General features: G+C 39.0%; 5 protein-coding genes and 1 long non-coding RNA gene across 18 annotated transcripts in view; 2 read left to right on the top strand and 4 right to left on the bottom strand.

Annotated features, from left to right (window-relative positions):
• The window catches only part of MECOM (MDS1 and EVI1 complex locus), a 532,746-nt gene extending 446,213 nt beyond the window's left edge, over positions 1 to 86,533 (bottom strand). For 4 of the 10 annotated variants that reach the window (XM_079155757.1, XM_079155766.1, XM_079155761.1 and 1 more), the window contains exon 1: positions 86,101 to 86,532. In XM_079155757.1, the coding sequence (XP_079011883.1) occupies positions 86,101 to 86,137 (37 nt within the window). In that variant the 5' untranslated portion in view covers positions 86,138 to 86,532. Of the gene's footprint in view, positions 1 to 86,100 lie in introns of all 10 variants that reach the window. The other 6 variants (XM_079155764.1, XM_079155767.1, XM_079155765.1 and 3 more) reach the window with 3 other exon arrangements.
• On the bottom strand, positions 37,613 to 77,739 carry LOC306637592. The gene is made up of 4 exons (XR_013757221.1): positions 62,511 to 77,739; positions 59,016 to 60,354; positions 39,674 to 58,888; positions 37,613 to 39,643 (listed from the first exon to the last, which is right to left on the bottom strand). It is a non-coding gene; the product is annotated as an uncharacterized lncRNA (long non-coding RNA).
• Positions 86,534 to 174,172: 87,639 nt separating the features above from the next.
• ACTRT3 (actin related protein T3) lies at positions 174,173 to 178,997 on the bottom strand. Its single transcript, XM_079155054.1, has 2 exons — positions 177,846 to 178,997; positions 174,173 to 177,374 (listed from the first exon to the last, which is right to left on the bottom strand). The coding sequence occupies exons 1-2, from the start codon at positions 178,043 to 178,045 to the stop codon at positions 176,456 to 176,458; spliced, it is 1,119 nt and encodes a 372-aa protein (XP_079011180.1). The 5' UTR covers positions 178,046 to 178,997; the 3' UTR covers positions 174,173 to 176,455.
• Positions 178,998 to 180,561: 1,564 nt separating this feature from the next.
• MYNN (myoneurin) lies at positions 180,562 to 196,600 on the top strand. 3 transcript variants are annotated; one of them, XM_079155780.1, is made up of 8 exons: positions 180,562 to 181,420; positions 182,400 to 182,696; positions 187,608 to 188,398; positions 189,510 to 189,669; positions 191,309 to 191,487; positions 192,340 to 192,423; positions 193,544 to 193,630; positions 194,907 to 196,600. In XM_079155780.1, the coding sequence occupies exons 2-8, from the start codon at positions 182,431 to 182,433 to the stop codon at positions 195,167 to 195,169; spliced, it is 1,830 nt and encodes a 609-aa protein (XP_079011906.1). In that variant the 5' UTR covers positions 180,562 to 181,420; positions 182,400 to 182,430; the 3' UTR covers positions 195,170 to 196,600. The 3 variants fall into 3 exon arrangements, with proteins under 3 accessions (XP_079011906.1, XP_079011907.1, XP_079011908.1); XM_079155782.1 differs by having other exon boundaries at positions 180,564 to 181,420; positions 182,626 to 182,696; XM_079155781.1 differs by lacking the exon at positions 192,340 to 192,423.
• Positions 196,601 to 201,822: 5,222 nt separating this feature from the next.
• On the bottom strand, positions 201,823 to 282,438 carry LRRC31 (leucine rich repeat containing 31). Of its 2 annotated transcripts, XM_079155778.1 has the most exons (18): positions 282,348 to 282,438; positions 273,820 to 273,963; positions 270,685 to 270,852; positions 268,155 to 268,322; positions 267,756 to 267,923; positions 266,609 to 266,776; positions 263,627 to 263,794; positions 260,204 to 260,371; positions 227,416 to 227,530; positions 226,781 to 226,905; positions 226,636 to 226,700; positions 226,083 to 226,166; positions 222,571 to 222,699; positions 219,322 to 219,417; positions 211,800 to 211,954; positions 211,278 to 211,433; positions 210,626 to 210,752; positions 201,823 to 202,068 (listed from the first exon to the last, which is right to left on the bottom strand). In XM_079155778.1, exons 1-18 carry the CDS (start codon positions 282,388 to 282,390, stop codon positions 201,865 to 201,867), a joined length of 2,451 nt encoding a protein of 816 aa, XP_079011904.1. In that variant the 5' UTR covers positions 282,391 to 282,438; the 3' UTR covers positions 201,823 to 201,864. The 2 variants fall into 2 exon arrangements, with proteins under 2 accessions (XP_079011904.1, XP_079011905.1); XM_079155779.1 differs by lacking the exons at positions 201,823 to 202,068; positions 210,626 to 210,752; positions 211,278 to 211,433; ... (5 more) ...; positions 226,781 to 226,905; positions 227,416 to 227,530 and adding an exon at positions 253,156 to 253,503.
• LRRIQ4 (leucine rich repeats and IQ motif containing 4) lies at positions 235,936 to 251,108 on the top strand. Its single transcript, XM_079155793.1, has 5 exons — positions 235,936 to 236,971; positions 241,538 to 241,711; positions 243,205 to 243,343; positions 245,958 to 246,154; positions 250,937 to 251,108. The coding sequence occupies exons 1-5, from the start codon at positions 235,949 to 235,951 to the stop codon at positions 251,087 to 251,089; spliced, it is 1,686 nt and encodes a 561-aa protein (XP_079011919.1). The 5' UTR covers positions 235,936 to 235,948; the 3' UTR covers positions 251,090 to 251,108.
• Positions 282,439 to 288,358: the final 5,920 nt, after the last annotated feature.

Here is a 288,358-nt window from a genome sequence, read left to right as displayed (position 1 = left end):
GGAAGGAAAGCAATGAAGCTCGACTGGTGGAACTGTGCAGAGGCAGGTGTCTGACAGGGACATCAGTGAAGGGGAAACAGTCCCTGAAAAGACAATCCCAGGAATGAAGCAGAGAACACCCACAAAAGCTCCTTAGATATGTTCCTTTCAGAGTTAAAAAGAAACAAGCCAAAGCTTACCCTAACATTTCCCTCTCAACTGTACACATTTACTGATATGCAAGAAAGACAGCATCATTTGTAAGTTTGCAAAATTCTAAGGTGTCCACATACCCATTTCTATCATTCCAGGATTTCAACTTTCCACATCAGAGTTTCACAGTGATGTAAGGTAGGAGATGGAGTTCATGATTTGTGCTGACAGAGCCACATCATATTTTAAGGAGATGACATTGCTATTGATGGCTTCTTCTAATCTATTTCCCGTAATATGCTCATCTGTATGTTTTCCCCGGGCACCAGAAGAACAATCTCAGATACCTAAAACACTATGTCATTTCTTTCCACAAATCTCATATGCACATATATTATTATTATTTAACGTTTATTAAGTACCAACAGTATGCTAGGCACCATAGACATAGGGGCCATAAAAACATATTTAACGCATCAAAAACCACAATAAGAGGATGCTGTGTTTGTGACAGAAGACAATAAAAATCTTTACAATTCATAGTTCAAGATGAAATGCACCCCGGGTCCCAGAGAAGCCTTGGTACAGCTGGCATATCAAAAAAGGTATTATAATTTTTACTCAGCCAGAGTAAGGGAGGTTATGCATAGCTTCTGTTAAGCATGATCTTCCTCAACCTCCTCAACATTCTGCAATAAACAATGAGTTCTCTGATGCAAGCCATTAATTACTTATCTGATTGAACCTCAGCATTCTACATCATCCCCCACCATAAGATAGGTTATAGTAAGCCCTGGGTAGGCCTTGAAAGTACATTTTTCTGCATAACAGTATAGAGTTATTCCACTGAAACTTGGAAAGGTTAAGTGACTCATCCAAGATCAATGTTCAGGATTCTATTCTCTGTATTTCTAAAGTTGTATTTAATACACACACACACACACACAGAGGGAGAGAGAGAACACAACACACACAGCTGAAGAGTGATGTATTTCATCCACAAGTTTGGAGATACGGAGATGATATAATATCAAATGGCCAATTTGGACACTGGATAGACACATCATTATCCTGGCCAAGACAGAATGTATACCATAAGGGTCTCAACCTCCTCACTTCCTCTTTGGCATGGTTTATTGTGGGGTTAAGAGCGTGAACTCTGGAGCCAGACTTTCTGGGCCTGGATTCTGATTCTGCCACTTTTAAGCTATGTGACTCTAAGCAAGTTAATTAACATTTCTGTGCCTTGTCTCTCTTCTCATCGGTTAGCAAGACATAAAGAAAATAATAGTAACTTATTTTAGAGTTATTGTGAGGAAGAAATGAGCTAATTAATGCACCAAAAACATCTTGTACATGGCCTGGCACACAGTAAATGCTAAAAAGGTTATTATTTTATTGGAGTCCTAGCACTTGGCTGGGGAGACAGCTCAGTTGGTAGAGTGCTTGCCTTGCAAACACAAGACCCTGGGTTCAATCCCCAGTACCAAAAAAATAAAAGGAAAAAAAAAAAAAAACAGTCTTAGCACTGAGAAGCATACAGTATATAAGAAGGCAATGCTACTAAGGCTTCATCAGTAAACCATGTGCTTCAAGTTGCTTTTCCAATTAGTAAAAATAGGTCTACACTAGCCATCCAACTCTCTTCTCTTCAACCCTTCATGAACCAAAGTGAATCTACAAGACAGCCAGCTAAAACCCCCAAAGTCGTCTTCCCTGTGGGTCACTGTCAATGAACACCAGACTGATTCCCTGAGGGTTAACAAAAGGCCTCGGTGCTTTTGGAAGATAGAATGAATGAGTGAGTAAATGAATGAATGAATGATCAGACAATGCTTAGAAGCTCAAAGAATCCAGTGAAGGGTTCAATTATGTATTCTAGATCTTCTTTGAACGTGTGCAGCTCTCAACAAAATGTAGTGGAATTTGCATATTTCCAATATACTTTCTACTCCCTCCCGGAGCCAGTCTACACCTTCTGGATATTTACCAAGTGTTACTATTTCAACAGAGGACCTAGAGGAGATTGGGGAAGTAAACTTCAGAGAAGTTAATGAGGCTTATTCTTCACTGACTAAATGATTTAGTTTTAGTTGATGAAAAAGTCAAAGCTAATGGTTAAATTAAGACTTTTGGATTATTAGTCAATAGCACCTGGCTGGGCATTCCTTAGCCACCTAAGGATGATTAAACTTTGATTAAAGTTGCAATATGTAGAAAAACAATCAGAATTGATACTTGGTACAATGAAAAGAAAATGTTGTTTTCTAATATATTTTTTATTGTCATAAATATTAAGGGATTAAATAATCAACTGCTATGAGTTAATGGCAGCCTAAGACGCACACCGTCTTATCCATAGACAAATTTAAAATATTGGCTTTAGACAGCTTTAAAGTATGTGATACAGACTCAATATCACAAAATACAAGCTTTCAAAATTATTTTACTGTCCATATTTCCTTCAAGCTCAGTTGTCCAATAGGAATTTAAAACCCATTAGGACTCCCTCGGTGATAGAATTCATGATACTTTTCTTAAGGAAATTACTATGGAGCAAAGAATTCTTGGTAGGTTTTAACACCTTTCTAAACCACCTTTTTTCCTGAGGGATATGGCCCACTTTCCGCAGCTCTAAGCTTAAATGTGGTGCCATTTAATTACACACACACTAATAAAGCAAGACATATTTAAAAGTAATTTTGTAACCTGTACATACAAACTCAAGCCTGTGGATGATGAAATGTTGCTAAAATTATCCTTATCCAGTAAAATTTATTGCAGTGATGAAAATCTTGACATCTATTCCAAAGTTCAAATTAAACTCCAGAGTAATACAGTAGCCTGAGTTAGACCAAAGTAAATAAGCAATTATTTATAGTAATTCTATGTGTATGTGTTGCACGTATTTAACTTCTCAGAAGAAGTCAGTGAGCCCACATTGTGGGGAGCACTGAATTAATTACAAGCACAACAAAAGGGTGTACTCTACAATGATCTCAGCATGTCACTTTGAATTTATCCATCTGCCTAATACCCACCTGTCTACTTGCACTTTCATTTAACCACATATTATGGCATCAATATTAACTTTCGGATTTGGGCAAAACCATTGCCATTTCCCAAGCTCTTTGCCTCCTAATAAACACAGACTGAAGGGGAAGTGCTGAAAGCTGCAGCAATATTTTTCCCGATACGAATCCCAGCTGCACAACATTGTATGTTAATAACCATTATTTAATTAACAGATGAAGAAGCCCTTTTGAGTTGCTCTGGCAGATTTTGAACTTGATCTTCTATCATTTGATGTCATGCAAGACTAGATAAATGACAAGTCTTTCGAGAGTCTGCAGAGCCCCTTCAGAACAGCTGCACGGTCTTCCCCCCTTCTATGCAGCAGGTTTCTCACTTAAGAAAAAAACACGCTTCATTACATCGCCTCTTACTTGAGCTGCAAGGGTCTATTCAAGGAAGATAAGCCTCTTAGAAATGAAGTAGCGTTGAATTTAGGTTTTGAGTGACAGCAGGAAGATTTATCCATTCAACAGACAATACCGCTTTCTCTGCATTAATCTAGGAGGCGGACAATGATCTGTTTTTTAGGCCTCATCTCATCTCTTTCCCACAGCAGAAGGTGATTAGAGTTAGGAAACGGGGACTGTGAAAGAAAACTTGAGCGCTATCTCTCCAGCCCTCCTGTTTCCTGAAGGGGTAAGAGGGAGCCCCTAGGCCAAGAGCGTCAATCACAGATTCACAACAAGGATAGGATGCTTCACCACTGGGAAACAACTGAGAGGCCACAGGTAAAGGGGTGAGCCCGGGAGCCCAAAGAGTAAACCATTATTGTTAACTGTCCAAAGAGAGAAGAAAAGTACAAACTAGTCCTTTGTGAGTGAAAGTCCCTGAATTCCTCCTGGCCCGGCCCAGATAAAACTCTGGCATCTCTTGACTCAATGCCATATCCTACAACCTATCCACAGGTTGAGGTTCAGGGAAGCCACAGGTTGAGGTTCAGGGAAGCCACAGGTTAGCTGATCCGCAGACAGCAGCCCAGAGAGAAGTGGAGGCAAAGATTCTGCTCAACCCACAAAACAGTGCCATGCCATATGTGAACACGTGTTCACACAACGGTTTCATCTCACCTCTTAAGCCATCTCCCTCAACTCAAGAGATGACTTTTTAAAAAGTTGTACATGGACACAATACTTTTATTTTATTTATTTACTTATTTACTTTTAATGAGGTGCTGAGGATCAAACCTGGTGGGCAAGTACTCTACCACCAAGCTACATCTCCAGTCCAAGACAAGCTTTTTATAGAAGCCTAATTATTAATTTGCAGCATCCCTCTCAGGCAAGCACTGAGCACAGAGCACAGGGTGAATAACTCACAGACTGCTAGTAACCCACAAGGATAATTAGCTGGAGATCCAGCATCAGATTACCATTTTATGGTACTATCCTTAGCATGGAAGGCTTGCCATTTTATTAGTAGAATATTTTGCTCATACTTTGTAGTGCATAGCTTGATTAATGAGCCTTAGAGTAAATGTGGAAGCTTAAAACAATGTGTCTGCTTTGGGACATGTATATTTTTATTTGAAGTGCAAACACAACACTGCTGTTGTCACATCACAATGTCCAGGGATGCCTTTTGTAGGCCACTCACAATCTTGCTCCTTTTTCCCTTACCACACCATGAAGGTGATATCAAATATCTAAAAGTAAACATAGAAAATAAAATTTCCTCTCCCATTACTCTCAAAGCACCCCTGCATAAAAAAATAATTGAAGGTGAACCCAAGAAGATGTAGAACGAAGATTTTTGGAAAACAAGTATGAGGCAATACGCTTTTGCATGATACCTTTTTTCCTGAAAAGGCAGTTCATGGAGGCCAGTAGAAACTCTCAAGTATGAGTAATTAATTTAGTGAGTAAGTAAGCAGAGAAAAAGTCACAGACATTACCACAGAATTAAATCAAATCGCCCCTAATGACTCCTGCAGAGGAGAGGAGAGTGTGTGTTCTCCAGAAATCAATGTGGAGTCATCTCATTCTGGCATTTCCAATTGCTAAATTATGTTTTGTTTTGTTTTTGCAAAATGTCATATCGACAACAAAAGATTCCTTGACATTCACCTCACGTGGTGCTGGAAATATCTGTTCGTCCATCTTTAAAACTACTGTGGAGGTGACAGGATGTAATTCAAGTTCCAAGAACCCAGACCCAACACCAACAGGGCCAGAAGAAGATTCTGGAGGGAAAAGCCCACCACCCAACCCTTTTGGAAATCCCACATAGCACAGAGGCTCTGCTCACTGGGTGGACAGTCCTTGCGGCTCCAAACAAGAGGAAGAAGGGCACCAAAGCTCTGTGACTCTCATTGTCCACTTAGCTTCAGGGAAGGTGGCTTCATTCTTTTTTTTTTTTTTTTTTTTTTTTAGTTGTCAATGGACCTTTATTTTAGCCACAACCCCAGCCCCCGCTTCGTTCTTATTAACTCTGGGCCTCAGACTCCTTCAAACCCATCATTACAGCACCGTTATAGACACCTTCTTCACCTACTGTCTCCACAGTCAAAAGATGACCTTTTGAGGGCCAAAAAAAAAAAAAAAAAGGAGACTCCACCATCAAACCCTGCATGACGGGCCTAGTCAGTACCTACCATGATAGTCTTTATTTTCTTTTCTCTCTCTCTTTCTTTCTTTCTGCCTTTTTTCCCCCCATTTTAATTACTGAAGACTCCTGTTTTAGAGAAACCCCTAATTGCTTCATTTTGAGATGTTATGTTTAACCTCAGGAAATGGTGTTATAAGACCTGGCAAACAGCTTTCTGGTTGTTTCAATCAGTACCAGATTATGAGGTCCAGCCGGGTAAGAAACCTATTCATTTTCTTGCCCTGTCATCTTGATCTTATTTGAATGTCTGGGGAGCTGGAGGTGCTTAGCAGGCCCTGGGTTTCAGGAGTGGGGGTGGGAGGGCTAGGGAGAGCTGTGCGATGTGTTAGAGACACTGAAAGTTTTCATTTTGACCCCTTAATGAGAGCGACCTTTGACACAGGCTGATGAGTTCCATGCCTGTCCTGGTGTGCTTTTTGAAAACATTTGACACTGGTCACAGGTCTGACAGGGATATGACTAATGAAGTCGTGGTATAAAAATAATGGGCTGCAATTGCAAGTCATTTGCATGAAACCAAACTCCTTAAAAACTTGTCTCTGTTCACTTTCTGTTTTCTAAATGAGTCAATAATATGAATCAGATGGCTTGAAGGGAATAGACTCCCAAATATTCCTTCTATAAGTTTGGTAAATTAGTTGGCATTTGGTGCAATTTTTGTTGCCTTGAGGCCTGGTTTAAATTGGACCATAGTTACTAAATTGCTAGGGCGATTGCAGAATGTGTAGGATAATACATAATACCTTGTTTTTCTTAAGCGTTTCGTCAGAGAGCTTCTTGTGAGGTCAAGGCACCCAGACAGCTCTTTGCAAAGAATATCAATTGAGAGTAAACCAAGAAGAAAGGGGAGGAAGAACTTGAGGAGAAAGGAACAGGGAGTTGCAGGATAAAAGAAGGAAAAAGAGTAAAAGTAGAAACAAGAAACAAAATACATCAAAAAGAAGAAGGTAGCATGAGTTGGGGGCCAAGAACAGGAAAGGAGAGAATGAGTAGAAAAAAGTAGGAAAGGAGGAAAATAGAAAAATGAATGCAGAGGAGTGAAAAAATTGAAAACAGAAGAAAACATTTAAAGAGAGAGACCAGAAGAAAAACTACCATTTCTCTATTAGCTTATCCTACAAAGCTGTCTACTACTTAGCCTCATGTACGGATAAGCATGCACTAAACAAACCCCTGGGCTCACAGGAGCCCACGTGCCCAGGATTCATTCTTCCTTTCCTTTGACTGCACAAACCAGCCAACTTCCCAATATTTCAGCTTTTTTCCTCAAAACACCTCCATTGTGGAGAAGTATTCAGCCAAACCCTTCTTGCTTTGACCATCAGTATCTGGAAGCAGTATCCAGGAGGAGAGCAACTACACAGACCCCTTTCTAGAACCTTCCTCCTATGTGGCTTATCACTGATGACTTCAACACATTGGACTTCCCTTGTGATTTGTCCATTTCACCACATCTATTTAGGATTTCATTCTGCTCATCTGGTATATATGACAAAATTAAGTACCATTCATCCCTAAATTCAAATAAAGAGAAACACAAATGATTGAAAGACAGACACAAATGCAAAGAGCAAATGGATAAAAAAACAGGTTGCTAGGCACCAAGGGAAGTATACACACAAGCTTGAAAATGAAGGGGCTCTGGCTGCTCTGTGACCTTGGGAAACTTTCCTGATCTCACTTCGTCTCAGTTCCTTCAATCGTAAAGTAAACAATTAAAAGATTGTTTTATAAAATCCCAGTAAAGTATCTGGCTCACCATGAGTAGCTACAACAAGGAAGGAAGGAAGGAAGGAAGGAGAGAAGGAGGGAGGGAAAGGGGGAAATACTCCCTTTAAGAAAGAATTTTTCACCTTCCATTTCTACATAAACAAATCAACAACTCACTAATATCCTTCAATAACATAGAAGATGTGGGATAGAACATACACATATTCCATAAACTAACCACAGTACAGGCCTATACATTCTACCTCCACAAACCTGAACTCCCAACAAGTGTCTCCCTTCTCCCCCACTCCTTTTTTCTCCCCCTCTGCCCATCATATTTCAAACCCCACTCACATCCTTGAATCAGTACACACCACCCTACCTCCCATATTTACTCCTAAAGATGCAAAAAGTAAGGATTAACTAAAGATATTTATCATTTGATCATAGATCAACATTAGTAAATACTTTAAAATAAATTTTTAACAAATGTTCTATTATGGCCTAATTCTTATAAATTATGATCAGTCATAGTTATTTTCAGCTCATTAGAATTAGTCAGGTCACCCCAAACCCCAGTGACACACAAGCATTTACTCTGTGAGTTCCTGCTTACAAAATATAATTTATTTATCTCAAAAAGGCTTCTGAGTTCAGAAGCAAATTTTGTTATTTGTTTCTGAAATAAAGACATAGAAGACAGTCTCGTTCTTCAAAGACAATGTTAACATTAAAGGACAACGATAGATTTTAGGATAAATCTCAAAATAGCAAAGAGTTTGTTCTTTAAGAGACAAAATTAAGTTTAATAAAGGCAAAAGAAAAGGTTAGGGAAAGCCTGAGAAGGCTCAAGAGGAAGAGGATTGTAATATGTTTCAAATTGAATTTGAGCATAGTACTGGCGAACTACTGGTCATCTCTAAGAAAGTGGGATTTAACAACACGGAGCACCACATTCAGCAACTGAGAGAGCCAGTAATGCTCCGTCAGGACCATATAAAGTTATTCAGACCAGCATTACATTCACATCTTAAAGGATGAAAATGAACAGCACCAAAAAACACTAAGAGAATGAAAAACAGATCCTAAGAGAAGAAGACCAAAGAAATTCTGGCTGTTTCACCCAAAACACTGAAGTATGAAAGGTTTCATGAGAGTGATGCTCACTGGTTGTCCTCTGTTTCCACAAATTAGCAAATAAGATGAAACAGGGAAAATGGACAGAACATAAAATACACCTTCTTGACAGTAATAAATACAAGAATGTTATTGAATTTTGGAAGAGATGACCAATAGAGGTTATGGATTAGAGGTCTTAGAAATCTTTTAAAAATAGGAGCAATGACCATCTGTCTTAGATGGTTTGTGTCTTTACCTGCCTGGAGGCCAAACACTGAATCATTACCAAATGTATGGTTCTATTATCCCAGAGATTGATGTCATTACCCCTGACGTTTAATGCATGGGAATGGGGCAGGTGATTGAATTGTGCTGAATTGAAGATAAGGATTGAAGGGGATGATGAGTGAATATAAGTCTAGCATCTAATTTCTTTAATATGCCACAGAAAATAATTCCCTAAGAATAAAAGTTTGTCGAAGGGCTATTTTGTATTTTACTTATGTGTCTATTCGGTTTATTTCCTCTATTAAACCATAAGCCTCTTGAGGGCAAGAGACATATATACTCATCTTGGTTTCTTCCCTACCTCTCCAAGGGCACTAACTAACACCAGGGATGACTAGGTATTATTGTCAGTCCTGTAGGCACCTGTGAAGTCAGACTGTAGTGCCATGTCAGACAGGCTTGGTTAACTATTTTGAATATCATTCATTCCAACCCTAAAGAGTCTATTCCCTAAACTGATAGTACTTTCTGGTGCATGGTCAACACTTAATAAATACTGGTTGAATGAATAAATAAATGATTCATATGCAGAACATTAACCAGGTGCTACTTAAGAATATTTTTTAAATCTCTCAAGAAGAAAAATAAATGTTAAGAACTTTCTCAGGTGGCTCTGTATACCTGGATTCAAATTCATATGGGTTCTAATTTTTTGTCCTCCTTCTCCCTGTCATGTTTCTATACAACACTTGTTGTGTACACAACAACCAGCAAGTTACACCATCACGTTCCAAAAGAGGTAAAATGTTTAGGATCCATAGATCCATGCAGAATAATTAACTCGATTCCTAGTTTTTCTTATCTTCATTTAAAAAACCTCTAAACACCTAATCAGTAAATGATCTTAAATCTACATTGTTCAATCCATTTCTCTGCAAGCAAAAAGGATGAAGAATACTTTGTCCCCCAAGGGGAAGGCATCATAAAAACCACAGAATTTTATGAATCTACTATTTAATTTAAAACTTTTTGACATTATATACTACCCTCTGCATTTGAATTTCCCCTTTTGTTTTTCCCATACCTTTATATTTTAAGCATCTATCTAAAGCCAAAAACTAGTTTTCCATCTACTTAGCATAATTTATTTATTGCCCTGGGCAACAGATTTGCAATGTAATGTAAATAACAATACTATTTTGCATGGCTATTGTACCTCTGGAAACTCTTTACCAACATTAATTTTCACCGTCATCCTTAAGGAATAGGTGAACACTGATATTATTAAGGATCAGACTAATGAAATCCAGCTTAAAGAAGAACATATTTGCAAGAAAGTTTTAATTTACCATTTGTCAGTTCAGTGTTATATCGGCATCAGTTTATGCTCCACGAGATTCCCCCCGCCAAATAAAAGCATTTGCCTTTGTAATATTCCCGAGGACCATAAATTTCAATTTAGATTCTTCTCTTACCCAGAAAGCAGACTGAATTGTTTGTTTATTTGTTTGTAAATATATTCATTTGTTTTAGTGGATCTCTATGTCTATATGACACCAAAGCTCATTCGGATCAGATACACAAATGAAATTCCTCCATCCGATCAGCTCTTGCAGCAGGGCTGTCTGGAAATGCTCTCTGTGCACTGACTTTTAGAAACAGCTTCCCACTGACTAGGTACCAGTGAGTGGTGGCATTGCTGGAGTATCAGCAGAAGACATGGTCATATTCATTGTAATAATAAGTAACATTTATTTAGGATTATGTGCCCATCCCTGTTCGAAGCACATTATACACTTAACCTCCCTTTCTTTCACAATAACCTTCTTAGTGCAATTATTACCCCCTACTTTACAGACACAGGAACATGGGTAAAAAGAGGTAAAATATTGCCCAGACTAGTCACTAATAAAGGTAGGACTGGCATTCCAACCCAGTCTGGTTCCAAAGCCAGAGATCATTATTTATTGAGCATGAGCATCTTTTTTTTTTTTTTTTTTTTTTTTTTGCAGGCATTTCATAATGCTTTGTCCAATATTCCCTACAATAAAGTAATGATTTTTGATTCAGCAATGGTTACCCCAAAGCATGGAATTGCCAAATCTTTCTGATAATCATTTCTCTTTCTTTTGTTTGGCATTTCCGCAATCCAACAGTGCTGGGGACTCGAACCTGGATATTAAGCTCGAGAGGCAAGCACCCTACGTGACGGGCTATATTGCCAGCACCATTTCTCTTTCTTAAAATAGTAAGTACTGAGAAAAAGGTCATACAGATTTGTTGCCATTGTTACATACACCGTTTCTATCAAAGGGATTGTGGCGCTTCATCACATGTAAATACACACACTTAAATTAACTGTTGAATAGGCTGTTAAACGTGGCCAATGAGGTTGGGGAATCGGTCCAACCAGTTATTTGATACTGTTGAATAAGAGGAAGAGAGGATGCAAATTTTGTTGTCACTGATTTTTTACTTTTTAATATCTTGGACTGGGATCACAAAAATTAACTCCAGAACTTATGAACTTTTTAGACAGAGGCGGTAAGGGTCACAGACACAGCTTCGAATGTCATTCTAAGACTGCTGGTCTAGTTGCAGCTTCATACTGCCTACTGCCAAAGGCCAATACTTTATGGAACAAAGGATTTTCAGTTTCATCTCCACCTCCTTTACGCTTAAAAATTGACATTTCGCATTTGTTTAAAAAGTTCTACAATTCACTTACCAGGAAAAAAAAAAAAATAAGGCATTTAAATTAATTCCTTTTTCCAAAAGTAAATGCTGACCTTAGGTTCAGAGCCAGAAGCAGCCAGGGATAAGCATAAACTCCACGTGGTTCCAAATTAATTGGTTGATTTAATTATCATAAAAATCCATATTTATGTTCTTTCAACCACATTGCCATTGCAGAAACAGGAAAAATATATATACATATTAAGAATCATTATTATTTTTATTAAGCAAAACAAAGTTTCACAAAGTCATCTGGACACTGAGCATATCTTCCACCTTTGAAGTGTTGCTATATCTTCTAATATTGCAATTTTCAACCCAAGCACTTGTTTTATCAAACAGCAGAGTAAATAACAACATAAAAACATAGAGTGACTTGCCAGCTCATAGCTGATGACTTCCCCAAGGCTGAAGTGAATTATATACCTTCCTTTAGCAACTCCTTTTGGATTTTTTTTTTTTTCATTTTCCCATAGAGATTCTGTGGGTGATTTTTATTTTGTTTTGCTTTGTTTTGATTCTTTCATGGGCTACGAAATTATGTGGCTTTCCCCTTCCACGATTCCTCCCATTAAAAGTTCTGCCATCCTGTTAGGCACATAAGTGACATGTTCACCCGGGTTCAAGGGTGAAGAGAACTGAATTTCGAAGCCACACAATTTATGTGGAAATGAAGTACATTCCTCGCCTGTTTCCATGTCAGGAATATGGCAAGACCGTGTGTATAATAGGCTGTTTGATTTGTGTGATGGAGAGATTTTTTTAAGCCCTCTGAAGGAAAAAAAAAAAAAGTCATACTGATTTCTAGGCTCATCTATACTTCTTTTCCTGTATTTTATGTGGAAACATTTCAGAACTCACACTTTCCATCCAAGGTACGTTTTCCACAGTTAATTAATCCGGCTTTCCCACATGACAAATAGCCCTATCTCATAAAAGGGCACATTGGCCGGTAAGGATGGAGTCAAAGAAGGTATTATTTGATATTTATATATAAATAGCTTGTTTTTTAATTTAAAAATATTGGACTCTCTGAGTATGAAAATGTAGTACATCTATAGGAAGGTAAATTTGGTGATTTTAGGTAAATTTAAAATGTTTTTTTCCCCTCATCTTCATGAAACACAATGCCCAATTAGAGAGGGAAAAAAGTATGAGTACTTCATACTTGTGATTTGAGGTTTACTATCTTTTGTGATCTCAACTAAGAAAATTCAGAAAATAAACTATTCAGTTATATGGTAGTTACTGAAAACCACCAATGCAAATGCCAATGCAAACGCCAATGCAAACCCTTTTTTCCCCTCCCAAGTCTCCAAGTTCTGGAAAACAAACTCCAAATTATTAACTTGCTTCTTCTCCCTTTTATTCAGTATTAGATTAACATGGAGAAAGGAATCCACATTATTAGCCTGGTCTCTCAACTTCCCACACAAGCACAGGACTTTGCTGCACAAGAGTGAGAAGAATGAACCACACCACCCTTCTCACCAAGGCACTACAGAAAACCTCACGGGTGGACAACAGCCCGCCCACCTCCCTACACGTCTCTAGGACAAGGGTGACATGCTGGACTGGATTCCACTCTTAGCTTATCAGTGACTGCTGGTCATAGGGTCCCTGTTTCGTCATTCATAAAATGATGTAGATGAGAAAAAAAACACTCTAACAGCTCCTCAGCTCTGGCATTTTATGATTCTACCTTATGCCATGTAATATGGAATTATTCCCCACTCCCCGCTCCCCACCCCACACTGATTTGCTGCTGAATAACCATTCTCTATAGGTAGCTCTGGACTTGACCTGGTCTCTCTTGTATTAGTGAAACCAAGTTATTTCTCTCTTCATCACCACACCACAATTCTGATTTAAAAAAAAAAAAAAAAAAACTATCTGCCCACAAGTCTATCCATCCGTCTATCTACCTTTAACATACCTGTGTGCAAATAACATAATTCTTCTAGAAAAAGGAATGCTTCTAAGGCTGCTTCCCATGACTGCCCTTGCAATCACTGCAACTGTTTTGTCACCAAGTCAGCCATGTTGCAAGCTGATTTAAAACAGGGCATTTCCTCTTTGCCTTGTCTTTTATCCCAAATGGTTCCTTCTGAACATCTCATTTGGACTCAGTGTTAATCCCCACATGCCTACCATTTTGTTTGACACCTGGACCAGAGTCAGATAAACAACAGATTATCAAAAAATTCAGAGTTTGTTTGGGGCTTGGATTTCTATAAACGGGGACAGAAAGCAAACTCTAAGCATCGGTTTTCACTGATTTATTTTCAAATGCGCTAAATTTCTGGGAGAAAATCTACTGGTGATGAATAAGAATGAAAGTTGGGAAACCTGTTGTGGTAAGCAGAGAAGTAAACATGAAGATGAATAAGATGAATAAGGAAACTAAAATAGGCTTAATAACAGCAATAGGTACCTTGGGTTATTTGCTCCCCATTGGAGAGAGTTGCCCAGTACCATGATGGTGGAGTACCTGGAAAACTCACTCCCACAGAGCAGACCTAGGGCCAGTGTTCTTACCCGAGTGCTTTTCAAAGATCAGTTTATTTAAAAGACCAGAAATGGAGTTCAGAGCAAGTGAGAGTAACATCCTTTTCTCTAAGATTTGGGTCCATTGAGTAGGTAGAAGGAAAAGACTCTTTATTAAATCTCTCCTGTAGGTCAGATACAGTGCGAGGTGCTTCAACATGCATATTTCATTTAATCTTCTCAACAAATCAACAGTGTGGCTCTTATTATTCCCCTGGTATAAAAGGTAAAAACTGACGTTTTGAAAGGTCACAGCACTTGATTGCAAATAAAAATAACCATACATTAAAATTATTAAGCTCATACAGCTAGAAAGAATATTTAACACTAAAAATCACAAGACACTAGTGTCTACTACTAGTGTCACATGTGTCTGCCCAACATGGAATCAGTTTGTAGCTAAGATACCAATCTAGAAGCTACTATTTCTATTAAAGATGAAAAAACAGAAAGCATCCCTGCTGTCTCTGCAGAATTCAGGCAAGGACAATAGTGAATAGGAGCAAGGCTTCTGCAGACCCTGTTAGAGAAAACAGTCTGCTTTAGAGTTAATGAAGATTCCCTAACCAAAGTGAAATTGAGGAAATATCAAGCACAGCTGGGGAGTTTTTGGCTAACAAGGGATCTGATACAAGGATACCAACCTCCTCATAAGAAATGACCTAACACAAGGCTACGTGGAATATACTTCCTTAAGAATCAGAAAACTCCAGACCCCACCAGGACTGTGACAATTTCTCAGACTTCTCACTTTTTTAGTGGAGAAGAGCTGGAAAACAACCATAGAATCATCTTGTCCAACATTTATTACTTTGTATGTGTACATATACTTAAATTAATCGTGTAGTAAACTTTGTTTTGCTCTCAAATTATAATGTGGATTTACTTATTCCTTTGATTTAGGGAAGTATTGGTTGGGTAAAGCCAAAAGTCTCTCCTCCTGTAGGTATTCTGTGGACTACAGACCGAGAAATCCCAAAAATAACTTCAGTCAAGGATCTGGGGAGGGGCTGGGACTATAGCTCAGTTGGCAGAGTGCTTGTCTTTCAAGCACAAAGCCCTGGGTTCAATCCCCAGCTCTGCGGGGGTGGGGGGGAAGAAATGAACCTGAAGAACCAATTCATATAGAAAGTCAAGAGCGCTGCCCAGCAAAGGCCGCTTATGGCTCACTTTTCCCTGGGTTTTTTGCTGCATGTTACACACCCATATTTGCAAGAAGGAGTCGCCAATGGCCATGTTTGGCTGAGTCCAAAGCCCACACACTTTCTGCTACATCATACTATTATGGAACATAGTCACTAACCTGTGCAAATCACCTGTTTCACTTGAATGAACAGTACGATGTGTGAACTTGAGAAGATGATCTCATACTAAAACCAAAATTTTCAAATAACCTTTTACGATATACAAGGCTCCTTATTACAAAGATTCATAACAACGGGTTAAATAGCATGCTGTCCAGTAACAATATGATAAAATTCTTTCCTAAAAGGAAAATTCCATTAAAAACAATCACTTTCTATATCCTAAGAGACAACCCATAACAACTGTATAGAGAATAATTTTCCATAACAAATACCCTTGAAAAGCCAATGCTGTTGTTTCCTGGTCCCTGCCCCATTTCATCTTCATTTCCTGGAAACCAAGCAACTGAAGCCATGTGTCTGCATTTCCAGAAGGAGAACAGAAAACTGAGTGGCTGCTGTGGGACCTTTTGTCCTACTATCCCTGGCATTACCCCTCAACCATTCTCACTTCACACTCAGCATGCACACTGCAGTCACCCTGCCAGAAACAAACCCAAATAACTCCCAGACACCACTAGAAACCCAAACAAAGCACTAGATAAAAAAATCCCCGGTGTCTGCTGCTCACAGAACTTGTAGGCTCATCGGCACCTCTGGGCAGGAGCCCTGTGCTACCCACCACTCCTCAGGACAATGTGGGTGATTCAGTTCAGATGGCCTCTTTCTTATTGGCTTTTACATTACCCAGCAGCCAGCTGCAGTCTTCCTTACCCTTCTACATGAAGCCTCTAACTTCCTCCCAAAAGTCCTCTCCTACCGCCCCCACCCCCACCCCCACCCCCTCTGGACTCTATTGTCTTCATTGTCCCTCCCCACCCTCTCCTCTCCCTTTTGGGGTGCCCATCACCCATCTCTTCTAGTTCCCCTAAAAGCCTCCTCAGTGCTCCGTTTAGAGAGAGTCTTTACCAGGTAATTTTATCTAAGTGCACCAGCTTCTCTCTGCCCTGAAATTCCTACCATTTAGTTCATAAAACTACAAAGTTCAAATCCTGCAGTTGCTTCATACATGATAGTCTTTTCACCTGGATTAAAAGTTCATGTCCTAGAATTTTCCGGCCTGCCCTCCACCTCAACCAGAGAACTTAAAACCAAACAGTTACCAACATTCTCCTCAATTATGTATGAACTAATTCTAGAAATCTACTGTTTGGAAATTCCACTATAATTTTAAAATTCAAGTATCCCATAATATTCCTAAACATGGAATCTGTTGAGCCTGTTGATGAGCACTACTATGTAGGTCCTTTCCTTGCACCTCCACATTACTTCCCCCACTTAATTCCTTCCCTCTTTGCCCAGACATCTTTCTGTGCTAACTCCACCAAAGCACCCACCACACTTCATTATGCCAGAATAAGAATAACATAGGGGCAAAAATTCAGGTTCATATCTGGAGGGCAGGAATGAAATAGTATTCATCTTTGTACCCAGCCTCTCATTCTCTCTATATTATACATGCGTATTTATAAACATATACACCCATGTACACACATATACACATATGCACAGCTCATTATACATAGGATATATAAGCATGATATATATTTATACATATTTACATCTTGGGTTATATCCATATGTGTAAAGAATGGCATATGTGTATATATCTAAAACATAACATACATGTAATGTATAAAACATGGGATGTACTTGTATTCATTTACTTATTTGTTTATTGATAAATGTTTGTCAAATGACTAGCACAGGGAAAAGAAAACTCACGAGTATCCTAACCTTACCCTGCCTGCACTCTATAGTTGGGGAAAATCAGACTTAGAGAAATTAATTTTTTCAAGACTATACTTGGTAGAAATAGGATATACAGTTTGGGAAGCAGCTATCAAATTTTATTATAAATTCCACAGGAAAACAGCATAAAGATTTCCACTGGGACAGAAAGAGATTGCAGCTGGAAGAACACTGAAGGAGAAATTTCCCCATAGAGCAACCACACGGGGTTCTAGAGGCAAATATAACCTACACAATGTGGATTGTCTACAGGTCAATATAGTTCTGTGGCCCAGGAACTATCACCAGGCAAATCTCCTTAGTGTTAATGCTACAAATTCAGATTCCTCAGTGCCATCTCAGAGCTACCTAATCTGAATCCCTGACCTGGGCCCAGGGATCTGCATCTCCCCCAGGGTCCCAAAATGATTCTCTACACACCACAGTTTGAAAACCACTGCCCATATCCTAGACCTAGCTGACAGTGGGACAGATGTAACAGACCAGGGCAGTGCTTCTGGACTTCAGCTCTTCATCCTCAAGGGGACAATAAGAGAGGAAAACCAACAAGGGTCATTGGTCAGCAGATTTAACCAAGCAATCCAATTTTCTTTATCTGTTCTATCTTGCATTGTTTTGTTTTGTTTTTTTTCTCGGTGCTGGAGATCAAATCCAGGGGTCTTGCACTTGCTAGGCAAGCACTCTACCCTTACTTCTATTCTGTATTTTATTTTATTTTATTTATTTACTTATTTGGTTTCATGGATGGACCCCTGAGGTGCTTAACACTGAGTCACATCCCCAACACTTTTTACTTTTTTGAGACAGGGTGTCACTAAGTTGCATTAGGGCCTTGCTAAGTTGCTGAGGCTGGCTTTGAACTTGGGATCCTCCTGCCTCAGCCTCCTGAGCCACTGGGATTACAGACATGCACCACCATGCCTGGACCTACTTTATATTTTAAAAAAGCACTTCCACCAAATAAACATTGCTGTCTGCAAAATCGCTGACCTTCTACTCAAAGGGTAAAGGGGAAAAAAGCAGCACTTGTGATTTTCTGGAAATGGCCAATTTCCTATGTCTACCTAGAGCTGCGGCCTCCTCTGGACACCTCTCCTTTCCCTTCCTCTTCCTCTTTCTCCTCCTACTCCTCTTTGACCTCCCGCCTCTTTCTCCTTTTAACTTCCATTTCTCTCCCACAAGGCAGCAGCCTGCAAAATAAAGTCCCTGGACCAGCAGAATCAGCATCACTTGCTGGGAACTCAGATCCTTAGGTCCCACCCAAGACGTGCAGAATTACAAACTGCAGGGGTGGACCCAGCACTCTGTGGCCTATGATTCTCTCCAGGTGATTCTGATGCCGACTAAAATTTGACAACTGCTGCCCTAAAGGACACTGGCAGAAAAGAAACTTCCTCGGCTCATCTCAAGCCCGAGCTGCCTCTGCCTGGGGAAATAGGATGGGGTAAGTGGCACTGCTCCCATGGGTCCATCTGCAAGCACTTCACACAGTCAACGTTCCTGACAAAGCTTATCCTGCAAATCAAAGTTGATACTCTCACAACCCTACCACCATGTTGAAGAACCAGGCAGCACAGCAGGCCTGGTGGGCACACAAATAAACCTAACACAGCCTGGCCTTAAAAGCTGGACCTAACTTTTACAAAAAAGTAGAAAAAAAAAATCTGGATCTATATTCCAAAGTTAATGGGGAAGAGGGATGGCTGGGGAGGCCAGAATAGTTTGATTTAGCCAAAACTGTTTATTTTACATGAATCAAGTGATTTAAGTACAACCACCAGTTTCCAAGCAAATTCCTTCAAATTAGCCAGTTATTTGGATGAAATGGTAGATTTCCACTATTTTACACAAGACAGACTCACATCACTACCACCTGAAATCAGTGGTAAAGAAATGTTTAGAAGAATATGCTCATCATTAAATTATTGCTATTAATGCAAAGTTCAAAAAAGAAAATAAAGCTTAGTTTTATCTTCTATTGGATATAGGGATTCTGACATTACAAATTACAATTCTAAACCAAACCTACTCAAGGAAGTGAAGTATATGTAGAAAATTCATCTCTAACAGCATACTACCCACCAACAGCTACCTAATTTAGCAGAATATATTACCTCTATGCTTCATAAATCTTAATTAAAGCCGTTAGTTTTCCTATTATGTGATCGAGAAATGCCCCATTAAAGTTAAACAGTTTCTACAAGTAATTATACACATATACACTTTAAAATTGCTTCACATATACTGGAAATGTTGTCTACTAAATCAAAAACTTGCAAAATTTCATTAATGCAAGATTTTTTTTATCTCCCAAAAGTCAAATGTTTCCCAGAGGAACCCGTATACTCAACGTTGGCTTCTTATAATACAATTTAATGCTCACAAACACAACTAAAGTATTTAAACATTTACAGGGGTTGTCATAAATGCTTTTCTTATTTTTGATCAAATTCAACCTTACATTTAATATGGTTAACTGTAGTTATTTAATTTAAAAACTTGAGATTCCAACCTCAAAAATTTATAACAATATAAATGCAGTTACTTGGCTTTAGGATACGTATACTATGGGGACTCCATTCTTCAATCTGAAACACAAATGCCAAAACCAGAGAGGGGATATTTTTAAAAGTAGACATTATTTTAAATAACTTTTGGCACATTGAAGAGAAAACACTGCAAATCAAAATACAAAAATAGAACTCTTTTATTCGTATAGTCATTTTGATCAGACAAGAGCACACTAATAATAAGAATAATAGTAATGTTTTCCTTCTATACTATTTGTTTTGAAAAGTAATGAATGATAAGTAGTTCAAATGAAAATATAGTGTCATTTGGGATATTGTGGATATGCTGATATAGTAATTGGATGGAAAACGTTGATAATCCTTCCATTTCTCAAAAGGCATAGAAATTTAATTTAATTCATTGACATGTTACAGGTAACTCTGTGATGTTATGCTTCTGAAAGATGAGCAAATTTGGCCTTCAAAAATGGTGCCACTGCCTTAGAAGAAAACACCACAATGCAAACCTTTAAGCCAGGCGCTTCCTCTCCTAGGGCACACTGATGAGCACATTCACAAAACACGACCGGAGGACAGGGGAGACAGCTGCAGCCTGCAGTGATGGATAACCCGTGATCCAGATGCATGTAATATCTCTCAGGACTGAGAGTGCATTATTAATTGAAATTCTGGTTTAGTTCCTCCATGAAGACCACTATATAATTGCATCTCTACCTGGAAAACTATTTTCAGCAGAATTCATAATGGGTAAAGTGTCCTCAAAATGTGTAGGAAGGAAATCTGTTCTTACCAGTGATTATAACAGAATGTACACTTACAGATCTTTATTCCAAGGATTATGCATAGACCACAAAATAGATGCCAGTAGCCAACCATTCACTATATAGCACACAGACAATTAAAAGGCCATTTGACAAAAAATTAAACCTAAAAAAATCAGAACAGAAAAAAAGAATGTTAAATAGAATTAATGTTTCCACTTAGCAACAAATGTAAATTTGTGCATTCTAAAATTAAATATAAAGCTTTGCAATATAAATTTCCTATGGTTACAAATACCTTAGTTTAGTGAAATGCCTCCAGCTTTGTGACTGTATTTTATGAATATAAATTGAACTAGTCATACACATTTGCATTTTTTCTTATTAATTAGCCCATATCAAATCACACTGGTTTAAAAAGAAAAAGTTTCAGGAAAATGAAAGTTTTGTGGAGGATTGGTTTCAGGGGCAGGTAGAAGGTAGTTTCAAACCAGGGTAGAAGAAATATTAAATATCTCACTACACTTTAGCCTGACATGGAAAAGTAACATCCTCTAAAATCTCAATCTCATCAAAATATAAGGTTAATAGAAGACAGGGACACTTAAGAGATGTTTAATATACGCTTAAAAATAGGCACAGAAATAATGTAGTCCACTAATAAACTGGGTAAGGAATAGGGCAGGGAATTTAACCACCATTTATACTAAATGACAGGGCAGAGGGCAAAGAGGTGAGGAAATTGAGAAGACAGACTCCAAGTCTTTGTTCTGACGGTGCCTAGATTTTGAAGAGAATCCAGTGTTGTCCGACAGAAGCATCTTTGTGCAGCAACACCAGGGATGTAAAGGAGAGCTGCTCAGGAAAAACAATGAAGACTGTCTTGTCTTGGACTCAGAACCGTGAAGAACTTAGACTATGGAGGTCTGCAGAAAGGAATGCTTGTACTGCTAAGTAAAAAACCACCACACTCAACCACTATCGTAGTGGGTACACACTGATGTCTTTAAAGAATCATGTTGGGTTTTTCTTTCAAAAAATGTATAGACAGGCTATGATTTCAAATTTCAGAAAGTAATCTTAGATGAGGTTCTCTGACACTGGACCATCCCAAATGACTTCACTTGCACCAAAAACCTCAATCCCTGTGGTTGGCAGCTTCTCTCAGAGTTCCTGGTGAAGCTGGCAAAACAGCCAGGAGGCTATGTCCACCCACGCAGCCTAACCTCCTGCAGCTCCAATCCCAGGCTGATGAAACTGGAGACTTGTCACCATTAAAGGAAGCCTGGAGTCACATGGAGAGAAGAAATGCACACTGGACATGAACGGGGGTCCACCACTCACCCAAATCCAGAATAGCTACAAAAACTTGTGCTGAAAAGCAGCAAACTTACCAGATAATTGGCATTTCCAGTTTTAGGGAGAGTTGCCCAAGCTCTTGCCTCTACTGGAAACCAAAATTAAGAGAAAAACATCCAGTATGAACCTTTCTGTATCTTTAAAATACAGTTTCCCTTATCAGCCTCACTAGTATAAACACATTCAAAGGTTCCTACTAAGGAAACAACTTATTTTTCTCCTTCACCAGTTCCAATTGCCTTGCTACACATCTGAAGAGAATTTAAGTGGTTTAAAAGTATCTCCCAAATAATCAACACCCTTGAATAAATTTTAAAAATAGATGCTAATTTTGAATTAACTTTAGATGCAATTTTGTCTGAAATGACATCTTATCAGCTATCACTTGCCATATAAAATAAGTGGCAAGTGTACTTGCCATATAAAATAAATGGCAAGTGACAATACTGAATGAAATTTTCTCAGAAATATATAGCTGCCAATAAAACATATGAAAAAGATTCAATCTCATACACGAACCAAAAGTTGGGAAGCAGATAAGGATGGGATAGGAAAATACCAGAGTGTAGCCCTTCCACAACCACTTTTTGTAATGTTAAATTCTGTGGTATAATGAAAAGAGCATGATGTTAGAGACAGAAGCACATTTCTGTTTTCCATTTCCACCTTGAACTAGCCATGGGATTGTGAGTTGTAGATTCTCTATCCATAAAAAAGGGGTAATGACAAGCTTCATCACAGGATAGAAAGCAATCTGCACAGTGGCTACTGAGTGACAAATTCTTAACAAGTATTACCTATTGATGTTATTATAATCATGTGTTAATAGGTCTGATTAACTAGTAAAAAGAAGGAATGTAAGAAAATAAAGAGACAAAAATGGATCCAAAGGAGGTCAGAGTGGTGGAGGAAGTATAGATGTAGGCATTAAAATCATGAAGGCAAAAGGAAAGAGAAGTGAGGAACATGAGAAAGATGGCACTCCAGCCCGTGACCCTGTGAATACTCTGATTGCCTACTGTATGTAGCTTTAGAAACAAGCTGTGTCAAATTCTTGCACTTGGCCTGTCCCTGATGGACACAGACATGGTCCTTCCTACTCTACTTCCATTATTCAGGGTATTGATAAAACTGCTAAATCAGGCCCCCACACCATAAATGTAATTTTACTAAACTGAAACAAAATGGACAGTGGAGATCTCTGTACACATCCAGGAAAGCCTCAACTAAATGCTTCCCCTTTAACCCAGAGTTAAAGTGTAAACCTACTTAGGAAAAAATACATGATGAAAGCAGCTGTTACATGTTGAACGCTTAAACAGGAGTAGGCTGGCTCCCATTGCAGGCTTCATGAAGACCTCCATTATGAAAACAATCCATTCCTTTTGGGGAATGGTTGAGAAATGGGCTTAGTTGACCAGATGCTATATTACACATAAATTAATGATTTACAAAAAGAAAAGAAAAAATGCATCAGATACACTCAACATCGCAACATGATAAATATGTTGATTAATGCCTTGATCACTCAGATAGAAATTCAGGAGTTTCCAAGCCTCTACATCATTATGATTTTCTTTGTCTTTTAGATATAGGAACTTGCCAATTAAAAGGAAGTCATTTTTAAAGTATGTCAGTTCAGAAGTTATTTTATGGGTATAAAATATAACTGCCTTTTGACTTAAAATTTTTTTGTTGAGGTTTAACACATAATCATAATAAGTTATAAGCACTACTCAAAGGATTAAACACTAAGAAAAACAGCAAAGAAAATCAATTAGTCAACTATAATTTTCTAATGAAAAAAAGAGAATTTAAATACATAACAGAAAAGCTGACACACAGGCATACTATCCACAAATGATTCATGTGAACACATATCCCTAAAATGTACTACATATCATTTAGATGTACAAAAACAAGAAACACCAGTTACCCAGAGGCCTTGATTAATTTTCTCCCTTCAAGAGAAACCAGGTCTGTAAAAGGCTTAGAAGTTGGTAGACTCAGACCCACTCCAGGAAACTCTGCTGGTGTTTCCATTATAAACCGCATTTCAGGAGTTTACAAGTTGAATGTTTTTAAAATATATTGGGTTCATAATGAGCTCACACATTCTTAAAATGTTCCTTTTTGCTCTCCTTTAAAAAGTATGGCTACTTTTGTGAACAAATCATAAACAAAATTTCAGGTGATTATTTTTGGCTGAGCTCCAAGACACAATGGCTAAATGTTTAAATAGGGCAAAAGGACTAATTATTTTCTTCATTTGGAAGGTAGAGTAGAAAGGCCAGCCCTAGAAATGCTCCACAGTGCTTCCGTTTTAAAGCATTCTTCTGCAATATTTTCATTCAGCGGTTCAAGATCCTAGGACTGTAGCTAGGAATATACAATCAAACTTCAAAAACTCCATTTCTACATCTGGAGATTTATGCAATAATCGCTCCAGCATTAGACTTCCCTAAAGTTATTAGTGGTCAAAATTACATGTACCATGAAAGCCAGGAAGACTCTCAGAATGGCGCTAAAAGCCAGGTGGCAGGACACCTACACTTAGGTGCCACCACAAACCCCAAATTCAAACCAACCTCTGAGTTTTACAAGCCCTTTCCCTGTGCCAACCCCCAGCTTAAAATAGTGCAGGGCAAAGCTCTGCAGGGAACTGAGTTGATGAGTAGGTTAGGGCTTAAAACCATTTCTTTCAAAGTCTAAAAAAAAAGAATCTGGTGGTTCTGCCAAATATAAAAACTACTCTCCGCAGCAGTCCCTAACACCTTTCAGGGTTTATAAAAGGAGAAGGCAGTGGAGATGCCAAAGCCAGGGATGCCTCATTCCCACAAGGAATGGAATTGTTGGGTGTGATTCACCAGGCCTCCTTCACAGTCCTGTTGGATGGTAAGGCGCCATCAAGCTCCAGAAAGATGGTGCTGCCCCAGACTAGGAAAAACACCTTGATACCAGGCGGCTTCGCTGCTAAACCCTCTCACCACATCTGGACAGCATCCACCATCTGAGGAAAAGATGTTCTCACTGAGCCTGTGAATTGACAAAATTTCCCCTATTCACAGAATAACATTTCATATGCAGCCTCCATCAGAACCAGAAGCCTTGAGAAGGAATCACACCCCAAAAGGAAAAGACAGGACCTGCTCGCATATTTGGCCATATGAAATTTCTAAATTGCAAATATGCAGAAGACATAAGTAATGCTGATTAAAACCACACGAATCCCAACATTTCACTGATAATATTCCACATGTAGGTGACAGGTCAAAAATACCCTGCGACACAGTTGTGTTATTGACAAAGGCAAACTTTTCCATCTGTTTCTAATTTTATCCATGATTGAACATTGTCCTCAAAAGAAGAATCCACTGCTGGTAACGAATAAAACGTAATATTCACTTTCCTAAAAAATATAATTGGAAGAAGTAGAACCTATTCATTATTACTAGTCAGTTATCAAGGAAGAATAATTGGTATATTAATACATTCTAATATCCTAAATATTGGTCTTGATCAGTAAACACACAGCTTCAAACTCAGAAAATTACAAATAGAAATGTATTCTGATTCAAATGGTAGTTTGAGCTAAATTTTATGTATCCAATATTTGGTAGATGGATATGATAACGAAGCAATGAGTAGCCACCAGTCAACTTTCCAAAGGTTAATAATTTACAGAGATCATTTTACCCATTGGCTAGCAAATGACTAAGAATTCCAGATGGCCTTAACTACCTAGATTCAAATTATGGGACTGATACAAGAAGGTAGGCTGGAGTGGGGTAAAGAAGAGCTTTTTTGCTAAGAGTATTTTTATATCCCTTCTCACCAGCCATATAGTTATCTGACTCTTCATCCACCTGTACCAGATTTCTCAACCTCAGCACTATTGACACTTTGGCCCAGATGACTCTCTGTTGTAGAACGCCTAACAGATATGCCTTAACCGGTGGCTTTACCCACTGGATGTCAATAGCACTTTCTCCCCCAACAATAACCCAAAATATCTTCAAACATTGTCAAACACACCTGGGGAGCAAAACTCCCTAGATGAGGACTTCCAACCTGTATCAAAAGAAGAAGGAATATCTAATAATACATAATAAATAAATAAGCAAGCAAGCAAGCAAACAGATACATTAAATCTAAAGATGTGGTGTTTCCAGAACCTTCAGAGTCCTCCCTCCCCTGAGCACCCATGAGTTGTAGAGCCATCAACATAAATCATGGAACTCCATCTTACAAAAGAGCTGTGTTCTGTAAGTTTTGAAACCATCATTTGAAACTCATTAATTTTCCCACAGAAATGTCTACTATGTGTGATGAGTAGGTACATAGTCCACCAAAACACATATTCACACATATATGGACACAGACACATACCACCAACACCCATATTTAACTTACAATATAACTCACAGTGTAAGGGCATATACCATTGCAATATCAATAATTAAATACCATGAAAAATGAACTTGAATAACAAAGTATATGTTCACTTAATACTTAAGGAAATGTCATTTTTATTAGATATGTCAGATGGAGACCCTGTAGAGATTCTAAAGGGGAATTTTAGACATTTTAAGATCTTTATTTTTCTTTTTGGATCTTGTGTTTATGTTTTTTGTTTGTTCTAATTAGTTATACATGACAGCAGAGTGCATTTCAACTCACTGTACACAAATGGAGCACAACTATTCATTTCTCTGATTGTACATGCTGTAGAGTCAGTTCTACCTTTGACAGTTAGGAGTCCTGAATTCCTTAGGGACAATTTTTAAAGTTTCTAAGGAAGTTTGTATAGTCGCTTCCTTCTCCAGGCAAGTTTCCTTTAGAGAAATGATAAGGGGGATGAGAGGCAGCTAGAAGGAGGAGAACAATATTAATGAGGATTCAGGTGTAGGCATGAGAAGTGTTGCCTGCAACTCACTCGAAATTAACTCAGCTTTGAGTGATTTAAATATAGGGAGATTCTCTCTCTCTCTCTCTCTCTCTCTCTCTCTCTCTCTCTCTCTCTCTCTCTCTCTCTCTCTCTCTCTCTCTCTCTCTCTCTCTCTCTCTCTCTCTCTCTCTCTCTCTCTCTCTCTCTCTCTCGATATCCCTCTCTCTTTCTCTCCCCCACCTCCCCAGCTGCCCTAAGGGGATGCTAAAGAATACAGTGTGAAAACCACCAGTTCACCAGTTTAATTCCTGCCTCTCGTTTCCCAGATGAAAAACCTAGGGCATATGTAAAGGTTAAGGGATTGGCCCAAGGTCACACCTTGTGCATGTTGCGCTAGAAGAAAAACTCTGCCTGAGACTGAGCATTTGCACCCCTGGGCCCTGAAGAGGCAGCCAGGCAGAAGGCAGGAATAGACTTCTGCAGGGAAGAGCAGTGAGGTTATGTAGGGAGATACTTCTGTAGGGAAGGCAGTGTAGGGAGAGACAACTGAAAACTCAGGAGCCAAGGCGATGTCAGGACCTAGGCTGGCCTCTGCAACCCCAGGGAGGGGCTAAGGATTTGCTTCCCCCTTGGTAACAGAGGCAAGTTCCTGGACAGAGCTGCCCCCTGGAAAGGACCTACATCTTAGGAGATTCAGGAAGAACTCAGAAGGAGATGCTTCCATGAGCTGCCCTCTAGAGGAAGCTGAAATAGTAACAGAGAAACCTCTCAGCCCCCAGAAATGGGCACATCATACGAGAAAAAAAATGGAAAAAAATGAAGCTGCTGGACACCAAGACTGGAGACACAGTAGTCTTCAGGGATCTCTTTTCTCCCTTTTCCTCATACATACCCACACCCATTCCAACACAAGTCATCTTTAAAACAGAATGAGGTTAATCTCTCTTCCTGCTTGATATTATCTTGAAAGACAAGAGTGGTGATGTTGGTCTTCGGTTGTAGTTACCATGAAAGAGCACATATAAAGTCCCAGAGGCAACATTATAAAGATGGAAAATCAGAAAACTCTGATGGAAGCAATTGCAGAAATGCCTAGAAGATAATGTGGCTCTCAGATTCCCAGCACAAAGGAACCATTCAAGGAAAGAGGATGACATAGAATACCTCCCACATAACTTCCAGTAAGTCTAGACCCACCTCTAAAAACCAAACCCTTTCAGCTATGTTATGCAGCTATCATGTCCCTTAAGCTCTATATGAATTAAAAGGAAAAAAGGAAAAAAAACAGCATTATGTATTTTTTAACTTAGACACAGCCCAGCTTATAAGCTGGCCTTTCTTCTGCAGACATAGGGGTCCTAGACAGTAATTCTAGGAAAAAAAGAGATGAAATAATAACAAAAGTTTCTCGGTACCACAGAAATGGGAGGAAATAAACCTGACAGCCCTGAGTACTACAACTTAAACTCTGCAATGCTAGAGGGTTCCAGTTGGTACTAGATAATACAAGTAAGGAGGAGGTGATGAGGGAAGAAGAGCAGCTGAAGAGGGACAAGAGTGCTGTTTGATCAGGTGAGGATCCAGCACCATTAAAATTGATCCAGGTTGCCTTGAGTCACCAAAAGACTCTAAATTACCCATGTATTGATTGGTGTTCTGGAACTCCATGTCTCTTTCCCTACAAATTATCATTTGCATTCCATTGGACAGAATCTTAATGGTATTTTTTAAAGCGGAAGTTGTGTATATCATTTGGTAAGTAACTATGGTAAATCCGTTTTTATACATGACATAATGCATTTGATACTGCAGGGGAAAGTAGAGTTCACTTATTTTTCTGAATCTTGAGTGAAATATCACAGGGGAGGAGAGATGATTCTACAAACCAGAAGAACCTGAAATCGTGAACATTCTCCAAGCAGGTGACAGTTGACTGGGAGGACCAGTTTAGAGGGGAAAGAATGATTATTTAATCCAGTCACTAAGCAGATACCTTTTGGTTAATATTTAACATATTCTGAATGGTATTCATTATTTTGATTAGAAATTAGACAATACACATTGTTTTAAACAATAAGCCCATTGATATGGTGCTATAGGCCTGCCTATGTTTGGTGCTCTCCATATACTAAAGGTATAAGTTAGTGTATGAGCTAAGGTGCTATAACAAAGAAACCCCAAAATACAGTGACTTAAACAAGAGCGAAGTGTGCTTCTTTCTTGTGTAGCAGTCTAGAATTGAACAGACAATCCCAGACAGGTAGGACACTATGTTTGGTCATTCAGGGTTCTGGATTGCCTCAAGTTTATTGCTGTACCATTTCCTAGAGTGTAGTATATGGTCAGAGAAGACTCTCTACCAACAATTTTTCACACTCATAGACGAAGGAAAAGGTGAACAGGCAGATTTCTGCTATGGATTGCAGATAATTTAAACGTAATTCTATTTGCATTCCACTGGACAGATTCCTAATGGCATGGTTATATCTAACTTCAAGGGAGACTGGAAATGTACCCTATAACTAAATGGTCATATGCTTAGCCAAAGCTCAAGTTGTAGTATTATAAAAGGAGAGAAAAGGGAAATAATTTAAAATTGCTTCCATTTTATCTCATTAAACCCTTTCGAGGAGCCTTTATAATAATACTGTTTTTTATGAACAATGCATTTGAAGTTGTCAATAATTTTTCTAAGCACCACAGCAGGAAGTGGCAGAGATGGAATTCAACCCAGGTCCTTCTGCGAGCCTCGAAACCCATCTTCATTGTGTTCCTCTAGGTAGCGTGCCTAATAAATCCTAACTCCAGTAGATGATGCATGTAATAAGAAATCAAATTCATGCCACATGGACGTTTTCATAAAGTTGATGTCTTTTAAGAAATTAACAAGATGAACAGAAAGATTTTTATAAGGCAAACTTATAAAAATCCTTTTTAGGAAAAAAAATTTGAGGAGAGAAGGAAATTGCAAGGAATTTATGAAAATAACACTATAAAAGAAACAAGAAATTTTGATTTTTTGATCACCACTATAATCTATTGGGTGGTGTTGACCACAAATTGCATTGATAAAAATAAAGGGATTTGCCAGTCATGGTAACTCATGCCTGAAATCCCAGGTACTCAGGAGGCTGAAGCAGGAAGATCACAAGTTCGAGGCTAGCCTGGGCAACTTAGGAAAACTTTATCTCAAAATAAAAAATGTAAAGAAGAGCTAGGGATGTAGCTCAGTTCTCAACTAGCATGCATGAGGCCCTGAGTTTAATCCCCAGTGTCACAAAAAAAAAAAAAAGAAGACAGGCCTTATATGGACTGACTTTCTTATTGAATATCCACCATAACCTGTCATCGAACAATCTAAAACAGTCATGGGTCTGGTTTGGTGGAGTTGGTTTGATAAATGAGCACACACACAAACATATACCTTTATAAAATACCATCAGTGCCTCCTGCTAATCCTAAATCCCTACACACCTGAATGCATGTATGCCATGAGATAAATGCTGCTAGAATAAAAATTTACAGCTCCACACATTCACTAAATTTGCGTAAGCACTTTCAAGAATGGAAGTCTCCGCTTGGGGCGGGGTATTTTTTCCCCTTCCTTTCCCTCAAATCAAGAGATATATTTTATAATCTACAGCTAGCTCACTGGCAAATCTCCATTCTTTTCAACCTGACAGACTGTTTGTCAGTTAAACTCCCCTTGTCATGTATCCCTACCACTGCCAACTCATGCACGGAGACCTTCACTTTTACTGCTACCACTTGCACCCTATGCAACCTTTGTCATTGATCACTGATCCGATCCAGTGCCCACATGTTCTTCAAGTGCCTACACAAGTAATGAGGTACTTGTGGTGTAAAATTAAACTGTCAACTGTCAGCGATTGATAACCACAGTGAGAGCTGACCTAGAACACCTGCACCAGTGGCCAAGACAGGTGTGACATGTTTGATCGCTGAGGCCTGCTAGTCAGTGTGACCCAGTGCTGTCCCTCCATGGACTTTGCTTGCATTTCAGCCTCCCAGCTTTCCTGCATCCCTCAATGAGCATCCCCAGGTCACAGAAACCACTCTCACAGCCAATTTGGGCAGCTGGTTCGAGTGGTTGTGAAAGCAGATCTCAAGTCAGCAGATTGGTTTGAAAGTAATATGGCCTAGAGATTTTCAAAGGTGGCATCTGGCTTCAGCCTGGTGGTTTTTCTCCCACATTCCTCCAGGTGCCCTTTTAAAGCAGATCTTGGTCCAGGCTTCGCATGCACCAACCTCCCTCTGTTGGTGTTTGCAGGCATGTGCCAGTGTGCCTGGCAGACGGGCCTTCCCTTCAGGGCAGGCACACAGCAATCATAGAATCTGGTGGAAGAATGAAGCAGTCCTAATGGAGCTGCCTTATGGCTCTGAGCATTTGCTTGAAGGCATTTAAGTTGAACTAGCTCACATTCTGTTAAAGCGCCATAAATGCAAGCTTTTCCTACTCAGATGTAATTGAATAACCAGCACAAAGGAAAGAAAACATGTTCTGCTCTGACTACAACAGTTGTTAGCCAGCACTATTGCACAGCATTTACTGTTTTTATTCAAGAGTTTTATTATTTAAACAAGTGATGAACTTTTCTTTTAACCTTAAGCAAAAATGCACTTAAAGACCTAAAACCTCCTTTGTGAAAAATCTGAGAAGCATGATGGGATTCTCATCCCATTTCGCCATCCCACCCCCACCAAACAGTTGCACTATATTAAGTTCATGTGATGAGAAGATAAAAATCTATTAACTTTCTGCTGACCTTATCGACACAGGAATCTCTGCAGACATTACAAAAGCCATATCTCTTCTGACTTTTACATCCAGAACCTCATGCTCCAAGGTCCCAAACCAAATGTAAAATCTTCATGATGAGTGAGACCCTGACACCAATTCAGATTCCAGGCTAGCTGGCTTGCAGTCGATGGAAGCTCCTCTGGGGCACAGAGGCTGGCCTTTACTTTGCATTTGACTTGAGGGGCTTTTTTTTTTTTTTTCTGTCTTTCTTTTTTTTTTTTCTTTTTTCTTTATCCTTTTTTTTTAGCCATATGCTACTGGGGACTCTGAATCAAAACTATTTCACGCGGACCATATGTTATGAGAAACGCATGATGGAAAGTGAACGGCTAGAAGTTGCCCCATATCACTGGGTGATGTATTACAAACATAATTAAATCTGAGTAATGTGCAGTGTTATTTCAGTTAATCATTTCTTTTTTCAATTTAAGCAAGGAAAACATAGCCCAATTTCCAAATTACATACCAAAGTCCAGATAAGCTAAAAGCAAATTAGTCGGAGAGGAATGAAACAAGAACTGTACAACATTGTTTAAGCTCCCGTAAAAGGTTTTGGTATATTTGAAATATGTTGGCAAGAAGGTGACAAATGATAGTCTTTGTAAATAAGAGGTTTAAAACACTACTCATTTCCTTTTGAACTAACAATGAATTCAAGCCAGCCCAACTTATAAACAAGATGCAAGTAAAAAAAAAAAAAAAAAAAAAAAAAAAAAACACACTTGTGTGTTGATCATTTGGGACTCAGCATGCATTGCCATAGAGATTTCATTATCAATAGCTGTTAGGTTTCCAGGCTAGCCCACAAAGTCCAGTTGTTCCTGAAATTTGGTATTTCTTCTGTGCCTTTACAGAATTAGTTGGAGGGAGAACTGACAATGTATTCCAAATTCAACTCAATTCAGTAATCAGTTCAAATCAATTCAATTTATTCAGTCTCTGCTGTTTTCCCAGGATATACAGATTACTATGCTTCCCCAGAGGAGGCAACTTCTCTGATCCCAAATGCCCTCCAACTAAAGGAAATCATTCTCTGTTCTATGCCCTCAGAACATTTGTCTCTACTTTCTCATCACTTTCTACCTAAACTACAGCTATTTGTGAACTGAGCTACTTCACTGGTAAATTTTTTCCACATCCTACTTCCAAGGCTTGAATTTGGCAGATTCTAAGTATATGTGAATCAATGCTTGAGTAAATGAAGAAATACAGTCTACTAAGACGGTCAAACATTTTTTTTTTTTTTTCCCCTCAGTGGCACTGGGAATCATGGTAGTTGGCTGAGGTGGAGAAGGGGAAGAATATGATGATGATGATGATGAAAAAGATGAAGATAATAATGGCAAAAAATATTTATTGTGCTTTTACCTTATGACATGCATTAGTTTTAGCACTTTATAAGTACTGACCAATTCAATTCATGACAATTCTGTGGTAGATTTTATATTATCTTATATACTATATAATTTATATAAGATATATTTTATGCAATATATGTGTGTATTTTATATATATATACACACAAATATTCATAAAATATATAATATATATTATGGGTGTGGGGGGGGTATTGCCCATATAGTCCATGTTGGCTTTCCATCATTTATTCATTCATCAGATACTCATACACCCACAGACCCACAGAAAGGGCAGAAGTGTAGTAAGAAATGTGTGATGGGAGTACACACACACACACACACACACACACACACACGCATACACACATATGTATGTATACATGTAGGTAGGTAGGTAAGTAGATAGATAAATAGAATCAGCCTTTAAAGATAGGAATACTGAGCACAGAGACATTAAACAATTTTTTCAAGCTCACACAAAGAATAATAGATATTTCTGGATGCCAGAAACATATTTGCTATGTATATGTGCACAAGAGGGAATACATTTCTTCATACAAATCTTCTTTTATTTATTAGTGCCTTTTAGTTATACATAATATATATAATATATAAGCATGGAAAATAATTTGCTCTTATTCAGTCCCCACTACTTCCCCTTTTCCTCCTCATTCTTCCTCCCACTGTTCTCTTTTCTCTACTCTATTGATCTTTCTCACAAAGCTTCTTTTTGCCTCTCTGATCTGCAAAAGAGATGGACCTTCTCAGGCAGAGGACTCCCCCGTTATTTCACTTCTCACTGGTGAACCCGAACATAAGCTGGAAGGGCAGGAACCTTACCAGTCTTATCCACAATCTCCCCAGTCTCTGGAACTGGTGCATGGAAGATATACAAGAGATTTTGGCTTAAACCACTAATCTAGAGTGGGTTTTGTTTGTTGAATGAATAACAGTCTGTTTGGGATAATTGTAGTGCTAAGGATGGGACTATGGTCTCCTCTGTGCGTTTTGGAGTTTGGCAGGGAGAGTAAGGCAGGGAGAGGGCCTTCCCAAACTTGCCTTATAATAAGAATCACCCACAGGATCTGTTAGAAATCCCTACCCCTAAAGATTTTGAGCCAGTGACCTGAAGTGGAGCCCAGGAATCTGTTTCTATTGATACAACTGCTGCTCTGGTTTTGGACAGATGCTTCAGGTGGCTTTGAGCCTGGGAAACCCTGACCAAAGGATGCCATTTTGCTTCTTCAGATGCCACCTCTGTGGCAGTTGTAGACATGTGCAAATTCCCTAAGAGATGGGCAGTCTCTGGCCACAGCCACCATCTCTTCCCAGAAAAAAAACCTGTGCATTGTGCTGAATTGCAACATGGAAGGGACTTTGCACTTCAGAATCCTGCAGATCTCAACCAGGCTAAATAAAGCTTCCAGGGACACATTTCCAACCCCTCTCCTACTCTTTCTGTGAGTACATCAATGTCTACTGAATGAATCAGCACTGGAACACCAACATGGGCAAAACAAGCCAGGCAGTTGTGAAGAGCAGAAGAGTTTTGTGAGTCTCAGTTTGGTGTTGCACATGGTAGCACACAACAACAAACACAAACGATTAATATACCCTGTCCATTGCTTTCCTTCTGACTTGAAGAGCATTCTTACAACAGCTAATAATCTCTGAGCCTTGAGTCCATTATTTGTCTTTTCTAAAGTACTTGATTTCCTTCATTATAATAAGACAAGTATGGTGACCTAGGGATCTGTAGGATCCTATTAGCCCTGCAGATATCTCTCCCTTTCTTTTTCTCATTCTTGGTCTCCCCTTTTCCTTAAGTGTGATTTTTTTTTTCTTGGTACTAGGGATTGAATCCAGGGGCACATTACCACAAATCTACATCCCCATTCTTAATTTTCAGTTTGAGGCAGGGTCTTGCTAAATTGCTCAGGGTGGTCTTGAACTAGCAATCCCCCTGCCTCAACCTCCCAAATTGCTGGGATTTTAGGTGTGTGTGTCACCATCCAGTCCAATCTGATAACTTATACCCAGAAATCAGTAAATAACATCAATCTTGGTTACGATAAATGTAATAGCTGAAAATAATAAAGTCTGCAATTCTTCTAAAGTCTAAATCAGGCTTTCCAAACCATGACACTTTTGACATTTTGAGTCAGATAATTCTTTGTTGTCTTGGGTATTGTAAAACATTGAGCAGCATCCCTGGTCTCTACCCACTAGATGCCAGTAGCAAACCTCCCACACAGCCCACTATGAGTTATGACAAACAAAAATGCCTCCAGATATTGTCAAATGTCCCCTGAGCATCAAAACCCCTTCAGTTGAGAATCATTAATCTGGAATAATTTGTTTAACAATATATTATTTAATAGTTAGGTTGGTCAGTATTTGGTACTTATGTGCAAGATGTATTAATCCATAAAGTCACTTGGATATGAAGTAAAATTGTGAATATAAGTTTCAAAGAGACTATTGATTCAAAAAGATCCTGACTACCCTTTCAGGTGTAGAGTCTGGTGTACACCAGGCAGATGCTGGAATGGAATTTAACACAACAGAGATTTTTACAAAAAAAAAAAAGAAAGAAAGAAAGAAAAAAAAATCAGTTTGGGGAGCACAAAAATTCATCGAATATCTTACTTTTGGCAAAAACATTCAAAGGTAGTACACTCTGCCAACATCTTTGCCCTTGGTTGTTTCATTGTCTTTTTTTTTTTTTTTTTTTTTTAACTTAAGGGTAGTTTTAATCTGTAAGTTCCTGGTTCCTATAATCTACAAATCATCAAAATGCTGTTTTATAAGGGTATCTCATAAGCTTTGATGTCCAAGAAGCCTGGGGGCCCTTTTTTATGTGCTTATTTTCTTTTGAACCAGGAAATCATGTTTTGCCAAAAGCAAATGGAACTTGAGCCTCAAAAGATTTGAGTTCCGTTTGAAACACAGAACCTACAAATTCTCTAAGTTCTCAATTTGACAAAATACATGCTCTCGCCTTCCCTCAGACCAAATCCCTCTAGGTTCTATTTTGAATCACAGTTAGCAAACTTCTACATGCCTCAGGATATCCAGGAGAAAAAGAGGTGGACCACAGGCTGAAATTCTGGTACCACCCTGTTTTGAGCTGGACTCATCATCAAAATGCTGTACAAGGTAAGAGAAGTTAAACGGAAGAGCAGAGAGAAATCAACTAAGCAACGTGTTCTTTGACTTTCTCCAGGTCCAAATCTAGCAAACAAGATATTACATCAAAGTTAAATTGTTTACATATTAGAAGACCTGTCCATTTTTTTCCTTACCATTGATTTCCACAGTACAAAAATATTATTCCAGTGGCAAGGATGTAAACCTTATTCATAACAGGATTTCAACCACATCCTGAGAACGAAGCATCTCCTTAGATAGTGTGCCCTCATTTATATCGAAGGCATGCTGGTTTTATTTGTCAGTGTTTGTTGAGGGGTCACAATATCAGGAAGCAGGAGATGGCTCATCAAAGCGTCTCTGCAAGTCCCCACTACTCATCAGTTAGACAGTACCTTGTTTTTAACATCAGGACGGAAATGCATCTCCCCTGACCCATTGTTAGAAGCTTCCTTCTGTCTTTAAGTTTTTTGGAAAGAGTACTCAGGACTCGACTCCTTTTTTCCAATAGGTAATTGTCACTAATTAATGCTCCTGCTGCATACAAGAATGTGGACCTGTGACCCCGAGTAATCTGGGCCTGTATCTCTGGCCTTGGAGCAAGGACACTCTAATCTCCTGACGCTACCCATGGGGGCCCAGGTCACAGCCGCAAGGCTTCCCGCTGGGTTCCTGAGCAGGCCTCTCTCCTCTTCAAAGCCAAGGAGTTCAGTGGGGCAGCCTGACTGCAAGGAGAAGATGGCATCTGGCCAATGGATGCCTTCAGAGGCAAGGAGGGCCTTTCTCTGAAGGTCTGGAGACCTTTCTGCAGAAGCCAGGGCCTCCGAATTTATTCAGCCCACCTCCATTTACTGGGTACATACCTGTTTTGTGCCAGGTTGTCTTCTAGACACTGAGAATAAAATGAATAAAACAGAGTTCCAGCTGGCAAGGAACCAAAACCAGGCCCAAGCCCACTCCCTTGTTAAAATATCCTTTTACATATAACTAGACAGAGTGGTCTTATCTTCCTTTTTATTTTTTTAGATTTAATATGATAAAAACAACAATGTTTGTTAAAATCAAGGCTAAGGACTACCTTGTGCAAAAACACCACTGGATTAATCCCAACTCAATAAAAATGACATAAACAAATGCCCAACTTTTTAAAAAATAAGGAAATGCTTCTAAACTTAAAATAGATAAAACAAAAGGTGTGGTGCTCATTTGTGAAGCAGTGTTCACATTAACAATGTTAGGTTTCCTTGAAGAACTCTTACCCATGTGCTTCTCAAATGTCAACAGTCATTTGCTTTTCACCATTTAAGAAGAGAGCCCTGTTTGAGAAACATGGTATAAGCGAGCATTCTGTAATCAAGCAGGTTACATGATGGACTCAAATCTTCCAGATAATAAGCAGTAAGCTTTGCACATTTCTTTTTGTCTTATACTGCAGCATGCGCCCACTTTGGAGAGAGAGCATAGCACAGGGCATAGGAAGACTAGAACCAGGCTTCTAAGTTCAAGTTCTTCTCCACCAAACTGGGCAAATCATTTGTCTTATCTATAGAGAGGGGATTAATAACCATTGATTAGAGAAGCTTACATCTCTAAAGCTATTCTGAAGTTTCTGGCCCACAGTAAGCACAACACAAGCACAAAGCATTATTTATATATTTATAAAACACATAGGGCTCAAACAAATAGATGATCCTATACTTAATAGAAAAACAGACCTGAGATATGTTGGGAATGGTTGAAGATTGGCTCACCTTTCTCAATACGCCTTGTACCCAGCACATTCATGTCTCCCCCAGCTGACTATAAGGTTGTTAACTCAAGAACCCTGTCTTATCCTTCCCAGTATTTCCCACAGGGCCTAGTACAGTGCCTTATGGATAGAGGGCCCTTGATGAATATGAGCTGTATGAATAAACACTAGTGGATTCTTTAGAGAACTGAATTAAAAGGCATTTCTACTAGCATCTTTACCACAAATACTATTGAGCTTACCTATATTTTAGTGATAAAATGTCTGCTTTATTAACATGGGAAATTTATAATGAACTTGGTAAGCCTTGCTCAGTTCTTTCTAAATGTTAAAAATCAGAAAATATCCTTTAAATCACCCATACACATACCTGCCAAATATCCATAGAGATGAACTACTTCATACCTTTATATGCATAATCCAGTTGTTTCTGGAAATCCCACTGATTCCAGGGAACTTAATTTGGGGCCAGGAGGCATTCCACTGGCACCTTAAAGGGTGTTGCTGGTCTTTTGTTTTGTTTTGTTTTCCAATTGCAACTCAAACAATCTTCAGTAGCTGGTTTCACTCACTCTACAAAAGTGCTGAGTTAATATTTGTTCTTCAAAATAAATACCAGTATTTCTTGGACTAGATACCATCAACTTTAATTTTATTTTTCTCACATAAATGTTAATCAAGAACTAAACAGATAATTTCCTTCTGTCACACAGCAATTTCACTGTGGTGGAACAAAGTGTTATCTTAAGTTTCACAGAGCAATTGTTCAATAATTCCTGTTAGTGGCTCCTTTCCAAATCTTTGAGAATGGTGCAGTCTGCCAGCCCTTGAAGCTGGGAGGGAGAAGCCAAGGGGAGGGTCTCTCTGTCAGTCAAGAGCTCAGCTCCATGGCACACTGGCCATCCTCCCCAGGACCAGCTCCTGCTCATGAGGACAATACCCAAGGCAAGCTGTCTGTTTGAGGACATTGGGTAGGAAACCTCTCAATGCTGAAAGTGAGCAAAGGGGACTTGAAGGCATCCAGGACAGTTTCAAGTCATCCTAGTTAAGTGAACTGAATTTATTAGAAAGTTTGGAGAAGAAGAGATAGGAACTGAGAGAAAGAAATTAATTCCCTGTAATTGAAAAGCAGCACTAAAGATTTCTGCTTCAACAAAAAAATAAAAATAAAAATAGAGAGGTGTGTATGTTTGTGTGTGTGTGTGTGTGTATGTGTGTAAAATATATTTCCACTTACACTACCTACTTCCTGCTAGAAAACCATCTACAAAACCATTCTTTAGAGTTGAACCAACTAATCTTTTCAGATAGACAGCCCAAGGAAACTCTAATAAGAGTTTGATACCAACATCCTCAAACAAATGAAATAGGTTTGCTGGACCTCAAATACACAGAACCCTGTGCCCATTTATTTTTTTTTTTAATGTCTATTTAGATAATTAACCCACTTTTAATTTTCTTTAGCTGTTGATGGGCTTTTATTTTATTCATTTATTTATATGTGGTGCTGAGAATCGAATCTAGTGCTCTACCACTCAGCCACAACCCCAACCCCCTGTATCCATTTAGGATATCAAAATTGACTGTGACACAAATTATCCAAATTTAATAGTTTAAATTAGTGTATAATAGCTTGAAGTTAATAGTCAATTCTACTCTCCAATTTCTTATGAAATTTGGAGGTCTATGACAAGAGAATATAAGGTTATGCCTCTATTTTCATTTGATTTTCTTTCCAGTTCCTCAACACTAACAACAATCAGGCAAACTCAATATATTTTTTGAAGTTATGGGAGAGGCTTAGTAGAGGAATAGGTCTCCCCGCTCACACACACACACACACACACACACACACACACACACACACAAAATTCTAGACTTTTTAAATTGAAAGACAAAAGTAGGGACTGGGGTATAGCTCAGTGATGGAGTAATGGCTTAGTGTACGTAGTGCTCACTGGATTAAGAGCCACCCCAGGTGTTTCACTCTCCTGCCATGCCAAATGAAGTAAAGAAACTTGAACCCAACACTATAGAGACAACAACCAAAGAAAATCTGAAATCATTTGTAAAACCTGGTCTGTGATCACATTGGTTTTTCTCTTCTGGATAACTTTGGTCTGTAAAGACAAGGTTTGTTCCCCACCTCATATTGGCCAGAATCTAGAGGCTTATGGGGAAAGCCAGATAATGAAGGAAGCAAATTTCATACTTATAATGGTTCTATGCTAAGAATGGACAGCTCACCTGATACCAGTCTAAGCTGACCATGGTACTTTCAGACCATGTACTGGGGAGCCTTGACTGGCTTGGCTACTTCTTGGAACAAACAAGGCAAATAGATTTCTATTCTTCATAGACTTTTTCCTTGACCCTCAGCTCCACTGCAATGAGCCCTTTCCAACCTCTGATCTCTTTTGTGGCTCCAAGGCAGACTGGGGCTTTTCTTCCACGTGTCCTAAAGCTCCCTTTATCTTCCTGTTCAGTGCCATCAAAACAAAAACATGACTTCCTTTCTATCATCTCATTTAGTCCTATCATGAGACCTATGGCATGTTTGGAAATGAAGAAATGGCAACATAGAAACAAGTGTCTTGCCTAAGAAAGTCCAACAAATAGATGACAAGGTTCACCTGAACCACACAACGCACGAAATTCCTTTTGTTTACTGCCACTAGTCCTTGGCCAGCACACCCATTCTTAGGTGTGACACTGCGGACAATGTTAGTGAACTTGGCAACACCAGGTGAGAACGTAGGGCCTGAACAGAGACCTCGAGGAAGAGAGACAAGAAAGGAGCTGAAGCAGAAAGGGGGAGGAAGGCTTAACACCATACTGCCATGGATGTTCACCATCCTCTCACGGGAAGAGGCAGCCATTGAGGACTTTCAGGCATCAGCCTGGACAGAGGCGACGGTGGAGCTGGTGCGGGAATGAAGGATGTAGAAGACTGGATTCTATTTCATGACCACCCCATTAGCTTTCTATATACCTTTTCAACCTTAACCAGTCAACTACTTTAGTTCACTTTTTAAAAAATAAGATAAAATACAGCCAATAGCACAGAGTTGTTAACCAATAAATACACTTCAACATTGCTTCTTCTCACTGAAATACAATTGACCTAAAAACACCAGAATAATTCTGGTGTAGTCCTAGTAATTTGCATTTTGCTTCCCCACTGCATGGGAGGCATCTGGCATCAATCGATTAAATGTTTGCTCCGTGGATATTAGTAATGAAAAATAAATGGGCATTTCTCGCAGAAGACAAGGAGACCTAACAGAAAGCATAGAGTGGGCTCAAGGATCACACCAAAAAGCCACTGTCCCCTCAGACCAAAGAGGGTTGTTTCTTCCACTTAGCAGCAGCATTCTGTTAAAGCTGGTAAACCCTCACCTAAACCTTACAAACTGAGGAGGGGAAAAACATGAGGTCCACTCTTCCTCTCCTTGAGAGAATCAGGTATAAAAGCTAAACCAGACCCCAGCCAACAAGAGCCACTCGCCTGCAAGCGACGGTGGCACTCTCACAGTTAATTTTGCTGCCATTTGTGCCTGGATTTATCGTGGTTTGGAAAAAGTAAATTGAGAGGCTAACACAGCCCTCACTCTGGAGTCCACCAGCAGCAGCGCATCCCCAGTCGGACTGGATATTTAGTGCCAGCTGTGCTGAGAAGGCCAACAGAGAGCCAGGGGAGGGATTACTGCTGGATGCTGCCCATAAATCATGCACAGCTCCACACAGCTTCACATCTCACAAATAAGACTGGGCTTATGTGAGGTGTCACCCACACAAAAGGAAGGAGCGCCCTGGATGCCTGTGGCCGGTCTCGTCCTTCCCACCCTGCCACTCATAAAGCATGGAAGGGCCTCAAGGTTTTGCACTCACTCTTCTTCTCACGTCACCTGAGAGAAGATTGGGCCCCAGGCCCTAGTGATTCTAGCAAAAGCTGGAATCCTTAATTCTAAACTCACTTCTTACTTGTTAATTACCCAGCACAGCCCTGACCCTTGCTGATTGGCCTTTCCCTGAACCAAAAGGACAGTAAATCAAGGGTGTCCTCCAAACAAATATCTGGACAGCCCTATGCCCCCACGTCTGCCAAAGAATTTTCCTGCAAATGTGAAAATCAGGGTTTTTAAAAATTACTAAAAAACAAAACAAAATTTAAAAAAAAAAAAAAACTTGTTTTTCTTTCTAAAGCTCATGTGAACCTGTAGGGGGCGCTAGTCAGAAAGGTTCAGAGGACCCAAAAGCAGAAGTGAAAAACAGGGCCCTGGTGTCCCCCTGCCCAACCAGCCCTTCATGTTCTAAGACACTCATCGCCACGATTCCTGAAAACAATAGCAGCTTCTTGTTTAAAATGGAACTGCACCTGCTCGAATACGTGTCAACAAACAATTGCTTTGTTTTTCATATTAGCCATCCAAGCTGAAGCAATGGGACTTCCTGGAGTGAATACTGGAAGGCTTATTCTTAGAAGGGGACAGAATTCTCATTTTAACACAAGGCTCAGAGGGCCCCAGTGATGGTCATCTTCCTTCCTGCTTTTGTACTCCCTGGTGTTCATCTTATTTGGTTTTCAACAGGTTTATTTCCATTGCAACTCTCTGGCTTCCAACGCCCATAACACCCTATTAGGCAACCACCTTCATTTCTGCTTCCTATCCCAGAATGACGAAGGCCTTTAATTGCTGTTCCACCATTTCAAACAGTTCTCAGAAGATTCTTTCCTCCTCTGTTGAAAGAGTTGGGATAAAGCCTGATGACAAATTCTTTGCCAAATGTTCGCTCATTGCTAAATCATTCTGTTCTTTTATTTTAGTCATCTGATTATGATGTCCGCTTCCAGCTTTTCTGTCACTGTTTGATGCTTGTCTGTTGAACAAATTGGGACACTTTTAAAAGGAGTTATTTTGGTAGAATAAGGTGCTTGGTTGTGATTAAAAAGTGTTTTAAGTGATTCAGCCAAGGTCGTCTCCACAGACTCCGGAAGAAACCACGGCCAAAATACCCTAGTGAGGGCAGGATATGAGAAACAGATAACACCTATTATTACCTTTATCAAGGTGCAGCCAGGCACCAGGCTCAGGGGAACAAGCAAAGGTCCAGGCCTCCGACACCACAGATTCTAATGCAGCCAGTACTGGCGATAAGCACTCAAAGAACTGAGATCTAATTATTTTTTTCAAAGTGTCTTTGTTTTCTCTCCTGTAAAACAGAAGGGGATTGAAGGCTAAACACTATGATTTTATGCCATTTTAAAAATGAAACAGTCACATGAAAAATGCAGACATAGGAGAAAGGGTACAGGGCTTGAAGTCTGCATTCAAAGAGCTGTGTGATCTTAGGAAAGTCACTTCACCTCTCTGAGCCTCAAATTCCTAATCAGCAAACTCATGATGCAAACCAGCTGCTCTCTAAATTCCTTTTCAGCTTTGAAAGCCTAGGATAACTATTCTGGCTAAAGACCCAATCTTGTAAAAGAATTAAAACAGATGAAGTAGTCTAGTATGTCAGATAGTATTGAGGAATTTTCCATTTATTTGAAACTTTGGGCCATTTGACACTTCTTCATCACTTAATTGAGAATTTACTTAACTTCTCAGTACCTCGGTATTCTGGTGTGTAGAGTGGGCATGTTAGTAGCACTCACTTTGTTGAGTTGTTGTAAGGATTAAATGCATTCATGTATGCCAATCTTTAAAACAATGCTTGTCATGGAGAAAGTACTGGACAGATTAAAGCAACAAGTGATTATAGTGGTAAAACTTGTAGAATATCTGTTTGGTTTGTTTAATTTCTTATAAATGTTTCTGCAAATAAACAAGCTCACACAGGAGATGTTCACTGTGATCTCCTCAAATTGCTCATCAGTAGGTGCCCAGGACATCTGCAGAGCTAGCTCCATGCTGTCATTGTCAGTTTTAACCACCATTTGCTGTCACTGACATAAAGAGGCAATGCAAATCCAATAACAAAAGATGAGGCCTGAGGGGATGGAACACTGGCCATCGGGTTTAAAAGATGATAATTTGTGTTTCAAGCACTCCAAACTCTCTTTCTCCATGCTAAATATTTTGAACTGTCACACAGATGCTAAGAGAAGTCAGTTCATTCTTAAAAGGGGTTGAACTAACATCCCTTCCAGCCTAAGACTCTGTGTCTCTAACAGGCCACTTACTCAGGGTCACAGGCTGTCAAGAGACTGTTTTCTGACTGAGCAAGAATACATGTCCCTGTGCCTGGTACTATTTGTGGTGGGCTTCACAAGACTTCTCACAAAACATATCAACTGCTTCCTATCTGCAAAGATTCTATCATTTATTATTGAGACATTTTTGTCAGAATAAAAATGTGAGCTGATGTCAGTAGGAATTAGTTTGTCTGATCAAATCACTATCGGCTCTCTTTAATGGAGCTCCTATTGTGTTCCTGGCACTGCACTGGCACCAGAGTTTCAAAGATAAGATCAAGTGCTCATAAAATCAAACCCTGTTCTCCAGGACTCCCAGACAGTATTGCACAGTGCTTAAGAGCATAGACTCTGGGCTCAGACCGCCCTGGAAGACCCAGGTCACTAGAAGGAAGAACATCAGGTTATTCATTTAAAAAAAAAATCCTTTTTCCACTTCACAATCTTTCCCAATGCAGCTCTGCTTCAAGATAGAGATTATTTACTGAGCCAAAGATGAGATGAAAAGAATAAGTGAGGGAGCTGCAGGTGTGGCTCAGTGATAGAGCACTCGCCAGCATAGAGAAGGCCCGGGTTGCATCCCCACCACTGAGAAAGAGACAGAGACAGAGAGGAGGGGAGGGAAGTTTGGAAGAGAAGGGAAACTCCTGAAACGTCTTCCACATATATTTGTGACATAGAACTAGGAAGCACAGAACACTGAGATTCATCAAGTCACAATGCAGACGGCAGCCATGAGGCCCCTTACCTGGCTTCTTCCTTATTACTAAGTGGTGAAGTGACAGGCCTCCTGACTAACTCTGCATGCTCAACACCTGCTCATTCCAGACTGAACCTAGACAATCCTGTAAATCCCATGGTTTGTGCAAAATGACAAAAATAATATTGAAAGTGTGTGATAGCGGCAACACTCAAACCCACCCTTTTTCATACATTCTAGTTCATTGTGTTCTCTTACTAAGTGATAATGCATTGTAATAATATGCTCAAGTATTACTGAAGAACAACTTTCTAAAACTGCAAATTTTTCATTGAACAAGCAATTAATTCTAGGAGTTTGATGATTTACATAAAAATCATATACCAATAACAATCTAGATTCTCATCCTGTAAAAAATATAGGTTAATGTTGAAAATATTTGTTGAACTGGGGTTTTTTTTTTTTAAGAGTTTGTGGTTTACATTTTCTAGATGCACATGCTAAGTTAGGATGATTTGAGGCCATTAATTATCCTCTACCTACCCTCTTATCCCTTAAAAATATTGTCTAGAAATAACAACAAAAAAGTGTTTGTAGATAGAGCTAGGTTTCCTAAAACACAAGTGTACAAGCAAGCGTACACACACACACACACACACACAACTTCCTTTAGTCTTTCCTCTAGTGTAATAAAAAAAATTATTCCCAAAGATATTTCCCACCTCCTTTCTTCCTGCTTTCTCGTTCCTTTCCCAAGCTGCTCATTCCAACAGTGCCTTTAACTCTGATGACTCTTATTAAACACGACTGCTTAATTACCATCAATCTATTATGCTGTGTACTTCACCCTCCACTGACACATCTGATCCCATTATGTGCCTGACCTTTAACGGTCATCAAATCAAAGTCATTCTGGTCAGTTCAGCTTGGGCCTGACACATGCCCAGGTCACAGAGATGAAGGCACGGGGGCCTCACATACCACGTTACCCTGCCCTTCATTTAACACCTTTGTCAATAGAATTTCACAACTGGGAAACAGTCAGATTTCTGCCTGGTTTGAATAAAATGCCTCTCCTTTTACAGAAAGCTGAAATAAATAATTACCCACATGCTGACCAGCACTGGTTTTTCTATAATTGGTGCTTCTCCACCAGCATGATACACTTCCCTCTTGGATGTTTCTGTCAAAAAAATCTTCAGTTGGAAAGTGAGAACATATCAGGCAGCCCTTGGGAATGTGCTAAGGATCCCCATAGTGGCAGAAGGCCCCTAAAGATACCCCGACGAAGGAAACTGAAGGACACACTGACAATGACCATGGCACCACCAAGTGGGTGGCCACCTTCCGCTGAGTGGCAAATCCACAGAAGGGCTCTGGGTTCACAGACTTATGTGCCACCCTCTGACAGAAACAGCTGTTTGGGCTGCTCTATCTCAGGGTCACATGCTGAAAAAAACGCTCCCACTCAACTTAATGAGACAGTCATTTAGAAAGGAGGCTCTTCCTGGCAGTGGGGGCCTGGTCATTGTCACTCACCCACGGGCCTCCCCTGGTGGTAAACATGGAACTGTTTTCCCAGACCAAACACGGACCCTCCCTCGAGGTAGCCAGACGCGGTGTCTGGCGTGCACAAACATTTCGACTTCTGACTGGATGGCCCGACCTGGCAGTGTCTTCCCCTGGCTTTACTTTACTAATGTGTGTGTATTTTTACCAGCCCCTCTGGGAAAACGGCCCTGCTTTATGGCAAGTTGTCGCTGACAAGGAATTTCTCATCAAGATTGAGATCTCTGACCATCCCGAAGCCCCCAGCCCTCCTGAGTTTCAGAGCTCAGTGATGAGGAGGCTTGTCCTTGAAAAGAACGGTGACTTCAGGAAGCAGTATTGGGGTTCCTTCATGACTGTCATGAATGAAAGCCACCCGGAGTTGCCAAAAGGCAGTTACAAATATTTGGCAGGTGACAAAATAATGAGAATTGTTTATTAGAAAAACAATATTTTTGCTTAGATTTGTTTTTTGTTTGTTTTAATTTCTGGATTCTCAGCTGAGTGCTCAGTACCTTATTCTTTTTCTCAGACTTCCTCCAAAATATACCAACCTGGGATGAAGAAATCAATCTCCCTTCTGTGTAGCTCTCTCCTCTCACTCTCACTCTTTGAAGGTTCCAGCTATTTTCACAATACATTTTCTTATTTTTATCTTTTTCTTTTTTTAAACCAGGCTCTTAAGCCTTGCCCACTCTATATTAAATGTACTTAACAGTCTCAACCCAATCTTCTAATAACTGTATCAGCTATTGGTTGAAACAAGCTCAGTTGTGTGAAAAATACGAAGTTTCACTGTTCAAGAAACAGGAACACAAATAATAAATCAGAAAGAAAGACTTCAATCCCATTATCATCTTTCATCTGAGAGACTGAAATTCACAGTCTTTCCACAAATCACTCCCCTTGCTACTAAATGTCTTCCAAAAGACTCAAAATGTCTTCTAAATTGAAGTTAATTGTTAAAGAAGGATACGCTCAGGTGATCTGTCACTAGGCCCAGTAAAAATATTTGGCAATGTGAGCTTCGTTTTCATCTGAGAATCTAAAGCAATTGACCAGCCACCAGACATTCTTCCCATATAGGGAGGGGTAATCGGAAGTACAGATCCTAAGATAACTACAAACCTCCCAAGTCAGATAAGTCATATCCACTAGCAAAGAGTTCACCCATCCATAAAATAGCATGGGGAGGGGAAAAAAAATCACATAAAATATTATTTGATAGGCAATTTTTCTGCAACAACTATTTATCAATTCTCTTTCAAAACATCATTTTATTCACATTTACATATGAAAACAATGGTTGTGAATGGGCAAAAATAGTTCCAACATTTCCCTGAGACTTTTTTCCCTTGGTTTAAAAGTAGAATATAGTACCAGAAAGAATGTCAGATGAATATTACATAGGACCACAGATGTGTTTAGAACATCAGCTGTATCTTCTAGTATTTATAGTTTATTACCACCCTCCTACAACTGAAGACCAAGATTTATTTTCATTGATGATCATATATTAGAAAGTTTTCCATGGTACTGTGTATATACTATGTAAATTGCTCTATGGCTATACATAGAAAGTTAGTAATAACTAGAGGTGGGAGTAGTACCCTGTTATTTTAACATACATTTGCCCTCCAAGTAGCTAATGGAGAGTCCGGTGAGAAACAAAATGTTAAAAAATGTCACATCTATAACTATTCCTCTCCCTCTTCCTCCACAAAAGGGCCTCCACTGATCTCATTAGATCACGGAGGAACGGCTCTGCAGACAGCAGGTCTGAGGTTTGCTGTGTGCCCGCCCCCACAGCAGCATTTCTCTCCCTCCTAATAACCCATTTCAAGTTCTAAATGGTTAAGCAATCTTCCTTTTCCCCTTATACCTAAAACACACTAGGTTTCTAGTTAAAGACTTGAGGGTTTCATCTTTTGCATGATTATCTCAGAAATGTTGAGTCCTGGAAGATTCTGTAAGTCTGCTCCTTAATAATGCTGAGGGTTTCTTTTCTCCTTTTTTCTCTTCCATCTTATCCCTGCTTCTCTTCTTCTTCCCCTTCTCTCCAATAGGTTGAGTTTTCTCCTTTCTCTGTGCTTTTACCTCATGAGCGTGCCCATCACAATGCTGTGTAAGGATTACGTACGTGTTCAATGTGTCACTAAAATTGCTGGTGTCGATCTGTATTAGTATCCCCTTAAAGGAGGGCCAATCAATTAACCCTTTTAAGTTCTGCTTAAAACGACTTACAGCAGTCAAAAAAAGTGATGCACAACCCTTTAAGCAATGCTAATGTATTCTGGTGAAAGTGTCCATTGACAGTTTTATGAGACTGGAGCCTAGTGAAAGCAGGTGTACAAGGCCCAACAAAAATGACACTACGTCGGGAGGTTTGAAGGGAGACGCAAAAGTCATTTTATGTGGTTGGCCTTTGCAGAGCCTTAGAGAAATGAGGCAGGAGTGAAAAGCCATCTGCTGCCAAGATATAAGCACAGCTATTATACTTCTCACTATTCACACGATCATACCTGAAACTGATACGGAGCGACATTACCTAACGGCTTAATACTGCTTTTCCACGCTGTGTTAAACACACACTGGCATGAGCCAACCACAGGAAAAGTACCTAGTGGATTCTTATGTTGAACTACATATAAGCTAGTTTAATAAAAAATGCACATATAAAATTTTTCCTCCTCACAAAAAAAAGCATTGCAATCAAATCTAAGGTGGAATATAATGTTGAAACCTTAATAGTAATCGACTCTAAATGGCAGCATTTGAAGTTAAACTCTCAGAAGCAGATGAAATAATTAGTACTTCTTTTTGTTTCCTGCTCTATTTAAGACCAGCCTTTGTCCTTCTCAACATTAACTTGTGAGATAAACTAAGGCTTTCTCAAACACACTTTACCATAAAGCACTTATAAACAAGGGTCATTAGAAAATCAGAATCAAGAGGTTCTAGAAGGGAGTAGAGAAAGCTGTGATTTAGCTACATACTTGAGCAGTGCTGTGGTCAAGGTACAGATGAAACAGAGGCCTCAAGGGCACCTGCTCAGACATAAAGTCGAGTCTGGAGAGAACTGGAGATATTATTCTGCAAGAGCTCACGAAGCAGCTCTCTATACCTAAGAGCACACCCAGAAAGAACATCAACCCTTTACTCTGGGTCTCCACCAAGAACTGTGTCACCTGTCACCTCTGGAACTTCCATACAGGTACCTCTCCATCTCTGGGCCAGAATTCCCAGCTTCCTGGTATTTTGCTCCACCTGCTGCAGGAAAAGCCTCAAACATCTTAGCCACATTTGGAAGTAGTTCATTAAAAAGGTTCTAAATGCCTATTTTTTTAAAATATTTTTAGAACACTCAAGAGTTTTATAGCACAGGAGAGGCCTATAAAAATAAAGTACTTTGCTAACAGTATATGGAAGGAAATTTTTCAAATTAATTTTTAGTGCACATTGTTGCTTCTGAGGGTTTTTGTTTAATTTTTATAGTGTTAGAGGTTACACTCATCATTTTATTAAAAGATTCAGTTAGGTTTAATACTTTTGGAGCACCTTTCCTTTGCAAGCTACTTGGCTAAGAATTCAAGGATGAATAAGACATGGCCCTACACAGGAAGTTCATAGCATGGTGAGACCACAAACAGCTATTTGTACGTGTTGTCAAGCTACAAGGCACCAAGGCACCTCAAGGAGGGAACAATTTATTCCATGGGGAAGAGGGAGTGCAGGAGTTTTGCTGAAAAGGTGGGCCAGCATGGGCCTCCAAGAAGAGGCAGTGAATACTCTTAGCCTTAAAGGCCCATTCAGAGTTCTCCACAAGGGGTTCAGTGGAGGGAGCATTCCTGGTTCACTGCTCAAAGGCCTGGAAAGCAGGAAGCACAGGTGCTACTGCAAACCAGGAAGTCCTCCTGCCTGAGAAGCAGAATGCGGAGTAGGGAAATGTGTGGCATTTTTTGTTGGCCATTTTGTTTTAACAACCATCCTACACTGGGCAAAGTTTTGCTTACCTGTACATCCAGCTACATGCAGAAGCAGAGTGGGTTTCTGTGGTGTTTCACATCACAAAGAACTCAAAGCACTTAAAGAATATGCCACCCCTTCTTGTTCCTATTATCTTGCTCCTTCTTGGAACTTACTTGCTTTTTTTTTTTTTTTTTTGGTCATTGGAATAAGAAGGAAATGACATAAAAATTGTGGTATATTTGCAATATTTACAAATAATAAAAAGTAGATGCTTTTTGCATTTCAAAAATGTCTATGAATACAACATTCATGTGTTTGCTAAAATCATACTACTATGCAGACAAGTATGGTTTTTGTAATGGAACACAAGTTTAAAGTTTTATGACTGGCTTTGTTCAAAGCACGGTATAGCTCTGTTACAGTATATGTCCTCTTGTCTGGAAAAAATCTCATGAGATTAAATTTGAGGCCCTTTATGAATGGAAAGCCAGAGCAAATGGACCCCAGCCCATGTGACTATACCCCACACAATGCTTTCTAAATGTTTACTCAATTAATACTAAATAGTGAACTAACAAATAACAGCATCACTTCCCCACTGAGCGCTGCTACTGTTCAAACAGGCATATTTTAGTTGAATAAGCATTTCTTTTTAATCTACACTCCCATGTTTATTTTTATGGTTTTTTTTAGTGCATTATTAATTATACAGAATAGTGGGTTTCATTGTGGTATATTCATTCATGTATGCATATAACATAATTTGATCAGTTTCACTCCCCAGTAGTGTCCTTAAGGATGCAATTAGAAGGGAATGTGTATACAAGAACATGTTTAGAGGTAACACCTTTGTGGAAAACCCATCGCCCTCCCAGGTCTCTCTTTTGCTAAGATTGCAAGTACATTGCCTCTGGAGTTACTGAATGGTTGAAGACAAGCAGTGAGCTTCGCTGCCAATCACTACACCTCCACTACTGCCACAAAGGTCCATTTCCTGGGCTTTGCTACCTCTTCAGTTCACTACCCATAGTGGAGTTAACAGGGACACACTTCACCAGTTTCAGCCACCACTGGTGGCCTGGGCAGCACAGGCTGCCCAGCCATCCATCAAAGCAAGGCCTCCTGAGAGGAGCAGAATGCTGGATTCCACTGCCAGCCACCTCTACTGGCCCTTCCTCAGAGCCCTGCTAAGGGAGAGGTCCCTGCCCGCCCTCCATTGGCCACCTAAACAAGTCCCAGCAGGACCGGCAGATGGAGGGAGGATAGCTTATGACACTGACCACACAATGCAGAAAGACACCAGCCTTCCTTCACAGGAAGGGAAACACACAGCAGCTTTTGTCATGACCCCTGTGCCATCTCAATGTCACCAACATCTACTGTGACCCTGGAGGTGAGGGAAGTCCAAACCCTGGAACAACATGATCTCCACAAAACACACAAAATTCTTCACATATGCACAGGTACAAAGGATTCTGAATAAACAAGCTCAGGGGTTTTACTGGGACCCAGTGCCTAGTTATATCAGGGACCTGGGTTTGTCAGATGCACCATGGAAGAGATGCAGTTTGGGGTATTTTTCTTTAAATCATCATGAGTTATGGGAAGAGAAATCTATTATTCTACAAATCCTGCCCCAAATTCATCCTCATGAAACTTTGCTCAGCAAAAGAAGGAATTCTTCAAACTCATGTGGAGACAGATCCTGATATCCATACCCTGGGAAGCACATTGAGGTCCTCCATCTGCAACCCATATCCTGCTGTGCGTAGCTCTGCAGTAGTGGAGCACAGGGACCCCACAGAGAGACTCCCAGGCTTCAATCAGTGCCCTTGTCCACATCTCAGCCTTGCCTCTTGAAGACTTGGAAGCGTTGTCACATATGCAGCCAGTGTTTCCCAAACTTCACTCACCCCTGCACCTCCTTCACAGGCACCTGAGGGTCACCTGGACTACAGCCACTTTATGACCATCTTCACACTCATTCATGTCCCTCAAATCTATTTTAAAAGAACAATTTCAAATAGAAAACCAGTATAATTTGCTATAAAACCGGGAATAGCAAAAACAGTGAAAACAAACAAATGTTGTTAAACAAGGGCACTGAACTCCCTTACCCAACTAAACTTCCCTCTTTTGGTTGAAGAGAAATTAGCACATATTAAACTACATGTATTCCTTCAGCTATTGCAAAGACTAGAAGAGACCTTAAAAGGAAATGATTCTCACTAACGATTCTTCAGTGATTTTAGAACACTAAAATCACTCTGTTCTCCATTCTAGTCTACACCCCACACTTTAGGAAGCCCCATGCTAATTACATGGAAAGAGGAGGCCAATTTTGTCTTTGTCACTGTTGTTTTTCTTTTATTTTTTCCTATCTCAGGAAAAACAACAGCATTTTGACTCTGTCTCTATCACATACTTAGTGCCACATGTCACTGAGTTTAGGAACCTTGTCTACACCAGCACTAGGCTTATATGAAGGGGATTATAGAAACCTGTTTGAATTGAGAGAAAGCAAATGCCACTGGCTGTCATCTTTTCTCACTTCTTTCTTCCATTTCATTTCCCTAGAAGCAGTCTGCCGAGAATTTACGTGTGTTTATGTAAATTCAAATATATTCAAAATAAAGCAACATAAAAGTCGTTTAACAACCCATCACGTGAGACTCATTCAAATATGGGCTAAGAAATTCAAGGACACTGTCTTTTATGCAAAAGATTCCATTCCCTCACCAACATCCACCAATCAGATGATCCTTCTGAGAACAAATTATATTTATAATTCCATTTTACAGATGGGATGACTCAAACTCCAAAGAGGTAAAGGTCGCCTCCCAATCACAGAGCACCATCTTCGGATTAAAAAGGGAAAAAAAAATCTTAACTTGCCACTCTGTTTTAAAGATGAGCTAACTCAAAGTCCAAAGAAGTGAAAACAATTGACCAAGACTACATACAAGGGGTGACAAACTTAAAATTCCAGACTCTCAAAGCTTATGCTTATGAGTCAAAGAGGAAGTTGGCCAGAGTCATAGTACTCATATGCAAACAACAGAAATGCTGTTCTATCTGCCAATATCACCATTAAATATTATGTCCCTCAAATTCTATATGAAATTCATGGCAACCCATTCCCATGTAGCTCATCCCAAAGCCTTTTACTTGTGTTTTGTTTGATTTCCTGAAGCCCTATCTGAACAGAGGTTGTAAATCAAAAGGAAAATGCTTGGATGAACTTTCTGAACATTTACTAGGACACTTGTTCTGTATTTCTCGACCGGAGAGTTTCCAACACTAGGTTCATTGTGTTACATAAGAGTGTCAACAGACGAGATACACTGAAGGAGAAAAGCAATGGACCTATGGCCTGCTCTCTATCCCATGCAGCTTCCCAATCAATCTTTCCCTGGAATAACCTGGGGACTGAGAATACATTTAAAGCAACACAAAATTCTGTGAACATTTGCCCATTCTCCAAAGGCATTTCATTTTTTTAAATCACAAAACAGGAAGTTCCAAGCCATTGAAACTCACCAGTATATTTGCTTGAAATTCTTCTGGAACAACAAAACGGTACATGCCTATCCAGGCAAGCAGACTATTATAAAAGCAGATGTTTTGCTCACTTCCACCTCAGAGAAACACATTGTCAATTTAGTTAACATCCTCTGGTCGTTTGAACAGGCTTCTCAGGAAGTCAGCAATGATATAACTCAAGTACAATATGATCCTCATGCTCCCATTTATCTCATACTTGTACATCTTAGCAGAAGATAGATGTGTGTGTGTTAAATGAATCAGAAGAAGAAACATGCTGATAGTTGAGCTACTCACTCCTCGCACTAAAATATCAATCCACAAAGTGGGATTTGAGGAACAAAAGGTGCTTAGAGGGTGGGGACTTCATTAGGCACGGATTATATTCCTGCTGAGGGTCTGGCCCTGCCTGGTCCCCACAGCAAGCGCATAATTCACCCACGCACTCAGCCAGGGTGGATCAACCACTGGGAAGGTAGTCCCCAAAGCATCCCAACATCCGACACTGAGAGCCTTCCTCTGCCCTTTCCAGTGACGTGGCCTCGGTGATTGTTTCAGGCCAGACAACTTGAGGAGAGAGGCTGATGGTGTAGAGAGGAAGGGGACAAAGGGACAATAAAGAATCACATGGAGACTAGGGAAAAGGGAACCGTCGGAAAGGAAACAAAGATAGACAGAAAAAGGAAAAGGAAAGAGGGAGATAAACAGTTGTGACTCTGAGTGAAAAGGGGTGGCTGGTGCCCACCCCACAGGCCTGCTGTTAAAAAATCCATCCCACAGAATGGGGCCATTTAGCCTGCCTGAACAGGACCCTCAGCCACAAGTACAGGATTGGCAGGGATAAGAACACCAAGATGCTTAGTAAGCATTACTGTAGAAGAAGAAAATAGCATTACTGACCTGACTAACCTTAGGTCCTCCCAAAACAAATAGGCCTTAGTCATTAAGCTAAATATTCCCAAGGCTCCAGAATACACAAATGTGTATGTGCATGTACACACACACACACACACACACACACACACACACACACACACCATGCCTTTGCTGGCAATAGGATAATCAAGTTTATTAGCCAGCATTAATGGAATAGGATAGGATTGGCTTTATCCTTTATTTACAGAGTTTCTGAGGTCATGCTCAGTAGGATTTTTTTAAGCTAACGTGGTCATACAAGGGCATCACAAGTAAGTTTATCAAAGTCACTATTAACCCACACCCCCTGACCTACTAATTCAGGCCTTTCGTTTAAGTAGCTGATCTCTCTCCCTGATGATAACCAAGCCTTGCTGGTAAGAGTAATGGGGCAAACAGTGGAGGACAGGAGAGCCCCTGCTCCGGTCAACATTTTTCTCTCTTTCAGACATAAGTGCCACCCAAGTAGAATCAGAACTGCAAGGCAGTCAGACATCAGTGGGATTTGAACAAAGGGCCAAAGGGTCTCTTTTTTAAATGTCTGCTTGGGGCCTTGCAAACCCAGAATTTAACCTTATGCTACTGGGGTAATGTTCATTTGGGAGTACTTAAACTTAAATTACTTTTAAATCACTCCTCTGTGCTGGACACACCCAACTCTTGGCAGTGACCCAAACAGTCGGGATACACCGCCCAAGACCCACTGTTCAAACCTGAAACTTGAAAGGCTTCAAAATCCAAAAAGTAAACACAGCTTCTTAATCACTTTTTTAAATCATCTGCTTCCTCTATCTCTTGTTTTTCTGTAGGATAGTTCCAAGTAGGAGTAAGGAGTAAATGCTGGTCCAGGATGGGGAGGGGGGATACACAGAGCTCTCAGGGCTGCCACAGGCACTAAGGAGGGCACAGACAAGCTGGAGCAGGCAGTACCCCCCAAGTCCATCTCAGGGCATTGGCCAGCACAGTGTCAGGGCCAGGCTGCTGCTCTACATCTACAGATGGTGTGACTTTGGGGAAGTCCCTGGACCTCCATGCCACTGCTTTCTCATCTATAAAATGAGGACTCAACTCACAGGGCTTTTGTGGAATTAAATAAGTATATGTGTATATATGCTTGAAAAAGTTCCTATTAGCTTTATTATTACCATCATTATCATTATCCTTAGTTTATATACCACGGATTACTTCCCGTTGTATACTAAGATAAACTGGCATACCCTGGTATCACATTCAAGGTCGGAACCAGCTGCCCAACCTACTTTTTCAGGATTATCTCCCACTACTACCTGCCACGCACCATATACTTAAAACAAAGGAAAGGATTCATAATTCCTCATAATTCTCCAACTCAGTTTTCTCTGCATTCTCTCCACCTTCCACATTTCATCAAAAGTGGATCCATCATTCAACAACATACCCAAATGCTGCACATTCTATTAGCTTGAATTTCCAAATATTAATTGAATGTGCAAAATTCAATATCCCCAGTTTATACACAATGAAACAATGTCTATAGTTTCTCATATGACACAGCTCCAGATACTTTATAATCTACTTTGCCCTCTTCTTCACATACTCTGGTTATCTGTGTCCTTTGAAAGTACCAACTAGTTGGGTATGGTGGTGCACACCTGTGAACCAGGCTACTCCAGAGGCTGAGCCAGGAGGATCACAAGTTTGAGTTCAGCCTGGGAAACTTAGGGAGAACTGTCTTGAAATTAAAAAAATAAAAAGGGCTGTACCAGTGCTCCTTGGTTCAATCCCCAGTACAAGAAAGAAAAATTATGTGAAATACTCTTAATTATGCCCTGACTAATCAAGAGTATAAAAGGGTGGATTATTTTCATAATTAATTTTCATAATTAATTTCTTTATTGCACCCTAATATAATGCCAGTTCCTCAAGAAGCTGCATGATATCTCTTATTCATACATAGCTTCTGTTCAATTAATTACTCTTCACTTATGGGAGGCTGTCAAGCCATCCCATAATTATGCAATTAATTCTTTAAACCTGAAGCAACAGTTTTACATTTGTGTCTACTGAGTGGCGACTTGCAGGTCACAGGGCAGAGTTCCAACTTCATAAAATAAGTTGTAACATACTTTGTTATCTCCTATACTGGCTATATCTCCCAGTGAAGTCATCAGAAAACACTGAAAAGCATTCTATCTGCGTCATGGATACCAATGTGAAATAATATAGGACAAGAGCAGATGAATGCAGCCATCTACCCAGGAGCCTCCCCAGCTTGACAGATCCACAGACCTTTAGATATGGTTATTTCATCAGCTGTCTAACTCACTCAGTCCACTTTGATGACCTTATCCACAAAGACAGAATGAAACTTCATAAAATGCTTCCTGAAACTGAGATTTTCAATGTTCACACCATTCTCCTAATAAGGAATCTTTCTTTTCAAGACTAGGGCTTATTTTGTCATGACAAACATGTTTGTTTCCTAACAATTACCACTCTTTTCTAATGTTCCAAAACAATGCCTGGATGTTTTTTTCATGAAACAGAAGAAATAGAAGACTGATTGAGAAGTTATAGAAAGAAGCCCAGAAATCCCAACCAGTGCAGAGTGTTTGTTCTACTGAATCTAAGGCTTAGATGAACTTCTGAATACAATTCTGCCACTCCTTAGAAATTTATAATAGCTGACAAGGAAGATACACCTCCTGGAAACTTTACACTTTTAAAGATTCTTAATTCTATCCCCAATTGGCCTTCTAGATTTTATCTGTCAAGTCATACAACAGACTTGCAAGAGCTAAGATCTTTAGGACTCAGTTTCCTGAAACTTTTTAAAAATTTCAGTCATACTAATTCTACATTCCTTACTTGAAACTTCCATCTATTGAGAAAGGCATTTCACTTCCCTATTTCCATCATGATCCAGAGAATAGGTTCTGAATAGAGAAAATGATCTGTGTGTGTCAGAGCTGGCCTAACATTCTAGACTGCACTGTTTCTAAATAAGCTCCAGTAACTCATCTCCATAAATGTTCCACCATGCCCATGAACCCCGAGTCCCATATTCATGTCCCTATGTAGTCCCTTTTCCTTGATTCTGGGTTGGCCCTGTTATGTGGGATTGACCAATAAGATACAGAGGAAGTGACAGCACAACTTCAAGTCTAGTGACATGACCCTCCACCCCCCACCGAGCCCCACAGCCAGCCTACTGGCCCCTGCTGAGAAGCAGCAACCCGAGTGGATTGGAGCACCCAGCTGAATGGAACCCACACACAGGCATGGTGAACCTGAAGTACAAGTCAGCACCCAGGAGAGCCAAGGTGTGCTGATCTGTCACCCCACTATAGCACAGCCTGCCACAGTGGGGATGCCCGCTGCAGAAGGGCACTCTGCAGCCCCATCCACCCACCTCAACTTCCCAATTCCAACCTGCCATGACAAAATGGAAGTGGGGCAGATTTGAAAGTTGGGACTCAAGAATTGGCCAATAGTATACATTTTCAAGCCTTAATTAGCAAGGATTCTGTTCCTGTTCTTCAATAAATCCTACCAATACACTCACTCATCCTAGTCTATGAATTTCATTTCTCAAATTCACCAGACAAGAACCCAGAAAGAAGAAGAAACTTAAGATGAGCTGTTGGGTTCTGCTGCAACACAGGAGGACATGGCCGGCCATTGACAGCTGCAACACATCACAGCTGCAGAGGTCTGCAGCTTGTGCCAACCCCACTTGCCAGCAGAAGCAGAGAATCGAGTAAAAAACTCCAGTTTCACTAGGCCATAAAAAGTATTGCAGCTTGAGATGCTCCCACCAGCAATCCAACTGGCATCTTATGAGAAGCACAAACCATATGGAGAAGCCATATGCAAACACTTTGGTCATGGAGAGCCACAGGTGGGCTCTAATAGCCAGTAGCAGCAGTCATAGCATCTTGAATGTCCAGCTCAGTAGTTTTCTAATGACTGCAGCCCCAGCCAAAATCTGACTACATTTACATGAAATCCCAAGTGATAACCACCCATTTTAATTCAATCAACACCCATAACTATAAGAAATAATAATGAATTGTTAAATCACTAAGTTTTAGGTTCATATTTACCCCAAAATAAAGAACTGGAATTAGACTCAAGTAGGAGACTATGAATATCAGAATCTCTTCTATTCTGACTCTACTAAAGATGACTTTGGAGTTCAATGACTCCCTATTTCCATCATGATCCAGAGAATAGGTTCTGAATAGAGAAAATGATCTGTGTGTGTCAGAGCTGGCTTCCCTGGGTCCAATCCCCTGTACAAAAGAAAAAGGAAAAATTCATACAAATTTCACACACATTCAAGTTGTCCTGGGCATCAGACATTGGAGACCTATAGATGACTCCAAACTCTGAAGTAAATATCAACCAGAAGATTTGAACCTTCTGGCAATATTTCCTATCTCAGACTGTTGGAGAATGTTACACAATAGTAACTTCAAATCCATTCAACCAGAATGTTCAATAAATCACAAATTCGTTATTTGTGATCTTTAATTTTTTTTAATTTTTTTATTTGTTCTAATCAGTTATACCTGACAGTAGAATGCATTTATGCATTTTGATAAATCATACATAAATGGAGTATGAGAAATTATACTCCATTTTTCTAATTATATATACTGTAGAATCACATCAGTCATGCAGTCATATATGTATATGAAAGAATAATGTCTGTTGTACTCTACTATCCTTCCACCCGCATACCCCTTCCCCTCTCTTCACTCCCCTCTACCTAAAGTAACTCTTCTTCCCTAGTGGCCCTCCACCCTTAATGTGAATTAGCACCAACATATCAGAGAAAACATTTGGTCTTGGTTTTTTTTTTAAAGTTTGAAATAATTTCTTGAACTTTTAAAGTCTTAATAAGATTGGAGGAGCCACTCTTCAAATTAAAAAAAAAATCAATAAATGTTTACAACCATGGACTCATAAAATATTATTCCATGCCCATTGCAAGGTAATGGGTATGCAATTGGGGTCAAAGTAGAAATGGCCTCTGTTCCTGTCTAGAATGCAATCCAGAATGAGAGATAGACTACAAATTAGACAAACAAATGATTATGACTTTGACATGAAGTACATACAGTAATAAAGAAGTAATGGAGTGGGATGCAATGGCACATTCCTTTAATCCCAGGGGCTGGGGAGGCTGAAGCAGGAGGATCACCAGTTTAAAGTCAGCCTCAGAAAAAGCAAGGCACTAAGCAACTCAGTGAGACCCTGTCTCTAAATAAAGAACAAAATTGGCCTGGGGATGCGGTTCAGTGGTTGAGTGCTCCTGAGTTCAATCCCTGATACAAAAAAGAAGGAGGAGGAGGAGGAGGAGGAGGAGAAGGAGAAGGACAACAACAACAACAACTAATAGAAGGTAGAGGAAATTCTGATTGAAGGAGTCGCTCTGGAGAAGAAATGTTTAATATGACAATTGAAGGATAAAAAAAAATTCATACAAAGCCGGGCATGGTGGTACATACCTATAACCCCAGCAGCTCAAAAGGCTGTCAGGAGGGTTGCAAGTTCAAAGTCTGCCTTAGCAACTTAGAGTGGCCCTAAGCAACTAGAATTGCTCAAAATAAAAAATAAAAAGGGCTGGGTATGTGGCTTAGTGGTTAAGCTTCCCTGGGTCCAATCCCCTGTACAAAAAAAAAAGGGAAAATTCATACAAATTTCACATACATTTAAGAACTTGGTAATGAAAACTTTGGCATCATAGATAATTGCATTGAATTCTGTTTTTCTTTCATTGGTCTGCCCATGGATTCAGAGCACTTACAAGTGTTTTTACACTGTTTCTGAAATGTCTGGAAGCTTCCTCCCTCCTAATTATTCACCTTCTCGCTATTCTGTCTTATTCCTCTAGACTCCCTCAATGTGAATTTCATAGTTTAGTTCTACTTCCACACAGCCCTGTTGTGTGAGTCTCGTAAACATGATCTGCTAAATTCATTCCCAGCAGTTCTCCTGCACATAACTGATGTGTCTGCCCCCTGCTACCATGCACAGCACCCTAAGAAGGAGTACCTCCCTCCTACCACACCTGAGCCTTGGCCCTCAATTGCTTCTCCAGAGAGAGCACCTTGGCATCTTTCAAGTAATCGTGTACTTACTAGTTTGGAGTTTTCCGAAATGATTTTCAAGTAACACATGGACTTTGAATCACATAGGTCAGTCTAATAGGCAATGTAGGGTTTGCACATCTGCTTCAGCACAAATCAATGCCTGTCTGACCTCAAGACCAGGTTTCCTGGTGTGGTTGACATGGTTAGTTGCCTTCCCAATATTCACTCCATTCCTCTCCCTTTGTGCTATGTGGGTGGAATTAACATCTGTGGCAGAGTAGGCTGGCTGACCCCAAAGATCCATGCTCCCTCCAGGGTGTGGAGTGCACGCTGGGAAGAAGCCCAGCTAAGGATCACCTCACACTTCACACTTCTCTTGACCTAAAAGGAGTCACATGACTATTGGAATGTGACCAACAATGATGTGTGTCATTTCCAAGCTAAAGTAGTTAAGAAGTAGATGGTCTTCCTCAAGATCTTCTCATTTTTCAATAACTTTTGGAACCCTGTGTTGAAGACAAAGGAACTCTAAGATATAATAATTCAGGGCCTCTAAAAAACCTCCTGGAAGTAAACTAATCATTAAGATTAACAACACCAATATTAGTCCCTGAAATGACTAAGAAATAAATGTTTATTAGGTTAAGCCAGAGAGTATGTTGGATTTATCTGTTATAGGATTATTATGGTTTGGATATGAGGTGTCCACCAAAAGCTCCTGAATTAAAAAAGGAATGTTTGGAGGTGAAATGATTGAATTATGATAGCTGCAACCAATCAGTCCATCCTAGTTTGAATGGACTGGGTGGTCACTATAGGCAAGTAGTATATGCCTAGAGGGTCATGGGGAGGTGTGCCCTACAAGGGTTCATCTTCCCTATGACTCTTTTCTCCATTCCCCTCTCTCTGCTTCCTGACCTATCACAAGATGAGAAGCTTTCCTCAGATAGGCCCTTTCACCATGATGCTGTCTCCTCTTGGGTCCAAAGCAATGGAGTCAGTCATCCATAAACTGAGACCTCTGAAACCATGAGCTCAAAATACACCTTTCCTCCTCTAAGTTGTTCTTGCCAGGTATTTTGGTTACAGCAACACAAAAGCTGACTAAAACAATCATCTAGCTGTCTCATAATAATACAACATCCTTCCAAGATCCAGGGATGGGCTCTGGTTTATTTTCAGGGGTGGGCACATATCCCATGTCAAAGCTAATCAGTTCATAGTATTCTTCTAGCCACAAGAGTGTCTTCAGAAACTGACATATTGATTAAGTCAGTCCACTTGAAGAAAAGATTGTTATTTTTTCAAAGCTTTAGAGAAAAGAAGCCGCCTCTCTCCAACTGAATATGAGTAAGACTGCACGTAGTAAAGCATTTTGCAACAGTCTAAAAGGGAAGCCAAAACACAGAGCAAAGAAGTGCCAAGAGTAACAATGAAGAAATGGTACTAGAGTGCTGATCAAACCATGCCTGAAGTGATCTACATTTAAATTTTCAGTTTCATAGCTAATAAATTCCCTTTATTTTACACCAGTTTAAACTTATTTCTATTAACAATTCATATCTTCTAGGTATACTTCATTGTACATGAAACTCCTATCATTTACATAGGGAAAAATGAATAAATTAAACCAATTACCGTATTTCGGAGTTTATTAAACCCCACATATTGAGGTAGGATAAGTAACTGGCACATCAATAAAATGTCAGTCGACATTTACAAATACTTACACCTGTAACAGTCAGAGTAAACTAGGTTATGTTGCAGTAACAGGTAAGCCCCAAAATTTCAGTGCTCATAACAAAAATTTCTTTCTTGCTGATGCTCTGCTATGTGTCCATTCTAGGTCAATGATGTCTCATCTTCATCTCCCCTCAGCCTTAGGCTGCTTATCCTCTATCTGGAACCTCTTGCCATTGTGACAACAGGGAGAAGATAAGACATGATAAGCACAAGATGAATCTTGAAAACTTCTTTCACATGTATTGGTCAGAGCAAACTTGGAGTCACAGGACTGGGAAATATAACTCTCTCCCAGGAAAGGCAATGAATATTTAATATAAACAATATTCAAATATTTTATTCAAATTTTTAATTTAAAAAAGTATTCAAATATTTTATTTGAACAATAAAAGTCTGCCACCATATCTAAAATTGAAAAACCCTAAATTATCTATTAAAGGTCCTAAAGAATAATCAGACTCAACTTTTTATAGACACACAGAGCAGAATCTGAAAGTAAGTTCATCCAAGATTGAAAGTAATCAAACTGTCAATAATAATTATTGAAAAGACTTCTCCAAAATATTGTCTTTTACTATTCCAAAATTTTGAAAATTACTTCCAAGGGGCTGACAGAGTAGGACCAGGAGGGGAAATACTGATGCTTTAATGGAATTTAAAGCAAAACCTGCCTATAGGACTATGTCAATCTATCTGCATTATTCTAATATTTGACTGAGGCCTTCAATCTATAAGGGTCATGTTAGCAGCTTTACAGAGGACACAGGACTGAAGAGGAAAATTATATCAAAGATTTCAAAATGCTAAGCATCCATAGCACAAATATGATCTCATGGAGGCATTACAGCACCACTATAAAGTAAGTGGTCTCATATTTTACAGAAGCAAAGTTGACGTCCAAGGCCACATAGCTACTAAGTAACAGACACAGTTTAAACATGTGTTCTGCCCCCAAAAGTTGTACTTCCCATAAGTCTAGACCTGACGTCACTAAAATTAGGAGGTGATCCCAATCTTTGTCTTTTATTGTTTTTAGATGTTGGTAGACCTTTATTTTATTCATATATTTATATGTAGTGCTAAGAATTGAACCCAGTGCCTCACACATGCTAGGCAAGCGCTCTACCACTGAGCCACAGCCCCAACCCCAATCTTATACCACTTTCCTTTCCCCTAATCAATGCATGCCACTCTCTGGAGCAGAGTAGATACTCTGGGGAATAACAGAAGACTTAAAGACTTTGACCAACTGCCTGAAGTTATAGCAGTGACATTCCAGGCCTCCCTGGGCAGGAAGAGATAGCACTGAAGGAGTTCAAGTCTTTTTACATAGGATCTTTATGGCTACCCTAAGATTGAAGTGAAAGAAAATAGGATGGTGGCAGGAAATGTAAAGAAATCTGTACAGCGATCAAGAAAGCCTCATTTGCTGAACAATTCAGACCAGAGCATGATTAAGGAGTCAGGAGACCAGGTTCTAAGGTCTAGAGAAATAAGTTGAAGTCATAGCAGTGAACAGAAGTAGGAGAGCACTCAAAGTTATCTCAGGTCTGGGTCGACTGAAAGAAAATTAATCCACATACCTATTGCTCTCTATTTGCACAGGACACATGTCTGGGTGAATCAGCACTTCTGTGTGACTTTAACCCCACTGAGCCAACTCCTTACTGATAAGGTTGCACCTTCCCATGGCTCTGGCTCCTGTGCAGAGGAGAGACTTGGCACTGTTCACCAAAGGTTTCCTCACATGCCTTTTGCCAGGTTTGCATTTTCCCTGCAAGTTATTCCTGCAAGTATGGGGCCTTATCACAAGCATTTTATTCAAAGGAGCTATAGGACCATGTTGGCTAATTCAACATCAATGTAGATGCCATTTTTCAGCCAACAAAGCATTCTCCAATGCATTATGTCATTTGAATCTCATGCCAATTCTGCAAAATAAGTACTCTCACTGCCACTTTATAGATGAGAAAACCAAAGTTGGGAGCTATTAACTATTTGTGCAACATTTCACAGCCCATTGGTAAAGGCAGAATTTGAACGTGGGTTCTTCTGACAAGATGACATTGCCCTAAGGGAAGAAATTCATAAATAAAAGAACAATTGTGGGCATTGGCAAAGAGGAACACATTGGAATGGAGAAGGTCCATCTGACAGCTGTAAAATTATTTCAAGGAGAAATGAAGACAAATTGGAATTAAGCTCTCTTTTAATTATACATTTACCAGTGATCTGTCATTGAGAAAGAACTAATACATTAGAGTATCAATTTTCAGTAAATATAAATGGCAAATAAGGCATTTAATGAATTGCAAATGACAGTATTTCTAAGAGTAGTTATCAATCACCAGTAAGGGCCTTCCCATTTATTAATCATATATTTCATTTCAGCAAAGAATCTAATGGAATGGCTTACAGAGAATACAAGGATGCTACAGGCAGTGACTGGGGAAAGGAAGGATGAAAAATAAAACTTCTGCTTTACCCATTTCAAACATGAAGGGAAGACAAGGGAGAAGAAAATACTTGCAAATGGGATTTTTAAATGGTCAAATAACTGAGGGAACATTAAGAAAACTGCAAATTCATCAACTGTGGAGTAAGTTCTTGAGCCAACTAATAATTAAAAAAAAAAAAAAGTGAAAAGGAAAGAATCTTGGCCAGATATGAAGACAAAGCCAAAAGAAGACAAAAGAGAAAAAAGCCAACTGCTGGACCAGAGCCACTATGGTTATGGAGAGGGCTCCAATATGCTGCCCAAGGCCAAATCATCCTCGAGAGAAGCCTACCCATTCACAAGCTTCAGGTATTTTCCCTGGCCTGAGTTTAATAACAGATTAAAAAAAGAAAAGAAAAAGTGCTCTCATACTCCCTTCCCCTACCTCATCCTGCCAACTTATCCTAAAAAAAAAAAAAGAAAAAGAAAGAAAGAAAGAAAAAAGAAAAAAAAGTAAGTTCCTTTAGTCAACTACAATGTTAATACCATAAAGTCTTAATACTTTGCTCTGGGTATGCTAGTAAAGACCCTGTGTGCCATGCAATGAATTCAGGGCAGCATGAAATTATTGGGGTGAGGGGTGCGCTGAACATCTAATAGCATCTCTCAAAGCCATGACAGAAAGCGTGATTCAATAAAGAAATACCTGCCATTGCAAAACTAGAGGAGAGTTGCATAGGAGGGCCAGAAACATCTACAAACGGGTTCTGTAACTGGTCAATAGAATTTAGCCTTTCTTCTACTTCTTAAATTACCAAATTATTTTACCCACTTATACCACAGTAGAAATGTCTGCCACCAACTCTGAAGCAAACCAAATTGCCATTTTTCTCAGGGAGCCTAATGATTCAACTTCTCATTCAAAAAACATTGCATATTTATGAAGCTGGAGTCTAATTAAATTACATCAGTCATCAATCTGACTTTGCTAAACTTCCTTTCCACAGAACTACTAATGGAAATATGTGAATCCCTAAATATGAATGTTGAAATACTAAATTATTAGTGCTGTGCTTTCTACCCAAACCCTCTCGTGAGACACCATACGGCCCCACTTTGACATCCGCTCTCTGCTACACACCTACGTTCTTCTTCCACATCTCACTTTGCCAAGGCCTCCCACCTCATTCCCATAATCCAAAGGGCAGAAAAGTGTGAATTAGCAAAAACCAATCTTGTTACTACTACCATTTCCTTCTGCTTACTCTCAAAACAGAGGCTCCATAACAGAGAAATAGGTCACTTATAAAATTATTAAAAGAATCCTTCATCCAAAATCATTCACCAAGTCGAAGCTTTGAAAACATCAGCTGAGGCACCATGACAACTCCAGGCTGGCCTTGGGCCTTCATCTCCAGTGGATTCAGAATATGCAGACCACCTTTTAAAACACAACTTCCTGTTTAATCTTAATGGTATTTAAAGAGTTCTGTAACAGACACAATACTTACAGAAAATGAAACGAATAGTTATACCATAGTGAAGAAGATGACCCTCAACTAGACATACTCAACTTCCATAAAATAAATAACAAAACTTTCTCTGACCACAGTGGACATATGTTGTCCAGCAACTAAAACATAAGTAAGCCAGGGAGTTTCACTTCCCAGTTCCACCCCTCTGATAGATGGCCTGGAAAAAGTTACCCTCATCATTCTTATTTCAAGCCCCAAGTGCAGAATAAAATCATTCTATTTTTTCTAGCTCACCATATAGCACACTATAAAACTTCTTTTGCACTGTATCTTATAATACTCTTTAAAAACACAAGTTTTTGCAAATAACTATAATTCTGAAGCCCTGATCCTGAAACTAGAAAGTTAAACTCTTGATTCCTTTCTTTTTAGACTTTTTATTCATCTTATACTGGCATTATAATATAAAATAATCATTCAGAACTCTTATAAAGACATGGCTTTAATCTCTCTTTAAGAACATGAACTTCCTTATCCCTTCACATCTGGTTCAAAGAATATTCTAAAAGTTATAAAGTGCAAGTGATCAATTTGAGTGGGGTGGGGGGAATCACAAAGGGGTGATTAGATTAAACATCTCTGAACTAAGCTGTAGAATTCAAATGAAATTCCTCAGAGGATTTGTGCAATAGAGTTAATAATTTTGAAACTTACAGCTAAAATTAAAACTGAAAGAGAGGCCCTCAAGTATCCAAAGATACACACTAGCACACATTCTATAAACACACATGCACACCCTTTTCCTGGCTTAGTGCTCTCTTTCAGCAAAATCATTCAACTTCACCACACGTGCGAACAAATGTCTAAGTTCCTTAACACAGGCTGTTTTGGTGTCCACCCCACTGAGATTAAACAAACCTCCAGAAGCAGTGGGCACACTGACCAAATGTACACTCAGGTGCAACTGCACATACTTGGACTGTCCAACAACAACGAAAGCGTTTATTTAATGAATTTTCATGTATATGGAAGTGAGTAACTGAGAGCATTTATTAAAACCAACCAGGCATAAGGGCCACTGGCATTCCATGTCCAAACTTCCTAATATATATCACAGTCCCAGCCCAAAAACCTACTCTTCTGTTTTATATATTTCTAGGTAGACACCTCCATTTTTGTTGCTGTTTGTTTATTTTTTTAACATTTCATTTTCTGGTTTCCTATATATCTTAAGAATCCCAGCACCAGATTTGTATCAGAAGATTGGCAGAAACATTCATGTCTGGGATTCTAGAAAACCAAAAGACAAAAGCAGCTACCAATATTGAAGTGCTGGCTCACAAAGCAGCTGTAGATTCTGTCGTTGGGGTTGTGTTGTTGTTGTTGATGATGATGTTTAACCTAAAAACATTGTTGTCTCATTAGATATGGCCACCAAATCAAAATGGTCAAAAGTATGTCAGACTCCTGGATTCTTCAAAGATCACCCTGCCTTGGGAATGAAGTCTCCCCACCAATGGCCTGGAAATTTTTTCCCTTATTGCCACTATGAAGGTAGAAAATCACAGGCAGAAAGAGAGTTTATGGAGCTAGATGTGAAGACATTCCCCTATCTGTGAAAACTAAAAGGAAGCCATGCTTTAAAACATATATAACCATCAAAGAATTCCCCCAATGATGGCATTTGGAGGCACTCCTCCATCTCACTATACTTTGAAATGACTTCCTTCTCCTCTGGAGCAGTTGGGTAGCGTTGTAATCCCAGCTACCACAAGGGCTGAGGCAAGAGAATCACAAATTCAAGGCCAACCTTGGAAATTCAGTGAGAGCCCATCTCAAAATAAAAAATAAAAAAAGCTGGGAATACAGGTCAGTGGTAAAGCACCCTTAGGTTCAATCCCGAGTACCAAAAGAAAAAGAAGAACAATGACCTCTTTACAGTTTCACATGCCCAGACTACATTGCTTCCTATTGCCTAGCTCCACCTTCACAGATTCTGATTTTATTGGTTTGGAGGTAGAGAGTGTGCTTCAAGTGATTCTGTGCAGCCACATTTGAAAGTTATGGTTATCTTCTAACTTGCCCACTCCTCTCCCCAAAATAATTTTAAAAGGTGGGGGAAATCGGCTCTGAGAAATAGTTGGTGCCCTATTATTTAAATCCCACAGATTAGTCAACTATGCAACCAGTCAAACACTGTTGCAAGGCCCAAATTATTTGGATACTAAAACTAAGGAGAGGATGAGTGAATGGGACTTGGTTTCAGATGCTGCACAAAAAGGAAAGATTCAGAAATCTGTGGCTTGCTTTTCTTGCCTTAAAAATACGCTGGTAAGCTTGGGCAAATTTATAGTCCCAGTGCCTTGTTTAGAGAATGGAAATCCGAATCCAGTACCATCCACTGGTAAGTCATAAGGTATAATTAGCTGGTGATTTCAGACAATGAAGTAATGAAGTCATTCATTCAACAAAGATTTGTAGAGTTCCCTGAATAAAACAAAAATCATAATATGATGGAAAACCACACTGCAGATAACTCTAGGAAGAAAATGAAAGACAAAGACATGGCTAGTCCCTGTCATAAAAAGAAGATTACTCATATAAATTGCAGCAAAATTCCTCTTTACTAAGGGTGGTATGAAATCATTTTTTAAGGTATCTTCAATCCAAAATCTAATTACCTTTTATGAGTTCTAGAATGCCCAGGAAATTTGATGTTCCACTTTTATTTCTGGTTAGAAAAAGAAAAAAGCAAGGCAATAGAATGTTCAGATTGAGTTTAGGGGCAGATCAAAGCCTGGATCCTGGCTTGGCACTTAAAGTTGAGAGGCCTTGGGCAAATAACTGACATGTCTTCAGAGCCTTCATCTTTAAACCAAGACAACAATATCCCTACCTCGGGTGGGTGTGAGGATTAACTGCAATAACACATGAAAACTCAATAACATTTACTGGTATCATTACTTATTGTTGCTGTTATAAATGCTCTCCATTGTACAGATGAAGAAACTAAGGCACAGAGAGATTGAATGACTTGTCCACAGTCACACAGCTAGGTAGGAGTAGAACCAAGACTTCAACCTAAATAATGTAGCTTCAGAATCTATACACTTACCCTTAGCATTAGCATTTTCAATACTCTATAGTTTCCAGAATTTAGGACATTAAATTTGCATAACACTCTCTCTCTCTCTCTCTCTCTCTCTCTCTCTCTCTCTCTTCTTGCAGCTTATAAGAGTTTACACATATGTCACCTTAGTTTAACATTACTAGTCTGAAGGAAGCCAAAGCAGAGGTAGTCATTGTCCTATCTTATACTTGAAGACACTGAAGCTTCAGAAGGTTAGTACCACATCAATGAGTAGCAAAGTTAGGAGTCAGATCACTATGTCCTGACTCCCCGGATGCTATCATCCACCAGAAAACATGCCCATGGCACCCAAAATATACTTTGGAGATGATCACACCTGTCTTCAAGGTGGATGGGGCTTAAGACACCACAGATGACATTTTCCTCTTAGGAAAGTCATTAGTGATGGTCCAGTCTGCATAATGAGATACAGTGGTGTGGTCAGGCAAATTCTAAAAGTGGTAGAAGGATACAAATGGTTGCATTCCACACACCTCAGAAACAGTCTACAAGTCCTGGCTAACATCAGGGATTCACTGGAAGGTGAATCCCTTAGGTGTGTCCCTAAGACACAACTTGTATTAGATGTCAGAGTATTTTCTTTTCTTGAAGGTAAAACCTTGGTAACTGAGATTACCATCATTCAAGGGCAGGAAGAGAGATCTGATACAGATTGTGAGCCTCTTTGAAACTTCTAAACACTTAATACTTTTTACCTTGACATTTCTCATCCTCTTTAGCTCCATCTCCACATTATTTTTAAGACAAATAAACAAAGATGCAATGCCACTTCCTGAGTCAAACATCTATACTCCTGTTAATATTGCAACACTGTCAACAGGATGCTTAAATCACTAGCATCTTATGCATTTAGGCAAATAGGGAGTTTTACTCAGGATTTCAAACTGTGCCCAGTGGTAAAGATGTTGGATACACTGATTTCTGTGCCAACGCTAGTGGCTGGAACATTGGCTTAGACACATACACCCAGCTCAGCAAGATGGCTGGCAAAGAGAAGGCAGTGTTTTTTATTCTTATTTGTGTTTTTTATAAACAACAAAATCACATGCCAGCCTGAGAGACAAGCCACTTCTCTAAGATCATGTCACTTTTGGGGTCCCACTACCTTTCACTAGATAAAAATTAAAACTGGAAGCAGCACATACCTTTTGAATCCACGGAAACTTCAGTTTGGGCATTTTAATCAGATCTTTTGCTCTCAGACAGAGCTACAAGTGGCAAAGAGATAGGGAAAATTCTTTGAGATTCTCCAAAAAGAACTTGTGATGAGGAAAGATTACTAAAAAAAAAAAAAAAAAAAAAAAAAAAAAAAAAAACCCTGCATGAAAAATACATTGATACTGGTGAGCATGGGAAGAGAAATTTGCCTATCCACAGACATCCTGCAACTTACTCATTACAATCAGCATGTCCCCAACAGGTACTGATGGATGGACCTTGTGGGGAACACTTTATTAAAGCCAGGCATGGTGGTGCATTCCTATAATCCCAGCATCTTGGGAGGCTGAGGCAGGAGGATCCCAGGTTGGAAGCCAGCCTCAGCAACTTAGTGAGGCTGTAAGCAACCTAGTGAGACCCTGTCTCAAAATGAAATTAAGAAAGTTCTGGTGATGTGGCCTAATAGTTGAGTGCCCTTGGGTCCAATCCCTGATAACCAAAAGAAAAAAGGAAACCCTTAATTGGCCATCTAATATCAGTCATTTGAAGGCTCAGAAGATAGCTTTAGAAATTTCTCTTAAAATACATTAAATTTTTAATCCTCAAATTTGAAACATACATTCTTTTCTGACTATGTGGGATATAGTTTAAAATTTTTTGCAAGAATAAATGTGAAGGGTTGGGGATATTGCTCAGAGATAGAACTCTTTTTGATCCCCCAATACTGCAAAAATAGGAGGAGGAGAGAAAAAAGCATATGCCACTTGTCACATACCACTCTTCAGACCATTATGGTTCAATGGGAATTGATCTGTTACCCCTGTTCTTGCACATACCCCACTGTATTAAAATTGTCTGTCTGTCTGCCTCTTCCAACAGACTCTAAGTTACTCAAGGGCAGAAAATATATTTTATTTTATTTTATTTCTCTTTGATCGCTCAAGGTCCAACATAATGCTCACCTTGAGCTTCTTAATGTATGTTCAATAAATATTTGTTTAACTGTACAGAATTATGGGTGCAAAAATCTCATATGCTTTCTGATGCTGCCTCTTGCCCAATGTTTGCAGATCAAACACCAAAGTCTCATTCACTCCATTTATAAAGGAAGATAAACAAACATCTTTGTCCTGGCTCCTTGGCTATGAAATCAACTAAATGTATACATGGTGTCTATAAATGCACTTGACAAAACTAAAACAAATCTTATGTGTGGCTTTTATCCATTGTCTGCTTCTGCCCTAGGATGGAGAAAGAATGACCCAAGAGAATATGTCTGCCCTTCTCCAAGTGTCAATAAGCCAAATGTCAAATGCTTAATAAACATCCTCCTCTGCTCAAGTGTCACTCCCTAAGAGGTCTTACCAATCATCTTTCTGAAATAAGGTCCCGGGTACTCTTTAACAAGTCATCCTGATTTACTTTCTTCGTAACACGAGTCCATGTCTGGAACTATATGACACTCCACATTTATCATGTCCAGAATGTAAGCTTCATGTGGACAGGGGCCTTGTCAGGTGGTTAACTGCTGCCTTCCCTTCACCACAAATGAATGGATGATTGTCACCAGCAGCAAGTACTTATAAAGCGCCTGGCTTTTTTTCCCCCCAGTATCTTGAACAAAAACATCCGTATTACCATACAAGTAATTTAGTGAGGCAGGCAAAAAACCTCCACATCTGACAGGTATTAAGAGAAATGAAGTGTGGTATTATTTTCAGATGGAAGGCCCCAAACATGTGAAATGGCACTGAAGCTTGGCAGGCATGTGCCTTTACAATATTAACAAAAATATTTGGAGAATAAAATGGAGGAAAGATAGGCATACGACCCAATTAACCAAGCTGATGAAACCACTTTGTAGTCACTGATAACCAGCAACATGGTCACCTTTGTGTCTATTAATAAAAACCATTGAAGAGGCATATGTATGTCTGTCAAATGTTGGTTTTCAACATTTTCAGAAAACTGAGAGTTTCTAGAATTTTGTTCATCATGCTTTATATACACCAGACACTCAATAACTATTTATCAACTCAATTAGATTGATCTAATTTAAAGTATACTTTGAAAATGTTAGAGTAAAGCCCCCATGGAATAACCTTTCTGTATCCACAAAACATATATATATATATTTATTTATATGTGTATGAATATATGTATACATATATATGTATGAATTTGGAACAAATACTGTACTCTAAGGAATCAAATTTGCAAAGTAAATTAATTCCAAAAAAGATTTATATCACTAAATTGTAATTCTTCAGTACCTTTTCAAGTCCAATCTAATATTTTTAATCTAATATACTCCAATAAACTTTAATAAGCAAAATAGTTCCCAGTAGAACCAAAACCCAGTTATTTTTTTGTAACCCTCTGTGTAAAGGCATGGGCTGAACTAATTTTTGTGAATTTTTTATATTTAATCAACAACATCATTGCCAAAGGAAACCACTTTTCAGAAGTTTCTCTATCCTGGTTTATAACTTATAATCAAAAACTGGAATGTTGCATCTGATGGGCTTTAGTGTGTAACATTATCCCATCATATTTTTTATGCTATAGTTAAAAGCAAGAGATAGTTTCCATTATAAAAATTTTCCCATAGTCTGGTTACCCAGAGAAAAATATTTTTCTATAAAAATGGTCTTTCCAATTCATAGGCTAGACATTACTGTGGGTAATTTTTTAAAAGAATATCAAAAAGGGTCTTGATTGACTTCAGATAACCTTCTGCATTCATTTAGTTGCATAATTTGGCTTAAGGAATATATACAGAATAAGGCATTATGATCATAACATTCCACACAAACAAGTAAATCACAGAAAAAAATACTAAAAATTTGAAACCCCAACAACTTGCTTATCCAGTTGGGGCTATATGTGTTTATTTCAGCTACAGCCTGCTATAAGCAACAGAGAAAATAAAGATGAGATCCAGAACAATCCAGTGAGCCTGAATATCACAGATATATATCAGTGGATCTTACAAAGATATACCTTAGCTCTGGACTTAGACCCCCTGATCCTCCAGGGGGTGAAGATGCTTGGAAATCTGATCTGTCCTGACAGGGTGAGTCAACCCTCTGTGACCTCCCCAAACCCCCACTGTGCTCCTGTGGCAGAGGCCAGCACACTTCACCCTGAACTGTGAGCTTCCTTTAATTGTAGTCTTCACTTTCATTTTCCCTAGAGTCCTCGTTTGGGGAACTTCTCTGTCTGTAAACTGAAAACTACACATATGTCACCAGAAGAAGGCTAGTTCAATAAAACAAGTTACGTCCAAACAATGAAAGATCTGCTGCCTTTAGAAAGAATGTGTTTGATCAGCACGTACTGACAAGGTAAAAGTTCTGAGTTCTACATTAAGTTTTAAAAAGAAAAGGCAAGTTGCTAGAAAAAGAAATAAATCTATATCTAGGTATTTGCTCATATTTGCATAAGGAAAATATCTGCAGAATTTTGCATTAAAAGATTAACAGTGGTCATCTGCAGGCACTGTATGACAAAAGGAAAGATGAAAAGAACTTTAGTTTTCTATATGACACATTTTTATATAGTTTTTAAGTTATATAATATGTGTAAATTTTGTACTCAGAAAAACTAACATTCCTAAGATAATGGAAAAAGATTGAAAAGGACTTTGAGATGTTGTATAACAAACACAGTAGAATGAATCAAGTCTGCACACAGAGGTAAACTCCCTCCTATCTATGACTAGAATTTACAAATCCACGAACTGCTGAATTGTATAAAAATCTTTGGGTGTACAGGAACTTTCTGGAAAGAGCTCCCATCTCTTTCATCAGATTCTCACAGGGGTGTGGGACCCAAAAGAAGTTCAAAAATCATGACCCATCAGAAAACAAGATGGCCCTTACATCCCTCCATTCATTTCAGTTATAATTTTACACTGAAACCTATTATTACTACTTAATTTCACAGCTTCCACAAAAGCTGAAGTCTATAATCAGCACCAAAGTATAAAACCTGTGACTTTCAGTCTCTACCCCCATTTAAAGAAGCCCCCTTGACTAAAGAGCAATCCTAATAACAGAACAAGAAATCACATCTAGCTGGTATTGGTAAAAAAAAAAAACTCGAAACAGGCACCGAAACCCTGTAACTGTTCAGGACTTGAGGACAGTTTTCCAGGCAAAAACAGTTCTGTTTTCTCCAGGGAAATGAGAGATTTGTGAAACAGGGAGTGCAGGTGGAACAATGGGGAGAGGGAGCGAAGTCATGTTTGCACCTCCTTAAGGGGACAGAGTTGGGCAAGTAGAGTTACATAAGAGTGGATACAACATCATCTGTCAGCCTTAAATTGTCTAAAAGAATCTTTAATCATAAATGTTCATTAAAATATACAGCAAAATTCTTAGGGTTATGTTCTACATTAAAACTGCCCAAACTGGGGTAAGGATTTAGGAAAAACTTAGCTACTGGTGGTTTTTGTAAGATGAATAGCCCCAAATTCCTAGGAATTATGTGAGTCCACAAACGTTTTCACCATCTCCCCTTGACTCCACTGACATTCTCCAGAATCAGGTCCAGTGAAGAGTTTAAGATCAAATGTAGATCAATAACAATTTGTGATTTAAGTGTGGAGCCAGGGGTTATACCTGCACTGGCAAAATGAGAAACATTATTGGTGAAAATTAGGAATAATACTCTACTTTCCAAATGTGCTTTCCAGGTGGTTTATCACTGTCAAAACTGGCCAATTGTGGATTTAGTATGCAATTAAAGTGTCAGATATCCCAGAGTTCTAGTGCTGACATTACCTAACTGTGCAGGTTTTGCAGGCAAAAAAGTTGAAGGGATTCACGTAATCCACCAAAGCCTATCGCTAACCACTGTCACCTAATTGTATTGCTAACTGCCATATGCAAAGCATTGTACTAGGCCCAAAACAGAAACAGGCTCTGCAAGGGTTTAGCCAGAAAAATAAGAAGGATCCCATGAAGACGAGGAATATATCGTAAAATGCCAAAATGATGGTAGGTAAAGATAAATTCCATTCTATTGGAATGAAATGACATATAGAAATTATGACTGGGTGTGGTGGTGCACACCCGCAATCCCAGCAACTAAGGAGGCTGAGGCAGGAGGATCGCATGTTCAAAGCCAGCTTCAGCAACTTAGCAAGGTGTTAAGCAACTTAGTAAGATCTTGTCTCAAAATAAATATATATATATATAAAGGGCTGGTGATGTGGCTCGGTGATTAAGCACCCCTGGGTTCAATCCCAGGTAACAAAAAGAGGAAATGTAGTTGTGGGCAAGTGGAGGGGTAGGGGAGGATCCCATGAAAATCAAAGGGAGATCAGGGGGGATAGAAGGAGGAAGGGAGAGAGGAAGTGCTAGGGAGTGATATTGGCCAAATTATATTGTTATATTGTGTGTATGTACAAACATGTAACAAAAAATCCCATCATTACATACAACTATAATGCACCAATAAAAAATGTGGAAAGAGAATTTTTTAAAAAGAAAGGGTTTAAATGAAATCTTAAAGAAGAGGTCAGATTTTGATGGTCAAAGCACAATATGGATAGATTTACAGACTATGACATCACAGTCAAAGTTGTGAGAAAGTGAGAAGAGCAGAATGGGAAACTTAAGCTGAATGCACCTGTCTTAGGTGGAGAGACAAAGAAGCCTAAAAAGTTAATAAAACAATAATAAACATACATTGAAGTCTTACTCTGCTTAAAGTATTCTAAATGCATTGGTTGATCAAATGCTCACATGAAGTAAGTATCCCTAGTCCATAAGAAAGGAACTGGGGCACAGAAAGTTTAGGTGGCTTGTCTTTACTTCAGTTGGAGGAGCCAGGATTCAAACATAGGCAAATCTAACTCAGAACCTGGGCTCAGAGTCCTCACACTCTTGTAATTCAAGAGTAAGAGACCCTCCACAGGCAGACTAAAGTATTTAGTCCTCAGCATCAGATTAAAAATTGGGAGCTAGGTATCTGATAACCATCGGTAATGCCTATGACCATGGTTCCTCACTACCCAAAATCACCCTCTGCAGCACTGCATTATCTAACAATTTTCCCAACAATTTTAGCTGATGGTGACAAGTGTTCCACAACTCCCTTGAATATAGCACTGGTTTAGATAAGTTGCTTAGTCTAACCTTTATTGAGAGACTCCATTATATTGTTATTCCTTCGCCATTTATTGCCCTTTTAATCCTCAGGACTGAATTTCACCTGTATTCACCTACTACCTCTACTAGAAATACAGCTCATGATAAGAAGCAGAGTGCAATGTATTTATTTGCAAATATTCCCTGAACATATATAAGCCTTTCTATAAGGAGAGCCACTCTTGTCAAGTAACACAGTCATCCCTTAAAAGCTAATTTCTCCATCTCAGGTTCAGGTCTTTCAAAATCGGTGAGGCTCTTTGGTTAGAGATGTACAGGACATGACATCTGGAAGTCAGGGGAAAAGTCTTCCTTTGAATACCCACAGTAGCCAAAAGACTTCTTCTCCACTGTAGAAAACCATAGATGACTGTCTCTTAATGATTTACTACTGCTCATTCCCCAACCCACAAATCAAATAATTGGGTTGAGTGAGAAATAAGAAAGAACAGTGGCCAGTGGCTACAAGAGGAGGAGGGGATGCTTAAGTTTATTTTTTTAAGTCAATTAATGATGAGCGGCATGGAAGGAAAGAAAGACACAACATGGCTGTGGAAGACTATTTTTCCAGATAAATGGCCAGATATCAGATACTGTAATAAGTACTTCCACCTATCAAAACACACACACACACACACACACACACACACACACACACACACACATTAAGTTTGGGATAGGGAGGAAGATATAGATCTTAAAAACACAAGGTAGTATTCAGGAACCCTTATAGATATTGTAAAATGTTGGAATTTTGAAGGACCCTTAGAAAACAACGAATCCAGACACTGTAAGACCAGGGTCCATGAACTATATATTGCAGTGAGAGGTGTTTGTTTGGGCTTTTTTTTTTTTTAGATTGACGTGGCATTTTAAAGAAAAAAGAGCCGCATAAAAATACAGATTTTAGAAACTAGAAGACCTGGCATCACGGAGCCCCCTTGTCCAGATGGCAGTAGTGAATTAGCACTCAGTAGTAGCTGCTCCTTTAGAGAAGGTTCGACCTGCCAGCTTGCCACAGCCTCCACCACCCTCTTGTTCCAGAATACAAAGACTGAGTATCAAAAAATAAAATAAAAACAGTGGAGAACGTGGGCCTTATACCTACCTTGCTTTACCCATTGTAGCTGTAAACTCATCCCTGCAGGTCTTTGCATTTATAAGTTATGCTCTAGTCCAACCCCATCATTTAGAGAAAAGCAACTCAGCTAGGAGAGTAAAGTGACATACAAACTTCTTCCATTAAAAGTTAAATTTCATTCTAGTCTAATGACAACTGAAGAGTACACACAACTAAATTTAAGCTGTGTAGCTATGCAATGACAAAATCTGTGGAGAAAAATTGAAATCTCAATCACCTGACATTGTTTCTCATCCAAAATAAATAAATAAATAAATAAGAAGAAAAGAATGAGCAAAATTATTCTCAAGTTTTGCAAATAAATTTACCACCAAGTTCAGTGTGGTATGGGCAGTTTAAATGTATCCAAATTCTAGATGTGACTTACATTTATCTGGAGGGCATAATTTATTGAGAAGTCATATAAAATGTTTACCATGGATATACAAATATTTCTAAAAATAAGGCTGGATAAAAACACAAAACAGGAGCAAGTCAAAAGGTATTTTCTCTTCTGAAAATTTAACTTTAAATGAGAAGGGAAGTGATTAAGATTTATTGAAAGATTGCATGTGACTTGGGTACTTGGAAAACATTATCCTGATTAACCCTCACAGCAAGCCCAAGAAGGGTGGTATTATTACTCCTACATCACAAGTGAAGAAACCCAAGGAGGGCAGTGTTATTATTCCTGCATCACAAATAATGATACCCAAGAAGGGTAGTATTATTACTCCCGTTTCATAAGTAAAGATACCAAGAAGGGCAGCATTATTACTATTATTATTATTGTTATTCTCACTTCATAAGAAGTATTCACTAGCTTGAAGTTGACCTGATTATTTAGTCAGGGATCACATCAGATCCAAATACAGATATGCACATTTGAAATGTTCATGAGAGCTGGAAACATTGCTTGCCATGCTCAGAGTCTAGCACACAGGAAGACTTCATTATTATTTGTTGTGTAAAACTGCCCATCACCAAAACCTTCCAACTGCTACCTGCAAGGACTTTCATAAACGTCATCATTTGAACAATCCTAACTTGCAAGATTAATTACTCCTTAGGCAGGTTCTTAAACATGGTTAAGGAAGTTTTAGTCCTTCCTGTTATATACTTCTAGACTCCTAGGCTAGTGTTGACTAAAAAAATTAATGAAATCTCTTTTCTAAACAAATTTCTCCTTGAAAATTGTCATGAAAATTAGTATTCAAGGATTTATCTAAATATACAAGCCAAAAGCATGTTTGCTATTGAATAAGAATAATAACTAAAATAAAAATAAAAAGTAATCCAAGAATGAGTACTTCTGAAGAGTCAGGAATTTGATTAAAAATTCACTTGCTTTCTTTTTCTGTAATGAAACAGTTCTTTAACCACAAAACAGCTTTTATAATAATGCAGAAGAGCATGGTTCCAAGTAAAACACTCCCTGTTTTAATCATGACTATTATTTTTGAAAATGAAAATGGCTGAGGTCATTGTAATCTATTTCAGGGTTTGCATGGGTTGGTGGTATTTTTTTCTTGGCTTTGAGCTCTCCACGTTACCAGCTAAATGTTATGGATTTTACTATGTGCCCTTTCAAATCCCATTCTTTTTAATAATGTACTTTACACACATAAATTAGAGTAAATTCCACTTTCTTTCCTAACAACTCCAGATGGAGTCCTCACTTGCAAGAGGATTAGAACTTGCCTTTTTTAAAAAATTAAGTTTGTGCTTAGAACAACTATGTTCCCATCTGCATAAAAACACTGTATGGAGGTTCAAATGTTGAGAAATTAGTAAAATGGGAGAATTCATGTGGTTCTTTTCACCAAACTGAAATATGAGAAAAGTATCTGAGTATCTACTCATTCCAACTTATAGAGACAGAAGGAAACAAATGCCCAGAAACAAAATCTCATCTGAGAAGAGTTCTAGACTTGCCTTCAGAAGCTATAAGTGATAGAGTTCTATATACATATATTCATTTAAGACACATCGGTGAAGTCTCCTGAAGGACAAATTATCAAATATTTAAAGGCACTAAAGTTACATAGTCAAGCCCCCCTTTTGATGAGATTAATATTTCACTGACTTTCTGAACATAGCTTTTTGGTTTTTTTTTTTTTTTTTTAATTCACTATCAGGTCACACAGAATAGCTTAAGATCTCTCTAAATAGCTCCTACACACCTCCAAGTGAGAAAATGGCTTCATAAAACATACATATTATGGAGACCTGGCTATTAAAATGCCTTAAGATCTGTTTGTTTGTTTATTTTTTTTTTCAAAAAAAATCAACTTGAAAGACCAATGTAATAAGCTTTTATGAAAGAGGTAAAATAATTTTAAACACAGACACACAATGAGTTTATTTATTTAGAAACTTGTTAAATAGAGTCTGGGAATTCAAATATTCAATGTTGACATTGTACAGAACTGGCCAGAAGCCAGAACCCAGTCTCCAGAGGGACCCACTGGACAAGGAATTCAGGCCTTTCTCTCCTCCCACTTGAGCTAAATAGGTAGAAGCCATTAGTTATACCCACAGCAATATCTGAACTGCACTCAAATAAGCTGCCCCAGCCCCAGTACTTCAAAGGAGCGTAAGTGTGTTTAGCTTTTTAGTGCTGAACTAGAGCAATATGTCACACTTTTGAAAGCATTTTGTAAACAGTTTCTTCCCTGTGTAGAAACATCTCTGAAGTTTCTTGTACGGCATGTAGAAAAGGTAATTAACAAGAATTTTTTTTTTTTTTTTTCATTTACTGGAGGGAGAGAGGAAAATACCACTCTTGTGCAAAATAGAATGTGGAAGGAGAAGGGCTCTGTTTCTCTCTTCTGGGCCCCCTTTTTTGTTTTCTGTTAAATTTGTTTGTATCCTTTTACTCCTCTTCCTCACACTTGCTCTCAATACACAGCCAATTTCCTTGAGCATTCCTTAGTAAACTCAGAAGGCCAGAAGAGTGGAAAGGGGAAAATCTAATTTTAGAAGGAGGATCGTGGCTAATAGAGTGGGGAAGTAGGGAGGGAACTAATGATTCATACCGGGCCGCCCAGGAGAAAAGGAAAGCAGAAAGCAGACCCCACAGACTATTTTAGAAAATGCCTAGACAGCAGCTTCCAGCGGAGGAAGGGTTAACCACACCACTCCAAGAAAATGTGCTTGGCATCCTTAGAGTATGGCTGTCAGATCCTGCCCCATCTCCTCCCCCACAGTCCCTGTCTCCCAGGCCCTGTGAGGCTGGGAAGAGGCTCACCCTGCCAGTGGTAGTGAATGCATACCCTCTACACAAGACATGTGAGTGTGTGCTTGTGATGGTGTGCGTGTTTTATATTGTCGATGTACCGCTGGGAAGCAGTTCCAAGCACACAACACCCATGAGGTTGGAAGTGGGAAGAAGAGGGCTGGCCAAAGCTCTAAGTCAAAACTAAGGAGCCTGAGGAACCAGATTGGGGGAGAGGGGATGAGTGTATCACTGGGAGCACCCCAGCCCCATCACATGCCCCACTGAGGGTCACTTTCTCAGCACCAGAAGTGTCCGAGATGAGGTGGGAGGGGTAGACAGCTCTAGGGAAGTGGGCTTTTGCCAAGTACTTGGTACCTTGGTAAGAGGGGAAGACCCGGTGGTCAGGAACACAAGTGTGGAAGTAACCTCCTGGCCAGCTTCCAGTGGAGACAAAGTGGAGAGAGATGCCAGAAGAGAGGGGCTGAGGTAGGCAACCAGTCTGCCCTCTTCCCCTCCTTGCCTGCCCCGGGGGAGGACAAAGCTAGGCATCCCCAACTATGGCCTTCCTGCTCCAGGTCACAACTGCAGGCTCTGATAACCTGGACCCAACTTCCAAAACTAAAATAAACTCCCAAACACTCCGATGTTTAAAGCAGTTTCTCTTTAATGAGAAACTCATTACCTTCAACTGGAATGAAAGAAAGAAAGACTAAAATTTTCACAGAATGCTGTGTTAATTTCTATTCAGTAATCCTCTACAAGTCGAATGTCTGTCCACAGGAAGACCCAGCCCTGGGGTGCAGGGAGAGGCTTCTACGGAGAAAACCTGAGAACTGAGAATGGGGCTACCAGGCAAATAAAAAAGAAAGAAAGAAAGCTCACAAGCACACCGTCGCTGCCAAGACCTGAAACTCCTCAGCTCCTACGAATAAAAACCTGGGGAAAGAAGCCTTGCTTCCCAGCCTTACTGGCTCTGCAGCTAATGAACCGTCCCCTCCCACAGTGTTGGGGATGTGGGGAGAATGAAAAGCATAATTAACCTTCCCTTAAACACAGATTTGGGGGTAAGGAGTGGGGGTGCGAAACACATCTAAATGCTCTAGGAAGACGGAGCTCAAAGTGCCAAATGCAGTAAAGAAGCCCTAAGCCCGGGTAATGATCAAGTAATGGCAAATAAACCGCCTTCCTAGGAGGGGCCTCAGCTCCATCCGGAGAACATTTCTCCTCAAAAGCAGTCTGAAATAAACAAATAAACGTATATTTTATAACAAAGCTCTGTTTTGATGTGGGTTTCTTAAGGATGAAGGAAAGTCCGAGTAAGGTGTACATGCAGAGACTGAGTACCTCAACGTGGGCACTCGTTTCCATTTTATCTTAGGTCCTGGGCTGCTAAGGTGAGGAGTTTAAGGACAGGAGGGAGAGTCAGCATCTACCTTTCCTACTTCAGAGCCTGCTTTTAAACAGAGATCAGTGTGGAAGTAACAAGTGCCCTCCCCGCCACGGTCCTGCTAATCGCATCGCTGCCTTCTGCGTCTTTACGAGACTTCTGGGGGGCTGGTAGCTAAGGGGGTTACTCGATGCAGCTCCGTTCATTGCTGTGATTGAAATCCTGCCGGCTGTCACTTTGGGGAAGTGGGGTAGGGGTTCTTTCGTGTTTCAGACTCTAGATATGCTGGTAGACCCAAATTCACTTCCTTCCCATTCATCAGAAGAGTTGCAACTGGCATTTCTGGCATGGCCCAGGTGCAATGCTAGCTGCCCACGAAAACGGCTGGGAAGTCTCCCAGGACTGCCAGGCTTGACTTGGCTTTTAGTTTTCTTTTCTTAAAGATGGAAATATAAGTCAGGCGCTTTAGACAGTACATATGTCAATCTTTTGCTTTTTCCTTCTTTATTTTTTAATTAAAATTTAAATTCTCTCATGATTTATAACGAATTTGTCAGTTTCAACTATTGTGTAAAAAATAAGAGATAGGAATTGCAAACTGGGTTCTGTATTCAATCTTGGTGTAGCTTTAGGGGCTATTTTCAGGGCATGTGGTCTCTGGTCAACCTCCATAGTCTTCTCCAAGATCAAGCAAGAAGTTATGACCATCAAAGAAATTTACAAAAGACAAAAAGAATAGCAAGCAATCGAGAGAAGAACTATTTCTATGTAATTTGTTTTCATTGAAATGTTTACTTTTGCCACGATAAAGGTAGTTTTTTTGTTTGTTTGTTTGTTTTTTTATACGCTGGTCACACTGCCTCTTCCTAACCCAAGAAGAAATCAGTAGAGTCAGAGCAGCTAAATTTTCGTTGTATGATTGCACCGCAGGGGTCACCAACTATCTCTGCCTCGCGTTACTCGTCAAAAGGAAATAGTGCTTTAAAGTACAAAAATCCGTAGTTTAAATGTGATTTCCTTTATTACTCCGATTGTAACTGAAATTTTGCATAAAGCAGCACTTCTAAAGAAGGCAGCTGTGGCAGCAACAGCTGGAGCCCTACAAGTGGGAACCTGAGGCTCAGCAGGAAAAGTTTGTAAGAGTTCGGTTCTAGTTATCTGAAAACTGCAAGGGCATCATTACCGACACTGGAGACAAAATGAATGTGTCTCCCACGGGTTGAATGACAAGTATCAGATCAGAAACGAAGCTCGGATTCTGGGTGTTGAGTGGACTGTGCATGCGGGAATATTTTAAAACAGCAGTGTACAGCTTTCTTGGCAACTAAAATAGTTGAAAGGGTTGTTCAAGAAAATCCGAAGGGTTTTGTGTTCTGCTTTCACTTCGGCGGATGCCTGGCAATGAGGCGCGGCGCGAAGCCTTAGGCTTTCCTTTCACAACTTAGGCATGGTTGAAGCAGGCTCCCCGCCCCCTCCCGACAACAACAACCACACACACGCGCGCGCGCGCGAGTACACACACACACACACACACTCCTAACCTTTAGTCACAATTGAAGCCTTCAAGCCTCCAACCATAGGTACATTTATTCCCCCTCAGATGAGAATAAAGACATCAGACTTGGTTAAAAGCAAACAAGAAAAACAGTTCTATTGGCACGCCTTGACACTACCGAAGCGAAATGAAATGAACAATATTCAAAGAAGACACAGATGGACTGGTGACCCAATGAGCCCTACATTTAGGTAGATCCCTGAGACCAAAGCGAGGGGGGAAAAATGCATTAGGAAGTGTGTGAGTGCTTGGGTGAGGACTGGACGAAGCACTGGGAAAGCGTCTAGGATGACAGCATCTGGCCGGGCTAGACCGCGTACTCCCACCGCCAGTTAAACTGAGCGCCTAGGTGTCACTGCCTTCCGGCAATGCTGCAGGGACGCAGCAGGCTGCTAGGCGTGGAATACCTACCGTACTTGGTTTTAATGTGAATGGACCAGAGCGGGAGAGTGGGGACTTCACTGAAGAAAAACATTCCACCCATCCCCGTGTCTCATTTCTCTGGCCTACAAGCAAAATAATTAGAGTTCTGTTTTCAGCAAGTGCCAAATGCCAGTGAACCAAGGGCGGCCTGTGCTCTCCCGAGGCAGCTCGAGCCCCGCGTGCCGACACTGCGGAGAAACGCTCGCGGCTGCTCCTGGACTCGGCGCCGCCGAGTCCCCTTAGACTCGGGGTAGAGGCGTTTGAACAACACAGCCCAGTCGCATACTCCGGCTGAGGATCGGTCTTGTCCGACAGTGTACGTTCGGCCCGCAATGCCGGGCGAGTCACCCAACAGCTTGGCTGAAAGAGAGGGGGATGCGGGTCTCGCCGCCCCCGCCCCAAACCCAATCGCCCTGGTCCCGCGTGACCAGGGTTGCTCCACGCCGGGCAGGCAGGGGGCGCCGGGGAGGATTACTGACCCGGGACCCGGGCTGCTCCCAGAAAGAGAGCGGGAGGATCAGCCGCGCCCTCTCCGCGGCCCAACGTTCAGGCAGCCCGCCCCCTGGGGGTCACTCGGCGCCCTGCCAGCCCGGGGTTGGCGGGTCGGAGCGCGCCCTCTCGGCCTCCTTATCCTCCGCGACTCCTGCCGCTGGCTGCGCGCCCTCCATTCACAGCTCTGCACGCGTACACGGGGCTTCTTCTCTCCCCACCTGTCTGCGGCTGAGAGCCGATAGCTTTGCTCTGCCAGTGCCCCCCACCCGGCGACTACAGCCCCCCTTTGTCTCCCCCATTCCCCTCCCAGGTCCTCCCGCCGCGCCGCACACGCCGGAGACCATGACCAAGCGCACAGCGCCCACTACCGCAGCCGCGGCTCGGCGCAGCCCGCCTGCCCGCGCAACTTCGGCGGCCGTCTCGCAACTTTTCCCAACTCCACCACTGCCGCCCGCCGCTGCCGCCACTGTGGTTCCCTCCGAGCCTGCCACCCATTCCAAACCCCAGAAACAAACCGAGGCTCGAAATACTCCCTTCCCTTGCCCGCTTCCCCCATCCCCCGCTCCCCCCTCCTCCCACACCCGGGACTAGCTGGTTGGCCAGAGGCGACTCTCCCCCGCCTGGGGGGAAGGGGAGGGGAGGGGGAGACTCTCTTCACTCCTCTCCTCCCCCCCCCCTTCGCGCTCACTCTCGCGCTCTCTCCTCCCTCCTACCCCCGTTTTTGCTGCCCCCACCCCACCCCCACCCCGGGGTTGCCACAGCTAGTCGGTGTGCAGTGCTGAGGGCTGCCCGGGCTTCTCTGGGGCCCAAACCAGGAGTGAGAGCGGGCGACTGGGCGCGGAGACTGGAACCGGCAGGTTGCTGGGGCTGCGTTGCGCCTGCCCTCCACCCGGGGCCCGGGCGCAAGAGGCAGCTCGCGCTCCCTCCCGGAGTGCTGGAGACAGATATGCAAGATGGCAGAGGAGGGGGGAAAGCCAATAGAAAAGGGATATTGCACCTACTTGTGGCCAGTTTCCTTGCCCTGCCTTTGGATCTCATGCTGTGCCCAGTCCTGCAGCCGCTGGTGTGTGGTTGGGTTTTTTTTTTCTTGGATCTTTTCCTTCTTTTGCTCTCCCTCTCCCTCCCTCCCTCTCTCTCTCTCTCTCTCTCTCTCTCTCTCTCTCTCTCTCTCTCTCTCTCTCTCTCTCTCTCTCTTCTCTTCTCTTCTCTCTCTCTCTCTCTCTCTCTCACACACACACACACATACTCTCGCTCACACACACACACACACTTACTTCCACACACTCACTCTGTCTTTCCCTCTTTCCCTCTCTCTCCCTCCCTCTCTCCCTTTCTCTCAATCCACACTCGCTATCTCTCTAGCATTGTCAGTTTGGGCACCTTCGCACATGCGCGCTAGACGCCCCTCCAACATCTCAGCGCCGCCAAAAAAAGTTTGGAGCGATTTATCACTTTGATTTGGAGATCTTGTCAGATGGCAATCGCTGAGGAGGCGGAGAAAGGAGCCACGGGGAGGGCGGCTGGGGGCGGGGAGCGAGCGCGGGGAGCTAGAGGGGAGCAGACACCTCGCCCAAAAAAAAAAAAAAAAAAAAAAAAAAAAAAGAATGAAAAGGTTTGAAAGGCTTGGACCGAGCATTGATTCCATGGGGGCAGGGGATTGATTCTGCGTTGGAGTCACCAAAAAAGCCTGTATTAACTATTACTACTGTTTTTCCCATAATAAGTTGAAGAAATTTTTGAATACCGTCCATGGAGAAAGTAAGCAGTAGAGGAGGGGGGAAACTTCTAAATAAATCTTTCCCTCTACTAAAGAATTATAAGGGCTGGACCATCGGCGAATGATCAAGGAGGAAGTGAGAATCATCCTGAACTTGAGAAATCCGCTGCGGCTGCTACTGCTACCGAAGCTATTGCGGCTTCCGCTTTTAGAGTTGGAAACAGAATAAATTGTTTCTTTTTTAGTTTTAGATGTAATGCTAATGCTTGCTGCTATCCTTCGAAGATTTCAGTAGTCTGTTACCATCAAGTAATAATGATCAACCTCGATTCCCAGGTCCAGGCCGGCGCGGGCATTTGACATCCAAGACCTCCTGCCTTTCCTAAGGTCGGCTGTCACCTTCCGACCTCCCCTCCGCTGCCCGGGTCGCCTCCCGCTGCAGCTCAGCCTGCCTGCCATTTTCACTCACTCACTTAAACCTACAACCTCTGGGGTTACAAAAAGGAGGAAAAGGAGGGAAATTCCATACACCTCTTTAAAAACTACATTGTCGAAATTCGCATTAATTATAGGATTTACCACTGAAGTGGGCATATACAAATGGAGAACTCCTAAGGGGCCAGGTGTGCTCAAGGTATGAATTAATCCCAACTTCATATAGATTTTTCTCTTGGTACATCCTCCTTGCATTAAACAATTTTGTTCAATACCTTCCATGTGCTATTTATGTCCCCATTAATATCTGTTGCAAATCCTGCCAGACACCATAAAAGAAAATTACAATCTTTTCAGTCTCTGTGCTGTAAATACATCCTTGATGCTCAAGTTAAAGGAGAGGGAAAAGAAAAGCAGGTCCTAAGGCAAGAGTTTGGCTAAGATGGGGGAAGAAAAGTGAGATGATTGAGAATGCTCAGTTGCACCTGTTGGTATTTATTGTCAAAACTGGGACTGGGGGTGTGAGAGACAAATAGCAAGTTCAACTCCAAAGGGATTCAATGGCCAAAAAGAAAGTTGAAAGGACTCACCCTGACTAACGATGCCCACCATTTTTCTTTCTCCAGAGCTGTGTAATTCAGGAGGCATTTGGCAATAAGATACAAGTCCCTGTAGAAACAAACTACAGGTCCCAAGAGAGACACAGATGTGTAACCTTGAAATGTGAGGAAGGGAAGCGGGTGGTAAAGGAGGGAATTACAGAGCATAAGTGGAACAACTTCCAAAAGAGAAGGCTCTGGTGCCCACACACATGGGTACCAGGAAACTCTGTCATCCCCACAGAAGAGGCACCTGGGTGGTTTTTTGTTTGTTTTTGTTTTTTCCACATTGCTTTTCACTTACAGGTGAGTGTGCTTACATATTTGGTGTGCGCAAAAGCACCAGCCACTCCAACATTCTCTGAGTGTGGGTGTCCCCATCCCACAGGTCTACAATTCTCACTGCCCACCCCCGAGATGTGAATCTGCCATTTCCTCCCAGTTTCCATGGAAGAGTGTCTTCCTTCAGATGAGTACATGTCCTCAAAAGAAAAAAAGAGAAAGTAAGCTTGAAATCCTGAAAAGGAGAAAAATCTCTAGAGAAACATTAGGCTAGCAGGTGAGAAGTTCTGACAGTTGCTTCTGGTCATTTGTGAGGGAGCATTGCCTAGGCCAGAGAGGAGCACAGGAAGATCTCAACTATCAGAACCTAGAGGATCTTGGCCTCACCCAGAGACCAAGATGGCTTTGACACCCAGGAAGTGCAGAGTGCTCTGTCAGGAGAAAGTTCTGCCTGGGACTGTCATCTCACCTAATCACCCTACAGTTTTTGACAAAGGAGTTCACCTTCCCTTCATTTCTCCGTTAATTCCATCCACCTCATCCCCAGGGGGTCAATCTATATCTGGGTTCTCTTAGAGATGGGAGGTAAAGAGGAGACCTCTTGAAATTTTCTAGGAAAGGAAGGGATCATTGTTACCAAACCCTGCGATTAAATACAAGACCCACAAGTGAAGCTGGACTTGCTTCTGCTGAGAAATTAGAAACCACGTGGCGGGCTAAGGGGTGGGGTGGTTTCTGTGAAGGAAACTGGATGGGAGGTGGGAAACAAAGCAAATCAGTTTCGGAACCCCCAAATGCAAGGGTCCCTGTCTTTTAAACCTTTCTAGAAGAGCGTGGGGGCGGGACAGAGAGACGCGGCTGGAGCACCCTCCCTTCTGGATTTTAAAGACCCTGGGATGCAATTCAGTGCAGGAGCCTTTCTCCCTAATGTTTCCAAGAGTTTCGGAACGCAAGAGTCTCCGACTTCATTTAACTGAAATAATAAACACAAAGTCTTATGCTTCCCCAGGCCAAGGCGTTGTGAAAAGACAAGTCATTATTCTTTTTTTAAAAAAAAATAATAAAAATATTCTCCATGCCATCGCTTCTTTTTATTTTCGAACCTGAAAGCCGAATTTCTTGTCCTCCCTCTATTCTCTTTCTTTTTCTTTCTTTCTCGATCACTTGTTTTCTACCCTAAATGTGCGCTAATAAAAGAGCTAAGTTGCTAGTTCAAGTGGGTTTAACCTGGTGAAGCAAACGCCCAGCAGCAGCCGGCAGCGCACACTGCCTACTGCGCCGCGGCCCCGGCGCGCCTGTCCCAGCGGGTTCCCATTCCCAAGTGCCTGGACCCCGTCAGTTCCACCTGTCCCAAGTCCCAACCGTGAGACCAGAGCAGGTGACTTTCTGTTGGGCCCCTGGAATTCCCGACACCCTGTGACGGGATGTCTAAGCTGTCCCTGGCCCAACAGGAAAAAAAAAAGGCCTCCAACAAGTTGGCCAAGCTGCCTTCGCTGCCCACTCCCCACCTCCCGCCTTTCCTTCTCCTGAAATTCGTTTCACTGGGAGGCAGTAGCTTGGGTCCTAACATTTTTTTGCGTTTCTTCCCACGGAAGCGGACATCCTGGAAGCAGTGCCTCGTTGGAAAGTTGATGAGTTTATGTCTGAATGGGTTTGCTTGTTTTTGTTTTTTTAAGCAGAGGCAGGGAAAGCGAGGAGTTGGGATTGAAGATGGGGGTTATCGAAGAGGAAGACTCAGAGGACTATACCCCTCTCCTACTGTTTAACTAATGCTAAAAATGGCAAAAAACGGATTTTTCAACATATTACACGCAATGAGAAATTTTCCTTTCCTCGCATTATAATTGAGCCAGCCTCATAGTATCTTTGGAAGAAAGTTTGAATTCTTTATGGAGGTATTTCTTGGCCTATTGTCTTTGTGCAGTGAACTTTACATTGTGCTATTGAATCGCAACCTATATTCTTCTAGCTACCAGCAAGATTAATTTAATCATTGTAATGCAATTATTAATACTGTTTACCCAACGCTGGGTTTCAGGTTGGCTGTTAAGAAATTAAACTCTCGCTGGGTGACCAGAGCTAGGCAGGGGTTTCTTCATGTTGAAATGAAACAGTCCTCTTTATTTAGTCTCAGAGCTCCAGCTTTCGGCCACGGGCTCAATTAGCCAAAATGGAAACAATTTTCATTCATTGCAATAACTCACTGTTCTGGAGATCGCTTTCAAAATATACACTTTATTATTATACGCTGACCTTGGTGGCGTGGAGTGGCAATAAAAGAAAGAGGCAGGGAGATCTATCTAGCCCCCTTGGGCTATAATTATTAGAAATTAATTGGGTTCAGGACCCTGGGTAGCCTAGCTAAATTAATAGCTTGTCTAGTGGTTTAAATCCGAATTTTCAGTCCACAGGAGAGAAAGGGAGAGAGTCACAGACATGAAATGCAGACCCAAGGGACGCCTGAGTTTACTTGCAAGACACTCATCTATTAAATAGTGTCCAGAATACATTTGAGTTGAGGAGAGGGGGCCACAGTGGGAGGGAGCGGGGGCGACAAGAAAGAAAAAAGCAAGATGGGGAGGGAAGCTGCGAGTGAGCGAAAAGGTCTCCAGTTGATTTTATTCGATTTTTCTTGTCTGCATTGTTTTCGGGAGGGGTTGCATTTAGGGGTTAAAATAAAAAATAAAGATCCCGTGTACTCGGAGCTGTCGTGCTGGAGTAAAAGTGAAAAGGGAGCCTTAGGCAAAAGGAAATTACTGCGAGCCCGCGTGACCTTTCAGGGAGGTAATCAATCAAGTGATCAACAGGGATATTTATCATCGCTATATAGGACTACTTCGCCCCGCACGAGCGGGGTGGGGGTGGGGGTGAGGTGGGGGGGAGCAAAAGGAGGGTGGAGACACGCGCACACTCACTCATACACTCACAAAAGTTTGAACAAACCCGATGAGCCTCGAGACAGAACACGAACGGCTTTAACAAATGTTAAGACTATCGGTTTTGTTTGACATCCTTTGGAGAAACACACCCAGACACGTACGAGGGGGCAAAAGCGCACATCCCGGCGTTAGCAGCTGAATGAGGGTGTTAACTTTGAACGGTCCGCCGCTCTGCCTCGAAAGGGAAGCTAGCGGCGAACTAACGCGCTTCAAATGCCTGCGAGGCGAAAGCGCGGGGCTAGCTCGGCTTCCACGCCCAGCTGGAGAAGGGGTGCAGCGGGCACCGGCGGTGGGAGGCGCTCCTCTCTGCAGTGCGCGCGGACCCCTGGGCCCTTTGGTCTCCTCTTCCAGCGAAATCCGCGTGCTGCCCTGGCGGCGCCGTCCGAGCGCGCCTTGCTCCGGGCCAGCCGGTTCCCTGGAGCACATGAAGCGGCGGTTCAGCCGCCGCGCGTTTTCTGCCCAGTTACCTTCTCTACCTTGTAAAACTCGCCGTTTTGTAAATTGCGTTTTCGGTCCCAGGTTTCTCAGCAAATCATTAGGTTTAACAATCCTGTTCCCTCCCCCTAGTCCTTCCACCACCCCCACACACACATCTTCAGAAGAGTAGATAAGGAATGGGGGTGGGAAGTCGGGTTGTTGGTTTTTAACTACAACGATGATGATATTTAATAGTCGATTTATAATCTAAACCCCTGAGGCCCCCGCCCAACTCAGGGATTATAATCAGCAGTTCTTTCAAGAGAAGGTCGGCTGATTACTGGCCCACGAGGCTGGAGAACTATTTCCCAAAGGGTTTATGAAACGTAGATTGGGGTGATGCGAGCCGCCTCCCAGGTAGCGAGCCTCGGCTCCCGCGGTGTGGGAATGTGGGGCCGCGCCAGGGCTGCGCCAAGGCTGCGCCGGTTGGCACCAGATGAGGTGCTCGCTTTACCCCGCCCGCCGCCCTCTCTCGGCTCCACGCAGCCTCCTCCCGCACAGCCTAGTCTGCGGCGCCCCCGCCTGGCTTTCCCGGTTGCCGCAGCTCTGGTGCTCCTGCAGCGTAGGGCTCCAGCTGTGCACAGTAGCTGCCTGGGCGCGGGGGTGGGAAACAGCTGGAGCGCCCCGGGGAAGCGCGGGTTGGGGTGGAAAGAAACCCAGCAAGGAGGATTATGAGGCGAGCAACTCCCGGAGCTGCTACTGGTTTAGGATCAGGAGGAGCAGCTTCACGGGGAACAAATCTCTGCCCTCTGGGAAATAGAGCTCCACGAAGAAATCAGACTGCTGATGTGCGATGGCCGGGGTCCTCTTTGGATCCCCTCCACTGAACAGAGAATCACCTAGAAAAATGTTTCTAAAGTTTAAGGCGCACATGAATTACCTGGGGAGCTTGTTAAAATGCTGGTTCTGATTCTCTAAGTCTGTGGTGAGGCCCAAGTCCTACGCATTTTTTAACAGTCTCCCAGGTTATGCGGAAGCACCTTGACGTGTGGTCCGCAGACTAGGGACATCAAGCATCACCTGGACTTTATTAGAAACTCCAAATCTCAGGCCCCAAGCAGATCTACTAAATCAAAATCCTCTTTTTTTAGCAGGTAATTTGCTTAACAGTAAAGTTTAAGAAGCACTGCTCTAGAATGTGCCTGGCCCGGTTTTCTGTCCTCGTCATAGATCAGGATACCTCCTTTGAAATGAAACATCATTTTAAATTCTGCTTTCTGCCTTGCTCATGGAGAGGGTGGAGTCAATTAATCCATCCATTTAAAAGCTACATCTTCTCTGGCCCATTGTAGAATCTCTCATTCCCCACCCTCATACCCACCCACACCCACACCCACACACATCCGTTGCCAGAAGCCAAAGGCCACTTGGCTTCTTGGATCCTTGTGGGATGACACCCTTCCCCTACTTTACTCTCATTCCCCTGTGTTTTGCTACCAAGTTTATGGAATTTACTTGTCCCTCCTTACATTAAATTAAGGTATATACACATCTTCATTCCCCTCTCGCTGTGGCCATCTTTAAGGAAAACATGCCTTAAATTCTCCACACTGGTTTTTCACCTGCAACTGAGGAACAGTCATTCGTTCCTGTATGGGATTTATAAATTAAAATGCATTGAAAGCCATTGTTGCTGTCCTTAGGAAAAGATGGCAGTATTCAAATTTCAGGACCATTCCACATTAGATAAACTCTGAGTGGATAGACTTGTAAGATAAGAATTGTAAGATACAATTGGAAGATCCTAAGAGTCAAACCATTTAGCCCCGCATTTTGTCGTATGCCTGTAATTCTGGGGACTAGGGAGGCTGAGACAGGAGGATTGCAAATTCGAGGCCAGTCTGGTCAACTTAGCAAGCACTCTGTCTCAAAATAAAATAAAAATGGGCTTGGGATGAAGCTTAGTGGTATAACACTCCCAGAAGGAAAGGGGGGGGGGGGGAAGCAAGCCATTGAAGATTCAAATCCCAATACTACCTATACCAGCTATATAACCTTAGGCAAATTACTGAGCCTTTCTGCCCATATTTCTCCTCTGTATGATGGGAATCATTATGTCTATCTTGCAGGACTATTAATTGTGAGAATTAACAATAATATATACAAAGTGCCTAGGTTAGTGCTTACTATTCAGTAGAAATTTAACAAATAGAACTATTTAGAGCTCCAAACTCTAATATTCTGTAATTTGGCATAATGTAAGTGGAGTGGGGGCCTTGGATACCCTTTTGATCATTCCTATCTGTAATGATGTGTTTTAGTCAGTGAGCTGTCTCCTCAAATAACTGAAGCCTGAGGACTTTGATATACATGAAACTATCTATTGCAACTAGATCATATATATATATATATATATATATATATATATATATATATATATATATATATATATATATCCCCCCCCGCACGGGGGATGGGACCAGGGCCTCACACCTAGGCAAACCACTGAGTCACATCCCTAGTCTCTAGACCTTAAGCTTAGCATTGCAGTTTGAACAGGCACCTGTATGTGTTTGAGTTTTAGCTACACATTTTTAAGGGACTCTTGTACATGTATCTTGACAAATCAGTTCCCCAATACCTAGCAACTCTCAATATGAATCAACACTACTCTCATCTCAGGGTTCTGACCAGGCAACCTAAAGCAATAGAACCTGGACCAATGATGAGGGCCACTAAGACCTGCTGACAGATGTATTGCTCCTCCCCTGACTTAACAATTGCAAGTTTTTCTTCAGGATACATACAAAGTCAGTATTTGAAGATGTCTAATGTTTCCAGGTTACCACATTCTCCCTGTGAAATGAAAGCTACAAAGTAACTCAAAGAGAAATTTATTTTTGCAGGGCAATTTGGTGCACACTTGAATTCCAGCAGCTTGGGAGGCTGAAGCAGGAGGATCACAAGTTCAAAACCAGCCTCAGCAACTAGCAAGGCCCTAAGCAACTTTGTGAGACCCCTGTCTCAAAATAAAAAATAAAAAGGCTGGGGATGTGGCTCAGTGGTTAAGTGCCCCTGGGTTCAATCCTTGGTACAAAGAAAGAAAGAAAGAAAGAAAGAGAGAGAGAGAGAGAGAGAGAGAGAGAGAGAGAAGAAAAGATAGTTATTTTTAATGAAGTATTCTTCCTTTGTTTTTCCTTTTTTTAATGCTTTTACATGCTCTTTTGTTTGATGGGTTTTCTAAATTTTCATTTTCCATGAATCTGCTTGTTGCTCTTACTTTTGATACATGAAACAATTGATTAAGTCTAAATTCCTGCTTGTAAACAAAGATCTATGGAATTTATGCATATAGTACTTTAAAATTCTCTATTCAGACAAGCAAATGATTCTAGTTGCCATGAGAATATCTATACATTATCAAAGCAAATTAATTTGCTTAATGTGTTTTTAAACATAAGTGCAGTAGCTTTTCTACATCTTTTTAGAGTACATACTATAGAATCCATTGCTGAGATGGCTTATATACGAGGCTGCCTTGTAACAAGATCCTCAGTACTCAATAACTTAATTCCCTTGACTTGAGTCCAAGGCAGACCTGGCAACCTTCAAACTCTTGTGTGGAGTGAAGTTCTATAGCCATGACAGAGTGTGACACAGGTGTGCCCTGGTTTATGAAAAGCCACATCACAATGTGATTATTCGCTCCATGCAATTTTATTAAATAATGAGTTCCCCTGGGACATTTAAAATATGATTTGACTTACAAAAATTTGATTTATACTCACTTTTTCCCAGAAACAACTATTGAGGCAACACTCTATTTTTTTAAACGATGATGCATGTCCCATAGCAAATGTTTCATAATCTTTTCAAAGATTAAGACAAGGAACCATATCACAGTTCTAGGAACTGGGAACAAAACAATGTCTATACGGAGAATCAATTGTATACAGAAGAAACTGTAGGAACTGATCTATTGAATTATCTACTTGGAGGGTTCTTGTAGTTGTACTAAGTCTGACATCTAATAGGATTTGGCCCTCAAATGTTACAAAATACAGTGCTCCTGTACCAGGTTTACATAGCAACTTTTCAAATCAACTCTATAAACACTCTTGAAAAAAATATATTTTAACATTGAGGAAGAAAGTTCTGTTGCATAGAGAAACTAAAGTATAATTCTAACATTGATCTAGACTTACACCTATATAGAAGTAATAGCCAGGCATGGTGGCACATGCCTGTAATTCCAGTGACTTGGGAGACTGAGGCAGGAGGATTGCAAGTTCAAAGCCAGCCTCAGCGATTTAATGAGGCCAAAGCAACTTTTCAAGACCCTGTCTCAAAATAACACAAAAAGGACTAGGAATATAGCTCAGTGGTTAAGTGCCCATGGGTTCAATCCTTGGTACCAAAAAAAAAGTAATAGTCAGTGGTCAAAAATATCACCGTCCAGTTTGTATCTAGCTTTTCACTTAGCTGGTTGGCATTGAACTGGGGCTCTTGTAGTAGATGGGTGGCATTCTTAGGGATTAAAGAGATAGTTCACTTCAGTTGCAATAGAAGCACCAATACAGAGAAGCCAAGATAATAGTATCTTAATGGATCTGTTTTTGTTGTGATAATGTTCTGTTGATATTTTCATCATATTTGTGTCCAAACTCTTCATATAATCAGTAATCATGCAAGTTTCTTCATCGAACTAAATGGGTGGTCGGATGCCTCTTGTACCTCCCAAAGCAGCAACATGCAGGCAGGGAGCATGGGCTACTTAGCCTCAGGAACCTCCTTTTCTAATCCTTCTACACAACTCTGCCTATTCAATTTTCCTAAGGCACAGTTCTGATAGTGTTGCTGTCTGATAGTGTTGCTGCCCTACTTAGAATATTCAAGATTCCTCAGTCATTTTCAAGATAAAGCCCCCAATGTTTGCCTTTCATGCAAAGGTATTCTACACAGGAGAAACAGCAAGAGAGGTGGAAAAACATAAAGTGTGCACAAAAAGCATCAAGAATCTTAGTTGGTCTGGGTTACAGGATTGAAGAAGGGACTTCATAGGAAGTAGGTTTGGAAAGATGGGTTGGACACACACCATGAGAGGTTTTGAATGAAAGGCAAAAGTCTAGGACTTTGTCTTGAAGATAACTAAGGAATCTTGAAGGTTCTGAACAGGGAAATGACATTATCAGAACTTTGCCCTAGGAAGATTAAGCAGGCAGTAGTATACAGAGTGAATTACATTTCTCCTTCACATTTTCAGTTGATTCACCTTTTGAAATCCAAATAAGCATCATTTACTCCAGTAAACTGTTGATAGAGTTCTTTCAGCTGGAAGCAATCTCTCCCCCTCACTAATTTCTGCAGCATTTTTGCCTCATGTTGGTTTTATCTGCACCTCTATTATCTTTCTTCATAGACTATAAGTGTCTTGATTTGATATCCAACTCTTCTTGTTCCCCAGTGCTAAAACACATCTTTCTTGAAACCTGTTGTACTTTCTAAATATAGGGTTTTCTGTTTTTAAACAATTTTTAAAAAGCTCACCCATTACTTTTTTTAAAATACTGCCTTTCTTTTAGCCACTCAGATCTTCCTTTCTTGTTCTCTGATTATATATACATTCAATCTTCTTGCTCTGTCTTCTATATTTCTAAGCCTCTCTCATTCTCTTTATTATCTCCTCATGTTTGATTTTGAGTAAGTTCTTCAGATCTAAATTCAAATTCTCCAATTTTCCCTTTAGCTATGTCTAATAAACTGTTTAACCTATCAATCAGATTTTGTAATTTCAATTTGTTTTTAATTATACAAGTTATATTTGGTTCTTTTAACAGATGTTTTTTTCATTTACCTTCTTATTTTTGGTTTTCAGGCTGTTTTTCAATGCTTTGAACATATTTTTTTAATCTGACATATCTATTATCTGAAGTTTCTAGGGATCTATTCCTTCTGTTATTGTATCTACTGACAATTGCTCAAATTCTTTCCCCATATTTTAGCATTTAAAATTTGGGATTCACCTTCAGCAAGTATTTTTCTGTGGAAATTATGTTTAAAATATTTGAAACCATGTCTTTCTAGAGTGGTTTTTATTTCCTTTTGCAGATGTTCCAATGTTGCCATCAATTTCTTTCATTAATATATCAACCTGAGGCTTCCCAAAACATGAAGGAAGTATAATTAGAACCACAGACATAGGTAGTAGTAGTCTGTTTGGAAGAATTATCAGGGGACACTTTTCTTTTTGACCCAGAGTCTAAATGAGACAAAAGGCCCCTTGTTATCTTTTTTTTTTTTTCTGATGATCTGATGATTTTTTAAACCAGTCTTTCATTCATGGGGTAGCTCTTTCAGACCCAGTGTATGTGAGTGCTATCAGTTCATGGTGGGTCAGAGCTCTTTGTCCTGATTCCTGATGGTTTTGAAACTTAAACCCTGAGTTCTCAAGGGTCTTGTCTTCCCTTCCCATAACCACAAGCTGCCAGGATTTTGATACCTTCTTGTGTTTGACCCTAGGAATTTTCCTTACCTTCTTTTAAGAATGTTTATTAGTTATTATGTAAGATGCTTCAGTGATTGATGAAGAGAGGGTCTGCAGATTATTTAGTCCATAAAAATACTGGGAAGTCTAGACTTGAAAATACCTGTGGTGTTTGCTATTAGTAAATTTCAACTTCAATTTTTTTCTTGAATCCCTTTATTTAAAATAAATCTCTAGGTCCCAAAACAAAGGCTGAAACAAATGTCACTTATAAGTAGAATAACAAAAATAGCCTTTTCACATGTTTTTGATCAGCCTAAACTCCCTCTCCCAACCTCCCTTCCTTGGCCATCAAAATCATATTCAGCCTTCAAGTGTCATCTCAGATTTGGCCTTCTCCCTAATGTTTTCCATGATGATAATAATAACTACAAAATAGCAATGTCTATTTCTTACATGACTGCATTTATTACCTTATTTTTCTAAATAATTCCATGATCATTTTTAAGAAATGTGAAGAAATTTCATTTTTAAGTTGATGAAACTGATGCTCATAAAAGATAAGTGACTTTTCAAAGTGACCTAGCTATTGGTAGGTTGAGCCATATGCAATTGCTGGTACTCAGTTGTTTTTTTGTACTTACAACAAAGCAATTTTGCATTGTGAAGGTAACATTCAAATTCAGGTCTGACAAATACCTATCCTCATAAGTTTCCTCTTCAATGTATGCTCCACAGGTTATCATTCCTTCCTCTGGGCTCTTACAGAACTCTTAAGCCATCTCTCCATTCACTTTCCTCACTTGACTTTGAATTATAATAATGCCTGTGCATCTTTCAGTTTTGATGGATTGTAAGCTTCTTGAGGCCTGTACCTTGGCTCTGCATCCCCAGTACTTAGCACAGTACTTGGTACATGACAAGCCTCTGAATTTTTTCTTTTAATAACCTAAACTAGGTTATTCAAGTCTTGGTCAATATGTATGTGCATTTGGTATGATTCTGAGCTTTTCTTTTTTTCTTAGTTTCTCTTACAGCTGGTTTTAAAACATGACCCTCAGTCTTTTTACATTCTTCCCATGAGGTAGAATCTAACTTTCCATGAAGCTAGGTGGACTTGTGACTGCTTCAACCAAAAGAGTGGGACAGAGAGATGTTATGTGATTTCTAAGGCTGACCCATAAACTCTCATACAGCTTCCACCTAGGTTTCTTGGACCTTTTGCCCTTTGAATATAACTTTGGTGCTCTTTCTCAGAACCTAGCATCCATGCTGTGAAGGATTCAAAATGTCTCTATTGGTTCTCCTACAGTTCCTGCTGAACTCAGCCTTTGATCAACCCCAGGACAGTAGCCAGGCAGGTGAGTAAAGACGTTCACAAATGAGTCTAGCCCCGAGTTGTTGGAGTCATCTTCAGGCATTTGAGCTTCCCTGGCCGAGGTCTCAGACATGAAACAGAAACAAGCAACTTAATAAAGCATAATAAAAATGATATTGCTCCATACCACTATGTTGTGGTGGAAAATAACTGGAGTGTTGCTTTCAACTGTCCTGTCTGGTAGGGTTAGGCTGGTAGCATAAGGGAGCTCCTTTCCCCTAGTGATGTGGTCCAGTGGCAGGTGGCTGCTCCCATACTCACAATCAAAAGTATGCAAGTAGATTTCAGTCTCTGCACATGTTTTGAGCATTTGACTTACACCTGTGTTTGAATCTCTTACTGACCTCTGTCCTGGCCCAAGCCTGGTTAGATGAGAACAGTAGCCTCCCAACTCATTATTGCTTCTCCCCTTTCTTGGAGCTGGACCTTGCCTTTTTCATCCCTCATGTTGCCTCTGACATGCTGACCTAACCACAGCGGCCACGCCACTTTCTCACTATGGTCTGCCACTGCCCAGAACCCCTGTAACCATTGTAGCCTCTTGGTCAGGACCACTCACAGATTGATTCCAGTTTAGGATGTCAGCCAAATTTTGGCTTCTTGGACTTGGTGACAGATTCTGGTCTGTTCTTGGTCAGGAACAACTCCCAGCCATTCTACATAGTATGACCCTTCTCCTTATCAAGTGTTGTTAGCAAATGGCATGATTAGAACCACCCTCTTAATTGCAGTTAATCTTGCAATTTCAGATATATGGAGGCAAAAGGAAGAATGTGAGGCAATGGTCACTAGGTACAATTGGATCTGCCTGAAGCTTGGAAACCAAGACATTAGGAGCTCCTGGGGCAGCTATGCTGAAGTTTCTGGTACTTAGTCCCAAGCATCATTTATGTTAAGAAGTAAGCAGGTGAATCAAAATGTAGTCTGTAAAAATAATTTTTTTTTTTAAAAGCAAGCAGGGAGAAGCTAGGTGTGATGGTGCACACCTGTAATCCCAGGTATTTGAGAGGCAAATGCAGGAGGATCGCAAGTTTGAGGTCGGTTTCTGAAACTTAGTAAGACCCTATCTCTAAATAAATAAATAAATAAGGCTGGGGATGTGATTTGGTGGTAGACTCCCTAGGACCAATTCTTATTACCCTAGCCCCACCACCAAAAGCACCTGAGGGCATTCTTCTAGTTGCTATAAAAAGCATTCAAACCCAGTCTGGTCTTCCCAGAGACCTGCACACTGACAAATTGCTTTTAATAAAACTTTTCTGCTGAAAACAGCCAGAACAGATTATTTTGTCTGAAACCAAGATTACGAACTAGAATGGGGATGTCACTTAGTGCAGAGCCCTTGTCTAGCAGGTGTGAGGCCCTGGGTTCAATCCCCAACATGGGAAAAAGCAAATTTAAATTTTTTTTTATTTAGGGAATAAAAAAGGAACACTGAATTACCATCTTCCAATATGTAGTGATTCTATAAATCACTCAGAAATCCTAGAGCTTTAGACTGTTTACTTAATTTTTGTTTGCAGGTCCTGAAGGAAAAAACTATTACTATTGAAAATTTATATGACCCCTACTATAATAGTAAAAAATTAACAAGTACTATATGGTAATGTTTAAAACAATGGCCAACCATTAGATATGATATATTCAAATAGTTTTCCATCCCTAGAAGTTTTAATGTAAATAATGTTAAGTAATAAATATGTAATGAAAAGTTTTAACTCTTAAAAATAAATTTACAATTTACTTTAAAAGTTTTATATTTCTATCCCTTTTGAAGTTTCTATTTTGGGGAAAATGTTTTAAAAGGGATGTGAGATATATATGTATATATATATATGTATATATATATATATCATGTGTGTGTGTGTGTGTGAGAGAGAGATTTATGAATATCTACTTTGGAAATGCAAAAATATTCTTACTGATTAGGATACATAATCAAAAAGTTCAGAAACCACTGCTGGGAATTCAAATCATTCATTCTTAAGTGATTTTCAGAACAAAATGCTTAAAAAGCATTTCTAACCAAATAGTTTGTGAATTTTTTTTTTTTTTTTTTTGATGGCAAATATCTTTCTTCAAAGAAAGTTCCACCACCTTAAACAGACACCCAGCTTCAATAGGGTCTCTCATCTGTTCCCCTTCTGAAGAGTCCTGAAGAGCACTATTTGCAAACCATTGATAGACTAGCCTTCTCTCATTTTACTGATTAGAAGGCCAAGGCTCAGAAAGGAAATAATTTAACAAAGGGTTTATAGAAACTGGGACTCAGTCCACATTTCCCAAATCTCTTTTTGACCGAAAATCTTTCGTTATTTGACATTATTTCATTTAATGCTAGAGTGGAAAGCATTCTGATGATGATTTCTAATTTGTGCTTTCTTTTTGGTTCTGAAATGCTGAGATCTGTTTGGGAATCTGAGACTGGACAGTATTGAGAAGTTAGAGGGAAATGTCAGAGAACCACTACCCACCAACCCTACCCTCAACACTTCCAAGCAAAGCTGTTCCTATAAAAACTTTTAAAAGTGAGTTCACTGTGCATGTTGTTTCTGCTCTCTTGCCTGTTGGATGTAGTCAAAAGAATCTGGACTGGAAGCTCAGCCAAACTCTTTGACTGGATCCAATCACAATCACACTGTCATCTGATGGAATTGCGGCACTGCCCGAACCTCTGGTCTCTTGTTCACACATGTGGACTCTAACCAGCAAAGGAATAAACTGTAGTGACTACAAGCAAATATCTCTGAACTTCCCCAAGATTGATGACAGTGGTAATAAAAATAGTCCTTTCCATGACGAACACTACCAGTAAGTCAACAGTTAAAAGGGGGTAGTTTTAAGAATAACCAATGCATTAGCTCTTGTCAATGAGATTCCTTTTGGCAGTAATATATTCTGGGGATTAAGTTAAACCAAATGTTTGTAACAATAGAAATATACTGGTGTTAACAGTTAGGATTATCGTCCCAGTGAATATTTACTGTAGTTACATTCAAATTTACCCTTTTGGACATTATTTGATCATTTTCACCTCTTTTTGATAAATTCCATTTTAGATTAAAACCGATAGAAAACAATCTTTAGCGTTTTTAAAGTCTTACACCGCACAGTGGTGACAACAAGAAGCAAAAGCCCTACTCCTGGAAGTTCTTTGGCCACATTTGATCTCATTTGGTGCCCGTGGGTTTTAGACCCAGCCATGACTGGACACTACATGGCTGATTTCCTTGTTTACTCTTTGATTTCACACCTGTTTTCTGTCACGTGGTCATGAAGGTAAGTAAGAGGTCCAGTGTTGACTTTATAACCTGGGATCTTATCTCTCTGGGTCCTGCACCTAGAGGAAGCCAGTGTTGAAAGGCCTATCCATACATGACCTCCATGCAATGAACCTTCTGCTAGCTCCTGGGGTTACCCTAACTGGGGCTGGAATGTAGTTCAATGGTAGGGCACTTGCCTAGTACATTCAAAGTCCTAGATTCCACCCCTAGCACCCCTGCCCCAATGCCAAAATCAACAAGACCAGGAACTAGTGTTATGTATCATGAATATGCTTTATTATTTAAAGGATATTGTTCTGTACAATATTTTTGTTGATTAGTATAAAGAAAATTATTTTTTAATCTCACTTAGGCCATAAAAACCTTATCATGGAAAACAAGTGAAAGTGAGTAATAGGGAATTTGCACTTTGGGTTGCTTGGCTCTTGTTTCCTTTTATCACTTTTGGCTATATGCACACAAGGGTGACCTTTATTCCTCCACAGTGAAGAGACAGGGGCTCACAAATGGCTTCAGAGCACCTCTGACCCAGATTTCTTGAGAGGACTTTCACAGAGCCTGGCTATGCTGGTGAAATTAGTCTTCACTCTCCCTGACTACTATACCACAGACAGCTCAGAGAGCCCTGCCCTGGGAGAAATTTTTATAACAATGGAAATGTGTTTGTGTTAACAATTGGGATTTTCATTCCAGATAATATTTATTGTAATTACATTCAAACCTACCCTGGGGACACAGTTTGATCAGTAAAGGAGGAAACTTACTCATGCCCAGATCACTCCTAGGCACCATACAACTCCCAGCAGCAGAAGAGAGGGGTTGCCCAGTATCCCTGCACCTTCCAGCTAGCCACAGGTCCCCAGGTGTGAATTGATCGCACATATTCCTATTATACAGTGGCTCTTAACCAGAGTTGCACATACAATTGCCTATAAAGCTCTTTAAAACACCAGTGTTGAGATTCCAATCCAAACCAACCAAATCAGAGTCTTTGAGGCTGAAGCATAAACATCCCTATGTTTTAGTAGTTCTGCCCCCACTGCCCCACCACCAACCCCAAGATGATTTCTGTTCACTTAGTCAAGTACCCTCTCTGCAATAAGTCTTTGAACTCATAGAGATCTTTGATACATCAGCCCAATTGCTTTTCCAACATTCACCACTCCTTCATGCCCTGGTATTCAGATCCCAGGGTCCCTAGTTTCACTCATGTACAAAAAGTCAATCACTCCCTACTGTGATGCTCCTCTGGTAACGTCCCCTAACATTGTTAAACTCACTGTCACAACCACTCCATGGAGAGACCAGATCTCCTGAACATTCCTAGGGAAAAACACATGATCAACCATATTGATTTTAATTTTAAATGTAAGGCCACAAATCACAGCTGGATTCACAGCACAGTTCAAAAATCCCATTATGTCTTCAGAATTTCCGTCTCCCACATTACACTCTCCATTGTCTCCCTCAAATCTATATTCCCCTACCCTCTTCACCAGGTCATCTTGGCTGATGATCTGGTTTCACCACTCACTGGGAACATACAGACCTCAGAGAGGATTCCTCATCTTCCTACCTCCAAATCTGCAAAACCACCCAAATCTGTATCTACACTTTTTGCCCTCCTTCAACTTGTTCTGGAAAAAGTGTCCCTGCTCCTATCAAAGGCCAACCCTCCACTTTGCTCTGGATCTCTCATTTTTTTAATTTTTTTTTATTTTTTTATTTTTTGGTACTGGAGATTGAACCCAGGGGTCCTTAACCACTGAGCCGCATCCCTAGCCCTTTTAATTTATTTTGAAACAGGGTCTTGGTAGCTTGCTTAGGGCCTTGCTAAGTTGCTGAGGTTGGCCTCAAACTTGTGATCCTCCTGCCTCAGCCTTCGAAGCCACTGGGATTATGAGCGTGTGCCACTACGCCCAGCTCCTCCTACCTTTTGAAGAACTACCCCCACTTCATAGGAATGCTTTGCCAATTTCTTTCCAACAATTTACAAATATACTTCAGCATATTCCATCTTAAAATGGAACAAACCTTACTTAACCCCACATCCATCTCAGCCATCACATCATGTATCTTCTTCTCTTTACATTAAAACTTCTTTAGAAGAGTTGTTCTTGGTCACTCTCTGTACTTCCTCAGTACATCAGTGAAAACACTATTATCTCATCTTCTAAAAATCTTTTCTTTGATATCTAAAAGGGTTCTCATGCTTAACATGCCCATAGTCCCTTGCTTAGTCCCACAAAATAATCTGGTCCTCTTCTAGTCTTCCTATTACACTCAATAGCTGCAGTATCCACTGAGTTCAAGTTTTGATTCTTCTTTTTCTCTAACATCCTATGCATAATACATCAGTATGATTTGCAGTCTGTTCTTCCAAACTATAGCCTGAATCCACTTATTCATGTTTCCTGTCACTCCAATCTCATCACCATCCTTAATCACTTGAACCGTCTCTTCTTTTCCACTCTTGCCTCATGCCATCCAGCAATACAGCAATCTGGGTGGTCTTTTAAAAATACAGATGAGATCAGATCATGTCTGACAGCTTCCCATTACACTTAGAATAAACTCAAACTTTTTTCAGGGCCTGTGTAACCTGGCCCTTGCCTACACCTCAAAAACACTGTCTCAGATAACTCCTCCCATTCACTCCATCCATTGCTCCAGACAAAGGGCATCGGTGTGTTCTGAAAACACTCTGTACTCCAGGAAAACCCCAGAGCCTTTACTTCTGTCTGGTTTTCCTAGCCTTCTTTTGGTCAGTTCCTTCTTACCTCAGCTCTGAAGTCACTTCCTTTCCCTGACCATTTATCCTAAAGTAACCACCATCTAACCCATCTCTTTCTATTCTTCAGGGCACTTGTTCAACAAATGAAGTAACTTTTGTTGGCTTTCCAAGAGCAGGTAAAACTACTTTTAAAGATAACCTCTGGGAAGTGTGTAATAAGGAGCAGCCTTTGGACGAGATGATCTCTAAGAAAGTCCAAACAGATTATCTTATCTTTCAGGGCAGTACCTGGGTTGCACAGGTAGGTACAACTGGCTTTCTCAAATGTTCCCTGGACAGGTTTGAAATTTGGTAAGTATAATCACAATTTCAGTTCTGGTTCTAATTTCCAGGTTTCTTGACTAAGTCCTAAGGACTCAAGAATTTTTGGATAATATTTCCTATGTTCCCCTGTCTCAACAAGAAGCATCAGTTTAGGGGGTCTTTCTTCTTTTTGTGACAGTGTTCAATCTATTGCTATCTAGGCCTTATAAAGACTTTAGCAATGATTTATGATGATCTGTTCCTTCTCAGAGAATAAAAGCTCTCCCTGGTTAATTTAAGAAATGACAGGGTTTTTATTTCACTAATAAAAATTTTAATAAAAATTGTAACTAACTTTGTCTCCTTCTGAAAAAAAAATGGTGTATAACACCACTTTTGTTTTTAACAGCTAACTTTTCGAAAGGCTTTTTGAGTTTTTTGATATCACTGAAGGATGAGAAATGTACACGGGTAATCTTCCTTTACTGTTAATGGGAGTCTAATCGGCGCCCTATGGAATGAAGTTCTCTTCCCTGCTGTAATAATAGCTGTTTTGTTTTGACTTCAGAAATCCTGGAATCAGTGTTCAGCCAACAGTAATTACTGCTCATTATAATAATCATCACCATCAGCCTGATCAGTCCCCTGAGGCACAAGTCAGGGCCTAAGGAAATGCATTTTTATCTAGTATGATGAACAATTTTACCTGAGACCCAGGGAAGCCTCTCTGGCAGCCAAATTTGATGATTGACACTGGCAGCTGTTAATATATTGAATTCCTAAGTCATAATTTTTGTTTTAAGTGTTTTCTGTGTGAAACCATATTCAAAGGAACCTGAAATTTCAATCCCCTATTGAATAGTCTTTACAGGTCCTGTGTAGAAACTAGAAACAAAAGCAATTGTGGCTAAATGGTTGGAAGTTTATCAAGCAAAGAAGGCAACATCAGCAGCAACCCATACTACAGATTCATGGAGACCAACAAATTGATGCTTTCTGGCTAAAAGTGTCCTTGGAAATAACAAGTGCTAGATATGACAATAACTGGGTAGGGACCAGAATGAAAGCATGCACTGGAGGTAGTTCACAGAACAAAATCATCAAATTTCAGGACTGAAATGAATCTGAGGCTTGAATTCCATTTTAAGCATTAGGGTGAACTTTCACTATATGCCAAGCATTAGGTACTTTTGGGATCAGAAGTGCAGTTGTCCCTCAGTATCTGTGGAGGGTTGGCTCCAGGACACCTACCACCCTCCAAAATAGCAAAATCCAAGGAAGCACGAGTCTCTTACGTTAAATGTGGGAGTCTTTGCACATGACATCACATCTTCTGGCATACTTTGAATCATCTCTAGATTATTCATAATACCTAATACAATGCAAATGCTTTGTAAATGATTGTTAGGCACAACTACAATGGCTTAAATAGGTTTATATTCTTCCCAAAAATTAGGTCCAGAGGTGGGCAATTCAGAGCCATCCATTTTCTCACTCCAAATAGCTTTGTATTCAACTGTCATTAATATATGAGTTTCCTTCTTACCAACTGCATCCCTCCTGCCAGGAAAGAGGGAAAAGGAAAAATGAAGAGGACGGAAGGAAAGCTGACTGAATCAAGATAGCAAAATCTTTCACAGAAATCTCCAGCAGGTACTGGTTTGTGTCCCCAGACCAGAATTATGCAGCAAAGCCATTCCATCTGCAAAGGATTTGAGGTAGGCAAGTATTTAAACTGGGCATATTGCCACTCTGGACAATATAGGGACTCTGTCATAGACAAGTAAATGGAGAATGGGGTGTCCAGCAGTGTCATTCCTAAGAAGTACATTGACAGTTATATCATAGTGTTATCTGTACAAACCAAACTTTAGCAGGGAACATCAGACTATCTACATTCTAGCTAGGGGGAGGTGTCTAGGAGCACTCTACTGAGGAAGTAACACTTCAACCGAATTTCAAAGAAAAATGGAATTTTCAGGGCAGAAAAGAGGAATGACTGAGTCAGGAGAAGACTAGAGGGTTAAATGGACCTGGAAAAATTATTGTTTGTCAAAATATTTTCAGCTGCCACTGAAAGAAATACAACTTGAACCAAAAAGTACAGAGGTAAGGTTTTAGGTATGGCTGACTTCACTGACTCCATTGAGGTCACCAAGACTCAGTCTCTCTCTATGGTGGGGAAGGAATACCATGAATTGAATCCAGGGGCACTTTACCACTGAGTCACATCCCTGGTCCTTTTTGCTTTTTTAATTTTGAGATAAGGTCCTACTAAATTGTTGGGGGTCTCCACTAAGTTTCTGAGACTGGCTTCAAACTTGTGATCCTCCTGCCTCAGCCTCTGGTGTCTCTGGGGTTACAGGCAAGTGCCACAATGCTGGGCTCTCTCCATTCTTTGATTCTGCTATGGACAGCAAGCAGCTTCAGGCTTATAGCCCATCAGCAACCCTAGTAGTTCCAATAAAGTTGAGTTTGCATCTCATTGGAATAACTGGGGATGTTTGTCCATCATTGCAACCTGTCAACTTGGACAAGAAAATGGGATATAATATTGGACAAGTCTGAGTCCCACATCCACACCTAGAATACTATCCAATCCCCTTGAATTAAGTGTGGGACTGAAGGCTTTCTAAAGGAAAACTGAGAGTAAATTGAATAGGCAAAAATTGAAAATGTTTCTTATAGAGAACAAATTATTTTAATAATATTTAGAAGGTATAATGTACAAGACACAGGTGAACAATTGGCTAATTTTAGTGGGGGGAGGAGAAGGCTCTGAAATAAGACTGGGATTCAGGTGTGGGTATTTTGGCATGCTATTGGCACTAACCAAGCTTGTGACTATAGCAAGACCAAGAAGAGGATGGGAGGGAGATGCAAGGTAAGAGGAACTAATAATAAGAGTAAGAGTAGTTGTAGCCATATTCCCTGGGAAGTCAAAGAAAAGGAACACCAGAAAGCTGGAAATACAGGTCTAGCACTTAGAACAAACCACTGAACTGGAGATATCACTTCTTTAAATCTTCAGGCCCATCTTTGCTTATGTGAAGATTTAAGAAAGTATTTATTTGAATATGCAAAGCACTCTGATTTTGAAAATTTTCCAAATACATCTTAACCTTAGCTGTCTCTATTACAACTTCCATCCTCCACTATCTCCTTTCCTCATTTCTTCATGAGCCTTTCCTCTTGAAGTAATTAATGACTTCAAAACATCAGAAGGAGGGGTTAAGTTAACTACAGTTTGAGATGAACAGTGATTGGAACCTACAGTCATAATAAAGACTAGCAAGTAAATTTTTGAACCTACATGAAGCCAATAAGCTGTCCCTAAGTCCATTTTAATTAATGTGCAACATTTGTCTACTCCAAAGTGTATGAATAAATCTTCAAAGCAAATTCATATTCTAAAATATGAGTTGGCTAATACACAAACAAGTTAAGACAGTGTTTCCAAATGGATATAGCTGAAGATTTACAAACTTTAAACAAGATTTCTCTTACACAATTTTTTCCCTTCATTTTAGCTGTGACTATTATAACAAAGATTTAGTGAGCTGGTTTCAAAATAAAAAGAATAATTTTTAAAATCCCTTAAATCTTTGAATTGGAGAATGACTAAGTTATTTATAGTAAAACTACTTCCACTATCCCTCAAATGGCCCAAACCTCTGGAGCAAGGATTGCTCTTTAGGCAGTAACCTCCACAAATACCACAATCCTGAGCCAACTCCCGCAGATCACCAGGAAAGCCTGCACCGTTCAAGTTCATTCACACCTGAGAGCAATGCAAACCATGAGGGCAAGGTGGACGAAGCACTGTAAGATTTATTATCTTCACTCACTTACATAAGTCTGCTGTGAAGTGAACTCCCAGTACTCCTAAGGAAATTGCAAACATGCAGCCTCAGATTGCCCTTCACACACACCTCAACTTCTTTCCTGTTTTACCCCATCTTCTGTGTCAGCACTAATGCTTTCCAGACTCCACCCTAAATTTCTAATGTCTGTTTATTTCATTTTTATGTGATTTCCTCATTAGAAAAATATGATAGGGCATCAGTTACCATTATAATCAGGAATGATGCACATATAGTTTGGATTTACCAAAACCTTAACTCATTTTGGTCAAATTTTCACTAAAATATTCTGAAGTTCTCCTCTCCTTGTTTTTCTGTTTTGTTACAGGGTCCTGGTGACTATAACATGCCTTCCTGATTTCACTAACTTCGCACATTATATTTCTTCTAGTATATCAGTGAGGATGGACCTATTGACATGACAAATAGAACAAACTGGCTCAAACTGTAGAATGTTCACTTGTGCTTTTGAAATAGTCCTAGCAGGAAACTTTGACCACTGCATTGCCTTTCCTCCACAAGGTAATTCAGGGACCCAAGCTCCTCCATATTGGAACTCTGTCATTTTGTAGGGCATTTTCTTTATCTTCATTTTGCCTGAGAAAAATAAAAAAGAAAGGAGGATGAGTGGACGGGTCTTATATGCTGTTACGTCCCCAAAACCTCAAGTGTGAGACAATGCAAGAATTTTCAGAGTTGAAATGATTAGACTGTAGAGGTGTGACTTAATCATTGGATTAATTCACTGATATGAATTCTCTGGGTGGTAACTGTAAGCAGGTAAGAGTGTGACTGGAGGAAGTAGTTCAGTGGGGATGTGCCTTTGGGGGTTGATATTTTGTCCCTGGTGAGCGGAAATCTCTGCTTCCTTGCACCATGTTCTGAACTGCTTTCTGCTGCCACGCCTTTCCTGCTATGATACTCTGCCTCGCCTAGGGCCCAGAGCTATGGAGTCCCATGGACCAAACCTCTGAAACTGTGAACTCCCAAATAAACTTTTCCTCCTCTAAATTATTCTTTTCAGATCATTTCATCATAGCAACAAAAAGCTGACTAAAACATATGCTTAATGTTACCTCTTCTAAAAGGTGGCTCATTCCATAAATCAAATTGTAGATCAACTTATTTGATAAACCAAAATACAGACTATCAAATTGGTTGTTGCAAATCAAATGTCTTCATCCATGTGTTTTCTGTCCCACATCTAATTTGAGGGGTGAGGACCTGTCTACAGTAATTTCCTGCACTGTGTTTAGCTGTAGACTTATTTAATCTGTTTAAGAGCACAAAATTTCTCAGGGTAAATATATAGAACTAATAAGTGAGAACTAAAATTAAACTATTAATAGGTGACATTTTATTAGACATTCCTTAACCTGCACAAAATAAGTGAACAGAACTACATATTCTAATTCTCCAGCTAATCTTTTTTTAATTAAAAATAATTTAATTTTTGATATTTATTAGTTAAATATCTCTATGGAACCATTGAAGCATAGGAGGCTAATCTTCCCCACGACGTTCTCTCTTACATGAGTTTTTCCTGGAAAACAAATTAGAATCCTTCTATTCTTGAATCCTTGACCCTAATTTGTTTTCCAGGAGAATCCAGCTGACTTGTTGGATAAGCCCACGGAGCCAGTCTGTATGAATCACCAAGTTTTCATGTTATTCAAAGATGAATTATTTTCAACAGTGCTGCCTGTCTAGTCAGCAGTCCTAAAAATCCAAAAATACGTAGGTCTCAGGGGGAACAAAATGAGAGAATGTTCATGACTTAGTTCCTCATTTATCCTCTCAAAGGAAACTGAGTCACACACCCACTAAAAAATGTGCTCTGACAGTTATTGGCATCATCTTTAAATAGAGAAGACTGTATTTTCAGACTGACTTCAGAAATGAATAAATCAAGAGCAACTAGTTGCACCTGGATCAACGTATCTTAAAATGAAAGACAACGGAGTAGTGCTCCTAGAGGAAGAATCACTGTCAGGTTATCTGACAAGTGGGCATTTCCTAACTGACATCACAAAAACAAAGTCATAGTCCATGGCTTTAGAGATTCAGAAATTTTCCCTCCACAGTGGACAAGAATTACCAGACTCAAGGAGACGTCTTCATGATAACCAAACACACAGGGGACTGATAGGAATCAGAATGCCATCTATTCATTTCAGTAGAAATATGACTGTGTCACTCGAAAGAATGCTTATTTTGGCGTGACTGGTTGTTCTAGTCCATTCCTACTGCTAGAACAAACACCTTAGAGTAACTTGTAAACAACAAGCATGTATTGCTCATAGCTCAGGATGCTGGGAGGTCCAAGATCAAGGCACCAGAAGATTTGGTGCCTGGTGAGAGCAACTCTCTGCTACATAGATGAACCCTTACTGCTACACACACCCTCCCATGCAGGCAGGAGGCAAACAGGCTCCCTCATGCCTTTTTAATTAAGGCACTAATCCCATTCATAATCACCTCCCAAACACCCCACCTCTTATTACTATCACCTTGGATTTAGGTTTCCACATATGAACTTGTCGGGGAACTGAACATGGAAAGCACAGCACCTGTACTTTTTCTGTAAGTAGTTAATATTTAAATCAAATTATAACCAGGAAGTTGCCTGGTAAGCAGTGAGGAATTTGAACTAAGGGAGTTATTTGTTAAGATTCAAAGATTTGATGGCTCTGTATTTCAATCATCTCATTTTGTCATTTTCAAATTCTATTTTGTATTTTATTAGCTGCAGGACAAAGTGTCACAGGGAACACACACAGATAGATACAGATAGGGATATGGATTTGTATCTACCTCTCCTCCCCTCTCCCTCTGCTCCAGTTGAACTGTAGTAGCCCACCCACAGCCCTACATGCTTCAGCAAGCCCCTAAGCTGAAGGGAACCAGAGGACAACCAGGGAGAGGGACACCAGGGATGAGCCAGCCTATGCAGAGAGCATGAAAAATTGCGATACCTTCTCAGAACTACAAGTGGATTGGTAAGAGTGGATTATAGTATTTGTGAGGGGATGGAGAGAAAATGCATTAAGAAAACAAACTTAAGAAGTAAGCAAGAAATAAATGATGAAGGAAAGAGCTTATAAGCATTGCTAAATCTTTTGGATCTTATACAGAAAGCTATGGAAAGTCTTAGAAGGAATTTCAGTGGACCCCTAACATGCTCAGATTTCAATTTTAGAAATATCATTCTGGTTGAAAAATAGAACATGGGGTTATCGGGGAAGGTTCAATATATGTTAGAAAGGTTGTGTTCCATGCACAGAACCCCTCCCCTTATACCTCACCCTGCAACTTTCCTGCCATGCCGCCAGTCCCAGCTGCCAGCTCCTGCCTTCCACCATTCAAGAGCTTTCTCTTGCTGCTGGAGCTCACTTAGTTGCCTGTGGTAGGCTTGAAGTGTTTAAGAAGTAATGTCTCAAAACATTAAAGGGGAAGAGGCTGGTGTATAACCCTGAGGTATCTGTTATGCCTCAATCAGAAGTAAGCTCCAGTTGCCCGGCGGTGTCCAGTTTGATAACAGACCTTTTGGCCACTTTTCCTCTCTGTTTCACTTCTTGTGTTCTTCAGTGAAAAACACGATTCTTGTGTTTTTTGCCTCCCTAATAAATTACTTGCACTCAAATCTTGTTCTCAGAGTCTGCTTTTGGGGAATTCAAAAGATGAGGCCACTATTAGTGAAGGGTGATAAGAATCTAAATTAAACCACGAAGGTAGAGCTGGAGACTAAGAAAATGTTCTGGAGATACATACCTAAGGTGTTAAGACTAAATATGAGATTCCAGGATGGCCAGGATTCCAATCTGGGTGACAGGAGGATAGAAGTGCTATTTGCCTAGTAAAGCAATTCAGGATAAGTAGGATGTGGGGGTATATCATAGATTCAGAGTTGAACATACTTAGTCTGAGACAAGTATGTTTAAAAGTAGGACATTGGACATACCAGCTGGAGCTCAGAAGACTGGTCTGAGCTGGAGATATATACATGGTATAAGGAATTTTTAACATTTTTATGCTGTGCACATAGATAGACTTCATATTTGGGGAAATAAAACATAAACGGAGGCAGAGCCCTTCCTCACTTGAGAGAAATCAACAGGTGAACAGATACCCCTTTCCAGTGCATTAGAGGCCAGGGCATAGTCATGTGACCAATCAGAGCCCTAACAGGATTTTTACCTGGGGGTGGGGGCTGATGCACAGAGGCCAGGGCACTCTGATTTTCCAGAACTGAGAGTCCAGTATTTCTGGGGTGATGGCAGCAGCAATCACGTCGTGTCCTCAACTCTAGTTTCCTACAGAGTTCTTTGAAGGAGGGAGCCAAGTATTCCTGCTAGCTTACCAGCATGGTAGGAACTGCAAGTCCAACTTGAATTTGTTTTTTGCAAAAAGGATCAATGTTCAATTTCTTAACCTGTTAGGTATGCTTAGGAGTGTTTGTTTTAGATCTTGTTTGTTTTGTATTAAGCATACCTATGTATTTTGAGCATTCTTTTGTATGCATATTTCACAAAGTTCTACATCAAAAAGAGAAACATGGTTTTTGGATGAAGATAACGACATGGAAATTATGTTCAAGGGTGAAAAGGATATTGTGTTTGGAACTTGCTTTGAAATAAAGGAGAAAAATGAAGAAGGCTTATAAAATGTTGAGAACTGTTAAAGCTGAGAAACAGATAATTGTAGCCTGTGGGGATATTCTTTCTTTATTATTGTATATGTATTGTTTGAAATTTCCCCTAATTATAAAGTATTTGGGCTAGAACAGGGTGATGGGGTGCAAAGGACAAATTAGAGGAGGGAAAATATTGGAGATAGGGCATCCAGGGCTGCAGGAAGAGGGTCAGTTTTAGGAGTAATTCGAAGAAACCCCATGCCTCAAACCTGAAATGTAACCAATATTTTTTAATTGATCTTAATCTAGAAACCTGGCAACTGACTGGAAATGGACTAAATATTTTTTATCAGAAAATGAATGCTTTGGGAATATCTGAAGACTTGACTCACCAACAGCCCCCGATTGCTGCACTCTGGAATTTCAAACTCCTCAGGACTCAGACTTTCCATTCACCTGTGTGCCACCCAGCTCACATTTTTGTCTGGCAAACTATGGACATTTTCTTCTCCTTGGTAGCTACTCTCACTCTTGAGATTATTCATTTTACTAAAATGAATAAAAACTTTTCCCCCAAAGGAATTTCCAGTCTTGTCACCAATCTTGAACTGTCAGGATTTTGTTTTTTGTACCAGGGGTTGAACTCAGGGGCACTGGACAACTGAGCCACATTCCTAGCCCTCTTCTGTATTTTATTTAGAGACAGGGTTTCACTGAGTTGCTGAACACCTTACTCTTGCTGAGGCTGGCTTTGAACACAGATCCTCCTGCCTCTGGCTCCCGAGCCACTGGATGACAGGTGTGCGCTGCTGACAGTCAGGGTTTTAAGGTGCTACTCCATTGCCTTGTTATTTAAGCTTTAAAGAACCATCTCCACCCCAGTGACCACCATCATCCCTAAGAAGAGGAACTTGGAATAATTTCCCAAGGGCTGTCTGGAGGGTATTTAAGTGACACCAGCCTGGGCCACTAAAAGAAACCAGTTCCCTCAGGTGGAATAAACTCTGCTTTTCCAGGGTTCCCGCTCCTCCTCGTCAGTCTGAAACAGCCAGGACATCCTGCATTATCCAGCTTTATTCACCATTTCTTCCAGCATACTGTAGGGAATTTGATCAAAAGAGAATCCCAGAATATAAACCCGTCACACCTGCAAATTTTATTACAAGTGTGTTGTTTGTTTGTTTGATTCAGATGGGGGAAGAATGGTGGAAAATGAGGAGCTACGGGAAGATTGTCCTCACAGCCCAGCTCCTCTGCTGCTGTGGGCTTCATTCCAGTTGGTGCAACAGGAGATCTGGGGCCTGTGTTTGCTTTTCTTGGCATTCACAGAGGTGGTGTCTGTAGCTGAAGACACTGGGGTTCTTGCCAGAGGCCCTGCTGGAGCTGGGACTGTGTGATTCCAGGTTCCAAGATCTCATCTGCTCGAGGCAATGGGGAACATTTTGGTCTTGGCAGACACTCTCCTGCCGGCACTCCTGTCCACCCTATTCTTCTCCCTACTTCTCTGACCCCAAGCAGAGCAGTGGAGTGACCTCTGGACACACACAGCTGGGCAGTACCACTGTCTCCGGAATTCCCCATATCTCCCTGGGGAACTCGCCACATTGGACACAAACATGATTACAAACTGCTAGTGACCGGGCAGCACAATCACAACAGGCCCCATGAGGGGAAAAGGAGAGCCATTCTTCCTTCCCTGGTAGCTGGTCCCACTGTCCTACCCGCTTCAGGCTCCAGCGTACTAGTAAATGTAATCAGCTCCGGCTGAGCACAGAAAAACAAAATACATTTCCTGTAAGTGGGAGAAGCGGCCCTCTTCTTTAGGCTGTTGCTGGTCCCTGACAGCAGGGTATGTGTTCTCTCACAGTGCCTGAGCCACATCGCTGGGTCATTTTCACCCCTTTAGAAATCTGGATGTGGTCAGTCTATGAAGTCTTCCAAACTCTTGCTCCTCATTTATCCCCTCACCCTTGACCACTCACTTGCATGACCCTCCAGCACTCTCCCTACCACTGTGGCCTTTCCTCCCCCACATCCCAGGAGCCCATCACATATCTTCACACCCAGGCACCTCAGCTCCACTCTCCCCTATATGCAGAGGAAGAACTCACTCCTCCTCCGTCCCCCATCCTCCTCCTCCTCTGAGCTAGAGTTTTCCAACTTTCAGTCCACAGACTGAAGAGACAAAAATCAGACCACCATGATACAGTCATCCTCTTCCCAGCTGCCACCTCTATAGGAACAGCATTTCCAGCTCTTCCTTCCTAATCCTTTAAACTTTTTCCTGGATAAAACTGTTAAGAGTTTAGGTTAACCATATGATTCTAATTGAGAAAGTCTACCTTTATCTGGTAGGTGTATCTTTATATTTATTTATTTATTGGTACTGGAGATTAAATGTAGGGCCTTGCAAATTTGGAGCATGGGCTGTACTACCGAGCCCTGGGCCATATCCCAACCTGATATAATCGTTTACTGGATTGATTATTGAGCTTTAATGTATACTAGGTCCCTGATAGAGTATTAGTCAACTTGATCATTACAACAACCCCTTTACAGATAAAGACATTGTTATCCAGAGAAATTAAGTTACCAAAGGTAATACCATTATTAAGTGGTAGGATGTGAACTTAAGACATCTGGAGTTGGGTGTAACAGCGCACACCAGTAATCCCAGTAACTGGGGAGGCTGAAGCAGGAGGATCACAAGTTCAAGGTCAGACTCAACAATCTAGAGAGGCCCTGAGCAACTTAGTGAAACCCTGTCTCAAAATAAAAAATTGAAAGGGCTAGGGATGTGGCTCAGTGGTAAAGCACCTTTGGGTTCAGTCCCCAGTACTAAAAACAAACAAAAGAACAACCAGAACGCATGTTTTCAATCACACTGTATGTTGTTATACAACCCATAACAAACAAGATGCCCTCCTTTAAAATTTCTTCCTCTCCCCCACCCTAGGTACTGGGAATCTTGCACATGCTAGGCAATGCTCTGCCACTGAGGCACATGCCCAGCCCTCTTCTCTCTCTTTACACTAATCCTTGCCCCACGCACTATTATCCACCAAATTCAAGGAAAGTTGACCACCTTACTCTAGGGTGCTAACCAACACCTCCCTCCACTTTTCCTTTGCTGTCACCCTAGGGATCTTCCCAGGTAATCACTCTGATAACCGCTCTAATATCCTTGTATCCATTAGGATGATTGTAGCTACAAGAATCCAACCTCCTCATGCAGGCTAACATAACTGATGAAAACACTTATTTTACATAGCAGGAATTGATAAGGAATGATCAGAATTGAAGGCTGCATGATAGAGGAGCTCCAAATACCACCATGGATTCAAGGGTCAAGGTTCTTTCTACAACTCCAATCTGTAAATTTAATCTGAAAGCTGGTTCTCCTCAAGAGTTTAGAGTGACTACCAGGAGCAATTTACACCACATTTGTTCTTGCTATTGTCCCAGCGTGTGGGCAATAGGGGGATCTGATAGAGTAATTTGGGTCATATGCTCTGACCTACCAGGAAGAGGGGACTCTGTAGACACCCACTGTGTTAATGATAATTGTTTTTCTCTCTCTTTACTTCCTAAAATGATGAATTTAAACTCAAATTCCTGAGCAATTATCTGACAGTCTCTTGATCTTAGCTCCTGCAAAGTCTGCCTCAGCTTTCAAGGAGAGTTCATGCTCTTTTCAATGGCTAAGCAAGATGGTGGTTCACAGGCATGGCCATTTTCACCCAATGCAGGACACTGCTAACGGGCATTCATTGTCCTGAAGCTCCTGGCAAGAGTTTGTCAGGTCTACACCATGATCTGTTGGTTCCCCCTACTCAGTCCTACCACCTTTCTTTTTCCTTTCACTGATATTATTTCTCATAAGCTTAACCCTAACCCTAACCCTAATCCTAACTCCATCTCAGCCCCTGCTCCCCACAGAACCCAATCTACAGCAGTACCCCGAGAGCTAGCTGTCACTTCATCTTAACCTTCTGTCTCTGTTCCATCCAGATGTCTTATACCTTCTCAAAGATTGTCCTTCACCATCTACTCATCCTGCTAAACACGCTTGTTTGTCTGCTTGAGATCGAATTCTTACTCCATCAGCCACCATCTACTTTCCCCTTGCATCATCTCGGCCCGGACCAAATCTTTGCCACAACTTTGGTATAACCTGATTTCTCCTCACCGTTAAGCCAATCCCCAACCCTGGGATAGCTGCAGCAAAATGTCCTTTCTTCTCTTCTGTTCGGTCTACATAAAACCTGAAAACTGGGTTTAATGGCCTAATGACAAACCCATGCTTTCTGACTCTAACTGGACCCTCGGGGCTGCTCAGTAGTTATTTTACTAACCTCTGTAGACACCAACTGCACTGATGCCAAATGTTTTTCTCTCTCTTTACTTCCCAATGTCCCTTCCTCCTAATTTCTCCTCAAACTCTAAAGAAGATTTGTTAACATCCTTCTTTTTCTGTCCATCAGGTATGTAATCCTTGAATTTCCTCCTAGAGTGGGGGTCCTTCATTCCTTTTTAACCTACTCAGATCTATTACTCCCCAATTTTCCTTGAAGAAACTGCCCCCTCTCTCTTCCTTGGTCTGTGAAACTCCAAACTATTTCAAATTGTGTTATTTGATAAGAACAGACAGTAGACATTTCTGAAGGTATAAGAGCATGACTCTTTGAGAGTGACCTTCCTTTGGGCAAAAGAGGGTCATTCTGGAGGGTAGAAGGAAAAGTTTGACACAATCTCTAGCCTTCCATGTTCTCTGCATGTTCCTCAAAAGAACAGTGGGATCCTACCTCCGCACTCACTCTTCCTATTCTTCTTGAGGAAGTTTCATAGTGTTTGTTTGTTTGCTTCTTTGTTTGTTTGTTTTTGTTTTGGCAGGGGAGGGCACAGAGGTGGGTAGCGTGTGAACTATATCCTCATGTGGAACAGATTCTGCAGAGTTCAGAGGAGTCTCAGAGGGGAAAGCAGACCTGTGCTTACCAACAACCCTTAACTGTGCCCAGGAACTTTTCAATGATCAGTTGAAAGTTTTGGTTTTTGTCATTTTATTTTTTATTTAAATTTATCTTAGATAACATATTTGCATGCTTTAAAATCCAAAACTGTAGCGGGGCGCAGCGGCTCACACCTGTATTCCCAGCAGCTTGGGAGGCTGAGATAGGAGGATCACAGTTCAAAGCCAGTCTCAGCAACAGCAAGGTGCTAAGCAACTCAATGAGACCTGTCTCTAAATAAAATACAAAATAGGGTTGGGGATGTGGCTCAGTGGTCAAGGGCACCTGAGTTCAATCCCTGATATTCCCCCTAAAAAAGATAAAAGAAGAGAAGTTTGCCTATCTACCTAGTTTTCTGAAATTTTTGATTTGTGTCTCTGACTGAATGAAAAATTACCACTAATTTAGTGGCTTAAAATCAAGCATATTTATTACCTCACCATTTCTGTAGGCCAGTAGTCTGAGAAGAGTACACTAGGGTTTTCTAGTCAAGGCCACATAAAGCTGAAATAAAGGGTGTCAACCAGGACAACAGCCTCCCCAGAACTCAGGGACCTCTTCCTAGCTCATTCAGTTCCCAGTGGTTTGTAGGACTGAGGTTCCTGTGTTTTTGCCAGCTATCAGCTTAAAGTCTCTCCTAGTAACTTGAGGACATCCTCCGATCCCAGCCACAAGGCCCCTTCCAAATGCAGTTTGGAGAAAGATGGCTACTTTCTTTCTTCCAGGTCAGCAGGAGAGCATCACATTGACAGATCCCACCCAAGGAGAGGAGGTTCTACAAGGCATATACCTGGGAGGATGGAATTGGGAGCCGCCCCCGAATCTGACTACTAAGCTTCCATTGTTGGGCTCTTTAAAAATATAAGCAAAGCAAGAATATACACACACAACCCTCCTTAACACAAGAGACATACAATATATACTTAATTCCATCTTGTTTTCTGCACTTAGTATATCTGGAGTCCATTTCATTGACAGTGTATATAGTCTTCATTTCTTTTAAAGAAGCTTAATACTTGATTATGTGGAATATGTTATATTTTATTCAACCATTCTCCAGCTGATGGCCATTTGGACTGTTTTCAATATTCCCTTTGCTATTACAAATAGTTCTGCAATGAATAGCTTTGCATGTCTTTTTCTTTTTTCTGGGTCAAAGAAATCTGCTACATATTGCCAAATTCCTTTTTACAGGGATGATACCACTTCTCCCTTTTCTTGGCTTTCTCTCCATTTCTAGAAACTCTTGGGGAGTCTAGACTTTTTTGTGTGATGTAAGTGACAAATATTTTCCCCACTTTGTCCCTTTTTTTTGACTTCTCCTTCTCCGTCTCCTACTTCTTTTCCAGTGCTGAGATTGAACTCAGACCCCCACACATGCTAGGCAAACACTGTGTCACATTCCCCACTTCAGCCCCTTTTTAAAACAATGTCTTTTGAGATAGGATCTTGCTAAATTGCCCAAGTTGGCTTCAAACTTGGGATTATCCTGCCTCAGACTCCCAAGTAGCTGGAATTATGCACCACTATGCACAGCTTCTTTTGATTTCTGATGATACTTTTGTAATGAAGAAATATCTCAAATACATAGTACTTGTCAATCTTTTCTTTCGTGGCTTTTGGATTTTGCATCATAGATAGAAAGGTTTTCCCTACTAGCTATTTATAAAGGAACCACTTTTTTCTTGTATTAGCAAGGTTTAATTTTTCATGTTTAAACCTTTGATACACTTGTACTTTATTCAATTATCTGGCTTAAGGTATTTCTCAAACACCATCTTTTTCAAACGCCTTCCCAATCTGTAATTTTTTTTTTCCAATCTGTAATTTTTCAGTCTTAGGAAAATTGAGGAATAAAAGTCACCAGAGAACAATGTCAAAGAGGAAAAAATAACTATTCTCAGATGTTTATTTACAGATTTCCTCAAAGCTGTGATAAAGTAACTGCTTAATTATCTAACCAGGTATGCAGTGCCAATTGCCAGACACTTATTGAGCTAAACTTAAAGAACACTGAAAACAAGTAAAGTGTATTGAGAATATGAGGGTAAATCATTGATTTCAGAGTAAGAACTGTGTTCTTATGCTTGAGTTGATGAAGTTTCCTCTGGTCAACAAATGTTACAAAACTTCAAAATCTTAATCTTCTCTTATAGTTTTTCTTTTCAAGTCCAGTTCTTCATTAATGTCCTTGAAGAACTTAAGCTTTCAAAAATTTACATACAGTAAAATGCACTCTTTGGTATGCAGTCTATAATGTTTTTGTTTGCTTTTTCATTCGACCTGTGGTGGTATAGATTGAACCCAGGGGTGCTCTCCACTGAGCTGCCACCATCCCTTTCTATTTTGAGACAGGGTCTTGATAAGTTGCCAAGGTTGGTCTCAAACTTGTGATCCTCCTGCCTCAGCCTCCCATGTTGCTGGGATTCCAGGCATGCACCACCATGTCTACTAGTTTTTAAAAATGCACAGAATTGTGTAACTGTGATTGCAATCAAGGTACAGAACAATCTTATTACCTCTAAAAAAAAACCCCTGTTTTTGGCTACCCCTCCCCAAACCAGAACCCCCTGGCAACCAATGTTCTGCTCTTCACTCCTAACTTCTGCCTTTCCAGATTTCATGTCATATAAATGGAATCCTGCTGCTATGGTCTAGAGGTTTGTGTCTTCCCGCTCCCTGCCCAAGTTCCAATGTTGAGACCCAATCCTCCATGTGACCTTATTAATGGGTGAGGCCTTTAGGAGGTGGTGCAGGATAAGTGGAGCCCTTCTGAATGGGATTAATGCCCTCATAAAAGAGGCTTGAGAGAGTTTTGCTCCTTCCACCACGTGAATACACACACAGGGCACCATCTATGAGAAACAGAAACAGGCCTAGGCAGACAATCTGCAGACACCTTGGTCTTGGGCTTCCCAGTCTCCAGCACTATGAGTGACACATTTCTGTTGTTTATGATTACCCAGTTTGAGGTATTGTATGACAGCGACCTGAACCTCCTAAGATTCCTATTTATGTAGCCTTTTTGACTCTGGCTTCTTTGACTCAACATAAAGAGATGCATTCATGTCGTTATGTGTAAAAACTTGTTTTGTTTTCTTAACTGCATTAAGAAATTTCCTTCCATTAGACAGATGTATCAGCCAGGTGCAGTGGCACACACCTAAAATCCCAGCTACTTGGGAGGCTGAAACAGGAGGATCACAGATTTCAGCCAGCCTGGGTTTACTTAGTGAGACCCTGTCTCAAAATAAAATTTTAAAAAGGGTAGAGGATTAGCTCAGTAGTAGAGCACTTGTCTAGCATGCTCAAGGCCCTAGGTTCTATCCTCAGTACAAAACAAAAACAACAAATAAACAAAGGATATACCACAATTTGCACCAGTGAATGTTATTTAGATTATTTTCAGTTTTTAGTGGTCCAGATTTTATGTATACACATCCTGCGTATATTTTGTTAGACATATACCAATACAAAATGCATCTTTCTTTTCTTTATCTTGTGCCATAATAAGTGGTTCTTCCCCCGCTTCGGTTGCTAGCACAGTAAGTATAGTTGATTTTTAAATGTGTTTTTATGGCAGGCATGGTGGCACATGCCTGTAATCCCAATAACTCAGAAGGCTGGGGCAGGAGGAACTCAAGTTTGAGACCAGCCTCAACAACTTATTGAGACACTGTCTCAGAATAAAAAATAAAAAGGACTGGGGAGGTAACCCAGTGGTAAAGTACCCCAGGGTTCAATCCCCAGAATAATAATAATAACAATAATAATAACAATAAAATTTGTTTTTATATGTTGTGAATTTGCTAAACTTATTAGTTCTAGGAGCTTTTGTAGATGCCTTCCAATCTTCTATCTATGTTGACAATCATTTAATAGAGGTAGTTTTATTTCTTGCTTGCCTATCTATATGCCTTTTATATCTTTTTCTTGCCTCGCTGCATTGACTCAGACTTCCAGTATGATGTTGAATAGGATTGAGGCAGTGGATGCCCTTGCCATCATCCTAATCTCAGGAAAATAGTTACCATAAAGTAGGATATTAATGCCAGTTCTTCATAGGTGCTTTTTATAGAGTTAAGGAGTTTCCTCCTCTTCTTTGATTGCTGAGAATTTTCATCATGAAGAGATGTTGAATTATGTCAAATGATTCTTCTTCATGTATTAATTTGATCAAATGATTTTTTATTTTTAAGCTATTTATATGATGAATTCTATTGACTGATCTTTGGATATTGAATTCACCTTGCATCTCTGGGACAAACCCCACCTGGTCATGATACGTTACCCTTTTTATGTGTTACTGGATTAGACATTGCTCACTTATATTTTGTTGAGAATTTCACATGTATATTCATGAAGAATGTAGGTCTATAGATTTCTTTGACTGATTTTGGGATCAGGATAATGTTGGCCTTTTAAAACGCATTGGGAAGAATGTTATGCTCTTGTGTTTTCTATAAGAGATTTTATAAAAGTTGGTATCATTTTTTTCTTTACATGTTTGGTAAAATCTACCAGTGAAACAATCTGGGCATAGAGTTTTTTTCATTAAAATGTTTTAAAAATACAAATGCACTTTATTTAAAAGACATAGGACTCTACTTGTTATCCATTTCTTCTTGGGGGAGCTTTGGTCATTTGTATCTTTCAAGTATAACCACATATATCTGACTTATGTGGTTCAAATTTATAGACTTGGAATTGCTACTAATCTTTTTACCTTCTTTTTCTCCTCCTTCTTCTCCTTCTATTCCTTCCTTCCTTTTTTTTTTTTTTTTTTTTTTTTTTTTTGAGTTATGGATCAAATCCAGCACATGCATGCTAAGCATGAGCTCTACTACTAAGCTATATTCCCAGCCCCCTTTAAAATTCTGTTTTTTGTGTTCTTTTTTGTTTGTTTGAATTGGTACTGGAGATTTAACCCAGAGTCACTCAACCACTGAGCTACATCCCTAGTCCTTTTTATTTTTTATTCTGAGACATTCTAAGACAGGACCTCACTAAATTGCCAAGTCTGGCCTCGAACTCGCAATCCTTCAGCTCAGCCTCCCACATCACTGGTATTACAGATGTGCGCCATCTTAATATTCTTATCTGCCCCCTTAATATTCTTTTAGTGTCAGTAGGAGCTAGAGGTGATATTTCTCTTTCATTTCTGATATTGATAATTTGTGTCTTCTCTCTTGTTTTTCTTGGTCTGTGTCAAGAACTGTGCAGGGTTGGAGATATTACCCTACTTGCAAGCTGGTAAATTAGGCTGCAGCAGCTTGTGGATCCTGGTACAGGATACGTGACTACTAAATTAGAGATAAAAAGTTTAGCTTCTTACTCACAGCAACAGTAGTAACCAAAGTATCAGCACTTTTGTAGCAGTTCCCTGGGCACAAATTCCCACAAAGCAATACAAAGAGAACCAGATAATGACACCTGAAATTGTAATAGATTATAGATTATAGGAGAGAAATATTAAACTTAAGGCACCTGAATTTTTTTTTTTTTTTTTTTGTACTGGGGTTGAACCCTGAGGTGCTTTTAACCACTGAGCCATATCCCCACATCCCCAGTCCTTTTTTTTTTTTTTTTTTTGAGACAGGTTCTGCCTCCTGCCCCAGCCTCCCAAGTCACTGTTACAGGCGTGCACCACTCTTCCCAGCACTCTTCCCAGTTTCTTAAGGTAGAAGCTTAGATTACTGATCTGACACCTTTTTTTTCTTTCCTAATAAAATTATTTAATACTAGAAGTTTCATTCTTAGCACTGTTTTACATGTCAGGTTGGTTGAGGGTGTTGCCCATGTCTTCTACATCCTTGTTCATTTTCTTACTTGTTTTGTCAATTCTGAGAGAAGAATATTGAAGTCTTCAAATGTAATTGTGGCTTTGTTTATTTCCCTTTTCTGATCTATTAACTTCTGATTCATATATATATATATATAACCTATTTTTTAATTGGTGTATTTAAACCAATAACCTGATGTAATTTTATATATATATATATATATATCATATATTTTGACGCTTTGTTGTTAGATCTATACACATTTAGGATTGTTGACTTATTGATCCTTTTATCATTGTGGAAATGTCCTTCTTTTATTGGTGGTAATTTTCCTTGTTCTGAAGTCTATTTTGATATAAATATAGGCTCAGCTGGGGAGTTATTTTGTTTTTGCTTTACTTGCAACACTAGAGATTAAACCCAAAGGCACTACCACTGAGCTACATCCCCACCTGTTTTTATTTTCATTTTGAAACAGGGTCTCACTAAATTGACCAGGCAGGCCTTGAACTTGTGGCCCTCCCACCTCAACCTCCAAAGTAGTTGGGATTACAGGAGTGCACCACTGTGCCCATCTCTACTGGCCATTTTGAATATGGCTCTCATGGTGTATTTTTTTCTAACATAAATGTTACTATATTTTGAATGGATTTCTTGTAGACAGTATAAAGTCTTGTCTGATAATCTTTTTCTTTGTGTGTGTGCCTTTGTGCATGCTAGTCAAGCACTTTACCACTAAGGTCACCCTCAGCCTTTTTACAAATTTTTATTTTGAGACAGATCTTGCCCAGGGTGGCCTCAAACTTGTGATTCTCCTGTCTCAACTTCTCAAGTAGCTGTGATTCCAGATCTGGGCCACTTTCCTGGCTGTTTCTTAGTCAATCAAAAACCTATTTTTTAATTGGTGTATTTAAACCAATAACCTGATGTAATTATCAATATTATTGGATTCGAATCTATCATTTTATTATTTATTTTCTATTTGTCCCTTCTGTTTTATATTAGTCTGTTTTCCTTTTTTGTATTCTCTTGGATATTTCTAGTCTTTCGTTTTAATCTATCTATTAGCATGTTGGCTGTATCTCTTATTATTTTTTGTGGTCATGCTAAGGTAAAATACATACATATCTTTTAGCCATCGGTTTAGTGTTCATACTAACACTTTAAGTAAAATATATTAAACATAAGTAGAAGAGATATAAGTCTCTTGAGCCTTCCCTCCATCTACGTTGTATTTGTCATTTATATTATATGGACCACATTGAACTTCCACCAGCCTTTTGCTTTCAACAGTCACACATATTTTACAGATATTACAAGGAAAAAATATTCCATAACATTTACCTAAACATGTATTTGTTGTCCTTCAACCTTAATGTTCCAGCTTTCCCGCCTACATCCTTTCCCTTCTGCTTGAAGAACTTCTGTAAGCATCTCCTTTTGGACAGGTCTGCTAGGAACGAATTGTCTTAGTTTCTTTTCTCTTATGATATCTTTATTTCCCCACCCTACCCGAGGCTGTTTTCAGTGGCTGTAAAATTCTGGGTCTGTAGTTCTTCTCTTTAAGTCTTTACAGTTCCATTGTCTTCAGGGCTCTGTGAGATTTTTCAATCTCTGTGAGATCTTTCAAGATGTTTTTCTCTAATTTTTTATTTTCTAAAGTTTAATTATCATATGCCCAGTGTGGTTTCCTTTGACTTTATTTTATAATCTTATCTGTTTCAGCAAATTGGAAAATGTTCAGCCATTATTTTTTCAAATAGTTTTTCCACACCAATCTCTTCTCCTTCTGGAATTGAAATGATACAAATTTTGTATTTATTGTCCTATATGTCCCTGTTGATCTGTTTGATTTTTTGAATATTTTTTTCTCTCAGTTCTTTACAGTGAAGGATTTGTATTGACCAATCTTCAAATTTACTGGCTCTTTTCTTCATTATCTTAGTTCTACTATTTTCCCATTTACTGACTTTTTTTAACATCACACCTTGTATTTTTCAGTTTTAAAATTTCCATTTGACTTGTTTGTTTATAATTTCTGTTTCTTTATGGAAAATTTTCATTTTACTTATCTTTCATTTATTTCACTTATACTTCATAAAGGGTGATTTATAGAAGCCAATTTAAAATCTAATATTCCAACCTCTGAGTTTTCTTGGGTTAGGAATTTGGGGATACAGAGAAAGAAAGACATACTAAGCCTCAAAAGAGAAGCACCCATTAACCATTGGAATGAGAGGAAAATACCCAGAAAATATTGGGATGGAAAACAAGCAACTCCTGAGCAACCCAGCCCTGTGTCCTTGTGCCCAAGTCTTGCCCACAGAAAATAGGATAATGCGAGGGCAAGAAAAACTAGGGCAAAACTGTATAAGTTGGCCCTGACTCCACCTCTAGTTCAGCCCCCTGGCTACTGCCCGTCTATAAATATTAGAACCCCAGACCAAGGCAGGATTCTTCACTCTTGAGATGGCTCACACTCTCTCTTTTCCTTCAAGTCTATAATCCTTGCTTTCCTAAATAAATCTCTGCTTGCGCCTCAGTATGTGCATGCCGAAATTCTTTTCCATTACATACATCAAGGACTCTGTCATTCCGAGTTGAGATCCCCCTCTGTGGGATCTCCTCAGAACCTCCTTCAGTAATAATCTTCAGTAAAAAGACGTGGCAACTGTCCATGTCTTTTCACTTATTGTTCATATTTTCTGGTTTCTTTATATAACAAGTAATTTGGGATTTTATCTTGGACATTTTTAATATATATTATAATATAAAACTGGTCTTATTAAAATCCTCTGGAGAATATAGACATTTTTGTTGTTGTAACAAGCAAGCAGCCTGGTTAGGTCCAGACTAAAAATTCTGTTTTTCCTTCTTTGGGTAAATTTTAAAAATTTCACTTATGTGTTTATTTACTTACTTATTGCCCCAAAAAAGCCTACAGATAAAGAGCATTATTCCTCACTTTTGGTTGATTTTAATACAATTTTCTTTGTGTCCAAATGAATCTCTCATTTGTAAAGAGCTCTCTTTTTCCCTCTTTTCTTTTTCTAATATGGGGATTGTTTATTTTATTTTTGCTTTTACATTTTCATAAAGGAGTGTCATCTTGTCTCTTTTTTCATGTGAGAGAAATAGTTCTTTGGTCAGTTAGTTTTAAAGTAAATTTCATTCTGCTTTGGGTCTACATCACACATGTGCCTCTCCGGGGTCAGCTCCAAACTGTGCGTGATTTATGTCACAGATCACTTCTCAATACCTTTGCTATGCAGCTTTGGACCTGTTTCATGCATACATACCTCAAGCTCAAGATATAAGATTCTAATTTGGCACTTTCTTCCACAAAGTTTAAGAATTATAGGGATATTATAATCGTAAGACATTTTTTTCCTTTTACTATTCCTTGTGGCATTGTTTTTACTCCCTTACCATGTCAGCTTAATAGTGATTTATACTTGAGTCACAAATCTACTATGTTAGAGTTTGGGTCTGAAATGTCCTGTAAAGGTTCATGTGTTGAAATCTTGGTCCCCAATGCAGCAATGTTCAGTGGTGGGGCTTTGGGGAAGTGATTGGATCATGAGAGTTCTGACCTGTTAGAGGATTAACAATTGAATGGACTATTGGGAAGTGCTGGAAACAGTAGGATAAAAGGCCTAGCTAAAGGGAAGTGCCTTCAGGGATTATCTTGTCCTAGGCACCTCTCTCTCTCTCTCTCTCTCTCTCTCTCTCTCTTTCCTTCCTGGATGAGATGTTCTGAGCAACTGTCCTTTGCAACAAACTTTTACCATGATGTTCTGCCTCAACTCAGGCCCAGAAAAATAAAGTTGGCTGATTGTGAACTGAAGCCTCTGAAAACATGAGCCAAAATAAATTTTTTCTACTTTAAGTTGTTTCTGTCAGTTATTTTGGTCACAGCAATGAAAAGTCAACTAACATATCCTAACACTGATTTTGTTCTTTCTGTTGTTAAAAAAAAAAATCACATTAAAATTTAATTTATAGATGGGGAAAAAAAAAACTTTCCATCACAAGGATAAACTAAAGGAATATATGATCATCAAATCAGCACAACAAAGAATATTCAAAGATAGACTGCACACAGAACCCAAAAGCAAACCCCAAAGCTCTGAAATAGATTGAGATCATTAGAAGAGCAAGCAACTAAATGAAAGACAGAATTAAATATAGCAAACAAACCAAAATGACAAGAAACTACAAACACATATCCATAATAACACTGAATATAAATGGTCTCAATTCCCCCAATTAAAAGTCATAGATTAGCAGAACTGACCAAAAATCAAGATCCAACTATATGGTGTTTGCAAGAGACTGATCTTATAGACAAAGATGCCCACAGGCTGAAGGTAAAATGCTGAAAAAAAGAAAAAAAAAAAAATGTTCCATGCAAATGAAGTCCAAAAGCAAGCAGGAGTAGCTATTCTGATATCTGAAAAAGCAGTTTTCAAGTCAAAATTAATCTAAAGAGACAAAGAAGGCCACCACATACTTATAAAGGGAACAATCCAACAAGAAGTTATAACAATAGTAAATACATATATCTAAAATGTCAGTGCACCTTTTAATATATATAAAAAAAGTTTCTTGACATTAAATCCCAGATAGACCCCAGTACAATAACAGTAGGTGATTTCAACACAGTCTTATCAGCAATAGACAGGTCATCCAAACATAAAGTCAATAAATATATTTCCAACTTAAACTATAAATCGAATGGATATAACAGACTTCTATAAACTATTTCATAGCCAAACAGCTAAATTTATGTTGTTCCCAGCAGCTTATGGAAACTTTTCTAAAGTAGACCACATTCTAGGTCACAATGTAAGACTTAGCAAATACAAAAAAAGATATAATCCTGTCCATCCTATCAGATCATAATGGAATTAAGTTAGAAATCAAAAGCAAGAAAGATAATAGAAACCACATGATCACATGGAGATTGAAAAATATGAAGAAATGAGAGAAGAAATCAAAAAAGTCTTAGAAACAAATGAGAACAGAGATAAAACATCAAAATCTCTGGGACAATATGAAAGCAGTTCTAAGACAAAAATTTGTAGCATTGAGTGCCTACATGAACAAAATAGCAATTCCAAATAAATAAACTCATACACCTAGAGGCCTTATAATAGGATAAACAAACTAACTCCAAAATTAGTAGAAGACAGGAAATAAGATCAGAGCTGAAATTAATGAAATCGAGGATTAAAAAAAATACACAGGATCAATGCAACAAAGAGTTGGTTCTTCAAAAAGATAAATAGGATTGATAAATTCTTAGCCAAAATAACCAAAAGAAAGAGAGAGAAGACACAAATAAACAAAATTAGAGATAAAAAAAAAAAAAAGGAGATATTACCACAGACAGTGCTGAAATCCAGAGGGTCATTAGAAACTATTCTGAAAATTTTTACTCCAATAAACTAGAAAATCTGGAGGACACTGAAAAATTTCTAGACATATATGACCTGCCCAAATTGTATCAGGAAGATACAGAAAACTTAAACAGACAAATGTCAAGTAATGAAATTGAAACAACAATTAAAAGCCTTCCAACAGACAAAAGCCTGGGACCATATGGATTCTCAACTGAGTTCTACCAGACCTTTAAAGAAGACCTAACACCAGTTTTTCTCAAATTATTCCATGAAATTGAAAGGAAAGAAAATCCCAAATACATTTGACGAAGTCTATATAACCCTGGTACCAAAACCAGACAGACACATTGAGGAAAGAAAACTACAGACCAATATCCCTGATCAATATACATGCAAAAATCATTATTAAAATACTAGCAAGCCACATTCAAAAACACAGCAAGAAGATAATACACATCAAGAAGATAATACACGGGGCTGGGGAGATAGCTCAGTCGGTAGAGTGCTTGCCTTGCAAGCACAAGGCCCTGGGTTCGATCCCCAGCACCCCAAAAAAAAAAAAAAAAAAAAGAAGAAGATAATACACCAAGATCAGGTAGGTTCCATAATAAGGATGCAAGGTTGGTTCAACATAAGCAAATCAATAAGTGTAATTCACTGTGTAATTAGAATTAAAGACAAAAATCATATGATCATCTTCATATATGCAGAAAAAACCTTTGATAAAGTCCAGCACTTGTTCAAGTTAAAAGCACTGGAGAAACTAGGGATAGAAGGAACTTACCACTACATTATAAAGGCTAGTTATGACAAACCCAAAGTCAACATCATACCGAACTGAGAAAAACTAAAAGCATTTCCTTTAAAATCAGGAACAAGACAAGGATGCCCATTATCACCATTATCATTCAATATAGTTCCTGAAACATTTAGCCTCAGCAATCAGGCAAGAAAAGAAAATTAAATGAATATAAATAGAAAAAGACTTTAAATTATCTATTTTCTGATGACAGGAACCTATACCTAGAAGACCCAAAAAACTCCACAAGAAGACTTCTAGAGCTGTTAAATGAGTTCAACAAAGCAGCAAGATACAAGATCAACAACATTCTTAAAATAGCTTCCCTTTATTCCAACAGTGCTACTGCTGAGAAGGAAATCAGAAAAAAACTATTTCATTCACAATATCTTCAAAAATAAAATTTTGGGGAAGTAATCTAACCAAGGAAGTGAAAGATCTATCTCTACAATAAAAATTATAGAATGCTGTGGGCTGGGGTTGTAGCTCAGGGGAAGGGCACTTGCCTAGAATGTGTGACCAACTGGGTTCAATTATCGGCACCACATATAAATAAATAAAACAAAGGTCCATCAACAACTATAAAAATATTTTTTTAAATTATAGAATGTTAACACAAACAATAATAGAAGTTGGATATGGATGTGGGGGGAAAGGCACACTTTTACATTGCTGGTGAGTTGCAAATTGGTGCAACCACTCTGGAAAGCAGTGTGGAGAATCCTCAGAAAACTTGAAATAGATCCACCTTTTGACCCAGTAATCCCACTCCTCAGTTTATACACAAAGGACTTAAAATTAGCATACTACAGTGACACAGTCACATCAATGTTTAGAACAACTCAATTCATAATATCTAGATTGTGGAACCAGCCTAGCTGCCCTTCAACAGATGAATAGATAAAGAAACTGTGGTATATATACACAATGGAATATTATTCAGCCATAAAGAAGAATAATATTATGGCATTTGCAGATAAATGAATGGAATTGTAGAATATCATGCTAAGTGAAATAAGCAAATCCCAAAAAATCAAAGGCAAAATGTTTTCCCTGATAAGTGGAAGATGGTATATAATGGGGGTGGGGGTGGGAGGTGAGAGAAGAATGGAGAACTTTAGATTACATAGAGGAAAATAAGAGGGGGTATGAAAAATGGTGGAATGAGACAGACATCATTACCTTTGTACCTGTATGATTACACAAATGGTATGAATATAAATTGTGCAAAACCATAGAAACAAAATGATGTACCCCATTTGTGTACAATGAATCAAAATGCAGTGTGTAAAAATAAAAAAATTAAAAAACAATAAAAGCAAATATTTATCAAAAAAATTATAGAATGCTGAAGAAAGAAATTGAAGAAAACCTTATATGATGAAAAGACCTCCCATGTTTTGGGATAGGCAGAATTAATACTGTTAAAATGACCAAACTACCGAAAGTGATATACAGATTCAATGCAATCTCCATCAAAATACCAATTACAATCTTCACAGAACTAGACAAAACAGAATTAAAATTCATTTGGAAAAATAAGAGACCCAGAAAAACCAAAGCAATCCTGAGAAAGAAGAGTGATACAGGAGACATCACAATACCTGATCTCAAATTACCCTACAGAGTTAAAGTAGTGAAAACAGCAGTAATGGCATCAAAAAAGACATCAAGATTCATGAAACAGAATAGAAGACAGAGACACACACCCCCATATTTACAGTCATCTGATACTTGACAAAGATGCCAAAAATATATATTGGAGAAAAGATAGTCTTTTTTACAAATGGTGCAGGGAAAACTGAATATCCATATGTAGAAGAATAATGCCTATCCCTCACGCTGCACAGAAGTCAAATCAAAGTGGCTAAAAGATTTAGAAATTAGACCAGAGCTGGGCATGATGGCACATGCCTGTAATCAGAGCAGTCCAGGAGGCTGAGGCAGGAGGAGCCCAAGCTCAAAGCCAGCCTCAGCAACTTAGCAAAGTCCAAAGAAACTTAGTGAGATCCTGTCTCAAAACAAAAAATAAAAAAATTTTAAAAAGGACTAGGGACGTGGCTCAGTTGTTAAGTGTCCCAGGGTTCAATTCCTACCCACTTCTCCACCCCCCAAAAAAATAAAGAAAAAAGAAATTAGACCAGAAACTTTGCTCCTACTGGCAGAAAACATAAGGTCAACACCGTATCACATGGGTGCAGGCACCAACTCCTTAACAAGATCCCCTAACGCTCAAGAAACAAAACCAAGAAACAGGAAGTGGAATGACAAATTTAAAAGCAAAGGAGATGTTAAAGAGTCTGAAGAGAGAGCCTACAGAATGGGAGAAATCTTTGCCAGCTGCTCCCCTGAAGGGGGACTTATATTCAGAATATATGAAGAACTCCAGAAGTTTAACACCAAAAAAACAAACAAATAATAAATGGGCCAAAAAACTAAACAGAAACTTCTCAAAAGAGGAAACACAAATGGTCAGCAAATATATGAAAACATGTTCAATGTCTACTCCAATGTCTTCTACAAATGCAACACTTACCCCTGTAATAAACTCTATTACAATTGTCAGCACAGGGAGAAAGCAATTACCAGGAGAAAAATATGAGAAGACTTCAAGTGGGATGAAACAGGCAAGTATCTACCACAAACTCTTCTGCCTCATTAATTCTCCTAGAGACCCTCAGAAATTAGTATCAACATTCTCATTTTTCTTCCATTGAGAGGGTTGCCCAGAGAAGTGGAGTTTGCCTAAATTTACACTGAGAGTTAAGCAGCAGATCCAGGTCATACAGGAAATCAAAGAGAAAGCATGATGCAATTTTAAAAGTGCTGACTAAGATGTCAGGAAAACTGGCTTTGCTATTCACTAAAGCTGTGTTAAAATTCAGGACATAGCCCGGGGAACTGCAGAAGGATGAAGATCAGGCTATCACAGAGCTGATTCCTCCTATCTAACTCGTGCCTCTTACCTAAACTCTTTCCTTCCCCGTTCCCCTTCCCCTCCTCAGTCTCTAGTAACCACTACTCCACTTTTTCTTCTGAAATCTACTTTTCAGTTTCCACAAATGAGAACATGAGGTATTTGTCTTGCTGTACCCGACAGTTTCATCTATTCTGACACAAATCACAGGCTTTCATTCTTTCAGGGACTGGATAATACTGCATTGTGTATACATGGCACATTTTCTCTCTCTTTTTTTTTTTTTTTTCTTTTTTAAATTTTATTTATTTTTATTTATTTTTTTAATTAGAATTTTTTCATGTAAGCATATAGAGTAATAATGTCTGTCTCATTTTACCATCTTTCCCATCTTTACCACCCAATCTCCCCTCACTCCCCTCTGCATAATCCAGACTTCCTTCATTCTTCCATACCCACCCACCCCCACTATGAATCAGCATCTGCTTATCAGAGAAAACATTCGGCCTTTGTTTTTTTGTGTTTGGCTTATTTTACTCAGCATGATTGTCTCTAGTTCCATCCATTTACCTGCAAATACCATGATTTCATTCTTCTTTATGACTGAGTAATATTCCATTGTGGTATGTACCACATTTTCTTCATCCATTCATCTTTCGAACAGCATCTAGGTTTGCTCATACTTTAGCTATTGCGAATTGAGCTGCTATAAATATTGATGAGGCCATATCACTATAGTATGCTGATTTTAAGTCCTTTGGGTATAAACCGAGGAGTGGGATAGCTGGGTCAAATGATGGTTCCATTCCAAGTTTTCTTAGGAATCTTCACACTGCTTTTCAAAGTGGTTGCACCAATCTGTAGTTCCACCAGCAATGTATGAGTGTACCTTTTTCCCCACATCCTCACCAACACTTAGTTTTGCTTGTATTCTTGATAATTGCCATTCTGACTGGAGTGAGATGAAATCTGAGAGTAGTTTTGATTTGCACTTCTCTAATTGCAAGAGATGATGAACATTTTTTCATATGTTTGTTGATCGATTGTATTTCTTCTGCAAAGTGTCTGTTCAGTTCCTTAGCCCATTTATTGACTGGGTTATTTGGTTTTTTGGTGTTAAGTTTTTTGAGTTCTTTACATATCCTGGAGATTATGCTCTATATGAGATGAGCGTGGTAAAGATTTTTTTTCCTTTCTGTAGGCTCTCTCTTCACGTTTTTGGTTGTTTCCTTTACTGAGAAGAAGCTTTTTAGTTTGAATCTATTCCATTTATTGATTTTAATTTTACTTCTTGCACTTCAGGAGTCTTGTTAAGGAAGTCAGGTCCTAAGCCTACATGATGGGCCTACTTTTTCTTCTGTTAGGTGCAGGGTCTCTGTTCTAGTGCCTAAATCTTTGAACCACTTTGAGTTGGTTTTTGTGCAGGGTGAGAGATAGAGGTTTAATTTCATTTTATTACACATGGATTTCCAGTTTTCCCAGCACCATTTGTTGAATAGGCTATCTTTTCTCCAATGCATATTTTTGGCACCTTTGTCTAGTATGAGATAACCATATTTATGATACCACATTTTCTTTATGCATTCATCCATTGATGGACACCTTGGTTGAGTTCATATCTTGGCTATTGGGAATTGGGCTGCAATCAACAGAGAGCCCAGGTATCTTTTTGATATTATTTCAATTTCTTTGACTATATGCCCAGAAGTGGGATAGCTGGATGGGGTAGTTCTATTTTTCATTTTATTAGGAATAGTGATCTTGTTTTCCATAGTGATTATACTAACTGACATTCCCACCAAGAGTGTTGGAGTGTTCCCCTTTTTTTGTATCCTTTCTGCATTTGTTGTTTTTTGTCTTTTTGATAATAGTCATCTTAATGCATGAGGTGACTTCTCATTGTGGTTCTGATTTTCACTTCCCTGGTGATTAGTGGTATTAAGGATTTTCTCATTTATTCATTGGGCATTTGTCTTCGTTTGAGAACTATCTATTCAGTTAGTTCATCCATTTTTTAATCAGATTATTTTCAGTTGAGTTGACTCTGGATGTAATCCCTTGTCAGATAAATAGTTCATGAGTATTTTCTCCCCTTTTGAAGGTTGTCTCTTCACTCTGTTGTCTCCTTTGCTGTGCAGAAGCTTCTTTGTTTGTTATAATACCACTGTCTATTTTTACTTTTGTTGTCTGTGCTTTTGGGGTCTTATCCAAAAAATCTTTATCTACACCAATATTTTGAAGTCACTCTGCTTTCTTCTAGTAATTTCATAAGCTAGAGGTTTTTGATCCATGGGTTCAGTGACTTCTCAAGAATAAAATAATGTGGCATGGTCATCAAATAAACTCAAAGTATCTCTAAGAGGAACAAAATGGCTTAAAAGCTACTGCTTCTGAAATTGTAGACCTCCAAACTATTGCAATTATACATTTTCCTACTTCTCATTTTTCTCCCCCCACATATTTTAAAGGGAGAATAAAAGTTGATACATGAGAAGTATGGTAAACTAAGTCCAAATATCCAACTTTGCTGTTTGGAGCAAATGATGCTGTTCAAACTGCTCCCATCTTTTCCCACTGGTAAGTCAATGGGAAAAAAATATAGTGAATCCCATCATAATGTACAATTATGATGCACTAATTTTTTTAAATGTGGAAAGAGAAAAAAGATAGAAAAAATTGTAAACCATGTTATAAGCATGTATGAATATGTCACAATGAAGTCCACTATCCTATATAATTAATATCCAGCAGTAAAAAGAATAAACTTCTTTCTTAATATAGCAAGCTAACTGGGATAAAAAATAATAATAATTGCATTGTCCTGTCAACAAACTGCTAAAAACTGTGATTAGCATAAGCATCTTTTCACATCAAATAGAATGAGGCTTCACTAGTAAGAGGAGGGAGAATAATAGTCATCTGATATGATAACTGCTATTAAACATATATAATAAAATATAAGGAAGAAATAGAATTATCTTGCATGATTCAATCTTGGTTTATGCCCACTTGCTGGCTGTGTGATCTTGGATAAAGTATTTAACCTTTCTGAGTCCTCCTTTCCTGAACTATAAAATTAGAATAACAATAGCTATGTCATAATTGGTTAGAATTTGATGTCTATCACTATTAATTAGTGTTAGGTGACTATGAATTCAAAGTCAGTAAAAGAGAGTATGTGCATTGGCAGGGGGCGGGGGTGAGGACTGGGGATAAATTCAGAGGCATTTTACCTCCAAGCTACATCTCCAGCCCTTTTTCTTTCTTTAAATTTTTAAACAGATCTTGCTAAATTGTTCGGGCTGTCCTCACACTTGTGATCCTCCTGCCTCAGCCTCCTAAATCAGAGTGATTACAGGTATGTACTACCACACCCAGCAAGTACATGCAATTGTCTGAAAAGCTTTGGGGAGAAATTATCCTAGCCATTTATTATTTTATAAGTTTAATAAAATGGAAGGATGTCTTAAAATATTATCACCTAAGGCAGAAAAACAAATCTTTTTAATAATGTTTCCCTACTTCAATATCTCATTCAATTAGATTCGGTTAAATGTTTCTGGAAGAACCTGAATATAATAATGCACAAAAATTTGTCTATTGCCGGCCTCAAGCTTTTGCTGACATTTAATGAAATCTGTTTAATTACTCCAGTAGCCCCTGTGTTAGCGGCTGTGCTGGGGTCACTGGAAAACTTGACCCTGTAGTACTTGGGATACAAGAACATCTTCTGCTGATTGAAGGCTGCACCCTGTGGAAATGTTTTAATGTGGTCCTTGAAGCATGTCCTAAGAAATGCTGTCAACACATATTCTTCCTTGTCAGGCCTTTATTTGGTCGGGAATACTCCAGAGTTCGGTCTTTCTGCCTGTGGTTTACCACATTGTCTCCTGTTTGCTTTCACCCTGGGTTTAGCCGTGTGCAGTGAAGCAGAGGTAGCTGAATTAGAGGGACATCATCAGCACTGCCCCCCCCAGCGGAAATTCCCCATCAGATAAATCACTAAACCAGCCACCACATTCTGATCACAGAAGTCATATCCTTGCCACCTGATCAACCACCTGCAGAAAAACACATTCCCCACATGGTGAGCTAAGGGACAATCCCAATGAACCACATGAAAATCTGGAGTTGATCATAAAACCCAGTGTCAAGAATTTCAAAAGCAGAAGGAAAAGGTAACCATGAAAGGAAAGGCCATCTTACTCAGTATTCATACCATTACAGGCAATTTTTCAAAATAACAAATAAAAGATTTTTGACTCTAGTGTTTAACATAAACTAAAATCCACAGTTGAGTACCTATTTAAAAAAACAAATCCAGTTAGGTGTGGTAACATTACCTGTAATCCTAGCTACTTGGGAGGCTGAGGCAGGAAGATCGCAAATTCCAAGGCAGCCTGGGCAACTTAGCAAGAATCTGTTTCAAAGTAGAAAATAAAATTAACTCAGTGGTAGAGTGCTTGCCTGGCATGTGCAAAACTCTGGATTCAATCCCCAGTACTTAAAAAAAAAATCTGTAATTGATAAAACTAAAAGATAACATAGGAAAAAACTAGATGAACTTGAATTTAGCAGTAACATTTTAGATTTGACACCAAAGGCATGATCCATAAAAGAAAGAATTGATAAGCTAGACTTTACTAAAATTTAAACTATCTGGGAGCTAGGCATGTGGCTCAGTGGTAGAGCACTAGCCTAACATGTGTAAGGCCCTGGGTTTGATCCCCAGCACCGGAAGAAGAATAAATAAATAAATAAAAGTCAGCTCACAAAGCCAAAAACAAGACACAGGCTAGGAAAAAAAAATTTACAAAAGATATACCTGATAAAGACTATTACCCACAATATTCAAAGGACTACTTTAAAAAACTCAACAATAGAGCCAGAGAAATAGCTCGATTTGGAGAAGGCTCACCTAGCATGCGCAAGGGCCTTGGTTCAAATCCCCAGCGCCTCAGATGAGGAGAAAAAAAAAAAAGCTCAACAATAAAAAAACCCAAATTAAAAAATGAGCCAAAGGCCTGTATCATTAAAGAAGATATACAGATGACAAATAAGCATATGAAAGATGCCACACATGCCTGGCTTGGTGGTTCACACCTATAATCCCAACAGCTCAGGAGCCTGAGGCAGGAGGATCACAAGTTCAAAGCCAGCCTCAGTAACTTAGCAAGCCCCTAAGCAACTTAAGGAGACCCTATCTCTAAATAAAATATAAACGAGCCTGAGGGTGTGGCTCAATGGTTAAGCAGGCTTCAATCCCCAGTACCAAGAAAGAAAGAAAGAAAGAAAGAAAGAAAGAAAGAAAGAAAGAAAGAAAGAAAGAAAGAAAGAAAGAAAGAAAGAAAGAAAGAAAGATGCCTCACATCATATGTCATCAGAGATATGCAAATGGAAACAAAAATATGACAATACATCTGGCCAAAATCTAGACACTGACAGCAGGACACTGGCCAGGATGTAGAGCAAGAGAAGCTTATTCCTTGTTGGTAGGAATGCAAAATCATGCAGTCACTTGGGAAAACAGTTTGATCATTTCTTATTAGACTGAACTTACTCTTATCATATGATTCAACAATCACATTTCTTCATATTTTCCCAAAGGAAATAAAGCCATGTGACAAGATAAATACTTGCACATGGATGTTTCTGGCAGTTTTATCCATAATTTCCAAAATTTGGAAACAACCAGTGTGTCCTTTAGTAGGCAAGTGGTTAAATAAACTGTAGTGCACCCTGACAATGAATATTATTCAGCACTAGAAACAAGTGCACTATCAAGCCATGAAAAGATGCAGAGGAAAATCAAATGCTTATTAGGAAGTTTATGAACCAGTCTGAAAAGGCAACTACTGTGCAACTCCAACTACATGACATTCTGGAAGTCAAATTCTGAAGACAATGTCAGTGGTTGCCAGGGTCTGGGGCAAGGAGAGATGAATGGACAGAGCACAGGGGATTTTTAGGGAAGTGAAACTACTCTGTATGATACTCAAATGGTATGTACATATCATTACACATTTTTCCAAACCTATAAAATGTGCAAGAGGGAACTCTAACATAAACTATGGTCTTTGGGTGATAATGTGTCATTGTAACTTCATCATTGTAACAAAGGTACCACTCTGGAGAGGGATATTGGGGAGAAGGGAGACATGTATCGGGGCAAGTAGCCTGTGGGAAATCTTTGTACCTTCCTCTCAAGTGTGCAGTGAACATAAAACTGTTTTAAAATTGTTTGCTTAAAAATCCATAAATCCATGTTTTGATTTGATGAATTGGGGTGAGTAGATTTTGACCAAGAAATTGCCATTTGCAAAGGTGTTGAGATGCTTCCCCAGGGGTGTTGTTATTGCTGTTCATTGGGTTTTTTTTTTTTTTTTTTTTTTTTTTAGTTGTACATGGACCTTTATTTCATTTTTGTTTTCTTATGTGTGGTGCTGAGAATGGAACCCAGTGCCTCACACATGCTAGGCAAGTGCTCTGCCACTGAGCCACAACCCCAGCCCTGTCCATTGGTTTTTATTGCATGATAATTCCCAGGGAATAAGAAATCATTTTCATTATAATCATCTGACCAATTACAAATGTCAATACTATGGTTTTTTACTACTTTTAAGAATGGAGAATGTTCCATCGTGCAGAAATAACTTAGTATGTCCATAACAACTAGTTATTTAGAGTAAAAGTGAAGCTCACATGTCTTTGAAAAAGAGACTTTCAGAAATGTGATCATCAGAGGAAATCTCATATTTCATTCAAATAATTCTTTTTATCATTCAGTTTATAGTTCATGAAAATAATAACTTCAAAACCATTCTCTACACTTTAATACATTTGAGGTAAGCTGGAATACCTGTACTGCATTTTTATTTTAGATCCTAATGACTCCTTGCATATTCAGCAATGACACTTACAAAATTGAGTTTGTCCTTCCTAATCCCAGCATGTTATGAGGGAATGAATTTCCTCAACGGTGGTCTCTTTCTCTCTCTCTCTCTCTCATATATATATATATATATATATATATATATATATATATATATATATATATATAATGTGAGTGTGTGTGTGTGTGTGTGTGTGTGTGTGTGTGTGTGTATCTCTAATACTGGGAATTGAACCCAGGAGCACTTTACTACTGAGAAACATCCGTTTTTTTATTTTTTATTTTGAGACAATTTCTCACTAAATTGTAGAGGGCTTCACTAAATTGCGAAGACTGGCCTCAATTTGCAATCCTTCTTTCTCAGCCTTCCAAGTCACTGGGATTACAGGTAACATGTCACAGTTGCCCAGCTGCCCTTTCTCTTTTGCTCTACTTCCCTACCAACCATGAGGAACATAAGGATAGTTTTCTCCCAAAAAAGTTCAGGACACTGATAGACCTACAGACCTAAACGCCAGGACAGTAGGACACTGAACCAGAGAGGTGATAGATTATTTCTGAACCAAAAAGAAAACAGTTGTAGCAAATATCCATAGACTTGAAACAACTATAACAAGAAATTCTCAATACAGATGTAAGCACAACAATTTTTAAAAATTGGGATTTGAAGCCAGGCATGGTGGTACATGCCTATAATCCCAGCAGCTTGGGAGGCTGAGGCAGGATGATCACGAGTTCAAAGCCAGCATCAGCAATTTAGCAAGAGTCTAAGCAACTCTACGAGACCCTGTCTCTAAATAAAAATGCAAAAAAGGGCTGGGGATGTGGCTCAGTGGCTAAGTGCCCCTGGGTTCAATCCCTGGTACCAGAAAAAGTGGGATTTGAAAAAACACGAGACATACTAAGGAGAAAGCAATTCTGTAGCTCTACCACTGAGTTCCAACTCCAGTCTGTTTTTCTTTGCTTTGCTTCAGATGAAATCAAGCTAACCTATAAATTCATTTCAATCTTTGTTAACAGTGGTTACCTTTGAGAGTGGAGTTGGGTGAAACATTTACAATACTTAAGACAGATAAATCTCTCTAGTACCAATTGATAAAATAATAACACAACAGAAAAATATGGACAAATGATATGACCAAACAGGTCACAGAGGAGAAAGTACAAATTGGCCTTAAGTATATGAAAAGAGGCTTAGCCTCATTCATAATAGAAAAATATAAAATAATAGATTTCTAAGATTTTCACATATCAAAAACCAAAGTTTTCTAACACCCTATCAGCAAGGCTGTGGGCAAATAGAAACTCCTGTACATTGATTGCTACTTCCTCTTCCTCCTCCTCCTTCTTCTTCCTATTATTAGTATCATTATTATTTTGTGGTACTAGGACTTGAACCCAGCACCACTCTACAACTGAGCTACGACTCCAGTCTGCTTTCCTTTCCTTTTCTTTCTTTCTTTTTCTTTTATTTCCTTCTCTCTCTCTCTCTCTCTCTCTCTCTCTCTCTCTCTCTCTCTCTCTCTCTCTCTCTCTTTTTCTTTTCTTTCTTTTTTTTTTTTAATTTTAAGACAAGGCCTCACCAAGTTGCCCAGGCTGGCCTCAAACTTTCATTCTGCCTGTCTCAGCCTCCAAAGTCCCTGAGATTAGTTATGCACCATCAACCCCAGCTCTATTTTTTTACATATTAGAAATTAGTAACACTCCCTATGGAGGGGGAAATTTTATAATAACTATCAAAATTACAAATGCGGTCAGGTGAGGTGGCGACTCACATCTGGCATCCCAACAATTCTGGGAGCTAAAATAGAACTGCAAGTCTGAGGCCAGCCTAGGCAAATTATCATAATCCTGTCTCAAAATAAATAAATAAAAAGGGTCTGTTATGTTGCTTGATGATAGAGCACCTGTGGGTTCAATCCCCAGTACCACCACCAAAAAAAAAAAAAAAAAAAGAAAAAAAAATTACAAATGCATATGTTCTTTGATATATCAGTTATATATACTTCCTGCAGATATACTCACCTGTGGATAAAATGACACCAGGTAAGTTGTTTAAACACTGTCTAAAATAGTAAAAGATTCTGAACAAACCTACTGTCTATTAATTGAGTACTAATAAAGTAAGGAACATCATATAACTGAATATTATACAGCTGAAAAGTTTTTAAAAGTTCTTTATATGTTTATATGGGGACAGTTTCATGATATATTGTTCATTTAAGAAAGTCAGATAGAATAAGATATTCTAGCATTTGTATATAATATGGGGAAAAATTTATGTCCATATTATGAGAATATTTATGACAATGATTGCTTAGAAAAAGGAGGCTGAGACAGCAGGAAATACAAGAGAAGACCAGAAGTAGAAAGGAAATTTTCATCATATATCTTTTTAAAACTCTGAATTTTTTAACAAATGTTAATATATTATCTACTGAAAATTTTCCAACAAAATCTTAATTACTCATTTTTTCTAGATAAATTACTTGAAAACAAACCTTTTATATGATGAAATGACTTTGTAAATGTATTTATGACAAGCCCTGTTTTTTAGTAGGATCATGGTAAAAGTCATTATATTTGAATTAGTAATATTGACTGCTCTCTCATATTTTACTTTAACAAAATTTATCACATTATTGTAATTTAACAAATAAAAAATTTCAAATAACTAGAACATACTAATCTCTCTTGACATTAAAGCAGGTTCAGGAAAGTAAAGGGGAAATGGATTTTATATTACATTGCATATGCATACACAATGCATATATAAAAAGGAAATGAGGTTAACCTTTTTTTGAATTGAGGTTAATTTTTAAACAATATTATGCTATCTCAATGCTTTATTGTTGGCTTAAACTTGTCATACAACCAACATATCCCACGACTAATTGATTTTTGTTCACATATAAAGACATGGTGTCTGTTTGAACAATGCTGTATTTACTCACTAGGAAAAAAAAAAAAGCACTGAAATCAATGGACTTCTGCCCTTGAAGAAATGTAATGAACTGCTCTACAGAGAAAAGTTACATGTCGGCTACCACTGTAGCCTAATGGTGAAGGGCACAGGATTTTGGAGTAAGATCCATCTAGATTGAATTCACTGCATCTATGACCTTGAGGGTATTTCTTCATAGGGGACTCTTTCCATCACACCATAGATTCCTCCTAGGATTGTTTAAATAGTGCTTGTAAATGAGTTAGCCAAGAAGACACTACTTATACTCAAGGAAAGAGGACTACTTTCATTTCAAATCCTCTACTTTTCAAAGGTCTCCCTCCACCTTCATATGAATATATATGCTTGAAGAGAAAACAAAAAATGAGAAGAAGGATACAAAATATGTAGAAAAGTAGAGCAATCTGACTTCTAAGAAACAATGAGTAGGAAACGAAAAAGACTCTCCCAGTTAGACACCCCTCACCAAAGGAGACTATGAGTAGTCCTGAAGCTCTGTGGAGGAAGTCAGTGGATTCTTTAGGGTAATCCTCTGAGAACATGGAAATATTTCTAGGAGATTAATCCATTAACGGTTGTCATTTAGCCTAGCACATTAAACAAATATGAGTTAATAGTTAGTGACAGAATTCACCTTAAAGAACAATTTCTGTAGGTGAAGTACAGAATCTTGATGTGCCCTTTCAGATGTGGAAAGTATCTATGAGGCAGAGCTTGAATGAGACAGAAATAAGACAAAGAGAGCAAAACTCTTCTGCACAAGAAAAGAACAAGGAGTTCTGGGGTTTGGGACTAACTGGGAATGAAGAGAGAACTTAGAAGCCAGGAAATAGCAAGATAAGGGGCTCAAGCCAGAGAAGACAGTATCTCCCTGGTGGCAGGAACAGCTAAGAGCTTTGGAGAACAGAAATGTTGAAATTCAATTATAAGTGATTTGTGCAGGTTCATGACTCCAAACCTCACAGAGATTACACACAGAGCCCTGAACTGTCTGGATTTTAGGCACTGAAGGGATTTGGTCAATGTGCAGGAAGAAGACACATGTGGAAGGGCAGAAGATACAGAATAGGATAAAGTACAGTGGAGAAGGAGACTTCCAGAAACAGGTGGAATACAAGAGTCTAAGTCTAGCACACAAGATCCCCCAAAAAGTCTCAGAGAGAGGGGAAGGATGGCAAGGATTGCTCTTTTTCATCCCACATGAGATGAAAGATTGAGTCCTTTTAATTAAATCTCCAAGGGTGGGGTGTACGAGCTGCAGGGTGATTGCACAAGCTCTCCTTCCTCCTAGTTCTATAACATCTGGGAGAAAGCTAAAAGCAGAACTCAAAGGGCCTCACATTGCAGGGAAGACTGGAAAAGGCAACACACAAGTTCTGGAAGTCTCTAGAGGAGAAAACTTGGGAGGGTTAATACATAGAGGCTTCAACTGGTGACTTCTTAACAGGAGATAGTTGTCCTGAATAGAGAAGGGGATCCATGGTTTGAGCAAACCTGCACAGATTACAAATTAGCAGTTTAAATGTTATTCATCTAAATTTAACTTTGTGTATATTATGTGAGTGATCAAAATCAAATTGCCTGTGATACATTACTGAAAGGAAAATATTCAATCTGACATGACAAATACAATTTAAAAAAACCTGGAATTAAAAAAAAAATGAAAATGGTACTATTTCCTCTCAGAAGTCCACTTAAAAGAGTTAAATTAAGAAAGGAAATGATCAAATCAGCCTTAATTCTTCTCAGTTATTAGTTGAACACCTTCTTGGAAACATGCAGATAAAAGTTCCACCTTGGAGAATTTGAGATAAGAGTGAGTGGATGGAAGAGAAATTAGCCAGTTCACATTCCTGACCATCATGCTCTGTTTGTTCAAAGCTTCCTACAGATGCATATTACACTGAACCTTTAATACATTCTGGTGTTGGGAAGCCTACAATCATAAGGCCTGTACTTGAGTCCACACTTATCTTTGTACATAGTCAGGGCCATTATAGGTGAACAGCAAAAGGCTGTTATGAAACAAGATAAATGAGAGTCCCATTATTACAAAGAAATTCAAACTGCTTCCTATGATGAAAAATACATCTATATACATATCCACTGTAGATTTCCTAAGTATAGTAGATCTCATAATGCATTCATTTACAGGCATATTAATGTGATGAAAGAAATGATGAAATTTGGTTCTTTGCCTGAAGAAAGACTTGTTATAAATAGTAAAACTGGCCAGATGTCCAGTGATCCTAAAAATAAGTAAGCTTCCACTGTGAAACCCATCACCTCACAGGAAATAATGAGAGAAACACAACTTCACTCTATGGAAAACGTCCACCAAGAAAACGCCAAAATAATTCCCTTCATTTGACCATTAACCCATCAAAACTTCATGGAATGTGGTTACTGTATTTATACACCACTTATATTCAGTAAATCATACATGCCGTAGCCTTCTTAAACAATGAGAAAGACACAGACCCACAGACTTTCATGGGAGCTGCTCTCTAATAGGAAGTAAAGTATCAATGTAAATCTTCAGACTCCTGAGGAATTTTCTACTAAAATCAACAGCTGCCAACACACACTGACCTTAGAAATAGGTTATATCTTAGTCCCCTTTGACTCCTCAAAACATTTGTTTTTAAAATACAGTGTCTTAAAATGAATCTCTTTGTCCTTTAAAAAATAAATCCAAAGGGACTGTAATCAAATATATTGACTCTGAGAGACTGATTATCATTTAAGTCTTAATTAGCAGAATGTCATGGAAACCACACCTCTCTGATAACACCAGATACGATCCACCTTTTCTTTTTCTGTGTTTTGCATATGGCACCAGGCTTGGTAATGCAGTGCAAATACTTGCCATGCTTCCTAGCAGTTCTGTCTGAAAAGATCTGTCTTTCCAATCACCCCATCTTCCAAAGAGCAAACTGTCAATGGAAAAATATTGAAAAATGGGTGACTTGCTTTAAAACATGAAACTGAAAGTTATAGCCTACAAACAATTCACTTAGTACCAGAGGTTACACATTAATAATAGATGTTAATGAATGCTAATGCTCATTATGGAAATTCCAAAAATAAAAGATACAGAGTTCTGGCACCTTAGCATCCTCTCATCATAGTGTACAATACTACACATTAGAGTTTTCAAAGGCATAGATGATTCTAGATGGTAAGGTGGATAAGACTTATCCCCTTAACAAAAAAAAAAAAAAAAAAAAAAAAAAAAACCAACCAACTTGTTTATTGTTCTATAAAGTAAAACTGTTTAACTAGTAAAGCAGCTACTTTTTTAAAACCACCAGCTGTGATTTTTGAAGTTTTTGAAGTATTACTTCAAACCAGCACTAGAATCCACTTTACAAAGTGTAACTGACCGGGTTGAGGGGATCAAAAGGAGAATCTGATCTAATAGAAACCTTTTAGATTTTAGTCTTGACCCTTTCTTTCCTCACTTCTACTTTGAGAAGGAAAGAGTAGATGCAGCCCTTGGGTACAAAATTGGCATTGTTCTGGTTCTTTATTTTGTATTGTATTTCTCAAAAATAAAAATAAGGAAAAAATAAAATAAGGTAAAAACGTATAAAGTTTTTAAAAGTCTAAGCGAAACCACATTTTGGAATTAAAAAGAAAAAGCAAAAGCAAAAACCCTCTATGGGTATGTAACAAGATCTGAGCATAAATTTTAACAGAACTAACTAAAACTTGTTAGCTTAACCTCTCTTGCTCTTGCCTCAGCCCGTCTACCTCTCTGTTTCCTTTGTTCACCCGCATGGACAGCTTTCTCTGGGGCCGCCTTCCCAGCTACCCTGGAGTGAAAGGACGCATAGTTTTCATGTACTCACATACTTTTGTACCTCTTCAATCAAAATTTTAAAAGTAAGATCGTACTGACATGCAAACTGTTTCTGTCTTCAATTTACAATTTTAAATAGGCTGATTTCCCTCTAGGAAATAGGGTGGAAAGAAAAAAATCCAAGTCTAAGTTACTCATGTGCTTGGAGGTTTTGCTACAGGTGAACAGATATTGCCATCTACTGTTGAGAAAAAATAAAATGGTCAAACCAAAGTTTTCAAACTTGTTGAGGTTTTGAAGGATCGAAAGTTTAAAATGGAAAAAAAAGAAAAAGTGACCTGAAGAAAATAGTCAATTTCTTTTCATTTCTACAGCTATTTAGTATTCATAAAGTAACTGAGAACTAAACAGAAAATAAAATAAAATAAATCAGAAAATACTTCTTCCTGTTGAACATGGTGGCACACACCTATACTCCCAGTGACCTGGGAGGCTGAGGCAGGAGGATCACAAGTTTGAGGCCAGCCTGGACAACTCTGTGAGACCCTGTCTCAAAATTAAAAAAAAAAAAAAAAAAAAAAAAAAAAAACTTTCTTCCCTAAAATCAGAAATATTCCTATGCTATGTATAATTATTCTTACTTTAGATTAAGGCTGGAAACAAATCATGTTTCCTTGGTCTCCATTTGGTTCACCATATCAGCTACTACAATGAAGGAAGAGTAAGTAACATGCCCCTTTTCAAATTGTTTCAACTTCATTTCAAAAGTTAATGACATTGATCAATTTGTTGTTTTCTCATAAAACCACTAGAAGTGCACATGACAAAGTCAGTTTTTAAATTTAGAACTGCTTATGAATACACTTTCTTTACAAAAAATAGGGTAGTTACTACATAGCCTTTGTAAGTCTTTAACACTACATACTTAAATTTAGAGCAAGACATTTTAGGGCAACAAGCTCCCACAGAAGCAATGCATCTGAGTCAGGGAGTCCAGCCACCTTCAGACTCTCCCACTAGTAACAGGAGACAGAGTTCTGAACCTCCAGATCAATCAGTGTGAAGAATGACCTGTCTCTATTCTAGCAGCTGCTGTTGAGCTGGAGGAAATGATTTGGTGGCCAAAATTCAGTTGTTTTTGCACATAAAAAAAAGTATTTTTCCCTTTGAAGAATACTTATTTAATTCTGTCAACAGCCAAGCATTGCACCATGTCCTGTGTCAGCTCTCTCATACTAGAGAAGCGGATGTGATATGTGACATGTGGAGGGTGCAGGACAAGCCCCCAACATGAAGGGAAAAGAGACCTTAATCTTTGCAGTGTTTTAGGTCAAGTATGAAAGCCTATCACACAATCTGCACTCTGTGTGTGTGTGTGTGTGTGTGTGTGTGTGTGTGTGTGTAGGGAAACTGATGTTTTTAAAAATTAGTGTTTTGCTACCAAGTTTTCCTTTATCAATGATTCAGGTTCTAAACGTTGTGACTTATTTGACTGCCTCCACTCCTATTCATTAAGATGTCCATAACAAACACTGGTATAACTTTTATCTGTATGAAAACATCCTTATGCAGGTCACAATGTATTTGTTCATTTAACAAAGGTGTACTCAATGTCATCTATATGCCAGACTCTCACAAGCATCAGAAATACAAAATGAAAAAGGAAACCGTCTGATCTTTCCAGGAACTTCATAGTCTACATGAGGCAAAAGGGAAGCAAACCTCACAGCTGGATTTGAAAAGCAAAATGTTACAAGTTCCTAGGTGAAGGAAGGAAGGGGCATATGTAAAATAAAAGACAGCAAGTCTGCTTGTGCTTGAAGAGGCACAGCAGGGACGTAGGAAGGCAAGAGTGACAGAAAACTGAAGAGTACTGAGCCAGCAGAGAAGGGCCACTTCTTGAGAACCACGGGGTATTGTTGGAAGCCAGCAGGCATCCACAGGTGAGTCTGGTGAGGAAGTGTCATGCAGAGGTGTCCTAGATACAGATGGTTAATGTCACACAGGGAAGACATAAAATAAAGGTAATAGGAGGAAAGCTTACAAGCAGAGAAGTACAGCTCACAATCCCCTGAACTCTCATTATCCCACAGCTTTCCAGTAGAAAGAGGTTCTGCCCCACACTGTTCTACAGGGAACAGGAAACATCTTTGACCCTATGATGTAACAGAGACACTCCTGGTCAGAGAAGTGGACTTGATCAAACTGGAGGGCCTCTGGTATAGGCACAGGGGCTGGCAGAAGCCCACTCTTTTGATGAGCTAACTCTGACCTGCTGAGCCAGCTCTCTACTAATCTACTGAAAATGGGGAGGAGATGAACCTCCAGGATAGTACACCTGGCCTCTCAAGCACATGGGTTTCCAACACAGTACAGATCCTGTGGCCATCTGGAGATATGACTCACTAGCACTGTAAAAGGTAGGTGGGGAGAGGCGGACAGGCAGAGAGCTATTGCAAAAGGTCATATTAGAGAGAATGACCCAGAGCGGAGGCAGGGAGAATGGAGAGGGCCATGAGACAGGAGAGATGCCACACAAAGTGACCTGGATAGGGCTTTGAGTCTGCTCAGATTAGAGAGGAAGAAAAAGAAGGAGTCTAATATTGCCTGGTCTTGATGGAGTAACAAGACAGATTGGGAAAGAGGGAATACAGAGGGAGATAACAAAGCTATTCTTTTAAGTACTAAGAGTAAACTCGGGGATACTCTATCAGTAAGCTATATCCCCAGTTCTTCTAATTTTTTATTTTAAGACAGGGTCTCACTAAGTTGCCCAGGCTAGCCTTAAACTTACAATCCTTGTGCCACAGCCTCCAGAATCACTGGGATTACAGTTATGCACCACCATGCCTGGAAATAAAGCTACTTTTAATTTTGAAGTAAATATGGCTTCACAGGACATTGCAAAGCTAGCATAAAGAGGCACTCTTTTGCCTAATTTCCCCCAATGGGAGCATCCTATATAACTATAGCACAATATCAAAACAAGGAAATTTCACATTGGTACACTGTGTGTGTATAGTTATCTGTCACTTTATCATATGTGTAGATTTGTATAAAGAATAATGCAATCAATCACATCACAAAAATATTTGCCTCTTTATAGTTAAATTCACCTCTCCTTTCCCTCTGCCAACTTTATCCCCCAACAACCACTGATCTGTTCTCCATCTCAAATGATTTTGTCAGTTTAAAGATGTCATGTAAATGGAATCATATAGCACATAAACTTATATGACTAGCTTGTTTTGTATTTAATCACACAGATCATAGAAGCATGATGCCTGAGATGTTCCAAGTTATTTCCTGTCTGTATCAAGGTTGTTTGTTTTTATTCCAAATGATATGTCAAGGCTGGGTATGGCGCAGTTTATTCATCCATTGTTTCCAGTTTTATGCTGGAAATGATTTTTTAAAATGCTGCTATGCACAACCATGTAAAGGTTTTTGTATGAATATAAGTTTTCATTTCTCTAGGATAATGCATAGGAAGTAGGTGCTTGGCCATATGTTTATGTTTCCCAAAAAAATTGAACAAGGTCAATCTTTCAAGTGAAGATAAAAGAAGAAATGTTTGTGCATGGTGGCGCATGCCTGTAATCCCAGCAACTTGGAAGAAAGGTGGGAGGATTACAACTTGGAGGCCAGCCTGGGCAATTTAGCAAGATCCTGTCTCAAAATAAAAAGGACTGAGAATGTAGCTCAGTGGTAGAGCATCCCTGGGTTCAACCCCAGTACCACTGAAAGAATAAAAAAGTAAAAAATGAGAAGGATGGTGATTAGTAGCCAAGTAATGAAGTTGACCCTGTCATTGCCATCATCATCTGTGAGAGTTTAGCAAATTGTTTGACTCACTATAATTCTGTCATTTTAGCTCATGCAGATTCTGTAACCTTTCAAAGTCTTTGGAATAGTACTAGCTTGATAATATCCTACTTTCTTGCACATGGAACCAGTAAAATACCTCGGTTTGAAATGCACAATTATGCCAATTGTGCATTGAGTTAGGAAACAGGATACTGAGATGAATAGAAATAAGAATGCAAGAGAAAATGGGGGCAGTTTATACTTAGGTTAAAGTGGCACACACCTGTAATGCCAGCGACTCAAGAAGCTGAGGCAGAAGGATCACGAGGTCACAGCCAACTTCAGCAACTTAGCAAGGCCCTAAGCAACTTGGTGAGACCCTGTCTCAAAACAAAATATGAAAAAGTCCTGGAGATGTAACTCAGTGGGTAAGCACACCTGGGTTCAATCCCTGGTAACAAAAAAAAAAAAAAAGAGCAGGGAGAGCTGGATGTGGTGGAGCATGTCTGTAGTCCCAGTTGCTTGGGAGGCTGAAGTGGGAGGATCACTTCAGCCCAGGGGTTTGAAACCAGCTACAGCAACATACACAAACCCCATCTCAAAAGGAGAAAGAAATAAGGATAAGCAGCAGGTATACTGGAGACTGAGATGAAAGAAGAGAATGAAGAGTTGACTAGGGTTTATAACTGGGCAACTGAAAGAAGACCTAAAATAAGCCAGTCTTAAATCTCATATAGAGAAAAGGGGCCCAGTGTGGGAGTACACACCTGTACCCCCAGCAACTTGGGAGGCTGAGGCAGGAAGATCACAAGTTAAAGGCCAGCCTCAGCAACTTAGTGAGGCTCTAAGCAACTTAGCAAGACCATCTCAAAATAAAAATTAAAAAGCAGTGGGAATGTAACTCAGTGATAGAGCACTCCTGGGTTCATTTCCCCAGGATCCCCTCCCCAAACAAAGGTGTGAATTGTAATTCGATGACTCTTCCATCCAGCAAGGTTCTACTTGCTTGTGGTTTTCTATCTTATAGGTGTTGTAAGGGATTCAGATGGAATGCAGAGGAAAGGATAAAACATTCATATGTTCAGTTCAGCAATCATTTGGACTCATCCTTTGTATTAGGTTTAGGGCTAAACTTCAAAATAAAAATGTATCTCGTTGGGGTGGGATGGTAATGGGACAAGGTGATTTAGGAGACGGGAGTCTAGACAAGAAGCATCAAATGGAAGAAGAGATTTTGACAATATATGGCCCTGTTCAAGAACACAAACAAAAGAAACAAAGGACAAAACATACCTAAATCCAGGCAAGCACAGTCAGGTACGGAAATGTGAACACGATGACAGAACAATGTTGTGCACTGAAGTTCTTGGGTTTTTGTTGTTGTTGTTTTGGTTTTGGTACTGGGGATTGAGTCCAGGGGTGCTTAACCACTAAACCACATCCTCAGCCCTTTTTATATTTTATTTAGAGACAAGGTCTTCCTAAGTTGCTTAGGGCCTTGCTAAGTTGCCAAAGCTGGCTTTGAACTTGCAGTCTTCCTGCCTCTGCCTCCTGAGTCACTGGGATTACAGGTGTGTGCCACCACACCCAGCTTGTGGATGAATTTTTAAATTCTAGAACAGCTTTCTTTTTTCTTATAATCTATTTCCTTCTACTTGCTGTTTCTGTGAAGCACTGTGCTCTTGAATATCAGTCCTAGCCAGGAAGATATCAAAGATTTGTCACAAAAGCCTATCTGATGAAAATAAAGAATTGAGATTACCTTGTGCAAGATTAATAAAGGCTAATGTATTGGTTAGGATGCTTTGGACTGCAAATAACAACCCCAACTAAAGGGGTCTCATACAACAAAAATATTTATAATGTCACATAATAAAGTCCAGGGACTACCAGAGCAAGTCTAAACCGCAGCACAATAGCTGTGGCAGAGCAAGTCAAGGACAACATACTTTCCATATTTCCCTCTGCCATCTTCACACTAATCCTATATGGCCACAAATGTAGATGGATAAACAATGTATTAGCTCCATGATAATCCAAGGAATTTATTTGGAGAGTGAAATTTTTAAAATTAATTCTGATTAATTGAAGACTTTGATAAGTTGAATTCTGGCTGATTGAAATCCTTCTTCAGATCATTCTTTGTATTTCCTGCTTTACCCAACATCCTAAGATCAGCACAGACCACCTTGATGAGTTAAGATGAACTTACTTTATTCTCATTCTCAGTACATGAAGAGATAACTAAAAATATTTCTTATAAGGAAGTGAGTTGTATAAATCAAACTTGCTTAGCAGTGCACATTCACATGGTTTGCCTAATCCAAGCTTTACAAATCTTTGTGAGTTAGAAAAGGCAGATCTTGGTTGGGCTGGGGAGGTAGCTCAGTTGGTCAACCTGGGGCAGGGGGGAGAAAAGAAAAGGGCTTAATCCCAGCTACTCCAGGGGCTGAGACAGGAGGATCCCTGGAGCTTGGTGGCAGAATTTTCAGTTTCAAAATAAGAAAAAGAAAGAGTGAGAGAAAAACAAAAGGAGGGAAAGGAAAAGTAGATTTTTTTTTTTTCATTTTAAAGCAAGTTTTATTTGGTATACTAAAAAGGAAAAGCAGATCTTAATGACCACTATTTACAAATGTGGGAATAAAAACTCAAGGATAAACGAATTTCCCAAGGCAACTGAGAAACAAAATTGATTAAATTATTTTATGTGCATGTATAAGCATAGAATAATGAATTCCACCATTATGTATAATTATAGTGCACCAAAAAAATTTTTTTTTGGTAAGGGAGATTGAACCAGGTGTGCTTTGTCACTGAGTTACATCCCCAGTCCTTTTTATATTTTTATTTTGAGGCAGGGTCCCGCCAAGTTGCTGAGAGTCTTACTAAATTGCTGAGGCTGGCCTCAAACCTGCAATCCTTCTGCCTTAGCCTCCCAAGTCACTGGAATTACAAGCATGCACCACAGCAATGAGCTAAAAAGAAATTTTAAAAGAATATACAAATACTATCACACCTGTAATCCCAGTGGCTCAGGAGAATGAGGCAAGAGGATTACCAGTTCAATGCCAGCCTCAGCAACTTAGTGAGGCCCTAAGCAACTTGGTAAGACCCTATCTCTAAATAAAATATTAAAAGGGCTAGGAATGTGACTCAGTGGTTAAGCATCCCTGGGTTCAATTCCCGGTACCAAAAGAAAAGAATATATAAGCACTATAATCAAAATGGTGCAAAGACCAGGCATGGCATTACACCTGTAATCCCAGTTAAGAGGGAAGCTGAAGCAGAAGGATCACAGGTTCAAGATTAGCCTTGGCAACTTAGGGAGACCCTGTCTCAAAATAATATAAAAAGGGGCTGGAGATGTAGCTCAAAGACACAGCACTCCTGGATTCAATCCCCAGTACCAAAATAAAACAAAAAAGACTGTGTGAAGGTTTCCAAAGGGGGAAATCAGTTCAGACAATTAAGCTAATATCCTACATTTTAGTACAATGAAAGAATGGCTATCTCCTATTCCCTTTCACCCTAACAAATAAAGAGTGGGAAGGAAAGAGGTTCAGGAAGTAACAGAGGGCCAGGGAGGGACAGAGGTATCGTGGCTTAAGGGAGATCTTGCTCACCCTCAATTTTATCCTACATAAAATTTAGGTAATTGTAGCTGCAATGCATTGTTTTTGTACTAACAGAATTAGTCGCTTTAAAGCACTCAATAGAGAGTCGTTCGAATTATTAGCGAATGAAGGAATTCTTGCACGTGACATGGGCTCTAACTTCACAGAGAAAAAAGAAGACTTAAGTACCAATCCACCTAATTCCCACCATCAAGTTTTCAAACTGATCTGTATCCCTGGGTGTGATCTGTAATCCCAGTCACTAGAGAGTTAGAGGCCAGCCTCAGCAATTTAGTGAACCACTGTCTCAAAATAAAAATGAAAAAGGCCTGGGGGTGTAGCTCAGTGGTAGAGTGCCACTCAGTTAAATCTCCAGCGCCACCAAAAACAAACAAAAAAACCTATATCTCATGGTTCATTTATTTTTCTCTTGCTCTTTTCTTTCCTGAAGCTAATCCCTGTTCTGCTTCTGCCTGCTGCCTTCTGGAGACCACACTCCCTCCAGGTCTATACCCTGTTAGATAATTCTCAAAGTTGTCTCTTCTCCTTCGAAAACCACCTCTACATCAATTCCCACAACTTACTTTTCAGTCTACCGCATGCTGACTTCTTGCGTCCCCAATTCGCCAAAACCATTCTTACCAAACAGGCAAAATGACTATATAAGGCTTTGTTTGTTTGTTTGATTTTTGGCTTTTTGTACTGGGGGTTGAACCCACAGTCTCATGTGTGCTAGGCAAGCACCCATCCACTGAGCTGCACCCCCAGGCCTTTTTTATTTTATTTTGAGAAAAAGTCTCACTATGTTGTCCAGGCTGACCCTGAATTTCCAATCCTCCTGCCTCAGCCTCCTTAACCTCTGGGATTATAGGAGTGCACCGCTGTGCCCAGCATATTTAATTAACTTTTTAAACTCTCTTTAAAAATAATAATAACTTTAAAACAAAAATTATACTAGGGAACATTCTCAAATCAGTTAAAAGATGATTCATATAAATCTCTCTGTGATAAACAACCAAATAAGGTGACAGCTAGCTTGCACCAGCAGAATTTCACCAGCAAAAGCAAAAAGTGAAAGTGAGAGATGGAGAAGGGCAGAACTATGAGTTTTCGTTATCATATTATTAAAAATCTACACACTGATATATATACAAGAAAGAAAAGATCCTTTCATGTTCAAGGACAAACATTCTAAGCATACTCTGGGGTCCCATCTTCCTAGTTTGGGGGCTCACATCCCTCAATAGCATGGGGATGTCAAGATTGGCTTTGCCTCTTGAATTATAGCCCCTGTGCTTCACTATTTGAAATCATAAATAATCACAAACTATATCCACAGTATTTGGTTTTTACAAAGCATCTCAAATAGGAGGAAATTTATATACAAACATAGCATCTGAATGTTCTATGTGCTGTATGCAGAAAGGGCAATGCCTCCTGTCGCTGCATCCAGAAAAGAGAGAACAAAGTGGAAGAGTGTGTCCCAGAGGTCTCTGAGGCAGGCCTCCCATGTTGCAGAGAACATTTTCTTCTAGAAGCCACCCTAACCCCTCTTCTAGGACAGTGCCACAGTACAATTACTTGGTAAGATAGCATATTGCAGTCTTGCCAATCTTCTTACATCAGTTGAAGTGCTTTTGAGTGGAAGTAACAAAAACCCCTACTCCAACAGGCTTAAACAATCAAGGCAATTTCTCAGCTTAAGTATTTCAAAAGTCAAGAGGTGGGGCAAGCTTTTCATGTATAGTCCATTCAGAACCGCATGTCTCTTTCTGTTTCTCTGGGCTCTGCCCATTTTTGCTTAACTCTTTCCTCAAACTGGCTTTCCTCGGGCTCTGGTTGTGGCCCAGTGGTAGAGTTCTTGCCTAAAATAGGTGAGGCACTGGGTTTGATCCTCAGTACCATATTAAATAAATAAATAAAATAAAGATATTGCATCCATTTACAACTTAAAAAAAAAAAAAAAAAAAGTCTTCCCTGTTACTTCCAAGTGGTTAATAGCACCAACTCTGGCTACTTACTCCATTGTTATCTTGGTTAGAGACCCTTACTACACTCAACCATTATACTGAAGTTCAGTGCTTCATACTGATTGTACCATCCCAGAACCCATTACAATGACAAAGGAGAGGGGATTAGAACATCCCTGGATATAGGCAAGGTTCAAACCATCCCATCTACAAAACACGGATGCAATCAAATGCAAGAGAAGAGTGTGATGTAGGAGAAGCATATCCTTATCTAGTTTCACCATTGATATCCTTGACCCCTGACCTCTGACTCCTGTGACTTAGAACCACAAAACCATCTGAGACTCAGTATTTTTAGCCATTCTCCCCACACCCCTCTACTTCCATGTATACCTCCATCAAAACTATTTCGTCTCACTATTTTTTAAATTTGCTCTAATTAGGTTATACAGGACAGTAGAATGCATTTTGACACATTATACACAAATGGAGCATAACTTCTCATTCCTCTGGTTGTACATGGTGCTAAGTTACACTAGTAGTGTAATCATACATGTATATAGGGTAATAATGTCTGTCTTATTCTACTATCCTTCCCATTGCCACCACCCCACCCCTCCCCTCACTCCCCTCTGCATAATCTAAAGTCCCTTTATCCTTCCCTACCCACCTTGCACCCCCATGGATCAGCATCTGCTTATCAGACAAAATATTTGGACTTTGGTTTTTGGAGACTGGCTTATTTCACTTAGCGTGATATTTTCTAGTTCCATCCATTTACCTGAAAATGCTATAATTTCATTCTTCTTTAAGGCTGAGTAATATTCCATTGTGGATATGTACCTCATTTTCTTCAGCCATTCATATGCTGAAGGGCATCAAGGTTGGTTCCATGGTTTAGCTATTATGAATTGAGCTGCTATAAACATTGATGTGGCTGTCACTGTAGTACGCTGATTTTAAGTCCTTTGGTATAAACTGAGGAGTAGGATAGCTGGGTCAAATGGTGGTTCCATTCCAAGTTTTCTGAGGACCTCCATCAAAACTATTGGCAGTGACCAGGTAAGATGTCACACACCTGTAATCCCAGTGACTTGGATGCTGAGACAGGAGGATCACAAGTTCGAGGGTAGCCTCAACAACTTAGCAAGACTCTGTCTCAAACATAAAATGAAAAAAGGGCTGGGGGTGTAGCTCAGTGTTAGAATGCCCCTGGGTAAGGGGGAAAGAAAACCATTGGCAATGAAAGTAAGGAAGGAAAAAAGGATGGGGAAAATAAGACAGGGAAGATAAAATGTGTCCATCATTTTTATCAAAGAAAGACTCTGGGAAATATTGAATTACTCTACCTATATATCTACCCAAGGACTGTTACTGTGGCCAAGTCTAGTACTCTGAACAAGCAAATGTATGTCATAATCAAGAAAAATTCTGCTAGGTGTGGTGGCACATGCCTATAATCCCAGTGACTTGGGAGGCTGAGGCAGGAGGACTGCAAGCTCAAGGCCAGCCTCAGCAATTTAGCAAGACCCTAAGTAACTTAGCAAGACCCTGTCTCAAATATGGAACAATAAAAATGGCTGGGGGTGTGGCTCAGTGGTAAAGCACTCTGGGTTAAATCCCTGGTACCAAAAAGAAAAAAGAAAAATTCAGTTTTGTGAAATTCTAAAAGAAAAAGTAAAGTAGGTAGATTGTCTAGAGGTACTACAAAAGTCTGGACAATGCTTCAAACCAAATATTACCCATTATGTTAGTCTTGAACTCTGAGTAATTAAGTTTTGGTTGTTGGGGGTTTTTTTTGTTGTTGTTGTTATTTGTTTATTTGTTTTGTTTTTGGTTTTGTTGTGTGTGTGTGTATGTGTGTGTTACTGGGGATTGAACTCAGCGGCCCTCTACCACTGAACTACACCCCCAGCATTTTTTTTTTTTTTTTTTTTTTTTTTTTTGAGACTGGGTCTTGCTAAGTTGCTGAAGCTAGGCTTGAACTTGTGATCCTTCTGACTCAGCCTCCCAAGTCACTGGGATTATGAACACATGCCATCACACGCAGTTGGTAATTAAGTTAAGAAGTAATCTAAAAATATGCACAATAGAAAAAAAATTGAAAACCAGTTAAATATCTGTCAGTATGTGAAGTGTTATATAAATTATGGTACATCTATTCAATGAAACATTAGGCCACAATAGTAAATAATGATTCTTAAGGCTCTATAGTAACACATGACTTATTACTCAGCGAAAAAAATAGCAGAATTCAAAATATAATTGTGTGGCTAGGTGTGGTGGTGCATGATAATTCCCAGAAAATGGCTTAGGAAGCTGAGACAAGAGGATCACAAGTTAGAGGCCAGCCTCAGCAACTCAACAAGATTCCATCTCAAAATAAAAGTAAAAAGTGTTGGGGATGTAGCTCAGTGGTAAAGTGTCCCTGGGCCAAAAAAAAAGAAAAAAAGAAAAGAAAAAGAAAAACAATTGTATAAAATGATAAAATGTATATATCAGATATTATTATATAAAATATACATGTAAAAAGAGACTGAAAAGAAATATATTAAATGATAACTTGAGTTTTGCTGAAATTTGATTGTTTTCTACTTCTCACCTTTTTTGTGATACTGTTTATTTTGTAACCAAAAAAAAAGAAAGCATTATTAATTACAGATATGTACGTAACAGTTTGCCTCCGTGCTAATAAAATGGAAGTTACATTTAAGTGGTCTGTTCTCTGCTCCAATAGACCTCATTCATTCATTCAGTGAATTATTATTAAACACTGCTGCAGCATCAGTTTGGAATGTTCCCCAAAAGCTAATGTGTTAAATAGGCTTGGTCTACAACTTGATGCTGTCAGAAAGCGGTAGAAACTTTAAAAGGTTGGGCCTAGCAAGAGGTCTTCAGGTCACTGGGAACATGCCCTTAAAAGGGATGGTAGAACCCTGGCCCCTTCCTTTCTTTTTTGCTTTTTATCTATGAGGTGAGTGTTTTTGTCATGAACTGCCATCATGATATGCTGCCGCACCCCAGGCTCAAAGCAACCAGGCCAACTGATCACGAACTGAAATCTCCAAGACTGAGCCAAAGTAAAACTTTCCTCTTTATTAGTAGATTATCTCAGACTTTTTGTTACAATAACAGAAAGTTGACTAACACAGCACCTATTATGTGCTGGTGTCAGGGATCTATCAATGAACTAGATGACTTGGTCCCTGTTGCTGTGTTTATAGCTCTGTGAAGTACACAGATACTGACCAATTCATTACGAATTAGGAAAACATGCTATGTTAGGCAACCAACAGAATGTCATAAGAGAAGGGGACCTTGCTTAAAAAGAGGGTCAGAGAAGCTTCTAAGTGAGACTTGAGGTTGAAATGGTGCCAGGAACTGTAAGTCCAACTTAGCAGAGAACCTAAAACGAGAAAGAACTGAAAGAAGGAAGTTGGTGTGACTGGAACTCAGTGCAAGATGAGAAGGGGTTAAAGTGAGGTTGGAGAGGTAAGTAAAGACTAGATCATGCAAAACATTGAATAAAATTTTGAATTTTATCCCAAGTGAAATGTGAAAACACCATTGAAGAATTATACAGGTGGGAAACAAGACTCCTCTTGCCTTTCATAAGATCACTCTGGCTATCGTGTGAAGAATGAATTGGTGGTAGACTGGAGACAAGAAGTAGGGAGACGAGTCTTTGCAGAAGGTAGTGAGCTGGATTAGTGTAGTGGCAAAGAAGTTAAATCAGACTAGAACTAGACTTCAGCATCAGTTTTCAAGATAGATCAGAGGATGTGTTGAAGAGAAGGGACAGTAAGACATCAAACATGGTGCTCAGACTGGATGAATGGCAGGGGCGTTTACAGAGATGAGAAAAGGGAGGAAGAAATAGACTTGGGGATTTAAATGAAGAATTTAGGGGCTGGGGAGAAAGCTCAGTTGGTAGAGTGCTTGCCTTGTAAGCACAAGGCCCTGGGTTCGATCCTCAGCATCCAAAAAAAAAAAAAAAAGAGTTTAGTTAAGTTTAAGTAACAAGAAACTGTGCGATATAATCTGTTTATATAATCTTTCTCTCCAAGACAATATTTAAGAATAGGGAACATGGTTTTTACCTTTGAAGTCTCAACACTCTGAACAATACAACATGTTGCAGAGTAGGCATTCGGCATTCAGTAACGTTTATTAAATGAATATCATGGCTTTGCAAACATTTCATTCATCCCGGTGTGCACTAAATTTCTAATTATTAGAGTTCAAGGTGTAACTCAGTGGAAGAGCGTGTATATATGTCTTGCATGTATGAGGCCCTAGGTTTGATGCCCAGCACCCAAAAAAAAAAAAAAAAAAAAAACAGAGAGAGAGATTCTAGTTATTGTAAAAATCCTTTTAAACAGTTTTTCTCATCGAAGCAGACAAGAAAAAAAAATGGTTGACTTAATTATTCTTTAACTTAAAAAGAGAATGAAGAAAGTATTAGATCCTTATTTTTAATTATTTCTTGTTTATTTAGTTTTCTGTAGTCAAACTAAAAGAGGAGTTAAAAGCTCTAATGTGTGTGTTTAAATTCTTGGAACTGATGCTGACCTTCCTCAAGTGATTTTACCTCCCAGTGTTTCAGTTTCTCCATTTGCAAAAGGGAGATAATGGTAGTTGCCTTATCTCAGAAGGATGTCATGAAAATAAGTCAGATAAATTGCTTTGCCCTCCTTGGAGAGGGGCTCTCGAAAGTAAGGATTATTAGATATGATGATGAATACCCACAACATCAAAGATAGTTTTAAATTGCCCCCCCCAAGTCTTTGAATATGTTAAGCCTGTGAATAGCACTGGGTTAGGTGTTTATACTTTCTGGCAAGCTTTCACCTCTTGTTAAAGCAGTAAATGGTCTTTGAACAAATGTATTTCTCATTCTTTGATAACTATGCTTCCTTGTTTGTACACTTGAGAGATGATTATCATCTGGCATATGAGGTCAAGTTGAACTCCTTGGTGCCATTACAGTTCAATTGTAGCTTTAATTGAGTTTTTCTTCCAAGGTTGAAAATAAGTCAGTTGGTTCAGTTTAGCAAGCTACTTGCATTTTTAGAAAAGACTGTTAGGTGAATGCAATTATCTTCTGCAAATGATATATATAAACAGTATTTCTCATTTTAGCTACAACACGCTCATTTAAAAATTGATCATATAAAGAATTCAGTACTTATACTTTTTTATTGCTGCATTTTTTTTCTTATGTCTTCTGTAAATTGTTTTTTGTTTGTTTTTTGAGGCTTTTTGTTTTTTGTTTGTTTGTTTGTTTTGTGGTGCTGGGGATTAAACCCAGAGCCTCATGCATCCTAGGAGGCTCCCTACCACTGAGCCACATCCCTAGTCCATGTAAATTGTTTTAATAATGATAATTTTCCCTTTTAACACTTTAATATAGATAGCAATGGTATACATACAAATATCATGAACGTAATAACCTACAGCCCTCAAGACAAAATTCAGAATGGTCAAACATCATCTAGAGCTACATTCTTATCACAGGTGTGCATCAAGTTCATAATTACTGTTATACAAAAAACTCATTAACCATTATCACTTCCACACTTCTCCACATATCCCTCACCTGTACACAAATAAAAACCACTTCCTGCTGTAGTAGCTACCACACACCCATGAAAAGTGTTATAAAGTTATTACTTGTAAAGAACAAGAATAAGACAGATATCTCCTCTCCTTAATAATGCCAGTTGCCCTTACGTACCTTACTTATGGATCCCCCCAGCTAACCTTCAGGTGTCTTAGCAGATCCATATGACACATGTAGAATCTAAAGTTGGATGACTTATGCTAGATTCCCTTGGCTAAGTTACAACAGGCTGAGAACTAGGCCACAATGAAACTCTTATTCCCAGTTCTTCTGTTTCCTTTTTAATCCCATGGGGAAAAAAAATAAGAATTTGAGGCAACACAAATGAAGATACTATACACTTCCAAACCTTCCTAGGAGAGGTGCTATTAATCAGAGGGAAGGACAGGTATAGGGGAAATGGCCTCATTTCCATCAAATGATGGTGGTAATCTCTTCACAGTCCCAGGAAAATCTGAAGAAATAGACACTGAAGGAGACAGGTCCATCTTCCAGGCAGAGTTCCTGGCATAAATGCCCTGGGCCCTGTGTGGGGAAAGGGAGTAGCAATTTCATATTTAGATTATTAAAGTTTAAATTTGTAACTTCTATCGTTAATGATTTTCCCCAGAGGCCCAAGAAAGATACCAATAACTGGGCGTGGTGATACATACCTGTAATCCCAGCAGCTTGGGAGACTGAGGCAGGAGGATCACAAGTTTAAGACTAGTCTTGGCAACTTAGTAAGACCCTGTCTCAAAATTTTTAAAAAGGGGGCTGGAGATGTACCTCAGTTGTATAGCATCCCTCAGTTTAATTCCCAGTACCAACAACAACAACTATATATATATATAAAACTATATATATTATATATAAATATATATTATATTATACATTATATATAATATATATAAATATATAATATATATAAATATAAATAATATATATGAATATATAGTTACATATATATAAATATATTTATATATATATATATATATTTTTTTTTTTTTTGGATAGACCTTGAACAGACCTTGAACTGGTAGGGTGGTCCAATCCTGCACTTCTAGAAAAAGCATTCCCAACTTCAACTTCTGGCACCACTGACTTGCCAAAACCATAGTCATAAATTAGTAGCCTATAATGGATCAGATTTTATTTCCATGAGTTTTTTGATTGGCCCATTGCAATGACTTTAGATACACAACACTAAGCTAGATGAAGCTTCACGGGTAAGGGTAAAATCTTTCACAAACTGTTTTTACTTTAGACACAACCACAAGTTAGTGGATCCTCAGGTGCCCTCAATTCTGACCAGCTAGCTAAAAATTCAGGAGTTCGCACTAGCCCCCAAAGGTTTAATAATTCACTAGAATGACTTATAGAAAAGTATTATACTTATAATTTTATTATAGCAAAAAGATTCAAACTTGGAACCAGCCAAAGAAAGAGATACATTGGGTGAGGTCTGAGGTCTGGGAAGGTAAAAAAGGCAAGGCTTCTATTGTCCCTCTCCTCATATCCTCCCATCACATCCATACATGGCAAAGCACAGATATTACCCATCAGGCAAGTTCATCCAAGCTTTGGTGCATCTAGAGCTTTTATTGATTCCCTATGGCTATGACTGGTTGAATCATTGGTCATGTGACTTACCCTAAACCTCTCCCCTCCAGGGAGGTTGGACTGATATCAAGGAGCCCAAAGACCCAATCTAATCACCCTCTGACCAGTTCCTGTCTGAGTCGTCTCATTAGCATAAACTATTAGGTACAGTCCAAGGGCCCACTGTGAATAAGAAAGACACCTTTAACACCAGAAACTCCAAGGGTTTAGAGGCTATTTCCAAAAATTAAAGAACAAAGGCCAGCCAAGTTCTTTATTATGCACTTATTCAGTATTTAATTTTTATTTCAAATTAGCTATCAACATGTTTAATTCAGTATTTTAAAATCAATATTTTAAAAATTTTTTTATCTGTTCTTTTTAGTTACATGACAGTAGGATGTATTTTGACTTATCATACATACATGGAATGTAACTTCCCATTCTTGTGGTTGTACATGATGTGGAGTTACACTGGTCATGTATTCATACATGAACATAGGAAAGTTATGTCCAATTCATTCTACTGTCTTTCCCTTTCTCATCCTCCCTCCCTTCCACTAAAATCAACATTTTTAAATCAACGTTTTATAATCATTTCAAAAATCAACAAAAATCTAATGTTGGAGCTGTGCATGTAGCTCAGTGGTAGAGCACTTGCTTGGCTTATGCAAGGACCTAGGTTTGATTCCCCTATCAAAAAATTGAAATTGTGCTCTTCCCTTACAATGTTGTCAATTTTAGGCCTCATGTCCCACAAGGTTGTTGTCCCCTCTAAAAAGTACATTCATTCTCCCCACCATCTCTGTAGGCTCTATTTCCTTGGATGTGATTCACTGCAAGAACTGAAATTTGCAAACATTGGCCTAAATCTTGGGTATTTTTGCTATTTTTTCTTTCATCATACAGTATTACTTTAAAACAATGAACAGGGAAAGAGTGACAATTGCCTTTTGTCATTTCATTCTCATTTGAGTTTAAACTTGTTAGGTAATTAGGCAGCCATGAATGGGTGGGGGAAGGACAATGAAAGGCGGTAATTCACAGGGAGGACATCAGATCTATACATCAAAGAGAGTCCATAGGTCACAGGATTGGGAATCACAGGGAACCTTATCAAAATAGACAAACATCTGGAAAATGGGAATTGGTATGCCAAACCTCCCCAGCCATAGTTAATTATAACCTCTTAAGAGAACTATTGTTCAAGATCATGTCACACCCTCCTCATGTCATCATGACCCTCTCAAAGAATATTTACTGAGGGTTTTTATATAAGGTAGAAATGTAAAACTTGGGCAAGAACAAAAGAACCCCAAATCCTTAAAATTCCCAGATTCTGCAAGAGTCGCCATTCTCTCTGGAGGCAGCCCATGCAGTGCCTATACTGTATACTATCCTCATTTCTCACTCCTCTAAAGAACTCCTGCTTGTTACTCTGTGCAACTAACTTGAAATTCTTCCTGCAGAATTGCAAGACTTGCTGGGTATGGTGGTACAAGCAACTTGGAGGCTGAGGCAGGAGGATAGTGAGTTCAAATCCAGCCTCAGCAACTTAATGAGGCCCTAAGCAATTCAGTGAGACTGGGTCTCAAATCAAATATTAAAAAGGGCTGGGGATGCCACTGGTTGGTTAAGTGCCTCTGGGTTCAATCTCTAGTACCAAAAGGAAAAACAAACAAACAAACAAAAAACAGAAAGAAAAAAGAAAAAGAATTACAAGAATTGATGACTTCAGCTCCATGGGCACATCTCCTCTCCAACAAAATTCACTATTCTTCATTCTGTGTGAATGTGGGTGCAAGTGTACAGACACTTTGGCCTGAGCCAACTATTTGTCTGAAGTCTCAGGTCAGGCTAATATAGAATTTTTTTTATTATAGAATTGGAATAAGATGAATTGAAACTCATTATCATCCTTGGAATCAAAAATCATAGCCAACCCTGAACCTTAGGAAAGAGGCCTCTCATTCTGAGGGAAGAAAAAAAGAAAATCCACAATTCTCAATATTTTTTAAAGCCAAAGCTCCTACATGGGCTACTGTTTTCACTTTTTCCTTTATTATTGGAAATTCAACATGAGTAACTAAAAATAAAGGGGACAAATATTGTAATTGATAACTCATATACCCTTTCTTTCACTATACCTTTGAAAATCACTGTTTGAGGAAAAGTTTATTTGGGGGCTCACAGTTTCAGAGATCTCAGTTCATAGAGTGTCTGCTCCATTGCTCTGGGCCCAAGGTGAAGCACACCATGGCAGCAGAGTGTGGCGGAGGAAAGCAACTCAGGACATAGCACCAGGTAGCAGAGAGAGCGTTCCACTCACCATGGACAAAATATATATCCCAAAGGCTCGCCCCAGTGACCCACCTCCTCCAATCACACCCTATCTGCCTACAGTTACTACGCAGTTATTCCCTATCAGAGGAATAATGTGTCGATTAGGTTAAAGCTCTCAAAACCTGATTAGGTTAAAGCTCTCATAACCCAATCATTTCACCTCTAAACTTTCTTGCATTGTCTCATACATGAGCTTTTGGAGGACACCTCATGTAAACCATAACATTCATGAATATGTACAGAATAGTGAAAATTTTGATTGGTTCAACATACAGGTTCCTGAGCTCAACCATGGCACATTCTACATTTTTATGGTCTATTTAGTGGTATTTTTTTTTTTCACATTTCTGCGTTTTTTTATTGGTGATTTTACTGTTTAAGGTGACTCTCGAAACTTGAGTTTAGCTGGGCACCATGGCATACGCCAGTAATTCAAGCAACTTGGGAGGCTGAGGCAGGAGGATCACAAGTTCAAAGCCAGTCTCAGTAACTTAATGATACCCTGTCTCAAAATAAAAAATAAAAAGGGCTGAGGATATGAGGATATAGCTCAGAGGTTCAGTGCTCTGGTTCAATCTCCAGTACCAAAAAAAAAAAAAAAAAAAAAAAAAAGGTGTTAAAGTGCTGTCTAGTGTTCCCAAGCACAAGAAAGTTGTGATGTGCTTTACAGGGGAAAAAACTGTATTCTTCCAGCTTAAGTTATAGTGTTACTGAACATGCATTCTATGATAGTGAATCAATAAGTGTTTTAAAACAGAAACACCCACTGGGCATAGAAGCACATTCCTATAATCCCAGTAGCTTGGAAGTTCAAAGCCAGCCTCAGCAACTTAGTGAGGCCCTAAGCAACTTAGTAAGACCCTGTCTCTAAATAAAATATAAAAAGGGCTGAGGATGTCCCTCAGTGGTTAAGTGCCCCTGGCTTCAATACTTTGTACTGGGGGTGGGGAATGAGATTATGTATTATCAGTTGACAAAAATGTGACAGAAGCTCCCAAGAACCAAATCCTATATTTCCTCCAGGAGCAAAGGCACATTATTCACCAACTCGGTGTTGATGGAGAACTAAAGCAAAAGCTGAGAATCAACTCTACTTGTAAAACAGTGAAATGCACATCAAACTTCCCAGCACAAAATCACATCAAAGTGTAACAAAGCAAAGGACCACCATGGAGTTAAGGCGGCTGCAGATATCCTCAGTTAACACTTCTAATGATCACACTGCAGAGGTTTCAGACATGTGTCTGAGTAGCAGGCATAGTTTATTAGAAGGGATAGGAAAAGGTAAAAGGGGAAATCTCCCAAGGGAGAGAGTGGTTCCTCTCAGAGAGGAGAGGGACAGCACATCCATCCTTCCCTCCAGTTTTACTGGGGGCCCCAAGGAACTTTTCAGAGTCCCACCTCTTGACTTTTGACTGACAGCAAGATTTCTTCAGACTTCCAAGTCCCCACTGAGCATGGTAAATATACAAGGCAACTCTGCTGGTCACTTTGGCACATGCCGACTAGTTCTAATTATCATATATCCCTGAATTCTGGAATCTAATCTATGTAAAGTTCACAAAGTCCTTCCCTTCAGGCTAACTTGTATAGCCTTTCTTTGGGCCTACATTTTTCATACAGATAACAGATTGCTGCAAACTATAACACATTCTATTGACTTAAGTCAGTAGAACTGGTAAATTGCATTTTTCTTCTTCTTCTTCTTTTTTTTTTTTTGGAACTGGAGATTGAACCTGGGCACTTTATTACTGAGCTATTCCCAGACCCTTTTATGATTTATTTTCAAACAGGATCTTGTTAAGTTTCTTTGGGCCTTGCTAATTGTTGAGGCTGGCCTTGAACTTGCAGTTCTCTTGCCTTGGCTTCCTGAGTTGCCAGGATTACAGGCAAGCACCACCATGCCCAGCATAAATTCCTTTTTAAAAGAAAGCATGCAGGGGTCAGCATAGTAGGCCCAGTTTACGTAAGTATCCCCTCATATTCCACTGCTCACATCTGTCTGTTACCTATCAAAAGCAAGGTGGGGATGAAGGTGGATACAAGGTAGAAACCAAGGACACGGGCATATAACCATGAAGGATGTTATTTTATTTTAAACCAGAAAATGAGCTGAGCAGCTTCAGGAAGCTGAGGCAGGAGAATCACAGGTTCCAAGCCAGCCTCAGCAACTTCGCAAGGCCTTAAGCAACTTAGTGAAACCCTGTCAAAACAAAACAAAAAGGGCTGGCTGGAGATGTGGCTCAGTGATCAAGCACCCCTGGGTTCAAACCCCTGTACCAAGAAAAAAATAAATAAATAAATAAAAATGATGGCAGAGTTAATGCTAGCTATCTTTCCCAGTCTAACCAATACAACCTAGGATGCAACATGATGAAAAGAATACTGATCTGCCAGGAACAACCAACCACTCAGGAGGCTCAGGCAGGAGGATCCCAAATTCAAGATCAGCCTCAGCGACTAATAAGACAAAATAAAAAATAAAAACAGCTGGGGATGTAGCTCAGTGATAAAATGCCCCTGGGTTCAACCCCCAGCCTTCCCCTCCCCACGAATGAATAGAATACTGGTCTGGAACTTGAAAGGCACAGTTGCTGGTTTCAACTTACAAAATAAATTAACTTAGACAAGTCACTTAAACCCCAAAATCTCAGTTTATTCATCGTCTAGAGTTACTTACATTTGCCATAATTATTATTCACAAACGTCTTCAAATAAACTATCTCATTAGATGAACTTAATAGCCATGACCTTATTCCAAAATTGTAGAATACTTTCTCTAAAAAGAAAAAAAAATTATCAAACGTTTGCAATATTATAGAAGAGAATCCTTTTGCTAAAAATACAAAAATTTATCAAATGCTGTAACACAGCAATGTGGGGAGTGTCAACTTCATGTTTTGAGTAGAAACCATGCTGCTGGAGGGGAGGTGGCTTTTTTTTAAAGTGACTTTTTTTTTTTTTTTTTCCTTTTCTTATTCCCTTTACCTCTTCCCTAATAGCAGGGGCAACAGGACCAATCCCTGAAGTGCCCCCAGGCTAAACCAGTGTGTCCTTCGCTGCTGAGAATATCACAGCCCACAAGAATGAACTCCAAACCTGGGATATCTCAAGGATATCTACTGGACACTAAGTAATTATATCTACTGATATATTTAGAATCCATCCTTATATTCCTCTTTTTAAAACCCTGTGTTTCCCCTGGCAGGGAGAATCGCAGCCTCTGGGATAGGAATCCCCCGTATTTCTCCTCTGCTAGCAAATCAATAAAACTTCTTCCTTTTTCTCAAATCCTTGTCCTCACTATTGGATTGGCAAAGGAGACAAGGGCCAAGCTTTCAGTATAAATACGAAGAATTTTCTAATATTAATAAAAGACATTAAACAGAGGGAGAATTTCAACTACAAGAGCTAGACAACAACTACAGATTTATTTCAAAATTAAATTAATTAAATCACTCTTAAAAAATGAGAGAAAAGCATTTCCAGGCTATGGACATTCTTCCCTCAAGGGCTCACTACTACAAAGTTTGAGAATGTGGAGAAGCAAAAGTACCACTAGATGGAGCAGGAACAAAAGGCATATATCGAGTTCAAGGAACTCAAGGTCTTCAAAAGGAGTTTTAAGAGATCACCTTCTGAGAAAAGAGAGGCTTAATAAAGCAGAGTTACTTCCTGAAGTTTCTGTTGCCAAAAGCTTGGTCCTTGTCCCCAGTGTCAATCCAATAACAAGGACATGGTTTTGAGAAAAAGGAAAAAGGTTTATTGCTTTGCTAACAAGGGGAAAACACAGGGACTCCTGTCCCAGAGGCTGTGATTCTGCCCATCAGCAAGAACACCAGGCTTTTAAAGAGGTGCTTCAAAGGCTCTAGTCCACGTGTTCTCTGTTGGGAGTTGTAACTCACTTGTTAATTTGGGTAGTCATTTCTGTGATCTTCTAGTACCATCCCCCAAATGTGGATTATTGGGGAAGAAAGATAATCCTGTTTCCCCTGAGATTAGGGAGGTGTAGAGATTAAGGAGCAGGGAGAGAGGAAGAGAAAGAAAAAGGTCTATTTTAAAAATAAGTTTTAGTGGCATAGCAGCAAGGACTATATTCAAAGAATAAAGTGGACCACTGTTATATTCCAGAAAGATTATTGGCAACACTGGTGCTATAACTTCATTCCTTACTTATTTTGTGTTCTTTTCCACAAAAAACATAAAGATGGGGAAAAATTCCTTTTCCTTTAGAGAACATTACCTACCAAAGCCAGGGCAATAGTGAATACCTAGTCTCAGCAGTTTTGGAGCCTGAGGCAAGGAAAATTACAAGCTCCAGGTCAGCCTCATTGACTTGGGGAGACGCTGTCTCAACATAAATTACAAAGACAGTACTAGCTCAGTGGTAAAGTGCCCCTGGGTTCAATCTCTGGGTACCAGGGCAAAATAAGAAAGAAAAACCCCTGGTACCAGGGGAATAAATGAAGAAAATTACGTACTAGCAACTGTGGATTTCACTTTTTCACATTTCTTAGCAATGGTGATGCTAAGAAATACTTTTGTTAAACAACTCTGAGGGGCCTATTTCAGGTAACAGGCTGAGATGCTGTAGACGTATTTCATAAATTTATCACCCGCCCCCACACTGGGGATTGAACCCACCAGACTTACACTGACCTACACCCCCAGCCCTCTTTAAAATTAAAAAGTTTTGAGACACCATCTCCCTAAATTCTTGCTCAAGCTGGTTTACCTTCATGATGCAGGCCCCTGACTACCTTTCCTGGACAGGGTACCTAGAAAAGTGGTTTAAGGAAGTAAAGGCACTGAATTAGGATGAATCACACATAAACCTGGAGTTACATTTTGCAATGAGTGGACAGAAATAGCCTGTTGTTTCTTTTAACCTACAGGGCTGAGTTCATTTTCTTTCCTTAAAGGAAATCAGACTTTATTATTTGGTAGTATGAATGGGGTAGATTAGAGAAAGGTTATATATTCCTTTGTAATTTTTTTCCTTTCCTCCATTTAATATTTTTGCATCCAAAGGCAGAGTTAAAGATGAAAAGGAAGGACCATTAAGGAACAAGCGTTCCGTTTAGAAAAGTGCCAGAACTTTTAAACTAATGTTCGCGCGCGCGCGCGCACACACACACACACACAGCTCTTCCACGCTTGAAGGGACTCGTCTAAGCCCACCTTGGGAGGGACAAATCCCCAACGCACTTTGCATATCAGGAACTAAATAATAATGCAAGGATAAGGCGAAAAAATGGTGTGGGGGGACAAAGCAAACCTCTAAGCGGTAACGTCTAGTTGGCAACCTCAGCTCAGAGCCCTTTAATTTGGGCCGACTCTGGAGGTCGCTCCGTTTCCTGCCAACTGGCACACACCCTGGCCCAATCTTCTAGGTCCGAGCGTCTCTGCGCCCACCACTGATAGCGAGGGATGATCGCCGGCACAATGGGCGTCCGCCATTCCATAGGGAATGCATGTATGAACTGAGTCCCGGGTCCACTTCCCACAGCTCAAGGAAGCGCACCGCGCGCGGGGACCAGTTCCGTTCCTCTTCCTGCGGCCAGACGGCCTAAGCCTCGCCCTTGGCACCCGAGGCACCCGCGGCTAACAGAGCCGAACTCTTCACGGCGGCAATGGGCGCCTCCGGAGAAGCCCCGGGCCGACCGCGGCCTCTAGGCGGGGCTCGAGGACAGGGCGGGCGAGCCCCCGCAGGTCCCGGGAGGAGCGACGGGTCAGTGGCTGACATTTTTTGTTTGCTCCAGACTAAATGGTGGTCAGCGATAGGCCAAGGCTTTTCCGCCCGCTGAAAGTCAGCCAGAAAAACAGCGTTCGGGGACCAAAAGCACGGCGCCTACGCCATTCACAATTAGGGTTAGAAAAAAGGTGACCGCCACTCCTCCCAGGCCCACCCTCCGCAACCCGCAGCGAAGCGTGCCGCAGCTCCTTATAAAGGAAAGGGACGCCGCCCGCGCCGATTGGCCAAGTATTTGCCACGAATCTCGCGAGAGTTGTCCTCATGGCGAGGGGGGAGTTTGAGATTACATTTCCGGCCACGAGGGCAAGCACCGCCCCTCCCCCTCTGTGGGGTACGTTCTGTCTTTCACTGTATTTTAAAGATGAAACTAATCGTGGTGCTTCAGAGTGCCTTTTTCTTCTTTTAAGTGTCTTTAAGATTCTCCTTGTTACTGTATAGAGAGGGTGTGGGGAGACCAGGACACTGCTCTGGGCTTATCTATTTAACCTATTCACATAGCGTGCCCCACCCCCCAGCTCGAGTCTAGTGTGGGAACCACTGTTAGGGGAAAAGATAATCAGGTCTGTCTTTAGGGCTTGCAGAGTGTCACCAGGAAGAATGGAGCGGGCTTGCTTTCGCTTCTCTAGAACCAGTAGGCAGAGTGCGTTTTTTGGTCCACAAACAGACCAGATGCACTGTTCCTCAGTTACCTTAAGATGGAGTTCACACACTCAAAAAAAAAACAGGGCTGAGAACACAACAGTGATTTCTAGATCCAATTCCCACATTTGTTGGAGATGTCTACAAGAAGAGATTTGCGGGCAGCAACCGAATTCCTGCCCTGCCCACTTCTACCTGGAAGACCCTTTTTAACTTCTTGTGCAGAGGATGGGTTTTATTAAGTGTAACTACATCTGTTTTGTTGTTGGCGGTATTGGGGATGGCATCCAGGGCTTCGTGCATGCTAGGTAAACTACATCCCCAGCCCTTCTTCATACAAGAACCAAGTCTCTGGACTGGGGATCTAGCTCAGTGGTAGAGTGCGTGCATGAGGCCCTGGGTTCCATCCCCAGTACCAGGGGAAAAAAACTTTCAGTCTTTGACAAGGCTTGAAAGTAATGTTGTGCTGTGATAAATAGGATCAGGCTTGAAAGTAATGTGCTGTGATAAAGAGGATCAGTCCGCCATAAACGGTAGCAGTATGATGTACTTTGGTGTATAACTGTGCAGCTGATCTTAAATTTTACTTGTGCTCAGTTGGGGAAACTCAGGGGAGTTAGGGCCTCTAAAAGTGAAATGATAAAGGAGTTTGGTTTATGATGATTGTTAAGGACAGGGAAAATATAACTAAACTGACATTTTTCAGATTTTGTTCCCTTTCCCTAGATTCACCAGAAAAGGAATACCTATGACTCATGGAAGAGGCTGGAGTCTACAGAATATTCCAGGCTGGTTGCTTTTGCTTGGGAGACCAAGATTAAGTATTGTGTGCCTGACTAGCCATGCAAGCTACTTTGGGATCACTTTAAACTGAAATCTCACAACCTCTTTAAATATCAATTTCTTATTTGTAAAATGGAAATAAGACTTATCTGTCTCTCTGGGCTGTTGAAGTTTAAATTAGATAATGTATGGTTAGTCCTATTTCCGTTTTTCAAGTGCTTTACAAATTATGAAATGAGGGGTTGGAATCATTCTTTTTTTAGATAGTCATTTATTTATTAAGGATGTAAGTCCTATATGGTATTTTTTCTTGTTTATTTTGTTTTATGTGGTGCTCAAGGTCGAACCCAGTGCCTTACATGTGCTAGGCAAGCACTCTACCACTGAACCACAACCCCACACAATCCAGGGATCATTCTTTGTCAGTGCTTATGAATCTAGTGAATGTAAGCATCAATTGTTCAAACTGCCCTCAAATAATCATTTTCTACATCTTACCCAATCCAGACAATCAGTAAAATGGAAGACATTTGCCAAGTAATGAAATATACCTCTTCATAAATGTTGACTCAAGCCAAACGGAGTTATTTCCTGCTCTTCGTGGCCATCTTTTTTTATACCTCAAACTTTGCCTTACAGTTCTCTCAGGGAAAGTGCCTATGGTCAGTTTTGTATATCTACATATCTACTGGGAGTGTACCATAGAAGACAACAGAGGAGGGACAGAGATGAAAAGGAAAATCCAAAAGCTTATCTAGTGAAGGAGAGAGGCAAGCAAACCAGAGGTATAACTTTATAAGTGGTCAGCTGAAGTACAAGTAATAGAATGTGCTGGGAAACATGAAGGAATCATTTTGATGCCATGGAGGGAGTAATATCTGAACTGGACCTATAAGTCTCTTAATTTTATAAGAAAAAAAAGTTATGTTTTGAAAATACCTGTAAGTACATTATTTCATTGAACTTCACAATGACTCTGTGAGACAAAATCAGCAACCCCATTTTATGGATGGGGAAATTTATCTTCAAAATGTTTAAACGACTGGCCTCCAGTGTTGCACACTATAATCCCATAAATTTGGGAGGCTGAGGCAGGAAGATTATAAGTTCAAGGCCAGCCAAAGCAACTTAGCGAGACTCTGTCTCAAAAAGGGTGGGGTGCTGAAGATTTACCTCAGTGTTAGAGCCAATACTTAAAAAAAAAAAAAAAAAAAAGTTTTAACAACTTGCTTTAAGTCATGCAGCTGGTAGCTGGCAGTTTGCACCTAAATCCATACATTTTGCCCCTAAATTCAGATGGAAAGGCACTCCATGAGGTATAAATTCTCATTGTCCTTCAAGCCTAGTCCTCAAATCAAGTCTATTGGAAAGTCTTCCATAAGCTCTCAAGTGGTATTGAACCGTTAGAGCATTTTATACTTCTCATGGGACACTAAATCACTTTCTACCAAGTATTGTTATAATTTAGGTATGAATGAATTCTGTCTGTTCTACTAGGTTGCCAGGGTTTGTTGTGGTTGTTTAAGAGATGAGGTCTTACTATGTTGCCCAGGTTGGCCCTGAACTCCTGGCTTCAAGCAATCTTCCTGCCTCAGCTTCCTGAAAATGTAGGTCTATCAGTCCATACCACTGTACCTAGTTTCATCATCTTAAGGACAGAATCTGATTCTTGATTTAGCACTTATTATACTTGGCACAGTACCTTGCATAAATCATATGCTAAATACTTTGAATCATTTGCCAATACTATCACCATTCTCTCAGCTACCCAGATCATCTCGGACCCTTCTTTTCCCCTTCCTATCTATCTAATTAGGTACCTAGTCTTGTCAGTTTTTCATCATTTTTTTCTTTTTAATTCCTATTGCTTATAATCTTGAGTAAAATGATGGCTACTTTATATCTAAACTAACAACTTTCCTGCTGAGATCGCTGAATCTCCAGGGTCTTCCCAGTCCAATTTATTCTCCAAACTACTACCACATTCATTTTTTAAACATAATTCCCTTATGTCTCCTGCTTTTATATCTTTGCCTAAAGGTCATTTAACCCTTAAAACCTTTCAGTCCTTGCCTTAATTTACCTTCCCAGTCATAGCTCTTACTCTGATCCATATGAGCTCTTTCTTCATTTTAATGAAACCAGTCTGTTATACATGTTTTGAATATGCTTTGTTCATATCCAGGATGCTCACATGGATATCTACTCACTCCCCCCCAAACACACCTGTCCTAATACCACCCAATCCATGATGGCATACCTCTGTTATGAAGACTTTCCTCACCAGAGCAAACTTCTTTGCCTAAACTTCAACAAAACTTAAATTTCCTATCTGATACATAGTATGTTGTACCACCTATTGGTCTCTCACTAAGGAAAACATAGGCTCCCCAAGGTCAAGAATAGTGCTTCCTATAGTATTTACCTTGGTTCTACTTAATATCCATTTTCCATCCTTATCACCATTATTATTTCCCCATTATAGAACAGACATGGAATCCCGATAATTGAAATAGTTTGTTCTCCCTGAAACATAGTATCCAAAGTTTTCTGCCACAAATACTCAAAACATTTTCTTCTGATCATTTTATCTGTATTTTAGAAGCATCTTTGGTGTACTATGTTGTGTCCAACTTCTTTAAATTCTGCAGCAGTGATCCACATGTCCCGAAAAGCAGACAGGGATGCAAGAATAGACCCTCCCATCCACACTGATGTTTTCCTTTCTGGGGGAACTGTAACTTGCACTGAGGTGTTGGCAGGTGCCACCTTTGCCATGTCCTTAACTAACCGTTTGTCTAAACCAGGGAAACAGGTCGATCCCCCAGCAAGGATAATATTGGAGAAGAAGGAATTCCTTAGATCCATATCACATTTCATTATACTGCTGAAGCACATCTTGTCAATTCCAGGGGCATCAATGTTCATGAGACTTGGAGAGAAGAGGGCCTCTGGACAACGAAAGAGCTGGTCATGGAGCTTGAGGATTTTCCCATCAGGTAGTTGGTAAACTTTCTCTATACACTCAGGTTTCTTGGCCTTTTCCTCTTCATAGTCCATTGCCACATAACAAGAGGTTTCCTTAATGTTTGCAACAGTCTTTCTGTCTGAAGTACTAAGCAGCATGATGCCATGGTCCTTCAGGAGCATCATGAGGTAGTTGGTGAGGTCAAAGCCTGCCAGATCTAGCTGTTTTACACCATGAGGCAGACAGTAACCCTCAAAGATGGGTACACATTGAGTAACCCCAGCACCTGAATTCAGCACCAAGCCAGTAGTGAAGCCAGCTGCAAAGAGAGCCAGCACCGCCTGGATGGACATGTAGAAGGCAGGAACACCCAGATGCTCAAAAAACACTTCTGTGGTCTTTTGCCTATTGGCCAGTGGATTCAGTGCTGACTCTGTAATCAAGACTGGACCATCAGAGGGCTTTAGTTTCAGGTTAGAGTCATAGATATGCTTCCACATAATCTCCATGTCCCCCCAGGAAGTAATGAGACCACGCTCCACAGGATAGCTGTAGGGAGAGCAATAAGATAAATGGCAGGTTTTAATTTTTCCAGTTTCTATTTTCTTCAAACAGGGACTAGTCAGTATCCCTTTATAGGCAGTAATTGCTATAGCCTCTCAGAGGAGGTAACTATCAGCAGAGGTGGCTGTTGAAGTTACAAGACTCTGATTTTAAAAACCGGAATATTCCCAAATTATAGTATAACTTAATTATCAATTATTTGAAGAGAAAACGCCAAATGACAGCCCCATAAATCATTTAACACCATTAAAGGAACTCGTGTATAATAAGCTATAACTTTATACATTTGAATACCTCCGGGTAGATACAGGGAACAAATAATAGCCATTAGATGTTTGGTACTCTAGGTCGCCGGCTGAGACCGCGACTCTTCACTTCTTTATCCTTTCTCTCACCGTCGCCCGCCCCCTCTCGCTTGGCTCCGGTCCCGCCCGGCTCGCGGGGAGGGGGAAGTACCTGATCGAAAGTGAGTGTCTCCTCTCCTGCGCCTGGTCGCCCAAGCACAGCTCCAGCGCGCCGTCGGCCGCCAAGTTCTGCCCTTTGGCGCGGCCGACAATGTTCGGGTAGACAAAGTCCGGCTCCCGGTTCCCGGCCAGGCCCGCCTTGATCACTCCCGAGCCGTTGTCGATCACCACTGGTACCTGGTAGAAGTTCATGCCGCCGCCGCCGCCGCCTCCAGCTGTCCCGGGCCGCTCCTTCTTCGGGCTGTGCCAGGCCAGCAGCCTGGAACGCCGCGTCACAGAGACCCCGGCACCGCGCAGTCAGTCCGAGCCCCGCCGCTGCGGGCCGCCGGCCGCGGGCGGGGAGCGCGCCGGGCGGGCCGCCGGGTTCCCGCGGCGAGGCCCCGCGGTGCAGCCTGCGCCTGGCACTCCTCGGCCTCCTGGCATCCCGGAACACCAATACCGGAAAAGCCCCAAAGAGAGCAGATCTACCCCTTCACGGGCGCGCTTCTCAGCCCCCTGAAATACCATAAAAACAGTATTTCCCAAAGTCACAGAATTCTAGTTAACACGGGTGCGTTTTAGAGTCCGCGGGAAGCTCTGGAAGACGCCCTTGAAACTGGCAAAAGTGTCGCAGGATGGGAGGCACTGCCCTTGTGTCTGAAGCTCACCTCAAAATGAAAATTGCTAGGAAGTAAACTGAGTTTTAAACTCTATTGTTCAGGGTCTTGACAATGCTTCCTTGTATTTCTTGCCCGGGGTTTCTTAAAATGTACTTAACTCAAACAAATTAGCCAGCTGGTTGCGGCCGAGGTCGCCTGTGGTTCCATTCCGAGCTGAGGGAGGAAGATCGCACAAGTTCGAGGCCAGCCTGGGCAAAGTAGCAAAGCGCTGGCTCTGGCAGAGCCCTGGCTGGGGTGTAGTTCAGTGGTGGAGCGCCCCGGGCTCAGTCTCTAAAGCTCCCGCAGCAGCAGAACAAAACAACAAACACACAACCACCTCCTCCTCTTTTTGACTTGTTTTGTTTAACTAGCAATGTCTTCGCATTTTATCCTTCGGTTTTCGGAAGCTCAGTCTTATTCTTTAGTCTTGATTTTTAGACATAAGGATGTGTCTGCCTCTTCAGGATAAGCGAAGTTCCTTAGGTCATATGCAGGTCATACTGAGAAAAAAGGTATATTGCGTGTTAAAAAGCGTACCTTGGAATCTGGTTTAGCACACCCTTTAGGGAATTTTAAAACAAATACACAAATTGGAACCTCTGGCTGGAACCTCTGTCTTCAGGAGCACTGAGAAGAAACTCAAGTTATTTTCACGCCCTTCCACGAGAGGCTGAAAGGTTTGCCCCGTGGCTGGCTGAGTAAGAGCGGTGGGGCTGGGGGAGCGCCGCGACGCGGGCTCTGGAACTTGGGTGTCCGCGCAGGGCTCACCAGTTCCAGAGAGAGCCCCACGTCGCGCCCCGGATTCTGAGCTGCACGCGGCGCGGGAAGGATGGGTAATTAAACGCTTTCTAGAAGAAAATGTACCCAAAGGGCTGGCAATTAGCGAGTGTCTGGGTTTTACAGCGTTACCTAAGGGAGCTTTGCAAGAAAATGAAGGTTAAGTCGAACTTCTCAAATACTTTCCGTACTGTTCAATTGAACATGAGGTTTTATTTGCTGGGTGATTATTATTATTATATATATATACATACATGTTTTTTTCCATTAAAGATTAAACCGACTTCACTTGGTTCAAATTGCATGTTATCACAATCATATCAGGAGCTTTCAGAAAGGCTCCCAGCACCTGGGTTTCCGTAGTGTAGTGGTTATCACGTTCGCCTAACACGCGAAAGGTCCCCGGTTCGAAACCGGGCGGAAACAGGAGTTTTCCTTTTCCGCTACCAAACCGGTTTTTCTAAGGAATTGATTTTAACAACTCTGTAGAACTTTTGAGAATCTAAACTTTTAGTGTGGATGTTATTTTATTAATTCACCAAATCTTTCAGTTGGAGGTTTGCTACATGGAAGAACTGCCACAAATTTTTAAAAATTGAATTTGAATCGCAAGTTTTCTAATGCTGAAAAAACAATGTTTAGGAGATTAAACAGTATAAAAGTTGTTACCCCTCTCGACTCCTGAGCATTCTTCGTGTTGTCATTTATTTCCCCCCTGGTTTCCCAAAACGCCACGAAACCATGTTTTATTCTTTTTCTATATAGTGTCCTGTTACGTTTGTAAGTATTTCGAAATAAATTATCGAAAAGGGTTCCGACCCCTCCCCAGTGGAATCAGAAAAAAATATACTTAAGAAACAGTCTGATTTTTTCCCCTACAAAACAGCTGTGGTTTTATTCACAAACTTGATTCGCACAAAGAAAAAGATCCATAAGCAAAAACCTAGTAGGGAAAAAAAATCCCACGAATTACCTTTTAAAATAAAGTCATAGGTAAATTCCTTAAAGTTCGTTTTTGCGGGTAGGGGTACTGGTGATTGAATCCAAGGGTACCCCACATTTCTACCCCTTTTTTTTAATATTTAGAGACAGGGTCTGAGTTGTTGAGGGACTCGCTAAGGTACTGAGCCTGGCTTTGACCTCGCGATCCTCCTGCCTCAGCCTCCCACCGCTGTGATTAAAGGCGTGCGTCACCGACCTCGCCTGACACAGAAATTTTAACAAGAAAAAAATTTAAGTTGTAGTTTTGAGATTCATGTTGTCTACAGGCAATAGGAAAGAATCCACACTAACACATCACTAAGACTCATTTTATTGTTTCTGATACTTTTGTATATTGCGGACGTAAGTGATAGCCTTTTCCTTTACTGTATTAAATTAGAATTCGACGTAAATAATTGTATTAAAATTGCTGTGGTCCAGACGCTGGAAAACCTTTTCCGGTGTAAAGCCCACCTTCCTCTGATGTTGCGCATGCCCAGTGTGTCCTACTGCTTTGGTTCGCTTTGGTGCGTATCACACTTCTTTCACCAGGTAAGGGCATCCAGGAAACTAAGCTATAGTTGGCTGGCGCAAACAAAACCCAGGGGGGTCCCAAGAGATTTCGGGTACGTAAAAGGGAAAGGGGTGCTCGCCCTCAGCGTTAACAGCCCCCACGGCCGAGAGCCAGAGTACATAAAGCAGCAGTTTCCACCAGCTGGGCCGAAGGGGAGGATGACGGGAGAGGACAAGCAACTACAAGCCCCAGCATGCAGTGCGCAGCGTGGCCCCTGGAGAGGCCGGCAGTGCGGGCTGCCAGGCCTCGGTCCAGACTCAGTGCCGGCGGATACAGGGTGGCTGTCGGTCAAGCAGAGAGTTCATCATGAGGAGGACGGGCGGGGCGCTGTGCACCAGCCTTTAGGTCTCGCATCCTCAACGCCTGCTGTTTCGGGGACGCCTGGCATGCTGGGGAGTCAGGGGTCTGCGGGCCAGCTTGTCGGCCTCGGACGGCGTCGGACCTCGAAGGCCCTAGAGCCTCTCGAGTTACCACGGGACGACAGAACCGGACGTGACGCCGCCGTAGAGGAAGAAGAGAGGCGGAGCGTGGCGCGGTGACGTCCTCCCAAGATGGCGGAGAGAGAGTGAAGAAACTGTTCCCCCTGGGTGGCGGTCGGTGAGTGCCCACTTCACCCCAGCCCCCCGTCACCGATCTCTCCCGACCCTGGGCGGTGGGAAGTCAGGCTTCTTGGAGTTCGAGCGCTGGTCGGGGCGTAGGTGGAACGCTGTGCGAAGCAGCCCCAGCGGTGGCCTTGGCCACGGTCTCTGCTGTGGGATTTCGTGGGAGTGGGAGCTGGGCGGAGGGCAGGGCAGCAGAGGCCGAGGAGAGACTGCCTTTGGTTGTCACTCTCGCAGGCTGCCGGGCGGGAGGGAGGGGGGGTGTGGCCTCCTCGGGGAGAGTGACAGAACCTTTGACAACCCTTGGCCTGTGCATTCCCCGCCCCTTGGGCACGCGCCTCGAGCTTTGGAGAAACTGCACGGTGCAAGCTAACAGGTTTAGGTGATTTGAGAAGAATCTTTTTCTTTTTAAAGTGTTTTTCTTCCCATCTGTCCCAAGGAGTCCTTTCTTGATAATTTGTTATTTTTTTTTCCGTTAACATACCATTTACTGAGTTTGAATGTTTGAGGGTTCAACTGATGTAAAACCTTGAAATTGTGCGACTTATTTTGCAGTTTGTGCAAGAATTTTCATTAACGGTTATCACATTTATTAGTATGTCCAAAGAATTGTATTAGTGTCCAAGGCAAAACAAAGTCATTTATCCCCCAGCATCATCATCATTATTATTTATTTATTTATTTATTGCCAATGGAATTGAATTCAGGCTCGTTTTATCACTGGCTGACATCCCCAGTCCTTTTTCGTTTTTTAACTTGGGTCTTGCAAAGATGCCCAAAGTGTTCTCTAACTTGTGACCTCCAGCCCCTCAGCATTTTTAACCCGACATGTTTGATAAGGTATTTTCAGAAGGGATAAAGTAAGACCTTTTTTATTTAAATTATGTCCTTTGTCCCTTCTCCCCTCACCAACTGCTTGAGTGAACATTTGATGAAAATTTGTGGTTATTGATTACTTTTTTTTCTTTGTCTTTTAGATCAAGGGTAAAATTCCATTCTGATATCAAAATGCAGTATTCACACCACTGTGAGCACCTTTTAGAGAGACTGAACAAACAACGGGAAGCAGGTTTTCTTTGTGACTGCACCATAGTGATTGGGGAATTCCAGTTTAAAGCCCATAGGAATGTGCTTGCCTCCTTTAGTGAGTATTTTGGTGCAATCTACAGAAGCACTTCTGAAAACAATGTTTTTCTTGATCAGAGTCAGGTGAAGGCTGATGGATTTCAGAAACTGTTGGAGTTTATATACACAGGAACTTTAAATCTTGACAGGTAAAGTACACATTTTATTTTCAGTTATAAAAGCTACTCAATAGTCTTTAGAGCTAAAGTACATTTGTATGTTCTCTACTCATTCTCTTCATTTGTTCTTCAACATTTATGCACACAGTGTTTTTCTTTTTCTTTTGGGGAGGTACCAGGGATTAGACTCAGGGGCACTCGACTCCTGAGCCATATCCCCAGCCCCATTTTGTATTTTATTCAGAGACAGGGTCTCACTGAGTTGCTTAGAGCCTCGGTTTTGCTGAGGCCAGCTTTGAACTTGTGATCCTCCTGCCTCTGCCTCCCAAGCAGCTGGGGATTACAGGCATGGGCAACCTGGCCCACTACATTTTCCTTTTAATAAAGAAGTCAGTATGACCACTTTGGGATTAACAAGTATTTGATAAGCACAAAAAACAGAGTTCTAGCACAACAAAGCCTGTGATTTCAGCTTTGTAAATGTGAAATTTAAGGAGTGAATTTCAGTTCCTCTTTGCTTTTTTTACATATATTTTTTAATTGTAGATCGACACAAAACCCTTATTTTTTTAATGTGGTGCTGAAGATTGAACCCAGTGCCTTACACATGCTAGGCCAAGTGCTCTGCCACTGAGCCACAACCCCAGCCCTTCCCTTTGCTTTTTGATCTTTATATTCCTCTGTTCTTTCTCCTTCCCTCTGTCTCCTACCTCTTTTAAGTGTTTGAAGTATAGCTGGGGAAAGGAAGAACTTCTGACTCATACAGTAGTGTTTCCATTGCCAACCATGAATACATTGTGGAGGATATCTTCCTGATCCTGAATCTGGAAAATTACTTTGCTGGAGCATAGATGGCAATAACTCTTTCTGTTATCTCTTAACGTTAACTCACTGCTTAAATCAGGTTAGAGGTGCTAGAGTGCTTCTCTAAGATGCTTACTGCTGTCACTGCAGTAGATACTGAGGGATCTGATAATAAAGGCACTGTGTGTCTCCTCTACAAATGAATCAGATAGTTAAGATTAATAGCAATACATTTAATAGTTGTAGGAGAAAAGGGGGAGAGGATAAAGCAAAGAGAAACTGATCAAATTTTTCCTGTCTTCTTTCTTCTACCACTTATGAAAGTGTGAATATAAGTAGACTATTCTCAGTGCCCCCCGCCTATAGTGCTGGGGACTGAACCCAGGGCCTAACACATGCTAGGGAAGCACTCTACCACTGAGCCACATCCCCAGGCTTGACTATTCATAATCTTCTGACATAAATTTATGAACTTTGGAATGAGATATTGCCTGCCAATCACTGTCTCCTTGACCAAGAGGTGACCTCCCTGGGCTTCAGTTTCCCCATCCGTAAAAATGAGAAATAGCTACTGTGATTTTGTTGTAAAGATCACATGAAAATTTACTTGAAGCCCCAATAAACATTAGTTTATTCCTTCCAATAACTAATAACATTCATTTTTTTCCTGTGCTCCCCACCCACCTTCTGTTTCCACATTTTTTCAGAGAAAAGTTAGAAGAAAAAAAAAAGGAAACACCTGAAATTCTGCCATCCGATAATAACCACTGTAACATTTATAACATTTTATATATATTCATTTTTTTTCCTGAAGATCTTTATAGATACATGCATGTACATTAAGTAAAATCCTTTCTTTGTATATTGCAGTTTACTGTGGAACTATACTACTTTAAAAAGCTAGAATCCAGGATACTGCTTAACCCTTTTGAAAAGAAAACTTCATGTTCTTTTGGAATTATATTTAAATTTTGGTAAAAATGAAAATTTTAAGTGAATCAGTTCTGTTCACTTGAATAAGGGAACAAAACAATGTCATAGATTAATCTCACATAATAAATTACTTAAATTTGCTAAATAGTTGATTGTGCAGGTGCCTCTAATCTAAGATATTAGAATACTTGATACAAATAACCACATACCAGTGATTTTTGGTTGACCTTTAATTTAATGGTTTCTTTTTCTTGGTTAACTATGCAGGAAAAGATCTTAACTTGATTTGAACTCACTGCAGAGCATCTTTCTTTGTGCCTTCATGCAAAGAAGCAATGTGAAGAAGAGCCAGGTGTTTTGTTCAGTATTTTTCGGTGCATATCTTTCCTGGTGAGCTGGGGAACTAATTGTTTGAGCCCAGCCAGGAGTGTAAGAAAAGATTTATACCAAAATAGAAAGGCTATACAATTTAGTTATTAAGAAAAAAGGCGTGATAGTGCTTGCCTGTGTCCCAGATTCCAAGGGAGATCACAAATTTGAGATTCTGACTAAACAAACAAACAAAGGACTGGGGCATATGGTTTAGTGATAGAGTGCCCCAGGGTTCAATCCCTAGTACCAAAACAAGCAAACAAAACCCAAACAGAGTAATAGAATTTTGTGGGCCCAGGAGCAAATTGCCTTGGTCAAATCTTGGAATCTTGGTTCTGACACTCTGTGATCTTGGACAAGTTACATAATTTTTTAGAACTCTGACGCCCCTCACCACACACACACACACACAATGCTGGGAATTAAACCTAGCGCCTCATGCATTTTACTGTAGTATGCTGATTTTAAGTCCTTTTGGGTATAAGCCGAGGAGTGGGATAGCTGGGTCAGATGGTGGTTCCATTCCAAGCTTTCTGAGGAATCTCCATACTGTTTTCCAAAGTGGCTACACCAATTTGCAACTCCACCAGCAATGTATGACTGTGCCTATTTCCCCCTCATGCATTTTAGACAAGTGCTCTACCACTGACCTATACCCCCAGTCCCTGATTTTTCATTTGTATGTACAATGAGGATTATAAAAGATTTCATAGGCACATTCTGAGGATTAAGCAAACCGATTCTGTAAAGTATTTAGCCATATAACTGGCAATAAGTAATTAAATGACCTTCAATGATTGTCCAAAAGATGATAGAAGTTTAGATGTTGTAACTTAGTGTTTATAAACAAAAGCAAAAGATCAGTTATTGAAATGCCAATTGGCTCTCTTGACTGTCACTGATATTATAGACTATGAAATAGACAAATAGTTGTGTGATTCACTATTTCAGTATTGAACAATTAATGTGTCTTAATGACCGTTTTATTGGCTTTTAAGGCTACCTGACTTGGTTATCTGATGGTTCATTTTATGCAACAATGAGCACAATAATTTGAGACCACAAGGTCTGTTTTAGTTAATAATAAGTAGTATAGTAAATTTGATTTTCATTCTAGTAGTGTCTCTCATTAATTGTACTTTTAGTAACAGATTATAAAGCCAATAAAAATACTGAGAAATGTTTTTAGATAATGAGGATGCTGTACACCCATAAGAAAAAATTTGTATAAAAAGCAAATATAATTATATTTGGGGAATTTCTGCTATACTTTTGCAAGTAGAGAATTAACACAATTGCAAAGATTTACTATATATTTTTAAATTATAGCCAGTGGCCAGTAAGAAAAGAATATCTTAGGTATTATTTTTTTATTTAGGAGAAAGACTCAAACTGTACCCAAAATTTATTTGTAATCTGTTTATGAACTTGGATGGATTTTCCGGGAGAATAAAATACTCTAAGCTGATGGTTAGGTTTACAAATTAGCCTACAATTCTACTTCATGTATAAGGAGCTGCAAAATGATTGTTTGCAATAAAATAAAAAATTTTAAAAGCATTTATAATGCTAGATTGAATTAAGAGGAAACAAGCAATGTAGGTTTAATTGGAAAATGATGAGAACATGAATAGAGTTTTATAGGTACTGTAGGATGCTTGTAGAGATCTTAGAAGTTCATGATACTATTATTTTTAATTAAGATTCAAATTTTAGTCCTAAAAGTAATAATATTACCATCACTATATTAATATTATCAGATATAATTAAAACCCTTTTCTGTTTATAATGAAGAGGGAAAGTAGAAGAGATCATCTTAGAGAACCAAATTATTTGGGGGAGAAATGACAAGGAAGGTTACTTGAGGGTGTGTGTATCCATCCTCATTAAGAAGGGTCATATTTCTAGTAGTGATACCAACCCAACTTTCTTAGTTGTATATCTAAGAAAATAGAAGTTTCTAAAGGTGCAGTCTCACCATAATTAATCTGCTAGTACTGCCAGCCAAATCTAGCGATTTACCAAATAACCTTTCTCTATATTTTAAACTTCTGGTGGGCAGGGACAATTTGATATTTCATAATATCTCTCAACACCACTAATGTTAGATGCTCAGTAAATATTAACTAGGATGCTGAACAGGGGACTTGTCTTTCTGTATAACTCTAACATGACAAACTGTAAAGCCAACTCAGGTTGAGTATCAACAAAAAATGTGGGAAGATTGCTAGAGAGCTTAATGCATTCTAAAACATTATTCCTCTCAGCTGTGATCCATGGACCTGAAACATTGACATCACTAGGGAATATATTAGAAATGTGGAATATTAGGCTCCATAAAGACTTCCTGAATTTGAATCTTTATTTAACACAATTCCTGGGTGATTTACATACATAGTAAAGTTTCAGAGCAGGGCAGAATAGTAGAAGACAAGTTTCATTAGACTCTTCCTGTTGCCAATCCAGAAAAGTTGGTTGCTATTTTAAGAGACCTCAGGGTGAATGGCAGGAAGCAGGGAGTTGCCAACAACTATTTTTGTGTTCCATGGTTTTTTAAAAGCAACCAGATAATTAAACATTTTGTTTTTCTGTAGTGGTCCACCTGCAGCTATAGCCATTATTTTCCATCTTTTCAAATTCTGTAAAATTGAAGATCTTTTCCTAAACATTTATTTTGAATGAATTAAATTCTGTACATTTGTTGTTAAGTTACACCTTTTTCAGCATTGTTATATTTGGTCTTTAAAAGACATTGAAATATATTTGCAGCTTTGTTTCAAAAACAGTTTTTCTTTGATCAGAATATTGTCATTTAGCCTTGTTTCCTTACAGTTGGAATGTTAAAGAAATTCATCAGGCTGCTGACTATCTCAAAGTGGAAGAGGTAGTAACTAAATGTAAAATAAAGATGGAAGATTTTGCTTTTATTGCTAATCCCTCTTCTACGGAGATATCTAGTATTACTGGAAACATTGAATTGAATCAACAGACTTGTCTTCTTACTCTTCGAGATTATAACAATCGGGAAAAATCAGAAGTATCTACAGATTTAGTTCAGGCAAATTCTAAACGAGGAGCTTTAGCAAAGAAATCTTCTCAAACTAAAAAGAAGAAAAAAGCTTTCAACTCCCAGAAAACAGGGCAGAATAAAACAGTGCAATATCCCAGTGACATTTTAGAGAATGCATCTGTTGAATTATTCCTAGATGCAAATAAATTGTCCACACCTGTAGTTGAACAAGTTACACAAAGAGACAATTCAGAACTCGAGTTGACATCGGTTGTGGAGAATACCTTTCCTGCACAAGATATTGTGCAAACTGTTAGAGTGAAACGGAAGCGTGGAAAATCACAGCCAAATTGTGCTCTGAAAGAGCACTCTATGTCTAATATAGCCAGTGTCAAGAGTCCTTATGAGCTGGAGAACTCTGGGGAAGAACTGGATCAGAGGTATTCCAAGGCCAAGCCAACATGTAACACATGTGGGAAAGTGTTTTCTGAAGCCAGCAGCTTGAGAAGACACATGAGAATACATAAAGGAGTGAAACCTTATGTTTGCCACTTGTGTGGAAAAGCATTTACCCAGTGTAATCAACTGAAAACGCACGTAAGAACTCATACAGGTAAGATTAACTGGTTTGTGGGAACTGGTCTTTTTGTTGTTGGGTTGTTTGGGGAAATTTTTTGTTTGTTTGTTTGTTTTGGTACTGGGGATTGAAATCGGAGGTGCTTTACCACTGGGCTACATCCTCAGTCTCTTTTTTCATTTTTTTAAGACAGAGTTTTGCTAAGTTGATGAGATTGGCCTCAAACTAGTGATCCTTCTGCTTCAGCCACCACTTGTCATTGGGATTATAGTGTGTTCCTGCACCTGGCTGATATTTTTTATACTGTAACTAAAATGATTTGGGTGGGGGATACTGGGCATTGAACCCAGAACCTTGAGCATTCTAAGGATACAGCCTACCACAGAGCTATCTATACTCTGACCTAAAATAATATTTTTTATAGGCAACATATAAGCATACAGTATTTTCTACTTATGACCAATTTTTGCCATATTCTTTTGTTCATGAAAGTATTTAGCAATGTTAGACTGCTGGAAATTTATTTGTAATTATAAACAAGTATTTAATGGCTATTTGTTTTATTGTAATCAACATTTTAAATCCTGAGGTGCCAGTTCTTTATCCCATTTTCTCTCAAAATAAGCATAAACTTAGTTCTAGCTTGCTAAGTATTTAACAGAGACAAGATTACAGTTGGTAAGAGAAAATGTAATTATAATTCAAGCCAATTTTCACATTACCAGCTCTTCTCATTATATGCTTCCTAGACTTGGTTGACTTCTGAACATGTTTATTAGAATTATATGTACATTCTTTCCTCAGTTTCTGTATTTATCTTACTTTGCTTGTTCTCTTTCTAGTGGAAAAGTATGAACACCATTGGTACACTTACATTTGTACTTTTTTTAGATAACACTATTTATTTCTCTTATTGATTACCTTTCACTATTATGACTTATAATGAGAAACAGTCATTTCTTTTAGTTCTACCAGTGTTTTCAATAGTCTGGAAAGAGGTCCTATTTACTTTTATTTCCAGCAGTTAACATTTCCTGAATATCAAAACTAGTAATGTTGATGAACACTTTTGAAAACATAAATGACTTCAGCAACTAAAACAGAATTTTTCCTTCTTAACATAAATGTTATTTACTTGTTCCTTTAGGTGAGAGGCCATACAAATGTGAATTATGTGATAAAGGATTTGCTCAGAAATGCCAGCTAGTCTTCCATAGTCGCATGCATCATGGTGAGGAAAAACCCTATAAATGTGATGCATGCAATTTACAATTTGCAACTTCTAGCAATCTCAAGATTCATGCAAGGTAATACAAACAAAAAATGACTTTTTTAACCTTTAAGTTTGTTAATTGCCATAGTCTTATGAATATACTGCTGTACTAGAATTCAGGACAGTATAGCTCTAATTGTGGTTCCACCATTCAGTATTCTTAGCTTGGATGGTGTAGTCTGCAAACCCCCAGACCCCCAGCAGTAAACCATTGAGACTGAGAAACAAGTGATATGACTTGCATAGAGGATTGTTCTGGTTGCTATATTAGGAAAAGACTGTAGGATTGCAAGAATGGAAGCAGGATGACCAGTTAGGAATCTGTATGTAAAATTCAAGTGAAAAGGATGATGACTTAGGGCAGGGTGATAACAGTGAAGGGGATAGATAGCAGTCAGTTTCCAGATACATTTTAGAGGTAGAACTAACAGAATTTGTTGACAGCCTGGATCCAGGATCTGAAAGAAGAGTAGAAGATGATTTCAAGGTTTGGGGCCTAAGAATCTGAAAGGATGGAGTTGACATTAACTGAGATGGAGAAGGTTTATAGAGAGAGCTGTTTAAGGAGTACAAGAATCTAGAATTACAGTCCTTAACATGTTAAGTTTGAAATGACTACTATACATCTGACAAATGTGCCATAGATAATTAGTTATCTAAGTCTGGAGTTTAGGGGGCAAATTTGATAGTCATCAGTCTATGAATAGTACTTAAAACTATAAGACTGAATGAGGTCAATAAGAGTGAATGTGGATAGAAAAAGGATCAGAAGACTGAATCCTAAAGTACTCTAAGGATCTCTTAGATTTGGGATATGTGCAAGACCAGCAGCAGTGACTAGAAAGGAGGAGCCAATATAAGAGGAAAACCAGGAAAGTGGGCTGCCCTGGTATCCAAGTTAAGAAAATTATTCCAGAAGGGCATGATCACCTGCAAAATTCTGATGATAGGTAGATGAAGACTTAAGAATTGACTTGGATTTAGTGAAATGGGAGGTCAGTAACCTTCAAAACAAAAGCCTTGTTAGCAGAGGTTAGTAGAGAAGAGGTAAGTAGAAAAGAAATGGAAATAGAAGTTTTAGAAACTCAGATTTTTGGTAAAAGGGAACAGATAAATGGAGGAATTTGCAGGGTCAGGTTTTTTTTTTTTTTTTAAGATGAAAGACATTGTATGTTGTGATCCACTAGCGGGGGTAGATGATGTAGGATAGGGTAACTTGTAGGAGTGATGTCATTGAGTAGGACCTCAAGTATTGTACAAGTAGAGTCTTTGGATTAAGACGAACTATCATCCTCATGTTTGTTTCCAGTTGGAAAATAAACAATATAGGAGGCAAGATGTCGGCTAGGAGCAAGGACACGTAAGGAGGTTCTGGTGATTTGAGGAAGGAGTTTTGACAAATGAGCAAATGGACTAATAAAAAAATAATTGCAGTATTAGGGACTCTCTGGCACCCATAAAAAGATGAGATCAAAACTTTCTGGATTGATCTCAGAACTAATGTTTTAATAATTAAAACATTATTTTTGGCAGTGCTGTACATTGAAACAACTGTTGATTTTAATTTGAAATAAAATATACATGAAAAATCATTTGCAAAATGATTGCTACATAGTTTCACCTTGAAATTGTTTTATTTAACAGAATACAATTTTATATTTATTTACCAACAGGAAGCACAGTGGAGAGAAGCCATATGTTTGTGATAGATGTGGACAGAGATTTGCCCAGGCCAGCACACTGACCTATCATGTCCGTAGGCATACTGGAGAAAAGCCTTATGTGTGTGACACCTGTGGAAAGGCATTTGCTGTCTCTAGTTCTCTTATCACTCATTCTCGAAAACATACAGGTAAGAGTTTAACACAGATTGCCTAAGATGAGGAAAGTTCTAAATAAAGGAAAAAGGGGAATAGGGCCTTTATAGAAGGAAGATTATAGATTTTATAGTTAGATACCTGTACTTCTTGAAGCCATTTTGATTTTCACATAAATAGCAGATATAAAATCTGATGTTTTCTAGAATAATACAGGTAGATGAAATTTTTTGTTGTGTAACACACATTAAAATCAGTGAAGTAATTTTGATACTATATAAACTTGATTTAAGACATGTTTTATAACTTTAGAAAACATCCTTATCCTCTTGAGAATTTATTTCCTTTGGATAAAATTGCGGAGTGAAGTTAAGAGGTAGAAAAGGGTTTGGGTAGGACAGAATTTAAAACTTCTTAGGACCTTTCCTACATAGACATCTAAGATTTGTCACTTAAACATAATTCAGCAAATTATGCAGTCTTGCAGCAAATTATTGATTTGAGTCTCATTTTTTTGTTAGGGTATGTTTTAAAAGAAAATCTTCCTTAAGTGCTTTATTCTCCTTGAATAATATAATAGCAAAATCCAAAATATAGATTGATGAATTTACATATTCCTAATCACCTAAAAATCTCCTTGCCCAATTCATCTCTACTAGAAGGGATATTTATAGGAATAAAGCTTTAGTATGTGAAAAGTGTCAGGTTATAAGAACAGTATAAAATTCATTAATAATTCTTATAAGTTGGATCACTGAAAATACCTCTAAAATACAACATATGTTTTAATTTAAATATTTTAAAATAGATTACTTTAGATTATTTGTAATTGACAAATATTATGTTGGTATAGTACACCACTTCGCTATCTTTTATTTTCCATCTAGGTGAAAAACCATACATATGTGGTATTTGTGGGAAAAGTTTTATTTCCTCAGGAGAGCTCAACAAACACTTTCGATCCCATACAGGTCTGTGTTTAGGGAGAACGTATTATTTTTTGTTCTCTCTTAATTTCTTTTAATGTAAACCTTGGCTTTCAAACCATTATGAACTTAATATGGTATCTAGTCATAATTTACCTATATATATAACAATATTTTAATGTGTAAATATCAACATTTTAGTTTCCTTTTTTTTTTAGTTTAAAATATGAATTAAATTTGGTCAAGAATTGAGTAGATTTTTCAAGAAATATGCCAGATAATCAATATGACTTGAATTAAATTACACAAATGTACCAAGAAACAAAAAGGAATTGACAATACCAAGAACATATCAGATTATCTTATTAAACAATGTTTCTATATGCAAAATTTAGGAATAAATTTAAATGTTGAAATGTTCATTGTAAAAAGTAGCACAAAGTTGTATAAAGAAAATATTTAAAACAAAGGAAATGCCACTTTTAAAGTATACTTTTCATTTTAAAGAATTTGTCCTCATAATTCCTATGTAGATTAGTGTGAATGTCTAGTAGAGATTTAATAAATTTATTGGCAACTTCTGTATTCTCATGTTTCTTGGTCTATGGTATGAAGCACTGAATAGCTCTTATTTCAAAGGAATTATAGAGCTGGGGATGTGACTCAAGAATAGAGCACTTGCCTAACATGTGCATGGCCCTGGATTCCATCCCTGACACCACCAAAAAAAAAAAGAGAGAGAGAGAGAGAAAGAATTTTAATATTGTACCATATTGTCATTATTTAAGAATTTTTTCTAATTTATAAGGTACCTGAGAGCAGAAACCGTGATTACTTTTTTTTCTCTAGCTCTTTTAGCCAGGGTCTGGCATAAATTGACACTCAAAAAATATCTGAGAAATAAAAGAGTAGGTTACTTTTTGGTTTGCAAACAAATTTCAGATAATGAAAATACTCAAATTTCTCTGAAATAGAAATATACTATGAAGTACAGGAATGCCTATGCGTCTAAACTTTCTTATTTCGCTATATTATAACCAAGTGATTAAAATGGTAGTTTGAAACCCAACTTAAATAGTATAATAATTTTTGCCTTGTATTTATAAACATTGATATTTTTGTCATAATGGCTTTTTAAATATTAAAGTTTTGACTTGCTTTTTAGGAGAAAGACCATTTATCTGTGAATTATGTGGAAATTCTTACACAGATATTAAAAATTTAAAGAAGCACAAAACAAAAGTCCATTCCGGTAAGTGCTTATATATTTAAAAAATTTGTTAGTCTCCTGTTAAAATGTTGAAGTGTACATTTTAATAGCTTAACTTAGTTATCAATTCTTAAAAACTTAGTTATCAATTCTTAAAAACTAAGGACAGAAAACTAAAATAAATGGAAAACATGGACATAACAGACACAAAAGGATATGGTTGGGACTGGGGCTGTGGCTCAGTGGTAGAGCATTTGCCTAGCATGTGTGAGGCTCTGGGTTCGATCCTCAGCACCACATAAAAATAAATAAAGGTTAAAAAAAAAAAGTGATATAGTTTTTCTGAAGTATTTGAAAAGTTCTAATTTTAGGAAACTTGAATGGTAGAGAGAGATTCAAAGAATGGAGATGGGGAAGGGAGGGTTCATTCCAGGCTTTTTGTAATGAGTTCATGAAGTGCTGGACAAGAAAGCACAGGTTGTATTCTTAACTGGTTGAATTGGGAAGAATACAGAAAATTGTTTTATGAAAGCAAATATGCAGACTTTGTCTATTTAATGAGGATAATGAAACAGAAATCATGTCAGAAGTTTACAGGAGCATGTTTAAAGCTGATGGAGCCAGGCCTGGTGGTGCACACTGTAATACCAACAACTCCGGAGACTGAGGCAGGAGAATCATGAGTTCAAGGCCAGCTTCAGCAGCTTAGTGAGACCTGTCTCAAAATAAAAAGGGGTGGGGATGTGACTGGTAGAGCATCCCAAGATTCAAAACCCCAGGACTACTGAAGAAATAACAAAACAAAACAAAAAAAACAGGTAGCAGAAAGTTTCTTCCCTGAGCAGAATTTCTGACCTCTTAATATAAATGAAAGTGCCATCTTCTGAACTTGAGCTCACAGAATAATATGAACTTCTCATTAAAACATTTTTTTTCAGTACCTTCCAAGTACTTAGAATTTACAGTCTAGTGGAAGATTCAAAGCATACCTAGGTAGACTATTATATAGCAATGAGAGAGAGAGAGAGGTGCCACAAGGCAGTATAGGAAACTTGACAAATGTATAAAATTTTTAAAAAGTTCATTCTGATCTAGAATAACTAGTTCCATTTTTATGATGGAGTTGGTGCTTGAACCTAGCCTTGAAACCTAGATGGAGTATGTATAAATGAGGCAGGCATATTAGTAAAAGAGAGAGTGCTTACACAGATGTGTGGAAGTTAAAATGCAATTCTGTGACAAGTAAGTAAATTAGTCTACTTTAGGTATTTTGTTTTGTTTTTAAAGATTGTGTAAATTTTTTTCCCTTCCATTTCAGGTGCAGATAAAACTCTGGATTCCAATGTGGAGGATCATACTTTGAGTGAACAAGATTCCATACAGAAAAGTCCTCTGTCAGAAACTATGGATGTGAAGCCTTCTGATATGACTTTACCATTAACTCTTCCCCTTGGGACTGAGGACCACCACATGCTTCTGCCTGTCACAGATAATCAGTCTCCTACATCAGATACATTGTTGAGGTCAACTGTGAATGGGTATTCAGAACCACAGTTGATTTTTTTACAACAATTATACTGACTTTGTGAGGAATGTGGAATCGCTAAGATGTCTGTGGTAGTAAGCATAAACATCTCTGGTAAGGAGCATATATTCATATTAAATTCTCATTCATTTGAATTGTGACCTTTTTTTTTCATTCACTGAAGTAAAAGCACCTGATGCTGCATCATAACTGCAGTACTTGTTTTGATTTGGGGCTTTTATGTCTAGACTATATACACAGATTTTTAAGGAATGAATTCTATGGTAGCACTATCTTGGGTGGGCGGATTAGTTTTATTCTTTTAAATTAAAGCCTCCTTAATTCCATTTTTATTTTGCATTTTAGAATTGCACTTCATTTATTGCAGTAGAATCTGTCAGTTTGTAGTGCTTCTATTTGGTCTGTGGAATTTTCTAATCTTCCCGTGCCCCATCCTGCTTAAAATTTAAACAAAATCCATGCTAGTATCAGTCCCAAAGTAAGTCCCATAGATCAAACCATAAACTATGGTGGAAAAAATGTTCATATTTCCACCTATGAAAATTTAGTTACTGAATAAGAGCTGTGTTGTTTTTATATTAATATGTTCCATTAGAGGTAACTTCTCTAGTGAAACCAAAAGAACTGTTTGCTCTTAAGATCTAGGAAACTATATATAAACATTTTTGTCATTTAGAACTCAATAATCTGGGTTCTAAACCAGTGGTCAGTTGAGTCAGGTTTTTGATTTATTTGAGACTATATTTTCAAAATGAATTTTAAACATATTTGGTGTTTTTAATCTAGTCAAAAGACAGTTTTGAAATTTGATTCAGTTTATATTTTATTGAGTTTTTGGATTGGAAATGAGGAATATATACTGAGTTTTGAAAATTTTTGATAAGCCTCTCATGCCAATTATATACTTTTTAAAATATATTCTAAAAAGAATTTTCTGGATACAAAGAGTGTAAACTAGAAATCACTTGATTTCTAAATTTGATACATTATATTGCATAAAGATTAAGAAATCTGCATAGCAAACTTGAGGCTGTGGCTGTCCACAGCACCTCATAAAAGAAAAAGAAGTTAAAAAATCAACGTCAGTTAAAGTTAACATTTTGGGCTATCAAAAGGCCAGTTTATCAAACATTTTATATAAGCTTTGTGTTTTTAAATTTTCTAAATTAAACTACAACTTTGGGTTGTTGTCATAGTTTCACAGTGGTCCTTTACCTTCCAAGAGAATATTGAAAAGTCAGTATTTATCCTCATATTTACTACCACTCTTCTCATCTCACTTTTCCTACATATTAATTTCTTTCTCCCTTGATCTTTGGACATTAAATTATCAGTTTCACAAAGTCAGTTCCCATAATGCCAATTGAACAGCATAGTGACATTATTTCCCATTTCTGCCATGCATTAGTTATGGCTTACTTGTTTTCAAGTTTTAAACTACACCTGTAATAAAGTTAATGTGTTTATTGGTCTTGCTTTCTTTAATCATAATTTTTTTTTTTTTTTTTAATTTGGGGTCCAAGTCATAGGAACCAAATGGAGGATGTAATGAAAAAAATAAATTCTTATACACTGGAGAGATCTTCACCATTTCATAGCACATACACACAGTTTATTTTCATGATAAATTGCCACCAGTGGAAATGGCTTAATTAAAGTATGAAATGCCTCTTGTATAATACAAATTCAATGTTTGGCCACTTAGCTAAAAAATCTATGCATCTGTATTAAGTTAACATACTGGGGTTAAATAAAATCTATGAAGCTTAATGTTAAACCAGTCTGTTATGACTTAAATTCAATAGGAAAATGGAATGTGAAGAAATTTTTTTAAAAATTAAAACACTTAGCCTCTTTAAGAAGTATGCAAAAAATGGAAAGATTACATTTAATTTATATCTTTGTTATTCCAAACATCTAATGGATAAAATTTCTTTTTAAAAAATATTGTCATGCCATAATTCTGAGGGCAAGAATTGCCAAATTTCCTCAAATATAATAATTAGCATTTTACCTTTGCATAAAATTAGCCTCCAAATTTACTATTTTTGTACTATTTGGTAGAATTGGAGTGGCCAAGGTTGTGCTTTTTTAAAATCACATTATTTGCTTAGCTAAAATAATTTTACTTTAAATTTACATTGCTTCAGTCATTGTTATCCTCTACTCTTCACGAATTAATTGCCAAGAAAACTTGAATATATATATAATAATTCTCATAATACTATACTACTTATCATAACATGCTTGCATTGTAGTTGTATCTGGTAGTCGTGCTAACACTCAATGAATCATTTTAGTTGTCCTTCTTTACATATATTTACAAATATATTTATATATATTTGTTAAGCAATGCAGGAAAGACTTATTCTTAACTATTCAAGTATTACAGACTTTTTTGAAAGTCTATCTTTACAATACTGAATGTATTACTGAGAAACTATTACTTTCTAAATTAATTTTGTATTAGATTATTCCTACTGTATTGTTAGGTTTTAGACTTTTTAAAAGGAAATTACAGAACATATATAAATAATTTTTTTGCTAATTTTCAATATTTGTTTCATGTTTCATTTCACAGGATAATTTTGATAAAGTTTTAGAAAACATTTTTTTCAAAGTCAAAGGTTCCATCAGTTCCATTGCAGGTATTTTATCATCTTTTCTGTATATTCCATTCCTATGGAGATCGTGCACATAAAAGTGGTTAAAATAGACAATGTACATGTACTAATTTAAAAAAATTCTAGACTAATAGCTCTAACATCTTAATTCATATCAGAAATGAGTTTAAGAAATAGCAATACCCAGGCCCACTTCACCTTCAGACACTAAATCAGACAATCTCCAGGGAATATACATGCTGGAAAAGCCCCACAAGTGATTAACATATACAAACATTAGAAACTGTTATCTTAAACATTTCTTGGTGTTCTACATTTGAGAAGCAATTAAAAAGAAGCTCTTGAATATAATTTTCCATCTTTTAGGAGCCTTCGAGTTGCTACTGCTTATTTAGAAACACCATCAAGTAAAAGGAAGTCCTATTAAAATAAGAAATTTAAATTCTAAATTTTCACTTAGGTTTTGAATAATAATTGAAATTTAGTTATTAGATCAGTAACTTCTTGAGACCATTATATCATCTACTCTTCTGTCCTCTTCAGTCCCTGCCTTGTTTCAATCAAGAAAGGTGTGGTGTATTTAAGAAAGTAGGTAATTACCATATAAACACAGTAACTTTCCAGAACTAGGGTATTTAATTTCTAGAAGAATATAATAAACACTGGAGGTGAACATCCTCTGATTTGGATAAAAATATCTGGCTAGTATTTCAAATGCTGGAACAAATACTGAAATCAATATGTGAAGGTACAAATTAATAAGATAAACTCTGCCCTTAATTATCAATGGAAAAAGCCAGCCTCGATGTAACTAGCAGTAAATAAGCCAGAATGTTGAGTGTTACGGTAGCAGAAGGCAAGAAAGGAAATGCTGAGCAGTCAACAGGAATTGAATAGACAATTTAGAAAGGGCCCCTGCCCACCTGGATAGACAAACCAGGAGATAGCTGACGGGAGGAAGTAGCACACAGCTGATTCAGGAGTGAGCTAGAAAAAATGGAGAAGATATTAAATGCATAGGATACAGGAGTCAGAAATGTCCAGCACTGCATCCGCACCGACTTACCTGAAATAGTGCTCTACCAATGTCTGCTGAAGCACAGGCATAGGTAGCCAGCTTTATTACCCATTATCTTACACACCAACCCCAGTTGACTTCTGGAGAGCAGGGAGCAGACAGCTGGATTTGTAACATAATTAATTCCATACTTGTGACCCCTATTGACAGGACACCACACCAAGAAGTTGTTCCTGGACCAGACAAAGCTGGGCAGACTCTCAAATATTTGAGACATGAAATTCAGACCATCAAATAATGATATGTATGTACATGAAAAGAACTGGCTTCAAAGTCAGTGAAAGTTGAAATTATGAATAAGCAGACAAAGGCAATCTATAAAGGAAGAAATTAAGTTTCTTGGGGAGCCAAGAGACTGCTGTTTTTGACTTTGTAATCCATACCTGAGGGGGCACAACTGTGCTCCATTTCCTCCACTGGATGCCAGTGGTTTTGACAGTTGTGTCCTTGTATTAAATCCTCTTTTTCTTAAATGCGCTTTAAAGTTTCTATTCTTGCAGTCAGACAACCCTGAGTTGGACTCTTGATTTTGTATCCTTGGTGATTGAGAAGATGGTGATACCATCAACTGTGAAAGTAACTGGTAAGGAGCAGGTTTAGAGGAGAGAAGACAATCTGGGATGTGTATTTGACTGGTACTGAGATATACACGTGAAACAGTAGGAAATCAAGCCCAGGACTAGTTAAATCTAAAGATGTAGATGTTGCAGCTCTTTGTATGAAGCCAATAATAATTTATTGAAATGATTAAGGCAGCAGTGGGAGATGGTATGGGGAGAATAAAAACTGAGGACCAAACCTTGGGGGAAATGTATTTAAAGGAAGAGCAAAGACAGAAGAGGAAGTGAAAATAACAGAAAAATAGGAAGATGTTCAGAGTTGTACAAGTTTCTCAAAGAAAAGTGGACTTTATAGTGATCACAAGGTAGGACACAAAGACATCATTGGGTTAGGGAACTGAAAAATGATTATCCTTTGAGAAGGAAGCGGCAGTGTAACTGGGAGCAGGAGTTGTGGATACCATTTGAGAAGTAGACATTAAGAAACAGCGAATGAATAGTACTGTAGAAGTTTGAAAGTGACAACATGTAGGGTAAACAAAATTATTTTATCAGATGCTTAAAAAAAGCATATACTTTATTTCTTCCTTTTTGCTTTCAAGTTTGAAACGATGAATATAATATGATCTGTGACAATGTAATAGGCAATATTTAAGCGGGGTCTTTTTGCAGAAATAGCTACATCCCCAACACTTTTTACATTTATTTTTAATTTTATATTTTTATTTTGAGACAGTCTCTCACTAAGTTGCTGAGTCACTAGGATTACAGGTGTGTACCACTGTGCCTAGCTAAGCTGGGTTTTAAAGGATGACAGCTGCCTAGCTTGGTGGTGCGTGCCTGTAATCCCAGGGATGCTGGAGGCTAAACCAAGAGGATCCCAAGTTCAAGGTAAATCTCAGCAATTTAGTGAGATCTTAAGCAACTTAGCAAGATCCTGTCTCAAAATAAAAAGGACTGGAGATGTAGCTAAGAATCCCCAGTAGCAAACAAACAAACAAAAAAAATTGCTAAGAGGAAAATGGAAGAAAGTTATATAATATGGTTGCAGATTTATTCATTATAATTAAGACGTGCAGAGGAAATGGAGTTTTCTTAGAGAATTTATGTCCTTCTTAAGCCCTACTTATTGGTAAGTTCAGAGAAAATTAAGTTCTAGTCTTAGCCAGTTAAAAATTTACCATACTCTGATATAAAGGAGATATAAAATATAACAACTTAAGGCATCTAAAGTAATCCTTAATGTCTTAGGAAAATGCTGTCTTGTTTCTGCCATTTGTCTCTCAGATGATACCCAGATATATGGAGAGAGCTTACATGACAATGGCATTTGTGTGTGGATCTTTAGTTCTTCCATTCTCTGGGCCTCCTACTGGTCTCTGTTATAGTAAGCCGTGGCTTGTGAAAACATATGATCAGATCTTTCCTAACTTGGTCAGAGCCTGGTGGTTCTTGGCTGAACTGACCTCACCTCAGTTCTCTTGGGTGTGGAGAAATCTCAGAATTGTCACCTGCAATTCTGTCTCAAGCAGTCTAATGTAGGTCATCACACAGCAGACTCAGATTACCCCCCTACCTTGCTTCCCCTTCAGCTATCTTCTGAATCTCTCCTTCCAAGAATATGGGAACTTGTGGGTCCCTTCCATACCATACAGGAATAGACAGTAGCCTGAGAAAGCCAACTGTATTGCTAAGGACTACTTTAACATGGCTGTGTCTTAGCCTGAAAGGCCATATCTTTCCATAAGCCTGTAGACTCCTACTTCCAAGCATCTGGTGGAATACTTCAAAAAAATTTAAAATGGATTACTGCTACATTCAACAACATGAATTGCATATATATATATATATATATATGTAATATATACATAATATTGAACAAAAAGCCAGACGCAAAAAGATTATATTCTGTATGATTCCATTTACATAAAGGTCAAAAATAGGCAGAAAGTCTAGTATTAAAAATAGTATAGCAGTTGTCTATGAGGGGAGCACTGGAGGAACTAGCAGCACTGACTCATCTGGAAAGGGTATATATTTACATTTATTTGCTTCTACTTATGAAATTCTTAGTAACATCTATCTGTACTACCTAAGTAGGATATGTAGAATATTTTTTCAACTTCCAAACTTTGAAACCCCTTGAAATTCACTGGGAATTTGTCACCTGAAACCTTTCTGTCGCTTTGTAAACAACTTTCATTTAAGGTATCAGTGTGACCTTTATCTGTATCCTGTTTCACTACGTGGTTACATTTTCATTATAAAAAGAATTAGTACAGTTCCAATTTATTCAGGATTAAAAATTTTAGTCTTTATATTGTAAATTTTTAAAATTACACTACATAGTTGTTCACAATGACAGCTATACAAAGTTTTACACATTTCATAAAAGTAACATTCTAATTTATGAAATAGGCTATATATCCAATAAAAGTAATTACATGAAACTATTTTAGAGCTTTTTTTCAGAAATATTGACCTACTGAAACAAGAGCAAAACCTGCACTAGATGAAGGACTATTAGCATCTCTATGAGTTGGTGTCCAGTAATAATGCTTCTTAAGGCCATTGGAGACTTCCGCAAGATACACATGTCCATCCACTACATATGGCTCCACATCTGTATTGTCTGGTTTTAGACGGCCCATTTGAATTAAATCTGAATATGCCTAGGATTTTTAGGAAAAACTATCATTAGGAGTATAATATTTTCAATTTAAAATGCTGAAACAAATATAAATATTTGATTTGGCTATGCTGTTTTGTAGTTTTTAAAATTTTTTAAATTTTTTTCATACATTTATATAGAGTAATAATGTTGATCTCATTCTATAGTCCTTCCCATCCCCACCCCACCTCCACGCCCCTCTGCACAATTGAAGTTCTTCCTTCTTCCCTACGCAATCACGACTATGGATCATCATCTGCTTATCAGAGACTTTTGGCCTTTGATTTCTGGGGGACTGGCTTAATTCACTTAGCATGATATTCTCTAGATCCATCCATTTACCTGCAAATGCCATACTTTCATTCTTTAAGGCTAGGTAATATTCCATTATGGATATGTACCATTCATCTGTTGATGGGCATCTAGGTTGGTTCCATACTTTAGCTATTGAGAATTGAGCTGCTTAAAAACATTGATGTGGCTATGTCACTGTAGTATACTGATTTTTAAAACTTTTATTTATTCATTTCCATTAACTTTTTTAAAAAATTTATTTTTATTGTACACAAATGGGATACATATTGTTTCTCTGGTTGTACGTGAAGTACAGGCATACCATTTGTGTAGTCACACATTTACATAGGGTAATAGTATTTGATTCAGTCTGTTATTTTTTCCTTCCTCCTCACCCCTCCCACCCTTCTTTTCCCTCTATAGTCCCTTCCTTCCTCCATTCTTGCCTCCCTCCCACCCCCCACTATGTGTCATCATCCGCTTATCAGTGAGATCATTCTTCCTTTGGTTTTTTGGGATTGGCTTATCTCACTTAGCATGATATTCTCCAGTTTCATCCATTTGCCTGCAAATGCCATATTTTATTCTTTATGGCTGAGTAATATTCCATTGTATATATATATACCACAGTTTCTCTATCCATTCATCAATTGAAGGGCATCTAGGTTGGTTCCACAATCTGGCTATTGTGAATTGAGCAGTTACGAATATTGATGTGGCTGTATCTTTGTAGTATGCTGATTTTAAGTTCTTTGGGTATAGGCCAAGGAGTGGGATAGCTGGGTCAAATGGTGATTCCATTCCAAGTTTTCTAAGGAATCTCCACACTGCTTTCCAGAGTGGCTGCACTAATTTGCAACCCCACCAGCAATGTATGAGTGTACCTTTTTCCCCACATCCTCGCCAACACCTGTTGTTGCTTGTATTCTTGATAATCACCATTCTAATTGGGGTGAGATGGAATCTTAGTGTAGTTTTGATTTGCATTTCTCTTATTACTAGAGGTATTGAACATTTTTTCATATATTTGTTGATTGCTTATAGATCTTCTTCTGTGAAGTGTCCATTTCCTTAGCCCATTTGTTGATTGGATTATTTGTATTCTTGGTGTAGAGTTTTTTGAGTTCTTTATATATTCTGGAAATTAGTGCTCTATGAAGTATGAGTGCTCTGAAGTATGAGTGGCAAAGATTTTCTCCCACTCTGTAGGCTCCCTCTTCACATTACTGATAGTTTCCTTTGCTGAGAGAAAGCTATTTAGTTTGAATCTATCCCAGTTATTGATTCTTGTTTTTATTTCTTATGCTATGGGAGTCCCGTTAAGGAAGTCTGATCTTAAGCCAACAAGTTGAAGATTTGGACCTACTTTTTCTTCTATAAGATCTCTGGTCTCTGGTCTGATTCCAAGGTCCTTGATCCATTTTGAGTTGAGTTTTGTGCAGGGTGGGAGATAAGGGTTTAGTTTCATTCTGCTGCATATGGATTTCCAGTTTTCCCAGCACCATTTGTTGAAGAGGCTATCTTTTCTCCATTGCATATTTTTGGCACCTTTGTATAGAATGAGAAAATTGTATTTATTTGGGTTTGTGTCCATGTTCTCTATTCTGTAACACTGATCTACCTTCTATTTTGATACCAATACCATGCCGTTTTTCTTACTATTGCTTTGTAGTATAGTTGAAGTTCTGGTATTACGATACCCACTGCTTCACTCTTCCTGCTAAGGATTGCTTTAGCTATTCTGGGTTTCTTATTCTTTCAGATGAATTTCATGATTGCTTGCTCTATTTCTATGAGGTACGTCATTGGCATTTTAATTGGAATTGCATTGAATCTGTATAGCACTTTTGGTAGTATGGCCATTTTGACGATATTAATTCTGCCTATCCAAGAACATAGGAGATCTTTCCATTTTCTAAGGTTTTCTTTCATTTCTTTCTTTAGTGTTCTGTAGTTCTCATTGTTGAGGTCTTTCACATCTTTTGTTAGACTGATTCCCAAGTATTTTATTTTTTTTTTGAGGCTATTGTGAATGGGGTAGTTTTCCTAACTTCTCTTTGCAAAGATTCATCACTTATGTATAAAAATGCATTAGATTTATGAGCATTGCTCTTATATCCTGCTACTTTACTGAATTCACTTATGAGTTCTAAAAGTTTTCTGGTGGAATTTCCAGGTTCCTCTAACTATATAATCATGTCATCAGCAAATAGGGATAGTTGAGTTCTTTTCCTATTCGTATCCCTTTAATTTCTTTGGTCTGTCTAATTGCTCTGACTAGAGTTTCAAGGACAATGTTGAATAGAAGTGGTGAAAGGGGGCATCCCTGCCTTGTTCCAGTTTTTAGGGGGAATACTTTCAGTTTTTTACCATTTAGAATGATACTGGCCATGGCTTAGCATAGATGGCCTTTACAATGTTAAGGAATGTTTCCACTATCCCAATTTTTTCTAGTGTTTTGAGCATGAAGGGATGCTGTATTTTATCAAATGCTTTTTCTGCATCTATCAAAATAATCATGTGATTCTTGACTTTAAGTCTGTTGATATGGTGAATTACATTTATTGATTTCTGGATGTTGAACCAACCTTGCATCCCTGGGATAAAACCCACTTGATCATGGTGCACTATCTTTTTAATATGTTTTTGTATGCGATTTGCTGAAATTTTGTTGAGAAATTTTGCATTGATATTCATTAAGGATATTGGTCTGAAATTTTCTTTCCTCGATGTGTCTCTTGTCTGGTTTAGGTATCAGGGTGATACTGGCTTCATAGAATGAGTTTGGGAAGGTTCGCTCCTCTTCTATTTCATGGAATACTTTGAGAAGTATTGGAATGAGCTCTTCTTTAAAGATTTTGTATCCATTAACATTTTTTTGACTGATTTTTTTTTAAAAAATATTTCATACATGTATATAGGGTAATAATGTCTGTTTCACAATCTACCATATTTCACTAATCTGCAGTCCCATCAACAAAGTATGAGTGTAACTTTTTCCCCATATCCTCACTAACACTTATTATTGCTTATATTCTTGATAATTGTCATTCTGACTGGAGTGAGATGAAATCTTAGAGCAGCTTTGGTTTGCATGTCTCCAATTACTAGAGATGTTGAACATTTTTTCATATGTTTGTTGATCGATTATATTTCTTCTATGAAATGTCTATTCAGTTCCTTAGCCCATTTTTTGATTGCTGGGAAATAAGATTGTTTTGGTCTGGACTGTCATACAGAGAGAATGTGTATTTTTGAGAAGAAGCATAGATTGTACTTTTGAAGGTTTTTCTTGTTTTAAACTAACCAAAAATGATATAATCATTACTAAAGAAAAATATCTATAAAAAGGCTGGCAGAAAAAATAAAGACAAATTCAGCCTCAGAACACTTGGTGTCTGTGTGTGCTGTTTCTCCACCGCACCGACACCTTCCATCCACCTAGACCCCCAACCCCTGCTAGGGCTGGACCCTGGCAGTGGAGTTTTGATTTGCATTTCTCTAACTGCTAGAGATTTGAACATTTTTTTCATATATTCATTGATTGATTGTATTTCTTCTGTGAAGTATCTGTTCAGTTCCTTAGCCAATTTATTGATTGCGTTGTTTTTTTGGTGTTAAGTTTTTTTAGTTCTTTATATATCCTGAAGATTAATGCTCTATATGAGGTGCGTGTGGTAAAGATTTTTTCCCATTCTGTAGGCTCTTTTTTCACATTATTGATTGTTTCCTTTGCTGAGAAGAAGCTGTTTAGTTTAATGTCATCCCATTTATTGATTCTTGAGTTTTCTTCTTGTGCTTTAGGAGTCTTGTTAAGGAAGTCAGGTCCTAAGCTGACATGATGAAGATTTGGGCCTTCTTTTTCTTCTATTAGGCATAGGGTCTCTGTTCTAGTGCCTAGGTCTTTGATCCACTTTGAATTGATTTTTGTGCAGGGTGAGAGATAGAGGTTTAATTTCATTCTGCCAGATATGGATTTCCAGTTTTCCCAGCACCATTTATTGAAGAGGCTATCTTTTCTCCAACATTTGTTTTTGGCACCTTTGTCTAGTATGAGATAACTGTATTTATATGGGTTTGTCTCTGTGTCTTCTATTCTGTACCATTGGTCTATGTATGTGTTTTGGAGCCAATACCATGCTGTTTTTGTTACTATTACTTTGTAGTATAATTTAGGGTCTGATATTGTGATGCTTCCTGCTTCATTTTTCTTGCTAAGGACTGCTTTGGCTATTCTGGGTCTCTTACTCTTCCCAGTGAATTTTGTGATTGCTATTTCTAGTTCTAGGAAGAATGTCATTGTGATTTTAATAGAAACTGCATTAAATCCATATAAAGCTTTTGTTAGTGTGGCCATTTTAACAATGTTAATGATTTCTGTCCAAGAACAAGGCAGATTTTTCCATCTTCTAAGGTCTTCTTCAATTTCTTTCTTTAGTTTTCTATAGTTCTCATTGTAGAGGTCTTTAACTTCTTTTTTTAGATTGATACCCACATTTTTTTTTTTTTTGAGACTATTGTGAATGGGGTAGTTTTCCTAATTTCTCTTTCAGTGGATTTGTCACTTACGTATAGAAATGCATTGTATTTATGGATATTGATTTTATATTCTGCTCCTTTGCTGAATTCATCTATTAGTTCTAGAACATTTCTAACATCTCTGGTGGAATTTTTGGATCTTCTAAATACAGAATCATGTCATCAGCAAATAGTGATAGTTTGAGTTCTTCTTTTTCTATTTGTATCCCTTTATTTCTTCTGCCTAATTGCTCTGGCTAAAGTTTCAAGGACGATGTTAAATAAAAGTGGTAAAAGAGGGCATCCCTGTCTTGTTGCAGTTTTTAGAGGGAATGCTTTCAATTTTTCTCCATTTAGAATGGAGAAAATTTAGAATTTAGAATGATGTTGGCTTTGGGCTTAGCATAGATAGCTTTTATATTGTTCAAGTATTTTCCATAGTACTATCCCTAGTTTTTCTAGTGTTTTGAACAAGAAGGGGTGCTGTATTTTGTCAAATGCTTTTTCTGCATCTATTGATATGATTATATGAATCTTGGCTTTAAGTCTACGTTTATTGATTCTGTTTGTTGAATCAACCTTGCATCCCTTGTTTCATAGTTTCAAAAAATATTCTAACATTGTTGAATTTTAATATTTTCCAGGTATTTTTTTATTAATTTAATTACAATGAAATTATAATATTACAAAAATTATTTCTAAGTTTTTAAAGTATTAGGCATGTTTTATCATTTTGTGACTCTTCAATTCCTTATACTAAATGGACCAAAGGTTTCATGGTCAAATTTAAGTCTCACAGTTGTTCTTACAAGGTGATGGTACACTAAATGGAGGGTTGTTTTGGATGCTCTGAAAAATCTGATAATAGCTGAAGACCCATTCCTCTGAAAAAATAATGGAACTCCAGATTTGGACATTCGGTTTTTTGGAGTTCATGAATCCCCTGAAGCTAACACAGATTTAGGATGAGAAAGAATTCCACAGTATTAGATGCTGGCCTATTAATTATTTCTTTATTGTAGAATTTTCTTTGCATATCTTTTGGATCCTTCATTTCTATGTAAGGGTGTCATACAAACATGGTGAATTGGTTTGTCAATAAGGTTGCCATTACAGAAAGAGGCAGAAATTTAGACATGAAGAGATTTAGCTAGGCCAGGCCCAATGGCACACTCCTGTAATACCAGCTATTCAGGAGGCTAAGGCAGGAGGATGGCAAGTTCAAAGCCAGCCTGGGCAACTTAGCAAGACCCTGTCTCAAAACAAAATTTTTGAAAGGAATTTGAATGTGGTGGTGCATACCCGTAATCCCAGCAATGTGGGAGACTGAGGTAGGAGGATCACAAGTTGGAGGCCACTCTTAGCAACTTTGAAACCTTCAGCAATTTTGTGAGGCCCATTCTCAAAATAAAAACAAAAAGGACTGAGATTGTAGTTCAGTGGTAAAATGCCCCTGGGTTCAGTCTCCAGTACCAAAAAGAAAAAAAAAAAAAAGGTGCTGGGGATGTTGTTCAGTTCAGTGGTGGAGTACCTGCCTAGCATGCCGAGGTCCTGTGTTTGATTACCAGCACCATCAAAATTAAGAACAAAGATTTATAGGTTTAGTTTGCTTTCCATATTGAGCTCATCATTATCGGGGGTCCAAAATCAACTTACCTACCTTCTAGTTTATAGAACTACTCAAGGACTTTGATGTTTTTTGAAATTTTTGAGTGTTTTTAGACAGAAATATATATTTTAGTACCCTGTAAATAGCGGAGTTTTGGTTAGTTCTTTTGCAAATTTTGAGAATTTTATCTTCTTTTTCCCCCAGTAACTCCTTATTGTTTATTCTCCTCTTAGAAAGACACTTGGAACAAATAAATATAAAATGGTATATATCATACTTAGCAATAGGCAAATACACATTTTCTTAGTATTCCCCACAGGAGTACCCTAATGAAATTTTCAGCAGCATACTCATCCTACCCGTCCCACCTTGTAAAAAAAAGGTCAATTCTTTTAATTTTCCACATTTTTTTGGCAGGGTGGGGAGGGTTGCCAGGGATTGAACCCAGGGGCACTTAACCACTGAGCCATCCCCAGCCCTTTTTATATTTTATTTTGAGACAGGGTTGCACTAAGTTGCTTGAAGCCTCACTAAGTCGCTGAGGCTGGCTTTGAACTTGCAATCCTCCTGCCTCAGCCTCCTGAGCCACTGGAATTACAGGGTGTGTCATGGCACCTGACTCCAGGATTATTAAAAATGGATTCTCAAATTAAGTAATCTAAGTCTACTAAGGGATCAAAATATCTAAATCAACAAGTTTAACTATATATGCAAGTGGCTGTATACACACAATGTATAACATTATGTTGCCCAGAAACTCCAACTAACAATTATTTTTAATAAGGTTTTCATTTCTTATAATTTGCATAAATAGATTCTGTTCTGTTCAAATCTGCATGGCAAATAAAACAAAGTTGAGTGCAGTGTGTGTGTGTGTGTGTGTGTGTGTGTGTGTGTGTGTGTGGTATATACACTCCTAAGAGAAAACATTAAATACAGATATATTTAGTATACACTGAACAACAAAATTTTGATTTCCCATACTTTGGAGGTAATGCAGAAGGAAGACAAATACCAAAGCTATGTGTGACCAAATTTACCCTGCCTGTTTGGACCACCATAATAGACCAAAGTGTGAGCAATGATTAATATCCAGATGTGTTTTTTCACTAAAATTTATCTTCAGGCTAATACCTGGACAGCTTTGCTAATTCTTTTAATTAGATATTCTTATTTAATGGCTTTTCCATCAGGTGGAAGTATGTACAACAGTTATTTTAAGTTAGAACAAAAGGGGAGATTTCTCCCCACCCTTTAAAAACTTATTTTTAAAAAAATCTGTCTCCAATAGTTCATTCCTTGATGCTTATATAATTTTCTGCTTTATGAAGACAAGCTATAAAGAAAGTAAAATTTTTAAAGGGTCATCATCAAAATAACCAAATAGATTTGAAATTTATCTTTGGAATTTCTGTAATACCTAATCCCATGCTGAAAAGTACCTAAAAATGGAGAAAAGACAGCTGTGACTTCCTAGGTAAACCACATTTATATATTTCTATGTAACTAATAGCTTCAATTCCCCAAAACACTATAGAATTTTTCAGTTCTATATCTAAAACTTGCTTTAAATCTCAAAAGTGATTTAAAATTCAGAGACAATTTTTTAGACAGTAGTATATATTTTAATATCCTGTTAGTGGAGGAATTCTGGTTAATCCTTTTGGAAGTTTTGGGAATTTTAACTAATACTTTTTTCTTCATTCTTTCCAATCCAAAATAAACTATTTGTTACTATACTTTTTGTTTGCTTTAAAAGTACCAGTGCCTCTCAGTATAAATAGGAGCAACATACATTTTGACAGCTTGTCATAATCTCTCCAACTCCTTATCTTGTGATAAATTGTTAATCAGACTGGAAATTTTGCTACATCAAATCAACAACTGTGATTTTTTTTTTAACATGGAGGAACTGGAACTGTGTAACTCAGCAGTATTTAATAGTATATGGTATTTGATATCTTTTGTTATTTCAACCACCAAACTTTTTAGTATCTTACTTTTAGGACTTAATGTTAAAAATCATCAAAATTGTAGTGTCTCATTATACTTTGTAACCATTTCTAAGGCACATGTAAATAATATATGATGTTATAGAGAAGTTCCCGAAAAAGCCTTCATTAAAGAAAAAACTTACCTCACATGTGGCCTCATCAAATTTGTTTCCCCAAATGTAGATATTAGATAATGTGGGATTTGTTTTCATTGACTGAGAAAGTGCCACAAGTCCTTCTCCCTCTATACTGTTGCTGACTACTGACAATCTGTAAACAAAAGGCAGTAATGCTTAGAAACCAGTAGTTCAACAAAGAAAAAATGTGTAAATTAGTAACAGCATTTACTACAGCCATTTCATGTGTAAAACCTCAGGATTACTCTTTAATGTGTTTTAATGAACAAAATATTGACCATATAATTTCTAAAGTTCAAGAAACTTAAATTTTATCATTATATGCTCCATGTAACCCGGAAAGCTGCCTACATTTTAAAAGTAGCCTTTGCTTTATCTTATTCAGTATATGTTTGGGTAGATTACAGATATATATCTGGATCACACTGAATGTTTCTGATTTTTTTAATATAATTCAGGGTACGTAATATAATCAGTAAGAATTCTCTCATTAATTTTAACAAGGCATTACTTTTGAAAATTAGAAATTAAATATTTACTGTAACTTGAGAGATTTAGAAACTGAATCTTCACATTTTATCATAATCTTAAGATTTAAGTAGTTTGAGGTTAGTATTGTAAAAATATTTACTGTGATTAAATATAAAATCATACTAACATTTTAAGACTTCTGTTGTGTGAAGTAAGAGTTTCACTGAGACAGTTTACTCCTGCATTTTCTATTCTGTTAAAAGAAAGATCTAAAACTTCCAGGGTGGTATTGCTTTTCAGTACATCAGCCAAATACTCCATTCCATCACGAGTTATTTTATTGCTGGGAAAGGAAAAATATTTAGTAATATTTGAAAATACAAAGGACTACTTTGTTATTTATAGTAGTAAGATGCTTGAAAACATATAATAAACAGTACTTTCTATTTTAGCTTACTTGATTTCCAAGAAAGTTAACAAATTTATAAAATGCTGTTCCATTTCTGATTAACATAACTAAATTATTCATTCAAGATATGAGATTATAAGAGACATAATAACAATATTATCTAAATTAATAAATATTAAGGCTTAGGATAAAAGGTTGACAACAATGGTTACTTTTCCTAATCACTGGAAATAGTGTCTAACAAAATATCTCATGTACTATGACAATTTTTGAATTAGTAACATGTAAATGATCACTTACCAGCTGATATCAAGGTAACGCAGGCTTTGGTTCAGATACAGTGCATCGCATAACTTTTGCATACCACAATTTTTTATACCATGCTTACATATGTGTAGTTCAACAAGCCAGTGATTTTCTTTTAACATGTGGCCTAGGTGAACAGTGGACTCCTCCTAAAAATAAATAAAATCTTGTTTCTAAAAGACAAATTTGAAGCAATGCATGAATGCATGTTTATTCCAAACACATACTGTTATTTAAATTAGCTTCTTAGAAATATATATGTTTTGGCTTTTTTGCAATATAGTGGGGATTGCACTCAGGGCCTTATGCACACTGGACAAGTTCTCTACCACTGAGCTACATCCCCAGCCCTTTTTAGTTTGAGAGTCCCCCTTGATAAGTTAATCAGGCAGACCCTGAACTTGTTATGATCTTCCTGGTTTAGCCACCATAGTTAGGATAATTGACCAAGCACCACTATGCCAGAAATGAGATAGATTATATTGTTTAAGACTATTAGTTTACTCAAAGTTGTATTTGGCCTTTAAAAAATCATCTTTGCCTCAAATCGTATCTTTTACTTTATTTATTTATTTTTGCCATACTAGAGGTTGAACCCAGGGGCATTCTATCACTGCCCTACATCCTTCCCCCCTTTTTTAAATTTTTCTTTTGAGACAGGGTCTTACTAAGTTGCCAAGGGTCTTGCTAGCCTCAAACTTGGTTTCTTGTTTGTTTTTTTTGTTTTGGTATCAGGGATTGAACTCGAACACTGGGCCACATCCCCAGTCCTATTTTGTAATTTATTTAGAGACGGGGGTCTCATTGAGTTGCTTAGTGCCTCACTTTTACTGAGGGCTGGCTTTGAACTCGAGATCCTCCTGCCTCAGGATCCTGAGCTGCTTGGATTACAGGCATGTGCCACTGCACCCTAGCCTCAAACGTAATCCCCCTGCCTCAGCCTCCTAAATAGCTGGGATTACAGGTTGTGTCACAGTTCCTGGCTTGTACCCTTTTAGAAATAGGTAGCAGGCACTTTCAAGATGCAATGAGTAAAGATGTAGAAGAAGATGGATAGTTTGGTTTACAAAATCAATAATCAGTCATTTCAAGAGGGAAAAAATAAATAAAAACAATTGGTTAATCCTGTATTAAGCATGTAAACTCCCTTTCTGCTGGCTCTGAAATGTTCTTGTATCCTCTGTATTTTCCTGAACTTTGCCCCTGATTTCTACTCTCTTTTTACTAATAGTGTTGTTGATTAAACCCAAGGGTGCTCTAGTACTAAACTATACCTGAAGCCTTTTTTGTTTGTTTTTTAAATATATTTTTATTTGTTCTAATTAGTTATACATGACAGTAGAATGCATGTTGACACATCATACATAAATGGAGTATAAACTTCTCATTCATCTGGTTGTCTATGATGTAGAGTTACACAGGTCATGTAATCATTGCATAGGGTAATAATGTCTGATTCATTCTATTGTTCCTAACCCACTACCCCCTCTCTTCCCTTCACTCCCCTCTGTCTAGTTCAAAATACCTCTATTATCCCCCACCCCCTTATTGTGAATTAGCAGTCACATATCAGAGAAACCATTCAGCCTTTGGTTCTTTGGGATTGGTTTATTTCACTTACCATAATATTCTCCCATTCCATTCATTTACCAGGAAATACTATTATTTCATTCTTCTTTATGACTAATATTTCATTGTGTATATACACCACAGTTTCTTTATCCATTCATCTGTTGAAGGGCATCTAGGTTGGTTCCATAGTTTAGCTATTGTGAATTGAGCTGCTATGAACATTGATGTGGCTGCATCACTACAGTATGCTGATTTTAAGTCCTTTGGGTATAAACTGAGGAGGGAGATGACTGGGTCACATGGTGGTTCCATTCCAAGTTTTCCGAGGAATCTCCACACTGCTTTCCAAAGTGGTTGTATGAATTTGCAGTCCCACCAGCAGTGTATTAGTGTACCTCTTCCCCCACATCCTCACCAACATTTACTGTATCTTGTATTTATGACTGCCATTCTGCCTGAAGTGAGATGGAATCTTGCCGCATCTATTTCCTGCCACTCGGACACTTGACATGGTCTGTTGGAGTAGAGAATCTGACACTTGACAAGGTTTGTTGGAATAAAGGACTCAACACTTGACACGGTTCTGTTGATCGTCCTCCCTCTTGGGGGCCATAGGCGTGGCATGTCTCCATGTGTAGTTGCTTTTTAATATTAATAATCAATATATCATTTAGAAACTTATTGGAAAAACATTGGGAAGGTTTTACTGTATTGGGACACAAAATAGTGCACAATAAAAATTTGGCAGTAGTACATAGATAAAATATATGAAAGTAAACAATTACAGCTGTGTTCACGTTAAAAGGAGCTTTAGTATAATAATAGATGGATAAAGAGACATTCCTCTGAGCTTGGATGCGGTGTTTAGCCTTTGTTGCTTTCTTAGTTTCAATAGTTGATTCTAGAGATACTTTACATAATAAAAACATTTAGGTTAGTCATAAAAGTTGTGCTTTTCCTATGTTTAGTCTAATTCTTTGAAAATCAGAATAAGATTGTACTCTGCCATTATATGAAATTAGAATAGACTAAATATTAATTATAAGTTGATTTCTTTGCCCTTTAATAATAGTAAAAACTTTCCACTGTTAAACAATGGAGTTCAAGGTGGGGGTGGTTTCTCAGAAAATCTAGTGATGTGTTTGTTCTGAAGGTTGAAAGGCTGGCAGATCATGGTGCCCTCAGTTTAGCTGGGAGACAAGGTTGTTTTAGTTTAGCTGGGAGAAGAGGTTTTTTTAATCTAGCTGGGAAATAAGATTGTTTTGGTCTGGACTGTCATACAGAGAGAATGTGTACTTTGAGAAGAAGCATAGATTGTACTTTTGAAGGTTTTTCTTGTTTTAAACTAACCAAAAATGATATAATCATTACTAAAGAAAAATATCTATAAAAAGGCTGGCAGAAAAAATAAAGACAAATTCAGCCTCAGAACACTTGGTGTCTGTGTGTGCTATTTCTCCACCGCACCGACACCTTCCATCCACCTAGGACCCCCAACCCCTGCTAGGGCTGGACCCTGGCAGTGGAGTTTTGATTTGCTAGAGATTTAAACATTTTTTTCATATATTCGTTGATTGATTGTATTTCTTCTGTGAAGTATCTATTCAGTTCCTTAGCCAATTTATTGATTGCATTATTTGTTTTTTTGGTGTTAAGTTTTTTTAGTTCTTTATATATCCTGAAGATTAATGCTCTATATGAGGTGCGTGTGGTAAAGATTTTTTCCCATTCTGTAGGCTCTTTTTTCACATTATTGATTGTTTGCTGAGAAGAAGCTGTTTAGTTTAATGTCATCCCATTTATTGATTCTTGAGTTTTCTTCTTGTGCTTTAGGAGTCTTGTTAAGGAAGTCAGGTCCTAAGCTGACATGATGAAGATTTGGGCCTTCTTTTTCTTCTATTAGGCATAGGGTCTCTGTTCTAGTGCCTAGGTCTTTGATCCACTTTGAATTGATTTTTGAGCAGGGTGAGAGATAGAGGTTTAATTTCATTCTGCCAGATATGGATTTCCAGTTTTCCCAGCACCATTTATTGAAGAGGCTATCTTTTCTCCAACATTTGTTTTTGGCACCTTTGTCTAGTATGAGATAACTGTATTTATATGGGTTTGTCTCTGTGTCTTCTATTCTGTACCATTGGTCTATGTATGTGTTTTGGAGCCAATACCATGCTGTTTTTGTTACTATTACTCTGTAGTATAATTTAGGGTCTGGTATTGTGATGCTTCCTGCTTCATTTTTCTTGCTAAGGACTGTTTTGGCTATTCTGGGTCTCTTACTCTTCCCAGTGAATTTTGTGATTGCTATTTCTAGTTCTAGGAAGAATGTCATTGTGATTTTAATAGAAACTGCATTAAATCCATATAAAGCTTTTGTTAGTGTGGCCATTTTAACAATGTTAATTATTTCTGTCCAAGAACAAGGCAGATCTTTCTATCTTCTAAGGTCCTCTTCAATTTCTTTCTTTAGTTTTCTGTAGTTCTCATTGTAGAGGTCTTTAACTTCTTTTTTTAGATTGATACCCACTTTTTTTTTGAGACTATTGTGAATGGGGTAGTTTTCCTAATTTCTCTTTCAATGAATTCATCACTGATGTATAGGAATGCATTTGATTTATAGGTGTTAATTTTATATCCTGCTTCTTTGCTGAATTCATTTATGAGTTTTAGAAGTTTTTGGTGGAATTTTTGGATCTTCTAAATACAGAATCATGTCATCAGCAAATAGTGATAGTTTGGGTTCTTCTTTTCCTATTTGTATCCCTTTAATTTATTTCTTCTGCCTAATTTCTCTGACTAGAGTTTCAAGGATGATGTTGAATAAATGTGGTGAAAGAGGGCATCCCTGTATTGTTCCAGTTTTTAGAGGGAATACTTTCAATATTTCTCCATTTAAAATGATGTTGGCTTTGGGCTTAGTATAGATAGCATTTACAATGTTGAAATATGTTCCTTCTATCCCGAGTTTTTATAGTGTTTTGAACATGAAGGATGCTATCTCTGCATCTATTGAGATAATCATATGATTCTTGTCTTTAAGTCTATTGATGTGTTGAATTACGTTTATTTCCATATGTTGAACCAACTTTGCATCCCTGGGATGAACCCCACTTGATTGTGGTGCACTATCTTTTTAATATGTTTTTATATGCAACTTGCCAGAATTTTATTGGTCTGAAGTTTTCTTTACTTGATGTGTCTTTGTTTGGTTTGGGTATCAGAGTGATACTAGTTTTACAGAATGAGTTTGGAAGGGTTCCCGCCTTTTTGATTTCATGGTATAATTTGGGAAGCATTGATGTTAATTCTTCTTTGAAGGTCTTGTAGAATTCAGCTGAGAATTCATCTGGTCCTGGGTTTTTTCTTGGTTGTTAGGCTTTTGATGGCATTTTCTATTTCATTGCTTGAGATTGATCTGTTTAAACTGTGTATGTTGCCCTGATTCAGTTTGGGTAGGCTTTAGGTCTCTAGAAATTTGTCAATGTCTTCAAGATTTTCTATTTTATTGAAGTATAAATTTTCAAAATGGTGTCTAATTATCTTCTGTATTTCAGTAGTGTGTATCATATTTCCTTTTTCATCACAAATTTTAGTAATTTGAGTTTTCTCTTTCTCTTTGTTAGTATGGCTAAGGGTTTATCAATTTTATTCATTTTTTCAAAGAACCAACTATTCATTTTGTCAATTTTTTGAATTGTTTCTTTTGTTTCAATTTCATTGATTTTGGCTCTGATTTTAATTATGTCCTGTATTCTACTGCTTTTGGTATTGATTTATTCTTCTTTTTCTAGGGCTTTGAGATGTAATGGTAGGTCTTTTATTTGTTGAATTTCTTTTAACGAATGAGCTCAATGCAATCAATTTCCCTCCTAGCACTGCCTTCCTGGTGTCCCAGATATTTTGATATGTTGTATCACTATTCTCATTTACCTCTAAGTATTTTTTATTTCAGTCCTGATTTTTTCTGTTACCCGTCCATTTAATAGCATATTATTTAGTCTCCAGGTGTTAGAATAGCTTCTATTTTTTATTCTATTGTTGATTTCTAATTTCATCCCATTATGATCTGAAAGGATGCAGTGTAATATCTCTGTTTTTTTGTACTTGCTAAGAGTTGCTTTATGGCATAAGATATGGTCTATTTTAGAGAAGGATCCATGTGCTGCTTAGAAGAAGTACATTTGCTCATGGATAGATGAAATATTCTATATATGTCTGTTAAGTCTAAATCATTGATTGTATTATTTAGTTCTACAGCTTCTTTGTTAAGTTTTTGTTTGAAGATCTAGCCAGTAGTGAGAGAGGTGAGTTAAATTCATGCAGTGAATTGTGTTGTGTTTAGGGCATAAATATTTATGATTGTTAAGTCTTGTTGATGTATAACTCCCTTAAGTAGTATGAAATGTCCTTATTTGTCCCTTCTGATTAACTTTGGATTGAAGCCCACTTTATCTGATATGAGGATGGAAACCCCTGCTTGTTTAGGTGATCCATGTGAGTGAAGTGTTTTTTTCCATCCTTTCAGCTTCAGTCTGTGCGTGTCTTTGCCTGTGAGGTGACTCTCTTGAAGACACCACATTGTTGAATCTTGTTTTTTAATCCAATCTGTCAATCTATGTTTTTTGATTGATGAGTTTAGCCATTAATGTTCAAGGTTATTTCTGAGATATGGTTTGTGTTCCTGGTCATTTTGGCTTATTTCTGGTTTTTACTTTGAATTAGTTTCTCCTTTGATTGACTATTCCTTTAGTATAGTTCCTCCTTTCACTGGTTTTTACTTTTTTTTTTTTTTCATTTCATGTTCATGGAATGTTTTGTTAAGAATATTCTGAAGTACAGGCTTTCTGTTTGCAGGTCCTTTTAATTTTTGTTTATCATGGGAGATTTTTATTTCATCTTCAAATCTGAAACTTAATTTTGCTGGATATACAATTTTTGGTTGGCATCCATTTTCTTTCAGAGTTTGGTACATGTTATTCCAGGAACTCCTAGCTGTGGGGGTCTGGGTTGAGAAATCAGGTAAGATCCATATTGGTTTCCACCTATATGTAATCTGATATTTTTCTCTTGCTGCCTTTAAAATTCTATCCTTATTCTCTATGGTAGGCAATGTTCATTATAATGTGCCTTGATGTGGGTCTGTTGGCATTTTGCACATTTCGGGTCCTGTAAGCCTCTTGTATTTGATTTTCCATTTCATTCTTTAGTTTGGGGAAATTTTCTGATATTATTTCATAGAAAAGATGTTGCATTCCTTTGGTTTGTATCTCCACACCTTCTTCTATCCCAATAAATCTTAAATTTGGTCATGTCATCCCACAATTCTTGGAAATTCTGTTCATGATTTCTTAACATCTCTCAGTTGTCAACTCTATTTTCAAAAATTATATATTTTGTCTTTATTGCCTGAGGTTCTGTCTTCCACCAAGTGGTCTAGTCTGTTAGTGATGCTTTATATTGAATTTTTAATTTGGTATATTGTTTCCTTTATTTCAACGATTTGTGTTCAGACTTGCCAAACTGCTGTTCACACACATTTTGCTGTTATTTGTTACCGTGCTTTCAAAAATATAATTGTTCAGTCACATTTCAGTATATAAGACAGTTGATAACTGCACTCTTACATCCTGGCCTTTAATAAAAACTTTTACTGTATTATTTTATCTTGACTGTTTTAACCCTATAGGTTTACTCATTCAGAACTTGAGTTCTGAGGAAAGACATATTTGCTGCTTAAATAAGCAATATCTAAAAGCATATTTAGTTATAAAAGTCTTATCAAGAATTAATATAATTTTCCTTTTAAAAGTTTCTATTTGTAAATAGTAATTTATAAGATATAAGGATAATTCTAAAACTACAATGTATTCATGTACTATAAACTTCAATAGGACCTGAGTTTTATTCACATGTTGTTATATAAGCTACCATCACTTTGAAAACATACCTGTTCACCATACAGTAGAGGTCGGTTTAGATTTATTCCTTTAACTGCTTGGTTTTGAGTTAGTACTGTAGCAAATGCTATTACAGTTTGCATTCCCTAAAAAACAAACAGGTAAATTTGTTAAGGAAACTGACAGTATATAAACTAATCTCTTTACATAAATATTTCAAGATCATTTATCTGAATTCTGATAAATCAAACTGTGTTTTTAAAAAAATTTAAGTATTTCTTGCTCTTCTAATTGTAGGTCCATCGATTTCGAAATGCATTGTTATTATATTCTTCTTTCCCTGGCCTAAAATCTGTCTGCAACATGCACAAGGAGTTTCTTAACATTTCAATATTCATTTCTTGGGTGTCTGATTCTAGTGCTGCTTCTTAGCTCTTGAGGTTCTGTATGATGCAGACCTTGTCCAGTCCCCATCTAGGACTCATACTATTTACACAACACATGACCTTGTACAGACCTTCTTTTATGTTCACAAAGCACATGAAGTATGTGTGGTGGGAAAGGATTGCTAGTCACATTTTCCACAGCTCTCACAGAACTCTCTCCCGATCTGACTGGAAGGGCCTATTCTTCCCTCTTCTTTGTGACGGACACCACTACACACATGTGGCTGTCATGCCAGAAACAATGGGCTTCCTCTCACTTTGCCACACCTCTAAGCCTCCCATCCAATTAATCAGTATTTCTTACAGTTTGCCTCCAAAAGATGTCTCAAATTAGTCCATTCCTTTGACTAGCATTCCTGCCCAAGTCCTCATCAACTGTCATCTGGAAAACTGCAGTGACTATCTTAGTGGTTAGTCAAGTTATCCCTGGCACCTTCCAACTTACCACACAGAAGCCAGAGAGATCTTTTAAAATCACCAGTTAGAGCCAGGCATGGTAGTACACGCCTGTAATCCCATCAGCTCAGGAGGCTGAGACAGGGAAATCAAGAGTTCAAAACCAGCCTTAGCAATGGCAAGGCGCTAAGCAATTCAGTGAGACCCTGTCTCTAAATAAAATACAAAATAGGGCTGGGGATGTGGTTCAGTGGCTCTGAGTTCAATCCCTGGTGACAACAACAAGAAAGTACCAGTCAGATCATGTCACCCCTCAACTTAAAGTCTTTCCATATTTGCACTCATAAAAAGTCCCTCTGCTCCTAACCCATGCCCACATCCCACATAATCTTCCCTGATCTGGCCTCTATGAACCTCTCCATTCGTACTTCAAGGTTCTTTTAACTTCCTCTGCTTAAACACTTGGGATTTTCATTTCTTAAAACCTGTCAGGTTTAACCAGGTGTGCTGGCCCACACCTATATGTCAGCAATTCAGAGGGTCAGGAGGCTGATGCAGGATTGAAAGTTCAAGAATAGCCTCGGGCTGGGGAGATAGCTCAGCTGGTAGAGTGCTTGCCTCACAACTGAGTTCGATGCCGGTACCACAAAAAAAAAAAAAAAAAAAAAGGATAGCCTCAACAATTTAGCAAGACCCTGCCTCAAAATAAAAAATAAAAAGGCTTTGGGATGTGGCTCAGTGGTTAAGCACCCCTGGGTTCAATCTCTAGTACCAAAAATAAAAATAAAAAACAAAAAAACCTGTCCGATTTAGCCAGGCCCTAAGGTACATTCCTGTAATCCCAGTGACTTGGAGAGCTGAGGCAGGAGGATTGCAAATCAAGGCCAGCTTCAGCAATTTAGAGAGGCCCTAATCAATTTAGTGAGACCCTGTCTTGAAATAAAACATTAAAAAGGGGAGATAGCTCAGTGGAAAAGCACCCCTGGCTTCAATCCCCGTAACAGAAACCAACCAACAAACAAATAAAACCTGTCATATTTAGCTGGGTGTGCTGGCGAGGCTGAAGCAGTTATTATTACTGGTTTGAGGCCAAGTTTGAGGTCAGCCCCAGCAATTTAGCAAGACCCTGCCTCAAAACGTTAAAAAAAAAAAAAGACTTGGGATATAGTTCAGTAGTAGAGTGTCCCTGGATTCATCCCCAGTACTCAAAAAAAAGTCAGACTTACTATTTCACTTGTTATGTACCTCCCTCATAACTATTGCCATCTCTGAATATGTAAAATATTTACCTAGTACTTTTACTGTTTACTTAATACTTTTCCATTAAATCACTCTTCACTTGTTTATTTTAAAACTTTGTATCACTGTCATATCCCTTGAAATAAACAGAAAACATTTGTGAAAAATAAATACAAGAATTACCTCCTTGGGCACGAGTAATATTAACCATAATGCATATGGGAAGCACTATCCAGTGTGGATACATGCTGGATTCTCTACCTGGAATGTACTGCCATGGACCCTCTACAGGATAGTTTTCTGCATCCTCCTAAATATTATCTCCTCACATCTCAGGCAATCATCTCATGAAGCAGAATTACCTCCTCCCCATTATCACAGTACTTGGTCATTTCTGTAGCACTTTTGTCTACTATATTTTGTTTTCCTAACTAAAGTATAAGCTCCATTAAGGGCAGAGGCCATATCTGATTCATTGTTACAGCCTTTATCTAGCACAGTGACAGGTGTCATATAACATTGAGTTAATGCCTTCCCAGAACTATACTGGCTGCATCTACCACTTCTAAAAGATAGTCAGTCTTTCAGAATCTATTACCCCAGAGAGACTTTTAGCCCCTCTTACTGTTTTTGTGTCCCAGTGATTTGACATTAATCTGAGGCTGTGCAACAGGTTCATAAAGCTCAAGATTTGAAGGCATGTTTGAGAAAGTGAAACCTGGAATTTGAAGACAAGCAAAAAACACATTTTTCATTATCAGGTTCAGAGCAGTTTTTAGCATCATATTGTTTTTCTTTTTTGTGGGGGGCATTTTCTAGCATTATTTTAAACTTTTTTGGGCACAATATAAATACTACAAAGTACTTTCAAAGTAAAGGAATTTATATATGCTAGTGAACTACTATTTGTTTAATGAAAAAGAACATGATTATTTTCTTTAAAAACCCCTTACAGTTTAAAATGAAGACAGAAGTTTAGGAATATTCTTATTATACTATATATTTTCTATGATATTTACTATAATCTGATTTTATTAATAGCCTGTACTTTTATGTCAAGGAAAACCCCCCACTTTTTCTCTAATATTAGACATTAGGGGGAAGATTAACCATTCATAAGACTGTCATTTGACTGGTTTCTTGGATGGTTCTCTATGCTAATTTTCTTGGAGAACAACCCATTATCTTGGTGATTTTTTCCATAAACAAGTTACTCACCAGATCACAGTCACCCAGATCTAATTTCTCTAAGGACGAATTAATTTGCAGCATTGAAGCAAAAAACATTCCACCTTTATTTTCAATCTTATTTCCAGTCATTCGTAGGTATTTCAAAGTTGTATTCTTCTAAAAAAGAAAAGAATCAAAACTTAGTTATTTAACTTTTCTTTAAATTCTTTTTGTTGTCAATGGATACAATACCTTTATTTATTTATTTATTTATTTACTTATTTTTATGTGGTGCTGAGGATCGAACCCTGTGCCTCTCACATGCCATGTGAACACTACCAGTGAGCCACAACCCCAGCCCCTATTTAACTTTTTAATCCATGGAATTCTCTAAATTAAATGAGTTAGGAGAGAGCATATTACCATTTATAGACACATGTAATTTTCAAGGAGATAGACTAGGATATTCCTTAAAGGTAACACTCTATTTCCCACTAGTTACAAATCCACTAGTTTAGTAAAAAGAATGACCAAGAAACAGAAGCCCAGCCAATAACCAGTAAATAAACCAGATTATAATAAACTTTCCTTTCATTAAAAAGTCTATAAATTTAATTTCTAAGAAAACTTTACCACTTTTTTTAGAGGTGAAATCCACATAATATAAAATTAACCATTTTAAAGTATACAGCTCAGTGACATTTACTACATTTCCAGTGTTGTATAGCCATCATTCGTAGCTCGTTTTAAAACATTTTCATTACTCCTAAAAGGAGTCCTGTACCCATTAAGCAGTCATTTTCCATTATACCATCACTTTATTTTTTGCAATGCTACATTCCTAACCCCCATTTTAAAGCAATATAATTTCTCAGACATTTGCAAGATTTAATTCCATCTCTTATTCCACTCTTGATAAATCACAAAATTAAAGATATTTCATCATTCTAATGAATAAGTGTTAGGACATATAATAATGTAAACAATTATCTTTAAAATGAATTCAAACCCTCTTAAGATCAGGAAGAACACAAGTATGTCTGCCCTGACCACTTCTATACACTTCAGGAAGCTCTAGCTAGGGAAATTTGGCAAAAAAAAAAAAAAGAAAAAAAATCCAAGTTGGGAAAACTGTTTGCATATGACATGATCTTGTACTGAATATGGAACCTCCTAAGGAATCCACCAAAGAAATGCTGTTAGAACTAATAAACACTTTCAGCAAGAGTAAGATACAATATCAAAATATAAAAATCAATTGTATTTCTATACTCTAGTTATGAACCCAAAAATAGTTATAAAAACAATTTCATTTTCAGTAGCATCAGAAAAAATATTAATAAATTTAACAAAAGAACAGCAAGACCTGCACATTGAAACCTACAAAACACAATTGAAAGAAATTACATGGACTACATTCCATGATCATAGTTTGGAAGACTTAATAACTGTTAAAATGCCAATACTCCACAAGTTTACAAATTTAATAAAATTCCTTCCAAAATCCTAGCTGCTTTTTTATAGAAATTGATAACCTGCTCCTAAAATGTGCAGGGAAATACAAGCGACCAATATAATCTTGAAAAATTAATAAAGTTAGAAGACTTACTCTTCTTAATTTCAAAACTTACTACAAAACTAAAGTAATCAAGATAGTATGGTACTGGCATAAGGATAGAATGGATTAATAAAATTCAGAGTACTGCAGAAATAAACCCTTACATTACAGATAACTTTTTTTTTTTGAACAAAGGTGTCAAGATAATTCAATGGGAGTAAAGAACATTTTTCTCAACAAATGTGGTAGGAACAAGTAGATACCCATTGTATAAAAGAATGAATTTTGAAGCCTACCTCATACCATATATAAAAATTAATTCAAAATGGATGAAAGAACTAAATGAAAAAAAGCTAAAACTACAAAACTCTTAGAAAATATACATGTACATCTTTGTGACCTTGGGTTAGGCAAAGTGTTCTTAGATAACATCAAAAGAAAAGCAACAAAATAAATAATTGGGTTTTATGCTTCAAAGAACATCAAGGAAGTGAAAAAGCAACTTACAGAATGAGAGAAAATGACTTGCAGATCATATATCTGATAAGAAACTTACATCTAGAACATATAAAGAAGTCTTACAACTCAAAAGGACAACCCACCAGTTTCAGGGCATGCCCGGCAGTCCCAGCTACTCCAGAGGTAGAAGCAGGAGAATCTTTTTAGCCCAGAAGTTGAAGACCAACCTGAGGGACTGAGGATAGAGCTTAGTGGTAGAGCACTTGGCTAGCATGTGCATGTGTACACCTTGGGTCAATTGGAAGGAGGAGGAAGAGGAGGAGGAGGAGAAGGAGGAGGAGGAGAAGAAAGAAGAAGAGGAAGGAGGAAGGAGGGGAGCAGGAGGATGCATGTGTAAGCCCTGGGTTCAATCCTCAGTGGAAGAAGAAGGGGAAGAGGAGGAGGAGGAGGGAGAGAGGAAGAGAGGGAGAAGGAGGGGAAAGAGTAGGAAGAGGAGGGAGGAGGAGGAAGAGGAAGAGATCAACCTGAGTAACTAGATGAGACCTCATCTCAAAACAAAACCCAATCTAAAAATGGCAAAGAATCTGAATAGACATTTCTCCAAAGGATATATACAAATGTACCATAAGCACATGAAAAGATGTTCTACATCATTATTCATTAGGGAAAGGAAAATTTAAAAACTACAAAGTTTTTCATACTCACTAAGAAGGTTAAAATTAAAATGCAATAACAAGTGCTTGTGAGGATGTGGAGAAATTGGAACACTCAAACACTGTTGACAGAATTGTTAAAAGGTACAGCCACTTTGGAAAACAACTGGCAGTTCTTCAAAATGTTAAACAGACATTACATGACCCAGCAATTCCACTCCTAGTTATGTACCCTCCAAACTGAAAACGTATGTCCAAAAAAACATGTGACTGTCCACATAACATTATTCATAACAGCCAAAAAATAGAAGCCCGAATGTCCATCAATGGACAGATGAACACAATGTGATAGATCCATACAATGGAATATTACTTGCTAATAAAAACAGATGGAACATGACAATATGGATGAAACTCGACAACATTAAGGCAGTCACAAAAGGCCACGTATCATAGATAGGATTCCATCTATATGAAACATTCAGAATCGGTAAATGTACATATAGTAAGTAGATTAGTAGCTTCCAAGAATTGGAGAGTAGGGGAAGAATGGAAGGGGATTGCTAATAGCTATAAGTTTCTTTGGGATAGGGGTTATGAGAATGTTCTAAAAATATTGATAGTGGCAATGGTTGCACAGCTCTATAAATATACTTTTAAAAACTCCCACTGAATGAAAGACTTTAAAAGGGTCAATTTATTATATTATAATCTTGATAAAGTTATTAATTTTTAAAAATGAGTTCAAAAGTGCTCATGTAATATCCATACTTTAAAGTACAATAATGAAATAATATAATTTCACATTAACATTTAATTCTGTTGTTACCAAGCAATCAAAACTTAAAATTCCCAAGTAATATGTTAGTTTGAAGTACATAAATGCTTACATGAAGTGCTTTAGCAATCAATTCTCCACCTTCAGGTCCAATATCATTAAACATAAGATTTAAGTAAATGAGATACCTCTGTGTCTATAATGGGAGAAAAGAAGCTATTACGCATGTATTATTGGAAATAAATCACATACACATTTATTTAATTAAAAAACATTGACCACCAAAGAAAATCTTTACGGCTCAGAAAAACTGAATTCCAGCAAAAGCAACTACCATTAAAGAAAAATAAAATTACAATTCTTATTTAAATAATGAATTTGCAATATAAGTGAAAGGAAATGACTATATGCACTTTTACCAACAACTCAAAGTATGGACATGCTTTTTTATTTAACCATGATGAACAAATTTGCAAAAGATAACTCAGAAGATCTGGGAACCAGCTCTACTGAGACCAAATGAAAGTGATTTCCATATAATTCAAGTGTTATAAATAGAGTCAGGACCTTGACTCTATTTGCGTAACTAGTGTTTGTGTACATGCCATTAGACTAAGTAGTTTCACCGTAAATAGAAGTAAGAATACTCTGTAGTCAAATAATACCTGAAGCAGTTTTGCAGCATAGTATGCACCAACATCACTTAGGACATTATATCTCACATCCAAACCTGAAAGATACAAATGAAACTGTATATTCCTTATAAAGAACACTGAAGAGGTGGAGGTACTAATTCTTAATCAAACATACCACTAATAAATGGATGATTCTGTAAAATTTCAGAAAGAATCCAAAAATCTTCACCAGTTACTCTTTCCACTGGGATTAATCGATTGTTACCAGCAATGTTTAAGGTGATTCCTTTTTCTGATCTGCTAAAATGCAAAGGAAAAAAATGGGGGAAAGATTTTGAAATACAAAGATAACTGATACTGGAACCATGTAGTAGACTGACTTAAAAGTATATAGTACATTTATACCAGGTAACTGAAAACTAGTGGACATTCCATAGACTTTGGGAAGCACTTTTAATGCATTCTATATACTTAATTTCTCTCTTACACACACATACATAAAGTATTCCCACTTCATATGTAATCACATTGAAAATATTCATGATTTGCTTCAATTCACCAGCTCACAGGAGTTAAAGGGAATCTGGAGCGCTGGGTTGAGAGCTCCTGGTCTAGTGCTCTTCCCAGTATCCTACACCATCTCTAAGACCTACTAACTGTGTCACTCATCTACTTATTCATCTGAATCAACAGATACATCCTTTTTACCCAGCTTTTTCATGGCTATAAAATCACTGAGTAGTCCAGGATTTTCACACACATAAGAATTAGTGAAATTACTAATGTGATCAAATACTTAGTTTTTCTTACCCCCTTTTAATCTCTTCATCCACTTCTCGGAGTACATGTAATATATAAGGATTTGTTTTCTGGGATTTTTCCAAACACAGATTTTGATAATGTTCCTGAAGACCAGCAATAGATTCTGGAATTTTTGAAAAATAAATGCATTCATCATCACATACAAATTTTTCCAAAAGTTTTTTTCTAACAATACTTCCTTCAAACTTGTGTGTGTGTGTGTGTGTGCATGCACACACACACACGCTTATAAGAAAAGGACAGAGAACTAAGGATAAAAAAGGAGAAGAGAAATAAAAGGAATGAGAGGCAGAATAAAAATGCTGATATTCCTTATAAAGAGTACTTATTTCTTTGAGGGCCATGGATGCACCCACCAAAGCTGGGCCGACACTGACTCAAGTCAGCACCCTAACTTGGAAATGACATAAAGAGAGAACTAACCTCTTTCCTCTGGTAGCTGAGGAAGATGATGTCCAGAGAAATTAAATATTTTATTCAAAGTCATATAATAACAAGGGTTTGTGCAAAATCAAACTGACTCCAAAGACTCTTACCATTGTGCCACATGAGGTGCAAACAAATGCAGCAAGTACAACAGATTTCACATATATGTGTGACATATATGTATAGATAGTTTTTAAATAAAATTTGAAACTTTGGGCATAGTTTATGTCCTTTTTTTTTTTCAGTTATACTATTTATTATAGTATAATATAAACAGTTTTCCATGTCATTAGATACTCTGAAAAATTTTTAATGTCAGCATAGTATCTGTCATGTGAATGGGTGTACATAATCAAATCCTATTTTAGGAAATTATCATCTATTTTAGGAAATTTTTGTGTATTTAAATAATATTGTAGCATGATATTTCCCAAACTGTGTTTTGTGGTACATGGGTACATGAATATCCTTTTTCTTTTTTGCACCAGCCCCTAAACTTGGAATATTAATGTTCCACAAGACCTTTAAAGTTGTTCCAAAGAGAATAGGTTTTGTTGTCAAGTAAGTTTGAGAAGTGCCAAAGTAAGCAAAGCTACACAGAGCCCTATCTACAACACTTCACAGGGCATTTAAGACACTCAAAGTGAATAAAAATTCTTAAAATTGTTGAGCTGGGAATGGGTCAGAGGATAAGAATGCTGCATTTCCCTGAGTTATGGGATTATGGCTTACTGGGAATGCAATCTAGAAAATGCTGCTTTTGCATCCTGGCCAAGAAAGAAAGTACAACAGATTCCAAACAGGAACTGGAGCTGGGCTTCACCAGGCTTCCTATCTACTTGCTAACTACCACCTTCCTTGATATTAAAAAGAAGTCGGATCTCTGAGATTCAGTGCTGGGTGCACCAGGGTCCAGGATACCAGAAATGTGTCAGATTTAGGAATGATTTTTGCGAAGGCATAAAGGAATCCTTGATTACAGCCTATATATTGTTAAAGTTACAAGAATATTCTTATTTAATTAGCTAACCATATTTTAAAGTTTTGCTATATTTTCCTGTTATTCATTTGATTTAAAATTCACCCGTGTTTTATATATGGGGATTTAATAGTGCCAATAATTGACTTCTATACTATTTTCATATTAGAAAAAAATATTAAACGGTCTTTACACTGTAAAGCAAAAATGAGGAATCTATAGCTACACAGGAAAATGTCAAGAATCTAACCCAAATTTCGTTTACCCACACCTCTGCCAGGCATTTAAAATTTTCTGGAGAAGGGAGCTACTTATGTTGCAGGCAGCTCTCTCCAGATGATCTTTTATGTTAGTACAGCCGCGTACGGGAAAATCCAAGAGTTGGAGTCAGTTGCAGTCAGTCCAAATCGGTGGTGTGTAACTTTGAGCAAATTATTTAAATTCTCAGGGCTTACATTTCCTTTTATGCTAAAGGCAGAGCATAGCAATGTTATCTCCCGGGTGCAATGAAGATTAAGGCTCTTTATCCACCTAGTTCCACATCCATCTACACACACTTTAAAACAAGTCCAGTGACTAGAAAGGCCGAGGTAGGAGGATCACAAGTTTGAGGCCAGACCTCTGCAACTTAGCAAGAAATTGTCTCGGAATAAAAAATAAAAGGGGCTAGGGATATAGCTCAGTGGAAAAGCATCCTTGGGTCCAGTCCTTATTATCAAATAAATAAATAAAGCAAATCAGAATCCAAATTTGAAACAGGGGACTGGTGTCATTCAGGTTAAGCTTTATTTGTTAAACGAAGGAAGTCCAAAAGTACAGTCAGAATTGGTCTCCAGAACCTCTTGCTCATCCGGGGTCCGATCAAGCCGGCGGCGAGCCCCCAGGTACACGTTCCTTTGCGAACCGCAAAGCGACAGGCACGCCTTCGCCCTCTTGCACACAGGGCACAGCCGCGCAGCGGTCTGGGCTTCTCTCCTGCCCGCGTTTGGAGGCTCCGCAAAGTCTGGTCCAGAGCTGGAGTCCCCAGGGGTATCCCCCAGTCGCGCCGCCTCGGGCAGGCAGCTTGCTTGAGGAACTAGCCGGTGCGACCCTGCCGCCCCTCGCGCGTAGCGTCCGGGCCAGGCGGGCGCCCAGCAGCACCCTCCCACTTACCGTTCTCGCTCTCGGAGGCCGACTCTCGGTTGGGGTCAGGGGTGAGGGCAGGAGTTGGGGTATCGATGGTCTCAGTCTCCCGGGCGACCTTCTCCAGGAGGCAGCTCCCCATCGTGCGCTCAGCTAAAGGTTGAGACGACTGCTGCGCTGCCATGGCAACTGCCCGCCACGCTGCGCCCCGCCCCGCCCCGGCCGCCGGCCCAGCTGGGAGGGAAATGGGGCGGAGCCACGACGCAGAGGCGGAGCCACGGCGCAGGCTCAGAGCGCCGGATCCAGCGCGCTGCGGGCTCCCAGCCACCAGCGCGTGGACCCTGAGGCCCTGCTGGGCAGGCGGTGAAGCAGATTCTGAGGCTCCTGGGCTACCCAGCCCGGGCTGAAAGGCACACTGAGAGAGGGCGCCTCAGTTCCTTTGCAGGGAGGAGTAACCGGGTTTGGGAGACTAGGATGCAGGGCTGGGGCCGGGACTAGAGAGACGATTATGACACAGCTGTCACCGCAAAGTGTGCACAAGTCTGCGGGGGCCAAGCTCTGGAAACCTATAGTAGCACCAGCACACGTTAAGGGCGTGGGGCTGTGGTTTTGTGGAGGGGCGGGACCATCAAGGACGACTTTCTGGAGAAGGTGACAACCGAATTAGTCAGAGATAAACTGCCAGAGGGCTTAGTGTGTGCTGCAGAGGCGCAGGTACTTTTGAATGCACCCAGATCAGTACAAGGAGGGGAGAAGCAGGCGCATCTTCCGAGGACCACGAGTGTGATGGTGCAGGAGCATCAACTGTTTAGAGACAGGGACCCCGGAGTCCTCGGATCGCAAGAAATGAATGGAGGATGGAGTTGACTGGACTTGGATGGGAAACCGTCGCAAGCAGCTCCAGCAACCCAAGAGAGACTTTGGCTAAGGTGGAAGTGTTACCGCTCCAGTTCACCTAATGGCGCCAAGAGGGGACAGAACCCAGTGATATAACAAGGTAGTATGGTCAGGATGTGGTATTTTTTTGAGTGTGGAAGGGAAACAAGGTAGGAAAGGGGCAAGATCTTCTGTTTGGGAGATGCCATAGACCGAAACGAAGGAGTTGGAGGGGACCCTGGAGGGATTTGAACTCCTCGCGGGTGAGAACGTGGAGGAAAATGCGCAAGGTGAAAACAGGCCGCTAATAAACACAATTAAGTGTAGAATGCTCGACCAGTGCATGTGAGGCCCTGGGTTCAATCCCCAGACACACACACACACACACACACACACACACACACACACACACACACAGTTGATAAACTTTTATTTGTTTATTTATAATAAACATCTGAGTCCTTCCTCCCTTGTACTACCTCACTGGGCAAATTCCCAAACTAGAGCCCCATCTCATGAAAGTGTGCTGGAGCTTGCTGGCCTATACCTTTTAGAGCATCACTTGAAATGTCCTTTCTCCCGGTGAAACATGATGATTATAGCAAGCAATGTGTTATTTATACCATATGCTCCCAGCAAGAGGCAGCTTGGCATTCTAAAGCAAGAGCGAGCCCAGGTTCCAGTCCCCATGTCTTCTCCTATCCCTCCCTTACAGTACTTAGAATTAAGAAGGTGAGAGAAAGTGAAGAGAGGATGAGGATGCTTCTCCGGAGGAAGGGAGGGAGACTCTTCCAAGGAAATAAGAAATGTGAAATCAGACTTCAGTTCCAGAGAGTGACTAATAAACAGAATAGAACCAAGCAGCACCTACAGCACTGGTTTTCCTCTCAGCCTCAGCAAAACAAAGCAGAAACAATGACAGAGTATTTACACAGACTGCATCAATGTCAAGATGCACAGCAAACAGAATGGTGGAAAGGACACCGAACACATCTACAAGTAGTTTCCATCAATACATTTCTCTTTACCAGTGACTCCCAGGTGGGGGATGTAGTCAAAAAAGTTCCCTCCCCTTAAGAATCACTGATGGGGGAAGATGTTATTGAACTGAAAGGAAACTTGGGTGGGTTTGCTGAATGTTTAAATTTGAGATTCCAGAGTGGAGGTATAATTTGATTCTGCTTTATAGAAATCAGAACAAAAGATAGTATATTTTCCAAAAAAGGGTAGAATTTGCATTTTTTCAGGCTTCTTATCCAAGGAAAGTTTAGTATATATTTTTATATAAGTAACTTAATAAACAATGCCTTTGATATTGCTTGGTAGAAGATCCATAAATATTTTTAAATGATTGCTTTTCTGCGGTAACTCAATTTAACAATCCAAAATCATTGTATTTAATCATAATTTATCATAATTTAAAGATGTCATTTCTCCAGGAAACATAGATAATACAGATGCAGAGAAAAGGCCATGTGCCCATTGCACATAGAAGCCAATACTATGGCACCTGTTTTTGCAAAAAGAAAGGGTTTTATTGTCAAGGAGACAGGAGGCATGCTCAAATCTGTCTCCTCTCTGGGCTGTAGCAAAAGAATTTAAACAACCTGGGATAAGGAACTGTGCCTAGTAAAAGGGACCTGGTGGAACTGTGGCTACTTTGTAATTGGGAAGTTTCCAGTCTCTTCCTTGTTCTGATTTGCCCTGAAACTCTTGATGGCATCTCTCCTTCCTAGGTCCCCAAGGTCCTGTTCTGGTTATTTGTGTTCCACTCAATGAAGACTTTTGGTACTGCCAGGCTCTCAAAATCTTTTTAAATCAAGTTGTAGAGTTCTGCACCTGTGTTCTAAAAACAGCTTGGACAGTTTTTAGAAACAGGAAATTTGCCTATTTACAGACCAGTTTCAGTATGGTCCATCTAAATACCTTTTCTTATAATTTGGAGATAGAAATCAAAGGATCCAGGGGAATTCATACTTAACATATCCATTAGCTTTTTTTTTTTTTTTTTTTAAACCAGATGGCTCAACTGTGCCACTATAAAGTGCTGGAACAGGGTAAACTTCTGGTTGAAATTTCTGACATTGAATTTTCAATATCTGAAGTGATGGCTTCTGATGTTATTCTGGTGTTGTTTGAGTATTGCATATGCAGGTGGCAGAATTAGTATTTTGTTATTTTAAAATGTTCTGGCCCATGGATAAGAGTGAGTCGTATGAAAATTCTATGTTCTTATTTTCTGATGAGATGGGAAATTATGGTAGTGAAATAGTGCCCAAAACCTTCTTGCTCATTATGAAAGGTAAGTTTGAAATATCAAATTCTTTATGTGATTGTGTGTGTGTTTATTAATTTTTTTTATTTTTACAGACTGCATTTTGATTCATTGTACACAAATGGGGTACAACTTTTTATTTCTATGGTTGTACACAATGTAGATTCACACCATTCATGTAATCATACATACACATAGAGTAATACTGTCTGTTTCATTCTATTTTCAGTCCCCACCCCCTCCCACCCCCTCCCACCCCATTTTCCTCTACACCATCCAAAGTTCCTTCATTCTCTTCTCCCCACTGCTGCCCCCCTCATTATATGTCATCATCCACTTATCAGAGAAAACATTCGGTCTTTGGTTTTTTGGGCTTGGTCTATGAAATACCAAATTCTTTAAAAATAAATAAATAAGGTTTTGCCTGTGAATTGCCAGAGAGATGGTGTGGGTAGGGGAACAAAGAGTAGAAACATTCTCAAAAATTGGGTAAGAGGTTGCTTTTGAGTCTATGTAAAGGAAATGAGTCCTGAGGAGCTGTTTAGATGAATAATTTGGTGTCATGGTGATGGGGACACACTGCTCTGTACAAGGGTTGACAATTTTGGCAAAGGGATATTCTGCTAAGGATTTTTTCACCTTTAGTTAACTGATCAGAGTTGGTTTTTTTTTTTTTTTTTTCTTTGTGGGTTTTTTTTTTTTTTTTTAACTGGGGATTGAACCTAGGGGTGTTTAACCCCTGAGCCACATCCCCCCACAGCCCTTTTTATATTTTATTTTGATAAAATGGCTTAAGGTCTCGCTAAGTTGCTGAGGCTGGCTTTGAACTTTCAATCCTCCTGCCTCAGCCTCCCAAACCCCTGGGATTACAGACCTGGGCCCCAACCCCAGCCTGATGAGAGATTTTCAAAAGGATGGAGTTACTGGATCCCAGCTTGGCAGAACTCTAGGAATATTTTTAAACTCATAAGATTTTTTTTCCTTCTACCATTTTTCTTAAGGAGAAAACTTATCAAGGATCTAAAAATTCCAGACTCTACTTTTATGATTGACTGAAACTGAGATTCTCTTCACCCCCCTACTATTGAAAATCTAACTTGCTTGCTTATAACAAGATGCTCATTCCAATTTATATGGAACTTTATCTCAAGAGATTTTATAGTTTCCCAGAAGTTTGTTTTAATCAAAGAAAAGGGTAGTTTTACTGTAAGGCAAGACTTCACCCTACCAGGATCCCTGCCTGAACCTGAAAATTAATTTGACATAAAATAGGTAAGCAGAAGAAAATCATACAAACAATATAAATTTGACAAGGTATAGGAGCCCTTTATAAGAAAATGTAGATCCAAAGAAGTAGCAAAACGTACATACTTTTAGATTATGTCGAACAAAGAGAACCAAGTCTAGAAAAGTAAGTAAATTATGTGGGGAAGCTGAAGGAAGATAGAATTTTTTTTTTTTTTTTTTTTTTTTTTTTTTTTTTTTTTTTTTTTTTTCCTGTACCAGAGATTGAATCCAGGGATGCTTAACCACTGAGTAACATTCCCAGACCCTTTTTTTTTTGACATAGGGTCTCACTAAGTTGCTTAGGGCCTCACTAAATTGCTGAGACTGACCTTGAACTTGTGATCCTCCTGCCTCAGCCTCTGAGTTGCTGGGATTACAGGCATATGCTACTAAACCCATGGTGGATGCCTGCGCAGGAATAACAAGGTCTGTTTATACAGCATTCTCTAAGCTATGACTCCATTGAAGAATCTTACCTTTCTCCTGGTCTAGGGGGGCTATTTTTCACAGGGAAGATTTCATCTCTTGCTTTCTGAGAAAAATCAGGAAGATTTTCCTACATAAAATGCTTGTCAATTTCTACTGAAAAGGAAAAATAATTTTACTGAGATTTTGACGGGTATTACATTGAAACTAGAGATTAAATTGGTCGATCATGGACATCTTAACATTATTGCCTACTCTTATCCACAGACATTCACATCTCCATTTATGCAGGTTTTTAATTTCTGGTTTACAGCTTTGGTTTAAGTCACTGCAATTTTAAAATGTTGCCTAAGATTTTAAGCCCATCCCTCCTGCCAGGCTTAGGGATCTAAAACATGAAGTCTACAAGATCTCTCTGCTTTTGAATCTAGCCTGTGACTTTCCCTGCAGCCATTTAGTCAGCCAAAGTCTAATGAAGGAGACCTGCCTAGTGGGGAGAATTGATTCTACACAAGAGACTACACCACAATTTCTAATGTCCTATGCTAACCCACACAGGGCTGGTAAAGATTTAACCAGCTCTCCTTATCCCTGAAGTTTTCTGCCTACCAGCCCAAAACGTGAAATGTGCCAGTAATGAAAGGGCCCAATTACTGGTCTCTAGTTACATAGAAACAGCTGGCCCATGTCTACAGTTTCCTTCTTTTAGCGGTCTTCAGCCTACAACTCTCTAGTGGCTTTAAGGAAAACAATATTTTAAAACATGATTCTTTTCTATTTTCTCAGTGTTACGGCAAAACAATATTGCAAACTTCTACATCCTATCTCTAAACAGAATCAAAATAAGCATTTTTAGAAACTGAAATTAGACCTTATGTTTTCATTTTTTTTCCCATGTGAGTCAGCCTATTAGGAGAAAGAGGAGCCTGTAATAATTTTTATACTAACATGAAACACAAAAGTCTATATTTTAGGTTGCATAATAATTTCAAGCACTAAATTTAATCAGTTAGATCTTAATTGTTTTCTTTCTTAGGGATAGCAAATCTGTTGACCGAGAATTTCTGATATATTTTTTTTTCTTTTCATAGTATTTTGGATTTTGAATAATTGAACTTTCCTTGGAAATAATGTCAAAGGACTTACTAAAATTACAAGAACATTCACCTAAAGTTCTTCTGAGAAATGATCCACCGCAAGTCACAGATAAGACATTCTTCATTGACGCTTCTAATCAAAGTCTGACTACCATTCCACTGGAGATCTTGGCATTAAAGGAATTAGAAGAAGTGCATTTGGAAAATAACCAGATTGAAGCAATTCCCCAGGACATTCAGCATTTAAAGAATGTCAGGATCCTCTACCTGAACAAGAACAAACTGAGGAACCTGTGCGTGGAACTGGGGACGCTGAGCAACCTGCAGGGCTTGGACCTGAGCTACAACCCTCTCCTCTCCTCTTCCCTCCCGGTTATTAGCTGCCTCCGTTCCCTGAGGGAGCTCCGGCTCTATCAGACTGACCTGGAGGAGATTCCCATCTTGATCTGCAAAAGCCTTCACCATCTCGAACTGCTCGGACTGACTGGAAACCACCTGGAATCTCTACCGAAGGAAATAGTGAACCAGATCAAACTGAGGGAAATCTATCTGAAGAAAAATCAGTTCAAGGAGTTCCCACAGGAACTCTGTGTCCTCTACAACCTGGAGATCATTGACCTGGATGAGAACAAACTAAATGCCATCCCAGAAGAAATCGGGAATCTGACGGGGCTGCAGAAGTTCTATGTGGCTTATAACAACCTAACCTTTTTGCCGGAGTCTCTGTGCCAGTGTAGGAAAATATCGGTGTTCGATTTGTCCCACAATCTCCTCCATTCCATCCCGCACTCATTCAGTGAGCTCACGGGGATGACGGAAATGGGGCTGAGTGGGAACCGCCTGGAGAAGGTGCCGCGCCTCATCTGCAGGTGGACCTCGCTGCACCTGCTCTATCTGTGCGACACAGGCCTGTGGGCGCTGCGGCGCTCCTTCAGGCGGCTGGTCAACTTGCGCTTCCTGGATCTCAGCCAGAACCACCTGGACCACCTCCCGAAGTTGATCTGTACGCTGAAGAACCTGGAAATCCTGGCGATGGATGATAATAAAATAGGGCAGGTACTGATTCCCTTCCTGGCTGTCCCATCCTCCTCTCCAGGGCCCTTCCTGCCCTAAGTTGGTGGGTTTTGTGTGTAAACAGCAAGTCTGAACTGACTTTATGTATGAAAATACAGTGTTGCCAAAGGTATCCCCAAAGGGGGGGGGGTGCTTTGTATTATTTTCTTTTCCTTTAAAGAGCAATGGTAATCATAGATAGCATCTAATATTTAATTTGAACCTGTATGTGCCAGTCACCCAGTTAAGTATTCTACACCCAATATTTTGTTTGATCCTTACAATGACTTTTTGCCTTTGGTGGTACTTGAGGAAAATGAAAGGCAGGGAGCTGAACTTGTCCAAGGTCACAAGGTCCGGAAGTGATAGAGCAACCCAGAGCTGCTGGCCTCCAGGGTCTATAACAAAGACCACCTCCTGACAGGGTTTCCTTAAACGGTACATCCATTTAGACCTAAATGTTCCCATTCATGGGAAACTGCACAAAGATTTGTTCCTAATCTCCCACGTGTGCAGGCTTATGTGCTCAGATTGGTCATTTTAGCACTGCCGATAACCGTGAAGTATGGGAGACAATCTGAACGTCGGTTAGTAGGGGATTGGGTAAATCAGCTGTGGCACATTCACAACATAGAATGCTGTCCAGTAATCTCAGAACTGAAGCTATATATGTGCCACGGTGGATAGATATCAAATTGTAATAATGAATACAAAGCTACAAAATTATTATATCCTTTGCACATTATTAAATTATCTGACAAAATTACACATATATACATACAAACATCCATATGTACACATACACATACAACATATGTTTTATGGATATTTATATACATAATAAAAGTATATAAATATAAATTGAAAGAAAAATCACTAAATTCTTGATGGTAGAGCTGCCTCTGGGAAGAGAACAGAAAGTCAACAAAATGGGGAAGGGATCATAAGGAAACTCAATTTTAATACTAGTATTTCATTGTATTTATTAAAAGATTTGTGCTGTGGCATGCATGTGTTTGTATCTTTATTATTTCTTAATATCTGAAAATTAAAAATAGAGTTGCTATTCCAAGCAAAGGACAACTCTAGACAGAGAAAAGGGAGATTTTGGAAATCAAAATCTGGAACTAAATGATAGTTCTGATTTTCCTGGCCATGGACACCAGTCTTACATATTCACAATAAGTTTTAAAACTCCTGAAACTTATGGATTTATATTTTTAATATCTTTAATTTGCAATTTCTAGAACATTTTCCTAATTGCTATGGAGTTTTAAACCTACATTTTGGGGGTAACTTGAAGTTTACCAAGAGAATCTAGAACTTAATGTCTACTGAGGTACACCCCACCTTAGAGGATTTTCAAGGTTCCATGATACATGGTGGCCAATTCCTGGTGCCACCACTTATATAAGAAATTGTTTTTAGTGGACAAGTCTTCCATTCCAGAGTTGAAGTGAAAGGACTCAAAGCATAAAGTGGTTTTGGGAAGGATAACACATTAACTTAATTCCTATCAAGTCATGAAGGGTACCTAATCCTTTCTGGAGAAATTTTAAGAGGTCAGAGTCACACAGACTGCTTGTTGACAAAGATAAGCCTTATTCAATACCAACAGTTACCACAAGTCAAACAGCACTGCAATGTAAACATGATAAATATTCTTACCTGGAACATGAAAATCTCCATGTGCCATTGCTTTTATCCTTCATTGTTCTTATGGCACGTTTTGTGTTTTTGCTCCTCCTCCTAGAAGAATCTCCTCTTAGGCTAAATTCTACCTGTAACCTCCAGTGCATTTCTCTCCTTAATGACACATGGCCTTCAAACCAGCTTCTTATTTCTCTCACCGCAAAGTCTCAGGTAATGGGTTTCTGGCTCTCGAAGCCTAACCAATAGCTTCTATTTGCCTAGGTGGATAAAAAAAATAGCTGATGTTCAATGTATACCTAGATAGATTTAATTTGTACAGGACAAATAAAATAAAATTTTGGGAGAAAACCAAAACAATGTATTTAATATCAAAATGGTGTAGCTCAGTTATAATGTCAGCAATCACTCCCCTCCACTGACGTTCTGTAGATTTGCCCTTCATCCAGATTTATTTCCATTATACTTTAATATATGACTATGAGAATCTAAATACTGGATCCTTTAAAAAAATCTCTGAACATTCAATATGCTTTGAAAGGAAAGCTAAACCTATGAGTTAAATAAACAGCAATAAGATCACTAGGTTAAAATAAAGTGATTGGATTAAAAAAATCTTTTCCATTGTTTCGATTGCACTGAACACAGGTGCTTTCCTCTCCTTCTTCTTCTCCTCCTTCTTCTTCTATTCCTCCTTCACTTCCTCCTCCTTCTCCCCCTCCCCCTCCTTCTCCTTCTTTTTGGTACTTGGGGTTGAACCCAGAGATGCTTTACCACTTAGCTACATCCCCAGACCTCTTTATTTATTTATTTATTTATTTTTAAATGTTTATTTCAGGGTCTTGCTAAGTTGCTGAGGCTGGTCTGGAACTTGCTATTCTTCTGCCTTAGCCTCCTGGATTGCTAGGATGACAGGCATGTGCTACATCACCCAGCATGCAGGTGCTTTTTATGAAAGGCACCAAAGGACTGATGAAGAATTTTTAAATAACCAAGGAGAAGACCTTAAACATCAATTTCTCTAAAGATTGACTTATCCAATTTTTTGAAGTAAATAAATAGCTGTGCATGGCGGCACATGCCTGTAATCCCAGTGGCTTGGGAGGCTGATGCAGAAGGATGGCAAGTTTGAGACCAGCCTCAGCAAGTTAGCAGGGTCTCAAGCAACTTAGCAAGACCCTACCTCAAAGTTTAAAAATTAAAAAAGAAAGGGCCTGGGAATGTATCTCAGTGGTTAAATGTCCTTGGATTTCATCCCTAGTGGGAATAATAATAATAATAATAATAACAACAACAACACATTTTAAAAATAAATAAAACTGAAAACATTTATTAAGTATTCTTGGGAAAATGAAACCATACCATATGCACAAACAAAAGAAAAGATTCCAGATGTGTGAAACTTTTAGAGATAAGTTGTTCATCTTGTTGGCTTCTTTATTCCCCATAACTGTGAGTGACCTGTTCACCAATGATCTGTCTGTTCTACCCAGCTGCGAGGTGTGAGGAAGGGGGAGCTGAGCTGAGCTGAGGTCAAACCAGAATGGAAAGCAGGGTGGCAGATTAGGGAATGGGTGGGAAGAATGTCCCAGGGCTAATGCAGGGAACTAGGAGGAAGGATTTCTTGGTCAGGAATAAAACCAAATAAGGGAACATGTGAGAGGCAGATGAGAGACATAACTGGGCTTTTTTCTTTCTACAAGAGAATCTGTAACACGGTCAATAGGGTGATTATGTCATGTATATTTTAAGAATGAGATTTTTCCACAAGGTTCAAGAAAGCCAGAAAGAGACCAATTGGTGAACATGATATTGATGCAGATTATGATTTGATGAAAGAAGGGATTCTGATGCTTAGAGGTATTTGCTGAAGGTAATGAGCTTTTCTAAGTTGCTAAGTTGCTTAGGAGGTGATGAGTAACTAGGGGCTGTGTGACTAGTTATGGAACATATGCAACCAGTGTTTACAGTGGTGGCACAAAGAACCTCCCAACAGACTTCCAACCCTGAAATTCTGACTATGTGGGAGATGCCCACCCGTTACCCACATGGAGCACATAAGCACATAAGCTTTAGTGTCACTGGAAGGCAGAACATGACAAGACAGGGTCATAATAGTCCCTTTTTTTTTTTTTTTTTTTTTTTTTGGTGGTGCTGTGGATTGAACCCAGGGCCTTGTGCTTGCAAGGCAAGCACTCTACCAACTGAGCTATCTCCCTACCCCATAATAGTCTTCACCAAATGCTCCAATTGGAAATGGTATGAATGCTTCCAACTGAAATTTCAACTAAGGTTTCAAAATTGCTCAGTTAAAGCTTTTAGGACCAGATGTGGTGGCACATGCCTATAAACCCAGTGACCTGGGAGGCTGGAGCAGGAGGATCACAAGTTGGAGGCCAGCCTCAGTGACTTAGTGAAACCCTGTCTCAAAAAAAAAAAAAAAAAGGAATGGTGAGGTACCTCAGTAGAAAAACACCTTGGGCTCAATCCTCGGTACCACAGTAAATAAAGTCTTTACAGAGAAGGATGAATCACATTACTAAATTTATCAGTTCCCGTAACTGAATTTATTAAGAATTAATTATCATTATAATATAATACGAGTATAGTACTTTTCCTTTTAAAAGTGTCAGGCACTTACCATACTACAGTTCATAAATCTGCAATAAAGCAGGTTATAATCACTCGAATTTAAAGTAGTGCATAAAAGTGAAAAGCAGTAAGGTTGCAGGAAAAAAGGTGGAATTTCAGACTTATGCTCTACTAGTAAATATACTGTGTGGGCAAACTTTCCATCAGTAGGAGAGGCTGACTGGTTCTACTCTTTGTTTAGCAATCTATCTCAAAACCACAAGTTCCATTTATTTTCTGACTTAAAAGTAATCGTAACTTGGAACGTATCTCTTTGAATACTTCTAGTTGCCTTCGGAGTTGGGCTTACTTTCAAAACTGAAGATACTTGGACTATCAGGAAATGACTTCTCTTCCTTCCCAGAGGAAATCTTTTCTTTGGTGTCTCTAGAGAAATTATATATGGGGCAAGACCAGGGATCCAAGCTTACCCAGGTGCCAGAAGACATTGGGAAATTGCAGGTAAGCGTCCCCAAATGAAGAGAGAAGCACAGGCCACTTACCCCTAAATAAGAAGCCTAAGGAAACACAAGGTGCCCCACAGACTGGATGTGGGATCCTCCTTATTCGATTTTCAGTTCCAAACAAGCAGTCATTTTTATGCTTTGAGGTTTTCACCGTCGCTGAACAACCCATCCAACCTGATGATCGCTGGTGGGTATGTCATGCCATACTTCTTTCCACCTTTTGGTTGTGTTCCGTTTGTAGAAATTGAGTCATGCCTCTTTCTAATTCATTTGCATTTTGGTAAGTAGCCACCTGAAAACTGTACTGTTTTCAAGCTCAAGTACCATACTAACGATACGAGGGGTCTGCATTCTGGTACAAAGGATTCCCTCCAAGAGGCAGTGTGAGCACCCTCTTTGCTTGGAGATGAGCAACTTATGTTACACCAGGTTCAGGCTGACGATGGGTCCATAGTAGTGTGCTGAATCCCACCAAAGTAAGAGGATAACTTCATTAAAAGGAGGCTTACTGGCATCTCTTTATATATTCATCCTTTAAAGGACTGGGTGTTTTCATGTTTCTGTAATTGCATCCTTAATAATAATAAAGTAGGTAGGTGAGTGCAGTGGCACATACCTGTAATCCCAGTGATTTGAGAGGCTGAGTCAGGAGGATTTGAGGCCAGCCTCAGCTATTTATTTTGAGACAGTGAGAACCTGCCTTAAAACAAAAAATAAAAAGGGCTAGGGATATAGCTCAGTGGTAAAGCAACTGTGGGTTCAATCCACAGTAGAGATGATAGATAGATAGATAGATAGATAGATAGATAGATAGATAGATAGATAGACAGACAGACAGACAAATAGATGTGTGGGCTATCAAATAACCCCCAGTCATGGAACTGAGCAACATGGCATGTATAACAGGTAGTCTTCACTGTGACAGAGAAGTCCTGCTCCTAATTCCCCATTCCTCTACCCTATGTTCATAGAACAACTTTTGTCTTCTAGCTTCTTGTACCTACCACACTCATAGGGTGAAATGCAAACACTAAATTTTTAACCAGTAAAGTTGGAAATAGTTATTGAACCCAATCCCATTATCAGTGCATTTTGTCTACTTCTACTTAGATAATGTTGGGGTGATAGTGGAAGCAATCACAATTCTGTCACAACTGCTGTGGATAACTATTATAAAAAGGAAGCAAATGATAAATACAGTTAAATTGTCCACACTATTTTTCCATAAAGCTTTAGTAAGACAAATTTTCCATATTTTCTTTTTCCTGCATAAATGTTTCCATTAACATTTATCTAAATCTTTATTAAAAATAATTTTAATTCTTGATGTTGAGCCTTCAATTTTTTCCCCATTGATCCCAACGCATGATTTCCCCATTTATTCTCAATGCATGATTGAGAGTGCAGGGGCACTCATAGGTGATTTTGGTTATTATAATTCATTTTTCAAGATAAGGATTATTATGGTATACTGTTATGCTATTTCAGAGTCTTAAAGAACTTTATGTAGAGAACAATTATCTGGAGTTCCTGCCTGCATCTTTGGGGACAATGCCTAACCTGGAAGTTCTTGATTGTAGGCACAATTTGCTTAAGCAACTCCCAGATGCCATTTGCCAAGCACAAGGTAAGGAAACTTAGTAGACCCACACCTAGGAGAGTTTGAGGTCAGCATTCCCATGATGATTGTCTTCCTTGCCTTACTAAAGATCCATCTTGGTGCTTGGAGAGCTGAGCCCAGTCCCATTACCTCCTTGCAAGGCTCACTAGTGAGTGACATGGGAGAAGTCAGGTGCCCTGATTCATGAAGTTAAGAGTCTTGCACACATTGGTTGTAATTTGAGTTGGAAAGAGAAATTAATAGCAACTGCTAAGAAAATCAGCATACATATACCTACCATCAGCAATAGTTTACTGAATACATACTCTATGTCAGCATTTAGAGTTGGGGTCCTGCAGTAAATTTTTATCTAGGACACTAAGTCACTTGAATAAAAGGAAAAGTATTGGCACAGAATGGTGAAATCAAGAAGGAGACTTTTGCAACTATATAATTGACTTGGAAAATCATATATGATTCATACTTGAACACCCAAACAAGCCAGGCATGATCACGCACAGCTGTAATCTCAGCCACACCTGAAAGCCTGAGATAGGAGGATCACAAGTTCAAGGGTAACTTCAGCAACTTAGTGAGATCCTCTCTCAAAATAAAAAATAAAATATAAATTCAGACCATTATAGTATGTTTACCATTTTGATAACAATTTTATGTGCATGTATCTGTAGACCTGCATATGCCTAGGTATTTTCTGTATCAAAACAAACAAAACAAAACAAAACAAAACCCAAGAACCCAAACAAAAACCACCCAAATATTTTCCACTGGGCTAAATTATTCTTTACCTGCACACCCGTCCATCCATTGAACCATTCATCTGTCTACCTATCCATTCATCCATCCATCTACTTAATAAGCTTTTGCTGAGCACCTACTGGGACCAGATGAAACTTTTTTGCCATACTATGATGAATCTCCAAGTTTACTGGCATGTTTTCAAACTGTGTCTGTTCAATGAAAGGAGGTGACAAATTATAAAAGTGGAAGTCATCTCCTGCATACTAGACATTCAAAAATCAAGATCAGGTGTGGGACATAGTAACTCCTTAGAAATGCTCCTGATAATATTAGTGTCCTGTTCTTGGTCTTTGGAGGTGTGAAAGATTCTAGAAAAATTTCAGTGTTTACTCTCTTCCTGTCCCTAATATTTATTTACACTAGCCTAAACACTTCCTGTTGTTAGAAAGAAGAATACTTAGTTTGCCTCATTAAATCAGAGGCCTCTTGTACATGGCAGGAAACATTTTCAAAGTAACTGGACTAACAAATGCACATATGATTTTGCCTGCTCTTTATTATGCCTATGATTTACATTATTTTCCCTAAACATTCAGTCTCAGGACAAAATTTTCTGTATTTATCTTTTCTTTTGGTAAATCAAGTAGAGAAAAGTTGCTGAGTTTGTGAACCATTTGTCACGGAGTATAATTTAAATAAAATTTTTCTCTCCTCCCTCGTTAATACTGAGTGGTATCAAACGTTTCATCTCTACCTATAGGATCAATGAAACACTGCATTTTGGTGATTAATTTACGTTTTTTCCCACTGGGTGAGGTTGAGCATCTCTCACAAGTTTACTAGTCATTTTTATCTCTCTTTCAGCAAACGGTTTAAGAGAGTTCCTTGCAAAATATAGATTTGGACCATTATAGTATGCTATCATTTTGATAAAGTTTTATGTGCATGTATCTGTAGACCTGCATGTGCCTAGATATTTTCTGTAAGGACTCATAGAAATCAAGTAACAGTGGTTCCTTGTGGGACAGGGTTGGTGGAAAGGGAGAATCATTTTTATAATTTCTTGGCTGCTTTTGTATGCATACATTTTTATTATATGAAGTTACTTTTATACCAGAAAGTACATATTCTTCAAAAAAAATTTTGCTTATTAGCTTGAGAGTGTTAAGGGAATGACTATGGGAGCCAGAGGGCCACATTCCACTGTCTTTATTGACTAGACCGGGCACATCCATGTGTCCACACCTGGAGAATAACCAAGGCTGGTGGGCTCCTGGAGTGTCCCACCCAAAGGCACACACAGCAAGGTTTTCCAATATTCTGCTGAGCTAAGAAAGAAATCTGAGGGCAGTTTTTGCCAGTGAACCGTCAGTTGGCAACTGCTGCTGTAAAATAAAAGCAAAACCAACCAAACGTAAAACCCCAAAGACATCCACTCTCAGAAGGATAAGAATATCCAATTACTGAATTTCTACTTTCTTTATTATGAGGAGGAAAACACATAGATACAGACCTTTTATGAGATGATATGAAAATATTTGTCAGTTCTTGTACATCCACGCTCTGATTCTTCTTACAGATGCAGAGGTGGATCCCTCAGACACTGGGCAGGTTTAGGAGCCAAGTTAATGTTGCTGTTCTTAAAATCACCATTTGACCAAGTTAATTGGGTAACTCCCCTTTACTTACACCACATAATTACTCTTCTTTCTTTTATATATACACATTATTATATTATTATTATTATTATTATATTTATTTATTTATTTGTTTGTTGTGGTGCTGGGGATTGGACCCAGGGCCTTGTGCAGGCTAGGCAAGCACTCTACCACTGAGCCACATCCCCAGCCCAAATCATCATTTTAATCAAAAATCTTTCTAGACTTGAAAGAGTTGCTGCTGGAGGACAACTTGCTCACCCATCTCCCAGAGAATTTAGACCACCTGGTGAACCTTAAGGTTCTTACACTGATGGACAACCCAATGGAAGATCCCCCCAAAGAAGTGTGTGCTCAAGGAACCGAGGCCATATGGGAACACCTTAAGGAAAACAGAAGAAAGAAAATAATGGTCACAAAGGTAAAATCAGCACAGATTCTTGTTAACATATTTGCAGTTGCTTTGGAGGGGGTCTGGTGTTAAACCAATGATGGATTTTTCTGTGGAGATGTTCTTTACACATCTCTACCTTGTCCTATTGGGAAGAGACGCATATGTACTTTTATATCCCCATGAAATTTTTGAAAGAATTTTAAAATTTCAGCCCTCGTAATTTTGTCCTGTGTGTCTCCTATTTCTTGTCAAATAAGAAATCAATACACAAGTAAAGGAAACTAAAACTTCAAATCCCAAGACAATCTAAAATTCTTGGACTATTTCACTTGAGTGAAAAAAGCTTGTATTAACAAAGGCAGAAAGATGAAGTTGAAAAATTAAAAATGAAAGCATTTGTGGATCAGAAGCTCAGAGACCAGAGTTTTGTTCGGCCAGGACTAGGGTTAAAGGGCTAAGAGTCTTGTGATCCTGCTCTTAACCATTGAGTCCATGAGGCCTAGGACACCCCAGGCAGGCCAGGAGGGTGTCCACTTCAGCCAGTGCTCTTTCTTTCAGTATGGGGGATTGAACCCAGGGGTACTTTACCACTGTGGTATACCCCAGCTCCTTTTGTTTTTTATGTTGAGACGGAGTCTCACAAAGTTGCTCAGGATGGCCTTGATCTTGAAATCCTCCTACCTCAGCCTCCCTAGTTGCTGGCATGACAAGCCTGTCAATGTTCTTTATTCTTCAACTGGTTCAAGTCCCCCATCATTTCATACCAGTATGACTATGTTAGTCCCCTGTCATCCCTGCTTCCACACCCACTCCCCCTATAACATGCCTTCCACTCAATAGTCGAACAAAGCCTGTTAAAGTAGATTGGATAGCACTACTCTTTGCTGAAATCAACAATACTTCAATTCACCTGGGGTAAGAATCAAAGTATGGTCTGAAAGACTCTTTATCAATGGTCCTCAACCCTATCAGACTTACTTTTATAAGAAATATTTTGTGATATCTCCTTTTCTCTTCTAAAATTAGATTCATAGAAAATATAACCTACCAAAACACATAATTTCAGTAAGTCAAAATAAATTACAACATAAAGAAAATTTATAATTGTATTATAAATTATAAGGTAATTTAGAATTTTATTATAAATTATAAAGTTATAAAGAAGTAAATATTTATTTCAAGGTGTACATTCTCAGAAATGATTATGCTGGAAGAATAAAAGTCATTTTATTTTTTATTCATTACTTCCTATAAGCATTTTGCACAACCATGTATCCTTTTGCATATTTTAAAATTCATATTTAAATGTTTTGTCACAGTTTAAATCATTAAAAAGGATGAAACTTCCAGTGCATTTTAAATGTTGACATTTTAGAATAGAGCTATTAGATCAATATTTTTAATGTTGAAATCTAAGGAACCCAGTGAAATCTAAATGTCATTATGATTTGCCAACAACAATTTACAAAATACTTGGATAAGGTCTTATTTTACAGACAGAAATTTTATATAGTAGTCTTTTTGGTTTTGAACCTGCATTTCTATTACACTTTCCCTCAGAGTTGATACTAAGGTTATATATGTATTTTTTTATTTTTTATTTATTTATATTTTATTTTTTAAGTTTTTTTAGTGGTGCTGGGGATTGAACCCAAGGCCTTGTGCATGCAAGACAAGCACTCTACCAACTGAGATGCCTCCCCAGCCCCTATATATGTATTTTATTATATTCTTTTCTGGATTTTTTTTTTTCAGTGTTAGGGATTAAACTCATGATATCACACATGCAAGGCAATGTCTTTACCACTGAGCTATGACCCCAGTCCTTACTCTTTTTTCTTTTTGGTACTGGGGATTCAACCTAGGGGCACTTTACCACTGAGTTATATCTCCAGCCCTTTTAATTAATTAATTAATTTTTTAAAAATTCTATACCTGCTAGGCATGGTGGCATATCCCTGTAATCCCAGCAGCTCACAAAGCTGAGGCAGGAAAATCGCAAGTTCAAAGCCAGCTTCAGTAACTTAGTGAGGCCCTAAGCAACTTAGTGAGACTCTGTCTCGAAAAATAAAATAAAATAAAAAGCTCTGGGGATATGGCTCAGCGATTAAGTGCCAGGTTCAACCTCTAGGATTAAAAAAAAAAAAAAATTGAGACAGGATCTGGCTAAGTTGCTGAGAGTAACACTAAGTTGCTGAGACTGGCCTCCAAATTGTGATCCTCTTGCTTTAGCCTCCCTGTCACTGGGATTACAGGTATGAACTACCATGCCTTAACTCTTTTTTAGATTGCCTTTTTGTACAGGTAGGCAACAAAAAGTTTATATGAATTCTATTTTAAAATTCAATATTTTTCTGTGAACATCACTTTTAATAGTTTAGATCATCATATTATAATTATTAATAGTATAAAATCATCTAAAAGAATATATCACAAATTTTGATAATTGTTAGACATATCCAAATGAGAGGGACTTTCTTCACTTTATTTAGATAATCATGCATAAATATTATTAATTACCAGAATGGGACAGGTTTTATCATGCATTCTACTCATGCCTCTCATGATAAAAGTCCTGAGAATCTTGTTCACAAAGATGAATTGCTGAGAATGGAAGATTTTTTGTTGTTATTTTGTCTTTAAATAATAATGCCTCACACATTTCTGAACTTCCTCCAGAGTTATTCACCCAAAAGGAGATAGCAGGTCTTAGCTGACCTATCAACTAGTCTTGCTTCTATTTTCTTGAAAGCAGAGTTGGAAACTACCTGTCTTGGGAGAGGATTCCTCAGTCCTTGTGCCGTTTGTTTTCCCAATGTCTATTCAAGTGTTTTGGGTTGTCCTTTTTCTTGATACCCCAGGCATTTCTAGTCCAGGGCAATGCTTCCTAATGAATCAAAATGTGTCTGTAAAAATAAAAATATATATATTTTAATAAAAAAAAAAAAGAAGAATGCAAGTTGTGCCCATTCTCTGGAAAGAGCCAGAAGGGCAATGGTGAGGGGGATCCGCAGTTTTATTCCCAGGCTGATCTTAGGAAGGGGCAAAAGGGAAGTTGAAGTTCAAGAGATGGATTGCCTTCAGCTACTCATGACCGCTCCGGAAGGTTGTGATCCAGAGTACAGGTCACATGATCAGAGACTGCTTACCTCCACGAGAAGTCCTGTTATGTTTCCAAAATGCCTCTAGAGGGCACTCTGTTCCCCAAAGAATCACCACCCTGTTTTCACTCCTCATCTCTCTCCTCAGTTGACTTAATCACAAACTAGATCCTGAGTGTTCTTCCGGGAACCAAGCATCGCCCTCCCTCCCCCAGATATAGGCAAGATTCTGGTCCTCACTTCATTGTCTTTTCTAAAGTCCTCTGACCATAAAGAGGTCTACCTTATATCGGGCAGCATAGCCTACCCCCTCATTCATTTAACCAATGAATATTTATCAAGTTTTTACTGTATCCCAGGCACTATCCTAGGCACTGGAAATATGTCCGCGGACAAAACAAATATTTCTGTCCTCATATTGCTTAAAATCTAGAGAGAGGGGAATAAAAACAGGAAAAAACAAAATGAAATTTTATGCTGTACTAAAAATGGTTAAGTGCTATTGGAGGGGAGACAAGTTGAAACTTGGGAGAACTGGGATTGCCAGAAGTAGTGAGAATGTTGATTTACGGGAGATGGTCAGGGTAGGTCTCACGGAAAAGATGGCTGCCTTAGTCAACCAGGGCTGCCTTAAGGAGTACTGTACTCAAATGGCAGAAGGTGGGAAGCACAAGGTCTCTGATGTCTCTCATAAGGACACTGATCCCATCCTGAGGGCCCCACTCTTATGACCTCATCTGAGCTTAATTAACTCCCCAAAGCCCCTTCTCCAAATAGCACCGCATTGGCAATTAAGGCTTCAGGATCTGAATTAGGAGGAACACAGTTCATTCCGTAGAAATGACAATCAAGCAAACACTTGAACAGGAGGCCCACCTGGCTAGGAGGGAGTGAGCAAGGGAGAGAGGAGTGAAGGGGTCCAAGAGGTCATAGGAGGGAACAAACCAGACAGGGCTTTGAAGCTGTTGGAAGGGCTTTGGCTTTGATTTTGGAGAGAAATGGGGACACAGGAGGTTCTGAGAAGAGTGTACTATGAGAGGAGAGGTTTTTCTTAGTGAGTGGGAAGGCATAGGCCTCAGGGAATAGAATCCAGCTACAGTAGGATATTAATATTTAATTGCTGTTTCCCAAATGTGTAGAACAGTACTTTTTTTTTTTTTTTTTTTCTTGACTGGCTGATTGAGAAAGATAGAAAACAAGATTTGGAATTCTAGTCACCTCCCATTCTGTCTGTCTTTAAGACCTCATACCAGAATAAGAGATTTAACAATCTCCAATATATCTTTGTCTTAATCCACTTTTTGTTGCTATAACAGAATACCCAAGACTTGGTGATTCATAGAAAAATTATTCATTTTTATTTGGCTCATGGTTCTCAAGGCTAGGAAGTCCAAGAGCAGTGGTATCTGGAAAGGGTGTCATAAAATGGCAGAAGGTGAAAGGGCAACTGAGCACATTCCAAAGAACACAAAACACATGGTGGTCTTGCTTTGTAACATTTGTCTCTTGTTGTCACTAACGCAGTCCTAGAGAACAGGGACTGGGTGTTAAACATGCATGACTCAACAACTTTTAAAGATTCCATCACTTCTCAAGGTCATTACATTGGGAATCATATCCACATGAGTTTCAGATGGGACAAACCAAATTAAAACCACAGCAATCATGACATCAACGAATGCTAAGTTTGGGTTTACCTTGTTTGCAGATCCAGGCATGGTGGCGTGGGACCATGGTTCGGAAAGGATTGGGGAAGTATGAAGAACTAATCAAAGCACGAAAGAAAGGAAAAACGTCTCCAAAAGATAAGAAAGGAAAGAAGGCTGAAAAAGGAAAACCTGGAAAGGGAAATAAGAAATAATTCTATAAATTAATGAATTGAGGTAATGAGCCCACCCTAATCGATTAACTAGGCAAAATGTCCAGGAATCAGATGCCTTCCATACTAAAACTTATAGAATTATGGTTATTTGTAATAATAAAAGATTACTACTTTTGCTGAATTATTCATGGATAAAATAATATGACACCTGGGAATGGCTTCAAAATAATATGGGTGGGGGAGTGGAAATTGGCCATAAACGAACAACTGTAGAAGCAGTGATGGGCACATAGGGGTACTATTCTGTCCACTTAAAAATTTATTTTGAAAAAATTATAGATGCACAGGAAGTTCCAAAGAAAGCTACAGGTAGGTCTAAGCACCCTTCACCCTCCCTCAATGCTGACGTCTTACATAATTATAATACAAAAATAAATCTAGAATGACATTGGTACAATCAACAGAACTTTTTCAGATTTCTTCTGTTTATACATGTACTGGTGTGTGTGTGTGTGTGTGTGTGTGTGTGTAGTTCAATGCATTTTTGTGACATGAGCTTTGTATAACCACCACAATCAAGAGACAGAATTGCTCTTTACACATCTCCCTTGTGCTGTTCTTTGGTAGTGACACCCACCATATATACCTCAATTCCTAACCTGTTCTCCATCTCTAAACTCCTGTTATTTCAAGAATGTCATATAAATAGAATCACACAATTTGTAATTAAGATTGATTTTTTTTACTTACTATAATCCCTAGTAGTTCATCCGAGATATTGCATGTATCAAGTCTATTCCTCTTTGTTTCTGAATATATTGCATAGTCCTGCTGTTTCTTTAAGCAGTCATTCATTGAAAGATGTTGGATTCTTTCCAATTTGGGACTATTACAAATCAAGCTACCATGAACATTCATACACAGGTCTTTGCATAAGAATAGGTGTTAATGAAATTCATGGGATTGCACAGGGGAAAGAATATCACATTACCAAAACATGCACTTCTACAGCCCTCAAAACCACTCATCCTGATGACTTCCTTTTGAAGTAGTACTGATTTAAAATTTGCATGTTTTCTAAGCCACAATTGCAATCCTAATTAAATTGTAGCAAGAGAAAAGGAAGACACAATTTGATTTGATGGTATCAGAACAGAAATGTGAAGGCAAACATCTCTGCCCTGCAATGGCTTTGATGCTTATAGTAAAAGAAAAATGAAACAAAAAATAATTGGGGAGTGGGGTGCAGGGGATTGAACTTGGGGTACTTAACTACTAAGATACATCCCCAGCCCTTTTTATTTTTATTTTGAGACAGGGTCTTGCTAAGCTGCTTAGGGCCTCACTAAGTTGCTGAGGCTGGCCTCAAACTTGGAATCCTCCTGCCTCAGCCTCCCAACTTGCTAGAATTATAGGCATGTGTGTCACCACACCTGGCTTCAAGAAAAAGGTTTCAAAAATTTCTTAGAGCAACACAGAAGCTTTTATTAATAAACTAGTAATAAGGAATGCCCAAATGTTAGCACTCTGTTTTAACTATAAAGTATTTTACTTTATTTTAACGAGATGTGATTTTCATGCTGGATTTTGGAATTTTTGGCTACTTTTAAACTAAGATTTATATGTCAGTGGCCATTATTAGTGTTCATAGTTTATATTTGAGAGAAAAATGCAACAGAACCAATTTTCTGTTGTACATGGCACTTTTACACAGCTAGTTTCTTTTACATTAGAAATCACACTCAGATGCATGCAGGTGCGCACACACATGCCTTTATAGTTAGAACATGGATAGGAAAACAAGAAAGAAAAATTTCAGAGTAAGAAAAAAGCAAACACTCTATCAGAATCTTAACATTTTTGGTAGGTTTCCTAAACAGTAAGTGAACTAATTACATATCCAAAACAAAATCTGTTGAAAAATGTCATCCATGTTTCATAAGACAGAGAATAAAGCATGCTGGAATTGAATTATTAGCTACATATATGTACACAGCTCTTGTAACATAAGTCCCAGTAAACAGCCACAAGTTGATACTTGGTTGATGACATTGGAATTTGCTCATGTTATTTTCCTGCTGTAGAGAATCGTTCATAGCTAAGACCTGAGAAGTCAGTTTACTGAAACCCACCATGGTCAAAGTGAATGCTTCTTCTTTTGGGATCTTTGTTAAAGGATCCTAGTTCTTCCTCTTGTGAGACTGGGAGGGTCCATCTTTTCATTCCTATCTCAGTGATTTCAGGGAGTTTGGTCACAGCAAATAACAAGTATCTAAACCAATGTCCACAGTCCCGAAAATGTGATGGCCGAAGGCTAATATCCAGCTCAGTTAACTCCTTGAGGAACCACAGATTTTGACAGAAGATGGCCCACCCCGCATCACAGATGCCATCATTATAGCTCAGGTCGAGCTTCTGCAGTTTGGCCAGATGTCCCATTCGTATGACTGATGCTGCAAAACACAATCACCCCAAACACTCAAATATAAGAATACTTTCTACCCTTGGCTGTTTCCTATTTCCCATAACACAGCATCTCTAGGATTAGTAATGACAGGATTAATAGTAATAATTTGTTTTAACTAGTAGTTTTTATTCAGGCACCTGAACAAAATGTCCCCTGTGCATCTCATGTGCAGCTTGAAAATGGATTTTTTTTCCTTTTTCCAAATCTCAATCCAAAGAATTTCATTTTTGTTAAGTTTCCACTCTCTGCCTCCCTGGAGACCCAGCTCTCCTTCAGACTTAAATGAATAGAGTTATGTCTCATTGGCATTAACTAAGGACCACTTGTAAATAGTCTTCTTGCTGTTTTACTACTTAGTTATTTACTGCTCATTCATTCTGTCACTCTTCATTCAATAATTATTTAACCAAGCACTTTCAATGTGCAAACATACTTGGATAATTTTACTTTAGAGATCACTAGTACACAGGACAATTTTCCTCTTTGAATAGTACATATCACAGTAGATGCTTTAAAGGTATTTAATAAATAATAGTTAATGATAAAACTAAGAGAAGATTACTTCTACAAGCAGAGGTAGGAGAAATACCCAAGGCAAATGGCGCATGCTTCCCTCTTCAGTCAAACCCAGGAATGAGTCACAGAATCTTGGAGACGCAAGGGATCATGGAGTCTCCCCATTCACCCTCCAGAGTAATCAGAAAGGAATCCCTTTGACAGCCTGTATGGGTGACCACCATAACTCCGCCTGAACCATCCTGTCAAGTTCATTGTGAAGCCACTTTTAGCAGGAGGAAACCATTCTAGGGGCCCCTGTCTGCTCCTAGTGACTTTCACCTACCAGTCCTTTTGGCCAGCTGGAAAACTCAGCTCCTCCTTCTCATGCCAGCCCCGCAGTGTTGGACAACAGTCAGGTCTGCCTCAAATTTCCCCATGAGGACTAACCACGCCCAGGTCTTTCAATCACTTCTCGCCCATCATGGATCCCAGACCCAGCAGTAAGCTCCAACTCCACCTCTCTCGCGCGCGCCAACAGGGGGCGCCAGAGAGCTCAGTCAACTGGACACAAGAGCGCTGTCTCTAAGTGTCTGTTTCAGTATCTTATGTCTTATCTTTCAATGTTACTCACGATATTCTCAAGATTCGACCAAGTGTTAATTAAAGACAACACTCAGGAGTTCAAGGCCAACCTAAGCAACAAAGCAATACTCACCTCAAAAAAAAAAAAAAAAAAAAAAAAGTTGAAAAATTTCAAACATACATTAGAAAGGAGAGTGTGGCTGCCCCGTACCCAGCATTCAGCTTCAACAAACTTCTTTCAAAAACTCATTTTTCTATACTTTTTGGATTTTCTATATGTAAGCACCCTATTTACAGTATTATATTTTAATATTTTATATTCATTATATCCTTAAAGAGCTGGGTAGTGGAATTATGGGTCATGTAAATATTTGTTTTGGAGTCCACTCTGAAAAAAATACTTTATTTATAAAAGAAATTAACATAAGGTACTAGTGATTAATGAATTCTTAATGTTTCTGTTAGAAATAAAGCAATATAAAAGTGGCAATGGCTAAAACCACACTTAGTAATATTGTTTCTAAAAATTGAAAGAAGAAAGAAATATCCCTGACAAAAGGTAAAAGTATAAATTTTATGTAAGGGAAAAAACTGGCAGCAAAAATTAAGAAAAATATACAGTGACTGAAAATATGATTAATAAAATTTGATGTCAACCTAAATAAAATGAATTGAAGAAACAAATTTTAATTATAAACTTTAAGTAAAATAATTTAAGTATATTTAATGGTTTCTAGCTTGGTATATAATCTCAGCAACTCAGAAGGCTGAGACAGGAGTATCACAAGTACAAGGCTGGCCTCACAACTTTGTGAGACCCTGTCTCAAAATAAAAAATAAAAAAAGGACTGGGAATGTAGTTCAGTAGTAGAGCACACCTGGGTTTAATCCCCAGTACCAAAAAATATTATTAAAAATTTTTAAATGAAATAAAAAGGGTTAAGGATATAGCTCAATGATAGAGCACCTCTCTGGGTTCAATCCTCAGTACCAAAAATAAATAAATATAAATAAACAAAAAAATATATATATATAACTATACATAGGTAACAAATATACATATAACTATATACATAACAAATATATATAGTTATCTTTCTATATATATATTCTGAATTGGATACCATTAAAATATATATTTTAAAATATACTTTAAAATATATAAAGTACTTTATAGTACATATTTAAATATATATTTAATAAAATATTTAATATATTTAAAATGTTTTTTTTAATTCAGTAATTAAATAAATGTAACCAAAAGCTGATTCTTTGTGAAGATTGGTAGCATTGACAAACTTCTATGGAACTCAGAAGTCTACAAAGGACATCCTTCAAAATTTTTTACCCTACTCTGCAGGACTGTGAATGTGATAGATTTTACTTCTACAAATAGGTTATGTGAAATGGCACAGGTAACATTAAGGGAGATTATCCAAGTGGTGCTAACCTAATCATACAGCACTTTGAAAAAAGGGTATTTTCTCCTGCTGGAGGCAGAAGAGGGAGAAAGTCATTCAAGAGCTTTGAGAGGTTTGAAGGATAAGAAGCTCTGAAACTGCTTTGCTGGCTTGAAAATGAGGGATCCAAGTACCGAGGAGTGTGGGCATCTTCTAGGAGTCGAAAGCAGTCCCCAGTTGAGAGTTAATAAGAAAATGGGGACCTCAGTTCTAAAGCTAATAGATTCTGCCCACAAGAACATGCTTGAGTGTGGATTCATTCCCAGGATCAGACTGGCACTTTGATTTTGGCCTTGTGGTATTTTGAACACAGAACACACAAGCTGTGCCTAACTTCTGACCTATGGAACTGAGAGTAAACAGATATTGTTTGAAGGCACAGATTAATTTGTTACATAGCAATGGAAAATTAATATGTTTAGTTAGACTAGTCAAGGGAAAATAAGGATAGAAATACACATTTCAATATCAGCAATGAGGGAGGGTATATTGCAAAAGTCATTAAAAGGATAACAAGGGAGCAGCTTTATTTCTATAAATTCAACAACCTAAGTGAAATGAAAGACACAAACTATCAAAACTTACTTCAGAAGATAATCTGAATATTATCTATTTTTGAAATTGAATTTGTAATTTAAAGCATTCCATGAGGAAAATTCCACCTTTAGCTGACTTCAGTGGGGATGTCTGTGAAACAATTGAGGAAGGAAATAATACCAATCCTATATAATATTCTTAGGAAATGAAAAGGAAAGCAACATGTTCCAACTCATTGTATGAGGCCACTATTACCAATACCAAAGCCAAAGACATTACAAGAAAACTATTAGATCACTATCCCTCAAAGATAATGCACAAATATCCCCAACAATATATTAGCAAATCAAACTCAACAATATGTTTAAAAAAATACATCACGACTAAATGGGGTTTACCCTGGAAATGTAAGACTGATTTACTATTTGAAAATCAGTTAATAGTATTTAAAATATTAACAGATTAAAGATGTAAAAACCAACACATGCTCATCTCAACAGATGCAGGAAAGCATTTGCCAAAATCCGTCTTTAATTCACTAAAGGAACACTTAATAAACTAGGATTCTTACCTGACAAAAGACAGCTACAGAAAACTGATTGCTAACATTATATTTAATGGGTGAAAAGACTGAATTCTTTCCACCTAAGACTGGGAACAGAGCAAGGATTTCTACTTTCATCTCATTCAATATCTACTGGAAATCTTAGACAGAGAAATAACCAAGAAAAAGAAATAGAAGATACATAGAGTGGAAAGAAAAATAAAACTCTCCTTCATCACAGATAACATGATTGTGGAAAATTCTACAAAATCTACCAAAATTTTTCTAGAAATAGATGAGTTCAGCAACATTATAGCATAAAATATCAGTATTCAAAAATCAATTGCTTTTATACGCATTATCCATGATTAATTTGGATATAAAAATTAGTACCCTTTGTAATCACACCATAAAATTAAATACTCAGGTATAAATTTAATAAAATATGTGCAGTATCTATATACCAAGCTACGAAACATCAATGAAACAATCAGAGTAGCTAAATAGAGAGATGTACTATGTTCATGGATTGGAATATTCGGTATTGTTAAAAAAGTCATTTCTCCCTGAATTGCTCTATATTCAGTGCAGTCAAAATCAAATTTCCAGGAGGATTAAAAAGTGATATTGACAACATGATGCCAAATTTATATGAAAATGCCAAGGAACTAGAAAAACCAAAATACTTTTGGAAAAGAACAAAGTCAGAAACTCATAGTGCCTAACTTTGAGACTTAATGTAAAATTTCAGTAGTCAAGACCGTGTGATATTGGTAAAATAATATACACATAGATCGATGGAGCAGAATAGAAAGGCCAGAAATAGACCCTCACAAATAGAGTCAATTGATTTTTTACAGAAGTACAAAGGAAAGTCAACAGAGAAAGGAGAGTTCATTAAATTAACAGTGTTCAAATAATTGGAAAATCATATGAAAAAATGTTAATTTCTATTCATACCTCACACCTCCTACAAAATTAACTCAAATGGATAACAGGTAAATTGTAAATATAAAACTTTCAGAGATACAGGAAAAATCCTTGAGAACTTTGTATTTTCAAAAAATTCTAAGTTGTAACATAGAAAGGGCTCTATCCAACAAATTAACAGAAATATAAATAGATTGACACCAAAATTGAAGGTTTGCTCTGCAAAAAAAAAAAAAAAAACAGTTAAAAAGAATAAAAAGGCCAGTGGGCCAGATCAGAGAAAATATCCGCAAATGACATACTTGATAAAGGACTTAACAACCAGAAAATAAGATAGCTCTCAACACTCATTAATAAGAAAACAAATGATTCCATTTTTTTAATTAGGCAAAATATTTAGGGCAGACACTTCACTAAAGAAGAAGTACAGTTGACAAATAAGCACATAAAAAGATTTTGACCTCATCAATCATTAGGGAAATGCACACATAAACCACAATGTTTTGTCCCAATCTTAGAATGCAACTTTCTTCCAACTAGATTGAAATGTCAGGGAACAATTTGAGCATAATGCAAATTCCTTGTTTGTTTTGCACAATGACCTACAGGAAACACCAGGTAAACACATAAAACCACCCCAGCTGCACATGGGAATAAAATTGCATGCATGCACACACCTCAGGGGAACAACAATGCTCACTCAACCACATCTGGTGTTGGAACTTTCTATTTGACCTTAGGTAATCCTTCTTCCACCAGTGAACAGTCCACTTCCACAGGCAAACTTCAGGTCTATCCAAAGTACCATATTTACTGTAGTATTTAGGCATTTCTTAACCATTTTAACACAGAAAAAACTACTGACGTTTCTACTAGTTTCTATTTTTTTAAATGTGTCACTGATGAAGTGTTGAGTCCTGTGCATCTAACCATAAATCCTGGGTTATTAGTGAGTGGTTTTTGCATAGCAGGTGATTTTTAGGTACAGGTGTCCAGTCAGAGCAGAACTGGTGGTATACACTGAGAACACAGATACAGCTACCTCATTTGCATGGGTGCTCATGGCTTCAGAGATCTGGAAGTTGGTGGCTGAATAGGATGGGGGTGTGGGGACAAGGAATGATAGTGGACAGATACTCTCCAATTCATCATTTCCCAAGGGGAAGTGAACCTGTATAGTGATTTCAGGTATTATATTGCCTAGAGTCTCACAGTATAAAAGTTATTTAATTTCCCTTATGTCTTTCTAAATTGACATGGAGAAAGTGCCAGATTTGTTTATTTCTTTTTTATTTTTTTAGCAAAGAGAGAGAATGAATCTTCCCTCACAGTCTTCAGCAGTCAATGGTTTAGTCTCTTTAAGAATTGATACATATATTTCAGTTAGAGTGAAAATTGGTTTCCTACTTCTTATATATTTTTGGTTTACTTTATTCATTTATTTATTTTGTACTGGAGATTAGGGGTGAGGGGGGAGCTCTATTACTGAGCTACATCTTCAGTCATTTTTCCTTTTTTTTTTTTTTTAGGGTCCAACTTGCCCAGACTGACCTCCACAATCCTCCTGCCTCAGCCTCCTGAGTAGCTAGGAATACAGGCATGTGCCACCACGCCTGGCCAATTTCTCATTTAAATAAAAGCAAGGGTCAATTCGGAGGTAAAATTAAGTAGTAGTGCAAATATCACGTGGCTAGGGCAAACCTTGTGGAAGTGAAATGTAGATGAGGGCCATGTGAACACAGAAAACTCAACGCATGGGAGAGGGGTGGAGCAGAAGCGGACAGGAACTCCCTCACCTATCTAGGGCCAGTTCCTCTTATGAAACACCTTCCACTGCCATTTGCTTTTATTTATTTTTTAATTTGTAGATGGACACAATACCTTTATTTATTTATTTTTATGCGGTGCTGAGGATCAAACCCAGGGCCTCATACGTGCGAGGCAGGCGCTCTACCTCTGAGCCACAATCCCAAGCCTGCCATTTGCTTTTAGAATTGCCCTTCATTTTAACCAGATCTCTCCTAAGCAGATGGTGGGGAAAGAGGAAGCTTTAGCCCCAGGCCTCACTGCCTCCCCCTCCTCACCATCTCTGTGCTCTGCATGTCAAGACCGCCTTGGAATGATTTGATACAAACCCAGGAATTCCACGTCCTCTGTCACCAGGGAACAGCTGCTCAGCCTCAGCACGTGAAGAGATGTTGAAAGCTTTAGCGTTTCCAGAAGCAGCTTCAGGTTGCCACCAACACACTTATTCCAAGAAAGGCTGAATATTTCCAGAGCGGGGAGGTGAATAGAGGCTTCAACTAAAAGTGATAATGATGAGAACAATTTAGATATAGTAAGCCTTGAATTTGAGGAACACAGGTCAGAGCAACATATGAATATACCCGGGGTTGAGAAAGTTGTAGAGATTGTTTTCTCCTGTCTGAAATTCATGGTGTCAATTTATATGGTTGACTTTTAGTTTGGAAAACATTGGAAACTTCAGAAAAGTAAAACTTGATTAAATGGAATTCACTATTGACTGGGGTTTTTCTTTCCTTTTCTTCATATTTAGGAAGGAGAAAGAGTCAAAGTATTTGGAAACTAGTCAGGATTTTCAGAGCATGCCCTGGTTGGGTACATGTTCCACTGTACAGTCACTGCTAAAAGTCAGAGATGGGGCTAAGCCTCCTGAAGACTCTGGAACAAGAAGATATATTTGTGTTTACTTCACTGCAATTACTGAGGCAAGGAAAAGAATCCATGTATTCTGCAAAGTTTTTAAAGAAAATGGAAAGTTTTTCCAGTTGATTCTCAGTTAAACCCAAAGTTAAAATTAACCAAAATAACTTATTCCCAAGCATAGTAATTAAACATATTTTAAGTATTCTGTTTTCTTTCTAAATAATATGGCTAGGTGCCATGATGCATGCCTGTAATCCCAGTGACTAGTGAGGCTTAGGCAGGAGGATCACAAGTTGGAGGCCAGCCTCAGCAATTCAGTGAGACCCCAAACAATTTACTGAGATCTTGTCTCAAAATAAAAAATTAAAAGGACTTGGGATGTAATTCAGTTGTAAAGTGCCCTGAGTTCAATCCCCAGTATCAAAATAAAAGAATAAAGAATAATATGTGTTCAAGAGAAAATATCTATTCTTCTGTAATAGTTTATAAGAAAATCTGTCACCTATAATGCAGAGATGTACAATAAAGAAAAATCAAACTTTTCTTATAGAAGCAAGGTAGGGTACTACTTGGGAGGCTGAGGCAGCAGGAGCAAAAATTTGAGGCCAGTTGGGACAACTTAGCAAGACCATCTCAAAGTCAAAAGTAAAAAAGGCTGGGGGTGCAGCTCAGTGGTAGAGTGCGTGTGCAAGTCCCTGGGATCAATCCCCAGTACGACAAAATAAATAAATGAATAAGTAAAAAGTGATATAAAGTATCACCTAAGATGCTACAAGAAAGACACTGGGTTATTTTAACTGGGCAGTGATCAAAAACCATTTGCTTTGAAAATGAAATTTATAGACTCTTTCCTCACAATAAACATCAACAACTGACATTTATTGAGCATTTACTAAGCTTTCCTAAGAACTTTACATGCATCAACCCACTTAATTCTGACACACTTGTGAGGTATGTACTATTATTTCATTTTATATTTTATAGATGAGGAAACTGGAACATGGAGAAATAGTAAGCACCTGAGGTCACACAGGCCTTAAAAGTCAGAGTCAGGATTTGATTTCAGGCAGACTGAATTCCAGGTGCTTTGGAGCCAGGAAATGTACCAAACACTCCCCACACACAGAATAATTGTAATCAATTTTAGGGAGCTCACAGGCTCCCTCAAGCTTACCTATGGACTCTCTGTGACACCAATAAAGAATGCCAGATCTGGTAGGAACATAACCTGGGATTTCGCCCTATCCAGACACATGGCAAAGAGATGAAAGATTACAGTTGGGAGCAGTACTGACAACAACCAGGTCTACATGGATGAACACATAGAAAGGAAGTCAAGAGTATCCTTAGAGTTCTTAGAATTTGGGGTTAGTGATATGCATTTATTTTTATTAATAGAATGCATTTATTCCATTAATAATAGTTCTTGTCTGATCCACAGTACAATTGATTTGATTTTTAATAAGTGTCAACTGGCATAGCACTTGAAAGAGGGTCAGAGAGGAGGACTCTGTTTTCATCACTACCCAGGAAGTACCCAGATCCAATGGTTTTAGTCATGTGCACGTGTGCGAAAAAGAGGTAACATAGCCAGGCCTGAGACTCCTACCCCAGGAAGGCCTGCTACTGACCATGCCCTCTGCTGGCATCTGGGAGCTTGGAATTGGGGAATGCTATCCCCACTCTCTAACTGATAAGGGTAGTTTACTGTGCCTAACCAGTTTGTACTTACAATAAGGTTTGTGCTGGACACCAGGCTTTCCTTCTGTGAGTCTGGAATTTTGGAATGTGCCAGGCAGAGGAGGCCTATATGATTGAGCCTCAATAAAAAGTCCAGGCAAACTTCACTGGGAGATTATATCTCACACATGTCATCATAACTCACTGCTGGAGGAACTAAGTGTGCCTTGATTGGCTCCATTGAGGACTCTTAGAAGCTTGTGCTTGGTTTCCTCTGGACTGTTCCGTGTACCTTTCCCTTTGTTGGTTTTGCTTTGTGCCCTTTCACTGTAGTAAATCTTGGCCATGAGTACAACTATATGCTGGGACCTGAGTCATCCTAATGAATAGCTGAACCTGGAGGTGCTGTTGGGGACCTGGCAGCACCATGACACAAAGTGCTGGTTGCCCAGGTGGTATATTCTGAAAAATGCTACAGTCATTTGCGTCAAAATAGCTCCTTCTACTTGCTGACCATACTCTTGCCCCTGAATGGGCAGAAATTTTAGATCCAGTAGATCCTTGATCTTGGCTAGTATACCCATGAACTCGAGGTATATCCAGATTCCTGAGAAGCACAGCAAGAACTGTGGAGATCTGCATGCTGTGATGCACGCCCACAATCTCAGCAATGTGGGAGGCAGAGGCAAGAGGATTGCAAGTTCACGGACAGCTGGGTAACTTAGCAAAACCCTGTCTCCTAATAAAAAATAAAAAGGACTTGGGGATGTAGCTCAGTGGTAGAGTACCCCTGGGTTCAATCCTCAGTACCAAAAAAAAAAAAAAAAAAAAAAAAAGAACTGTGGGGAAGTGAACTTGGCAGTCAGCTAGACTCACACTTTTCATCAGTGCATAGCAGTCTCAATTCAGATTGACACCTCTGCAAAACTGTAAGTTATCATGGGTGTAGACCCTCCAGAGTTGGTCATATACAAGGGTAAATTTAAAATGTTAAATCTGCAAGTTCAGAATAATTCATTTGGCCTTGAGAAGATCACTTGTAAGAGGACATATTTCCTAAAAAGACAAGTAAACTATAGTCATAAACTTCATGACTTCTGTGTACCTCATGTAGCCTGAGCTTTGGAATGGGATTTGTGCGTAGAGAAAGAGTGGGGCCTCCCTCCCACGTGATTGCATGGTGCCTACGGGGATCTGGGCAATTCTCTCACCTAGAGCTGTGAAAGTCTCGCTTTCCAAAGCACAGTTGTTTATGAGCAACGACTTCAATGCGGGTAAAAATCGGAGCCTGCTGAGTAGGTTCTCAGAAGAGCTGCCCATCTTTTTGTTAAACGATAAGTCCAGTTCTTGAAGATTTGAGAGCAAAGGGATAACCTGGGCTGTTAAAATAACAACAGTGACACGTTTTAGGCACCATCTCACAGACAGCCATCTGGTGTTGGATTGTCACAATCCCCTTAACTGAACAGTCACCAACTCTCCCCAGTGTGACCCAGCCCTTTATACACCTTCCAAACAGCCTCCTTCCCAGGGAGCCGCTCAGTCTTTTCTACTTCCAAGCTTCTCCCCAGACCAGAAGTTAAGAACAAAGACTTTGGAGACAAGAAAGAACTGGGTTCTGATCCTGAATCCGCTACTACAGAGCTGTGTGATTTGGAAAAAGTTACCCACTCTGAACCTTCGTTTTCTCGACCATAAAATACCTACTTCACAGGATCATTATAAAGATAGGACTTGGTCTATGTAAAGCACTTGGTACAGTACCTGGTACATAATAACAGTCTTTTCTTAGAATGTAAGCACCATGCCAGGTGTGGTGGCACATGCCTGTAATACTGAGACTGGGAGACTGAGGCAGGAGAATCACAAGTCTGAGGCCAGCCTCAGCAATTTAGGTGAGGCCCTAAGCAACTTGGCAAGCCCTGTCTCAAAATGAAAAATAAAGAGGGTTGAAGAGGTGACTCAGTAATAAAACACCCCTGGCACACACATACACACAAAAAGGTGGGGGAGGGTGGATATAAGTACCAGAAAGCAGGAAGGCAGTGAAACCAAGCAATTGGAACGGGCACCTGTCAATAACAGCACCAGAGTGGGGTCCTGTTACCCCTAGTTCACTATCCTTGTGCTGCATTTCCTGCCTCTAGGCCTTTGCCCCAGCTCTCCCAAGACAGGAAATGCAGTATCCTGGGATCTCCATGGTGCTGGGTCACCTCAGAGCCTCCCAGGGCCACCCAATCTAAAGTAAAACCCCAATTTTATTTGACAGCACCCACTGTTGCATGATATTTTCTTGTTTAGTATTTGTTCTCTGTCTCCTCACTGAAGGAAAGTTCTATGTATGGGGGACTACCTCGACCCCAGAGTGGGGTCAATACCCAGAACATCAGAGGTGCAAAAGCTTGTGGGAGGGAGGAAGTAAAGGAAGGGGAGGAAGGCCAGGCAGGGAGTTTCCACCCCAAAAGGGGTAACCACTTACCCTTCTTCCAGCCCCATCAGCATCTTGAATCTCCCCATGTAATTCAGACAGGTATGGTTTTGTTCCTGCCCCTACCATACTGAACCTCTTTGACTCTCTGAGGTTTTCTGTAGTCCATGGAATGGTGCCTCACACAATTAAAATATTAATCAATAGTTATTGGCTAAATGATCTATAATTCCATTTTTTGGAGTTATCCACAACAATCAGATAAATGAATGTTCAATGATTTAGCATCATAAAGTATAAAGCAGTTTTAGCCTTTAAAAATTTAAGCAGGAGGAGAACAATGCCATTTGGTATAGTTATTATATAATAGGTTTCTGAGGTCGTTCACCCATATCAGCATTTGTGACCTGGATAAGGAAGGATTATCCCTCAGTTATCCTGGTGGTGGCCGTGGAGATCCTTGGGCACTTTAATTCTTCTCATATACACATTCTTTAAGAAGATAAGATGTGGTACTCATGTTATTTGGTTGTACCAAGGGAATCCAATGGCCTGAAAACTCACACATTCCTCTTTAGGTGTGACTCTCAGGCTCTGATAAGTTAAGGGGAATGGTAATACCACATACTGTTCCATGCAGCATTCAAAAGGAATTTTCTTTTTTTACTTTAAAATCTTCATAAAAACCTTGAACTTTTCTCATTTTCCCAAATCAAGGGATAAGGACCTGAGAAATAATTTAGCAGTTCTATAAGATAGATGCTAGACATAAAAACCTATTTTACTCTTTTTCTTCCCAAGTCGTATTAAAATTTTTTAAAATTATATTTATTCATGATTCCCACTCATCCATTCATTTATTCATATATTCAACATGCATATATTGGGTGCCAACTATTTGCAGGTGCCTGTGCTTGAGCAATGTGCAGGTACTAAATGAGACCCACATTCTGACCCAGAGTTGCCCATGATCTGGAGAGAACAAGAGCAAAAGCCCCCAGGCTGGTGTGTCTGGAGGTCAGGAAGGGCATCGTGTCCAGGATGGAATGAATGAGGAGAATGGGTAGAGAACTCAGGGCCTGAGTGATGGAGGAACATGGAGACTATTCAGCTTTTACAATTATCTAGACATGAGATGGCAGGGGCCTGAGCTAGGGTCATAGAGGTCTAAATGGTAAGCCATGCTCAGATTCCAGATATGTGCTCAAGATTTATTGGGACCATGGATCAAAATAAAACCCTTAATCTCACGGCTATGCTTGCTCTGTTTGCTATGGGAAATTGCATTCACATACTACATGTTGCAAAGACAGACCCATGTTTGTAGTAGGGAAATAAGTGAATCTATCTTAAGTTGTTTTGTTTATCCATCAAGCACCCACTACCTGGCTCTTTTTCTGTAGTTTCACTTATTGTCTAAGTGGCTTGATTTTACTGGGCAAATTTGAATATCATTTTAGCATTCTCTTTTTGCACCATTTCTAATCTGCTTTGTGACACTAAAAGATTCATAGCTAAACAGAAACAAATTCAAAATTTTCTCCAAGTGCCAAATCTATCATTTACAGTCATGCATAGGAGGAATCTAGACTCATAACATTTACTGACCATTCAGTACATGCCAAACACTGTGTTGGGACATTCTCAGAACTTTGATCATTTGATCCTTCTGATAACTTCATAAAAAGTAAATTTAAGTGTACATCTCCAAGTTTCCAAGCATATGCTGAAGTTCCTAAATCTCTTCTTTGCAGCGTATACTTACTCAGTGATGCTATGTCATCCACTGTTAGTGAACACTGGTGAAGATCTAGGACTTCCAGGTGCTTTAGCATGACCAACAGGGCTGATGTATCTTCAAAACCTCCACCCAGCTCTTTATTGCAGGAAAGATCTAATTTCCTCAGCTCACCCAAATATCTAAAAGCAGCATCTAAAAAGAGAGTCAAAATGGTATTTTGATATATTTCAATGTGGTAGGAAGGTATGTGACAAGGAAGGCGGAAGCCCTGCAGGAAGAGAGACTGAGTGAGCACGCTGCGTTGTCAAAAACCAAAAGAAGGAGTAACGGTACACTTCCCACCAGCTGCTTCTGTGTGGACCTGACATGATCCCACACACATGCTCCCTGATGTCTGCATGGACTGCCAGGGGTTCTGACCTGAGTCCCGTGGCTACCCTTGAATATGCCCCCAACTGTTGAGCATTGGAGTTTACATAGACTTTTGGACTTAGCAAGTTGCCAGGGAGAAGAATATTACAGGCTCTGTAAGCCAGAGAGAAAAACACAGTGTCATTTCCCATGACCTGGAGACTTTACACAGGGTAATTTTTTAACCACGGACACCATCGAAGCCATTATTATTATTTTTTAAAAAATATTTTTAGTTGTAGATGGATACAATGCCTTTGTTTTATTCATTCATTTTTATGTGGTGTTAAGGATCAATCCCAGTGCCTCACACATGCTAGGCAAGTGCTGTGCCCCTGAGCTACAGCCCCTGCCCTGAAGCCATTATTTTTATCTGTATCAATTCCTTCCTATACTGAGCATAAAATAACACTGAAGTTTTCAAACAGAAAACCTGCCAGCTTTAGTATCACAAAACCTTTCACTTTTCCTACTATCTCATACCTAAAGTATCCTGCCTTTTTCAGAGTCAGCCATTTCAAATGCTTGTTTTTGTAATCATGAAAGTATATGTTCACTGTAAACTATTTAGAAAATAACTACAAAAAAAAGAAAGAAAATAACTACAACATAAAGAATATTAAAATTATCCATAATTTTATTCCCCAATTTATCCACTGCTTACATTTTATTTCCTAAGAGCTTTTAAATATATATATTTGTAAGGCTTCTATAATTATAGTATATAATTTTATATTTCATATATATGTTGTTAACTCACCCAATATTTTGACACTCTTTTGTGATAATCCACATGAATGTAACTTCAATATTTTCAGAGTTGAGATACTTTGTAATCCCTGAGCAATATTGTTTAGACCACCACCAATGTTTCTGTTGATGGAAAGATCAAGTACTTCAAGACTTTGCAGCTTGGGTAGCAACTGACCTGGAAGAAAGGAAAATCCAAACAAGAGTAACATTGTAAAAATGTGGCAGGCCAAAGTCCAGGACAAGGAGAGAGAATGCAGCTTCCTAAGACCTAAGGATAGAGTGAGTCCCGCTTAAAATACAGGGTAAGAGAAGTCTAGCAAATGTAGATTTGCAATCTACCAATTATGGGCATCTTCCCATTTTTTTTTTTTTTTTTCTGGGAAAAACTCTTCCAAATTCCACTTACCTAGAAATGCCCCATCTTCTGATGTGAGGGCACAATCCACTAACTCAAGCACTTGTATCTTACTCCCCTTTTGGAACTTCTGAAGAATCAGAGGCAAGTTTCCTCCCACTTTACTATTCCAGGACAAATTTAGCTCTTCAAGTTCAGGAATCATTTCAAATGCTTCTCCTGTTACAAAATGGTCAGAGAATTCATTTGATCATTACACAGAAAAGCAAGAAATTCATTTCAAAATCAGTACAACCATTATTTCTGGCGTATGGAAACTGGGCCAGGTTTACTCTACCAACTGAGCTATAACCCCAGCCCCTCTTCAAATTCTGAAGCCAAGATTGGAAGCAAAAAAAATTTTTGTTGTAAACAAACAAACAAACAAAAAAAATCCACCTATCAATAGGATGGTTCTACTGATTTGTTTTTGTGGAAGTAAATATCTGTACCAGTCCATCTGCTTGATCTCATCAGTCTTCTCTGGGATCGGTTTGGGGTAGAAGTGAGGCAAAGCAGTGAACTGGTTACCATGGGCTAAAGCTCACCTCAACATCAAGAATATCATATGCAGCTGAACGAGTCACTACAGAGAGGAGCTAATAATAGAACACCAGGTACTAGCAGCTACGGCAGCCACACAGCCTCTGAGGGTAGAGAAGTGCAGTGAAGGAGGGGTGAAACTTGACCATTTCCTGTCTGAAGTCATTTCACACAGAAAAGTATCTGGAGACTCGAACGGAGGCTGGGCAAGAACAGGGGAAATTACTGGAGAGATTAACCTTAGGAACGATTTTTACTGCCTTAGGAATAGAACACATGCAAAAGTACTTCCTCAATGCTCAGTATCAATCTTTACACCAATAAGTTAAGGTTGTGGAAAGCTGCCTGTATCCAGAAGCCTCCTTCCACTGTCTGCAACTGGGCTGGGACTTTCCATGGGTTAAGCTTTGGGGAGTCCAGGAGTCCCATGTTGAAATGCATATTCTCCATTAGTTATAAGATCTTAACCAGGAATGAACAAGTGTCATTTGTGGGTCATTGCCAGTCAACCTGAGGTGATTATCCCCAGGATCTAAGAGAAAGAGTGATGATTGATTAGTTATGTCTGCAATGGACATGATACTGGAGACAATTTGCCATCCAGCACTAAGCAATTGTAAGAAAGGTAACAGTTTTTAAATGTCTCCTCATTTATGTTATCACATCAATAAACCATTTATTCTCCCTATACCCCACCTGCCATTAAGGTTAAGTGAGAAGGACAGAGTATGGATGATAAATAAGCTCTCCTTGATGGGAGAGGATTTGAGAGTTCTTCTAGAGAGAACAGCTCTGGGACAAGGAGAAGGTCACAAAGCTTCAGTGACAAGGGTGCTGAGTCTCTTCCAGACCAGATAAGTGTGGAATGGATCTCAGGGCAGAAATTCCACTTCCTGGATTCCTAAGATGAAGCATCATGAAGCAGCTCAGGTAAATCACAGAAAATAAAGAAAGCAAACTGTCTTTTCACACATGATTAATGGTATGTTAAATTTGAGACTCTGCTACATAATAACCAGCTGCTAACTGATCGGCTATATTGATCATGTAAACCCCCAGAGAGGTAATTTGAATGAGAGAATAGGGAAAAAAGGAACTAATCAGTTACTGAGCACTACTATACACTAGGCATGTAGTAGGCACTCTCCAGAAATTAATTAGTTCTCCCACAATTTTTTGAGGCAGCTATTACCCCCATTTATGAGATTTAAAAAGACTAAATTTCAGAAAGGTCAAATTACTTGTTAAATTAGTATGTTTACAAAGTTAGTTAAAAATCAGAGCTACGATTTGTCAACTCCAGGATGTTTATTGTTTCTCTTCTGCCATGGGAAGCATGACCAGGGACATCAGGAGCCTCCGCTTACCGTGGACTAACCACAGAAGACAGCTGGCATACACTGTGTTAACAGAACTCTTTAAAGAGGTGTAAATGATTAAAATAAGAAACTTCAGACCAAAAAAGAATAAAAAGCATTCATGATATCTAACAAGCCAGCAAGCATTTTAGCAAAAAGTTGGGTAAGTAGTATGACTTCATACAGATTTTATCCTATATTCAGTACATCAACTAATTAATTCATTTGAGGTTCTAGTTCTAGTTAAACCATCATTTTTAGTTAAAATCTTGTTTTGATCAATTTTTTTAAAATGGGGGTAGGAAAATAGGGGAGGTATTATTCTGGAATTTGAAAAGAACTTAAGTATTATCTACTCCTCTCTTTTACAGATGAGATAACTGAGACCCAGAGCGAGCTAGAGCTACAATAGCCTTACTTAAACTCTGAGAAAATGGGAATCTGGTCAGCCTTGCTCCACAAAGTTTAGCACAACACTAAGTACAGGGTCACATAGCTCTTCAGCAGTTGCACAAACACCCAACACAGCATTGCAATATGTAGTGCCCTTGACCATGATCACTGGGGCAGCCTGTAATACAGCTTGTTTACCCTTGAGGGTTTGAGGTATAAAGGTGCTTCCGGGAAAGCATTCATCATACCCAGGGCTCGAACGTCCTCAGTGGTAAGTCTGCAACTAGCCAGCCTCAGGACTTTTAACTTGCTGGTAACCTGCATTTGTTGAGTGATTGAGGGGAGGTTCCCACCTACAAAATCATTCCAGGAAATATCCAGTTCTTCCAAGTCTGGGAAAAAAGGCAGCAAAGCAACTAGAAGTAAACAGAAGAAAATTCAGATTTGTATATGTAATTTGTAATTTGTAGTAAACAGAATTTAAATCATTTGTGCACAGGATCTAGTTTAGCACTGTAAGAGGCTGGGAGAGATTGACTTTCAGCAAAACAGGGATCTTTCAAGCTATGCAATTGGAGAATTTATGGCATTAAAATTTCCCTATTTCTTGGGATGCTTTCTATCTCTGCTAAATAACTGTACCCTGAAAACATGGTCATGTCTCCACAAGATGCTTTAGAACTTCCTTTATTGTGGTTGAACCCAATAGCAGTAATGATAATTTTACTGCTGCTGCTGCTGCTGCTATCACTGTGACTGTGATGTGTATTCTAGTCCCTTTATTTTGCAAAATCCCGTGACATCCATTTTCCTTCACCCTATTGCATCCTCAAGCTGAAGGGCTAGGGACTGCTCTAATAGCCAGGACTGCTGAAATTGACTGTGTCTGTTATCTTTTCTTTTTTATCTTGATTACATGGTCAACACCACTTTATACTTAAATGCACCAAGAAGTGGAGGTTTGCACAGGCTTAGAGCTTGATTGGAGCCTTCTCCGCAGCTCTGCCACTGCTCATTAATTTATTTTCTGTGGAAAAGATCCTCAAAAGGCATTTATCTCCTGAACCAACAAAACTTGAGAATGGAAATGCCAGAGTAGAAGAGATAAAGCATCTCTGCTTGCTTGCTTTTCAATCTCTGCCCTGAATGTCAAAATGGTGGTAACATCAGAAGTGCCTGCCGTACTTCTGTAGTTAGTCACAGGGATTCTAAGTCTTCCAAAATTCTGAAACCATGTGACAAATAAGAAGCTTTCTTTCTACTAACATGCAAAACACTTTAGCAATTGCATCTTATTCACCATAATCAAAACATTATATTATGTTTTGATTTAATATATATTTAATATATAATTATATATTATAATATTTAATATCAATATTAAACTCTTGAATACATTAGGGCAAAAAAAGGAAAAGGAAAAAACTCATGTTTTTTTTAAGATTTGTCCTTTTTATATATATATAGCTTTATTTTATTTATTTTTATTTTTACAGACTGCATTTTGTTTCATTGTACACAAATGGGGTACAACTTTTCATTTCTAGGTTGTACATGATGTAGATTCACACCATTCGAGTAATCATACATGTACATAGGGTAAGGATGTTTTTTTATTTTTTTAATGTGGCGCTGAGGATGGAACCCAGTGCCTCACACATTAGGTAGACAAGCGCTCTACCATTAAGCGACAAACCCAGCCCCAACCACGTGCTTTTTTAACAACAAACATTGAATTAGCAGTGATGGTGTCCCATAACCTTTCACTCCGATTTTGTTTTTAATGAAGGAAATCAAGCCTCCTTCCTGTTAGTTATCTCATTAAGAAAATGCAATACCCGTTCACAAAATATAGGCCAGAGGCCAAACTTCAGCTTGCATGAGAATCCCCTGTGAGGCTTGTTAAAATACAGTCTGGGGCCTAATCTGAGAGGTTGATTCCTTAGGTTCGAGTTAGACTCTGGTGACTGAATTTCCATGTCCTCTGCAAGTGGATTCTGACACGAGCATGAAGAACCACAGGTTTACAGTACCTCTTAAGAGACCTGTCCCGACCGTTAAATAGAATAGCGCCGTGATCTGAATGTTCACAGGCCCCCAAGATGCATACGTTGATAATCCCCAGCTTAATAGTACTGAGTGGCGGGGCCTTCGGGAGGTGATTAAGTCACAAGGGGGGCGCCCTCATGCATGGGGTTAATGCCCTTATAAAAGACGCTCAAGTGAGGTTTTTTTGTCCTTTCTACCATGTGAAAACATTAGAAGGTGACATCTATGAAGCCTTGATCTTGGACTTCCCAGGCTCCAGAACGGTGAGAAGTAGGTTTATGAATCACCCAGCCTACAGTATTCTGTTAGAGCAGCCCCAACGGACCCCTTACTCAAAACAGATTCTGTTCGACACCTCTCTGTCGGCAGACACATACGATCGACATCAAGGATGGTTTTAAGGTATCTGAGAAAAAGAGAGTTTAAAAAAAAATGGTGGTGTGGGGAAGGAGGGCCTTGCACAACCAAGCCTCTGCTGAGGAGCACCCAAATGGCGGGAATACGGGCGTTTACACAACGGCGCAAGCACTGATCGCCCAGAGTCATACTTTTCATTCCGCAATAATGAGCAGCATGCTACTCCTTTAAATTCCCAGCAGGGCTCAGTTTTATGGATGAGTTTTATGAGTTTATTATCATCTGCAAGAACAGATGTATTTCAAGGAGCAAGAGGTAATTACTAGGTAAGTAAATTTGCTTAGGAAAAAACAAATCAAGCTCCTAAACTCAGCTCAAATTTCTGAAGACTGAAGAAGGGTTGAAGAAGGGTCACTTAATTTTTTTTCCCAGTATTCGGGATTGAACTGAGGGGCGTTCTACCACTGAGCTACATTCCCAGTCCTATTTATTTATTTATTTATTTATACATACAGAGCAGGAATTGAACCCAGAAGTATTAACCTCAGCCCTTTTAAAAACTTTTTATTTTGAGACAGGGTCTTGCAAAGTTGCTTAGGACCTTTCTCAGTTGCTGAGGCTGGCTTTGAATTTGTCATCCTCCTGCCTCAGCCTCCTGAGCCACTGGGATTATGGGTATGCGCCACCATGCCCTGCTCAGCCTCTTTTATTTTGAGACAGGGTCTCACTAAATTGATGAGGCTATCCTCAAACTTATGATCCTCTTGTCTCAGCCTCTCAAGCAGCTGGAATGACTAGCATGTGCCACTGAATTAACCTTATAAATAAATAAACCGTATTACAGCAGCTCTTTTTGAGATTATCTAGGACTGCTCAGCAAATTTTGGCTTACCAGAAGAGTCACTGATAATGTTTTGCCTGCTCATCTCAACATAAAAGCCCTGTATTCCTCTATATAAGGTCAGCTGTATACAGACCCATTTTCCTCACATCTGCGGTTGTTAATCCACAGCTATTCAAATCCAGATGCTTGTTGGCTGTCTTTTTGCCCAGCATCTGCAGGAACTGATCATTTTTTTCCATTCTGGATCCCAATTCCATTTCTGAACTGAGAGTTTTATCTATATAAAATAGAGGAAAATTGGTTGTTAATGACAGATAATATTAAAGAGCCTTAATGATCACTATAAGATGGTGAAAAGAAACCCTGCGAACAAGCCTGAACCATTCATTCCCTGTGAAACCTCACCTCAGAGGGGAGGCATTTATCTGGCACAAAACTTGACCCTGTTCCTGCTGCCAGGTGCCCAGACACCACGCACTTCAGGAGCCTGAGTCACTCAGTGGTTTTCTTCCTGACATTCCCTGGCCTTATCAGTGTAAAGACAGAATTGAATTCCTGGGCAACTGAGCCCAGCCTTTGAGATGCTTGCTGCTTCAAAAGCGCACGTACCTTTGGCAAATACAACAGACAGGCAGGAAGCTCAGATATTTGCCTCCCCAAACTAAAACAGGTGAAAGGGGAGAAGCATTGAAATCACTGTCAATGAGATTCAGGTGGCCAGGGAGAGTGAGGAAACCATGTGCTGGTCAGTCCCTGGATGGTTCAGTTGGCACACAGAAATCCAGGGACAGCAATGTGCTGGAGAGCTTTGGTATTTTCTTAATTCCTGCCAAAGAATTACTTCAGAAAGCCTCATTTGTCCTTCTTGCTCTTAGGGACTACTTACCCATCAACAAGTTCTCTAATAGCATTATGTTAACATGATATCATTCTAACAACAAAAGGTACTTTATTAGGCACCTATTACATGCCAGTTCTTTTTCTATTTGCATGTGCCAGCATGTAAAACAAACATAAAATACATCATACTTTTGTAAGGATAAATAAAGATGTAGGTACTGAGAATGACTTTAAAGAGGTTTTGTTAAGTGAAAATGTGTAATTTTATTTATTTATTTTTGGAATTGGGGATTTAACTCAGGGACGCTTTACCACTGAGATGCATCCCCAGCCCTTTATATGTTTTATTTTGAGATAGGGTCTCACTAAGTTGCATAGGACCTCTCTAAATTGCCGAGGCTGACTGAACTCCCGATCCTCCTGCCTAAGCCTCCCAAGTTGCTGGGATTACAGGCGTGCACCACCATGCCCAGATAAAAAGAATAATTTTGAATATATAAAACGAGTATATTGAAATCCAAAAGGAAATCATATATTCTGAATGCACAGTGATATCTTACTAACCCTGACAAAAACAAGCAAAACTACATAGTTAAGATGAATAGTGGATACCAGTGAAAATTAGAAGATAGTAGACTGTAGTAGTAATAAATTTAGACTAAAAGATTAGAAGGATCATAAAACTCCACTTCTCATCCATGGTGTGTCTTGTAAGGCTGTTTTTAAGAAACAGGTGGGCACATTTGTTGGGATGGTTGGTATTGCCGTGTTCTACCAGTAGGAGGCAGCACCATCTCCATTTTACCTCTTCATGTTGGTCTGAAATTTCTATTGTGGTACATTGGCAGATTTGGGGGGAAAAAAAAAACCCAGGATACTCGGTTAAATTCAAATTTCAGGTACACAAGGCATTATTTTTAGTATGTCCCACATTACATGTATTTTATCTAGCAACTGTAGTTTTGAGTGGGGCAGAGAAGAGCTGTGAATCAGGGGACGGGGAAGGATTGCCTCTTACCTGCCCATATGTACAGGACATTTTGCCTAAACTTAATGACAAAAGTTACAGACTATTTCATAGGTTTGGAAACTTAGACAATAATTAATAGTAAGAAGCAGAGCCAGAACTCAGAATAGTTTTTTTTTCCCCCAAAGCAAATGTATGTGTGTGTGTGATGTTTGTATTTTAAAATATTTCTCTGCATTGTATCTTATTGTCTTCTCTTTAGTTGTTAAGCTTTTTAAAATCTCCAACCTAAAGTTCCAGCCCCACCAATCTTCTCTTTCTTCTTCTGTTTTCTCCTCGAGTCATTGTTCTGTCAACCATTTCCTTTACTGTCAACTGTTTAGAAAGAGTGGTTTGTACTTGCTAGCCCAATTTCTTCACCACAACGCTCAGTTAACACTTTACTTTCTCGTTGTCACACTTAGCTATCCAAATCATTTCTCAAAAGTCACCAACAATGACCTACCAACTGACAGATTCAAGACTCTTTTCTCGGTCCAGCGCATACCTGCGTGCTCTGTAATGTTTGAGATGATTGACAGTCCAAGGCAGCACAGACAGAAGACCCACTTCAGGTCATGGGCCCATCAAATGCTCGACTCGCTTCACTTCTCTGAGTCTGGATTTAGACCTCTAAGAGGAGATGTATTTTCCCCCTGGCTCATTTCTCTAGAGCATAGTGACTTACTGGAGCCTCCCATGGACAGGGAACTCGGCAGTGCCCTTTACCTGAGAGGTACTTGATAAATATTTGTTGAATGAATAAATACAGTTCCTCAATTACCAAAGTAAACCAACATGATACATCTTGATCGAAACACCTGCATATGAGTACTAACTTAAGAGACCGCTGGACATCTCTTCAAAGATTACATTTTAGTTTTTGTTTTAGTCTGTGAACACTTTCTGCAGATGATCTCTTATGTCATGCTCTGTGTAAAACGGATGAGCCGAATCTGTAGAACTGGGCTGTGGGGAGGTTCAGCCCTCTGTGGGGGACACAGGAGTGGTCACAGGAGTAGCTCTGTGGAATGATTTGGGGCCTCTTACTGGCTGCCATAACTCTGAACAAAATCTCTTGGTTCTCCCGTTGATTCTGTGAGTTCACCAGTGTCTTTTCATTAAGTTCCTTTCCTACTTAAATGTCAGGGTTGGTTTCTGTTGTGAAGAGCAATACTTTCATAAATCATTATGAAATGCTGGTTACATGAGTGATACTGTTCAGGGAACCAAGGTAACAAGTTCCTGTGTTCAGAGAGCTTTCTGTTATTGGAGACAGACGAGAAAGGCACAGTCACAGGGCAGATGAGACGTGCAATAGAGGCACACCAAGGGTGCACGTAGCACACCTCAGGGACAATAAGAACCTCAGGTATAGTGGCCCCAGGCATGGTGAGTGACTTCTGAAAGCTTCTAAGAGAAAGTGGTGTTTGAATTGCACTGAAGAATGAGTGAGAGCCACCCAGGTGTGTGGGTATTTCCGGGGAGGATGGTGATACAAGAGAAGGTTTTTCTGGGCACAGGGAACCACTTGGGGAAAACATGGCCAGTTCAGGACATTGCAAGTTAAGTCACAATGTCAGGAGAACAGGATGAATGTGGGCTGTGGTGGGAGGTCAGGGGAAGGCTGAGGTCAAGAAGAGACAGCTGTCTGTTCTACCTGAAGACCATGCTTGGGAGGGGAGGCTCGGGCAGGAGGATCAAAAGTTCAAAGTCAGCTTCAGCAAGTTAGCAAGGCCTGTGCAACTTAGCGAGACCTTGTCTCAAAATAAAAAATATAAAAAGGGCTGGGGATGTGGCTCAGTGGTTAAAAACCCCTGGGTTCAATACCTGATGAAAGAAAGAAAGAAAGAAAGAAAGAAAGAAAGAAAGAAAGAAAGAAAGAAGTGAATGAATGAAGGAAGAGGGAGGGAGGAAGGAAGGAAGGAAGGAAGGAAGGAAGGAAGGAAGGAAGGAAGGAAGGAAGGAAGGAAGGAAGGAAGGAAGGAAGGAGCCTTCAGTGATAGTGTGGAGGAAGGTAGGCTTGCCTGCAGCAGTGAGAGGCAGACAATAGCCAGGGAGAGGAGGAGCCGGAGTCTCTGAGGGCAGAATTAACACAATTCCAGGGGCCATTGGATTTGGGGAAAGATGGAAATGGAGAAGCCAAGTGTGATCTTGAGGGGCCAGTGTTGCCCAGCAGGGATGACCAGCTGCTTGGTTTAGCACTGTTAACTTAAGCATCGTTACAGGAATTCATTAACCACTTTCCTGAAGCTCCAAATCACACCCTAAAACAAATATGAACAATGTTCTGATATAGATGGTCTCCTTTTAAAAATAGACATTAACTTTCTCTTAACAAAAAATACTTAAAATATATTTAATTTATGTACAGATAAACAGCATTATATTTAGTATTTGATGCCAAAGAATCCAATGGAAATGAGGGTAGGTATGAATGAAACAAGACTGTGGGTTGATAATTGCTAAAGGGGACTTCTTCTACTGTTTGCTTCATTTTTGTATATGTTTGCATGAAATGTTTTAAATGTTTTTAAAATGCATTTTATTTGATAGATAATATATTGATGACATTGAATATAGTACATAACTTTGGATAGAAATTTGACAGTTTTTATTCTTATAATCCTTTAATTTGTAATGCCTGTTCTGGGAATTTATACCAAAAAAAAAAAAAAAAAAAAAAAGAAAGAAAGAAAGAAAAAATAGCCAAAAGACAGTAAAGCAGGAAATAGGAAAAAGCCAGTGATATTCACTAGAGGGTGAAAGAAAGAAAGAAACTAATTATAGTATGGAATGGAATATTATATCCATGTACAACTAAGAAATTTTTTTTAAATCATCTCTTTTAAAAGTAAAAATTAAAAAGGAATATATTCTGTGCCTGGTGTGGTGGCACATGGCTGTAATCCCAGTGGCTCCAGAGGCTGAGGCAGGAGGATCACAGATTTGAAGATTTTAAATCTCATCAATTTAGCAAGTATGTATTTGATGCCAAACAATGCAACCTAGTGAGAGCATGTCTCAAAATAAAAAATAAAAAGGGCTGGGATGTGGATCAGTGGCTAAGCACCCTTGGTTCAGTCCCTGGTCCCAAAGGTTAAAAAAAAAAAAAAAAAAAATGGAATGTGTCCTGAAAGTAGGATCAAGGCCCCATGTAAGGTCAGGAGAGATTGGTAAACTGTTACTGAAGCAGCAACTCCTTCCTAAGATGTTTCTTTTTATCTCTGTCAATAGCTACAACCTGCTAGTTTCTGCTTCTGCAATCATGCTTGCTCAGCATCTATGGCAGGAACCAGAGCTGCCTGGAGAAATGCGGCAACATCAAGATTACTTACATGAGAAAGTCTTGAAACCCCAAAGTCTGTACTGCATAGAGGATACTGAGAACAAAGGGCTGTACTCAGCTTGGGAGAGGACTCACTGATCCTGCCCCAGTGCTGAAGAAACCTTGCTCTTCTATGTCTCCAAGTGTTGCTCCTCTCTTTCCGGTGCCATAATTTTCCTTTTTCCCCCATATTTCAGTAACATTACAACTGTGCAAAAGATGCCTCCCTGGCTTCAACTACCTCTTGGACGTGTCTCCCACGGGTCTCCCCACATCTCTCATCTTCAGCATCCCTGACCTCCTGGCTGGCTCTCACACACTCTGGGCTCACTTTCACCTGGGGTCTTTGCACTTAGAGTTTCATTCATTCATTCTACGTGGCTGGTTTTATTCAGATCTGTGCTTAAATGCCACCAGATGAGACTCCCTTCCTCTAACCCCACCTAAAATAGTGCCACGTGCCCCCATCACTCTCTGCCTTCTTAGCTTGCTCTCCTCCCCCCACCATATCACTTCACACCTGGAATATATCTGCATGGGGTTTTTTGTTTACATAATGTCCTTTTCTCATGGCTGCATTTCTAGCAGTGGCTGGCACATAGTAGGCACTGTGTTGACTGGCTGGCTGACCGCACATAAATGCATACCTACAAAAAGAGACTGAAGCCAATCTTAAAGCAAGGACAGAGCTGCGTGCGACTGTGCGTACTTGTAGTCCCAGCTGAGGACTCCTCTGAGCCCAGAAGTCATCTCGAAAAAATAAAACAAAATAACATGGAGAGAAAGAAATGATCTTTTTTGTTACAACGAAAGGAAATTGGGGATTTTTATCAAACCTTTCGTAATATTATATTGCTTTTTGTAATCTAAAAGTAAAAGCTTTTGAAAAGTGAAACTATTGAAAACATGTAAGTAACATAAATGTTTAGCATAGAGACGCTAATCCGTTTTGGGTTAACACACAAGATCTCTTTACAGGAAAACATTATTCTTAAAAAATAAGAAATAGCAGCAGCAAATAATTTTCCAGTGTCTGAGGTGACCGTCCTCTGGAACCCGTTGCCAGGCTAGGGAGCAGTTGTTTTAAAGTCACTATTCTCTTTTCTGCTGAGTTTTGAGCACCCAAAAAATTTATTGGCAAATGAAATCTGGGATTTAGTTTCTCCATCTAAGGAATTTTTCTTCCTCCTTTGACTCCTGGTCAAATTGGAGGGGTTCTTTCTCAGTAGACAGTTTCCTGATGCTTTCTGTTTTCTAGGATTTCTTAGAAGAAAACAATACTCTGTCAAAACTGCATGAGATCAAAACATCCTCCTTTCCGTGAGTTTCCCTTGTTCTGTTTCATTCTGTTTATTGTTGGTAATGTTTAACATAAAAATGAATGAGGTTACCCAGGATCCAAGAACCAACACATGGTAGCGAATACAAAGCCAAAGAGTATTTGAGTTTTCAACTTTGCCCTATGTTATTTTGTGAGATACAGGTCATTAAACACTACTTTGGCAAACCGTATCAACTGTGCCAATACATTTTAAGTTACAGCAGCCAATTAGTGCTCCCTTGTAACAGAGGTTGATAAAGGAGGATTTTAGGGTATCTCTAAGCAGGGCTGGCTGTTTGCAAAGCTGTCCCTGGAGGAAATTGCCTTCAGCATCCCAGCCTCTTCTCTTTGCATACAGCTCCTTTTTATTTATCTAATTAAAGCCTCTTCTCTTGGCATGCAGTTCCTTTTTATTTATTTAATTAATTAATCCAAAATTATTCAATTACTAATTTATTAATAAATGAGCATTTATTTATTTGTTTTTTGGATACCAGGGATTGAACTCAGGGGCACTCAACCACTAAACCACATCCCTAGCCCTATTTTGCATTTTATTTAGGAACAGGGTCTCATTGAGTTGCTTGGAGCCTCACTGTTGCTGAGGCTGGCTTTGAACTCATGATCCTCCTGCCTCAGCCTCCTGAGTCGCTGGAGTGCGCCACGCACCTGGCGCAGCTCCTTTTTATCTTATCCATTTCCGTACTTTACTACAGCCTTGCACCACCATCCTATGGAAAAACATGTTGGCAGTAAAGAATTCATTCATTCCATGAATACTTTAAAGAAATAACTGTGGGCCAGTTATCATTTCTAGACACAAGAGGTTCAAGGAAGATCAAGTCACATTCTTCTCTTTGATGGAATGGTAACCAGGTGGGAAGATGGACCTGTGTGCCCATGATGATCACATGGGACAGGACTGTCAGGGAGGAGGGCAGAAGGAGTCAAGGACCTCCAGGGTGAGCGCAGCCTGCCTCAGAGATCAGACTAAGCACATGTGACATTGCCTGGATTCCGAAGAACTGGGAGTTAACTAAAATGTGAAGAGCAATAAAGCTGGAAAAAGTGTTGAGGCCGGAGCGGGGAGGGAGAAGGGTGTGTCAGGTAATTGTAAAGTTATGGGACATAACCTAAAAAGAGAAGAAAAATGCTGTTCTAAAAAAAAAAAAAAAAATCAAAGCAGCTTGTATTATTTCCATTTCTGTAAAACTTTGTTTAGGTGTTTGTATCAAAGTAGAAAAAACACTGATGATAACTATATGAACATAGATGAATATTTGCTAATAATGTGTGTGTGTGTGTGTGTGTGTGTGTGTGTGTGTACGGAGGGAGGGAAATTCATGATAGAGTAAGCAAAGCAAAAGCAAATTAATTGAAAGGAGATGTACATATTCTGAAAATAAATTAACCAACCCAAACAAACAAACAAACAAAAAACAGCAAAGAGAGGGAAGGTCATGCCAGGCAGAAGAAAGAGCAAGCTCAAAAGCTGCCAGGCATGAAGTTCTAGAAGGGCCTTCCTTGGCTCCAGGCATGAATCCTGATTTGCCTGGAGTTAAGGGACAAGGAGGAATAGAGGTTAGGGGTGGAGTCCGGTGTGATTTGAGGCCAAAAGGACCCTAGGGGTCATTCTCTCATCTTTCCTGATATTTGCTTATAGTTTTGGGAAAGGTTAAAGGCTTAAACTAAAGGGATAATAAGTGGAATTCAGGGATTCTTGAAATTGCTTCTCTTTCTATAAAATACTTCTTTCTGCAATTATGTTTCCAGAACAGTTCTTGAAACATTGTGTACAGAAAATCTTAAAAACTGACCTTGCAGAACCCATCCAAGTCTTTAGGATGGAATGTGCTTTACCTCTGGAGTGCTGGAGTTTGGGATCACAACTGGGTATTCCATTTCCTTTTTTAGATTTTCTTTTCATATCAGAGCAGTGTCCAGTCCTGGTTTACCCAGAAACAGACAGCAGTGGAACCAGATGATTGCTCCAATTACTCTGGGCCACCACCCCAGAGGTCTGGGAAAGAGGCAGGAAGGACCCCCTACTGGGATTCTCTCATAAATCCAGCAGAGCCTGCAGACCTGGCTGCCTCACCCTGATCTCAAGTCTCCCCATAGGCCCATATCATCATGCTGGTCTTCCAGCCCCCACCCAAGACTTACCTCCAGGGTCGATTTCACCTTTTGGAGATTGATGCAGGGCCATTCTCTCTCTGGAGCTGCTCAGTGAATGGCTTCACTTTTTGCCCCCTTCCTAAATGCACTGACTCCAACCTACCAAGTCTCAAGAAAACACTGCTGGAGGTGCTCCCGGATGTGGTAATTTGCCCAAACAAATCCCCACCCAGTTCTGAGGCCCACTGGTTTATCTGTGCAGGTTAATATCACACCAAGGAGCAAGATAGCCAGGGCAGGCAAGAGGCAGCGCAGGAACCAAGCTAACGGAAGAGGAAACCAAAGGAAGGAGAGAAATGCAAGAAGGAATCCAGAAAGGAGCACCTACCGGGAAGGAAGACTTGGGAGCTCCGAGGGAAAAGCACCTGCACATTGCCATGCTCGACTTTAAAAAAAAAAAAAAAAAAAAAGTTTTGTTTCGTTTTTCCTTTCAAAATGCTTTTGGGAAATTTCTTCTTCACATAAAATAGTTTAATAACCCTCAGGCTCCCCATAGTCAAGCTTTAAAAATGGGCTTAACCAAATCTTCCACTTCTCTCTTGCCTCAGCACCGGACTTGACTATATGAGGATCAACCTGGAAATGGAATTTGGAAAGGATTTCAGATCACAGTGCAGGCTCCACACCACAGCAGCTAAAACCTGAGTGTTTGTCTCTTCTCCCCGGCCCTTTGGGAAAATTAATAACTGGCATTCCAACTCAGTTCAATGATATTAATTGAGCAGTTACTTTAGCTATTTATTGTATTCTTGGTAAGCAAGGTTATTGCCACAAAACCCCAAGAATAATTCATATTTGATGTATTTCTCTTACAGGTAAGCTGTTTTTATTCTGCTACTTTTGCAGAACTGAGGAATACCCTTGTTTTCTTTTCCATTCTTAGGTTTGGGCTTAACATATTTTTAATTTTTTTGAGAAATGCTTTCAAAGGCCTTACATTTTTGGATTCAGTATTTCAGAGTGAATCATATTTTCGATGTTGCTTGTCAATGTCAGATGCATTTTTTTCCCTTTCTCTACAAATTTGCTTTTTTAAAAGGAACAGAAATTCTGTTGCATGTTGCAATTTGGATAAACCTTGAGAACATCATGGCAAGAGAAGTAAGCCAGGTGCAGTAATACAATACAGGATGATACTGCTACCCCAGTATCTAAGTGTCAAATTCACGCAATGGCAAATAAAATGGAGGTTCGCAGGGACAGGGTGGCAGGGTAGTGGTGGGGGATGGGGAGTTATTTAATGTGTATGGAGTTTTGCAAAATGAAAAGACAAAAAAGTTCTGGAGATCTGCACAACATTTGTGGAACTGGCTAATATGATAAATTTTATGTTATGTGTTTTTTTACCTCAATTAAAAATTTTTAAAGTATTTTTTAAAAAGTGACTCAGAACTAGGACTCTAAATGTAAAGAAGTTTGGGGAATACCTTAATCAATTTCTGCTTTTATTTTCTTTCTTATGTATTCATAAACGTGATAAAAATTTTAAAACCCACACCTACATACATCTAAATAGGTTTTAATAATTTAAAGTTAAATTCCTAAGTAATTAATAAAAACTTCACTCAATTCTAAAGCACTTTGGGAATATGCAGTATCTTGAGCTATATGCCTGATAGGCTTAGTTCATCCCTATTCAGAACTCTAACCTTGAGAAGACATCGTTATAGGTAAGTTTCTAGCAGGTAGGTAATGACTACTATTCTCAGTTAATGTAAGCAGAAAAGATTTATTAAAAGAATGGCAAAATGTCCATTGAAGGGATCTCGAGGTAAACATGTGTTCACTGCTGCTCTTTTTGAAACCCCCTGGAAACAACAGTTCATGTTTTTTTGTTTTGTTAAAGTCATGATTCTAGTCTGACAGTGGTACACACCTGTAATCCCAGCAGCTCAGTAGGCTGAGGCAGGAAGATCACGAGTTCAAAGCCAGCCTCAGCAATCTAGCTAGACCCTGTCTCTAAATAAAATATAAAAAGGTCTGGGGATGTGGCTCAGTGGTTAACTGCCCCAGTGTTCAATCCCCAGTACCAATATGTGTGTGTGTGTGTGTGTGTGTGTGTGTGTGTATTTTGAATTTTGAATCTCCAGTCCTCCAAAATGCACAACTCCTACCTACTATGAAAGAGACAAGGCAACCCCCAAATCCCTAAATATAATGGGAGGGATGACTGCCTGACAGCAGCAAGGCCTGCATGGAATCAGCAAGCAGGCAGGTGGAGGTACAAAGCAAAGGGTCTTCTTGTGTCCTAAGAGCCAGCAAATCTATGATCAAGCGAGATATAAGTAGGGCTATATAAAGGAAGATTAGTTTATAAGACATTAAAATGTTAAATACCATTTCTCACCCCAGGGTAGCCAGAAAACTACCTCTTCTCCACCTGGCAAAGGGTAGAAAGCTAGCTGGGTGCACAGGCACATCCTATACTCCCAGCTACTTAGAGTACTGAGGCAGAAGGATTGCAAGTTCAAGGCCAAGTTGGGCAATTTAGCAGGACTCAGTCTCTAAATAAAAATTTAACGGACTGGGGATGTAGCTAAGTGTTTGAGTGCCCCCAGGTGCAATTCACAGTACTGCAAGGGGAAAAAAAAAAAAAAAAAGAAAGAAAAGAAAAAAGAAAAAGAAAGTTTATTTTCAGGACAGGTTGAAATACGGAGGATCTGAACTCAACACTGGTCATGTTTTGAGTACTTTATCCAAAAAAAGAGATTATATAAAATCTATATCCCAAGACATGAGACCCCACTTATCCCTTTCTGTTTCTCTAAGAACACACTGGCAACCAAGCCTGTCCACCCTCTTCCAACCCTCAACAGAGGCACAGTGGAAGACACCTACATATTGGTTGTTGAGATGCCCTCAATTAAATGACTCTGTTCCTGCTCCACAGAAGCCTAAGGATTGACAACTCCCAATGTATAATACATAATTCTATATGTGCGTGGAGGACCAAGGTTCTCAGGATAGTTGAGGAAAGACTCCGACATGAAAGTGAGAAGCAGAAACAATAAGAAAAAGGAAACTTGGAGAAAATAAAGACAACATAAGGAGAAGAAAATACACTTTCGAGTCTCCTAAGACTTTCTAAAGACTTTCTATACTTGGAGAGTTAAGAGATGATGTTAAGAGCTTATAAATCAAGAACCAGAAGGCATAAGAAAGGGAACATTCAGAGAACAAAAGAACTTTTAGAAATTAAAAAATATTTCTAGCAGTTTCCAGGCAAATGCAAGGGTTGATGGTATAATTTGAATCTCCAGTCCTCCAAAATGCACAACTACCACCTACTATGAAAGAGACAAGGCGTCCCCCAAATCCCTAAATCTAAGGGGAGGGATGACTGCCTGACAGCAGCAAGGCCTGCATGGAATCAGCAAGCAGGCAGGCGAAGTACAAAGCAAAGTGTCCTAAGAGCCAGCAAATCTATGATCAAATTGCCAATGGTCTTTATCCCCAAATTAAAAAGTCCTCCCTCAGCATAGAAAATCCATTTAGTCTTTTTGAGAACAGCTGCCAGAGCTGGAAGGGAGTTTTTTGTGTGAAGGCAAAGGAAAGTTTAGACAGTATGGGATCCTCCACACACTATTAACTCTCTTTCTTTTTTGTGGGGGGTATACCGGAGATTGAACTCAGAGATACTCAGTCACTGGCCATTGAACCATATCTTCAGCCCTACTTTGTATTTTATTTAGAGGCAGGGTCTCACTGAGTTGCTTAGCGCCTCACTTTTGCTGAAGCTGACTTTGAACTCGTGATCCTCCTGCCTCAGCCTCCCTAGCCACTGGGATCACAGGTGTGCACCCCTGCACCTGACTATACCCTATTAAACCTCAAGAGTAAACCAACTGAATCTCCTTTCCAGGACAAAGTGCCTCAGAGAGGAGAATCTACTGTCAGTCGAGTCTAAATTGAATAGCATAGAGACACTAAGATCACAGGAAAGAGAACATCCAGAAAAAAATGGGGAAAGAGAATAGAAAAAGTAGTTGCAGAAAGTACAAGTACTCTGTGTAACTCCTTATAATAGCCATGGAAAAACCACTGAGCCAGGGAAGTGATCCTGGCTCACCCTTTTCTCCTGAGGTACAGCGTGGGGCCTCTGCTTGGGGCTGCTGGGTGTATTCTCATGACACAGCAGCTGCCTTGCCAAAAGCAAGTGACTCAGAGAGAGAGAGCAAGGACATGGGTGTGATGCCAGTTATGACCCAGTCACCACCCTCAATCCCACCATGTCCTATTGGTTAGAAGTGAGTCACTAAGTCCAGCACACCAGTTAGGTAAGAGCAGTAACCTTTATCTTTCGCAGGAAGGAGTATCAAAGGATTTTCTGAACATTTTAAAACTGTTCTAAAATATAAAAAGGATTATTGAGAAAAATAAAAGATATAAGTAGAAGATGGTCAAAGACAAACCAACTCTTTTTCCTTTTCCTTTTAAATTTTTTTAATTTGTTCTTTTCAGTTATACATGACCGTAGAATATATTTTGACATATCATATAAACATGGAGTATGACTTCCCGATTTTTGTGGTTGTACATGATGTGGAGTTCCACTTGTTGTGTATTCACGTGTAAACATAGGAAGGTTCTGTCAGACTCATTCCATTGTCTTTCCTATTCCACCACCTTCCCCCAACTCCACCTTGTCTGATTCCGTGAACCTCCTCCACACCCGCCCCATTGTTAGTCAGTATGTGAATATCAGAGAGAACATTCAGCCTTTGGTTTTTGGGGACTGGCTTATTTCACTTAGCATGATAGTCTCCAGTTCCATCCATTTACTAGCCAATGTCATAATTTCATTCTTCTTTATGGCTGAGTAATATTCCATTGTGTATATGTAACACATTTTCTTTATCCATTCATTTGTTGAAGGGCACCTAGGTTGGTTCCATAGCTTACCGATTGGGAATTGAACTGCTGTAAACATTGATGTGGCCATGTCACTATAGTATGCTGACTTTAGGTCCTTTGGGTATATAATGAGGAGTGGGATAATTGGGTCAAACAGTAGTTCCATTTCAAGTTTCCTGAGGAATCTCCACACTGCTTTCCAGAGTGGTTGCACCAATTTGCAGTCCCAACAGCAATGTATGAGTATATCTTTTTCCCCAAATTCCTCACCAACATTTATTGTTACTTGTATTCTTGATAATTGCCATTCTGACTGGAGTGAGATGAAATCTCAGTATAGTTTTAATTTGCATTTATCTAATTGCTAGAGATAATGGTCATTTTTTCATATATTTATTGACTGCTTGTATTTCTTCTGTGAAGTGTCTGTTCAGTTCCTTTGCCCATTTATTGATTGGGTTATTTGTGGGGGGTGCTAATGGTTTTTAGTTCTTTATATATCCTGGAGATTAATGCTCTATCTGAGGTGCAGGTGGCAAAGATTTTTTTCCCATTCTATAGGCTCTCTTTTCACATAATTGTTTCCTTTGCTGTGAAGAAGCATTTTAGTTTGATACCATTGCATTTATTGATTCTTTTTTTTTTTTTTTTTTAGATGTTGATAGACCTTTATTTTATTCATCTACCCATATGTGGTGCTGAGAATCAAACCCAGTGCCTCACATGTGGTGGGCAAGTGCTCTACCACTGAGCCACAACCCCAGCCCAGCATTTATTGATTCTTGATTTTACTTCTTGTGCTTTAGGAGTCTTGTTGAGGAATTTGGTTCCTAAGCCAACATGATAAAAATTTGGGCCTACTTCTTCTTCTTAGGGGCAGGGTCTCTGGTCTAATGCCCAGGTCCTTGATCCACTTTGAGTTGAGACAAACCGACATTTACATAATGTGAATCCCTGACACAGAAATCCAAAGGAAATACTAAAACCTTTAATTCATGAAAACATTAATAAAATAAAATAAAATTTAAGTTTATCTAGTAAAATGCCATATTACATCTCCAGGAAAATCTGTTTGGAATAGGCAATAGCAAGATGTACTCTAATAAAATTAATTAATAAGTTTGAAATAGAAAAAGAAAGAACAG

The sequence above is a fragment of the Sciurus vulgaris genome (assembly GCF_902686455.1).
Source record: "Sciurus vulgaris genome assembly, chromosome: 10".
NCBI lineage: Eukaryota > Metazoa > Chordata > Mammalia > Rodentia > Sciuridae > Sciurus > Sciurus vulgaris.
The sequence above is the reverse complement of the archived record's forward strand: the minus strand, read 5'-3'. Positions and strand labels throughout refer to the sequence as shown.

What these genes read in the sequence shown, in the direction of transcription:
- ACTRT3 (XM_079155054.1), bottom strand. Translation starts at nt 178,045, where the DNA reads ATGAACTTCTACCAGGTACCAGTGGTGATCGACAACGGCTCGGGAGTG. An exon ending in AGACACTCACTTTCGATCAG is followed by an intron (nt 177,375 to 177,845) that starts GTACTTCCCCCT and finishes CTCTCCCTACAG; the next exon opens with CTATCCTGTGGAGCGTGGTC.
- MYNN (XM_079155780.1), top strand. Translation starts at nt 182,431, where the DNA reads ATGCAGTATTCACACCACTGTGAGCACCTTTTAGAGAGACTGAACAAA. An exon ending in GGAACTTTAAATCTTGACAG is followed by an intron (nt 182,697 to 187,607) that starts GTAAAGTACACA and finishes GTTTCCTTACAG; the next exon opens with TTGGAATGTTAAAGAAATTC. An exon ending in ACACTTTCGATCCCATACAG is followed by an intron (nt 192,424 to 193,543) that starts GTCTGTGTTTAG and finishes CTTGCTTTTTAG; the next exon opens with GAGAAAGACCATTTATCTGT.
- LRRIQ4 (XM_079155793.1), top strand. Translation starts at nt 235,949, where the DNA reads ATGTCAAAGGACTTACTAAAATTACAAGAACATTCACCTAAAGTTCTT. An exon ending in ATGATAATAAAATAGGGCAG is followed by an intron (nt 236,972 to 241,537) that starts GTACTGATTCCC and finishes GAATACTTCTAG; the next exon opens with TTGCCTTCGGAGTTGGGCTT. An exon ending in AAGACATTGGGAAATTGCAG is followed by an intron (nt 241,712 to 243,204) that starts GTAAGCGTCCCC and finishes ATGCTATTTCAG; the next exon opens with AGTCTTAAAGAACTTTATGT.
- LRRC31 (XM_079155778.1), bottom strand. Translation starts at nt 282,390, where the DNA reads ATGGCCCTGCATCAATCTCCAAAAGGTGAAATCGACCCTGGAG. An exon ending in TGAGGACGTTCGAGCCCTGG is followed by an intron (nt 268,323 to 270,684) that starts GTATGATGAATG and finishes ATTTTGTAACAG; the next exon opens with GAGAAGCATTTGAAATGATT. An exon ending in TTGATGAGGCCACATGTGAG is followed by an intron (nt 202,069 to 210,625) that starts GTAAGTTTTTTC and finishes TAAAAATCCTAG; the next exon opens with GCATATTCAGATTTAATTCA.